At 40.2% G+C, this 288358-nt stretch overlaps 4 protein-coding genes and 2 long non-coding RNA genes across 6 annotated transcripts in view; 1 reads left to right on the top strand and 5 right to left on the bottom strand.

Moving 5' to 3' along the window:
* The window catches only part of efhc2 (EF-hand domain (C-terminal) containing 2), a gene marked incomplete at its 3' end in the record, with an annotated part of 34460 nt that extends 5020 nt beyond the window's left edge, over positions 1 to 29440 (bottom strand). The window contains 12 exon segments of the mRNA XM_042345437.1: positions 1274 to 1471; positions 1731 to 1864; positions 2989 to 3185; positions 3918 to 4063; positions 5172 to 5334; positions 13031 to 13169; positions 13804 to 13911; positions 19621 to 19872; positions 21041 to 21264; positions 26749 to 26899; positions 27934 to 28122; positions 29396 to 29440. Coding sequence (XP_042201371.1) covers positions 1274 to 1471; positions 1731 to 1864; positions 2989 to 3185; positions 3918 to 4063; positions 5172 to 5334; positions 13031 to 13169; positions 13804 to 13911; positions 19621 to 19872; positions 21041 to 21264; positions 26749 to 26899; positions 27934 to 28122; positions 29396 to 29437 — 1943 coding nt within the window.
* Positions 29441 to 34306: 4866 nt separating this feature from the next.
* fundc1 (FUN14 domain containing 1) lies at positions 34307 to 40177 on the bottom strand. Its single transcript, XM_007901673.2, has 5 exons — positions 40112 to 40177; positions 38070 to 38226; positions 37728 to 37803; positions 36788 to 36916; positions 34307 to 35916 (listed from the first exon to the last, which is right to left on the bottom strand). Exons 1-5 carry the CDS (start codon positions 40125 to 40127, stop codon positions 35839 to 35841), a joined length of 456 nt encoding a protein of 151 aa, XP_007899864.1. The 5' UTR covers positions 40128 to 40177; the 3' UTR covers positions 34307 to 35838.
* A 9238-nt stretch (positions 40178 to 49415) lies between these two features.
* On the top strand, positions 49416 to 192580 carry kdm6a (lysine (K)-specific demethylase 6A). Its single transcript, XM_007901685.2, is given in 31 exon segments — positions 49416 to 49744; positions 49860 to 49923; positions 70798 to 70906; positions 78389 to 78438; positions 90641 to 90699; positions 112656 to 112776; positions 137894 to 137948; positions 144036 to 144070; positions 151222 to 151315; positions 156953 to 157079; positions 159893 to 159991; positions 160149 to 160368; positions 162357 to 162396; positions 162399 to 162490; positions 163039 to 163194; positions 163820 to 163918; positions 165397 to 165504; positions 167040 to 167450; positions 167964 to 168748; positions 171275 to 171404; positions 171772 to 171877; positions 175273 to 175478; positions 178215 to 178282; positions 178370 to 178444; positions 182398 to 182546; positions 184402 to 184516; positions 187609 to 187796; positions 188126 to 188267; positions 190224 to 190350; positions 191232 to 191402; positions 191832 to 192580. Coding segments are annotated over 31 exon segments (4359 nt in total). The 5' UTR covers positions 49416 to 49616; the 3' UTR covers positions 191862 to 192580.
* Positions 192581 to 203888: 11308 nt separating this feature from the next.
* Positions 203889 to 212677, bottom strand: dipk2b (divergent protein kinase domain 2B). Its single transcript, XM_007901711.2, has 5 exons — positions 212341 to 212677; positions 210419 to 210683; positions 209489 to 209662; positions 207666 to 207954; positions 203889 to 204999 (listed from the first exon to the last, which is right to left on the bottom strand). The coding sequence occupies exons 1-5, from the start codon at positions 212529 to 212531 to the stop codon at positions 204653 to 204655; spliced, it is 1266 nt and encodes a 421-aa protein (XP_007899902.1). The 5' UTR covers positions 212532 to 212677; the 3' UTR covers positions 203889 to 204652.
* A 34389-nt stretch (positions 212678 to 247066) lies between these two features.
* Positions 247067 to 260386, bottom strand: LOC103183951. Its single transcript, XR_488468.2, has 3 exons — positions 260182 to 260386; positions 249440 to 249515; positions 247067 to 247115 (listed from the first exon to the last, which is right to left on the bottom strand). It is a non-coding gene; the product is annotated as an uncharacterized LOC103183951 (long non-coding RNA).
* A 1036-nt stretch (positions 260387 to 261422) lies between these two features.
* Positions 261423 to 279692, bottom strand: LOC121851524. The gene is made up of 3 exons (XR_006085907.1): positions 279628 to 279692; positions 266219 to 266409; positions 261423 to 261446 (listed from the first exon to the last, which is right to left on the bottom strand). It is a non-coding gene; the product is annotated as an uncharacterized LOC121851524 (long non-coding RNA).
* Between the last annotated feature and the right edge of the window lie 8666 nt (positions 279693 to 288358).

Genomic DNA, 288358 nt, shown 5'->3' with positions numbered 1-288358 from the left:
AATGTCAATCCCACTCCCCAGTCCTTTCCCCATAACCCTGCAAACCCATCCTCCTCAAATACCCGTCCACCACGTTTTTAAAAGTAGTTATCGAATCGACCTCGACCACCCTTTCAGGCAATGCGTTCCAGATTCGAACAACTCGCTGCGTGAAAAAAGTTCTTCTCACCTCCCCTTTGCTTCTTTTACATACTATTTTGAATCTGTGACCTTGAGTCACCGATATAGACTGCCTTTCGGACATTAAGTCCTGGATGAGGGCAAATTTCCTACAGTTGAGTATGAACAAGACTGAGGGCCTCCTGATTGGCTCGCGCCAGCGCCTCTGCACCTCAGGCTCTGGCAGCATAAACCTCCATGGTTGCACACTTCAACTCACCAAGCCAGTCAGGAACCTAGGTATCTTGTTCGACTCTCAACTGTCTTTTCTCCCCCACATTCAAGCCATGACCCGCTCTGCCTTCCCTCACCTCCGTAACATCGCCCGACTCCGCCACTACCTCACCCCTCAGGTCACTGAAACTCTTGTTCATACCTTCATCACCTCCAGGCTCGACTATGCAAATGCCCTGCTTGTCAGCCTTCCCAACTCCTCCCTCCACAGGCTGCAGATAATCCAGAACTCTGCAGCCCGTGTCCTCTCCCGCACCAAACTCCGTGACCCCATCTCCCCCACTCTCGCCCAACTCCATGGGCTCCCTATCCTTCAGAGGATCCAGTTCAAGATCCTGGTCCTCACCTACAAAGACCTCCATGGCCTTGCCTCACCCTATCTCTGCGACCTCCTAACACCCTACCAATCCACCCTCTCCCTCCGCTCAGCTGGCTCCGGCCTGCTCCACATCCCCGAACCCACCCGCCCCACCATTGGCGGGAGAGCCTTCAGCCACTCTGCCCCCAACCTCTGGAATTCCATCCCACAATCACTCCGCCTCATCCCCTCCTTATCTTCCTTCAAGTCCCGCCTCAAGACCCTCTTCTTCGACCATGACCGGTCACCTCCCTTCTCCTCCCCTCCCTTCTCCCTCCCTGACCCCAGCTAGGGTCTGAAATGCTGTACACTGTCCAGCGCCTTGGATCGTCCTCCCAACGTGAAAGGCGCTATACAAATGTAATCTTGTTGTTGTTGTTGAGACGTCTCAAAGCACTTCACAGAATATACCGTAAAGTGAATTGACTGTGTGATTTGTGGGCGAAACGCTGCAGCCAATTGCGCACATCAGTGTCCTATAAACAATTGTGGATTGAGTGACCAAATTATTGTACACTTTACCTTTGCTGATCCTCAAATGTGAATGCTTGAGTCAGTTTAGTGAAGTCTTCAAAGGGGTGCTTTCTCAGCTGTTCTTGGACCAGAGCTAGTACAACACACAAGTCTGAACCTGGCTGTTCACGGATGCTATAGTAGCGGCATATTGTCATAATCTCATGAGGAGTGAAGTGTTCCTGTGCAATCTCAAGCAAGATATCCCTGTTTAGAAGCAAAGTACAAATGATACACTAATATTACATTAAAAAGTTCAATGGCTCAAAAGGTAATTAGATCTTGCGGTGCACCACTCAGCCAATATAGTCCAAGAAGGCCCCAATAATAATCCCTGGTCTGTGCTGAGTTACGCAGGGTAAAATGTGGAGGAGTGCTATAATTAAGAATAAAATAAATAGGACAATTAGAATACAAAAAGGTGAAAAACGTAAGAAAAATATTTAGATTAATCTGCAGAGCTCACCTGAACTGATCGTATCTAATTATGCCACAGCTTCCGAAATCTTGAGCTGCAAACATCCTCTTAATTTCGAGAGATTTATCATTGTTTATTGTTTTGAGTTTGCTCAGGATTGAACAGATATTACCTTTGAGGAACTAATGCAATGGAAAAAGCAAAAATAAAGCTGCTGTCATGTAAAAGAAATCAATAAAGAACAAAACAGAACATGTTCATTGTTTAATTAAATTATGTCTATGTCTTAGAAATTAAGTATAAAACTAAAAGATAGTGAATATCAAAGTTACTGGTTTGAAATAAATCAATCCAAAATTGAAATTAAAAGTAAATAACATCCTAATTGTTTCATAACTGGATAGAGTTTGATAAATGAAGAGCAATCTTAATTAAAACTTCAAACTACTTCTTCAAAGGTTTTACCAACTTTTTCAAAGCATATATTTTATTCATATAAAGTCTGGCCAATTTAACCATTATTTGGTTAACTTCCATCTATCTGTAAATGATTGAAATTTAACGAGTTTTTGCTTTCATAGTCTAGTTCATAATAAAATTACTGATCTCATTGATATTAAATGCTAATAAAACTTCTTCAAAAAGCAAAACATTTTGTGTCTAATTTGTGGGTTGGTTAACAATCCATACAAACATTTGCAGGTGGGTTTAACCACAATGGGCACACAAATACAAATACCCTTCATTAGATAATTAGCAAACCAATGGAATCATAAATACCCACTATCCTTTTCATTAGTTATTAATTACATGATTAAAGAAACAAATAAACATTTGCAGTTAACCCAACCCACAGGTTGTGTACATTGATTGTTGTAATAATCCTAGAATTTGATATAGCACCTATAATGTCAAAGCACGTCACAGGTTTTACTGCAAAATGTAGTGACTATGTATTTGTAGGCAAATACTGCACATAGCAGCGACTCACAAACAGCCTTGTTGTGACTGATGTTGGTCAGGACACCAGGAGAAACTCCTTTCAAATCGTGCCAATGGGATCGTTAACATTCATTTGAACAGCAAGACAGGTCCTCAGTTTAGGGTCTTCGGAGTATCAGCCTAGATTATGAACTCAAAGTCCTCCACAAATTAGACCCAAAATGTTTGCATACCTCACTTTTATTTTGAATTATCTATCCAAATAGTTACATCTTATGAACAAACCTTTTTAAAACTTATTTCAAGGTAAATTGAACAATAGTATTAAGGAAGGATAAGTGGCCAAAAGTGTTTCATAACGTACTTCATCTGCATGTTTTTCCATGTAACATAAAGTATATTCATCAGCATCTACCAACAAAAAGCTGTGACCATTGAGGCACAGCTTAGCTCCGATGAACAGGTCATGCACAGTAAAGTATTGCGATGGCTCACTCTTAAAGAGCTCCTGGTTAGGTTTTTTTATTTTTCCTCTTTCCAAAAACTTTCCACCAACAACACCTGGAAGGAATAGGAAATTACTTCAGAATGTGAAGGTTTTAAAGAATACAACACACTTCTGATGAAAATTGATACAGATAAACTCGCATAATGTGTTTCATAATACAAAAATATAAAATATAACATTTGTATAGCGCCTTTCATGTCAGGTGGATGTCCCAAGGCGCTGAAATAAGTCTTGTACTTTCCTAAACCATACGTGCACCCAAATTTCATCCATTTTTCTATTAAAAAAACATTTTGATTGCTTTGCACTAGTCGAATTTTACAAGTCAGATAAACAGCTAAGTTGGAAGGATTTCTTGTTTCCAAATAACATAAATCTGAATGGAAACCATCTCCTAACTCAACACAACCACATCTAACGGCTGCATTGATAAAAATACTGTATGTATAGTCCTACGTTTGAAACACTATAGTGTAGTAAAGTGCTCAAATTACCAGCACTATTACTGTCCACCTTGGTGAGATTGTTGAAGAATAGTAAATTCAAACAACAATTAACAATTATTGAGCGCATTTCACATCTTAAAGCACTTCACACAATTGAATGGGAGTCCGAGCTTGGGCGTGGGAAAGAGATGAAAGGAGAAATATATGAAACATAGAGGAAAAGCTTAGAAATACATACAATTCTGTATATTCTGGCTTTAATCATTCGCACACGCACATACAAATAGTATCCAGCATTCTTTCTATAAGTTTAAACACACAAGTACAATATTATTTTACCTGAGTTTGATATAGGAGGTTCAAAAATACTCATAGTGTCATCATTCAAGAAATATGAAATGACAAATTTCCGTTCACTGTTGATTGGGTTGCTGTCCAATACCATTCGGGCAGAAAACCGGAGCACATTACCATCCAGACCTTGTCTAAAAGAATTTGAAACCAACGTTCAGTAAGACATCCACACTTATATATACGTCTTTGTACATAACCCACAGGATACCTCAGCGCTTTGGGACGTCCTCCCGACGTGAAAGGCGCTCTATAAATGTAATTTTGTTGTTGTACCCGGTTTTTTAGTGTTGAATACAATTCAAACACTTGTTTCTAACCACTCAGCTTTTCTAAGGTAAGAAATTGTGCTTATCTTGATTTCTCCTGAAATTCACAACCTGCAAATACATGTTCCATAAGCAGGATACAGTATGACTCTGAGCAATGTGAAACTAATGCAAGTTTAAAAGCATGGCTTGGCATAAATTTAAAGTACTATGACCCAATTTTGTTTAAGCTTACTAGTTTGTGTATGTGTTCTGAGTCTATTATTCATTATGTTTGCTAGAGCAGGAGAAAGAGAACCAACCTGCTATGTTGGGGGACAAAGGAAGTTACATGATGGAATAACATGCAATCATACACCACATGTAAGCCATGTGCAATACATGTGTAATTGCATGTGTATTAAGAGTCATGTGTAATTAATGTGCAAAGAAGTTTATAGAGAGAATTACAAGTGATTTTAATTATGTAATTGATCAATTTATAAATCCTAAATTGTGGTTAATTTCATAACAACAACTTGCATTTAATTTGTGCCCCTCACCCAGGGTAGAGTCCCAGAGCGCTTAATTCAGAGCGCTCGAAATTCCGAGCACTCGCAATACAGCACACACACAACTTTATTGCTTCTTCTATCAACTGCTGAATCAAAGTGGCAAATATAGATTTCTTTTAGCATAATGTCCAATTCAATAAGAACATACATTTAAATACTTGCACTGAGTCATGGTGATACAAGCTAACGATTTAAATGATGGACGAAGAATTTGCCATTCGGCATCCAAAAGAACACAATCATTTTGTGAAGTCCCACAATCATTGTGTGGTACTGCAGAAAAACAACAGATGCACCAGCAGAAATAAAACTCATTATTCCATATATTATAAAAGCTTTCAGATGTGCGACAAAGGATTCCAAGCGGGAACTGAGACCCCAAGTGAATATCTGTATCTTTCATAAGATTTCTTTCCTACCTGTCATTCTCCATGAATTTTAACATGTTTCGTTGTACATGAGGAACCATTTTAAGGGTTGAATTGAGGGAGTCTTCCTCTGATCCAAAACCAGTGTATGGAGCAATTTCCTTCTCAATTTTAGGTCCTTCTTTTGACTTGATTTTGATTGGGGTGAATTCCGCTGAAATTTAAATAACTCAAATTAAAAATACTTGGTATTATATTGCATTTTGTAGAAAGAAAACATTGGAATTACAAGGCTACATATTTGTTGCAATGTTTTGATCTACAGTATCGACTAAATAAAATATGGAATTTACAGTCACATTTCTCTTTCACAAATCAAGTTTATCAGGTTTTTAAATTAGCGTCAGGAGGTGATAGATAGCGCTATCGTTCTATATACAGGAGTACACCGAATATTTGCATTTATATTCAAAATATATTTCAATTTGTCTTGCAGATAATGAATGTTCAGACAGTGCAGGTACGACATGCTTTTGAGTCAGACAAAGAATACAAACTATGTTCACTGACTTGGTCCTTGCATCAAACCTCAATTATTTTGCTGCCTAATCCTGTGCTGACAGCTTGTTTCATATCAATGGTGATAGAAATCTTTCAGCTTACCAATACAAAACACAAATGAGTTTCATCGCACTTGTCGAGTTAGGACTATCTTGCATATTATGTTTTGCTCACAAATCTCATTGATGAGTCTGACACACAAGTCAATCATCAACAATGACTTGGACTACTCACGCCCATCAGACTTTACCAGTCATTTCTACTAGAAGCCAGTTCATCCTCAGTGAGACCGAGCATAACCCACTCCCCTCCAAGGAAGATAGCTTGTCAATGTGATATGTGGTACTCACTTATTGAGTTGACCCACCAGAAATCAAGCCTTCTATTGTTCAAGCAAATAATCAGTCCAGGACATTTTAATATTGTGCATTTTATACAATAAATAATCCATTATTTCATTTTCTAGCATGCTAAAAGCCTGAAGTTAAGTGATTTTACCCATGAATGCCAGGTTTGAACTAACTATATGGAGCTGATCTCACAATGCACTTGGTCTTGCAATGGGAACTCCCAGTGACATATTAGCCAAGGTTTAGTTTAGGGATTAGTACCAAACTGACATTTTGTATAAAATATTTCTATAGCCTAACATGCTTTATTTCAGCAGAATGGTAAATAGTTACTTAATTAATACTCTCCCCCTACCCTTCCACGAGGTTAATGTTAATCAGTCTCAAACTGTTCTTTCCGTTGTGATTGAACTGATAACATAGTGCTTGAGATATTTAATGTTTCATGTGTCCAATATTTATATAGTATTAAAACATATAGTGCACATATTTATTCAAAGCATGAAATGATTTAAGAAATATTCTAAAATGGAGCAGTCTCTTTATGGAGTGCTTGGAGATGGAAATCTAGGCTTCTCTGCATGGTGAAGTCTTATCAGCTGGGCATTGGCAAGAGGTGTCAAGAGGAAGTGAAAAGACTTTCTTCAGGGGTGGAAGGAAAATTGCACAATTTCCAGTACAGGATAAGTCCCTGCACATTCCAGGGATTCCCTACCTGTCAAGTCATTCAGGGAAAAGTGCATGAGACAGAGAAAGGGGGGAGGGAAAACCACAATTTGGGCAAAAGATTCACCATAAAATTTCAGCTTGATCCAGATTCCACTAGTTGTAATAATAATCCTTGCATTTGATATAGCGCTTTATCGTGTGTTCGAAATGTCTCAAAGCACTTCACAGAAAATACTGTAAAGCAAATTGACTGTGTGCTTTGTGGGTGAGATCCGGCAGTCAATTGTGCACAGCAGTGGCCACAAACAGTCGTGGATTTGAGTGACCAAATTATTTATTATTTTGGTAAAGGGATTATTAAACTTCAGATCACAGCATCAGAGAGGTTTGAATGAAGGTTTTTCAGCTCATTTAATCTCACCATGCGCTTTGCTCAGAAACACTTATTTAAAAATGATGTTACATGAATGATTTTACACCTTTCTACACCTGTAGGAAGTTCTTTAATTTATAGACCAAGGGGTACAGATCATGAAAACGTGTATTCAAAGTGTGATTCTTGCCACAGATAATAAATAAAATTTCAAAAGCAAGCATTCCTTAATTCTGTACACCTATTCACTTCTACTAAAAAACAATAGCCAATATTGTGAAAGTGTGATGGGAATTTTTTTTCTACCTGTTATATGACTAGAATGGATGCCTTTTGGAAGCTTAAAAGGATAAACGGTATTCAAAGAGTTAAATTATTTTCACGCTTTCTTCTTCCTTACATTTGATACCCTCCTAAGATCAACAGCGCCATCAAGTGGACGCATTCATTTGGCAAGCAGACTGAGACCAATACCTCAGTTGATATATTTAAAGTAAATTTGCTTCTCCAGGAAGAGCAAGGAAGGGCAGACTGTCTTACTTGAAAACGTACAGCCTTGAATGCACACCACAATCATTTTTCTTTGGTGTAAATTTCAATTCCTTTAAATATATCCACTTCATTATTCAACTGAGATACCGATGGCTCAATCTGCTTCCCAACTTAATTAAATCAACTATTTGTGATACTTCATTTTACTTTTTATTCATATATTTTTTGCGTATATTTCTGAAGATAATAATAATACTTTTGTTTTATAAAGAGCCTTATCAGAGCCAAAAGATCTCAAAGCACTTCACCTGATTTACCTTAAAGTGACTGTGTTATATGTAGGCGAACTCAGAAGCAAATTTATTTTCACAGCAATGATTTTCAAACAGCTAGAAAGTAAATGACCAATTTCATTTGGGAGACTGTTGGCAAGGATATTTAGAGAAATTCCCTCTTATTCTTCACCTACTGGTCCAATACCTACCCCCTCCATCCCCCACCTCTGCTCATCACCTCCTTGTACTCAAACATTTGGAGGCTCATTTGATGCTAAACAGATTTGAGGAAGTAAATCACAAGAGCGAGACAAGAGGACATAGGTTCAAGGTAGTAAAGAATAATTTTAGGATAACCACCAGCAAGTATTTCTTTATACAGGTGGTAATTAATAGCTGGAACTGGAATCAGAGAGTTCCAGATCCAGTCAGATTGGGGCCATTATGTTGGACACATTTAAGAAACAGCTTCATGTTGTAATGGGAATATGTTAGGATGCTTATTCTGAAAGTGAGCTTTCTTCATCCAGATTTCTCTCGTATTTTGTCGATATCAATCCAGATCAATAGTAAGCTTTATAAAATGTAAGATTCATATAAATCTATTTGCAACAGCTAAAATATTCTTTAAGAGAACACAGTGAAAGTTTTGCCTCCAAACATCCAGGCAACTCGTAAAAATCAAGGGGAATCCAATTCTACCTTTATCATACAATGAGAAACATTTTAGAGAAATCGCTCTACATTTATTGGCATTCCTCTCACCTCTACGCATCCCCCTCTCCCCATTTCTGTGTTTTAAGCTTTAGAACTGTTAATTTGAAATACATTGCAACAGATCTTTGGAGTAGTTGCTCTGTATTATGATGTGAATATGAGCTGGGGGTAGGGTGGCAAAGGGGAGGATCTATTACTGATGTCACAACACAGTGACTTCTTCAAAAGAAATGTTGGTTCGTAGGCTGCCTTCTTAACTCACAAATCACCGAAGGAAGGGATGCCTGAGGGAGACGCTAGTCTTTATAATATTTAATTCCGGAACAGTTTGTATAAGTCGTCTCATTTAAGACACCAATAAAGTGTCTGCTTTATTATATTTAATATTATGGGACAATTCATGTAAATGTTTAAGACTACAGTAAGTGTATCCTTTGCAACATTTTCCATTGTAGGACAATTTATATGAACACATTTCCTATTTATGACATCTGTAAGTACACCCTTTGGACATTAATGATTATGGGGAAATGTTATGAATATATTACCCTTCAAAGAGAATTATGCAACATCTGTCTCACAACTACCACAAAATTACATTTATATAGAGCCTTTCACGTCAGGAGGACGTCCCAAGGCGCTGGACAATGAGTGTTTCTGACCCGAGGTGGGGGTCGGGATAGGGGAGGGTGCAGAGCAGCGGAGGAAGGAGGGTGATCGAAGACAAGGTAGAAGAGGAGGGACATGAGAAGGGTTTTGAAGGAGGCAAGGGAAGGGGCGAGGTGGAGGGACTGCGGGATGGGATTACAGAGGATGGGGGCAGAGTGGCTGAAGGCCCGTACACCAATGGTGGGGCGGGCAAGACAGGAAACATGAAGCATGAAGCAGGACGGAGCCCGCTGAGCTGAGGGAGCAGGCAGGTTGGTAGGGGGTTAGAAGGTCACAGAGGTAGGGGGGAGCAAGGCCATGGAGGGCTTTGAAGGTGAAGACCAGGATCTTGAACTATATCCTCTGTGTGACTGGAAGCCAGTGAAGCCGGGGATTGGGGTGATAGGGTCACTGAACATGGTGCGGGAGAGGACATGGGCTGCAGAGTTCTGGATGATCTGAAGCCTGTGGAGAGAGAAGTTGAGGAGGCCGACAAGCATGGAGTTTACATAGTCGAGCTTGGACGTTATGAATGCGTGTATGAGGGTCTAACAAAGAAAACGTAAAGAAAACAGACATAATTAGAGGATTTGGTCATGATTATGGAAATTCTAAAGTATAACTGATGCTTATCCTATCTAATTAACTATCTATTATACTATCTAATTAATTATCTGTGAAGTTCCGTAGCATAGTGATTAGTATGCTCACCTCCCAAGCGAGTGGACCCAGGTTCAATTCCCGGGTGGGAGAAACTTTAGGCAACTTTTCTTACTCCAAATGCCTCTGTTTATCTAGCAGTAAGTAGGAACCCGGTTGTTACTTGCTTTCTGGGGGTAATGGCTTGTGTGTCAGCCTGGCGCAGTGCTAGGCTGACACTCATGCACTCTTGCCTCCGAGTCAGTGTGGGCTCAAGCCCCACATCGGGCCTTGGAATCACACCTTCTAAGCTGATCCTCCAATGGAATGCTGAGGGCATGTTAAATTGACAGAGGTGCATCCTTCGGATGAGAGGCGAAACTGGGGTCCCATCTGCCTTTTCAGATGGACGTTAAAAGATCGCACGCAAATATTTGAAAAGAGAAGGGAGTTTCTCCCGGTGTCCTTGCCAACAATCCCCAACTAAAAAAAATTGGGCACTCACTCCATGGCGGTTTGTGAAACATTGCTGTGTGCAATTGACTGATGTGTTTTACACACAAAATACACAGTCACTTTATAAGTAAATTCTGTGAAGAGCTTTGAGACGTCTCTATGACGTGATAAGGCACTATATCAAATATTATTGGTAAAGATAATAAATTATAAGGAATGGCATGTTCAACAGAACCAATAACAACAACAACAATTTAGATTTGTATAGTGCCTTTCACGTCGGGAGGACATCCCAAGGTGCTGGGACATCCTAAAATACAGAAATATAAAAAGAAAAGTACAGCAGGCTTTTTCAGTAAGATACTTAAAATGTGCTTAGCCCTGACTATTCTACTAATGGCTGGGTAGGATCCAAATTCAGAAAAAGAGACTTTGAGCTGATTAAAACATTACTCTACCTCCCCATGTTTTAATTAGAAAGGAAGTTGTCTCTGGGTCCTGGTCAACAATCCCCCAGATAAATTGGTCATTCATTTTATTGCTGTTTGTGGGATATTGCTGTGCACATATTGGCTGTTATGTTTGTATACAAATATACAGTTACTACAGTCTACAGTATATCTTGTGAAGTGCCTTGAGACTCTTCAATGACGTGATAAGGTGCTGTGTTAAATGCAAGAATTACTATTATTATCAGTCTACCGAGTACACTATCATTAGAGTACAGTGAAATACAGTAATTTAGGAAAGGATTGGATCAATAATACAACATTTGGCTTGTCAAATTCCTCCCATTATGGCATGAAAACCAATTTCTGTAATGCCAAGTCTTGTAATGAATTTTACAGCTCTTCAATATACCGAAGAAGGGTTAAAATTTACTGCTTCACCATTCAATCCAATTTCGGATAACTGGGTTTTGCTGCTCCTCAATATATGTACAATGCAGTTAATCTGAAGCTGTGCTTTGGCACTGACCAGAAGTTTTGTCCCTATTGTCACGAGTATGAAGGTCAAACAACCTTCGATCTTTACATAAGAACATAAAAAACGCTAGATGAAAAAAGACCCAGGTCCATCTAGTTCGCCTTCCGGCGGTCGCATGCGCGTATGTCCCAAATTACCAATGTACTATATACCATAATGTTATTTCCTAAAAGAAAACTATCTAATCTGTGTTTGAAAGAATCAACAATTCCTGCTTCAACCGTTTCCCTAGGGAGCCTGTTCTACAGGTTCACTATTCGCTCACTAAAATAGTGTTTAGTAGATTTGTTCTGAATTTAACCCCCTTCAATCGCAGGCCGTGTTCTCTGGTTTTACTATTCTGGACAAGTTGAAACAGACTGTCATGATCTATATTGTTTTGCCCCTTTAGAATCTTAAAGACAGCAATCATGTTGCCTCTCAATCTTCTATTTTCCAACGTGTACATGCTCAATTTACTTAGTCGCTCCTCATAGTCAGTCCTTCCATTTTCTCAATCATTTTGGTTGCCCTCCTCTGTATCTTCTCAATTTCTCCACTAACCTTTTTGTAGTGTGTCGACCAGAGCTGTACACAGTAGTATGGTCTCACCAATGATTTATACAGTGGCAGGATTACTCCACTACTTTGGCTTGCTATTGATCTTTTGATATATCCCAACAAGTGGTTTGCTCTACTCTCTGTCAAAGCATCGTTGGGAGAGCTTCAATTTATTGTCAATCAGGAAACCCCCCAGGTCCTTTTCATTTTCCATACATATTATTTTCCTTTTGTTCAACTAATAGTCCCTTCCAGGATTTTTTGTCCCTATGTGAAGTACTTTACATTTATCCACATTTCTTTACTATAATACTTCTATGAAAGGCCTTATATTATTAATATTGTAAATTATGGTATCACTTCCAACCAATTGGAAATGATCTTCAGGTTCACCCTATATTATAAAATGTATGGAATATGTCATCAGTGCAGCCATTAAATACACACACACAAACACACACATCCTATTTCCGTGAAGCTCAACAACCTTCTGCATTTGGCAAGATCCCAATTTATTGCATAACCTTTTTCAAATATATCTGTTTTATAGTTTGAAAAAGTGATGTTGAGGTTAATCGTTTGTGTCATTTTTTTCAAGGAAACTGCCTTATCCTTGGTGTAAAATAGGTACATGGGAGCCTGCAGAACTTACCGAAAACTGGCATCAAAATTAAGGCTGTACTGTATTTATGAATGTGCAAATTCTGAGTGCTTTGAAATGCTATACAGAGTAAATCTAGACACTGGTGGAATTTCTTCCCCTTATTTCTACAATAAGTAGGAATCACATCATCTCTATGAACTCAGAAGCATCTTAACTTTATTAATTACATTCCTTGAGGTTTCTATTTATTTTCCCCCTATTTCGAAATACACATTTTATTTCCATCCCTTACATTTACCCTCTCTGAGCACCATTCCTAGGTAAGATGTTCCCTTTGTTACTAGCAACATTCCTAAGTGAGACATTCCCGGTTTTGAAACTCATTCTGAGGAGAGATGTCATCTTTATTTCTAATTACCATTCCCATGTGAAGCAATCACTTTGGTAGAGCACTATTCCTGGGGGGAGAGAGGGAAATGAAGACCACTCCAAGGCTGTCTCAGTGCCAGTTCATATCCAGCAGCTGGGAGGTAGAGATGGGGGAGAGATGTCCGAGCCATTTTGCTTCAGAGGATTGGCATTCCCAGGCATGTACTCACCAATACCATATTTGTTCCGGTAGTATTCTTTTGTGAATTCATCACAATCACAGATCACCACTTTCCGTCCCCAGACATTTATCACTGCTCCAATCATTAGGTCAGAGTCCTTATACATTTCCTGGTACACAGCTCCAGTCTAGTGAAAGTCAAATGACTGTGTAAGGTTGGAAGCCATTTTTACACATAAATTACAGTAAAATTCACATTAGTTGTATCATTTGGGACCATAACATTTAATATAACTTGCGAAAGTCTGAGTTCTAGTCAAACTGTATAAATCACAGAAATCAATAATCTACGTTGTGCATGCGTAATTCAATGCACAAGGTAAGTGCACATGCGTTACTTCGTCGCAACTATATGTCCCACAATTCAATGCATCTTGACCTGTTGCTGCATGCTCACTTACCGGCAATCATTGAAATCTCAATGAATCGCAGAAAATGAAGTTCTTCTGCAAATGCACTGACAAATCAAGACTACATTTCCCAAGATTCAATGTAGCCGGCCAGTAAGTGCGCATGCGTCCACGGGTCAAGACGCAATTTCCCCCTATTCATTTGGTAAGTGGGGAATAATGGAGTATAACGAACAGCGTTACGAGTTAAAGGGTGATTAATATGAGTTGGCAAAGAAATCTAAGTGGTTTTGATAAGAAACTGAATGGGACTTGGGTAAATGTATGACTTAGGTGATTATACAATTTATAAAGATAAAATTTATGTAAGTTTTACTGTAGAAGTTTTTAAATATTGATTCTGATTACCTACCTTGAGACCATCCAAGATATAGCGGCCTGCATGTCCCATTTGTCCAAACACATTCAAAATTGTGTGGTCTGTAATCTCACCAGGGTGAGGTAATCGTTCCGGAACATGCTTTCACAAACAAAAACAGCAAGAAAGTTTAGTGTATTTCTTGCTGTGCAAATCTATAGGTGATTCTACAATGTAATACATTTATATATGCACTAACCTAAAGGTGCAAAGGAAAATACAACAACTTAACTCATGGAGTCCTGTAGCTCAGTGGTTAGAGCACTCACTTTACAAGCGAGAGACCTGAATTCAATTCCAGGCAGGGCGAAACCTTGGGCAAGTTTCCTTACTCCAAACGCCTAATAATAATCCCTCCAAAACCCAAACTAATAATAAATTGGTCATTTTCAATCTAGGACTGTTTGTGGGACATTGCTGTGCACAATTGGCTGCCGTGTTTGCCCACAAATATACAGTCAATTCACTTTACAGTGTGTTCTGTGAAGCGCTTTGGGACGTCTTCCCGACGTGAAAAGCGCTATATCAAATGCAAGGATTATTATTATATTATTATTATTAAATAACAAATGGCAAACAGTACCCTTCACATGGGGTAATGAAAAACAACAACAAAATTATATTTATGGAGCACCCTTCACATCAGGAGGACGTACCAAGGCCTGGACAGTCAGGGCTTAGGACCCGAGCATGGGGGAGGGGTGGGGTAGGGACGAGGGAAGGCAGAGAGATGGGAGGGCGACCGAAGGCACGATCAAAGAGGAGGGTCTTGAGACGGCCTTGAAGGAGGCAAGGAAGAAAGTGAGGCAAAAGGACTGTTGGATGGAGTTCCAGAGTGTGGGGGCAGAGAGGCTGAACAACTCTTATGGGCACCAAACAATTTATGTTCGCACAAAAAGTTAAAATGTCTAGCTGGAAAACTATACGGTCAAGATTATGGTATTCTAATTTCTTAAGAATACTTTTAAAATATGCTATAAGACATTCCTCTGCCTTCTGAGTATGGTAATATCCACAAGTGGACTGATCTCATTAATTCTATAGCAGAGGCCAATTCAATAGAATTAGAACAAAATCACCAAAATTATTAAAGAAAGGAAATTAGCTAACTTCAATGGCTCTATAAAATAGGGAGAAAAAAAAATCGAATCAGAAATAGATGAGACATAATCAACATTAAGATACAAGAACCAAAGTGGAGTGCAGTATTGAAACCATCTGCATTATTGATTTATTTCTACAGAAATTCATTCTTCCACTCATTATTATATCAATAAAGGAGATTATGGAGGAAAGCTGCACATAAATACTCCCTGAACCCCAAAGGCAATTAAGTAAAATCTCCAGAATATTTGCCATGTCACCATATCCACCATTGCACAGTAGAATGAGAGTCATTTATTTATTAAAAGTAGATTTTTATTATAAAAATAAAACCCTGTATTATTTCATCATATAATATGTTAGTATCATATAGTAAAGCTATTTTCAGATTTCCCCAATGGGCTGTTGGATAGAGCTGCATCTTACAGACTGGGAACTCTGGATCAACTCTCAGTTGATGCTGAGTTTGCTGGTCTCAGCCAGAGTTGTATCTGAGGCTGAATTGGCCCAGGCGTTCCCCAGAGTAGGGAGCTCAAAATCAGACAGGTTTACTGGGACATATGTGCATGGGTCCCCCAGGAAGGTGGAAGGCGAACTAGATGGGACTAGGTCTTTTTTCATCTAGCATTTCTTCTCTTTTTATGTTCTTATGTACTGGTCCTGGTTTCTCTAATAATAATAATCATTGCATTTGGTGCAGCGCCTGATCACATTGGCAGCCATGGAGTGAGTAATCAATTTCATATGGGTGATTGTTGGCCAGGACACTGCGAGAAACTCCCTTCTCTTTTCAAATAGTGCCATGAGATCTTTAACATCCACCTGAACAGGCAGACGGGACCTCAGTTTAACATCTCATCCAAAGGACGACACCTCTGACAATACAACACACCCCTATAATAATAATATAATCCTTGCATTTGATATAACACCTTATCATGTCTTCGAGACATCTCAAAGCGCTTCATAGAATATATTCAAAAATGAAATGGCTGTATATTTTGTGGGTAAAACGTGGTAGACAATTGCGCACAGCAGTGTCCCAGAAACAGTCGTGGATTGAGTCACCAAATTATTATTTTTTAAAAAAATGTTTTTGAAGGGATTATTACCCCCAAGAAAGTGATCTGCTAATCGACTAACAACTGGGTTCCTACTTACTGCTAGTTAAACAGAGGCGTTCGGAATAAGGAAACTTGCCTAAGGTTTTGCCCTGCCCGGGAATCAAACCCAGGTCCCCTTGCTTGTGAGGTGTGCTCTAACCACTACACTACAGGACTCTCCTACTATGCATTGGTAATGCACATGTGTGGCAGCTGGGTAGGGAGAGGTTAGGCTTATCTGTATTCCTTTCTGCAGTCAATTGGCCTGCAAACATTCGCAGACAACTTTCACACAGGAAAAACGGTCGCTTCAGCCGGGCACTGGAGTGTGACCATTTTTTTGTGGGACTGGTGGTATAAGGAGGCTGTGGACAAGGGGCAGAAGGAGATGTGAATGGGGAGAAAAACAGAACAGTAATTACACAAAATTTTTAAAAATTGCACTTAATAGCTGAGTACGCAAACACTAGAACTGAAAGCCGCAGTGCAGAGGTCACCCCTTTTTGCATCTCATTGGGCCAACATCATTCATCAATCATCGAAACAGTTCAGTGTTCAACTCAATACAGCAATGACTTGCCTTTTGATATTCATATATTCTCTGTTATGATATCTTTCCAATAAATGGATAGGTCGTTATATTGCGGTCAGTGCAACAGATCGATATCTGATCACAGTACAAATGACTTTTTCAGATTCCAGACAAAATTACAGCCCATCATATTGGCCATCAAACTACTCCTAGCCTTGATAAGAACTAAATAAGAAATGCAATAAAAACTATTATTCACAATAAAATACAATTTCCACCAACAATTAAAGCTGTATCAGTAAGTCTAAGCAATGAAACAAAATGCTATCACATCAACCTTGAAAGATATTACTGCATATTAAATCAACATTGCCTTCTCCATAAAAATTACAAACCCTACACTATCCGCTATCTTTATTACTCGTATAACAACAACTTGCATTTATGTAGCGCTCCTCACGCAGGGTAGGGTCCCACAGTGTTTGACAGTGCACAATGCTGAGCCGGTGGGAGGTGACCATAGGCACAATCAAAGAGGAAGGTCTTCAGGCACGATCTGAAGATGGGGAAGAAAGGGGCAAGGTGGAGAGACAGAGGAAGAGAGTTCCAGAGATTCAGGGAGTAGTGGCTGAATGCGTGGCCACCGATGGTGGAACGGAAGCCATGAGGGATATGCAGGAGGCAGCGGATAGTGGGTTGGGGGGTAAGCAGGTTTGAGAGGTAGGGAGGTGCCAGGGCATGAAGGTATTTGAAAACAAGTGTGAGGATCTTGAAATCGATCCGTTGGAGATAAAGAGCCATTGGAGCCTGGCTAGAACTGGTGTGATGTGGGTATGAAGTTTAGTGCAGGTGAGTTTTGGATCAGCTGGATCTTGTGCATGGTGTAGCTGAGGAGACTGGAGAAGAGGACATTTGAAAAGTCAAGTTGGTAGGTGACATACGCATGGACGAGTGTTTCGGCTGGTCTGGGGTAAGGTATTTCTTTCTTTGACAAAATTAGGTGAAATGGAAAATTCCAAACACAGGAGAGCTTACCTATAAAGATTGCACAGCAGTTTAAAGTGAACTGGATGGTGAGCTTTGGTATAGAAAATTATTTTAAAATTATTTAAAGCAAGAAATAAAAAAAAATTAAAATAATAAAAAGATGTGAAGCATAAAAAAACTGGATGCCTTCCACATACTTAATTAAACAAGATGCAGCAGTAGAGAGCTACAATACTGATTGCTAGTACGGCACTGAGGGAAAACAATAATCCTAACATTTGATATAGCACCTTTCTGTCAAAATGTCTCAAAACACTTCACAGTATTTTTTCTGTAAAGTGTATTTGTAGACAAATGTGAGAGCTAATTCACAGTTAGTAATAGCCACAAACAGCCACAAAACCAATTTTATCTAGGGAATTGTTGGCCACAGCATCGGAAAAGCTTTCTTCTCAAACAGTGACATAGAGACTTTAAAGTCCACGCTGAACATGTAGATAAGATCTCGATTTAAGTTTGATCTGAAGAGTGGCTCTTTCGATAATGTATCACTTCAGATAATGCACCTTCTCCTCCCACCACTGCATTGCAGTCTCATTACAAGGATTGATCAGCTATCACAACAAAAACAAATGCATGGCAGTTATAACTCCTAAAATTGCATCACCAATCATCCAATGTGGGTGGGGGGTGGGGGGGGGGGAAGGACTGGAACATGGGTTAGTCACTGTATTTTGACAAGCAGGACATGAGTTTGAAACTCTAACGAGTGAGATGAAAATCCTCTTTCTTTTGGGCTAAGAATCCTACGTAGATTGAGTTGTGTGTCAGCCTGGAGCAATGGTCGCACTCTCACCTCTGAGTCAGAAGGTTGTGGGTTCAAGCTATGGAATCACATGGTCTAAGCTGACACTCCAGTGCAGTGCTGGGGGTTGTTGCTTTATCAGAGGTGAGATGTTAAACCTGTTAACTCCCATCTGCCTGTTCAGATGGATGTTAAAGATCCCATGGCACTATTCAAAAAGAGCAGTGAGTTTCTCCTGGTATCCTGGCCAACAATCGGCAAAATAAAATTGGTCATTCACACTATGGTTCGCTGTGGTACATTGCTGTGTTCAACTGGCTGTCGCGTTTCACCAACAAAATATACAGTGCAAACCACTTTACAGTAGATTCTGTGACGAGCTGAGAGCCATCCCAACAATGTGATAAGGTATTATATCAAATGCAAGGATTATTATTAATATTATTATATGGATCCTTTGATTGCTAAGAAGCTTAAATGGGGTGCAGCAGAGTCATACAAGTAACAAGTACCAACTTTGATTTATAACCAGTGCTGAATTTACTGACCAGGGTGTTAAACGGGGCCCTATAGTTTTCATCAGCCAGAACAAATGTTCCTGATCAAAGTCCTGTGATACAATACAAATTTATATTAATATAGCACCTTTCATGTTGGGAGGACATTCCAAAGTGCTTGACACTGCTGGGCACTCCATTGCTATGTGTGGGATATTAATGTGCGTAAATGTTTGCCACTTTTCACCCACAACGTACATAGTCAATCCACTATATAGTATATCCTGTGAAAGGTTTTGAAACACCTTAACAATGTGATAAGGCGCTATATCAAAATGCAAGGATTATTATTATCTGGCAGCTCTAAAAGTAGTTCACAATGACCATGGGCTCACAGCCAAAATTATATCAAGCTCTATCCTGCTATCTTGCCGGATAGCAATGCCTGAATAAAGCCTGACCGGCTGTGTTAATTTATTTGATATTCACTATCTCATAGCTCAGTGTACCAGCGGATGAGGGGTGGAGGATTGGGGAGTTGTTCAAGAAAGCCTTTTCCATAAATCTCACCTCAAAGCAACCATGTCAAACATAAATTGTAGTATCGGATCCTTCAAACAGTGTATTTACACTGATTTAAAGCAGCGACACTCTCCACATAATACCAATAGACCTTTCAACAATAAAATAGATAAGTTTGAAAAATACAATTTTGATATGCTGTAGTCCATTAAAAGACTCAGGCAATGTCACCTTCAATTTAGTGATAAATGTGTATTGTACCTTTGGTAGTCGACTTCGGTGGAGAAATATGCTAACAGCATCCCTGCCAGAATTCGGGAGTATGACCTCCCTAATCTCAATGGTATCATCCGCAAGGTAGTAGTGCAAGACCAATTCCCTCAAGTCTCCAAACATGGTCTCTGAGTCATCCCAATAACCGTAAAAGCGTAGCACGTGCGTATCGTGATCCAGGAACTGTCTGAGTGTGTCCAACTTCTCATATGGCCGGAGAGGTTGCATGTTTTTTCTTAACTATGAAAAACATAGAGAGTGCACAAAAAATAAGGAATACATCTCGGTTAATGCACAGAATTACCATGCATTCAGTCTATTATTTTTAGACTGGTTTTATTTTGTTTATAAAATGTAAACCAGACACATGCTATAATGTAAACCAGGCACATTTTATAATGTGGAAACATCAGTAATTAGGGTGATTAAAGATTTCACTGAATTTTAATTTTCAGGAAAGCAAATCTCAAGGTATGATCCCACAACTTGCCCTGGCCCTATCTTGCCCTAGATAATTTTAGACTTGGTAAAAAGCATAATCTAATTAATGCACCACTTGTAACTAAACTTAAATCTTTGTTCTCCAAAATCTCTTCTCTCTTCAGAATACAAAGCTTCTTATTGAACAGAACCTTAAATGTACAAGGCAGCGTTCCACCCAACCTATTATCCAAAACAAAGGGGGGGGGGGGGGGGGGTTCATCTGGGACCCAGACACCCTTTTTTTCTCTGGTCTGCCTGTTTTGTTGCAATTCCCCAACCCCCCACCCTCCTTTGTTTTGCATTATTAACATCTCTTTCCCCTTTTTTGTTGCAATCCCTCCCTTTGTTTTGCATTATTGATACCTCTTTAACCCATCATCCCCTGTCCGCTACCCCATTTTCTCCTTTGTCTTCCTTGCCCTGCCTCCCCCATCTCTGTTAGCCCTTAAAAGCCTCTCCCTCCCAACATGCCCCAGTTCTGACAAAGGATTGTGTACCTGAAACGTTGACTCACTTTCCTTTCTCCATAGATGCTGCCTGACCTGCTGAGTGTTCCCAGTGACTTCTGTTTTTATTGCATAACTACAAATGTGCATTGCAAAAAATAGGATTGTAATGTATTCAACAAACAAAATAACAATCTTCATTATTTTTCACTGTCATTGGATCTGAGGGTCCTGGTTTAGCTTTGGCTTCAGTTGTGCTATCTATTCAGCTGAAAAGTTTTGTTTGTTTGTTTGTTTAATGTAAATCAAATGAGCCTCAATTCAATAGAATGATGCCAAAGTAGAAACACTCCTCAAACTCATTCCTATTCAGCACTAAATTGGTAATCTTGCTCAGGTTTTGCTTCAAAAAACGTTAAACATTTAAAAAAATGAAATAACAATATCTGCTGGTAAACACAACAGCACATTGTACTTACTTCTTCACGCTTTTCATTGTAAGGATCTTCAGGAACACAAGCAGGTGGATTCACTCGGGCACCCATTTTCCGCAGAAAATTTTTGGTGAATGCATCACAATCTGTGATCATAAATGTCCTTGAGTAGAAAACAATTTCTTGATTGATATTGAAATGATCCACTGTATAGTACATGTCTTCATTTGGGAATGGAAGTGGTATACGGTGACGCCGGATTAAGGTTCCTGTAACAAGAAGTGAAGCCTTAGATTACTGACTGTAATTTGTCCTGTTTCACAATTTTTTCCTATGTCTCCATCATGTCCACTTAGTGGATATCATGAAGTCAGTAAGATGGACTTTGTCTGAAAAAGTGACAGAAATATAGATAACACTGAAAAGATAGAGGGATAAACTGTAAGTAAATATAAAGAGTGAAAGAAAAGAGACTGAGTAACAATATTTTTAAAGAGAAATTCTTGTGGTGATGGGAGTATGTGCAAAGACTCAGTTGCTGGAAGCCAATGTTAATTTGTTTATGTGGTTGATTTCAAACTGTTACAGATGCTCAACCTGCTACAATGAAAATCTTTGTGATACAATTTTTATAAGAAAAGTATGCAAAGGCCATTCCTCCACATACTATGTGCAATCAATCCATTCAACTCATCCTATTCATTTCCTGATCAAATGTTCTTCCAAGCTGCCACTCTCTCCCAGAAGTAAATAGCTCATCAACCATTTGTGATTTTGAGATTTAATAATTTGGTCAGCAACAGACCTGCCATGCACTTAATCAACTTTATTCACAAAGATAATCACCATTCCATCATTTTATTAAACAAAAGAATCCCCTTTCAAATTTGAAAATTGGTCAAATCAAAAACTGGACATGTCTACAGCTACAGACATCTCTACTGTTTCCTGATGGTTGTTGATGATTGAGAAGTCCATGTGTTCAAGGTTTTACTGTTCTTGGAATGGAGAGTATTGGAGTGTGCCATCTAGTGGTATAGATGAGAACCAAAGGAATAGTTTTGAGTGTGGACCTGTAAGGCATCATCAGCCATCTTATTCTTGCTCTCCAGTGAAAGATAGGCTACTCCAGTGTTCTTAGTATGAGCAAAAATAGCTTAACGTTTTAATGGAGGGTTATCAGTCAAAAGCAAATGCTGGGACTTCAAGACAGAAACTGGAAAATATGTCAGATTGTAAACTGAGAAATTAATGGTTCATTCAGGACAGTCTGAGATCTGGTGCTGGAATCAGAATGCTCTTGATATGGTTGTCCAGGGGAGAATCTGATGGATTTTTTGCTTTGATTAGATTTAGAAAGTAGTAGTATCCAACAGAGCTTTCCCAAAGAGTTAGTGTGAGTGGTGTGGATACAGTAAGGAAACAAATATGTCAGTATTCTTATGATGAAACACTTATAACTCATGTCATAATTCTAAATAATTCTCAATTCATTCTTAATGCTGAATGGCAAACAATTCTCCAGATTAATTGGTCATTCACCTCATAGCTGTTTGCCGGATCTTGCTGGCATAAATCGTAGCCCCATTTGCCAATTAAAACAGTCATATTTGCACTTGGCTAAAAGGAACTGTGAAGTCCTTTGAGATGTTTCAATGTAAATAAGGCATAAAAATCTATGTTCTTTCTTCTCATCAATCTATAATTTTTTTTAAAAACTTTATTTTTCTAAATGGTTTAATTATTTTTTCAAAAGTTTAAAAATATATGTGTATGTTCAGAGATATTTACTATAGCAATTTGTGCTGAAGGATGCCTCAAGGGTATTTGAGCGCTTATTATTGTTCACGGATGCACATATTAATCAAAAAAGAAAGAAGATTGCAAATTAACATTTATTTGGAAGTTTTATTTCTTTATTAATGTGGCGATAGTACAACAATCTTAAAGTTTTAAGCACATAAAGTGCAGAAAGTCAATTAAAGACCAAATTATATCAAAGTACTTCAATCAGTTTCAGATCCCTTATTGTAGAAACAAAACCTACTTGAGGATACACTTTGAATATTAGTGGATAAGTGATCAGAAGTATAATTTTCAAAAACAAGTTTGTAAGATTATATTGATAATATATTATTTATGATTTTAATATATCAAGACATCTCAAAGCATTTCACAGGAATTTTATTTGAGACTAATAACCATCAAAATGCATCAAATGTATTACCTACTAATGAAATTTGTACTTTTGGTGTTATAATTGAAAACTGGGCACCAGAATTAAGACCCAGTATTAAATGAAGCAATATCAACAAGCCTAATCACATAATGATTTTGTCATTTGATTATAAATCAAAATAACTTATTTTAGCTCTGTGTGGATTACAGTTGAGGCATATTGAGCAATTTTGGACACTTTATCTTTAGAACACTAACATTTTGAAGAGGTTTCAGAGAGGAGAGAGAATAATTGAAGGTCTGTATTAGATTACGAGAGAGACTGGAACTGGTTCTTTTTTAGAAAAATGTTTGAAAAAGAACAGGATTCCAGATTTTAAAATGCTAAGAAAAATAATGTAAATGTAACCAGGCTTTGTACGTCAAACCTTGAATGGAGAACTGAAGACAAATACTGAAATAGTATGTCTCTAGTGAGACCACATTTCATTTAAAAAAAACTTTATTTTAGTGGAGAATATATAAAAACAAGTTACATTTATATAGTGCCCTTCCCGCACAGTAGCATCCTGGATAGCTTGACTGTAGCGAAGTCTGATATCGAGCCAAGGGGAGAGGGAGGGGGGAAGGTGACTATAAGCACAATCAAAAAGGAAGGTCTTTCGGCGGGAATTGAAAGTGGGGAGGGAGGGCGCAAGGCGGAGGGATTGAGGGAGAGCATTCCAGAGCTTCAGGATAATAATAATAATCCTTGCATTTGATATAGCTCTTTTCACGTCGGGAGGACGTCCCAAAGCGCTTCACAGAACACACTGTAAAGTGAATTGACTGTATATTTGTGGGCGAACGCAGCAGCCAATTGCGCACAGCAATGTCCCACAAACAGTCGTGGATTGAAAAAGGATGTAGTATCCAATGGTGTAGTGGAGGGGATGAGGGACAAACAGGAGGCTGGAGCCAGCAGAGTGGAGGCAGCGGGTGGTGAAGTGGGGGATAAGCAGATCTGATAGGTAAGGACGTGCAAGGACATGAAGGAAGTTGAAAATGAGTGAGAGGATCTTAAAATCGATCCGTTCTGTAATTGGGAGTCAGTGGAGCCTGGCAAGAACTGGTGTGATAGGGGTAGCTCTTGCAAACATAGTTAATGTTATGCCAGTTAAAACTCTCTGAGAAGCTGCCCCACATGAAGGGTGCTATATAAATGTAAGTTGTTATTGTTGACTCCTTCAAAACCAGTTGGAAGTAGTGGGATTGCAAATTATAGGGATACGTAGTCAGAGATGATCAAATGTTCATCGAACCTCCGACTACTGTGTTACTAGGTCCCTTAAAATCCAATCTGCATGGGAAATAGAAGATTAAGAATACATAAATAGATTTGTCAATTATTTTTGGGAGTCATGAAGAAATTTTCTCTCAGGAGATGAAATAAGTGGGGTTCATCCCACAGAATGTTTGGGTAAGGATGAATGTTATACGCCTTTTTTATTCTATATTTTCCTAGCTCCACCTCCTTGCCCCCCCCTCCTCACAGATGTCATAAACCTGTCTTCATCCACTGGCACCTTTTCCACCCCTTTAAAAACGGCTGTTATCACTCTTATCCTTAAAAAACATCCTGGACCACCCCTGCTCTCAAACTAGCACCCCATCTCCAACCTCCCTTTCCTTTCCAAGGTCCTGGAACGAGCCATTGCTTCCCAGCCTTCACTCCTTCCTCTCCCGCCACTCCCTTCACAAATCTCTCCAATCAGGTTGCCATGCTGCCCACAGCAGAGAAACAGCTCTGGTCAAAATGACAGATGACAATTTGTCCATCTGCAACTAGGGCTCCCTTTGCCTCCTCATCCTCCTAGACTTCTCTGCTGCCTTTGATACCGTTGACCACTCCATCCTCCTCCAACGCCTTTCCTCTCACCTCAACCTTCATGGTGCTGTCCTTTAATATTTCAGATCTTATCTCTCACACTCTCTCCACTTCATCTCCACAAATGGCTTCTCCTCTAGCCTCTACACCATCTCATGCGGAGTTCCTCAGGACTCTGTCCTTGGACCCCTCCTTTTCAATATTTATGTGCTCCCTCTTGATGACATCATCCACAAACATGGGATCAATTTTCACATGTTATGCGGGTGACATCCAACTCTATCTCTCTGCCTTCACCCTCGACTCCAGGACCACTGCTGTCCTGACAGAATGTCTTTCAGACATCAAATCCTGGATGAGAGCTAACTTTCTTCAGTTGAACATTAACAAGACTGAAGCCCTCCTGATTGGCTCCCATCACCGCCTCCACACCTCAAGCACGGTCAGCATCACCATCCAAGGATGCACATTCCACCTTACTAAGCCAGTCCAGAACCTTGGCATCTTGCTTGACCCTCAACTATCCTTTCTACCCCATACTCGTGCCATGACCCGCTCTGCCTTCCCCCAACTCCACAACATCCCCCGGCTCCACCACTGTCTCACACCGCAGGCCGCCAAGACCCGCATACATGCATTCACAACATCCAGGCTTGACTACACAAACTCCCTGCTTATCAGCCTCGCCATCTCCATCCTTCATAGGCTGCAGATCATCCTGAACTCTACAGCCCATGTTCTCACCTGCACCAGGCTCCGTGACTCAATCACTGACATCCTCGCTCAATTCCACTGGCTTCCCATCATACAGAGGATACAGTTCAAGATCCTGGTCCTCACCTCCAAAGACCTCCGTGGTCTTGCTCCCTCCTACCTCTGCGACCTCCTAACCCCCTACTAACCTGCCTGCTCCCTCCGCTCAGTGGGCTCCGACCTGCTTCCCCCAGCTCGCCAGCCCTACCATTGGCGGGCAGGTGTTCTGCCACTCTGCCCCACCCTCTGGAACTCCACCCTGCAGTTTCTCTGCCTCGCCCCCTACATTGCTTCCTTCAAGACCCATCTCAAGACCCTCCTCTTCGACCGTGCCTTCAGTCACCCTCCTTCCCCACCTGCCCTCCACCCTCCCTGATCCCAGCTCAGGTCCAAAACACTGATGATCTAGCGCCTTGGAACATCCTCCCACCGTGAAAGGTGCTATATAAATGTAACTTTGTTGTTGTTATATGTTCTTATCCCAGCACAAATTGTCAGTCCTGCAGTATTTTAAAATATTTTTCTCAACAGTAATCATTAGTAATTTGGTCTGAGCTATCCGTTACTGAATTTTATTTTTTTCCTTTGTTCAAAGCACTCTAGGCCACTTGGCTTTCATGATAGTTTTCTTTCTACTAAGAATTATAGGGAAATGATGTAACTGAGGCTCCATATTTACTGTGTTACTGTTTACCTCTCCCACCGAAGCTATTAATTGCATTGCTTTCAATGTGAATACTTCTGGGACAGGCTGCTGTTATAGAGGAGCTGTGAATCTTCGTCTGATTTCTGATTCTTAGTAGGAAAAAATAAATATATGGCAAAAAAAGGCCATAATGCTCTGACGAGAGTAGAATAAGAAACTGAACGAGTAATAAATGAAAGTGAATATTATGAAAAAAATATTTAAGTTTTGTGATGCAGTTATGCAGTTCTTTAAAAGAAATTACAATACCTTGAGGGATGCCACTGTTTTTCACTTCTGGTTCAATAACCTGGATTGTATCATCCTCCAGATAGAAGTAGATTTTGACTTTTCTTATTCGATAGCGTTCTTCTCTCTTCTCTTGAACTGCCTCTTGAAAATAGGCTTGAAAGTTAAGAACCTATTGGAGAATTAAAATAATTGATTGATGTCTTCTAAATCTGAAGCCTTAGGTTTCTAGTAATTGTGTTTAAATGCAATCATGTTTTAATGAATGTGATGTAGTCAAAACCAAGTATTTGGATTGAATTCCAATGTAGGTAAAGAATGCTCTACAATACTTCAGGAACTTTAACCTCATAATGCTGTTCACTCATCATAATACTTCAGGAACTCCAACCTCGTATTACTGTTTACTCACGACATTTCCAGATCCCTCGCCAAATCTTCAATGCTAACTTAAGTTAAATAGTACCAAAATATATCTTGTTTTGTGATGTGGACTTCTTCCCATTAGAAACTGACTGAGATTTACTTAATATAGTGCCATTGCAGTTAATAGAAAGGAGACTTCTATGTCATTATTGGGAATGATGGTTTCCTCCTGACAATAATTCCACTGGTATTGGTAACCTCTCGTTATAAGTACCTTGATTAAGTGGTCAAATGAGCATCAGTGGTTATTAAACTGTGTGATGCCATCAAACTGATCCTGATACTGTCCTTAATGACCATATTTTTGAACTTAGTCAAGGTCACCTGGTTGATACTTCTCTTTCCCTACCCTGGGAAACTGTAATGCACTCATTGCCATGCCAGTTTTGATGTGTTAATGCACACCAGCCACTGAATTTCCATCCTTTCTGGTATGTATGGCTCAGTAATGCACCACATAGTGCAATTACTCACTGAACCATGGGAAGGTAAAATAAACTTTTAAAATATCCCGAAATTCAACACCTCACAATTTTGGGAGATTGGAGATGGGGCAGTAGTTTGAGAGCACGGATGGGTCCAGGGAGGGTTTTTTTTAAGGATAAGAGTGATGACAGCCGTTTTTAAAGGGGTGAGAAAGGTGCCAGTGGATGGGGAGAGGTTTATGATGTCTGTGAGTAGGAGGGCAAGGAGGTGGAGCTGGGAAAGTATAGAAAAAAGGCATATAACATTCAGATTTTGTTTACGGTACTATAATCTAAAAAAGCAGTGGAAACATACCTGTTTATCAAAGGCTACCCATGCTGGGGCATCAGTTCCTTGTCCCTTTGGAAAGACACTGTGTCTGATTTTCAGCTTTTGACCCACCAATGGCTCCCCACCAATGCCAGGCTTTTCATCTCCCACTATTGTAGGGACTCCATTTGGGAAGTCAAAGTGATGAGATTTATGAAATTTCTCCTTTCCTAACTAAAAGAAGTAAATAAAGAAACAAGTACTAGTGCTGAGAGAATATCAATATTCACTGGCATTTTAAACTGGTTTTAATACATATTACCAAAGCAAGAGTGCAAAATGTTAACTCTATTGATTACAAATAATAATCTCATGGAGAATCTCATGCTCTAATTTCGTTGGCACCTATTAATTTGCATTTCTCAATATTAATGCTTTCATCCATCTATCGAGTTGCTAAGTCTTTGAAGATTACCTTCAATTTTGTTCTTTTCTCAGACTACTCACATAATAGTATTATCTGCATATTTCCATGCTTTATTTGCCACAACTTTCTCAAAATCATTTCTTCATATTATAAAAATACATAATGGTGCTAGCACAAATTGCTGCTGTTTTTCACTTTTGACAGCCACTCAATTAGAAGTATGTCCATTAATACCTATCTCTTTCTGACGATTTATCACTTGATTTTCAATCTCCTTTATAATCAACTGCTTTTGCCACAAGTCTTCTCTGAAGGACTTTCTAAAATCTAAGAAATCAATAGCTTTATGAAATTTTAAGAAGTATAATGTAAGGATCTCCTTTACAGGGCATCCAGTGTTTTAATATATTCAAAGAGTTTCAACAAACTCCGCTGTCTTCGAATTGGTGTTATTATTCCTCTTCCTACATATATGTTGTCAGGGTTTGGGGGAGGGGTGAGGGGAGGAGGGGGGGTTTGTTGTAATGAGCTTCAATAACTTTTCCACGATGGCTGTTAAAATGATGCTCTCCTATCTGGATGTTTCCGTGAGCTGTAAGAACTGGTGGGTCTCTGTCCCCTCCTCTGGTCATGTTGCAGAGCACTGACAATACAGTATCACAAAACACCAGTTTTTTTAAAAAAAAGTTACATTGCGTGAGTGCGGGTGTGTGTGGAGTCCTGTAGCTCAGTGGTTAGAGCACTCGCTTTGCAAGCGAGAGACCTGAGTTCAATTCCAGGCACAGGGCGAAACCTCGGGCAAGTTTCCTTACTCCACACAGAGCCTAATAATAATCCCTCCAAAACCAAAAACAATAATAAATTGGTCATTTTCAATCTACGACTGTTTGTGGGACATTGCTGTGCGCAATTGGCTGCCGCGTTCACCCACAAATATACAGTCAATTCACTTTACAATGTGTTCTGTGAAGCGCTTTGGGACGTCCTCCCGACGTGAAACGCGCTATATCAAATGCAAGGATTATTATTATGATATCTGCACAAAGTGCCCAGAAGAGCGATTTTAAGGGGCGAACTCACGTTCCTGTTGAAGGTGTTCCCGGGTAAGAGCGGTAAGGTCATGGCGCCGCCGCCGCCGCTGCTCACAGCGGTGTGAGGAACACAGCGTTGTTGTGCTCCCCCGTTGCCCCGGTTACGGTCACAAGAGCAGCATCGCGAGATCTTAGTGTGACTGTCCCGGGGCCGCGGCTGCCACGTCACCGCACGCGGGAGAGGCGGATCCAGCGGGACAAGCGGACGCCATGTTGAGAAGGGCATCGGTTCTTTACCGCTCTCCCCCACCCCAACAGCTCTGTCTGTTACGCCTACTCTCACTGTTCCCCACCTCGATTGCTTTATCGTTATATTCTACCTGGTCTTTAAATAGCAATATGTTATAGGTTTGCTGTGAAACTCCAGCAACACCACAACACATTCCTCAGAGCCCCACCCTTTCTACCCCAACAATAACTTACATAGTACCCCTCACGCAGGGTCCTTGACAGCGACTGAGCGTGACGCTGAGCCGGGGGGAGGTGACCCTGGGCACGGTCAGATAGGAAGGTCTTCAGGCGCAACCTGCAGATGGGGAAGCAAGGGGCAAGGGGAGGGATAGAGGAAGAGTGTTCCAGAGTTTAGGGGTGTAGTGGCTGAAAGCGCAACCATCACGGGTGGAACGGAGGGCAGGAGGGAAAGTCAAGTCGCGGGTGCCAGGGCATGAAGGGGTTTGAAAACTAGTGTGAGGATCCTGAAATCGAGCCTCGGCTGTCACCAAATTTAGCCCAATACTCTCCAGAATTAGGTAAGGAGGGTGCATCCCTCTGGGGAGAGATTGTGTCCCATTATAAACGCACAGATTTCCATGGGTATGTGGTATACATATGTCAAACTCTGGTTTAGATATTCTTAAAACACGGCATTAGTTTCCATATGCATCAGACACCTGGCTGACCCAAACAAAATTTGTAATGTTCCAAAAAGTTTAGCATGTACTATTGTTGAGGCCAATCTGAAAAGTGCTGATCTCTTCCTGAACAATGTATTCCAATTATTTTTGATAACCACAATCTGTAGAATTCTAGTCTGGAGAAATTGTTAACAACTAGTCCAAGCACTTAGTTTATGGTCCAAGATCACAGAGTATGCGCTGAATGTGGTGCATACTTGGGAGAAGAAAATATTTCTTGTGGAGTCCTGTAGCTCAGTGGTTAGAGCACTCGCTTTGCAAGTGAGAGACCTGAGTTCAATTCCAGGCAAAGCGAAACCTTGGGCAAGTTTCCTTACTCCACACTCCTAATAATAATCCCTCAAAAAAAACAATAATAAATTGGTCATTTTCAATCCATGACTGTTTGTGGGACATTGCTGTGCGCAATTGGCTGCCGCGTTCGCCCACAAATATACAGTCAATTCACTTTACAGTGTGTTCTGTGAAGCGCTTTGGGATGTCCTCCCGACGTGAAAAGCGCTATATCAAATGCAAGGATTATTATTATTATTATTATTTATTCTTTTCAAATCTGAATTGATGACTTCTAAAATAGTGTTTTGAGACCCTGAGTAGTCTGTATATTAGTGTAGCATTAATAGTTAATAAACACTGCTCTCTGCTAAATCAGTAAGTATGAGTTTTTATATGACCACAGCAACACTGCACTTTAAACCATATTCCTGACTTTAAATATTGCATAGGAAAACAGATATATTTCAGCATATAAAAATGTCAAACTGGTTGTAAATAGCTAGTGAGTTTTATTTGTTATGTGGAACGTATTTTTATTAATGTTTTTAGATGGGTTGAGAATTTTCTCAATCTCTTCCACTTCAAAATGTTATTCCCAATTTGACGTCAAAGATGTTGAACAGGAAAACAATGAAAAGGAGACTCGTAAGACTCGCCCACCCCCCACCAATTATCCCCAGATCTGAGCCAAGCCATATATGTTTTGCCTTCACTGTTAATGTTTTATATATTGCATTATCACTGGTAATTTGTTTTGAGGTGTAGCTTCACACAATGATAGAAAATAATTTCAGTTCATATATTAAATTCTATGGTCATATTTGCAAAAAAAAAGCCTTTACCTGAAAAGTAATTTTGTATTTTTGGTTGTAATAACCATAATGCAATTGAGTAGAGCTGCCCCATGTTTTTTCCTCATCTTTTACACTTGGTTCAGCCAGCACAATAAAAGTAGATGACTAATTAGGTACACAAGAATTATTAGTAATCAATTATGTGACCCTTATGAAACCACCTGAACTCCATGAATTGGTTCTAAAAGAATATCAGAATTAGATGACAATATTTAATTCCCCCTTGTATTGTGTACATGTGTCTATACATTAAATTAATCCTTGCATTTGATACATTTTCAAGAGCTCTCAAAGCGCAGGATATAAATTGGATTGACTGTGTATTTTGTGGGTGAAACGCAGCAGCCAGTTTCTGCACTGCAATGTCCCACAAATTGCCAAGCAGCGAGAGACCAATTTTATTTGTGGGGTTTATTGGCTGGAGTACCAGGAGAATCTCCCTTCTTTTTTCAAATAGTATCATGGGATCTTTAAAATACATTGAACAGGTAGACAGGAGCATGATTTAATCTCTCATTTGAAGGACGGCACCTTGAATTCTGACAATGCTGTAATCCTGTAGCTCAGTGGTTAGAGCACTCCGACCACAATGGTTAGAGCAAGTGGGTGACCTGGGTTCGACTCTGTTTACCTAGCAGTAAGTAGGAACCCGGTTGATAGTCGATAAGCGAAACACTTTTCCGGGGGTAATAATTCCTTAAGACAAAATAATAATAAATTGGATCACTCAATCTACGACTGTTTGTGAGACACTGCTGTGCACAATTGGCTGCCGCATTTTGCCCACAAAATATACAGTCAGTTCACTTTACAGTATATTCTGTGAAGCCATTTGAGATGTCTCGAAGACATAAGGTGCTATATCAAATGCAAGGATTATTATGTTGTATCATATATATGTAAGACAAGGTTTTGTCTTACAAACATCTTATGTATGATGAGTTTTAACCAGTAATCATGGCACCAGGTAATGCAGATATCCCAACTATTAAAACAGTCTATTTTGAAACCTAATTGGTTGTGCCATTCATTGTACAATACATAATTTCTGCACATGAAGTACAGTACTGTGTAGTACTGTATATGGAAAGAATGGGTTACTATACCTTTAATATGCATGGGTTAAACATGGTACAGAAACCTTGCCTTAATGTTAACAGCCAGTTCGGTGCTTGGGTACAGTAAAACCTGCAGAAGTATCTTCACTAATCTTTATAAATCAGATAATCATCTAAGTCATACATGCACCGAGTACCATTCAGTTTCCTGCCCAAAACCACTGAATTTCTTTGCGCTAGTTGTAATTTATGAAGCAAATCATCTCCTAAATTGTAATGCCTCAACGCATTCTTAACCGGCTGCATTGAATCACAGGAAATGAAGTGCTGACCTGTTGCATCAAGCGCATTTACCGCCTGTATTGAAGTAACCATGTGCAGTGTAGATTGTTTAGTATATCAGATTTTATACGACTTATGCAAGTTTGCCTAGAACTCATACTTTGCACAAGTCATATTAAATATTATGGTCTCAACTAATACAATTTACATGCAAGTCATAAAATCTAATTTATACATAACTTCACATCAATTATATAATACAACTTATGCAAGTTTCACATAATTCATACTTTGCATACGTCATATTAAATGCATGATCCCAACTGATACCAAGGTTTACTGTACTCGATTGTCACCTATTCTGCAGACCACACAGGAAAATTTTTAAGCAAGGTATACAGAAATTTCTACAATGAAATATTGTCAACAAGAGTGGAATTTAAAAAATCTTGTGATTATGGAAGCAGTAATTATTGCAACTAACATTTAACTAATTCTCCTAATTAGCCAAAATAGATCTCGTCATGATCTCGCTTCTCTTTAGTTTCAGCAGGGTGATTGAAAGTAAAATCGAAGAGGAGGGTCTTGAGATGGGTCTTGAAGGAGGCAAGGGAGGGGGTGAGGCGGATAGACTTCGGGATAGAGTTCCAGAGGGTGGGGGTAGAGTGGCAGAAGACCAGCCTGCCAATGGTGGGGCGGGCGAGGCGGGGGACGTGAAGCAGGACAAAGCCTGCTGAGCGGAGAGCGGGCAGGATGGTAAGAGGTCGCAAGGTGGGGGGGGGGGGGGGGGAGAAGCAAGACCATGGAGGGCTTTGAAGGTGAGAAACAGAAGCTTGAACTGTATCCTGTGTGATGGGAAGCCAGTGGAATCAGGCAAGGATGGGGGTGACAGGCTAAAGTAAACAATTCTCGTTTTCCCAAGTAAGTTTATTTTTCGGCTTCCCTTTTTCAGGTCTCTAATGTTAAGCACTATGGGTCTTTCTTTACCCTTTGCAGAAAAGACTCCATTAACAGATATTAGAAAATAGGGACCACCTTGCTTTGTCAGGAATTCTCTGTACTCCGGTGCTAAGTAACTAGAGGTTAAAGAATACGATGAAACCTATGGAGAACTGATTAACTGTACTTCTTCTTGAATCTTCAGGTCAAATGTTACATTGTAGGTCTGCCTGAAAAGGTCTCTCATGCAAAAAGTTCATTGGATGATATTGAAAAAACAAGTAAAACACATTTAAATCATGCAGCTCCTAAGGAGAAAGGAAAACCTGCACTGTCATAACTGCTCGACTCCCAGCGACTTGTCATAGCAACAACCCTTTTGTGGTGGTGATGAAGATTTGGGACCACCAGATCAGGTCTTACCAAGGCTTGCTCCCTTTTACTAAGTCCAAAACCAGGCCGGGGGGAGGGGTCGGGGAAGAGATAGGTTTTGGGGGTGTTATCTTATCTTGAGCACTGTTGTCTATGGTTGATAAACTGAAAGAAAAGCCAACGCCCACATCACAACAAACAGAACAAAAATGGAGAAAGCACTTTATATTGTATTTTTTACAAATTGTCATTTACAGTTTAGACATTTGTAGATAACATGGCAATGTATGGACATGATATATATAGTCTTGATGAGATAGAGAAGACTGCATGGTTAGCATTTGGCTCCTAAATTAAATAATGTCTTGGAAAATGTTGTTATACATCAGCATCTCAAGGTAATTAAGGTTCTGACTTTTCCTCCTCTCTAAAGGGGTCAAAATCAGGAACTTACCCTCGTCAATAATCATGGATGCAAATCAGCATTCTTGACACTGCAGCATGACACATCAGAGTACCAATACATTGCATAGTACAACAGATTATTTTAGTTTTTCCTCAACCATCTTAGTTCTTAACTAATATTGGCACCTAGTTGGTATGGTGGCACATGTTTGCCAATGCACTATACCAGAGTGCATGATGCAGGGTGGCTTTTGCAGCTCACTAAACAATTCTGAACTTGGCTATGTGGTTATGATGTTCCAAACTGACAAAAAGATTTCTCTATTGATTGGAATGGGAAATACTGCACACTTTCTACTGACTGGTTATTAAGGGCAAAGCAAAACAATCAGTTGAATATTTACCTTTATTTTAAAACTAACTAGATTTATTAAATTTTAAAATTAAAATTATTAATTTTAACTAACTAATTTCTCAAGAGATTCATTGTTCATGCTCTTTTAGAATATCACCCATAATGAACTTACAAAGCCAATAATTTATCAGATAGTTAAAGCCAAAAATAAAAGCAAAGCTTAGTATTCAAGATTTCTATACGTAAGAGCACTGTAGAAAGCTGCCACTGGAATTAGAATGGAGTTGTTTATCAGAAAGAAAGTTATACCAAAACCAGACTAAAATGAGACCATCCCAAGCTTCTTAATATTTTCTGACTGGCAAAATCAGATGGGATATTAGAAGTACAGTGGATGATTTAAATCATATTTTAATTGTTTTTATACAATTTAAGATGTTTTTTGAACTTTTCAGACAATTGGCTGCATCAAGGTAGAGAAGTTATTGGACTTGATTACAGTAGTTTGTCCTTTCAGGTTTTAAGATCCATTTTCTAATGAATCTTAGTAGTATGCTTGATGAGTTGTCCAATGTAAGACAACATTTACATGGTTTGCTCTGCATTTGCTAAGTTACATCACATAAATTAATACTATACATATAACTGGCATCACTATACAATATATATAATATATAAAAAAGGAGAAAATGTAAAGCCTTTCTTGATAATGTAAACCTAGAACATGTCAAAATCGATCCAGAGCTTAATGAACCAAACCTAAACTTGCAAATACAGGATACATTTTTGTGTCCTTTCAAAACGTAATCCATCGCGCACTAGAGGTAAACTCTCTGAATGTGTGACTCTAGTGGGCTATTTGACGTACTAGTTGTGCTCGTACAGCGTTTCCCACTTTCAGAATGAAACTGCAAGCTTGATCTTCATTATTGCAGTTATGTAGGTTCCAGTCTTCAGAAAATGGGAGGCAAGAATCTTTAGGAAGCCAGTCCCAATAAGAATCCTCCAACGAAACCGCTAGCCAGCACAATATTCCTCTTTATAAATTCCGATGACTGTGGAAAAATATACATTAAATATTTAAGTGATAATGATGTGACTCAAGCATGGATTTTACTTATATTAGAATATTGGCATATATAACAGGACTCATACCATGGGGAAACCTGCTGCATGAGATCACATGTTAAATTAGAAGATTAATTAATAGTTGAATTGCTAATAATGTTTGCAATAAGTATGCAATAGTTTTGTTTCATTAGTTTCTTAATATGTTAGTGTTCTTCAGACTAGTTTTAGGGTGGTAGAGACTAGGGTTAAAGGTGCAAGTTTAAAATCTATTGAATTAAAAAGTAAACCCTCAAGGGAATTTTGTTTTTGTTCGTTCACTGCAAATTCCCAAAGATCTTAAACTGTACTTCAGTTCTAAAGAAGTGTATTTGTCATCAGTTAGCACAAGTAAAATATTTACACAGGTATCCAAGGAGCCATTTCTTAAAATATGTAAAATAATGCAGTCAATAAAAATATGGTTTCATACTATTTTAACACTATAAATTATTTTCTCTGCCACCTAAAATTGGTCAGAAGGATAAAATATTCAATAACACACATTTACACAGTGCCCTTCATTATGGTGCGTTTAACAGAAGAGTGGCTCGACGCACTGAAATATTTCTTAAACAAAATACAGTGGTAAGATATTTCTTTCTTGTCCAATACAAGTCAGAATAAATTCAAGTTTATCAATGCAGGTTACTCCATTGTATTGGGGCTTAAATGTGGAGCTGCACAGAATCGAATGGGGGCTCTTCCGTGCAATAAATTGCAGAAATTGGTAGAATGGCAAACGTGGGCAAGACATCTATAAAGAAAACATTGATGCATTTTAAACAAATTCATAATTTCTAGGTACACTTTTCTCACCTCTTCAATTAAATTGTTGATTTCAGGTGCAGCTTTATTTGCTTTCTTTTTCAACTGCCGTTTGGCTCTGTTTACATCTTTTTCAACTCTTTTCCAGTCCACTTTTACATAGCCACTATGATTAGCAACCTGAGAAACAGTTACATATTAGCAAATTGGGGACTTTCCCTCATGTCCAATACATTTCTGAATTACTGCTGTAAGCCAACATGTTGTGTACTTGCATTGCAAAATACTTTACATGAGCAGAAAGATGACAACTTTTTCATAAAAATAGCTTTGTTAAATCTAAACTCAGGTTCAGTGAATAAACTAAAGAATTATGTAACATACTACTTAAATATCCCTATTTAAAGATACGCAAAAACGACGCATAAGCGATCAGAGGAAGGTGCAATCCATAGTCAATGAAATGATTAATAAATGGCTGACAACTACAAATCAGATGTACCAATCATTTTAGTTGCAATATCTGATACTGCATTGATGCCAATCTACTATTTAAATAAAGGCGACAATCACCCCATATTCCACCTCATTAAATCTTCAAACAGTGAACCAACAATACTTGCATTTGATATAGTGCCTTATTGCGTCTTTGAGACTTCTCAAAGCGCTTCACAGAATATACTGTGAAGTGAATTGACTGTATATTTTGTGGCAGAATCACAGCAGCCAATTGTTCACAGCAGTGTCCAACAAAATCGTGGATTGAAGTGACCAATTTTTTTTAAGGAATTATTACCCCGGAAAATCAATCTTGTCAATTGACTACAAACCAGGTTCCCACTTACTGCGAGGTAAATAGGTTTTGTTAAAGAATATTTAACAAAAAATTCCAACTGGGAAGGAGATGGGAACAGCATCTAGCTTGATAGAAGCCTTTCTTTTTGAACAATTGTAAATTACATTTCAAATCAACATGCATTCATTAATTTACCTGTAGCAAAAAAAAGCCACCACCAATGGCTGTCGCTGCTAGCTTTCCAATCTTCTGAAATACAAAACCTGCACACCTGCAAATTAGGAAATACAAGTTCTCAATATTCCTTTTAAATCAAATCAAATACACTTAAGTGTATTTAACTAAGTTATCTACCTTTATTGTCTCCATCTGTCAATTACATCTCCACTGATTTGTGATAATTGCTAGGAGTGGCGCAATAGCACCTTTGGTTTGAAATATGCATGACCAAAGCTGATCTCCTTTGATTTGTATGGGTCTGGAATCTAATAGTATTTCTGGATAGCTTTTATAATGTGTGTTGGAATGTACACTTACCAGCCAGTTACACCACCCATCATTATCTGAGTAGCTATGGAATATTTCTCTGCAATTGGTCCAGAATTGTGCCCAAAAACACGACCCCACCACTGATGTCGTCTTGCATACTCTGTCAGATCAAGTACCTCATAGGACTCTTCATCACTGTTTTGGCCTACGGAAAATGAACAGTTAAAAAAAATGGTTTATTCTTTCAGTACATATTGAGTAAGATATTTTAAGATATTACATTATGAGAAACAGCAAAATACATTCACAGTATTTTAATAATGGAAACTAAATGTCACACTTGCTGTTAGGAAATCTGCTGTGTCGTGCAGTGTGTCAGTACATTTGCACAGGTGCATACCTAAGACTAGGTTTACTTAAAGTACAACAAAAAANTCACAAAATGATTATTGTCAAAAGGCTTTTGAAAATTTCGCAAGTGAGATAGGAAGGAATTTATTCTCCACCATCCAACAAATACAGGTTAGAATGGTTCAGTCAAGGACAGTGTAAAATAGAGATAGAGTACAATAAAAAGTACAAATTGGGTGGTTATAAATTGCTTATTAGTTGCAAATAACCAAATATCATATAGTCATCAATGAGATGCAACAATTCTCTCTAGCAATGAAAGACTGATTCAGGATATGGCCTATTTTAACATGAGAAAATGTCATTCCAGGTTGTAATTCACATGAATTAAACATTATTTCCAAAGATACATCATCACAAATCAAGCAATTTCAACTAGCTTATTTTTTTACAGCTATAGCTAAAATATTCATTAAAATGTATTTCTTACTACAGAACATAATGCATAAGTATTAAGAATAGATTAATTGCACAATTTTTTAGATACTGGCATCAAGTATTCAAAAGTTATTCTAATCTTTAGGAATACTGAATGTTTATCCCGTGGGCGGTTAAACTCTAACCAAAACTGCTTCTCCACAAAACCCAATCAAAAAAAAATTAAACATTAATGCCCTGGGCATAAGCACCAATTGTAACCTTACCAACTTGTAAGTAAATGACACTGAGCTTTCTTTAAAATCACAAACAAAGCCAGTTGCAATTTCAGATCTCTACAAAATCATGTATGCATGCACAGGCTCTGAATTCAAAATGTCTTACATTGTGGTGCTACTTCAGAATATTTCACAAAAGGGAGAAAATACAAAAGGTACTTCATTTTAATTTAGTTTTCACTTAACCCAAAATAACATGAAACTGGATTACACCAAGTGTGCAAACAGAATACTGAACTGGCAATTGCAAATTCCCCAATTGATTAGAAGTGACAATTATTTTTGATTTTACATCTGTCGTTCTTAAAAGCAATATAGCTTCATGAATAATCTGTTGCTCATCACCAATGGAAACTACATTGTTGCCTCAATGTTTAGAGTTTGAAAAATATTGACTTCACTCATTAATGATTAAGGAAAAGGAGCAAAATATGGTTTCCTTGAACAAAACAGTGCTCAACAACTTCTACAGACCAGCCTCTCCAGCCAGGTTGATCTTAATCCACTGGTGATTTTGTTATCAGGTCAGTCTCATTTATGCGGATTATGTTCTCAGTTTGCCCCTGTTGTGTCCTCTGGTAATGTTATATCAGGTTTCTAAAGACGTGAAAAAAGCATTAGGAAGTGCCTTATGATGGGAATTGTCTGTGTGAGGTCTAACACTATCACCACTATCCCACTGACATTGTCCAAGCGCTCGGCCGGTACGCTTTTTCATGAGTAACATCAGCGAAAGTGCACTAAATTAAGCGCGTTCAAGTGATTAAAACTAAATATATGTAGCAGATGGTTGTAGTGGTGGTGATGGTGGTGTTGCTGGTGAGGAGAGACACGAAGTTCATCTTCACCCGTCAAAACAAATGGGAATGGCGGGGCGCCCGGGAAGACAACCTCCACCTTTCTCCACAACTCTCCATTGTCTGTCGGAAAAGGCTCTCCGCCGCCACCGCCCGAAGAGAAACACAACACCGATAGATAAACAGCTAAACCCAGGGCTCCCTCGGCCGCTCCTCTCCGCCTTACCTCCGCGCTCCGCCATAGCGCACCTTCTGTCCGCTGTTGACAGGGAAACGCCCCTCCCCCCCCCCGCGCGTGACCCGGAAGCGGCGCCGCTGAGCTCAGTGGGACGGAACCGCCGACCTCCCTGAGGCAATGCGCCCAATTGGGCGGCTTTTTGTTATCGCTGTGCGTGAAAATACGTCTTTGGGCGGGTGTAAAATTTCAATTCAACAATTTAAAAAATTTCTAGGCAAAATGTGCCCACCGCCTCCCCCATTTGAAGACCTTTTCCTCCGGTTTCAAAAGCAGTAACCCAAATTGGCCACTCTGCTGCCCGCAGCAGGTAACACAAATTTGGGCGACTTTGGGCTCGTGTTTGGTTGACTTTGGGCTACAAACGTATTTTAATTTCTGTCAGTGCTGCGGGAACCGGGCGGGCAGGGCCTCTGCTCTGCTCTCGCTCACTCCAACGACTGACAGAAACAAGCAAATAATAGGATACACAGGTACGCACTTTCAATAATAAGCTGTATGTAAATTTTAACAGTTTCTCGCAAATATACCTTGACGAAGGAAGGAGGTTGGAACTGATAATAGCCCCTCTCCCCTCCCTTACATCTTTGCAACGTGTCAAAAACATTACAAGTCAGCAATAAAGAAGACAAACAGGATTCTCAACAATTTTGACAAATCAATTGAGTTCGAATCCCCAGAATTTGCTTCCCTCAACCTAGGAATCAGGTTCCACCCAAAGCTGTGCTTCCTTCCCCACATCCAGTCCCTGACCAGGATCGCCTTACTCTATCTCCGCCACATTGCCCGCCTCTGACTGTACCTTACCCCAGACTAAGCTGAAACACTCGTCCATGCATTCGTCACCTCCCGACTCAATGTTTCAAATACTCTCTTCGTTGGTCTCCCCAACTCCATCATGCACGAGATCTAGCCGAACCAAACCTCCACCACCCACATTCTCACCCACACTAAACCCTGCACCCTCATCACACCAGTTCTAGCCAGGCTCCACTGGCTCCCTATTGTCAAACTGATTGATTTCAAGATCTTCACAATCGTTTTCGAATCACTTTATGCCCTGGTATCTCCCTACCTCTCCAATTTGCTCACTCCCAACTCACTCCCCACTGCCTCTGCTCGACTGGCTTCGGCCTCCTGCATGCCCTTGTGCCCTCCATTTCACCATCGGTGGCCACGCTTTCAGCCACTATGCCCTGAAACTCTTGGAACACTCTTCCTTTTTCCCTCCACCTTGCCCTTGCCTTCCCCATCTTCAGATCGTGCCTGAAGAACTTCCTCTTCAACCCTTGCCTACGGTCACCTCAGCTCATTGTTGTGCTCCGCCACTTTCAGGCGCTCTGGCGCACCACTCTGTGTGAGAGGCGCTATATAAATGCAAGTTATTGTTGTAATATTTTAACATCCTTAAAAACAAATTTTGGTCAACAACTATACCTGGTGTCAGTCTTACTCAGTTGGTAATACTCTTGTGTCTGGGTCAAAAGGTTGTTCGTTCAAGTCAATAAGTATTTGGTTCAGGTCACGGATGGTCAACTTTCAACCCGCAGGTAACATTATGCATGCGTAAAATAGTCACATGGCTGCAATCCGTGGTCTAGGCTGACACACCAATATTGGTGGAGTGTTGCATTGCCAGAAGTGCCGTCCTTCAGATGAGATATTAAATAAAGGTCAGGTGGACATTAAAGAACCCACAACACTATTCAAAAAAATAGTTTCTCTGGTTATCACAGATTTTTAAATGTACTATTCCTAATATTCTTCTTTGCCTCACATGTTAACATTTATCCAGGAAGACAACATAATGGAGATCAGAGATCATTCTCAGTTCTTCAATTGAGCCAATTGGCTACATTTTTCTTGCCAGATGGTAAGCTGCATGTTATGATGTGCTCAGTCTGGAAGGCTGAGTGCATCATAACTAACTAATGAAATTCATTATAAATGAAGACGCCCCATTTGAAGGACATACAGCCTGTCAGACAATGCAATATTTGTTTGTTTTCTCCCCATTTTACATACATAAGAAATGATAATTAAAATATCAAGTGCCAAAAGCAAAATAAAGAGACTAGTCTTACGCTGGTACAGCCTGCTTTCTTCAAATATCGAACAGAAACACCAAGAAAAACTACACATGCATCATCTTATTCTCTCCTCTTCAGAAGGCAATGACTCATATGAAGATACAGTTCTATGGATGCTAAACATTTCAAAACCTTGATCAAGAGACTTCTCATATTTGACCCTAGACAGTAAGGGCTACTAAACATCATACAAGTGGTCATTCTTCAAGCATGCGGCTTGACAGTGAGTATTAGTAACATGTTTATCTGTGGAGTCAGAAAAGCCTGACCTGAGGCCACACATGAACCCTTTCCAGCAGGGGTTATTGGATAGCAAGCAGGAATGTGAACTCTGTATAATTCTCTCTAGCCAGGGATACTGAGGTCACTTGTGGTGATCCCACTAATGCTTTAGCTGAGAACAGTTAACTCAGCGTAGAAGAATTGAATCTGGTACCTTCCTTGTCCGTAGGATGGGGAGGGAAAGGTAATGAAATGTACTAATCTAAATTGTACAGTTGCCAGAAAATCATCAGGGATGATCCTAATTTTCTTTCTCAAAAGAATATTGCACGTAAATGACAAAGAACTGTGCATTACTTAAGTACTTTTCTCTCCCATTTGTTTTTCTGCTCTGCTCTTCAATGGCTCTCACTCAGCAGCATGCAGACCCCCACAGCAGCATTAATGTTTCTCATCAATACCCAGCAGGCATGATTTGCGAGAAAGAAGAATGTAAAGCCATGCATTCATCTTTCTTCCAGTAGTTTGAGTGAATTGATGTTTTGAAGGATTAATCTGGAAAAGGTAATTATTATTTTTTCTAAACAGTACCTTTCAAATGTTATTTAATATTTAGAAATTGCCTACTTATTAATCATACTATATGTGTAGTATTATAAACCAAATCATTCATTAATAAAATAATTTACTGATATGAGATTTTTACAGCCTCACATATTGTATTTGCATCACGCTATACTTTATAAAGGCAGTGCATATTAAATTGGACATGAAGACTACACAGTACTCTATTTTGCAGGAAATGTTGCGAGTGATGATGTGAATTAAAAAACTAAAATATTCTTGTATCTTTCAAGATAATCAAATATATTTCAATTATAATTAACGTACATTTATAGTAAATAAACAGCATTGTATTTCAGATTTTTTTTCTAATAATAAATGTTGATCATAATTTTTTGTGGTGTTCATCTGCAATTATTTCTGGACACACTTGCAGTATTTGTGTTACCAGTTAATCGTTCATGTGACTGTCATTTTCCTCAAAGGCATGTAACATACTGAAAACCCTTTATGGCACACAAGCAGATCCAAAATGAAATCTACATAAAATTAAAACTGCATACGTTAGTTAATGACAGACACCAGGAGTAATTTCAAGGCAATATTCTAATATCCAATTTCAAATGACCGTAAATTATGGAAAGATTGCTCTAATTTTTTATATCAATATAATCTTTTCATTGCTTACTATAATTACTCACAGATTGCCAGTATTCTACACACACACATTTAGATTTTATACATTTTAATATGCCACAAAAATAAAGGTTACTATAAAATTACTATAATTACTCCATAATATTTACTATTTGGATTGCAGTGGTAGAACTCGTATTTCTAAATGTTTTATCATGTTGAAATACTGTATCTCAACAATTTTCTTTCCTGTAAATTTGTTCTTTAAGATACTTTACAAATAATTACTATTAAATGTAGTTATTTTTTGGTCAGCCAGATATCTGACACGACATCTGAAACATGGTTTCCCCTCAAAATACAGTCAATCCACTTTACAGTAAATTTTGTGAAGTGCTTAGAGACATCCCAACAACCTGATAAGGTGCTATATCAAATACATTTATTATAAACCCATTCTAAAAGGTATCCAAAACATGCATTCTATCTATACTTGGAAATTCCGGAGATGTTTATTGGAATAGAAAGTGCACTCTCTCCATGGAGAGACACATCCTGCTTACCTAATTCTGGAAAGTATTAGGCGCACGATGGTAAGAGCCAAGGCTTCGGAATCCCAGCGTGTGCTTTGGGATACTGCTGGAGTCTAACTAGCTAAAACTGCATAGCTTGCCATTGAGAAAACTGTGTGGCAAGCTTTCCCACTGCTAGTGCAGCTTGGACTACCTACCAGTTAGGGCTTTGGCTTTCAGGGTTAAAAGGAGCATAAGTGGGAATCATCCCTGCCCCCAGTGACTGGTCTTGCCAATGAGCCAGCCTAGTTGTGCTGTCCCCAGCAGTGCTCTGGAGTACTGCGGACCCGCCTGGCTCATGAAAAGATCTGCTAAATCCGGCAGAGGTTGGGCTCAATTCTGACATTCTGTTGCCAAACATGTTATCTTGTTCAGCTCCAAGGAGACTCCCCCTTACCCTCCCCACCTCCTGGAGTACAGGAATGTAGTGACTGTTGGCGATAGCAGGAAGCAATTGTGCCAGTAACATTCCAGTCCGGGAAGTAAATAATCAATTAATGGGGAGAATTTTTGGCCAGGACACTAGGTGAAACTCCCTTCTCTTTTTAGTTTCATGAGATAATTACAGATCAATTTTAATGAACAAAAAAGGTAACTCAGCCTGCATTCCCCCGTGTCAAACTATCAAGGCCCATCATGTGTCATAGTTTTAGCTGTAAGACCTTGGTCTTAAAATATAAGATTGCGCAACATTTTGGAAATTCTTAAATTCAACCCTTTTTGGAAACGGATTTTCCATTAGCTATAGGTATAGCTGAAAATCAAATTAGTACTTTAGGAACATTCCAAAATCTGCACAATAAATTTTAAGACAATTGCCTTAAGTTAAAACTATAAGAAATCTTGAGGCTCAAGTCCCTAAGGTGTACAGGGAGTCTTAAGGGAGCCACATCACAGAATATAATGTAAAGTGAATTACAGGAGAAATGCAGTAGCCAATTGAGTACAGCAGTTTAATAATAAGGTTTAATATGGTCCACATCCTCACTATACTTTGCTGAAAGTTCAGAATGTTTTATTTGGTCTTGATATCCAATTGTTTTTGTTCTTTACCATAACTATATTAAGGATTCAGCAATCCTCATACTGGTTATGTTATTTTCAACTGCATGTGAAGTTTCTTTAATATTTTGAAAGAGTGAAAGAGACATCTTTAAAAGTGGGAAGATAAGTTGACAAACCTTTAAAAAACTGATAGTCAAACCTGTTTTCAGCAATCACTGAGGATTGGAAGAAATTGGCCTTTATGTAAGGATAACCTCCGAGTAAGGTTTTGGCATGGCTGGAAAATTAAAGAAGCCCATGGGTGTGTAAATTCCCGCTAGACTCATAGGATATTTACCAATGTCGCCTCACTGGTGAGAAGGAAAGCTGTGGGTATCGCTTGGGCTGCTCACTGCATTGGTAAATACACTAGGAGTCTAGTGTGAGTCTATATTGTGAGGCCCACAAAAATTGGTATTGCATTACAAGTACACTTAAATTCTGTCTACACCCATTGGATTAAAAGAGTGGCCACTGGTTTTGTTAAGACAGATGCTTGCTGTATAGAGGTGGTTTATTGTGGAAAGTCAGTCAGGATTGTTCCAGGGTGGTTCTTAACAGCAAATGGTTGCTGAATAGAGGTGGTTGGCTTAATAGGTTTGACTGTAGTATGCTGTTTTATAATGAGACATAAAAACAACAACAAGATTCCATTTATAGAGCGCCTTTCACTTCGGGAGGATGTCCCAAGGCGCTGTACAGTTGGGTCAGGACCCGAGCAGGGGGGAAATGGTCAGGGTGAGGGAAGGGAGCGAGCAAGGAGGGGAGCTGAAGGCAAGGTTGACGAGAAAGGTCTTGAGACCAGCCTTGAAGGAGGAAAGGGAGGAAGCAAGACAAAGGCACTGGGGGATGGAGTTCCAGAGCCTCGGGGCTGAAGACCCGGCCACCGATGATAGGGCAGTTGGGTGGGGGATGTGGAGCAGACCAGAGCCAGAGGAACGGAGGATATGGGCAGGTAAGTAGGGGGATAGTAGGTCGGAGACCTACTATAGTTATAATTATAATATAATAATTATTATAATACCTACTATAGTTATAATAATCTATGCATTTAATAAAGCACATCATCAAAATAGCTCAAAGCACTTCCAACAACATTACATTTGTAAAGCGCCTTTTAATGTCGGTAGGATGTCCCAAAACACTGAACAGTCAGGGCTCAGGACCCGAGCGTGGGGGGCAGGGTTGGCATGAGGGAGGTCAGAGGGAGTAGGAGGGTGGCCAAAGGCACGGTCAAATAGTAGGGGCTTGAGTCATACCTTGAAGGAGGCAAGAGAGGGAGCAAGACAAAGGTATTATGGGATGGAGTTCCAAAGAGGGGGCAGAGAGGCTGAAAGCCCGGCCCCTGATGGTAGGGCAGGTCGGGCCGGAGCCTGCTGAGTGGATAGGTTGACAGAGTTTCACCAGGTCAGAGATGTAGGAGGGGGCAAGGTCGTGGAGGGACTTGAAAGTGAGGACGAGGATTTTGAATTCTATCGTCTGAAGGATGGGGAGCCAGTGGAGCTGGGCAAGGGTGGGGGTGATGGGTCACAGAGCCTGGTGGGGGAAGAGGACACAAGCTGCAGAGTTCTGGATAATCTGCAGCTTGTGGAGGGAAGAGATGGGGAGGCTGACAAGGAGAGAGTTTCCGTAGTCGAGCCTTGAGGTGACGAATGCTTGTATGAAGATTTTGGTGGCCCGATGGGTGAGGCAGTAGTGGAGTCGGGCAATATTGCAGAAGATATTACTGTGATGTGTAATGACTATTTGTCGACAAATGAAGAGACAGATGAGGGCGACACTGGAGCTTTTTTTTACTAGAACAAAGATTGAAAAAGACACCTGAGAGTTCAAAATTATGAAGCATTTTGATAAGAATGAGAAACATTTTCCATCGGACAGTGAAGTCAATAACAACATCTTGCATTTATATAATGCCCTTCACGCGGGTAGCTTCCCGGAGTGCTTAACAGTGGTGGAGTCTGACCCCATGTCAGGGGGAGAGGGAGGTGACAATAAGCACGATCAAAAAGGGTCTTTAGGTGGGATTCAAAAGTGGGGAGGGAGCAGACAAGGTGAAGGGATTGAGAGAGAGTTTCAGGCTGCAGTGGCTGAAGGCATGGCCACCAAAGGTGGAGCTGAGGGGCAATCAGGAAGCCAGAGCCAGCTGAGCAGAGGGTGGTGGAATACGAGTAAGCAAGTCGGATAGGTAGGGAGGTGCCAAGACATGAAGGGATAAGAAAACAAATAAAGGATCTTGAAAACAATCCATGTAACAATTGGGAGCCATTGGGGCCTAGCAAGGACTGGTGTAATGGGGCTATGGAGTTTTGTACAGATGAGTATCTGGGCGGCGGAGTTTCAAAACTAGAGAGCATTAAAGTTTATTTCCAAAAATACTTAAGACGCAAAAAATACTTATACATAAGAGGAGTATTAGGGCATGGTTGGGCCAAAATTGCTTTCTGCTTGGCTCTGATTCCATAAAACTACTATGTAAAAAGTTATCATGCTTTGAATCAACTAGATAGATACCTAAAGTGTTTACTAGGGCTCTGGTTCACAACACATGAGCTGGAAGGCAAACTTATTTGTTAACAAAAGGAAAAATACCGTAGATGCTGGAAACCTTCCAACATTCCCCAGTTCTGACAAAAGGTCATCGACTTGAAACATCAACTCACTTTCCTCTCTCCATAGCTGCTGCCTGACCTGCTGAGTGTTCCCAACATTATTTGGGACACAGCTTGCTGTAATATCTGCATGCATCAAAATGCAGATATTCATTATCAGCTGCACTATGCTTGAACATATCCGAATAAGATTCCACGCAGATGTTAGTTACCCAGCGTTGTCACCAGTTAAGTCAACGCAGTCAATCCAAGATGGACATCATTCCTGAGGACCCAGTAATACAACACGGTGTAAGCTCAGTTCTATTCATGATTAAACACAGCTCATTACTACGTAGCAAAGACACCTTTTGTTGGCTGATCATGGGTGGGGCATTGCAAATTAATGGTTGTGAAAAATATCCATCTACTCCCAGCCTTGAAAGGTGGTGACTTAGACGGCCCTGGGGACCATTCCTGCAGTTGTTATTTTCGAAAAGCCCACAGCGCTTTCACAGACCAGTTACACCACCACTATCGCGTATGATAGGAACCAATTTCAACGAGTAGAACGGAAGGGCAGAGCGAGAGAAAGAATAAGCGAAGTTAAAGTGAAAAAGGTCGGTAATCGCATTGGCAACTGGTACGAGCTCTGGGAGGCAGAAATGGGCTGGCGAGGGAGCACACGAGGAGGGGGAGGGAGGGAGGGAGGGAGGCTGAGGAGCAGTCAACCATCCCACGCTGAGGTGCGTTTATATTATAAATTTCACATCGTCTCCAGCCGTCGATGAACGTCTGGGACCCGAAAGACGGGGGTTCGGCGGGTGAGCAAAAAGAGGGGGAAAGCCAGAAAACTCAAAAGGCGTTACCGAAGCGAAAGCCTCGGCTGTGATTGAGGCGCCTGCTGTCAGCTCGGCTTTTGTTGGCACCGAAGCCATTTCTGTCGCGTTCCTCCCCCACCCGCCGGGTGGTGGCTTTCTAATCCCCCCTTCTAGAACATTTTCGACTCGAGGAGAAACCTCGCCCTCCTCGCGCCTCCGGCAAATATTTTCAAAACGCGTTTGTTTTCAGTAAACTTAAAATGAAGCCTTCCCCCCCCCCCACCTCACCCCACACAACATAATAAAACCGTCTGCCTCACTTTTCACACTGCCTCCGATCCACGAGGAAAACAATCTTACATTATAACGCAGAGAAAGACTAAAAAGGCGTACGCACCCAACGATCCTTTTATACCCCCACAAGCCCAGTCCCAGGTGCCCCGCGCCGCGGCCGTTGACGTGAGTGACGGGCGAGCCAGCCAATCGGTCGTTTGAAAACCAGGAGGGGCGGCGAGGGGAGCCGGCCGGTCACGTGGGGCGGGAGGGCGGGGAGTCGGCGAGTGGGCGGGAACCCAAGGCACGAGCTGACGTAAATCAACACAAAGTCACGTGGGGCTGGCAGCGCGCGGCCATTGGCGGGGGAGCGGCTGTGGTGGCTGTGCGCTGACGGCGTGGATTCGGTGTGACACAATTACAACTTTCTGCTTTGAAGTTTTTTTTCTCGGGTTTTTTTCCCCCCTTCACTCACTCTCTCTCTCTCTCTGTCTAATATCATTTCAATGCTCTTTTAAAAAAAATCAACAAAGGACTCCAGCAGCGCTTGGTGCGAAGGAGGAGAACCTTAAAAGGATGTAAAAAAAAAGAAAAGCAACAACAACAAAAAGTCCAAGGGAATAATAAAAGGAATAATAAAAATAAATTGCAAACAATTTTTTTCATCTCTGGTCTGTAACCCCATGAAATCCTGTGGAGTATCATTCGGTGATGAGGAAAAGAAAATGGCGGCGGGAAAACCGAGTGAAATTGAGGATGACTTTCCAACTCTGACGCCTCAGGAGAGGGACTCTGTTGCAACTCTCGATAGGTTAGAAAAAATGTGCAAGTTTTGTGCTGTTTATTCGGTTAAGTTTTGGTATTTTTGCATAAATTAAAAACGATTTTAACGTGTGTCATCTCCCCTCTCTGTCGCTATCGCACAGCCGACTGTTTGGATTTCTGAAGCTTCATGAAGATGGCGCCAGAACGAAGGCCTTGTTAATAAAGGTAAGAGCTGAGACGAAGCGACATCGGCGGGGTTTGTTTTTTTTATGTTTGAAATTAAATTAGTTGCTGTTCTTCAGTTTTTTCCGAATGTGCCGGTGATGAGGGTGTGCATTATTCTTCTCCCTGACGACGAAAAAACGCAAGGTTTGAGGAAGCCTCCCTCCCTCCCTCCCTGTGCACACAACTCCGTTCATTCAGCGTTTTTATTTATGATAATAATTTGCAAACCAATTGGGTGCAGACTGTCGGTCGTTTTCAGATGTTAACAGTACGCTGTGACCGAAGGGTTGTCGTTTTGTTGGTACGTTACATTAAAATTGTTTTCCCTCATTCCCTCCTCCCTCCCTCCCCCCTTCCCCCGGACTCTCAGTGCCATGGGTTTTGTGTGTTGTGTGTGTTCAAGTTTGGCTCCGCGTTAAAAATGGCTGCTTGTCTCGACCCAAGATGGCGGGACAGGGAGGGGAGAGAGAGAGAAAACGGAGTGTGGGAGACTGTGGGTGGGAACAGGGGGAAGCAGAAACTCCGGGGGCTTTCAACTGTATCGCATTTGAAATAAGCACCATTTCCAAACGCGATTTGTTGTCAAATCGTTGGAAATCTACCCGCCGCCGAGCTTGTTTGTCGGCTTTTTTCCCCTTAAAAAAACAAGACACAATGTGGCTCTTGCTCAACCTGTAGCACCAAGCAGCAAATGTACAAATATTGTAATGGCTGCTCAATCAAAGAGTGCATGTGACATTGCATTTATATTTTAAATCTAGTGGAGATGCAGACATGGTTATTGAAATGACACATGACCGCATGTGTTTCGCGAAAACTTTTGTATAGAAATGTACATTTGTACAAAGGCAGCCCTTATCTGCGTGACAGGATTTCAGTTTTTAATTTTTAATTTTTAGTCAGTTGTTATCGTGAGTCGTAGAAATAGATCGTGTTAATATTTTCGGTGTGTTAGATCATTAAACCTTTTGATTCGCTAACATTTCAAGTGCGTTTTCAGTAAATTTTGCTGTTTGTGTTTTTAAGGGGGTGGTGAATTGACTCTAGGGGCAAAAACCTAGCGTACAAAAGTGTGGTAATGCTCGATCGGGCAAGTTCCCACCAAGCTAATGGGTTCCATGAGTTTAAATATAAAGAGGCATTTGTCACTTATTTTTAATAACATTTTATTGACTGGACGTAAGTTGTATTCCTCTTATTTACCAACAGCCTATTCTAACAGTGATACCAGATAATTTAAATACATTACCGATTGCTTTAGAAAAAAGTTGATTGATTGCGTGGCCGTGAAAGATTGGGGGGTATGGGGAATAAAGATTTAAGTATTAATCTGTGCTAGTTTTTTAAAAAATAATCGTGAACATTTGTTTTGTGTGCCTAAAATGCTCCTGATTGCATTCTGTGCAGCTCTTTAATGTGCATCATAGTATCGGATTCATACCTTCCCTTCTGTTCACTCAAGTGACGGTGGGTCTTCCAGCGAAATGCATGTATAAATACCATACCCCAGACCCCATCTTTTTGTTCCCCCCGTTTAGTAATTGTAAGCAAACATGATTGTAGAAAATACGTTGGAAAAAATAATTAATCCTTAGACCTGAGGAAAATATTCAGAAAAAAAACTGATTTTGTGATGAGTTAATCTAGTTCCCTTAAACATTGTACAGAATGTCGAAGCTGCAATGGGTACAGCTAGTTGTTAATAAGATGTCCAATATTTTAACTTTCACAATTTTTTTATAGTTGTGAATCCCCATTGCCTATTGTAGAGAGATATGGTTTATTTTGTTAACCTCTATTTATTAATGTTGAGTATAAAATAATTTTTGTAGGCTAACCGGCAGCCATATATTTGTAATGTGATTGGGGAATTTATAGTGCACCTAGGACTCTATAAGCACAAAGTAAAATTGTGTTTGTACACATTTTTGGTTTTTAGAAGTTTGTAAAAATAATTAAAAATCTCATTATGGTAGTTTCACAATTATGAAAAATCTTACAGATTGCATTTGTGATCCTGATAGCATTCTGCTCCAAAATACTTTATTTTTGGAATGTTGGCAAATGTTTATTTCATTTGCTTCAGCATATTTTCAGCATATTGTTGAATAGGTTTCTGTACTTTAGAAAAATCCTGTATATGACTGTTTAGTTTTTAAAACTAAATATTTTGCATTGTATAATATATATAGGCAGCTTGTGGTGGAGTACTGTTATAGCCGTCAATGGGCATTTATTTTTTTGCAATGTGTTTAGTTGATGTTGGGAAAATCCTTTAAAACTTGCACTTGGAGATGGCAAAGCAATGGAGAGGAATCTGTTGTAAATTATGTTAGCATTGTACATTGTTCGGTGTATCAAAATTCCCTAGGAATAGATATTGTGTTCTATTGACTAGCTTACGACCCTATTGATCCTGAATTACATGAGTGCAATGTGATTTTGGAGACAATATGTTGTTGTATAGTATTTTATGTTTCTTATTCCTTAACTATGGTTCTGTGAAGTTTCAGGAATTAAAATTAATTAAGCGCTCTGAGATGCCGCCTGGCATGAAGGGCGCTATATAAATGCAAGTTGTTATTGATTAGATTCAAAATTGCAAGTTGGATGCATTTATTGTATGCCAATGAGTAAACTTAATAATAATCTTACCTTTGGTGTAGGCCTTTCACATTGGGAGGATGTCCCAAAGTGCTTCTCAGAATATCCTGTGAAGTGTGGGGAATATGCGGCAGCCAATTTGCAAACAGCAATTTCCCACAAACTGCCATGAAGCAAATGACCAACTTCTATTGGGGCTGAAGGAGGTTGTTGGTCAGGGCATTGGGAGAAACTCCCTTATGTTTTCGAATAGTGCAGTGGCATCTTTAATGTCTACTTGAATAGGCAGACAGGGCCTCGGTTTAACGTCTCATCTAAAGGAAGGCACCTCCAACAGTGCCACAAACTCCCAGCATTACGTTGGAGTATAGCTTAGACTATATTTGTTCCAAGTCTCCACAAGGGGCTTGAAGCCACAACCTTCTGTCTTAGAGGTGAAAGAGTTACCAACTGAACCAGGCTGACACTAAAAGTAGAATGGAGGTGCATCTCACAGAAGGAAAATTATGTAATATTTTGAGTATAGCACTTTAGTTGGGTTCCATATTGCACTGCTTACACTTTTGTTGAACATTGAAACCAGCTTTATTGATGCAATTTCTAAATGCCATATTTAATCTATAAAGCGACAAGTTGGTAGCTTTGAACAAGGCCTACTGTTTGTCAGTGTCTTGTTTTCGCTCAAAATTGTTAAACTTCTGTATTTTATTGATGATATTTTGTGAACAGCCCTATTTGAAAGTTGTGCAAAAAGTGATGTGCTGTTTACTACAACAACAACTTGGATTTATATAGCGCCCTCCATGCTGGACGGCGTCTCAGTAACGGATCCTGGGACCGAGCCAGGGGGAGGGGGAGGAAGGTGATCAAAGGCACGGTCGAAAAGAAAGGTCTTCAGCAGAGATATGTTTACACCATATTCCGTAAGTGGGTGATTGAAGCTCACAGTAAAATACAAATTACTTTGATTTTAAAGAAAAGGCTACTGTAATTCTTGGTTAGTATCAGTTAATCTGAAATATTAGATAACCAGATAGCTTTAGATAGCCAGTATATGGGATTTAGGAGGAACCTTTTTATGCAGAGGGCTGACATCAGTGTGGATGTCACTGCCACAAGCTATGTTTGAAGGAAAAAAGCACCAAAAGAGGAAATAATGCATACTTGAAGTAGAAGGGAATAGAGGAGCACAGAAGAGCAAGTAGGAGGGGTGGAGGCTCTTGTGGAGTATAAACACAAGCATGGGCTAGTTGGACTGAATGCATCTTTGCGTTCTGAAAAGTTCCATGTGATTTCCATGGTTCTATTGTGACTCTTAAAATATTTGTGTGTATATTTATCTGAAGTAAAAGGGGGTGCAGATTTTTAAAATTATATTCAAGTCAACCTAAGGAACTTCCATATGACATTGGCGTGTTAGTTTTGGGTAAGAATTTGTTTGATTATGTATGAACTTTAAAAATTAAATAATTTTTTCATAACTGAGACTTGTTACAAAGCATTCTCAATTTTTAGTAATTTTTTGAAAGTGTTTGTTTTAGATTCAGACTATACAAAAGAAGCTAATCACAATATGAATTTATTCTACAAGAAATGTTAATATTATCTCAAAATAATTATTCAGCTTTTAGTTGATGTATTTGGATAGTGAAATGGAGCAATGAAATAACAATAAATTATTATGAATCAATAGCTGAACTGATTTGGTGACCATAATTATTGCTTTAAACCAGAGATTTTTTTTGGTACTTGGGTATTTGTGAGTTCCCGTAGTGTAGTGGTTAGAGCACTCGTCTTGCAAGCAAGAGGACCTGGGCTTGTTCCCAGGCAGGGCGAAACCTTAGGCAAGATTCTTTACCCTACACGCCTCCGTTTACTTAGCAGTAATTAGGAACCCGGTTGTTAGTTGATTCACGGATCACTTTCCAGGGATAATAAACCCTTCAAATATAATAATAAATGAATAATTATGATAATTTGGTCACTCAATCCACTACTGCTGGGTTTCGCCCACAAGGTACAATGTTTACTTTACAGTATATCTGGTGAAGCGCTTTGAGACGGTTCAATGATGTGATAAGATGCTCTATCAAATGCTAAAGGATTATTATTATGCACTCTTAACTTATTGTATGTTTTTGTGATTTTCCTGGATGGGATAGCTATGAGAGGAACTATAATTCTTTCTATTGCATTCCAATTGCTCCAGCATTGGTAGACTCTTATAGTTAGTGAGACTGACTGAGTAACTTGCTTACAATATTGTTCAGTGGCAAAGTAAGAAAATCTTATTTTTCTAATTAGCTAACATTCAAATTGGATTGTTTAACACGGTCGTGTTCTGTATTTCTGCATTGACTATAAAATTATAATGGAATTTTTCACAATATAATCCTGATGCTAAAACATTTTTTTTTGTACTGCATGGATACAACAAACATTCACCTGCAAGTTCAGGTGGATGTTAAAGCCCCTTTGGCACTATTTGAAAAGAGAAGGGAGTACTATGTGATTCTGAGTCACAACGTGAGACTTGAACCCACGACCTTCTGATTCAGAGGTGAGAGTACTACCACTTCGCCAGGCTGACGCATACAATTGACAGTAAATCCTGCGAAACTCTTTGAGTTGTTTTGACATTAGAAGGCGTTATATCAAATGCAGGGATTATGATCATGTTAACAAAATATTCTATACCTGAATCATCATTTGATTTATTTTCTGGCACAACTTATAGGTGATAAGTTATGTACTGAGATGAATGAGCAATTTTGGTATTGTATACTGCACCAAAAATCACTTTTTGCTCCCTCAGTAAGTACCTGTATGGAGTGCATGCATCAATCCGTAACTGTTGGTTGTGTTGTCTAACAGAAGATGAGAATTATCCTCCAAAATGCATTATTTTAACCCTGTTTGTACAATACAGTAGATTATCAATGGAGAATAATTAAATTTTTATAAAATAAATTGAAGATGTATATTTTGAGAATGAGATAATGCATTAATGTTTAATTTAAAAGAATTGTGTTGAAATATGAAAGATGTAGCTGTCTGTCTTTAACTGAAATGTTCTCAGTAAAGTTTGGTACAACCGATCTAACATTGCAAAACATAATATAATTTATGCTCAGTTGAAGCAAAACAAAATAATGGATTGTTTTAATGTTAAATAATGTTAAATGTTAATTTACATTTTACAAACCTCCTGTGAAGAACATTTCGACATGCTGATATGAAGGAACCTACATCAGATGCAAAGATTTTTATTGTTACCATATTGGATTTTTTAACAATTTTGATTCAATCTACTAAATTGAAACCTCACAATGTTTTTAAAAAGTATTCAGGAGCTCTACTACTACCCTGCTAGGGCTGCTGTTTTCATGTGGATTGAGCTGTAGTCGAATCTTGTTTCTTATTTATAGGCAGAGTTTCTGATTGTCCAAATAAGCTCGTTGTGCCCCTTATTACTTTATAAAGAATGTATAGAACTGATACAGGCCGCTTGGCCCAACCAGTCTGTGCCAGTGTTTATATACCACATGAGTCTCCACCCATTCCTTATTCTCTCCCATATCCTTCTATTCCCCAAAGTACTGACTAGGAACTGAACCCATGCTGCAGCAGTGAGAGCGCCAAATCCTAATCACTGGACCACCTAATCCTAATCACCCAACTGCAAGGGAACACATTGATTCTATAACTCTTAAATAATTGTACTTAAAGTTGGTACATTAAATTTGCATTTCAGATTTTTTTCTCGGAGTTCAACCCTTCCCATCTTGCAGGTGGCAAAATACAGTCAAACCTGTCCTCAACAACCTCTCATGGACTAGGCCACAGTGGCCTTTATATTCAGGGTGGACTTGAATAAGGGTTTGTTAATGTGTGAACCCACACTGAAAGGCGATTGTTATCACCATTCAGTGTTATTCCAGGATGGTTTAACATTGGTGGTTGCTGAATGGGGGTGGTTGCTTGAATAAGTTTGACTGTTATGTATACTAGCAGTGGAAATAGCTGAAAAATATTGCTGCATGCTTATAGTTGCAGTTTTATGTTTTACTCTGCTGCCATATTGAAAACATTTATAAGTTTACCCCATATCTTAATGTTAGAATGTGTCGCTGTGAATTTATATTGGGACAATCCTTTGCTTGGTTGTGAAAGATTTGTTTCGTTCCTTTAACCTCAACTGACCTGCTTAAATTCTGGATTATTGCTTTATTGTTGTAATGGTGTTTTCAGATTCAGTGCATGATATGAAAACATGCACATTAGTTGGTATGTGCAGGTAATGGTCTTTGTGAAATAGCCAATAGTTGATACATGGCTTTTGCCCAGTAAATAGATTTTAGCATGTAGTTCCCTTGCATAGGAATGTGCAAGCACCTACACAATGAAGAATCAACTTTTCTCATTCAGTGAAGTTTGGAGTATTACTTAAATTACAGGAGTTTATTTGGTCAGTTTATATACTTTTCCTCTCATTACCCTTTTCAATTTTTTGTATTAAACTTGCTGCTTATATTTCAGGATTATATTTCAAACTCTGTATTGTATGATTAGTATTCTGTGTTGTATAAATTAGTTTTGGTAGAAATGGAATACAATAACATCTTATCACTGTTTCCTACGCATTATATCTTGGATTCAAACGTAAGTTTGTTGCCTTAGTGTTTCCTACATTGGATACGCTCATTCTAGTACTGATTCTACTTTTGATGGATTCTGTGGCTAGGTACCTCTACAGCGTAAAACCAGTGTAACTTGACCATTTTGAAGAGGGGAGATCAAATAATTTAGGATATGGCTTATTAGGTGAGTGCACCATCTGTTATTCTGCAGATCTGAATAAAACAGAAACGCTACTCTTTAAATTTTAAATTGCACTGATTTGATTGATTAGCCAGGCTGTGAAAAGTGTGATATGTTTGGCTTTTATGTCCTAGACTTGGGTAAGGGTGAGGAGAAATTGCTATTGGCCCCAATTATTCTCCAGTGGTGGCAATTTAGTATGTATGGATACAGAATGACGACAGAATTGGGCTTGGTTGTTGTGCAACTCCCCCACCCCCCCCTTTTTAGCTTAATAGCCTGCCAACATTTGCTGTTGACGTTCGTGCATTAGCATTGGAGTATCTTAGGGTTACCTGTAACCATGGAACCATGTTCTGTGAAATTTGGAGATTAAAAAGTTTTCTTCAGTAAATTTAGAAGAATGTTTACGTCACTTAATAAAAGTAATAAGTAATAATCGTTGCTTGATATAGAGCCTTATCGAGTCGTGACATGAGATCTTTATTGTCCACCTGACCAAGTAGCTGAGAACTTGTTTTAATATCCATCTGAAGAATTATGCCTCTGCTTTTATTACTATTATTATACAGCCATGAAGTGAATGACCAATATTATCTGGGAGTTATTGATCAGGAAATTGTGAGAAACTCCTCTCTCTGACTGTATTTTTTCGCCCACATAATATAGTCAATTCACTTTACAGTATATTCTGTGAAGCCTTTTGAAGATGTGATAAGGGGCTATATCAAATGCAAGGATTATTATTATATAGTCTCATTGGATCTTGAAATCCACCTGAACGGGAGGACTCGATTTAACATCTTATCCAAAGGATGGCACCTCTGACAATGCAGCCCTTCCTTGTACTGGAGTGGTAGCCGAGACCATGAGCTCAAAGTCCCAACATAGGGCTTGAACCTTCTTAACATTGCCCGGCTCTGCCACTGTCTCTCACCCCAGGCTGCTGAGACCCTCATCCATGCATTCATCACATCCAGGCTCGACTACGCAAACTCTGCTTGTCGGCCTCCCCATCTCCTCCCTGCACAGGTTGCAGATCATCCAGAACTATGTAGCCCGTGTACTCTCTTGCACCAGGCCCCGCGACCCTGTCACCCCCATCCTCTCCCAGTTCCGTATCAGTCAGATGATACAGTTCAAGATCCTGGTCCTCACCTTCAAAGCCCGCGGCCTCGCTCCTTCCTATCTCTGTGACCTCCTAATCCCCTACCAACCTGTCGGTTCCCTCCACTCAGTGGGCTCCAGTCTGCTTCACATCAACTGCTTTGCCCGCCCCACCATTGGCAGGCGGGACTTTAGCCTCTGTGCCTCCACCCTCTGGAACTCCATCCCACAGTCCCTCCGCCTCGTCCCCTCCCTTACCTCCTTCGACATTCCTCTTCGACCCATGCCTTCGGTCACTCTCCTACCTCGACCCTCCCCGCCCTCCACCTCTCCTGATCCCAACCACCAGCTTGGGTAGGTATCCCTGACTGTCCAGTTCTTTGGGAAGTCCTGACGTGAAAGGCACTATACGAATGTAACTTCTTGTTGTTGCTGAACTCAACCTTCTGTCTCAGGCCAGAGTACTACCAGCTGAAACGGACTGACGCCGTTGTTGTCTATCTTTTTAAGAATTGGATACATGTTTATTTGCATGGGTATATCTGCAGTTTGTGTATTACTGCACAATTTTTCTATCTAATATCACTGATATTGTTCCGTCTCTGCCCAGTCACCTGTTGCGTACCCCAAGACTCCATACTTGGCCCCCTTCCTTTCCTTATGCAGGGTAACCAAAAAGTCGTGTATGTGAATGACACCCAAATCTACTTCTCTGGCTGCGACTCTAGATCAAACTTACCGAACCTGTGCGCAACCTAGGTGTCAGGTTCGATACCCAGCTATCCTTCCTACCTCACATTCGGTCCCTGACCAGGACTGCTTTCCTCCACCTCTGTCACATTGCCCGCCTCCAACCATACCTCACACCCAACGTAGCCGATATCGACATCCATGCTTTCGTTATATTCTGCCTCGATTATTCCCTGCCCTTCTCGCCAGTCTCCCTAGCTCCACTATCCACAAAATCCAATTAATTTAAAAACTCCGTCACCAGCATACTCAACAGCACTAAACGTCCTACCCTCATCACACCAGCCTTACCAGGCTCCACTGGCTCCGTATCGCAGAATGGATTGACATCAAAGTCCAACTTGTTTACAAATCCCTTCAAGCCTTCCACCTCCCTACTCTGATCTGTTTACTCCCCCCTACATGCCGCTTTTCTCAGCTGTATCCGGCCTCTTGTTTGTCCCTTGTCCTGTTTGCTCCACCATTGGTACCCATGCTTTCAGCCACTACGCTCCAAAACCTTTTCCCTCAATCCCTCCATCACATTTTCAGATCACACCTGAAGACCGTGCTCTTCGACCGTGCCTGCAGTCACCTTTTTCCTCTTCCCAGGTTCCACAGCTGAGCACTCTGGGACGCTATCCTGCATGAAGGGTGCTATATACATGCAAGTTGTTGTTAGATCCTGCCATTGGTTAATACCTTTTATCAATACCATTTATTATGGACACTTGAGTCCTATGACCTGGTATCCGTTGCAACATGTACATTTCCGTGTACATTCGGGGTGTATTTTCAAAATATAGTCTGGCCAATCACAGTGGTCTGAATATCTAGCTACATTTGTAGTATTTATGTTGAGGTTTGTTTTCCAGGACAAATTGTGATCAAAATACTGATAATTGCTGTAAACCGCAAGTCTTTTGCTAATAACATGGAAGTGTTGCAGCTTGAACAAAGTAGAATTCTGACATTTTTTATTTGGTTGAATGCCATGAGCAGTAAATCCTACACATCCCATTTTGATATGTCAGATGAACAAAAGCATAGAAATACATTTACAATGCTAATTGCCCATTTAAAAATTGAGTATTTATTATGTAAACATGCCAGGCAACAGGACCTGTGGAAATTTCTACTACAACAGTAAACTCTGATTATAGCAGCAGGCTTTATCTCTATTCATCCAGTCACTGCCAAGATCTTTGTTGGCCGTGGTTCTTTCACATTTTGTTGTCATCGTTTGAATAGTCGCTAGTTAAGTCTCCATGTTTCCCTGGCATTCTGTTGCCCAGTAAACAAAAAAACTTAAGCTGAATGATCCTTCAGAAAAGGAAGATAGAGCGTCAAGAAGACCAAAGAAGAAAACAAAACAAAAAAAATTAGGTCAAAACTTTTTTTTAAAAAACGCAGGTTATCCATTTGCAATATATCCTGTGAAGCACTTTGAGATGTCTCGCCAGCACAATAAGGCGCTATATCAAATACAAGGATTAATTATTCCAGCAGTGTTGAATGTACTGGCAGTTATAATGTGGTGATTTGGGTCCATAAAACCAGACTTTGCATTCAACGAGGTGTGATGCAAAACAACGAATGCAGGAAACCAGCCAATCAGAATTAGAAGTGTTTTGTCCCCAGCACATCTGTGCTATATGGGATATGTTCTAACCAGATTGCATTAGATAGTATTTTTTTAAAAAGGGGGGGGAATTGAACATTTATGTTGAGTAAATTTAGTTAAAGCATTAAATATAAATGCCCAATTACACTTCATTAATATCTCTCCAAAAGGCACCTCAACTTTTGAGTGATATTATTTGGAGAAAGATGTGTATAATACAAAGCACACTATGCATACTTTTAAAATAAAACTTAAACAGTTCAGAGGTAGTTATTAATGGAACTTTACAATGGAGGTGTCGGACAAACCTCCTGGTCCAGATTATTTTATATTGTGACCTATGCTGGTTTATTTGAATAAAATCTGGTTAATCTGGACAAAACATTGCACTGGTCGCTGCTGCATCTGCTTTCTATATCTCAATTTGACTCTTCCATTTCTATCCCAGAAGCACTCGTGGCTCCATTCAGCCACAAGTGGCTCCGGGATGGAAATGGGAGAGTCAAATTACGATTGACTGACATCGAACTGCAACCATTCACAAGCGACTCTGGGCTATCAATCAGTGAGGAGATGGTGGGGGGCAGAGGAGCAGGGAAGAAAACAGGGAGGGAATGGGAGGATTCAAATTGTGATTGATTGACAGCTGGAGCCACTTGTGAAAGGGTGGAGTGCTCATCCATTCCCAAGCGACTTCAGGCTGTCAATCACCTTGGAGCCACTGGTAATTGATTGCCTTTCTGTCCAATGGAAACGTCAATGGGTGGAAAGAGGCGCCGTTTCCGCAGCTCTGCTGGGCGGGAAGAGGTAAGGGAATTTCAGTTAACCTTGGATGTCGCTTAAGCTGGACGAAACAGCCGGCTGTGATTTTTAGTCAGTTTTTGAATAAGCTCAAAGTCTGTTAAATAATGTTTCAAAATAAACAGTAAAAAACATTGCTTGACTGGAGTTATCAAGACATTGGTCGATATGAGAGAATTTGGCTTCATTGTGGGACAAGTAGATAATGCAACTACAGTAATAATAATAATCCTTGCATTTGATATTATAGCACCTTATCAAGTCTTCGAGATGTCTTTAAGTGCTTCACAGAATATGCTGCAAAGTGAATTGACTGTATATTTTGTGGGCGATATTGAATTCCATAATGCTAAGGATGGATTTCCCTGAGGAGGACTTCCTTGATGTTCTATCTATAATAATAATAATCCTTGCATTTGATATAGCGCTTTTCACTATACCATAGCTGTGAACTAATGTTAACTGACAATTGTATCTTAACAAATTAATAACTTACTGGCTGAATTGAGAATTTTCTCATGCAAGGCGAATAGTAAAACGGGTCAATCGGTATAGTAAATCTGCTATGTTCTTCAAATTAACTGCTGCGTTGCCTCCAAAACCGTTATTTCATTTTTAATTAATCTAATTCTATTAATATTTTGAGATGTTTTTTATGAGAAAGTGCTAAGTTGCAATGCATTTATTAAAACATGTAGAGCTTCATGGAATTGGAATTGTATAATAACTTGTATTATATAAAAGTGTGCAATGGAAATATTTTAAAGAATTAAATGAACTGTTGCAAAATTTTCATAATAATGCTATATGTAATTCACTATATAAATTCTCATAACTGCTAATAACTTGACAGAAGACTAATGTTCCAACAAAATGTTACTTTATTAATGTTAAATTAATACAAGTGCTAAAAAAAATTGTATAATCATGCTGTTCACCCTATTTTTTAAAAAAAGTGCAGCCACTTTCTCTGCTAGTATTCAGATGAGAAAATGTAACCTGTGTTGTACCTACCCTGGTGTAGCTTAATGCAGTCACTGAGTTTTAAAAGTGTTGCATTGCGCAACTTTGACTTTTTCTTCAAATTACTGAGCCAGAGGGTTAATAAATAAAATTGAACGAAACAGAAGTTCATAATTGGTACTACAATGATCTGTAGTGGTTTCTAGTGGAAATGTCGTAATCACATCATTATTTCACTGTGTACATACTGTCTATGAGGGAAGTATAATTTAGTGGAGCTGCCTGTATTGTACACTTTGACAGCTGAATCAAATATTTAAAAATGTGCAGCTGCATAACTTTTACACAAAGATTTATACAGAACTGTAAAAATGTTTAATATTGCCTGGTGATTGGAATTGAGTGTAGTCTAGAATAGGTTTGCGCAGTCTCAACGTAAATTCTAGTGGCACAGTTTCAGTCTACAGATTCGCAAATAATTTGGTACCAATTTATGGTCTTGTTTTTAGAGCCTCATGGATAGATGATGTGAGAAATGTTATTGCTGTAACGATGATGTTGGAGTTGAGACATTTTTCTCACAAAGTATAATCTTTATCATGTATGTACTGCATGCTTTAACTGAACTTGAAATGCTCAACAACTACTTGGATTTATACAGTGACGTTCATCACTGGGTAGCAAAAATACTTAATTTCCCTGCCCTGACATTTATCTTGCTATCTTTCTCTTTTTCCCTTTGCCTTTCCCCTCCATGAGTGTTAAATTGTGGCAATTGGAATGCAGAAAAAAGTCACCAATTGGATATCGGAAAGGTAACTGTTGTTTTGGGGGACAAAAAGGATGGTCGAAGAGGAAGATCTTCAAGCGTGATATGCAGATGGAGAAGGAGGGGGCAAGGCAGAGAGATTGAGGGAGAGTGTTCCAGAGTTTCGGGTCGTAGTGGCTGAAAGTGGTAGCCGATGGTGGAGTTCTGGATTTTGTGGATAATGGAACTGGGGAGATCGGTGGTCTGGAGGGTGTTGGAATAGTCGAGGCGGGAGGTAACTTAACATTTGGACAGGGTTTTCAGCTGCGTTTGTGGTAAGGTATGGTCAGATGCAGGTAATGTGACGAAGGTGGAGGAAAGTGGTCCTAGTCATATTGGATGTGGGGTAGGAAGAACAGTTGGGGTCAAACCTGACGTTCAGGTTACTCACTGGTTCGGTGAGTCTGATGGTTAGGCTGGGGAGATTGAGGAGGGCAGAGCAACTGGAGAGAAGACGTTGACAGGAGTGCTTGCGCACTTGCCGGCAAGCATTGGAATCGCATTGAATCACAGAAAATGAAGTTTGGATCAAGACTACATTTCCCGCGATTCAATGCAGCCGGCCAGTAAGTATGCATGAGTTGACGGATCAGGATGTCATTTCCCGCGATTCAAGGCAGCTGGTAAGTGCAGGAGAGGTGAGCGGTGTTAGGAGGTGATTAATACAAGTATTGCAAAGACATCTGTGTTTTTGAAAGGAAACTGAATGGGACTCAGGTGAATGAATGACTTAGTTAATTATATGATTTATAGAGATGAGACTTGTGTGAATTTTACTGTATTCGTCTCATTTTCATTTAATCAGAGAGTGCCTACAATAAAGTTCCTTGTTTCACTTTTGTTCTTGAAGTTAGAAGAATTAACCCAATTGTTATTTTATCCATTTTATTCAAATAATGGGGGGCCCTGTTATAATGACGTTCAATATAGCACTGATTTACAACTGTGTAATATAAACTCTGATCCTGCGGGCTACCATGGACCTGCGCTAGTTAGAAGTGAAGGACATCTGCTAGAAGTACTAAGTAGCCATCTTCCGGTGCTAAAAATGGTCGATGCCCGAGTTATCATATCTGACAATATTGCATATACATTCTGTACTTTCAAGTTTGGGAGCACATTTCAAAGCACTATACAGCTGAAACCCTTGTCCAAGCCTTCGTTATTTCCCGGCTGGACTATTCCAATGCACTCCTCGCTGGTCTGCCCAGCTCCACTAGACAAAATTCAATTAATTCAAAACTATGCCACCCGGATACTCACCTGCACAAAACTCCATACCCCCATCACAACAGTCTTTGAACAGGCTCCACTGGCTCCCAATTACCGAATGGATTGATTTCAAGATCCTCTTACTCATTTTCAAATCCCTTCATGCCCTGGCAACTCCCTACCTATCCAATCTGTTTACTCTACACCATTGCCCACTACCTCCCCTCCGCTGGCTCCGGCCTCCTGTTTGACCCTCGTCCCCTCTGCCCACCATTGGTAATCATGCCTTCAGCCACTATACCCCAAAACTCCCTCAATCTCTCTGCCTTGCCTCCTTCCTCCCCATCTTCAAATCCTGCCTGAAGACCTTTTTGATCATGATTATGGTCACCTGCCTCTCCCCCGGCTTGGCATCAGGCTCCGCCACTGTCTAGCGCTCCGGGACGCTACCCCTCGTGAAGAGAGCTATATAAATGCAAGTTCTTATTGTATACTACAAAGTGGAGTGTCTGTGTATTTTGTAGGCAAAATATGGCAGCCAGTTTGCACGCAGCCATGTCTCACAAAAAGCCACAAAGTAAATAATCAGTTTTATTTGGGAGATTGTTAGCCAGGATCATGCTTTCAGTCATCTTTTTCCTCCTCGTCCCTTTGACTACCATTCCCGGTTTGAGTGCCCAGCCAGCAGTGTCAAGTGCTTCAGTGTGTTTCCTCCATGAACGTTGTGAGATGACTCCACAAATTACAATATGTACCAATTTCAGATCATTTCTTCCTCCCTATGAGATATGAGTTGCGACATAGATCTTCATTTTCCTCAGTTTTGCCTAAATAGTTATACTTGTCCCCTGGAAGTATATTACATTTAGCAGAATAGCTCTGGGTATTTGGAAAAGAATGCAGGTCTCACCATAGAAACATGTGTAACCTTTTTTAAGGTTTCTTCATAATTGAGCAGTGTTTTGTTTTGTGCCTATGGTTCGCAGGGCTTTTTTATAGCAATAATAATAATACTGCTTGCATTTCATATAGTGCTTTATCACCTAATTGACCTGTCCAAAGCACTTCAGAGGATTCACTGAATTGTAGTTAGTGTACATTTTGTAGTGCAGCAGTGTCCCACAATTGACTATGAAGTGAATGACCAATTTTATTTGGGGGTTTGTTGGCTAGGACACCAGAGGAAATTCCTTTCCTTCTCTTTTTGAGTAGTGTCATCGGTTCTCTAACGTCCACCATGACGGATAGGCAAGAACTCAGTTTAACGGCAGTTTGGACAATACACCGCACCTCCAGCACGACACTGGAGTGCCGACAAGGAGGTTAAACCACAACCTTTTGACTCAGAGGCTAGTGCTACCAACAGAACTAGGCTGTATCAGAAAGAAGGGATTTCCCCCCGTCTGATTGTTGTGGGTTGAATATTTATATTTTAAAGGTATTGAAGAGACGCTCGTAAAATAATGTTATGGTACTGATGGCAACAAGAGGAATGCCATTATAGCACCCTTCATTGTGGTGCTGCCTCGCTTATGTTGTGGTCTATAACAACAAGAATAAGGCTCTCCTGATTGGCTCCCAACAGCGGCTCCACATCTCAGCACTGACAGCATCACCATCCAAGGACGCACACTCCACTTTACTAAGCCAGTCCAGAACCTTGGCGTCTTGTTTGACTCTCAACTGTCCTTTCTACACCACATCCGTGCCATGACCCACGCTGTCTTCCCCCACCTCCGCGACATCGCCCAGCTCCGCCACTGTCTCACACCGCATGTCGCCGAGATCCTCATACACGCATTCATAACATCCAGGCTCGACTTCGCAAGCCCCCTGCTTGTCGGCCTCCCCAACTCCTCCGTACATAGGCTACAGATCATCCAGAACTCTGCAGCCCATATCCTCTCCCACAGCAGGCTCCACAACCTATAAGCCCCATCCTCGCTCGACTCCACTGGCTTCTCATCAGACAGAGGATACAGTTCAAGATCCTGGTCCTCACCTTCAAAGCCCTTCATGGCCTTGCTCCCCCTTACCTCTGCGACCTTCTAACCCCTACCAACCTGCCCGCTCCCTCCGCTCAGTTGACTCTGACCTACTTCACGTTCCCTGCCTCACCCACCCCACCATTGGCGGGTGGGCCTTCTGCAACTCTGCCCCCACTCTCTGGAACTCCATCCCGCAGTCCCTCGGCCTCATCCCATCCCGTGCGTCTTTCGAGACCTGTCTCAAGACCCTCCTCTTCGACTGTAACCACCTGCCCTTCACCCTTCCCGATACCGACCCCCAGCTCAGGTCCGAAACACTGATTGTCCAGCGCCTTGGGACGTCCTCCCAACGTGAAAGGTGCTATACAAATGTAATTTTGTGGTTGTTGTGTTGCACTGTGGACCTGCAAAACTGGCTATCATGCTACCAGGGGCTAACTAAAGGTACAAGATATTGCACCCGGCCACCATGCTATAACAAGATTTCTTTGTAATTGCATGTTCAAATCCATATGCTGTTTCAAAGTCTAGCTTGTAACAAAAAAACTTTTTTCATAGATTAGCATATTTTAATTCGATGCTGGAATGGCGAACACAAACCGTTTTGGGGTTGTTGGTTAGTCTGGAAGCTGAACATTCACATAGTCAGAATTAAACTTTGATCCCAGGAAGAATTCAAAGTCAGTTTCTAGGAATGGAGCTGAGGAAAAATGGGCAGCTGGAATGGAGTGGCAGTGAGCCCAGACAGTGGGCTCGGATGTTGTATTGAATTAAAATGTTAGTTGCAATGAAATGAGTTTTGAAGAGGCTCCATCAGTTGCAATGGTGTACGAGACATGGGACTGTGATCTTGGATTTCTGTTCTCAAGAACAGAAGTGGCTGGAGAGTGTATTACTTTGGGGTTTTGGGGCCCAATATTGACATTGTCATTCTGAGGGGGAGGTACACTGAATCTCTTCAAATTCAGGGATTGGTAAAATATTTGAAAAGGAAGTCAATAATCTTTGCCTCATCATGCCATCAAAACCTTCTGAAACACTTGACAGGATTTTACTGTAAAGTGTATGGACTGTGTATTTCTACAATACAATACAATTACATTTGTAAAGCGCCTTTGAAGTCAGGAGAACCCTGAACGTCATTTGCAGGCAGCGCCTTACAGGCAAAAACAGCAGCCAACTTGTGCACAACAATGTCCTACATTGACCAGGAGTAAAACTTAAGAGGGGCTTTCAATGTGCAATGTTAGACACCAGAACCGTGATTTGAATGAAAGAGCACAGTCAAATCATGGTTCAGCCTCATCCTACCCAAGCGCTCTCACTGCATCTGAAAAATGATTTAATTCGATCTCTGCTCCATTTAGCATAGATTGTGGAGTTACACCCACAGATGGGCTTTAACAATCCGTAGTCTGCGGGGAAAGCGCATAGAGTGGCAAGTATGCAGAATGTTCAACGGGCCAGAGCTGTTGTGGCCCCTGGGTTGCCAGTTGGACCACCTTGGCCTAGACTGTGAGCTCAACCTCTTAACAGCAAGTAACTCAGTGGTTAGAGCACTTGCCTCGCAAGTGAGAAGACCTGGGTTGAATCCTGGCAGGGCAAAACATTGAGCAATTTTCCTCACTCCACATGCCTCTGCTTACCTAGCAGAAAGTAGGAACCCAGTTGTTAGTTGATTAGTGTGTTGTTTTTCCGGGGATAATAATTCCTTCAAAAAAAAAATTGGTCACTCAATCTTTTTGTTTGTGGGACACTGTTGTGTGCAATTAACTGCTGCATTTCGCCCACAAATACACAGTCAATTCACTTTACAGTGTATTCTGTGAAGCGCATTGAGACGTCTTGAAGACGTGATAAAGAGCTACATCAAATGTAAGGATTATTATTAATCCACAACCTTCTGACTTTGAAGGGAGAGTGCTGGCAGCTGTGCCAGGAAAGAGGATACTGAGAATTAAAAAAAACTACTTACAATCAAACAGTGGAAAAGCTCTATGCCAGGAAAACAAAAGTGGTGTCTCTTTATTGTAAAATTACAAAGTAAATCTGCAAGTCTTTTTTAAAAAATATTTGTTGGACTTGCCATCGGCAAGTGCAGATAAATTTGTGGTATACATAGTCCACAAAGAGTCCCATTGTTTGTATTTCCTGACATGAGGGCATGACCTTGGACATTGCTGTTTCTGATTAAGACACTTGCTCAGTGGTTAGTTAAATGTCATAATTCTGCAACTCTTAATGGATCAGTTGTAGATCATGCTTTGTATAGTATTTCACAGCTCTATCATGAGCAGCTCTTACATTGGTTTCAGTTAATTGGTTGTGACCTGAAATTATCCCCATACAAAAATGAAGTATTGTAACCTGGATCTGTTTGCATCCAATGCTGGTGATTTCTGTCTCATCAGTCTGGCAGTTTGAGCTCTAATGTGCAGGTATTACATTTTCTTGAACTGTTATGAGCCACCAACAAAAACACTTCATTGTGCTGTGGCCACATTGTAGTTCATCTCGACACTGCATATGAGGTAGCTACATGAAGTACTATCCATGCTTCTAGACAGCTTTGTTTGAATCTGCCAACATAAGATGACAAACAATTTGGTGCTACTGAGGATCGATTGATCCAGATCCAGATCAATTCATTACAGCAACAACAACCAAATTACATTTGTATAGCGCCTTTCATGTCGGGAGGACATCCCAAGGCGCTGGACAATCAGTATTTTGCACCCGAGCTGGGGGTCGGGATCAGGGAAGGTGGAAGGCAGAGGGGGAAGGAAGGTGATCGAAGGCACGGTCAAAGAGGAAGGGTCTTGAGATGGGTCTTGGAGGAGGAAGGTGGGGGCGGTGAGGTTGAGGGACTGCAGGATGGAGTTCCAGAGGGTGGGGGCAGAGTGGCTGAAGGTTTGCCCACCAATGGTGGGGACGTGAAGCAGGCCGGAGACCACTGTGCGGAGGAAGCAGGCAAGTTGGTTGGGGCTAAGGAGATCTCAGAGATAGGGGGGTACCGAGGCCATGGAGGGCTTTGAAGGTGAGGACCAGGATCTTGAACTCTATCCTCTGTGTGATGGGAAGCCAGTGGAGTCGGGTGAGAATGGAGGTGATAGGGTCACAGTGTCTGGTGTGGAAGAGATTAGATTTAAAAGTCAAAACTTCAATGAAATGGCAAAACAACCAATTGCAGAATAATATACACAGCACAGATCAGTGTTTAAAAAAAAAGAAAGCTTTTCTGCAAAAACTTGTTAAAATTTCTGGAACAAGATCACTCATAATATCTTGTCAAGAGTCACAATCGTTCTCTCCTTGTTCCAATGCTCGTTGGCTATGGATGGCCCATCTTACCCGTGAACAGCAAACCTTTTTAAGGGTCACTGCCAACTGAGTGTTGGCTACATTTTAAGTCTGAGAGATACCTTCTGTGAAAATCATTGTATAGTTTTGCTATTTATCAGTCATAATGGAGTGGATAATTTAAATCAGCAGATGATCACAAATTCACTCGGAGCAGCAACTAGGTAGTGAATTATGGGAGGCAGGATCAGGCTGAGAGCAATTTGTTTTCCTTTGAGGTTCCTGGTTAAGGTGAATATTGAGATTTAATATTTTGCATTTTTTTCATGTTTTTATGCCAAGTTGTTGTTCTGAATTCTGGCATCAGATCACAATTACCTTTCATACCTTGCAACTGAATGCAATAAGGATTTGCGATAAGATGGGTTATCTGTTCAAAGACCATGTTGTGATTTTGAATTCACAATCTAGAGTGACACTCCATTCTTGGGGTAGTGCAGCTTTGTTGGACGTACTGTACTTTGGATGAATTGTTAAAACGGAGTTCCCATCCCGTCTGCCTGTTCAAGTGGACGTAAAGATCTCATTGGCATTGTTCAAAAAGAGAAGGGAGTTCCTCCTGTATCCTGGTTAACAATCTCCTAGATAAAAATTGGTCATTCACTTCATGGCAGTTCATGAGACATTGCTACATAAAAATTAGCTGCCATGTTCACCTACAAAGCACTTTGAAATGTTTTGATGGTGGTAAAGATGCTATATCAAATGGATACAGTGCATTGCATTATTGCATTGTTTATAAGTATTGTAATAAATATTAAATCAAGTATTGTAAATAGATGGAAGAGCCTTGATGTAACTGAAGGATTTAAGTTTATTTAGTGTATATTCTCATTATTTATTTTGTTTCCATTTAGGCTATTCACTGCTTTGAATCTGTAATCAAGAAATGCGAGGGAAAAGTTGACCCTGAATTGTTTTGTCAGCTTGGTCACTTCAATCTCTTGTTGGAGGATTATCCGAAAGGTAAGATAATTGCTGTATTCACATTTGAACTGCATTAAGGTTTTGCATACTTGGGAGTAGTACTGTAATATTTTATTTCTAATGACCAATGTTAATAGAAGTCTAAACAAGACATTTAGTGAAATACCAAATAGAGAGGCTAGAGGAATGAGTTCCGTTCACATGGAGAATTGTGCTGTCGTATTACCACAGAGATGCTAGCTGGAATTTAACCAGATTGAAATGGATTATGGTTGTCAGAATTAAATGAGTTTGAATACTGAGATTTCAGTGGGCCCATCTTACAATTCTATTTAGCAAGCAAGTCTTATTTAAGACTATAATGTATATAGTATGTAGGAATTGGAAATATTGTATTGTACTGTGATACTTTATTAGCAGTACACATTGTTCAAGGGGAAAAATCACCTTTAAAGGTTAATTAACTGAAAATATCTAGGTTTTGTGACCTCATAATTGAGCAACAGGATTATCTCAAAACTAAATAGGGTCCAATTATTTATGGGATTCTTATAAGACTGATTTGTTTCAAATTATGGCTATTTTCAGTACATTCCATGTGACCTTTTTATATCTAAAATGTCTTGTTCACTCCCTCTTGGAAACTCTTGTTCAATACACTGCATACAAGGTTAGATGAGATTATTCTTAGAATTAGTTTTGCCAGATGTGAAACTTTGGATTCAGTTTCAAATATTATTCAATACACCACACACCAGGTTAGCTGGGATATTCTTAGACTATGCTTTGCCAGATATGGAACATTGGGTGCAAATATTCAAATATTATTACGATCCGTAAATTTACCTTTGTTGCCAAGAGGTCATGTCATTTAACTTTCCTGTCGCCCATTTTGCTCAGTATTAATACATGAAATTTGGCTAATGAAAAGGAAGTAAAATTAAAGGCTATGTTAACATAAAGTAAAAATGTATAAACATTATGAAAATTTTAGTTATTAGGTGCATTTAAAAATGTTTTAGAAATGTGGTAATTAGTTTTATTGGGATCTGGAATGTTAGCATCAAACCGATGCACTTAAACGCTTGGGGTTTATGTAGCTGCTTAAATTGCTAATGTAAAGAGGCCAATACCTAATATCCTAAAGCATCTGAATTTTGAAATATTTATTTAAAAAATCTGACTTACTTTATGGTATTGCAATATTTTATGGTATCCAATTAATAATACTCATTGACCTGATTTTTTTTAAAAAAAAAGCTTCCTCCCAGTTTTTTTTAATTTACTCTTCCTTTCTAAAAGCGGTGATTCATGTTTGGGTAATGGTCTCACTGATTTTTTCGGGTAGCCCACTGGTGCTTTGTCCAATCCTTCATGCCTGATCCTAGACAGTGAGTGATGGTGATCTGTCAGGGTTTTTTTGAATGGCATTTGGGAGTGAGAAACTACCAATTATTTATTCTTCACCCCATGCTCCAAATTGTGTCAATTGTAATATGCCCACTAAAAGGCTATAGTAGAAATCTAACCTGAGACCTTTTAAGGTTTGTACCTCTCAGTAGTACCGGGTGATGCATTTACCTATCAAAGCATCATTCTACGAATGTTGAATTGTTTCTGCTTTTTAAAAAAAGATCATGGTAAAGTAGGTTTTGGCAAGGACTTAAAAGGTTTCAATTGGGATTAAATGTGTTTTTACATTACTTTATCATCTCTGAACAAATTGTCACTTTTTCCCCCATACTTTTAACTGCAGTGGTCTCAGGCACTACATTATGCTTTGACATTGTTAAATTCGTTAATTTTGTTATTGCATGCATGTGTGTTTGCAATGGTTGCCCCTCTTCGCTAGAGATTTTTTAATGCTTATTGGGAGCAGCATACTTGTATCTCAGGTAAATTGAAGAACCACATGTAAATTACTGGTCCCAAATCCTTTAATGTTAATGTAAAAGTTCTATGTGATTGAAAACGATTGAAAATGTTTCTTTTGTTTCTTGTACCACTCTAGTTTAATCAATTGCATATTTAAAACCTATGTAATTTCAATCTTCAGTTGTGTAAATCATGTGGATAAACTGATGACAAATGTAATCATCTCTATTGTAGCAGCTCTGCAGGGAAATCCTACTATGACATTATTTAATATAACACTGCGTCACTTGCATCTACTGTTAACTGGAATGGACCGAAAGAGTTGTATACCTAGTTTCCTCCTGACGTCTCACACTAAAGAATGGCTAACTTCTGGACCATTGGATCATTGTCATTTCCTGTGTGTACATGCAATTAAGGACAGCTTAATAGAATAGCTAATGCTTAAATACAGCTAAGATCACTTCCTGGAACCCATTTGCCAAGGAAGTCAACGGGACTTCCAGTTCATTGTGCGCAGATAGTGACATTAGCTGTGCATTGGGGAAATGCACAGAAAGTTTCATCAGTGTGACCCAATCAATGATCTGGAGGTTGACTTTTTTTTGTCCTGCTTATAACCCAGCCAACTGCACCATAACAGTGTCTGTATTTTGCTCTACTAACAGTTTCTATGTGAAACATTTTTTTTGGTCATATAGTTTTGTAGTGATTTTTTGCAACCAACAGTGAAATACATGTTAGTGGTAGAGGGACAGAAAGCTTTAGAAAAATATAATTGACTATATCATTGTATTGTGGAATCCAGAATAACTGGAGCTCTGTGATGGCAAGTAGACATTTTCCCATTAGGAAACTCTCTTTTTCCTGATGTAGTTAATTCAAGGTTATTTCGAATCTAGGTCGCGCTGATATATTTCTTCAGTGTTTTATGAAGGAACTCTTAAATTCCTGTAATTTTCTGCTGGTAGACCTCACTTCAAACCCACTAAATGGCTTGTTTGAACTATATGTGTGTCAGCCTGACACAGTGCCTCCGAGTCAGAAAGTTGTGCGTTCAAGCCCCACATCGGGGCTTGGAGTCATATAGTTTAAACCAACACCCCCGTGCAGTGCAGGGGGTGTATTGCATTGCCGAAGCATTATCTCAACGACCTGATAAAGCTCTATATCTAATGCAAGGATTATTATTATATGGTTCCTTTGATTGCTAAGTAGGTTACATTTTGGTACAGCAGAGTTGTACAACTAGCGGATTCCAATTTTGATTCATAACCAGAGTCTACTGATCCAACCAGGGTGTTAAACGGAGCTCTACAGTTTTCATCAGCCATCACTTTTTCCTGATCACTGTCCTGTGATACAATACAAATTTACATTTATGTAGAGTCATTCATGTTGGGAGGACATCCCAAAGTGCTTAACTGAACTGTTGGGCACTTGATGAAAAGTGCATTCATGTAGAGGTCAAGTGAAGATGGGATAACACTCAGCTGTGATTCCCATGCGAATGTGACTATTCCCATGTGAATACTTTGTTGATGCTCACAGTATAGGTTTACATTTAGTATGAATATTTTAAGTAAAATGTAGGAAAAATGCTAATGTCAGTAGATGCATCTCAATGCAATTTACTTGCCTTAAAGGAAAAATGAAGCAAATTGGATAGGAAGAGAATAATTCTGTGGGGTGTACATCTAGGGAACCTAGGAAGGCGTAGGATAAGAAGCAATTATCCGTCACTCCTCCACCACTCTGCAAAATCTACTATATTGTGGATTTTATCCCCACCCATTATCTTCTCAAAAATATTCTTATTACAGGCTACCTAATCCAGTCTCCCTTTGTGAACAAAATCAATCAAATGAAGATTCCTTCATCCCCACATCCATTCATTTTATACCTGGCCTCTCCAAAAACACCCCTCTCCCACCCCGACTCCCAACCCCTAACTCCCAACTAACAGCTGAAGCTCAGCAACACAGAAATCATGGTTCCTGTTGTCTTACTCTGCATGTCGAAGAATCATTCAATACAAAAGCACATTTTTTTAAGGGGATAAGCAATGTAGATTCCCTGCTTGTTTTGGGAGTCTATTCCACATGGAGATGGATGGGATTTTTTAATACTAATCTAGCCTCTTGAATTATTTTAATTTTAAACCTATGGTTTCTGGTTCTGATCTGTCTGCCTCTTCTGTGCTTATAAATTTTAAATTCTGGATAAATAATAATCCTTGCTTTTGATGTAGAACTTTTAACATTGAGAGGATGTCTTGAAAGCGCTTCACAGGATTTGTTTGCACTTTGTAGGTAAACAAGGCAGCCAATCTGGATAAACTAATGTTCCACAAACAACCATTAGTTGAATAATCAATTCTATCTGGGGAATTGTTGGCCAGTACATTGGGAGAAACTTCTTTCTGTGTTTTGATTTGTGGGACCCTTAGAGTCCATCTGAACAGGCATACGTGACCTCGGTTTAACATCTCATACAAAGAAGATAACTTGGATCACGTCCCTCCTTTTTTTTTTCATGTTCAGCGCCTTGGGACATCCTCCCGACGTGAAAGGTGCTATACAAATGCAATTTTATTGTTGTTGTTGCAAGTCTGTCATTACTTTAATTTTTGGAAGTTTGATTTTTAACTGAATCTTCTACATTACTTCAATGTCCTTCTGAAGTTTAGATACTGCAAGCATCACACAGTATTCCAAATATGGTCTCACCAGTGATCTGTTATGATAAATGATTTACAGTAAACATATTTCCTCAGCTTCGTTGAGAACAATTTCACATCGTCTGAACAGCTTCAAGTAAATTATAAATTTATAAATTATTAATATTCCTTTCCTTTTTGCAACACCTCTTTATTTTGTACACTTTAACTGTTCTTCCAATAAGCCATATTACATATTAACATTTATGTTTCTGATGACCCATGTTTTCAATTGATTCAGATTGTATTTATTATCAACATAGTCTTATACCAGATCCGTCACTGACATGCAAATGAGGCCTTTTCATTTTATGACCTTGTGTGTGGTTTGCAACATTGCTACACTGCCCCTGCAACCCCCTTTCCCATGGAACTATCTTTGTTCTGTCTCAACTACAAAATCATTATGTACAATGCAAATAACTTATCAGCTCTGACTGATCCTTTAGGTGCTCTACTTGGTACTCCTTTCATGCTGATGCAGCTCCATGAACAACAACCTGTTCTTTCCTCAGATTCAAGCAATAATATTAATACTAATAATAATAATCTTTGCATTTGATATAGCGTGTTTCATGTTGGGAAAAAGTCCCTATGTGCTTAACAGGATTTACTCTAAAGTGTGTGAATTTTTGTAGGCAAATACAACAGACAATTTGTGAATAGCAGTGTCCCAAAATCAGCCATGAAGTTGATGACAAAACATATCTGAAGGATCGGTGGCCTGAGGACCAGGAGAAATTGCCTTCTCTTTTCGAGTAGTGCCAGGGGTTCCTTATCATTCACCTGGACAGGCAGATCGGACCTTGGTTTAATGTCTAATTCAAAGGATGTGCATCTTTAACAATGCAGCACTCCGCAGCACTGCATCAGTGTCTGCCTACACTGTGGATTCAAATCACAGGCTTAAACCCACAACACTCTGACTCGGTGGCAAGAGGGCTGTCAACTGAGACAGTATGACACATTTTGTCTTTTTAATTCAGAAAAAAACCATACATTTTATTATGGTTCATCTCACTAATGTTCACACCATTTATAATTCTATATTTCTCCAGCTACTTAATTATTCCCTCCTTTAGTATGCCTGTAATTCTTTTCTTAACGCAAATGACTGATGCAGTCCCTGGGTATCCTTTGCCCTCTTTTAGAAATTCATATTGTGTTCACCTTTCTCAAATGCTTGGGCACTAATCATGTTTTCAATGAATCCCTTAAGATAGCTGCCAGAACATGACTAATGTCAACCAGTTCCCTAAGTATCATTATGTGTACTCTCGTATTTTCACCTGCCAGTCACCTCTTTATTCTCCATGCCTTCTTAAAATCAGTAAACATCTTGTTAATAATAACAATAATAATAATAATCCTTGCATTTGATATAACTAGCGCCTTACCAGATCGTTGAGATGTCTTTGTAAAGTTGATTTTTTTTNGTCCTGGACTAGGCACATGCAATACAATTACAATTTACATTTTTATAGCCCCTTTCATATCAGGAAGACATCTCGAAGCATATGCATCAGTCTTTTATCAGCTTTTTGTGCCAGCTCCTGCACCTGCATGGTCTCCATCTGTTTATTGTTTTTGTTCAATTTGTGTTTAAAAGCTGTTTGAAGGACTGATATCAAAATCCGCACCTTATTGGAAAGAAAGGGCTTCCAGTAATAATAATCGTTGCATTTGATATAGCGCCTTCGGGACTTCTCAAATTGCTTCACAGAACATACTATAAAGTGAATTAACTGTATATTTTGTGGGTGAAACATGGCAGCCAATTGCGCACAGCAGTGTCCCACAAATAGTCGTGGACTGAGTGATTATTATTATTTTTTTTTCACCTCACCTCAGTAAGGTGGTTCTGACATGACCTGCTCATGATGAGACCAGTGCAGAAATTTAGAGAAAGATTTAGTACTCAGAAATTGGTGAGGAAATGATTGTTAGAGGTAGTAAAGAGGTAGTAAATATCAAGGTGGCCTCTTGTACTAGATTCTCACAGGCATACATTTAAATGTATGAAACCCATATCTTAAATACTGTATATCAAATCCAGATTTCATATATTCCAGATTTTACATTTTAACAAAGAAATCATTCTTACAGTGAGGCCTAATTATCTCCATGGGGAGGTGGCCTGAAGTACTTAATTGAGTCCAACTTTGTGGGTAACTGAATGGAAGTCTGTAGGTACATTAATTAAACCCAAGTCCTCCACGGTAGATCCATTTCAAAATGTTAATTAAGAATCCTTGCATTGTTATCTGGATTAATTTTTCCTCCAGGCCATATTGTCGGAATTTGCTGTTAACTTACTTAAAAACAAACTAAAGAGAAAGTTTTTGTACTTCTTAATGCTCCTTAAACATGTTGGTTGTGAGATTCCTTTAAAGGGAGAATTTCTTTCCCCAGCCCCGCCCACCCTGCAAGAGATGTGTTTCTTTCATTATCTATTTTCAGTAATTTATTTAACATTGGCTTATGATGAATCCAAATAATCTTTCAGTAAAATTAGGAGCTATGGTAGTTCTTGCGCGTAATCCTTTAATGAGCTCATGCTTGATCAGTTAGCAAAAACTTCCTCAGTCTGTTGCAATAAATTATTTGAGTTCATTTGTTGCTATAATAAATGAGTGCTCTGGGTAATTGGAAGAGATATTAATGCTTAGGACAAATGCTTGATATGAAATGTGCTTTCTTGGCATATGTTACATAATGTAGGATTTTAAATGAGATTTACAGTTAATTCACAATAGAAAATAACCAATGGTAAAACTTACCATTGGGATTCATGTGCAGAAGTATCCCTTGATTCAGGTTGCAAGTCATAGAATAAAGTGTTTAATTTTTTTTACCAATGCAGAATCCTTCTTTTGATAATACTGTTGAATATGGATAATTAGTTGTTTTTTTTTCTCTCCTTTCAGCATTATCTGCATACCAGAGGTACTACAGTTTACAGTCTGACTACTGGAAGGTTTGTATCATCTGAATAACTTGTTATAATTTAATCAAATAGCCTCTTACAGAACAGTTATTTATATATTTGCTGTTCATCTTGTTACAATCTTGAATAGAGTGGAGCAAACAATATTCAAAAATTCAATAAGTTGCTAATGTTTTCTCTCAAAATTATGATGCTATAAAGTGTATTCTCAGTGAACCTGTGATGGTGCCTGAACAAGTTGCAGGATTATTTGCTGCATAAATACAGTGTAAAAATTGTATTGTATGCTGAAGATAAATGAAGAACGGTGAACCTAAAAGGTTACCACTAATATTGACTGATTTGAATTATGGAAATGAGAACAATTATTCAGGATGACTAATGCAGTTTCAGGTTACCTGACAGATTTTATCTTGTCTGTTTCGTCTTTAATTAATCTGAATAAATTGGTAGATAAGATAAAAGGCACAAAAAGTTGAGGAAACAAATGGAGGCCATAAGAGAGGGGAGAATAGTCTATTGGACAAAGAACATTGTTTTGTATTTTACCTAAGTGTGTTTCTCTACACATGAGTCTTGGATTGAAGGCTTGGATGAACAAACGTTTTAAAGAGTTCAAAGTTGAGAAAAGTTTTACTGTTAACAGTTTTAGTTAGTAAATTGAAATTGCAAAAGAAACATGTGCACTATATTAAATGAATTAAGTTTCTATCTTACAACAGCAATGACGTCTGGAATAAGACAGAAACCCAGTTCATTATTTATATTTTCTTTTTCTCAGCATTCATTCACCACTGGAGCAATTTGGAGCTAAAGCATTGGGAAATCTATAAAAAGAGTTGATCCGTTCTGTACAATGGTTTTGATGTTTGGCAATGAAACAATTGATTCTTCCTTGTAGCTCCTCTATATATAAAGCAGAATTTTTTTCTCTCACTGGGTGAAACATATAAGACTGTGGTGTATCTACTTAGAATTGAGTTGTTTTGCCCACAATAACTTCCTGTATGTAAGAAAAAATGTAGCATTCCATTAACATTAATTTTCTCTAATCCCTGTTGATTAAAAGAGTGAGAATACTACTTTGATCTTATTTTCTTATTTTGCCATTTATCTCTTGGCTCCTATTGAAAACAAATTGGCTTATTTATGATGAATCTTGTCTGTGGTTATTTTGTCCTTTTCTAGTTTGCTACTTTAAAGGGGAAGCTTCAGTGCTTGGCTAACTATTGCAATTCCTTTCTGAGGGAATGAAAAGTCTAATTAATTTTGAAAACAAATTTACAGGGCTGGTTATTGAGTGTTGTGTGATGGTCCTAGCTAATAATTTTAAGTGCCTGTGTTGGCGTGGTCTCCCTCTAGATTGCAGTTGATGTGATCAATTTTATTGCAGACCTTTTATTTTTCCTTTCTATCTTGAGTACTTTTTTTCTGTTTCAGTCCCAAATGCTTGGTTTGATTTTTTTAAACAAATATTTAACAGAATGTGGTGAAAAGTGTACCATGTGTTTTGGGTAAGCAAACTGTAAACTGTTCAGCATCTAAAAGGGGATGTGGCATGAAGCTCTGGAATAACCATGTAAATTTGAATTGTTAATAAACTGTTTTATGCTTCATGAATAAATAAATGTATTAGGAATCATGTAGAGTTAAATAATCATTCCTAATACAAAATTCTGTTTTTAGAAGACACAAATTGAGGGACTTTTGTGAGCTGCTTATTCAAATGTACCCGGTGACCCTGTTATATTTGGTGTTTTGGATCCATAAAATTGGACACCAAAAAAGTGTCTGGTAACATCATGCACTCAGGAATCTGACTGGTCTGTCGTGACTGATCTCACTTGTGGTCCTAGCCCTAGATATGCTCGCGGAAGCGGTTGTGACGGAATGACGGGTTGATTTCATGCGAACATGTGCAGTAAATCATCAGGTTCATGCCTGAAGTCACTTGTAGTGACTGCAGGTCCACAGAGCACGAATGTTCTAAGCAAATGTTGTCTTGCTCTGCAAGGAGCCTTAACCTTTACTTTATGAAAATCTGAAGTCGGTGGAAACCCTCAAGGGGTCAGACAGCATCTATGGAGAAAGCATCTATGGAGAAAGGAAAGTGAATCCACGACCCTTTGTTAGAACAGTTCTTAGGAAGGGTCGTGGACCCGAAATGTTGACTCACTTTCCTTTCTCCATAGATGTTGCCTGACCTGCTGAGTGTTCCCAGCGACTTCTGTTTTTGTTTCAGATTTCCAGCATCTGCAGTATTTTGCGTCTTCTTTATGAAAATCTGTTGCTTTCTAAACTGGATTTTTTAAAAAAAAACTTGTAGAACCTAAAAAATTCACTCTAGTTCGCAAGTGTGTGTGTGTGTGTGTGTGTGTTTGCAAAGATGAACAAGATAGGATTTCTTTTTGTATTTCTTGCATTTTTTGTATTTCTGGAATCTAAGTGCTCCAGGACTCTAACTCGAGCGAAGGGTGCTACATAAATGCAAGTTGTTGTTATATTTGTACCAGTGACAAAACAGTTGAGATTTATTGTGTAGGAAAAATAAATGATTCTGCTGCAGTTGCTATTGCTGTCATGAAACACCACTAGTTTAACTCATTGGAGGCCTCTAGTAGCAGAAACCAGGTACTGCGGCAGTAAATACTAAACAGCAATACACAGGGGAAGTATGGAGGTAGTTCCTTCCAGAGATGGCACAAGTTCTGTGGGCACATCCTGCCCAGTGCATTCTTGAAGGCTGAAGTTCTACACAGATTTTCCCTGTTTCTGAAAGGTATCGGGCAAAACTCCACAATACTCATCCGTGTTCACTATTGAATTTTGGTCACCATTCCTCCACAAAATCCTTTCCTTACCCTGCAGCTGAAAGCCATTTGTGCCACATGTTTTGCATGGCTACCGATTCCATTAACTGAGGCAGCGTTATAACAAAATTGGCCAAATTCTACTTGGTCAGGTTACCACTCCTCTCATTCCCTGTGTTCACAACTTTACACAAAAATTACTTCTGACATCACTTCCTTTTGTCAGTGGCACTTCATGAAAATGTTGCACATGTGCAGCACGCAGAAAGTAATGTCATTGACAACGTGACACCCTGCTAATTGTTCATTTTTTTCATCACCGGAAACCACCTGGTCAGTGCTAGAAGCCAGGAGTACTGCACTTCCAGTATAGTCTGGATCTACTGTAGCCGTTCTGTATTTTTTGTCTATCCATTTGACCTATTTCTATGTATTTTCATTTTCTGTGTATGTTCATTTTTCACAAATGAGATTGATTCCACGTGTCCGAGAAACACTGCTGCTGATTTTAAAAATCAAGTTTAACGTGAGATTGTTCTACCTTCCATTACCTTTCATATATATACATCTAAACATGTAGTGTTTAAAACAAGTCAGGTGGAGTATCCACATTTTAATATACATATAATATTCATTGGCTTGTGTTTGTGCGAGAATATGTCGGTTGTTAAGTTCACTTGATTTCTGTTAACGTGAACAAAGCTAATTTGGAACAAATCTGGTTCACTGGAAAACTATTAACATCACATTAAAAAGCACAAACAGACTTAACTGAAAAAAAACTCATGCATTAATTACATGGCTGAATTTATTTTACACAGGTCTCCACACTGTATAGAAGGCTTATAATAATAATTAGAATAATAATCCTTGCAAAGCATTGCTTAAAGGAAACCATATTTAAAGAGAAAATTGTGGAAGTAAAGTTCTGATTGTATTTGGTATAAGATCCCAATGATTTTATATTTGTTTCTTATTCTGACAACAACTGATGTCAGTGTTTTATGTGTGAAGTTTAGACGTTCTTAAATTATAACAACTTGCATTTATATAGTGTCCTCACATGTGGTAGCTCCTGGAGAGGCAGAGCTTAACACTGAGTTGGGGGGAAAGGAGGAGGTGACTGTAAGCACGGTTCATTGACGAAGGTCTTCAGGTATGATCTGAGAAAGGGGAAGGAGTGGGTAAGGCAGAGATTTCAACGTTTTGGGGCATAGTGGCTGAATGCTGAATTTCAGCTGAGTGTGTTTTATTCCAAGATTCAATACCTTTTTTACACTGGACTGCCTTTGAGTAGTGTGTGCAATGGAGTAAGATATTTCCAATAATAAAAATGCCGCTTCCAATGCATTATTGAATTCTGGGCACAATGTTTTATGGAAAATATACAAGAGAACTATCTTAGTGGAAAGATTAAGGAGCAGTAATCACTAAATCTCTTCACATTTCTAGGTGTACACAGTCCTTTGCTCCATTGTGCAATTGGCTGCCACGTTTCTCCACAAAACATACAGTCAATTCACTTTACAGTATATTCTGTGAAGCCCTTTAAAGACTGTCTTAAAGACATGATAAGGCACTATATCAAATGCAAGGATTATTATTAATAATTATCTACCAACACTGGATGGAAACAATGTTGGACATATATTCCTGAATCAACAACAACAACTTGGATGTTTATAGCGCCCTACGCGCCGGACGGAGTCTCAGAGTGCTTTACAGTTTCGGATCCCGGGACCGAGCCAGGGGGAGGTGGGAGAAGGTGACCAAAGTCATGGTCGAAAAGAAAGGGAGGGAGTGAGACAAAGGGAGTGAGGAAGGCAGTTCCAGAGCCTCGGGGCAGTGGCTGAAGGCACAGCCACTGAGGGTGGAGAAGAGGACTCGGGGGCCAAGGAGGAGGCCAGACCCGGAGGAACAAAGGCAACGGGTGCTGTTTTGAAGAGAGAAGAGATCAGAAAGGTAGGGGGGTGCAGAGGAATGCAGGGACTTGAATACGAGGGTGAGGATCTTGAAATCGATCCTCTCTGGGATAGGCAGTCAGTGCAGTCTGGCAAGGACTGGGGTGATGGGGGAGCGGTGTTTCATGCGGGTGAGAATGTGGGCGGTAAAGTTCTGAATGAGTTGGATTTTATGGATGGTGGTGGATGGGAGACCGGCGAGGAGGGCGTTGGAGTAGTCCAGCCGTGAGGTGACAAAGGCATGGTAAATACAAGAAAGGACAGATGCACTATGAAATTATCTTTAAATCTCCACTCAGCGGTGTATTAGTTGCTGATGAAAATTATATCCAGATCAATAAACTCACTAATCTTGTCCTTAAACAGAACAGTTAGGATCTCCCAGCGGTATGCAACTATGACAACATCCGTACTCAGTGTGTGGACATTTCCATTTTTAACTTGTCAAGGAATTTTGTTTTATGAAGGCTGGCAAAAGTCAGATTTCATCTGCTAGACTCCATTGCTGTACAGATTGGGTGAAATGGCCTTAGTGTTAACAGTGAACATGGCTTTCTTTAATAGGTTCCACTCGTATTTGTTTTCAAATTGCATCATTTTAGTAATTGTTTATTCTTGATTGTCCACATTTGTAATTGAGTTTTTATTATTTACTAACTGTACCCGTTGCAGCTACGCTTGCAACCAAATAATCCAATATAGAATATAGATAGATTTTGGGAAGGACTCCTTTTGGGGAGGATTCGGCGCTTTAAAAATTAAATTTTGTTGTTGTTGCCACGGCTTAACTTTGTTCTTTATTTTGTTCCCTTTGCTTGGTTATGTGCGTCCTCTGTGATGCACAATGCCACAGTGCCACTTTGACTTGGCGAAAGTGGCAACCACTGTAACTGCAGCCAAAAACGCAAAACTGAAAATAGCTCATGAACGATAGGAGATACCTGAAAACAATTATGTCCATGTCACCCCCAGGTGCAAGACCTTTCCGATGAGGTATAAATCACATCTCTACGTCAATCGGTTATTGAGATCCTTCTTGAAGCGCAGGCAGACATTTTTGTTATATTAGTATAGATTATTAAAAAAAATGAGACCTTTGCTTCTTAATTTTAATTTTTTTCATTATGTATTCATTGGAAGAGGATTGGCTACTCGAACATGACCAGATTTAAGCTTGTTAAGTTTCTCTCAATACTAGTCTGAGGTTCTCAGGCCTTCAAAGTTTTACTACATTAAGTGGTTAAAAATTGCATTTAACTAAATTAGTGATTCATAATGTTAAGATGACTCAATGTCCTTATCCATCTGAGGCTGGAAAGCGACATTTCCATTTTATTCTACTTGCTAAGTAGAAATCTGTTTGACAATTTTGGTGGTAAGAACTTAAAAACATGTAAATATTTGAAATGGTTAATAACTTTTACAGCAAAACCATTATATGCAATTCAAACAGATGTGTACAGTAGTTGAAACTAAAATCAGAAACATAGTTTCCATTTTTGTACATCAAATATGTTATTAATGGCCATTGTGAATGGCCATTTTTAAAAAAATGGTTTATCGCCATCAATCTTCTTATCTATCTATACAAATAAAGGTGATATATCTGTCTAGGTGTCCACCAAGAACACAATAACTGATTGACGTGTATATATATGACTCATATCTCATCAGAAAGGTCTGTGGGAGAGTGTCATGGGCATATTTTTTTCAGGGATCTCCTATCGTTGATGAGCTTTGTTTTTAAAAAATGCTTTAAGTAAGCCCCCCAAAAAGTATGCATAGTATTCTGCACCAAAATAGCTATGCCTGTTATTCTGCAACAAAGTAGTGATAAAGGTCACACACCCTTCTAGAGAGATACAGCTATACAGGTTCGACCCCCAAATATCCTTCCTCCCCCACATCCGGTCCCTCACCAGCACCGCCTTCGCCCACCTCCGACGCATCGTCCGACTCGCCAATACGGCTAAAAAGTTTAGTAGTACATTGAAGGGTTACTTAAGGGATAAAGATGCCTATGAAGTGAAGATCAAGCTTTTCAAGGATAAATAAAAATGCCAGACAAAAGAGAGTCCTGATTCGTGTTCAATGTTCAAAAATCAAGTAATGTTGCTTATGTGAGACAATTCACATATCCTGTGAATGCAGTGACATGCAGAAACCTTTTGCTTATCAGCCTGTATCTAAGTAAAAGTAACAGAAGCAGAAATTACATATGAATATTAGGTGAATTTTACCCAACTTTTATTGCCGTTCACAACTGCTATTTAGGCTCAAGGCTTCCCCAGCTGTCTGTACATGTGCAGTACTTTTGCCGTTGATTGCAATTTTAGCAGCTGACATTGTCAAAAGAGGCATTTATCAGGAGAACTGGTTCAATCACTGGTGCCTCCCAAGTAAGCAGGAATTATTTCATAGTGAGTTGACCTGCAACATGGATGATGTGATGCTGGGATTTGGGATCTTTAGGTAAGGAAACAGCAGGGTCCATAGCTCAATTGTGTTATGAGCAGCCCTGTGCCATAACTAAACATGTTATAATAGAGTTGTACTCTAGCTCTTTGTTTTTGGACATGTCTTCGTTCAGATTTCTTTCTTGTGTTTACGGCAAATTTTAAAGCTGCAATTAGCTGATAGTAGGCTTGACTTGTTCTAGTAGTTTGGCCTGTGTTATTATCATATTTTTCCAAATATAAGACCTCAAGGAGACCTCCTTTTGTATAGAATTTTTGCCAAACCTCCCCACTTTCGAGATATAATGACAGGCATGTGTGAAAGTGTACTGCTATAGGTCAACTGCAACATTTGTTTAAGAAAGCTGTGTATTTTCTAGCTATAGGAAAACGTGGAATCAGATCATCGTTTTGCCCATAAAAAATACAGTCAATTCACTTTGCAGTATATTCTGTGAAGCGCTTTGAGACATCTAAAAGACGTGATAAGGCGCTATATCAAATGCAAGGATTATTGTTATTGTTGAAGGGTTATTTCTTTAGAAGTTGACAAAGCTTAAGAAACATGCCCCAGCAATCAGCACTGTGGACTAGAACTACGATTTTATGACTTTTGTCTGTCTACCTGTGCATACCCTCAGTCCAACCTCCCCAAATCCGCGTCTACTTCCTGTTGATTAATGGTTATCAGCAGCATTTTTCACACTAATGGTGGTCTCTGTAGAAATTTTATCTCTTTTGGTTATTATATAGTTTCAAATTTTCCATCTTTGCTTTCATTAAAGAAATATGTCATTGTTTTATCTATCTTTAAATCCGAGCTGAAGATCTATTTCTTCAACCATACCTATGGTCACCTCTTAACCCTCCTGATCGGCATCCAACCTTGCCACTGTGTAATGTTCCGAGATGCTGTTCTACATGAAGGGTGCTGTATTAATGCAAGTTGTCTATCCATGCTCACTCCTGTTCTGATAAAAGATAGTACTCAAAACGTTTTTCTCCTTTCAGTTAATGGTTTTTCTGTGGGGATTTCTAACATTTCTGTTTTTATTTGAGATTTCTCTTATTTTACATTATTTATCTTCTGTTTGTATCCATTTTTTAAACACATTCATTCGAAAGCATTTTACAAGCTTCTTACACATTTTCAACGTTTAATAAGACTAGGAGTACAGAGGCATTAAGCTAAGCTTTTAATATTTTCAACCATTACTGCTACCCAGTATGTTCAAATAGAGCATCTCTTGCCCGTGATATCAACAGAACTGTGGTAATACCAGAGATTTCATCTGAAAATAAAGCTGATATCTTCTTAAAAACTTTAATTTTCCAGTCAATTAAAACCTTTATGATGGAAAATCATTGAGAAATTTACTCAGTAGGCTTGATTTTATTATAGTGATTAAATGTTATTGTAAACTGTGTACTAGCAATGCTGGTGTAACTGACAATTTTAGTGAATTAAGCCCCAGATGTAATGATTTCTACAGTGTCTGCTGATTTGTTTCAATACTGTCTTGTCACTTGCCCTTGTACTTATGTAGATTAGCAGATTTCTTTAATTTTATGTCTGCATAGAGGTTAGGTTTCCTGTAAATAGAGAGGCATTGCATTGTTGTATGGAGTTTATTTGATGATCCATTTTAATATAAATTCACAAGAAATGAGAAAATTGGTTCTGTAGCATTAAAAAAAAGAGCAGCATGATGAGTAGAGAATATAATATATATAACAAAACCATTTCTAAGTTTTGATTATTTGCTGTGTCAAATAGGGTAAATAGAAAGCAGTCCGTTTTACTTCAGCTTATCGGTAATGTGAATCTTAGGATCAGATAAAAGGACAACAAGATGGAGCTGAACAACATCTGAAGCATCTCTTGAGTTCGTACTCCAGGAAAAAATATGGTATTTTGTGATTTTATGGTCTGAAGAAAATGCAGTTCTAATCCAGCTATTGTTTCTATAGTTGTATAGGATGAAATTGTGATGCTATTTCTGTTTGCTTCAAAGATCCACTGACCTTGATTCTAGTGGAATAATGAGGAAATACTTAGAGCCAAACAACAGCAAATTGCATTTATTGCCTTTCACGTGAGGAGGATACTCCAAGGCGCTGGACAGTTGAGGGTTTGCACTTGAGCTGGGTATTGGAATCAAGAGGGCTGGAGAGCAATGGAGGTGGGCTGAGAGGATGATCGAAGGCACGGTCAAAGAGGAGGGTCTGGAGACAGGCCTTGGAAGGAGGCAAGGGAGAGGGCGAAGTGAAGGGACTCTGGGATGGAGTTCCAGAGGTTGGGGGCAGAAAGGCTAAAGGCCTGACCGCCAATGGTAGGGCAAGCAGGCTGGGGGACATGGAGCAGGTCAGTGCCCATTGAACGGAGGGAGCAGGTAGGTTGGTAAGGTCTTAGCTGGTTGCAGAGGTAGAGATGGGCAAGACTGTGGAGGGCTTTAAAAGTGCATGGATTTTAAACTCAATCTTCTGGCAGATGGGGAACCAGTGAAGCCGGTTGATGATGGGTGTGATCAGTTCACAGAGCTTGGTGTAGCAGAGGACACAAGCTGCAGAGCTCTGAATAATCTGCATCTTGTTGAGGGAAGAGTTGGGAAGTTCGGCGAGCAAGGAGTTAGCATAATTAAGTCTGGACATGATAAAAGCATGGATGAGGATCTCGGTGGCCTGAGTTGGGTGTCATCTGCATACATGTGGAAGTTAGCCGCTTGGCTGTAGATGATATCACCCAGCGGAAGCATGTAAATACTAAAGAGGAGAGGACATGATGAAATACATTCAAACTGCTTCAAGCAACCACTCCCCGTTAACAATCACCCTGGAACAGCCCCTTCAATGGACATTCACATACACCAATGAACCCTTACTCAGAGGCCACTTTGGCCCAGTCCCCAAAGAGGTTGTTGAAGACAGGTTTGACTGTATGTTTCTATGTAGAACCTTGGTAAAATTGAGCCCATCTCAGTGGTGGTGTTTTTTTTAAATGTGAACATCGATTGTATAAAATGTATCTTAAAAATAGTTTTCTGTACCTAATAGCAAATGTTTGTCCTGTATTTATTTCTTTAATATAGAGTGAAACTACACATAATAATTGGACTAATATTGTATTCCTTAATTACTATAAATAACTTCATTTATTAGCAGTCTTTCAACAAATGGGATTTTTGTAGTTGTATTCACACCATTTCAGATTTTGTTAGATTTGTTTTCTTATGTATTCACTGTTTGAATACTGAACTCTCTGAAAATGTGTTGCACAAGTAATGTAGAACAGAAACAAAACCATAAAGTAATTATTCCTGTCTCTGTGGATAGAGTATTGACTAGTTCTGAATAATTGTCTGGCATTAGGCCAATTCCCAATCAGTTGATTATATTAACAAAGATTGGGTCTTGGTGCTGTCAAAGTTTGTAGCTATTTATTTGCAGTAATTCATTTTTGTTTTGAAGTGGGAGATGAAAAATCTATCTTGGCAGCCTTTTTCCAAAGCAGTTAAATCACCTCCGGGGCATGGGTTTGAAACCAGTGTAGATTGATGGGACAAAAGCACCTGTGTTGCTGAATATCCCTGTGTGTGTATAAAAAATTGGCCAGCCTAGGCCCAGTTCCTTGTGGGACTGAGATCACAACATAAAGTGTCATTATTTGGCAATCTCACTAAAACCATTTTTTACATCATGAGTCTGTCTCTGTAGGCGACTGGCATTGTAGTATGTTTTTTTCCCCCCGGATCTGGATCTGCCACTGCAACTCTTGAGTCTGGTCTATTATGTTTTTGCATCTGAATAGATAATGAAAAGTTTGGGGAGTTGTAATGAGTTGATTTGACAGTGTTCTGTGGGGGCCCAATTGGACTTCAAGCCATTGTGTAAATATTGTGTTGATTGCGCATGAACCTCCATTAGACTTATTTGTGCCATCTCTGCTAAAGTAATAAATGTAGCAAAAAGTTTGGGGGATTGTTCCATGATTTTAGGAACATATTACCATTATTTAAGCAGCGCAAGCATTGACATTTGCAGAAGAGGGTAACAATTTATCGCAGGCAGTTTCTAGAGGTTGTTTAAAAGCACCAGCTTGTGTTTTGTGCTGGCTTTCAAGACTTCAGAACCTCAAGCTAGGAGGAGTATTAGAAAGGTTAGGAAGTACAGGTGTGGAAAACCTGCATCCTGATGGAATTCGCCACATTTGTATGAATTTGTTTCATTGTTTAGCAATAAAAAGCACATTATAAACTAGATATTTTTGTCTTTTTAGGAATACGTTTTTCTTCTCAAACTCCAAAGCTGACTGGGTTACGTGTTTACTTATCCCCTAAAACCTGGGAAATCTCATGTTTTCGCTCTCTGGCGTACCAGACTGGTTGTGTCCTGTTGAATTTGTGTTGTAGCAGTCACTTCTTCCGTGCAACAGTATAGTAAAATGCTAGTTTTATTTATAGGCAAATTTTTTTGCAAATAATTAAGCAATATCAAAATTATATTGTACATGTTATATTGTACACAGTATGAGCAACTTGCTAAAATGTTCCAAAACTGTCGTAAGAGTATCTTTGCAGTTCCCTTTCTTCTGGTCTCCTTTTTCTTTCCTTTAGAGTCTTAGTAATGATATTCCTGTGAATATCAGAGTTAATTTTGAATTTCAAGAATTGCTTTCCATTTAAGTTTAGAAGCTGAAAAGTTTTTTTTGATATGGTGACCAATCTCATGGATATTAAAATAGATATTCACTGCATCTCATCTCACATTGCTCTTTGTAACTCACAAATGATCATAGAAATCATTGATTTGTATCAAGAAAAAAATCATGTTTGTTGCACTGGTTTTCCAGAATGCTGCCAGTATAATTCTATATGAAAATGTATATTTTTAAAATTAGCACACGTTTCCTAAAAGTACGACAAGTCCAAAATGAATAATGATAGGAAAAAGATGGGCTTGGGGTTATTTTACAGTATTCTAACTTCTTTGTAACTTTCATTTCCAGAATGCTGCCTTTTTATATGGCCTTGGTATTGTCTACTTCCATTATAATGCATTTCAATGGTGAGTACAATATTTATTCCAGTACTTCACATTGCACTGTATGCTTTGGTTTAATATGCTAAAAAGTAAATGCCTCTTTTGAATTAAACCTGTTTATTTGTGGCGACTTATTTGGTTTTAAGGGCCATTAAAGTTATTTTTTGTGTAGAAAAAAAAAGGTGCACCTGAATTTAGTCTCAAGAACACAATCACAACACTGCAAATCATATGCTCCAGATCTGAAAGGTGTTACATCAAATGCAAGCATTTAATTTTTGCAACCCAAATTTGGTGGGAGTATGTTTCAGCATCCATTATAATACATGCATATCTCAAAATCCACATTGCTGCAATACTAATTCAGAAATCCCTGTACATCACATTTTATAAAATAACTCCTGATTTTCACCAAATTTTTTCCCAGGATTTTTTAAATTAAATTCTCTTTCTTTCTCTCTCTCTCTTCACCCCACCCCAATCCTTGATGTGATTAAAAGCTGAGAATTTGGTGCACTTTTACTTGAATGTGATTTCATTTTGTTTTTATTTTCTTAAATTGTTTGGTGTTTTATTCCTTATCCTGGCATATTACTCAAAGTTGCATCACACCTTGTTACTTTGCTAATGGTGCTAAGCAGTGTTGTTGGGTTATTTGTTGAATAGCCTCCTCAGTCATGATTGTTTGGTAACTTGCACTGGATTCAGTTGAATTAAATTGAAGAAGTCTTGCTTGCATTTGCATTACACCAGTATTTATTGTAATTGCATTATAATTTCTCAGGCTCTTTATAGACTTTTAATTGTTAAAAGGAAACGTATCCTTCTATGAGCACAAACTTTCACAACTTTCTCCCTTTGCAAATTACTCTCCACAATACACACTTTGGGATTGGGTACTCGAGATGAAACTTGTCCCAAAAGAGTTCTCAATGTGCAAATGAAGATTTGTGGAACTACTTTGTGAGACAAAAATTGTGGAATTTGGGGAAATAATGCAATTGAGTGAAGCAGCCAATTTCAAGTAAAAGTAGCTAAACATGAGGTATGAATGGTTTTAATACCTTGTTGTCTGTGAGGGAATCTCAGGAATATTTATCAAATACATGGTTTAATGTTTCCATTGGTACTATAGTTGATTGCTATCTTAAAGTTTATAGATTGCTTCTTTCAATAGAATAAAATCGAATTTGATTTATTTTGCTTGTAAACCCGCAGCATTCTGAGACATTATCCCACTTGCAGGATGGCTATATATGGCATATAAATGTTGTTGCTGACCCTACAACAACAATATCTTTGTGCCCTAGGTGAATAAGTGGTGGTGGGGCAAGAGGAATAAAAGAATAATTTTGATTTTGAAAATAAACCAATTTGATATTTCATATGAGGAATCATATGTTGATGTCGATTCTATGTGACCCTTTCTAGGTTGCATAAGTGAGACATAAATGGTTTGAGGTCTTGAAAAGAGAATATGTTTAGAAGATATTCCTAATGAAATAAAAACAGAAGTCGCTGGGAACACGCAATGCAGCAGGTTAGGCAGCAGCTATGGAGAGAGGAAAATGAGTTACGTTTCAGGTCTATGACCTTTCTTCAGAACTGATGAAATGTTTTTGGCACTGATGTTATTTTTAGATGATGAAGCTTCTTGTCTGAAAGATTAAGCAAGTGTTAAACAAATGATTGAATTTTGCTTTTGTAACTGAATAGTATGATAATGCTTACAGTGCCTCAGAATACAGTGTCAGAAAACAATTAATATTATGATTTGGTGAACAAAATTTATTCACCCGGGGCCTGGGTGGAGCATCAATTCTGTTACCTAAATGTTTGGCTCAATTGTTTCGTTAAAATAAATCCAAAAAAATTGTTGGAAACCTTAGGAATACTAACTGAAAATTATTGGCACTCTTACTCTGATGATAATATGATTCTTCTTCTGAATAGTGATGTGCATCAATCAGTGTGACATAACAGTGTGACATAAAATATAAAATAAGAAAATAGATTTGGCCCATCAAGCTTATTCCTGCCACCAATACCAGATACTATACTTTTTAAATTAATCTCATGACTATGTATCAGTTTTTAGAAAATTAATTTGAAATTTTTTTATCTACTCAGCGATTGAGGAAAATGAATGTCAATTTGGCATTCAGTTGCATTATATGGCTAATGTAGTGATTGTAACAGAAGTTGAGTTATAATGTTCCAAAAAGTATTGGACCATCTCAGTTTGCACATATAACTGTAATCCTTTTTATAACCAAGTCATCCAGTTTCTTTTAAGAGAACCTAACTACCCGACTTTCATGATGGTCTATTCCATAGAAACAGCCAGACCACAGATGCTCTGCACTTTGGGACTTGGCCATTTGCTTAAATTTTTCAATTTTTAAAAAAAGTACAAAGCTATTGAGGCTAATTGAAGCGGCCCGAGGTATAGCCTGATCTTAGCAAGACTATGACATGAACCTGGGACCTTTCTATCATACAGTAAACATGTACAGATAAATTTGAATAAATCATCTCATTATAAATCATATAATCGTCCTTAAGTGATACAAGCATCCAAATCACATTCAGTTTCCTACCAAAAAACACTTCTCTGCACTAGTCATATTTTACAAGTTGGATAAACGGCTAAGTTGTAACGGTTTCTTGGTCGCAAATAATCCTAAATCCGAATGGAAATCAATTCCTAAATCATTTTGGCGCTATCGGCTGCATTAATGAAGTATCGCTGCGTTTGAAACACTAAAGCGCGTGAAACAATGTTATGACCTGTCATGGCGTTGTACATTGTAAAGGCCCAAAGTACTGGGCCATGAAGTACTGTTCTTATTCTTTGCTTAAGAATGCCAAGTGGACATGTATGAAATAAGATAGAAATTTTTTTTTTTTTTTTACTAATGTGGTTTTATCACAAAAGATGTAAAGTTTACATAACTTCGCGTAAGTCATTAAGTCGACTGATAGGACTTATGCGAGTTTGCCCGTATCTCGTACTTCCCGCAATTTGTATTAAATGTTGTGGTCCCGACTGATTCAACTTATGCGAGTTTACCTTTATTAAGTGCAGCAAACTTTCTTCAGATCAGCAAAAGGTAGCTGGCATTACGTCAGTACCATTATCCTCTTCTCATTGTTTTCACATAGCCTTGGAAATACAGAGGAAATAGGAGCACTGAACGGGAGGTCAGCTGCCTTTTGGTGAGTTAATAAGTATTTTCACCTACATTTGGAAAAAAAACTATTTTGCAAAAAAAATCCCAGATACCATTTTTGGGCCTTAATCTTTAAATATTGTCTAGGGACCTATTTGCACAAGGTGATAAATGCAGGAACAATTGATTACCACATAACTCACATCAATCCAAACAGTATAAGAAAATTAAAATTGCAAATATGTTAACAATTACTAATTATTTGTCAATTGCTCTGGGGTGCTTCTGGTGCACGTGGTAACATACTTCCTCATTTTTAAATGTAGAACATGGCAGAGATTGAACAGATAATATCGAGCCTTGAGGTGACAAATGCGTGTCTGAAGGTTTCAGCAGTCTGAGGGGTGAGGCAGTGGCAGAGTCGGGGAATGTTGTGGAGGTGGGGGAAGGCAGAGCGGGTCATAGCATGGCTATGGGGGGAAAAGGACAGTTGAGGGTCGAACAAGACCCCTAGGTTCCTAACCGGCTTGGTGAGGTGGAGGTGGAGTGTGCAACCGTGGATGTTGATGCTGCCATTGCCTGCAGAGCTGAGGCGCTGGTGTGAGACAACCAGGAAGGCCTCAGACTTGCTGACATTCAGCTGTAGAACTTGATGTCAGACAGATAGTTTGTCAGGACGTCAGTTGTCCTGTAATCAAGGATGGAGGCAGTGAGATAGAGTTGGGTGTCATCCGGGTACATGTGGAAGGTGACCCCATGTCTGCGAATGATGTCACTAAAGGGGAGCATGTAGAGGTTGAAGAGGAGGGACCGAGGACAGAGCCCAGCGGAACGCCACACGAGGCTGTGCGGGAGCTGGAAGAGAAACCGTTGGCGGAGACAAATTGGAGGCAATGTGAGAGATCAGGCCTGAACCATTCAAGGAAGGTTGAGGTGAGAGCAGAGGCGGTAGAAGAGGATAGAGTGGGATGGAAATGGTGCCAGTGGACAGGGAGAGGTTTATGATGTCTGGGTAGAGGGAAAAGGAGGTGGAGCTGGGAGGTAAGGAGAGGGGTAGGGATGAGGTCGAGGGAGCAGGTGCTTGGTTTCATGCTGGTTATAGTGGTGGTGAGAAAGGAGTAAGGAGAAAAAGTTCGAAGGTTTGGATGGAAGATTGGGTAGGGGAAGATGGGGAGGGGGTAGTAAATAATGTTTTACAATGTCAGTAGGTGAAGAATTGAGTAAAATATTTTCTGCAGTCTTAGAAATGGCATGTGGTGGGGTCAGAGGTGAGTAAGGGAGATGAAAAGGAGCCTTGAATGAAACATACACTTCCAGTGATGACCCACTGTTTGAAATGGTGTTCAAAATGCTTTTATTGAGGCAACAGATGAAGTTTAGGAGTCTGTGACTGACTCTTGACTAATTACATAATAAATCATTGCATTTCGATTGCTGATGTTTATCTTGTTTTGTGTCCTCCAGTGGGAAGATTTTTGTAAAGTTTTTTTTAAAAAATCATAACCGTCAAAAGCCGGAAAAAATTGATTTCTACCAACTCTAATTATGTTCCATAGAAGAATGCTGCTTCAGTAGTGAACGATAACTAATATATTTTATAACTAATTTCTTGAAAGCTAAGAGATGAGTGTTTAAATATAACGGACAAACAAAATTTGTTCTTGGATGTGTATTTTAGTCACTGCTGTTGGGAAGGACTTAATGAAAGAAGGTTAAGAGCACTGTACAGGTATTTCAAAGGTAGTTTAGATGATACAAATCTAAGGAGATTTGCGTGAACATGGATTATTGTGTCTAGACAGTTACTAAACTGTGTCTGACACCAAAGCCATATGGCAAGCGAAACTGATTACAAAGTCCAGTGATAAATCGCATCTTCGTTCACAGGCATTATTTTACAGATGCCTCTCAACTTGCTGATTATGTGTAGGGGTAATTGATATCTGGTTTTAAAAATATTTAATTTCTATATAGCTGGAAATCAAATAAACAAATTATGAACTGCAGAAATATATATATATTTAATTTGTTAAAGTTAAATACCTGAAATATATTTCCAAAAACGTAATAATAATCCTTGCATTTGATACATTTAATCATGTCAAAACATCTCAAAGAACTTCACAGAATTTTCTATAATAATGTTGCAATACAATTTAACTGAAAATTCTGATTACAATACAATTCAATTGAAAAAATTGTATTTAAATGTTTATGATATATTGATATAACTCGGAATGAAAATAATTGAGGAATGGCAGAGATGTGTGGAATTTTTGGTTTTGTCTGAAGCTGTAGAGTTTCTATTCTGTAAACACAATTTCAAGTTTTATGTTATTAATTTGCTTACTGCCCTTCTTGAACATTTGCCTATGGTAAGTTGTGAGTTTTAAACTTTACAAATTAAAATTATATTGATTGAGCAATGAAAATGTATTGGTTTGTAACTTAGCTTTTAGCCCTTAATGGTGGTAACTCAATGAGAAGCATTATGAAGTTAAACTGATCCCTCACAAAAAATGCAATTCTGTGCACATCTTATATAAACCAAAATAATAATAATCCTTGCATTTGATATAGCGCCTTATCACATCTTCGAGATGTCTCAAAGCGTTTCACAGAATAACAACAACGGCACTTGTATAGCGCCGTACATGCAGGTTAGCGTTTCAGAGCGCTTACCAGTAGCGGAGCCTGACTCCGAGCTGGGGGGAGGGAGGTGACCTTATGCGCGGTCGAAGAGGAAAGTTTTCAGGCGGGACTTGAAAAAGGGGAGAGAGGGGGCAAGGCGGAGGGATTGAGTGAGAGTGTTCCAGAGTTTTGGGGTGTAGTGGCTGAAAGCATGACCTCCGATGGTGGGGCGGAGGGTGCGAGGGATGAGCAGGAGGCCGGTGCAAATCGAGCGGAGGTGCCAGGTGGTGGATTGGGGAGTGAGGAGGTCGGAGAGGTAAGGAGGTGCCAGGGAGCGAATGGATTTGAACACGATTGTGAGGATCTTGAAGTCCATCCGTTCAGTGATGGGGAGCCAGTGGAGCCTGGCCAAAACTGGTGAGATGTGGGTACGGAGTTTGGTCTGGGTCAGTGTTCAGGTGGCAGAGTTTGAAGAAGCTGGAACTTTTGAATGGTGGAGCTGGGGAGACCGGCGAGAAGTGAGTTGGAGTAATCCAAGCGGGAGGTGACAAACGCATGCACGAGGGTTTTGGTTACATTTGGGGTAAGGTATGATCGGAGGCGGGCAATGTGGCGGAGGTGGAAGAAGGCGGAGGTGACACAAAACTAGGAGGAAGTGTCAATACAGAGGATGACATTAAAAAATGCAGTGCGACATAGATAGGTTAGGTGATTGGGCAGGTAGGTGGCAGATGAAGTTTAATGTACGGAAGTGCAAAGTCATCCACCAAGGTAGCAAAAACAGCAGAGCGGGTTATTTTTTAGAAGGGGAGAGATTGGAATGTGTTAGCGTCCAGAGGGACTTGGGTGTCCTTGTACACCAATCACAGAAAGTTAGTCTGCAGGGGCAGCAGCAATTAGGAAGGCGAACGGTATGTTAGCATTCATTATGAAAGGATTAGAGTGTAAGAGTAGGGAAGTCTGGCTGCAACTGTATAGGGCCCTGGTGAGACCACACCTGGAATAGGGTGTGCAGTTTTAGTCTCCTTATTTAAGGAAGGATGTACTTGCCTTGGAGGGGGTGCAGCATAGATTTACTAGGTTAGTACCAGGGATGAAGGGTATGAGTTACGAGGATAGGCTGACCAATCTAGAATATAGAAGAATTAGAGGGGATCTTATAGAAACCTATAAGATCATCAAAGGGCATGATAGAATAGATAGTGGGAGATTGTTTCCCCTGGTTGGAGATACTAGAACCAGGGGTCACAACCTTAAAATCAGAGGCCAGCCCTTTCGCACTGAGTTGAGGAAGAACTTCTTCACTCAAACGGTGGTGAATGTATGGAACTCACTACCCCAAAGAGCTGTTGACGCTCAGTCCTTGAACATATTCAAGACTGAGATAGATATATTTCTTATTGCAAAAGGGATCAAGGGATAAGGGGATAAGGCAGGGTTATGGTATCAGCTGGAGTTAGATTAGAAGATCAGCCATGATTGAATGGCGGAGCAGGCTCGAAGAGCCGAATGGCCTACTCCTCCTATATGTTATGTTAAGGTGGTTCTGTCTGGGACTGGATGTGGGGGAGGAAGGACAGCTGGGGGTCAAACCGGGCGCCTAGATTGTATACTGGTTCGGAGAGTCTGAGGGTGAGCCCAGGGAGGTTGAGAAGTTTCGATCCGCAGGAGTGAAGGCGTTGACGGGAGCCAACGAGTATGGCTTCCGTTTTGTCCATTTTCAGCTGCTGAAATATACTGTAAAATGAATCGATTGGGTATTTTATGGTCGAAACACGGCAATGACCAAATTATTACTATTATTAACTGTCCCCTATTTATGAAAGTCATCATGGTACACCAGCCACCTCCACTCCCTTAAAGCACAGGTGCATGCCGCTGAATGCACCTGGCTTAAATCGAACTTAACTATCCATTGACAGATTTGGCTTATCAAATCTTACTGGTCCGCCCTCGCTTCCGCCAAATCGTTGTTCTACTCCAAGACAATCTTGGAGGCCAAGGACAACCCCTGACTCTTCTTCTCCATCTCTAATCGGCTTGTCCGCCCACCCTCTCACGCCTCACCCCTCCTCACCTCCAATGCCAATTGCGAGGCGATGCTGGACTTCCTCGAATCCAAAGTCATGGGGATCCTCTCAGATGCCTCTGCCCTTCCATTTACTACCTCCTCCCCATCTCCCCGTCACACCTCGGCCCCAACCCATCCCTCCCTCCACACTTTCGAACCTGTCTCCCACTCCTCTCTCACCACCACTATCACCCGCATGAAATCGACCACTTGCTCTCTCAACCCCATCTCTACCCCTCTCCTTGCCTCTTAGCTCCACTTCCTTACCCCTCTACTCACAGACATCATAAAACTCTCCCTGTCCACTCGTACCGTTCTCACCCCTTTAAAAACGGCTATCATCAATCCTATCCTTAAAAAACCCCACCCTGGACGCATTCCTACTCTCAAACTCTACCGCCCCATCTCCAACCTCCCTTTCCTCTCCAAGGTCCTGGAACGAGTCATTGCTTCCCAGGTTTGCTCCTTCCTCTTCCGCCATACCCTTCACGAACCCCTCCAATTGGGTTTTTGTGCCGCCAACAGCACAGAAACAGCTTTGGTCAAAGTGACAAATGACATTCGGAAGCGAGGGCGGACCAGTAAGATTTGATAAGCCAAATCTGTCGATGGATGGTTAAGTTTGATTTAAGCCAGGTGCATTCAGCGGCATGTCCATCTGCCATCAGGGCTCCCTCTGCCTCCTCGTCATCTTTGAACTCTCTGCTGCCTTTGACACCATTGACGACTCTCCTCATTCACCACCTTTCCTCTCACCTCAACCATCAGGGTTCTGTCCTTGAATGGTTCAGATTGTACCTCTCACACCGCCTCCACTTCATCTCCACAAACGGTTTCTCCTCTAGCCCTCGTAACGTCTCGGGCGGTGTTCCTCAGGGCTCTGTCCTTGGTCTCCTCCTCGTCAATATTTATATGCTTCCTCTTGGTGACATCGTCCGCTGACATGGGGTCAACTTCTACATGTATGCGGATGACACCCAACTGTACCTCTCTGCCTCCACCTTGACTCCAGGACACTGTTGTCCTGACAGAATGTCTGTCAGACATCGTCCTGGATGAGAGCTAACTTTCTTCAGTTGAACTTCAACAAGACCGAGGCTCTCCTGATTGGCTCCAGTCAGCACCTACACACCTCAGGAGCTGACAGCATCACCATGCATTGATGCACACTCCATCTCACTAGGCCAGTGCGGAACCTTGGCGTCTTGTTTGACCCTCAACTAACTTTTCTACCCCACATCTGTGCCATGACCCGCTCTGCCTTCCCCCACCTCCGCAACATCGCCAGGCTCCGCCACTGTTTCACACCGCAGGCCGCCGAAACCCTCATAACAGTTTTCATGACATTGAGGCTTGACTATGCAAATTCCTTGCTTGTCGACCTCCCCAACTCCAGTACTCTGCAGCCCGTGTCCTCTCCTGCACCAGGCTCCATGACCCTATCACCCCCATCCTTGCCCGACTCCACTGGCTTCTCATCACACAGATACAGTTCAAGAGCCTGAACCTTATATTCAAAGCCCTGCATGACCTTGCTCCCCCCCTACCTCTGCGACCTCCTAACCCCGTACCTTTGTGTCCAGTCCCTCCACTCAGCGGGCTCTGGTCTGCTTCAAGTTCCCCACCTCGCCTGCCCCACCATTGGCGGGCGGGCCTTCTGCCATTCTCACCTCACCCTCTGGAACTCCATCCCGCAGTCCCTCCGTTTAGCCCCTCCCTTTATCTCCTTCAAACCCATTTCAAGACCCTCCTCTTTGACCGTGCTTTTGATTACCCTCCTTTCCCCCCCCTGCCCTCCACCCTCCCCAGTCCCAACCCCCAGCTCGGGTCCGAAACACTGACTGTCCAGCGCCTTGGGATAAGTGGAGTCCTGAAGCTCAGTGGTTAGAGCACTCGCTTTGCAAGCGAGAGACCCGAGTTCAATTCCAGGCAGGGCGAAACCTTGGGCAAGTTTCCTTACTCCACACGCCTAATAATAATCCCTCCAAAACTCAAAACAATAATAAATTGGTAATTTTCAATCTATGACTGTTTGTGGGACATTGCTGTGCGCAATTGGCTGCCGCGTTCGCCCACAAATATACAGTCAATTCACTTTACAGTGTATTCTGTGAAGCGCTTTGGGACGTCCTCCCGACGTGAAAAGTGCTATATCAAATGCAAGGATTATTATTATTATCCTTCCGACGTGAAAGGTGCCAAACAAATGTAATTTTGTTGTTGTGTTACTTTGAAGGGATAAACACGGAATAGAAAATTTAAATTTTCTTTCCATATGTTATCCCACAGTTCAGTTGCTCAGTTAATTTACTTAAACTAGTCATTCTTTTCTCATTTGCAAAGGTCCTTTGATGTTATAAGATGGAGTTGGGTATCTTTCAGCATGACACAAAATTAAGCCACTTTTGATTCACTAAATTGTAATTGGATCAAATTGTAGTGTGGACCTCCCAATGGTTTTGAAGATGTTTGGATTGATGCTATATAGAGGGTGCAGTGGTTTTATTTTTGTGTAGTTTTTTTTATTGCTGTGTTTGAAATAATCAAACTATCAATAAGTGAGCAGATATTTTTAAGTTTTTATGAGAGACTCAACATCAAAATCACAGCATTAATATAGCATGTTTCTGAATGTTTTGTAATGTCTTAATTTTGTGCTGTTTGGATCTTTTATGTGAACCACATGGCAAATGAGCAGATAAAAGAAAAATACGTGGAAAATGTACAGAAAACTATTAGAAAACCTTTGTAAAACATGAATATGTTTTAGAAAAATCCCAATATCAAATTGTTCTATTGATTCCTAATTATGATTGGAATACAATTGAAAAGTTGAACTGTTATTGTAGCAGTAAGTGCTGTTCAGTGTTCCAAGATGCTATCCTGTTTGAAGGGCACTATGTAAATGAGAGTTGTTGTACTATAGATCTCCTCTGGTCAGGAACAAAAGCATACAAATTTAGGGTAATCGCATAACAAATTAAAGGAGGTTCAAAAAAAATCTTTTGATGAATAGATGACGTTTGCAATATGGAGTTCTCCATCATAAACCGTCAATAAAAATGGAATTAGATGTATGAAGCGCATGTTTCTGTTCTGTAGATTTCCAAACAAATCACTCACATGTATACTTTGATGTGTTTTGTACTCCCTTGTACCTGCACTGTACAATTGAATCTATGGTACGGTTCCAAATCATGTTTTCAATGTTTAAGTCTGAACTTTATGTCCATTATTTCACAAATTATTTCATGCACAGTTATCTTGTACACTAACCTATATATGTTTCTGTACAGTGTCGAGTTTTCCTGTAAGTTTTTGATGAGTAGAAAAATGGGAAAATTATTAAACTTCACAGCACCTAATGCAGCATCAAAGCAAAGAAAGGAGAGGAAAAAAGACAGCTGGTTTTGATGTGACAGAATAAATGTCCTTAACCTTCTGGTGATCAAACATGCCAACAGTTATCATTTTGACAAGTAATAATAATAATCCTTGCATTTGATATAGCGCTTTTCACGTCTTCTAGAAGTCTCAAAGTGCTTCACAGAATAGACTGTAAAGTGAATTGACCGTATATATTTTGTGGGCGAAACGCGGCAGCCAATTGCGCACAGCAGTGTCCCACAAACAGTCATGGATTGAAAATGACCAATTTATTATTGTTTTTTTTTGGAGGGATTATTATTAGGTGTGTAGAATAAGGAAACTTGCCCAAGGTTTCGCTCTGCCTGGAATTGAACCCAAGTGACTCGCTTGCAAGGCGAGTGCTCTAACCACTGAGCTACAGGACTCCACAAAGTAATCTCAAATTGTCAGTCAGTTAATTGTATTGACATTTTGATCAGGAGATGAGCTTATCTTAGTATTTTAGTGAAGATTGAATTGCCGCTGTAGCATTGAATATACAAATGATAAAAGATACAGACTACTTTTTCCCTGTTACTTTTCAGTTTCATAAATTAAAAATGAGAAAACCCAATGGAGTTGCTGTGTGAATGGAGGTTTATAAAAAAAATTCCAGCTTTTGAAGGTATGGCCTCAGCCATCAGAAAATATTACGTAATGTTTGGCGAACGGAAAGTATTTTTGGTACACATTTTCTCTTATTAATATCGGAAAAAGGTGCTTCAGTAATAGAATTTGTGAAAAGAGTAGCAAATATCTGGAATAGATGAACCACTGCAGTGTAACCGGCTTGAGTCCTGGATGAGTTCTAGATAAAGAATATTAGACCATAAATAAATCCATCAGTCCATCATTTTACATTTTCAGATTTTTCATTTCACACAACTGGATATAACTGGCAAGATTAATTGGAATTCATATTTTTGTTTCCAGGAGACCATCTATCTATACTAATAAAGACACTGTATCTGCCAAGAACACAATAGTCAATTGACGTAGAGACATGATTTATAGCTCATCGGAAAGATCTTGTATGGGGGAGTGCATGGAGATATTTGTTTCGGGGATCTCCTATAGTTGATGAGCTATATTAAGAAATAAATAAAAAAAATGCTTTAATTAAGCCCCCCAAAAGGTATGCATGGTATTCAGCGACAGGTCACACACCCTTCGAGAAAGATACATTTATATTAATAAAGACAAAATGTCTGTGGGTCTGTCTAACCATTTGACGTAGAGACATCAACAGGAGTCCTCCCAACCAGGAATCCTCCCTAATGGATATGTGTGCAAATATGTGAACATGGGATGCTAACGAGTTCAATAGCACATTTTCTTAAGGGATAAAAATGCCTAAGAAACGAAGATCAATCCTTTCAAGGACAAATAAAAATGCCAGACGAAAAAGAGAAGGACGATTAAATGAAACTAGTTGCAAGCACAGCTGCAACGGGTAAAGCTAGCATACTATAAAGGCACAAAAAATACAGTCAATCCACTTTACATCCTGTGAAGTGCTTTGGGATGTCTCAACAATGTGATAAGGTACAATATCAAATGCAAATGCTAGGATTATTACCATTACTTCTTTCTTTGTATTACAACTGAAAATTAAACATTCATCTTGTTTTTTATTCTTGAGTCGACTCACATTGCACATTTTTTTAAAAAATAAAAAAACAGTTGTCTGCCTACCTTTGGAATTAATTTGTAGTCATGACAACTGCTGCAGCACAGTGTAATTCAAGGATGTTTTCTTGGTGATTGTGAAAGTGGGGGTGGGGTATAAAAAGCGGGCCGTTTTCTGGCCTATATAAGTGCAAATGTTAACAAGCTGATTTTCAGAGCAGTATTGACAGCAGGCAAAGTCAAATCTACAGTTCATGTGACCCTTTTGTGAAGAAGGGTCTTTTGAGGTGAATTTTTTTTTTTTGAAGTTGTAGAATACTGTTCACTGGATATAAAGAATGACTGGTAATTTCTTTCACCATCTCCATTGTTTATTCAAGGCATCGCTCTTGTTTTGCTTTATAAACGTGATTAATTTAAGCACAGCCCATTTCCCTGCTGTGAGGGTCTCAGCCACATGGTGTCACTAAATTACATTGGCTTTTACCGAACTAGTAATGTTCACTTGCTTTTGATTTTGCTGAAATAGCATGATACTCTCATTCATTAATTATTCCTTATCTCAGACACCTGAATTCATTTCTAAAACAAGTTAAGTACTCTTATTTTGCCAATGTATGCAATAAATACAGTACTATTAATGTATCCAAACTCAACCTGCAGCAGCAGGAATACAAGAAAACTGGTTGTGCAACAACAATGTTCAAATGTTATGCAGTAGAAGATTAAAGATAGTGAAATAAATTGAGAGTAATTTACTTGCATTCTTTGTCTTCAATTGGCTTATGTATCAACAGTTCTCTCATAGTACATATATATATAAAGAGATGAGAAGTCAGATATTTGAATCAATTATTCAATAATCAGAGCTGGATAGTTTTTTACTGAACAGCTGGATATTCATATATATAAATGTGACATTTCTTTAGTAACACATATTGGAAGAGGGAGCATAAAACAAGTAATCACAAAACAAAGATGGTAAAGGATTGGGTATTTTAAGTTTTAATATGAAATGTTTCAGAATTTGAAATTTTCCTACAAATTGTAAAAACAAATCGTGATTTGAGTGAATTGTAAGAAATCGTTCTGAATTACTAGATTACTTGGGAGGCCATTTTTTGTGCAATTTTAGTATCAGTGATTAGCAGTTAGTATTTTTGAAGTGAATAAATGATTATTTATTTCAGAAATACTAACATATCATGAGAGAAAACTTGTTTTGATTGCAAGTTGGAAAACAAGATTGAGAGGCAATAATCAGGGCAATTCACTATAAATTGTAAGAAATCATTCTGAATTAATAGATCGCATGGGAGGCCATTTTTTGTGCAATTTTGTATGAATGTTAGCATCTTTGAAGTGAATAAATGATTGTGTATTCATTCACTTCAAAAATCTGTATTATGAGAGGAAATTTGCTTGTTTTAATTGCAATTTGGGAAAGAAGATTGAGAGGTGATGCAATCCATGTCTTTTAAAATCTGAGATGTTTAGATGCCAGGGACTGGGATTGTAGATCCAGAAAATACTAATTTAAAATTACTCAGCCTCCAACTGTGCAAAATCTAACTTATCGCTCCAAGGGAATAGGGCTCAGCGATGAGTTATTAGGAATGGAGAGTTATGTATATGTACATAAATAAATCTGGCCAGGATATTAACAGCTTGGTGACTTAAGCGATATTAACAAATTAAGCCATGGTCAAGTTATCAGGAGTTTACTATATGTGGATCAGATCTTCACCTTCCTTAGCGAGACCATAATCTGTATTGATTATAAATATCTTTTGGGGAATAGAAATGGAAGTTTACAGTAGGGGATAGTTTATAGAGAGATAAACTGGATCCAATGGTTGTGGTATATGTCGATATTGAGTATATCTGTTCTATCAACTTCACCTAGTCACTAATTGTGCACAGATTGGTTTCTTATGCAAGATTAAGTATCAGCATTACTCATAAGCATTTATTCATAGATATATGAATTAAGAATAGTTTTTTAAGACTTATTAAGTTGATTCATACATTTTTCCTCAAATAGAAATATGTGAATTCGAGCAGTTTGTTCCCCCCACTCCCCCCAATAAATACATTATGCTTTCAGTTGAAGAAAGGATTTTTTTTGAATTTGGCGCATAAACTGCTCATGTATTGGTCACTCCATCATTTAATTATTCTTATTATGTAAGGCTTGATAAGATGATGTAGCTGGAATACCATGTGAGGTTGAGAAGGCTTTCCATTTAACTTTTTAGGTCTCTAATCTGAACTTGATAAATGGGTCTCTTCCCACAGGCCCTTTTACCTGCTAGCGAAGTTTAGACAACAACAACAACAAGATTCCATTTATAGAGCGCCTTTCACGTCAGGAGGACGTCCCAAGGCGCTGCACAGTTGGGTCATGACCCGAGCAGGGGGGAAATGGTCAGGGTGAGGGGAGGGAAGGGAGGGAGAGAGGAGGGGGGAAATGGTCAGGGTGAGGGGAGGGAAGGGAGGGAGCGAGGAGGAGGAAGAGAGTCGAGAGGGGAGCTGAAGGCACGGTCAAAGAGAAAGGTTTTGAGACCGGCCTTGAAGGAGGAAAGGGAGGAAGCAAGGCGAAGGCACTGGGGGATGTAGTTCCAGAGCCTCGGGGCTGAGAGGCTGAAGGCCCGACCACCGATAGTAGGGCGGTTGGGGCGGGGGACGTGGAGCAGACCGGAGCCAGAGGAACGGAGGTTACGGGCAGGTAGGTAGGGGGATAGTAGGTTGGAGAGGTAGGAGGGAGCAAGGCCGTGAATGGCCTTGTAGGTGAGGATGAGGATCTTGAAATCAATCCTCTGGGGGATGGGGAGCCAGTGGAGGCGAGCGAGGGTAGGAGTGATGTGGTCCCGAAGCCTGGTGCGGGACAGTACACGAGCTGCAGAGTTCTGAATGACCTGCAGCTTGTGGAGGGAGGTGCCGGGAAGGCCGGCGAGGAGAGAGTTCCCATAGTCCAGCCTTGAGGTGACAAAGGCGTGAACCAGGGTTTCAGCAGCGTGAGGGGTGAGGTAGTGCCGTAATCTGGCGATATTCCGGAGGTGATGGAAGGCGGTGCCAGTTGTGGTGCGGATGTGAGGGAGAAAGGACAGCTCAGGGTCGAACAAAACGCCGAGGTTCCTGACTGGCTTTGAGAGGTGGAGAGTGCAGCCTTGGATGCTGATGGTGTCAGCGCCTGAGGTGCGGAGGCGCTGACGTGAGCCAATCAGGAGGGCCTCGGTTTTTCGCACGTTGAGCTGAAGAAAGTTGTCTCTCGTCCAGGACTCGATGTCGGACAGGCAGGCTGTCAGGACATCGGTGGTCGTGGAGTTGAGAGTAGAGGAGGAAAGGTAGAGTTGGGTGTCATCCGCATACATGTGGAAGTTAACCCCATGTTTGCGGATGATGTCACCAAGGGGGAGCATATAGAGGGTGAAGAGGAGGGGACCGAGGACAGAGCCCTGAGGGACACCACATGAGACAGTACGGGGGGTGGAGGAGAAGCCATTCGTTGAGACGAAGTGAAGACGGTGGGAAAGGTAAGAGCTAAACCATTCAAGGACAGTGCCTTGAAGGTTGAGGTGGGAGGACAAGCGGTGGAGTAGGATAGCGTGGTCGACCGTATCGAATGCTGCCGATAGGTCGAGGAGGACGAGGAGACAGAGGGAGCCCTGGTCACAGATGGTCAGGATATCATTGGTGACCTTGACCAGGGCAGTTTCTGTGCTATGAGCAGCACGGAAACCTGACTGAAGGGGTTCAAAAAGAGAATGGGTGGAGAGGAAAGAGCGCAGTTGGGAGGCGACAACTCTTTCCAAGACCTTGGAGAGAAAGGGGAGGTTGGAGATGGGCCGGTAGCTTGATAGCTGCGACGCATCAAGGGAGGGTTTTTTCAGGGTGGGCGTGATGATGGCAGTTTTTAATGGAATGGGGACAGAGCCAGAGGAGAGGGACAGGTTTATGATGTCAGTGATGTGTGGGGCAAGAAAGTGGAGCTGGGAGATAAGGAGTGGAGTGGGGATGGGGTCAAGGGAGCAGGTGGTTGGTTTTAGGGATAGGATGAGTTCAGTGACAGAGGGTGGGGAAACGGGTACGAAGGTGTGTAGGGGAGGATGGGTAGGAGTCGGAGTGTGGGAGGGAAGAGGTGGGTGGTGGGTGGAAGTTGGAGGGGAAGTGACCGCGGAGCGGATTCCCTTGATCTTGGATTCAAGGAAATCCAGCATCTCCTCGCAGTGAAGGTTGGAGGAGATGACCTGCGCGGGGTGGCGGGGGGGACGGAGGAGTCGGGATGTGGTGGAAAACAGTAGCCTGGGGTTGTTCTTCGCCTCCAGGATTATCCTGGAGTAGAAGGACGACTTGGCCGAGGCTAGAGTGGAGCGGTAAATTTTGAGGAGGTCCAGCCAGATTTGTCGGTGGACCGTTAAGCCGGATTTGACAAAGGTGCGCTCAGCAGCCCGCACCTGGCATTTCAGTGAGCGGAGGTGGGTGGTGTACCAGGGGGAGGAGCGGGAGTAGGAGACAGTGCGGGAAGTGATGGGGGCAAGAGTATTGAGTGTGGAGGAGAGGATATTGTGGAGGAGGGAGAGAGGAGAAGAGGGGTCGGTGAGGGTTGAAGGCCAGAGGGAGAGGAGTTCAGAGGACTCCAAGGCATCGGTTAGGGATTGTGGGGGTAACTTCTTCCAAGGACGGTAGAAGATGGTGGTGGGTCTGGTGGAGGTGGGGAGGGGGGTGGAGGTGGTGAAGGAGATGAAGTGGTGGTCGGAGATGGCCTTGTCGGTAATAGTGACATCCGAGACACTGAGGCCCCGGGTGATCACCAAATCGAGTGGGTGGCCGTGACTGTGAGTGGGGGAGTTTATGTGTAGGGAAAGGTTGAGTGAGGAGAGCAGGGAAGAGAAGTCTGTGGAGATGGAGCAGGAGGGGGTGAAGTGTAGGTTAAAGTCGCCCAGGATGATGAGGCGATCAGAGGAGAGGCAAAGACAAATGGTATAGTAGAGGCTTATCAGGAGGACACCTCAATAATCACTATGCAAGCAACGTTTTCCCAACCCCAACGCATTGGAAATTGATGATGAACAAATTCCTGAACTCACAAATGAAATACCTAAATTATAAGGGTAAAATAGCCAGTATTTTGTTAGAGCGTGGGTTTGTTTTAAAGTGGGTGGACCTACGGTTACTGGAAGTGTGTTAGACTAACAACTTCCACCTTGGACTGACCGACCTCCTGCACTAAAAAAAAATGCAGCCTTCTGGTTGATCAGGTTGGTGCTGATAGCACTTCCTATGTATTGAGCCATGCGGACTATGCACAAGAACCACTGCTGACATCACTGTGCAGGACTTCAGTGGCATTTCCAGCACATGATGCGCAGCAAGTGATGCGCTGAACTGTGCTGCTAACTAGGAAGCTTGCAGGGAGTTCTTGTGTGTGCCATCCACTCAATGAGGGCTCAACCTTGTCAAATATCAAATGACCAACAAGTGACCATCGTCGGGGGCAGGAGAGAAGCACTCCTTTGAGCTGGACTGGCCGTTAACTTAATTTTTGGACAATGACCTATTTTTCAACTTGCTTGTCTTAACTGGGAATGCTGATTGTATTGTTCCAGTCTTCTGACATCTGTTATTTGTATCAGGGTGGCTTCCATATGCTGAGATGAGTGCAATAAAGTTTATGCAATTTTTAGGCAATGGATTTAGAGTTGTGCAAGTGAAATGTGATCGGGGGAATGAAAATCAAGATGCCTTTTTTAAAAAATAATGCCAGATTGGGTAATGTTTAATGTCTACATTTAAAAAATATACAAAATATTTTAACACAAAATATGAAACTGCACTTAATAGGCTGGGTTTGTTTTTGCTACTTTCTGAAAAGTCGCATGAATTTTTGTTTCATCGTTATAGGAAGAGCATAAAATGTCTCACTTTATTGTCCTCGGGTGCAGATGTTTTCTTTTTATATAGAGCAGGCGTCCAACCGGTCGATCAGCCCTAGGTAGCATCTCGCACATGCTCAATAAAAACAAGGAGTGATATTTACTGCAGTTTAAAGAAATAAGTTTATATTTGTTATTACCAGATGCATGAAACACTTCATCCATCTGGCTTTGTTTTCAATTGGGCTATTTAGGAAATTCTGTTGCTCATTCCACTTGTATGTTTGATCAAGCTCGACAGTGCCACCTAGTTGGAGATCCCTGATGTAATAATAATAATTATCCTTGCATTTGATGTAGCGTCTCATCACGTCTTCAAAGCACTTTACAGGATATACTGTAAAGTGTAGTGACTGTGTATCTTGTGGGCGAAACTTGGGAGCCATGTAGAGTATCTTCCATACATTTTGGGGCTGTAAATTGAAATTTGAAGATTGTTTTAACAGAAAAACTTCTGACTTGGAGAATGTATAGAAGTTCAGCACAGAAAACATTTTTTTTAAAAAAATTATTAGAAAAATTGAAGGACTGGATTAATTTCTGTTGCACATCTATTTTTGGCGGGTCAGCTGGGTGTCTGACGCATGCGAAAACCTATTACCATGCGTAAGAGAATCCAAACCAAGCTGAGATTTCCATGCATCCCACCTACACATGGAAATCCCAGGGATATATTGTTGGAATGGAATGCATACTTTCCCTGGAGGGACGTATCCTGCTTACCTTATTCTGGAAAGTACTAGGTGCAGGTTGGCAAAGCTTGGGGACCCCAGAGTGTGTGATGGAGTACCCCTGGGGTCTAACCAGCTAAAACCATATAGCTTGCCATTGATATTGCTGTCTGGCAAGCTTTACCACTGCTTGTCCAGCTAGGACCACCCTACCTGTTAAGGCTTTGGCTTGCAGGGTTAACAACAACAAGATTCCATTTATAGAGCTCCTTTCACGTCGGAAGGACGTCCCAAAGCGCTGGACAGTTGGGTCAGGACCCGAGCAGGGGGGAAGTGGTCAGGGTGAGGGCAGGGAAGGGAGGGAGCGAGGAGTGGGGGAAATGGTCAGGGTGAGCGGAGTGAAGGGAGGGAGCAAGGAAGGGGGAAATTGTCAGGGTGAGGGGAGCGAAGGGAGGGAGCGAGGAGGGGGTGGAGAGTCGAGAGGGGAGCTGAAGGCACGGTCAAAGAGAAAGGTCTTGAGACCGGCCTTGAAGGAGGAAAGGGAGGAGGCGGCGAAGGCACTGGGGGATAGAGTTCCAGAGCCTAGGGGCTGAGAGGCTGAAGGCCCGACCACCGATGGTAGGGCGATTGGGGCGGGGGACGTGGAGCAGACTGGAGCCAGAGGAACGGAGGGTACGGGCAGGTAAGTAGGGGGATAGTAGGTCGGAGAGGTAGGAGGGAGCAAGGCCGTGAATGGCCTTGTAGGTGAGGATGAGGATCTTGAATTCGATCCTCTGGGGGATGGGGAGCCAGTGGAGGCGAGCGAGGGTGGGAGTGATGTGGTCGCGAAGCCTGGTGCGGGACAGTACACGAGCTGCAGAGTTCTGAATGACCTGCAGCTTGTGGAGGGAGGTGCCGGGAAGGCCGGCGAGGAGAGAGTTCCCATAGTCCAGCCTTGAGGTGATAAAGGCGTGGACCAGGGTTTCAGCAGCGTGAGGGGTGAGGTAATGCCGTAGTCTGGCGATGTTTCGGAGGTGATGGAAGGCGATGCCAGTTGTGGTGCGGATATGAGGAAGAAAGGACAGCTCAGGGTCGAACAAAACGCCGAGGTTCCTGACTGGCTTTGAGAGGTGGAGAGTGCAGCCTTGGATGCTGATGGTGTCAGCGCCTGAGGTGCGGAGTCGCTGACGCGAGCCAATCAGGAGGGCCTCAGTTTTACGCACGTTGAGCTGAAGAAAGTTGTCTCTCGTCCAGGAGCTGAGTGGGATGACTGCTTGTCCCCAGTGGCTGGTTTGCCCTTCCAGGTCCTGCCGATGAGCCAAGCTGTGCTGTGCTGTGCTGTCGTCAGCAGTGCCCTGGAATGCTGCGGACCCCCCTGACTTAGGAACTGGACTACAGAGATTACCGCAGAGAGTTGGCTCGATTCTGACATTCCGTTGCCAGGCATATCACCTTGGAACCAGTTCAGCTCCAAGGATACCCTGCTTAACTAACCTTTAGATGTTAGACTGCACATTCATGTATGCATATTTTTTATAAAGAAATGACTTAATTTGCTGATAGCTGTGCTGGATTTCCAGTGGCTGAATAACACTAGTATCAAAAGCACTGTCAGGGACTATCGAATGGCTGGATAGTTTTTATTTTATGTTTATATAATTTTCTAAATACTGGATGTATTGTCAAAAAAAATCAAATGAGTTGATCCTGAAAGTGGGAACAATAAAATAATTTTCCTATATGTCTTGCCTTTCTTTGTTTTCGATATTTTCTTACTTTTTTTTCCTTTCTAACTTTTTTTATTCAGCTGAATTAGGTACAAGTCTTTTTACTGCATGGTACTACTAGTCATATGAAGCTTTTGTTTACAGTTTTACTGTAAAGCAGATGTGGGTGGGGCTGCTGGAGATGAGCCAGCTGGCTGTAATTCTGAAATCTATGATGTATGTACCAGCCTGTGTAGCAGAGTGTTTGGACTTGAGGAAGAAAAAGCTACATCATTTGGCAATGCTGAAAGCTGGATAGCAGGTGTAGCATTGTTGCATATTAATACATAATCTTGGAATAAACTTTCTCCTTGGTATCCAAAGATTAAAGATTAATGGAATTGAAATGGCAAATGAAAAAAGGCATTATGAAATTTGTTAAATTACAGCATGTGTACTTTTAAAGGCAGGTCTTTTGTGTGATAATGGTAAGAAACTGAAATCTGGCTTCAGAGTTCAGAAATAATTTTTTTTGTCTTTCAATCAAATGTGAAAGCCCACTTTTCTGCAAAAATCTAATCTGTTCAATTGTTTACTAGGCTGAATTGGTTTAAACAAAACTAAACAAAAATATTCTTTGTTGAGTGCTTTGTTATTTATTGGGGTGTTGGGAGAAAATAAAACGTGTTCATAAAACAGAAACTAATCCTATATGAATTTGTTACAAACTTTTCTTTGCTGAAGAAGATACTGAATTACTTTTGTTCTATTTTCAGGGCAATTAAAGCATTTCAAGAGGTGCTTTACATTGATCCTAGCTTCTCGAGGGCCAATGAGATTCACTTACGTCTTGGGTTGATGTTTAAAGTGAATACGGACTACGAGTCAAGTCTTAAGGTAGGTAAAGGAAATGTATACTTGATATAGCAGGGAGCGATGATTATCAGTATCTTCCTACAACAACCACAGCAACTTGCACTTATATAGCGCCCTCCGTGCAGGGTAGTGTCTCAGAGCATTTAACCGTGGTGAAGCCTGAGTCTGAGCTAGGTGGAAGGTGACCGTAAGCACGGTCGAAAAGGAAGGTTTTCAGGTGGGACTTGAAAAAGGGGAGTGAGGGGGCAAGGCAGAGGGATTGAAGAAGAGTGTTCCAGAGTTTCGGGGTGTAGTGGTCGAAATTGCGACCTCCAACGGTGGAGCGGAGGGTGTGAAGAGGGAGGCCGGTGCAAGTCGAGAGGAGGCACCAAGTGATAGATTGGGGAGTGAGGAGGCCGGTGAGTTAGGGAGGTGCCAGGGATTTGAACACAAGTGTGAGGAACTTGAGGTCGATCGATTCAGTGATGGGGAGCCAGTGGAGCCTGTCCAGAACTGGTGAAATGTGGGTATGGAGTTTGGTCTGGGCGGAAGAGTTCTGAATCAGCTGGATTTTTGATTGGTGGAGCTGGGGAGACCGGCGAGGAGTGCCTTTGAATAATCCAGGCAGGGGGTGACAAACACATGCACGAGGGTTTCGGCTGCATTTAGGGTAACGTATGATTGGAGCCTGGCAATGTGGCAGAGGTGGAGGAAGGCGGTCCTGGTCAGGCACCGGATGTGAGGGAGGAGGGACAGCTGGGGGTCGAATCGGGCACCTAGATTGCGTATTGGTTCTGTGAGTCTGAGGGAGACCCCAGGGTGGTTAAGGAGTTTAGATCCACAGGAGTGAAGATGTTCCTACTTAAATTGCCGTATTATTTTAAGTTGGCATTTTGCAAAGCTACCTCAGGGCCACTTTATGTGAATTTAACCAAAATTTGATGTGATTCAGTCACCTCATAATGTTCTTGTATCATACATATTTTGAATGAAAGTGTCGTTTCTTTTTGCAGTCGCAATAAGCAATCAGAAAAATAATTTAGAAATTTATGTAGTTTTCAGTGTTCTGCCTTTTAAAAAGGCATTATGTGATTTGAAAACTTTATAGACTAATTTTGTCAACCAGTGCTGCATGCAGCAATGAATTTTTAACCATTTTGAAAATAAAATCCCCCAAAGCTGTCCCAAGTATATTCAAGAGTTTCAGCCTATCGACAACAGCAAACCGTGTTTCACCAAGAAATTAAGTTTTCATACAAACCGATCTTTAATTTGTGTTCTGATGGACTCGTATTTCTGTCAGACATCAAGTCCTGGATGAGAGCTAACTTTCTTCAGTTGAACATCAACAAGACCGAGGCTCTCCTGATGGGTTCCTGTCAGCGGCGCCTGTCAGCCAGGCGCTGACAGTATCACCATCCATGGTTGCACACTCCACCTTGCAAAGCCAGTTCAGAACCTTGGGGTCTTGTTTGATCCTCAACTAACCTTTCTACCTCACATTTGACCATGACCCGCTCTGCCTTCCCCCACCTCTGCAAGGTTGCCCGGCTCTGCACCGCAGGCTGCCGAAACCCTCGTACACGCCTTCATTACATCGAGGCTCAACTATGCAAACTCACTGCTTGTCAGCCTCCCCAACTCCTCCCTCCGCAGGCTGCAGATCATCCAGAACTCTGCCCCACTAGGCTCCGCAACCCTATCACCCCCATCCTTGCCCAACTCCACTGGCTTCCCATCACACAGAGGATACAGTTCAAGATCCTGGTCCTCACCTTCAAAGCCCTCCACAGTCTTGCTCCCTCCTACCTCTCTGACCTCCTAAACCCCTACCACCCTGTTTGCTCTCTCCACTCAGCCTGCTTCATGTCCCCCGCCTTGCTCACCCCACTATCGGCGGGCGGGCTTTCTGCCACGCTGCACCCACCCTCTGGAACTCCATCCCCCAGTCCCTCCGTCTCGCCCCCTCCCTCGCCACCTTGAAGACCCATCTCAAGACCCTCCTCTTCGACCGTGCTTTCGATCTCCCTGCTTCCAACCCCTGCCCTCCACCCTCCCCCACCCCTACCCCCAGCTCAGGTCTGTAACTCTGTCTGTCCAGTGCCTTGGAATGTCCTCTGCGACATGAAAGGCGCTTTACAAATGTAATTTTGTTGTTATCTATATGCTCCCTCTAGGCGATGTCATCCGCAGACATCGGGTAAACTTCCGCATGTATGCGGATAACCCCCGCCAAATCTAGTTTGCCTCCTCCAGTACCAACTCCAGGTCCGACAATGTTCTATCAGCTTGTCTGGCAGACATCAGGGCTTGGATGAGTGCAAACTTCCTGTAGCTGAATGTGGAACAAGACGGAAGCCATACTCCTTGGCTCCTGTCAATGTCTTCATTTCTATGGATCTAAACTCCTCAACCTCTCTGGGCTCTCCCTCAGATTCACCGAACCAGTGTGCAATCTAGGCATCCGGTTCGATCCCCAGCTGTCCTTCCTCCCCCAAATCCGGTCCCTGACCAGGACCACCTTCTTCCACCTCCGCCACGTTGCCCGCCTCCAACTGTACTTTACCCCAAATGCAGCTGAATCCCTCGTGCATGTGTTTGTCACCTCCCGCCTGGATTACTCAAATGCACTCCTCGCCGGTCTCTCCAGCTCCACCGTTCAAAAGATCCAGCTCATTCAGAACTCTTACCCAGACGAAACTCCGTACCCACATCTCACCAGTTTTGGCCAGGCTCCACTGGCTCCCCATCACCGAATGGATAGACTTCAAGGTCCTCACACTTGTGTTCAAATCCCTTCACTCCCTGCACCTCCCTACCTCTCCGATTTCCTCATTCCCCAATCCACCACCCGGGGCCTCCGCTTGACTGGCACTGGCCTCCTGCTTTGGAGGTCGCATTTTCAGCCACTACGCCCCAAAACTCTGGAACGCTCTCCTTCAGCCCCTTCGCCTTGCCCACTTTCTCCCCCTTTTCAGGTTCTGGTTTGCTCCGCCACTGTTAAGCGCTCTGAGACGCTACCCTGCGTGGAGGGCACCATATAAGTGCATGTTGTTGTTGTATGCTCTAACTACTAAGCTACAGGAAAACTAGCAGGTTTTTCCTTGACATGTCTATTGAAAGGAAAAGCTAATTCGTCAAAATGCTTCTGCCCTCTGTGATCTATTTAATTACTTCTGGAAATCTTCCATGAATGCAGCTTACAATCCAAAGTGAAAGATTTTTATCTGATTGTCATTTAGAAAAGGAGGTGGCTCTGTTGACTTCATTGATAGTTACTATTACCTTCCGTGTCTAGATCCCACATCCAGAAGCATGGACAGGAAGTTAAACAAGCGCATGTTGACTGTTCTGTAGTCTTCAAATGTCAATCTTCCTTGAGAGGCCAGCAATCCATTTGGTAATGCTGGGAAGGTTTTCAGTTAGAAAAATAAAGTCTCAATGTTCAATGCAATTTCCATTTTGTTACTGATGTTTGCATTTCACTTACAATGTGAATGGAGCTGAATAGCCTGTTCTCAAGTAGCCTGCAATACCGCTTTCGCAATCATATCACGTATTGTTGAAGTGGAGGTGCTGAATATCAGACTCTTTTGTTTCTGCTCGGTTCCACTACTATTATTTCAACAGCAGCAATCAAGCAAATAAAGATTTAGCTTGTGGATGCAAAATACAATAATGCTATTGCATCACAGAATATCACCATGCTCCATTATTCCAGGAGTCAACCATTTTCACTCTGATAGTAAATCGCCTCACTGACTCGTCAATGGGATATCCAACTTTGAGAAGGTGTGAGGATAATTCATTGCTGGGAAATTTCTCTGGTGTTGTTATGGATTGGCTGCAGAGGCAGACCATATATAAGCTAAATTTTGTAGCGCTTTGAGACGTCTAGAAGACATGATAAGGCGCTATATCAAATGCAAGGATTATTATTATTTCTAAATGCAGCATAAGCAAGCCAAGCTCAGCTTGTGCACCTCAGTTCACCAACTCCCATATCAGCCATTGATCTGAATTTTGAATAGCTTGGAGTGTAGAGTGTAGAGCACCCTAACCCATCTGCTTTTAAAAACTTGGCCAACCCTTCCCTCAGTTGGATAATATCCCTGTGCAATTTGTTTCTTCTTCAAACAAACTAATTCACGTGAGTGCTGAGTGTATACATTAGCAGAAATGGAGATTTGTTTGCCCTGAATCTTTCTCGTAAAAGCTTACTATGTTGGAGTATGGTTATTTCCGTGGAGTGGTTCCAGTGTTCTAGCATTTCATTCTTTTTATGAACCTAGGTGTTTGTAAACAGTTCAATCATTTGGGGATTTATCACAGTGAAGCAAGATCTTTTACGTTTTCTCTGTCCTTTCTGATTCAGGGACACTGATCCTTGCTACATTGTGAATAAAATCGCTTAACAGCCAAGACCAAAGATTGAATTGATTCAAGTCCGTGGTTGAATCTAAAACGCAGGTGACATACAACCAGCCTGGCCATCCAGCGCCACCCCATAGTCCTCGTTTAGCCCATGTACATACTGTATTAAGCTCAAGACCTATGCTGCCTCTGAGTCCAAGGTTCCCCCAACTTGGTGTCATGTGCAAATTGAATTCCATTACACAGCATCAATGAATCCAGGTCATTAATGATCACAAGGAAGAAGTACGAATACAGACCTCTGAGGCTTAAAATCTTCCTCTCCCCCGCCCATTTGCCTAGCTCCCCAAACAGCTACTCTGTTTCCTTCCCCTCCATCAATTTTGGATTCATGTCCATGTCTTATCCTTGATGCCCAGTGACATCAGTAAATGCCCAGTGACGTCCTGACGTTGGGGTTGAACTAAGAACTATCCAACTTAAAACTGAGAAGGCTACCAACTGAGCAGGGCTGATATCTTCTGGGCATTTTTCTATGACCCCAATATCCTTCCTAAATTGGAGTGACCAAAACTGGACACAATACTCTGTTATAAAATCCAGGATCCCACACGATTTCTTCACAGCCCAGAGCTATATGATGCATTTCTCCCTTTCAGCACCACATTCTCTCTTGAACCCTCTTTTACTCTTCCAACTTTGCTCAATTGTCCATTTACCTTTTGCTTTGCACAACAATCGGTGGTCAAGCCTTCATTGACCTTGTCCTCGAGAATCTTTTCCAAATCTACTTCACGTTGTTACTCTTACTCCATTTCAAAAAACATCCTAAAAACACATAATTTGAGTGAACTTTTGGTTACACTCCTGAAATCTTTCCCCTGTAAACAGCACCACAGTTGTCAAGTGTTTAGAGAAGTTATTTTACATTAAAGGTGTGATATAAAGAAGTTGTTACCTCTGTACCATAATACTGGATCATTTCTGTATATCTTTTTAAATAAAAATGCAAAGGGTCTGCGTTTACTGTAAGTGGAAAGAGAAGATGGTGTGCCACATTTTCTACCACATATCAATAGCTACATATAGGTTAAAAAGGGTATATTTCTTTGGGAAACTTAATGGGTATAAGAAAGTTAGATTCAAATTTGATGCATTCTTCAGTGCCGACGTCAGAGTATCAGTATTCATTATTTTTCCCCGTTAAGCTAAATACTTTATAAGGGGAAAGGAAAAACTAATTTTTAAAAAATTATATTTGAATTTATTTTAATATATGCTAAGGTTGAACGATTTTAAATTATGTTGAGGAAATGCATACTTTTTAATCATTCAATGTTTTAGAATGTTGCCACAGATAGAATTTAAGGAATTTAGGTAAGCGCTGTTGTATTGCAGATATCATCGAAGGTGATAATATCGGGATTACTGCCTGTACCATACGACAATTGGTACAGGAACAAACAAATTAAGGACTTGAACGCATGGCTAAAGGAGTGGTGCAGAACTCAGGGGTTTCTTTTTATGGGCCATTGGCACAAGTATTGGAGGAAAAGAGAGCTCTTTCAGAGAAAAGGGCTGAATTTAAATCGTGCTAGAACAAATGTCCTAGCTAAACGAATTAACAGGGAAATAAATAGGAATTTAAACTAGTAAAGGGTGGGGGGAATATATAGGTAAGAGAAACCATAAGTTAGCATTAGAAAAAGTAAAGATGACAGTGCAGAATAGGATACCAGATAATAGAAATATGTTAACTAGTGGTAAGAAGCTTGGCAAAGTAGATAAGGAATCAGAGAGTAGAGGAAATGGTAGGAAATTAAAAATGTTATTTCTGAATGCGCGAAGCATTCGGAATAAAACTGACGAATTAAAAGCACAGATAGACACATATGGGTATGATCTAGTAGCCATCACTGAAACATGGTTACAAGGAGATCTAGGGTGGGAGTTAAATATTCCAGTGTTCTCAGTTTACAGGAAAGATAGGCACAGTGGGAAAAGAGGTGGGGGTTGTAGCCCTGTTAATTAGGGATGAAATAAAAGCAGTGGAGAGGAAGGATCTGAAATCCGATGACCAGGAGGTTGAGACAATATGGGTGGAAATAAAAAATAATAAAGGGCAGAAAATATTAATGGGAGTGGTTTATAGACCCCCAAACAGTGATCACAATATAGCACAGGGTATTAATCAAGAAATCAGTGGAGCATGTAGGAAAGGTAAAGCGATAATAGTGGGTGATTTCAATCTCCACATAGATTGGGAAACCAAATTGGCAAAAGTAGGTCAGCAGAAGAGTTCATTGAGTGTATGAGAGATAACTTTCTAGAGCAGCATGCCGAGGAACCAACTAGGGGACAGGCCATCCTAGACCTTGTTTTGTGTAACGAAACAGGCTAGTTGGCAGTGTAGGTATTAAGAATCCTCTAGGGCAGAGTGATCACAATATGATTGAATTCTGCATTAAGTTAGAGAGGGATATAGTTAAATCCGAGGCAAGTATTCTAAACTTAAATAGGGCTAATTTTGTAGGTATGAGGAAAGATTTAGGTAAAATAAGGTGGAGAATAAGATTAAGAGGTAAAAATGTAGACCAATAGTGGCAAATATTTAAGGATGTAGTGCAAAATTCTCAAAATTGTGGAATAAGAGTACCACAGGGAAAGCAATTCATCCGTGGCTAACTAGAGCAGTTAGAGAAAGCAACAAATTAAAAGAAAACACTTATAAAACTGCCAAGAAAAGCAGCAAATCTGAAGATTGGGAGAGTTTTAGAAACCAGCAAAAAAAAACTAAAAAACTCATTAAGAGTGAGAAAAAGGAGTATGAGCGTAAGCTAGCTAGGAACATTAAGTCTGATTGTAAAAGTTTTTACAAATATATTAAGAGGAATAGGCGAGTGAAGGTAAATGTAGGTCCACTTCAGTCAGAGACGGGAGAAGTTGTAATGGGGCATAAGGACATGGCAGAGTCCCTAAATGGGTACTTTGCATCTGTCTTCACCGTAGAAGACACAACAAGTCTGTCAACAATAGAGATGCACCAAAGGGATAAGGACAGGGAGCAACTTAGAGAAATTTTCATTAGTAGAGAATTGGTGCTAGTGAAACTGTTAGCACTAAAAAGTGACAAATCCCCTGGTCCGGATGGCCTGCATCCCAGGATTTTAAAAGAGGTAGCTTATGATATAGGGCCTTATGTCTGATCTTCCAAAATTTCTTGGATTCCGGAACAGTCCCCATGGATTGGAAGATCGCAAATGTCACACCACTATTTAAAAAAGATGGAAAGGAAAAGATGGGGAACTATAGGCCAGTTAGTCTCACATCAGTGATAGGAAAAATTTTAGAATCGTTGATTAAGGATGTGGTAATGCAGTATTTAGGGGAGCACAATATAATTAGCCCAAGTCAACATGGCTTTACAAAAGGGAAGTCACGTTTGACAAATCTCATAGAGTTTTTTGAGGATATTTCGAGTAAACTAGATATGGGTGAATCAGTAGATGTGGTCTATTTGGACTTCCAGAAAGCATTCGATAAGGTGCCGCATAAAAGGTTAGTCCAAAAGATAAGGGCCCATGGAATTGGTGGGAGCATATTAACGTGGATTGGGGGGGGGAATGGTTAACGGGTAGGAAACAAAGAGTAGGGATAAACAGGTCCTTTTCAGATTGGCGGGATGTGACTAGTGGAAGATCAGTCCTTGGGCCTCAGTTATTTACCATCTACATCAACAATCTAGATGAGGACATCGAAGTTAATATATCTAAATTTACGGATGACACAAAACTAGAAGGAAGTGCCAACACAGAGGATGACATTAAAAAAATGCAGTGCGACATAGATAGGTTAGGTGATTGGGCAGGTAGGTGGCAGATGAAGTATGATGTAAGAAGTGTGAAGTCATCCACCAAGGTAGCAAAAACAGCAGAGCGGGTTATTTTTTAGAAGGGGAGAGATTGGAATGTGTTAGCGTCCAGAGGGACTTGGGTGCCCTTGTACACCAATCACAGAAAGTTAGTCTGCAGGTGCAGCAGCAATTAGGAAGGCGAAAGGTATGTTAGCATTCATTATGAAAGGATTAGAGTATAAGAGTAGGGAAGTCTGGCTGCAACTGTATAGGACCCTGGTGAGACCACACCTGGAATACTGTGTCCAGTTTTGGTCTCCTCATTTAAGGAAGGATGTACTTGCCTTGGAGGGGGTGCAGCATAGATTTACTAGGTTAGTGCCAGGGATGAAGGGAATGAGTTACGAGGATAGGCTGACCAATTTAGGCCTATATTCTCTAGAATATAGAAGAATTAGAGGAGATCTTATAGAAACCTATAAGATCATCAAAGGGCATGATAGAATAGATAGTGGGAGATTGTTTCCCCTGGTTGGAGAAACTAAAACCAGGGGTCACAACCTTAAAATCAGAGGCCAGCCCTTTCGCACTGAGTTGAGGAAGAACTTCTTCACTCAAACGGTGGTGAATGTATGGAACTCACTACCCCAAAGAGCTGTTGACGCTCAGTCCTTGAACATATTCAAGACTGAGATAGATATATTTCTTATTGCAAAAGGGATGAAGAGATAAGGGGATAAGGCAGGGTTATGGTATTAGCTGGAGTTAGTTTAGAAAATCAGCTATGATTGAATGATGGGGCAGGCTCGAAGGGCCGAATGGCCTACTCCTGCTCCTACATGTTATGTTACCATATCTCTTCATTCAGTTAAAGATTCTACAAGGATAGTTGCTGGTAATGGCCAAACTGAATTTGTAAAGCTTCATTTATACTGGTGGGAGTGGTTAGGAATGGGAAGCCAAATTTATATATTTGTTCTTTGCAAATTCTTATTTACCAAGGGTTGAGGAAAGTTCTGCTCTGCGAGCAGGTGCCAAAATATAAAAAAAGTCCTTTAAAGTTCGCAGTTGTGTCATGGAACTTTTGAAGGGCCAATTTGAGCTGTCTGCATGTCTAATGAAGTGGCAGTAATCATTTTTTGGCAAAACTACCTCTTTGGCAGGTAATCTCCAGCACAATGTGCTACCAGGTCATGAACTGTGGAAATATTTACGCAGTATTTTTAGTGTGTGTTTAACACTTGACATTTTTGTGCTGAAATACATGAAAACAAAGTACAAGTAGGGAATAAGGTGGTCTCTACGTCTGCAGTAGAATGGTGGAATTTGCATTGCAGCAATAAAATGTGGATAAGATTATCTACCATTGTCTATTTGTCTTTATAGATGAACCTCATTGGGGTTTGTTGGCTATTTATACTTAAACTTTGAGTTTACCTTAGGGAGGTTAACGGTAGAAGATCCTCCTGAAATCTCTTATGTGGCAGCACTGGCTGATCCCCCTTATATTTCGGTTATTTGCAAATCGTGGAATCAGGGTGAACATGGCATAGACTGGTGTATGATGCAATAGAAGAACAGTGGAGTCCTGTTAAAACATCATAGTTGGAAGGTAAATAAAATCTCAAACATTGTTATAACTGAGCGCAATTGCCGGTCAGTAATTCCACATTCACTGTGCATGCCGACACGGGATTACATTACGTACATTTGATCATCAAGGGAATACAAAACAAGCAAAGCTGATCATTTATAATAATAATAATAATAATCCTTGCATTTGATATAGCGCTTTTCACGTCGGGAGGACGTCCCGAAGCGCTTCACAGAACACACTGTAAAGTGAATTGACTGTATATTTGTGGGTGAACGCGGCAGCCAATTGCGCACAGCAATGTCCCACAAACAGTCGTAGATTGAAAATGACCAATTTATTATTGTTTTTTGTTTTGGAGGGATTATTATTCGGCTCTGTGTGGAGTAAGGAAACTTGCCCAAGGTTTCGTCCTGCCTGGAATTTAACTCAGGTCTCTCGCTTGCAAAGCGAGTGCTCTAACCACTGAGCTACAGGACTCCATTTGCCACATATGCTAAGGACATATCAGCTGAGATGTTCACATTCCCCCAAACGTTGATCTTACTGCTCTGCATGGATCAGCACCTGAACTGTGGAGTTCTGTAGCTCAGTGGTTGGAGGACTTGGCTTGCAAGTGAGAGACCTGGATTTGATTCCCGACAGGGCAAAACCTTGGGCAAGTTTCCTTACTCCAGATGCCTGATAATAATCCCACAAGAAAAAAACAATAATTTGGTCACTTAATCTACGACTGTTTGTAGGACGCTGCTGTGCGCACTTGGTTGTCGCGTTTCGCCCATACAATATAGTCAATTCACTTTACAGTATATTCTGTGAAGCGTTTTGAGACGTCTGGAAGACATGAAAAGCACAATATCAAATGCAAGGATTATTATTATAAGACAAAATGGATGACTTCTGGGTCAGCAGGTTGCTATTAATTTGCACAGCATACAGGAAGCGATATCAGTGGCCACCTGATGACCTACATAAAAGTTAGCCATTTAGCTTTCAGTGCACCAGCCACTGTTTCCTGCATTTTTGTTTTTTTTGACTATCCTCCTGTGGGGGTAGAGGTAAGCTGGCTCCAAGTTGACATATTTGGCAACAGAATGTCGGAATCGAGTCAGCTCTCTGTGATGGTCTCGGTTGTCTGGTTCCTGAGCCAGCCGGGTCTGAGGTGCTCCAGGGCAGCGGCAGGAGCCAGTGGTTGGGAGGACCTTCCCTTTCTTTCTCAATGAGCCGTGCTGCTCACGATCTGGCAGTCATTCCTGCACGAGAATGCGTGGCAGATTGAGAAAGAGAGAGGGGAGAATAGTGATTGAGGGAGATGGGGGAGAGAGGGAAACAGAGAGAGGGGGAGAGAAAGAGTGATTGATAGAGAGGGGGGAGTGAGAGTGATTGAGAGAAAGAAAAGAATGATGGTGTGAGGGAGAGAGAAACCGAGAGTGAGAGAGAGCACAAATAATAATAATAATAATACTTGCATTTGATATAGTGCTTTTCACGTCGGGAGGACATCCCAAAGCGCTTCACAGAATAGACTGTAAAGTGAATTGACTGTATATTTGTGGGCGAACGCGGCAGCCAATTGCGCACAACAATGTCCCACAAACAGTCGTAGATTGAAATTGACCAATTTATTATTGTTTTTGGTTTTGGAGGGATTATTATTAGGCGTGTGGAGTAAGGAAACTTGCCCAAGATTTCGCCCTGTCTGGAATTGAACTCAGGTCTCTCGCTTGCAAAGCGAGTGCTCTAACCACTGAGCTACAGGACTCCACAAAGAGGGGAAGTAAGGGTAGCGTTTCGTAGTTCTCAAACAGGGCACCCCGGCTCTCAGCAGCCAAAAGGTTCGACCACCTTGTCCCATGTGAAACAATCTTTGTGAGAGTTTTTATTCTAATAAAACAGTTCTGTTCTGAAACCGGTTTGGTTGTGCCAGTATATATTTTCTGCACATGAGGTGTTTTCTGTACTGTGCAGTACTGTATATGGAAAGAATAGGCTACCATAGCGTTAATATACATGGTACAGAAATCTTGCCTTAATACCACCAGCCAGTTCAGTACTTGTGTATTTGTTATGTGTTAGTCTTATAAAATCCAACTTATACATAACTTTACATAAGTCATATGTGATACGACTTATGCAAGTTGACATAACTCATTGCATAAATCATATTAAATGACTTATTAAATAACTTATGGCCCCAACTGATACAACTTGTGTGAGGTTTACTGTATAACCTGGGAGTTCAGTTTCTTTGTTCTTCAATGCACTGCAATACATTTCCCAAGATATGCACAGTTTAATGCAGTAACAGAAATAAGCAATAGGAAACAGAAAATAAGCACATTTATATATACATATTCCTATACGTAAACTTATACTTTAATTAAACTTAAATGAGTTTTAACAAATAACTGACAGTTTTGGGCGCTGGGGTCACTCTCACCCTGACAGCTGCTCACTCTGCAGGTGCAGTTTGTGCTGGTGTAGGTCCTCCTGGTCACAGCATCCCCTGGTGGTCATGGAGGACTCACATCCAAATAGTCACCCTGGATTAAGAGGTACTGAGCTCTTTTCACTTGGAGTTATGATACATAAGGAATTTACTGTATTTGTTACTCAGTCACCTAATTACCTAAATTCAAGTTAATTTGGGATAGCTTAAATGTATGAGGGGAAAGAACATCAATTTAATGAAAACTGCATTCTCATTGCACATGTATAATTGAATTCTTCTGTTCACCAGCCTACAATTCAAGAAAATGAAAGGATCCAGTTTAAAACTGAAAATATCTCACATAGAAGGTTGCTTTGTAAATTCTGGTTGTAGCCTTGCACATGCTGTAGACTTTGCTTTCTCTACGGATTGTATAAATTGAGTGGCTTGTGTTACTTAGGCCTGTTCCTTGAAAGACAAACGAATGCTGATTTGCGAGGACCCGAGAGAGCTTGGTAATGAGATGATCCTGCTGCACGTGCTGCACGTCCTCCCTCTGCCCACTAACAAGCCTAGCAAATGGAGCTTGGCTTACTTCCAGCAGTGTGATTACGGATGGCTTTCTGTGTCCCAGTTATTTGAACAAAGAGACATCTTGGAGAACAGAAACAAAATACCACTCTAAAACCAAATATTCTGTAATAGCTTTCTCTTATGGTGTCCTATTCAGCTTCCCCCCTCCCCTTTTGGTAAGTTTAAATTAGCAGTCTGTGTCATTTTCTTAAAGCAAGCATATGGCTCTGTGTATCTTTGATAAATAATTTGTTCTGTGTATTTGTTAGACAGATGCATGGGGTGTTCAATGTGCCAAACCTGAAATAGCATGCAGTGAGATAATCTTTGACAAATAATGCTTGGGACTTTTTGTGGGTTTGTTCCATGGTGAAATGGCATATTTGTAAGTACATTGATGATTTATTGATCTGTTTATTTATTTCCATCATGCAAAGCATTTATGCTCATGAGCAGTTTAGCATGTTGTAGCTACTAAATTATACAATTGCAGTATAAAGTCTTTGAATAACATTTGTCTACAATACTTAGCAGAGGGCCTTATATATTTTTATAAGTGGGTTTGTGGGCTTTGTAAGACGTGGTGGGGTTTTATAACACATTAGTGTGAGAATGCTGCAACCAGGATTGTGCTTGCTCCACAGCCTTGCTCAAGGAAAGATGCTGAATTGAAATGGTGGATTTTATATTCTCTAAGTGTGTAATTGGAGTACATGAGAGACCCGCATTCAATCAGTTTTGCTGTTTGGGAAAGTGATATTTTACTTTTTGAACATTCAGAGCTGCTCTATAGGCAAACCATCTTCTGTGGGATTTTATTCTCCATGGAATATGATCTCCCTCCTTTGAAGCACTTTATGTAATCTTAGAAATGCGTATGCCCTTTTGCTTAGAACATGTTTGAGAAATTGAAGGGGAACTTCAATCTTGCAGGTCGCAAGTGCTGTACAGGTGTAAAGGAAAATGCACATTGTCAAATGGTTCTTGACACTGACATTGAAATATGCAGTATAGGTTGATTAGTTGTGTTTATTGGATTTTATGGATGAAGTTAAGTTGAATTTGCAGAGTTCTGATGACAAGACCAGCTTTGTATAGCTATACTGATGAACATCTCTTTTACAATAAGCACGAATGAATTTGAAACAGCATTTGCTACTTTTTTTAATAACTTAAAAGCTGCATGAAAGGACTTCATTTTTTTCACTTCAGGAACCAAGTGAATTAAAATGAAAATAAAACAGCACTGGAAGATATATCCCTACACTGGAAGATATATCCCCTGGTAGGGATATATCTTCAGCCAAACTGGCATATGTGCTTCTTTAATTCAAAAGTCAAGGAGCAGTAAAGCTCCTGTGGGGTGTTTTGGAGCACTCTCGTCAGCAGCATTTTATGGGAATATAAATAATTACAGATAACTCTTCTTTACCTTCCCCAGTGCAGCAGAGTTTCAAATTACATCAATGTCATCAGAAAAACATTGAAGAGGACCACGTGCTTTGTCACAGGATGAAAGAGATTATTGGGAAGCACTGTATTATCAAATATGCCACCCTTCAGAAAAGTTGTTAAACCTGTGTCCCATCTCCCTGATGAGGTGGACATTAAAGATCTCAAGGTATTATTTGAAAATAAACTTTTTCCCCAACGTCCTTGCCAACAATCCCTTAAATGACCATTCACTTCTGGCTTTTTGTGGGAAATTGTTGTTTGCAAATAACTGCTGAATTTGTCAACAAATAGTTACTACATTTTACAGCAAAATACTGTGAAGTACTTTGATATAACTCCTTATCACATCAAAAAGTTTCAAACCAGGATTATTATTACCTAATTTATTTAGTTTGAAGGAGGTAAATAACCATAGGTAAAATTTCCAAAAGAAAGTTCTGAAATGTGACCGTTCGATCAAACTTTGATACCAGGGTAACGTTACAATTAAAAGTATTCAATTCTGACCATTTGTGTTACAAATAGCTATGTTTCCATGGGTTCCAATAGTAGTTTCTGCCTTTATAATAATAATAATAATCCTCGCATTTGATATAGCGCTTTTCATGTCTTCTAGATGTCTCAAAACGCTTCACAGAATATGTTGTAAAGTGAATTGACTGTATATTTGTGGGCGAAACTTGGCAGCCAATTGCGCACAGCAATGTCCCACAAACAGTCGTGGATTGAAAATGACCAATTTATTATTGTTTTTTTTTTGGAGGGATTATTATTAGGCGTGTGGAGTAAGGAAACTTGCCCAAGGTTTCACCCTGCTTAGAATTGAACCCAGGTGTCTCGCTTGCAAAGCGAGTGCTCTAACCACTGAGCTACAGGACTCCACAAATATTATTCTTGAGCCAGTTTCTCAGTGTTGGTCTGAGTGAAACTTACGTTTTTTTAAAAATTCCTCTAAGGGAAGTGTACAATTGCTCTTTGATATATAACATGGTAGCGAACTGATGCATTTCACACACTCACACACAGTTTATTTTAACCATAATTTTATATACATGTACAACTTGTTGCCTGTATAGTTGATCTTACACAGGTTACATTGCTTAACATTGAAAAATACTGCTTGAAATAAATATTGCATGAAACAATTTGAAATATATTCATAGAAGTTTGATTCCTGAGAAATTTTGACTTTCCACAGTGTAAGATTACTTGTGGGTTGTTAGCTTTCTAAAGAATGTTTTGCCCTTGGATTCAATAATTCCAATTTTCATTCAGAGTTAACTTGTGGGTCTTGTGCACAAATTAGGTGATATACAATCAAGTCATTTTTTGACAGGAATGTTAACATAAGCAAAGTACAGCAAAACTCTCATAAGACTTCTTTATAAATCGTACATGCACCAAACCCACATAGATTTCTTTACACTACTCGTATTACTCACCTCCTACTTTGTAATGCCGATCCCCTCCCCTCCATTACTCCTGTGCTTACTGGAGACCTAGAATTGCAGGAAATGATGTCCTTACCTGTCTACACTTGCACAACTACCAGCTGGTACTTCACTCCCTTACCACAAATTGAAAGCTTGAACCTGTTTAGCTGGCTGCCTGTCACTTTTGATTGCTTGCTTCAGTTGGGAAAATTTAATCCATTCTTACACTACTGCTGAGAATTCCATGTGTGCCTCCAGTGGAAACAATGAAACTTTGTTTTTTTCCTTGTACATGGGTATATTGACTGCAGGAGGGTGTGCTTTAACAGGTTGAAAATCTCAAGCATAGCAGTTACATTTTGGGTATCTATCAGCGGTTTTAGTTGGCTGTACTACAGCATGAAAATTTATGGTCACGAAATGTATGCTACACCTCATGGGACATGGCCTGGGCCAATAGAAAAGTGTGGCCATAGTTTTTCAGCAGAGTCCGCTACAAACTCCCTCCTCGTGCGTGGCACAGGGAGTGTTGGGATTGCGTGAGCAGGAAATTGGCTTCGCCTGATAATAAGTGAACTACTGCCGTCTAGCCTATAGTTGGGACACCAGTTGATGGGAGTCCACTGCTATTGATTTGTAGTGACTGTAGTTTTTTTTTAAACTTGCTTTAACTACCATGTATTCTAACAATACTAACTTGCATTTACAACAACAACAAAATGACATTTGTATAGCCCCTTTCATGTCGGAGGACGTCCAAAGGCTCTGGACAATCAGTATTTTGGACCTGAGCTCAGGATCGGGGAGGATAGATGGAAAGGGGGCAAGGAGGGTGATCAAAGGCACGGTCGAAGAGGAGGATCTTGAGGTGGGTCTTGAAGGAGGCAAGGGAGGGGGCAAAAGGGAGGGGATGAGAAGGAGAGACTGCAGGATTGAGCAGAGGGAGCGGGCAGCTTGGTAGGGGGCTAGGAGGTTGCAGAGGTAGAGGCGAGCAAGGCATGGAGGGCTTTGAAGTTGAGGACCTAGATCTTGAACTGTATCCTCTGTGTGATGGGAATCCAGTGGAGTGAGGTGAGGATTGGGGTGATAGGGTCATGGAGCCTGATGTGGGATAGGACACAGGCTGCAGAGTTCTGGATGATCTGCAGCCGATGGATGGAGGAGATGAGGAGGCCGACGAACATGAAGTTTGCATAGTCAACCCTGGGTGTTATATATACATATGGAAACAAACTCCCTTCTGGTGGCTCAAATGTTGTTGTTGAAGTGTCTCATTATGGTTATTCAGCCTCAAAGTTTGTTACTAGCATTTTATCAGAACTATTGTTGCATTTCATTCAATTTAAATGATATTGCAGTGAAGTGCTACCTGGAGCCTATTTGAATAAATCTGCTGAATTAAAGTTAAATTTGATATTATTGATTAACTTCAACAAACATTTATGGCATCTCAAAATCTTTGGAGAGTTGATGCAATTAATAACAGATAATGCCATTTCTTCTCTCCCCATTCTTCCCCAAAGCACCAGCCTTTCTTTACCTTATACACACAGCCCTTCTCTCTTTCCCTCCCCACGAACAGTGCCAGTTCCCCCCCTTGCATAGTCCCTGCCATAACACACGACCCAACACGTTTTTTCTCTTATTTTCTTGCCTTATTCACCCATACAGGTAGTAGTGCAACCATTATTTCCCTCTGTTATTCCCTGTACTCTTATGAGATCTCAGATCAGATTACATATCTGTATAGACATCTATCCATATATCAACATATTCAGTCCATACAGAAACCCATTTTGTGTAAATGAAGGAAATGGAACCAGCACAGATCCTGCAGCTTCATGACCTGCTTTTTGAAGTGATCTGAATGTCGCAAGGTGACTTTTCAGGTTGGATTTGTGAAGTCTTTACCTGTTAAGCTTATCATTGAAAACAAAAGCTGCAGCAGGTATAACAATCCTTTAATCAGCTGTTTAGTGTCACTATGACAACAGACTTTAAACCAATAGCCTTTGGGATTACTTGGCTGTTTAAAGTAAGCCACTTGTGCTACAGTCTCTTACCTCTGGGAAAGGCAAGCAATCAAGGCAAAGGAGCCACTAATGATGGTGCATTATGAGTCCAATACCTGTTCACAGTAGCAATTGGACACCTAATCAACAAAGAAAATTTGAATAATTCAAAAAGTTGATTCTAAACATCAAAAAGCAAACAAACTGTTTTGTTTCAGGAAGCTTCAGAAGATTTTGATGCTTGTTCTACTTTTCCACTGTTATGAGTTATTCACATTGCATGTTGGTGCTCTTACAGTTTTTAAAAGGTGCAGGTTTTATTTTTTAAAGAAATTTGCTCATCCATCTGAAGCAGACCACTATAGACAACACCTGTGCAGAATCAGCCATTGAAGCATATGTATCAGCCATCATGTTCAAATCCCTTCACTATCTGGCACCTCCCAACCTCTCAGACTTCCTCGCTCCCCAATCCACTACCCAGCGCTTCCACTCGACTGGCACCGGCCTCCTGCTCGCCCCCCACACCTGCTCGCCCCCCACACCTGCTCGTCCCCCACACCTGCTCGTCCCCCACACCTGCTCGTCCCTCTGCCCCACCATCGGAGGTCGCTCTTTCAGCCACTACACTCCGAAATTCTGGAACAATCTCCCTCAATCCCTCCGCCTTGCCCCCTCTCTCCCCTTTTTCAAGTCCCATTTGAAAAGCTTCCCATTTGACCGCGTTTATGGCTACGGCCACATGCCCCCACCCCGTGCTCGGAAGTCAGGCTCTGTCACTGTTAAGCGCTCTGAGACGCTACCCTGCGTGGAGGGAACTATATAAGTGCAAGTTGTTGTAAAGCAGCAAAAGGTAGACAGGATGGTGGCAACCATGCTTCTTTGCTACTGCATCTGATTTACTGTTGATAGTAAATGGGGTAGGTTCACCATAAAGGGAGAAGTTTGATAACTTCAGCCATTTGCCAGTGTTGTGATGATTCTTGTACTTAAATTGATTTAAATTTGGCAATCCTGAATCGACATTTGTTAGTCCAAATAGATCAAGTGACACAGCCAGCTGGATCTTGTAATTGCCTTCATTGTTGATCTTCATATTTTAATGGGTGGTTATACTGAGTAATTGGCTGTTAGCAGAAATGAAAGGAGCTAGAGGAAAATAAATAACTGCCACAAACTGTTTATAGTTCCGTTTTAATTCTAAAAATATTTGTTTACTTATGGGTATACCCAGAACAATGTACTTCCTCCAGACAGACTTTTATGACCCTGAATGTCTGGTATTCTCAATTGCCAGACTCTTCACTTTCTATTAATGAGGTAAAGTTTTTTTTTCTCTTTACTGCACAGTGTTTAACTGCATTAATGAGCTGCAACACCAAGTCAACCTGCTTTAATGAGCCAAGTATAAATTGTGACAGTTAGCAATAACTGTTTACCTCCAAACCCACGGGGACACGGCTTCTCTTCATTTGAATTTTTTTCCTAAAAAGACGAGGCCAAGATGCTTTTGAATTTCAAATCTCATACTTTTGTGTATCCAGTAATGTTGATTTTTAGGATTGTTTTGATGTAAAAAGATATTAAATTTATCTATTTATTTCAGATCCGTTTCGCTTTCTTGTGCCCCAGTGATATTGCAGGTGCAGGTGTGATTCAGATAGATTGGGTTCTTAAGTAACTTGTGATGACCACAGTTTAGACAAAGTAAATGAGGCAGATAAAATTGCACCAGTACTCTTAGCCACGGTGTCCGCTCGCGGTTTCTGCATCGGTGGAGAGCTACATTCACTGCTCTTGGATTCTATATAGCTGTCACTGCCCACAAATGGATGACATCATTATGTTTACTATGCTGTATTGTTACACATTCACTCCTTTACTTCTGGATTCTGGCTGTAGCTAATAAAAAGTTGCACAGACTGAATTTCTATCTCTAATTAGCTTCTTGCAGGAACAAGTCTGGTTTCAGAAGCAAATGAACCCTATGCGCATACTGTGCAACATAATCCACCAAGGTGGATGATCTCACAGCCACACACATGGTAGAAGAGAAATTGGTTAAGAATCCACAACTCAGTTCCCTGCTTGGGTATTGCTCTTGTGCCAAAGGCTGCTGGTGCATGGAGCGTGCTACTCTTACACTGCAGGGTAGAATCCAAAGCACCAAGGTCAATATTGAAATAACTTGCATGAGTGATCTTGCCGTTTCAATTCTGATGGAAGAAATGACTGTTGGCAGCTGTTTTATAAAATTCAAAACGAGGCTTTCTTTTTAAATGGTAAAACTTAAACATGGAACTACTTCATCAACTGGCTTTGCTCCACTTCTGTTAAATTGGATCAATTTCAAATTACTGGTGTAAATGGAAGTTGTACTATGAATTATCCATGGTTTTATATCATTTCCATATCAAATTAATACATATGTTATATAAATTATCCATATTTCTGATTTAGCCCTATATTCCCACTTAGTTTTATCAGTTGACTTCATAAAGTGGGTAGATAGCTTGTGAATTCATGGTATTGTACTGTTTTTGAATTAAAACCAGCCACAACTCTCCACTCTGTAAGTAATCCCACTCCAATTGTAGTCTCGAAAATGAGCATGATTGGAATCTTGGGCAGGGTGTCAGTGAAGTTTCTACTGTTCACCTTTGAGTTCCCAAGGCTAGGACAGAGCAAATAACAACTTGTACTTACATAGCACCTTTCACGAAAGAAAACATCTCAATGAGACTTCAGTGAAACTGGGAGCTCTGTGGGGGTTGTGAAGCAAGTCTGAGTTAGCAGAATGGAGGCAGTTGATTGGGTAGTAAGACTGCAGGAGATCCTCGACGTGGGATTAATTAAGGAAGTTTTCAAATATCTTACAGCAAGGTCTGAGTCAATCAGTTTGGGAATAGGGAGCCATTGGAGCCTGGCAAAGATGGGGCAATAGACTCACAGAGCCTGGTACAGGAAAGATTGACCAGAGTTCTTGCTCCTAATTGTTATTCAGTAGCCTCTTATAATAATAATAATAATAATAATCCTTGCATTTGATACAGCGCCTTATCACATCTTCGAGACGTCTCAAAGCACTTCACAGGATACACTATAAAGTGAATTGACTGTGTATTTTTGAGGGCAAAACGCAGCAGCCAATTGCGCACACCAGCGTCACTACAAACAGTTATGGATTAAATGACCACTTTTTTTTATGCTGCTTTTAAATTGTGTCTGGCAGCAGAAAGATCCACAGAAAATGTAGGGCCTAATGACTGAGGTGCCATTTTTATGCCACCACCATATTTATTGAGCACTTGCCAATTGCATGTTGCAACAGGATATTGTCATCTCAGAGAACATGTAATTCTATTAGTAAACATACGCTGTAATGACCATACACAGGCCTTAGAGGCATTTATTATAATAATAATAATAATAATCCTTGCATTTGATACAGTGCCTTATCACATCTTTGAGATGTCACAAAGCGCTTCATAGAATATACTGTAAAGTAAATTGACTGTATATTTTGTAGGGCGAGGCTCAGCAGCCATTTGCGCACAGCAGTGTCCACAAACAGCCCTGAGCTGAGGTGGAACAAAGAGGCCGAATTTTGAGGAATCAACTATGAAAAATTACTAGAGAAGCTAGCCTTGAAAAGCTAGCTACAGCCTTGAAAGTGATATTCTGAAGATAAATGACCTTATAAAGGTAAATAAAATGCTAAACAGGATAAAGAAATTTAAACCTGGAGAAATTCTTTCTAATATGCTGAGGCAGCAATACAAGAGGGCACAAGTTCAGGATTTTGAAGGACAACTTTAAAACAGATACCCTGTCTTTACACGCAGGGCAATTAACAGCTGGAACTGGATTGCAAGAAAGATAGTTTTGGTAGAACAAAATTTGTTTTGGGAACCGGTTGATTCTTTAATGGGAAGATAAGATCGAATTTCTGGGACGAGATCAAATGTATGAATTTGACCTTGTAATCATAACGCATCCACTATAATCCGGAAGTAAGGCATTGCGCAAAGGAAACGGAAATAACCTTGATACAATAAAAAATATTTAAACCTAGCAAATGATATAGCAATTGATAATGTCCATCGGGAGGACATCTCAAAGTGCTTACTGGATTTACTGTAACGTATAGTGACTGTGTATTTTTGTAGGTGAATGTGGCAGTCCAGTGTATATAACAATGTTCCCACAATAGCCAATTTTATCTGGTGTACTGTTGTCCCGGACGGACACTGGGAGAAATTCCCTTTACTCGAGTAGTGCCATAGCATCTTCAACTTCCAGGTAGCATTTTCAAATCTTCCAGGGTACGTATCATGTAAACCTTGCTATCCTTCTGCTACCTTGTGCTCCCTCCTTTCCATCCCTGTCTCTAACACTTAAGCTATGACCACCATCCTCTCTCTCCCCACCCCCCCTGCGTTGTCTCCCGTAGCCCGTGGGCTAATGCTGCCCCAGTCTCTGCATGTGCTTTTTCACTGCCGACCCAAACTGCTCCCTCTGAAAATGTTCCTACTCCTACACCCCACACTGCACTACTCCTTTATTCCCACCGCCCTCCTCATCTTCTCTCTCTCCTGGACTCCACCATTACCTCCTTCCACTCAGCCTGGACATCCTCCGCCAGGCCCATGTCGCTCCTGGCATCGGTTGTCCCAGAGCAGCCACCTCAACTGTCCCATCGCTTACTCTCTCCGCACCAACCACCTCTGAAAGGCAAACGCCCCTTCCCCCTTCCTCATTCATAGCCTCCCCAACTCTCCCTGCTCCTCAAACTCGACAATCATTTCTCCCCCATGACCCCAAATCCTCTCTATACCACTCTCTCCTCCACCCACCCCACCAGCAAACCGATCCACATTTCCCCCAAAATGTCTGCTCCCTGTTAAATAAAGCCTTTACTATCCATGACCTCATCCTGGATGAGCTCATCAATATTCTTGGGCTTACAGAAACCTGGCTCTCCCCGGTGACCCCGTTCCCCTCGTTGAGCCTCCCCTCCTGGCTACACTTTTCACCATGGGGTCACAATGGGGTGGCCCTCTTTTCCCAAGTTTCTCTTGGTCTACCACCCTACTCTTCTGGCTGTTTCTCCTCCTTTGAACACCTCATCCTCTACCATCCCTCCTCCCTCTCCCTCAAAATTCTCCTAGCTTACCTCTCCCTCAACTTCATCATCGTACATGGTTGACATTTCCGACCTGTCAATCACGTGCAAGGCCATCTCGGGCCACTTTCTCATCTCCCTCTTCTCCCGCATCCCCCTCCCCTTTTCCAGGCCCTTCGCCATTTTATTCCGCCCCTGGAAAAAGCTTCCCCGAGTCCCTCACAAATGCCTCGGACCTCCTCTCCCTCTGGCCCTCCACCCGGAGCAACCCTGATGCAGCTAGCAAGCTGTTGAATGACCATCTCTCCACAACCTTCAATTCCCTGTCTCCCCTGAAATCTAGGGTTGTTCCCAAATCCACACGCTCCCCTTGGTACAACAGTCATTTCCACTCAAAACCCAAATTTGGATGCTTGAGCGCAGCTGTCAGAAATCCAGCCTCACAATTCACCTCCATCTATGGCTCAAGCACCTCTGCACGTACTGCCTCTCCCTTTTACCGGTCAAAACTGACATTGACTCCAAAGACATCCTGAAGGCCAAAAACAACCCGAAGACACTGTTTTCCACCGTCCATCACCTCCTCCGTGCACTCCCTTTAGCTCCCTCTATCCTCACATCAAATAGCAAGTGCGAAGTGGTCCTAGACTTCTTCGCCTCAAAGATTGAAAACATCCGCTTGGCTGCATCATTCTCCCCTCCCCACCCAGATCATCCACACTGCATTCTCCCTCCACCATGGCTCCTGCCACTCCCCACTGTTTAGAGATCTTTGCCCCCATTTCTCCCTCCTCCCTCTCAACCACAATCACCCACAAGAAGTTCACCACCTGCTGCCTCGACCCCCTTCCCACCCAGCTGCTGGTCACTCAACTCCCCCTTCTCTCCCCCCTGCTGGCCGACACGGTCAACCAGTCTCTCTCCCCAGGCTCTGCTCCAGTCCCCCTGAAAACCGCTGTTATCACAGCCCTCCTCAATAAACCAACCCTCGATCCCTCTAATGTCGCACATTACCATCCCATCTCCAACCTACCCTTCCTTGCTAAAATACTGGAATGCATTGTTGCAGGTAACTTCAGTCACATTATTATTTGGGGGATTATTGATCAGGAGACCGGGAGAAACCCCCTTCTCTTTTCGAATAGTGCCATGGGATCTTTAATATCCAACTGAACAGTTGGTTTAATGTATTTGATAGAAAACTTTAGGTAAACTCTTAGTTCAAGAAGTGAATGGTTAATGATTAGTAGAATGTGATTCTTTACCTTGTTATGATTTGTTAAACAGGTAAAGGCTCATTCTGATATCGTGCCAATATACTGAAGGTTCTTCAGTCATTTTATTTTCAGGCAGTAATGTAGGCAGTAATGCAGTTTGCTTTCTGCCATAATCTTCACTGCTCAAAATGACAAGTGCTTTGATACTTTTCTGCTCTAAACTAACCTTGTAAGTCATAGTTACCCATTATTGCATGACTCTGATATAATTCACTTGTGTACTGAAGGTAAATGGATGAGAAAGAATTTTAGATTGACTACATTTGATATGGTACTCGTTCTTTGAATATAGTTCATCCTCCACTTAAAGCACTTACAACTCATCTCTTGGGTTCTCTGACTTGTGTCATCTTTGGTTTCTTGCATTGTGACTATTGTCAGATTAATTGAGTTTTGTGTTGCTGAGAATTTGTTTGTAAAGGAGAAAACAATTTTTTAATAGGATAGTGTCCTGTGGAAAAACTTTTAAGTTTTGGAGTGTTACTCCCACATCCCCATGTATAGTGATTGAATCTAGGAGTGTAGTTAATTAGGTACTTAAACATTTTTAGCTGCTGCTTTCTTTTTGTGTGCGAGTTTGAATTCTCTGAGACAATACTTCACATGAAGGGCACTAGATAAACGCTGTTCAGAGCAAATCATGTCTGTTTAGACTATGCTAGTTTTGGTACTCAGCCTCAAGAGGAGAAAAATTGATTCAGTGCTGATGATGCTTTGGATGTGATTTGCAGATATTATAACATGTTAAAATTGCATTGCTTTCATTATTTTTTATTGAAGTAGGAGACAAATTAAGAAATCCAAGTTCATCCTCTTTCTCTTGAGTCTTCTTGAAAAGTGATCATTGAACCACTTTATACCCAGTACTTACATATTTTCCTCTTAGTTTACTTTCCATCCCATCGTGAAAAAAAGTAGAATATTTCTGATTTATAAACATTTTTTGTATTCTAGATTTGATGATTTCATGAAATTTGATTTGTAAAGTACACTAAGCTATTGTAGTATTAATGCATTATTTTTTTCCTACAGCATTTTCAGTTGGCATTGATCGACTCCAACCCTTGCACTCTGTCCAAAGCAGAAAGTAAGTAAACTTTATTTTCGTGACTATCTTTTAAACATTCTTGGGAATTTTTGCAAGAAATTTTTTTGTTAAATATTAACCTAGCTATAGGATTGTAAAATTGCTTCATTATTCATGTTTGCATAACAAACCAAATGTAACCCCAAATCTTTGAATGCTATTTTGTATTCAAGCTACTTCCCTAGTCTGCATTTAATGCAAAGCAGCAACAACAAAATTATATTTGTAGAGCGCCTTTCACGTCAAGAGGAAGTCCCAAACTGCTGGACAGACAGTGTTTGGGACCCGAGCTGGGGGTCGGAATTGGGGAGAGTGGAAAGCAGTGGGGGATGGAGGGTGATCGAAAGCATAGTTGAAGGGGTCTTGAGATGGGTCTTGAAGGAGGCAAGGGATGGATGAGGCGGAGGGACTGCGGGATGGAGTTCCAAAGGGTGGGGGCAGAGTGGCTGAAGGCTCAACTGCCAATAGTGGGGCAGGCAAGGTGGGTGATGTGAAGCAGGCTGGAATCTGCTGAGCGGAGGGAGCGGGCAGGTTGGTAGGGGGTGTTAGGAGGTTGCATAGGCAGGGGGACAGAGGCCACGGACGGCTTTGAAGGTGAGGACCAGGATCTTGAACTGTATCCCCTGTGTTATGGGAAGCCAGTGGAGTTGGGCAAGGATGGAGGTGATAGGGTCACGGAGCCTGGTGCGGGAGAGGACATGGGCTGCAGAATTCTGGATGATCTGCAGCCTATGGAGGGAGGAGTTGGGGAGGTCGACAAGCAAGGAGTTTGTATAGTCAAGCCTGGATGTTATGAACTCGTGTATGAGAGTTTCGGCAACCTGCGGTGTGAGGCAATGGTGGAGCTGGAGACAATGCAGTACATTTGTCAGACTATTTGGTGTTCTTTTGAATGGTATACAGTAGAACCTCACTAATCTGGTCACTCAAGGGACTGGGCAAAAGTGACTTACTTAGTGAAGTGACCTGATTACCGCTACAAGTCGGGTGATTCAGGTCACTTTGTAATGTTAAGGATATTAGTAATGGGGAATGGTGATGAACATTGAACAACCATACTTTGCAATCTCATTAAAATAAAGGCATTATCACATTTAAATAAAAGCTGTTTGTATTCAGCCTACCTTTTGAGAATGAATCAAACTTGTGTTCTGCCAATGCCATAGATCACAGCTAATTGTCTATCACTTATGTCCGGACTCTTTTTAATTAAGTCCTCTCTCTCACGTAAGGTCAACTCCTTCCGTGGTGGCATATTTACAACACTTGTCAACAATCACTAAATCAAAACAAACAATGTACACACAAACTATGTGCTCTGAATACAGCACTCACCAAGAATTGACCGAAGGAGCTCAGATTAGGTCGATGGCCCCAGGCAAAGTTGATGTCAGACTCGCGCCGCTTCCGCGATCCCAACACTCCACACGCGCAACCAGAGCCCGCTCCACCCACAGTAGTAGGGTAGAGGGAACGCCGCAAGATGCCCGAGGCCTAGAGCACTGTGTACAGCTTAGTAGCAGAGGTGGGTGTTTGCACCGTGTTTGAAGCGGAGGTTGGGCCTGTAGCGGCTTCAATCAATGAGCTTTGTCCTGAATAGTGAGGTGCCCAGTTTACTGAAGCAGACAGACAGCCTATTTTTTAACATTGACAATGAAATAGACTGTAAAAATGTGCCTGCAATTGTGAGGTGGCTGGATTACTTAGGTGACCCCAAACAGGGTTTCCACTGTATATTTAAAGTATAATCTTTTGGTATTAGATTGTGGTTAGATGTAACCTGTTAAGCAGTTTCTTTATGAAATAAGTTGAAGCATTATACTCCAATGTGGTATGTTTTCAACCTTACCGCAACTTAAAATGTTTTTTTTCTTATTTATAATGCTATTGTTATTTGTACATCAATGCAAATGTTTTTATTGTAGTTTTGCAAATGTATTGCCTTGGGCTTCTGTATTTTAAATCCCATTGTGTGCGGTTTACCAATATATCTTGGAACAGTGTGTCTTATCATAACTACTAACATTTGATTTCATGGTTGAAAACCTGGATGATAGACAGTTTGATGTCCTAACTGCATCACTAATCACTCAACTTCTTAGTGCATTTTTTCAAATAAGCTTTTTGGAATTGTGAACATTTTGGAGCAAGTAGCTTGATTTCTTTAATGTTTACAATTGAATCTGTCAGAGAATTGGCTTAAGCCCTCTGTATAGTGCTTGGAAGGATTCAAAAGTGGAGAGGATTGTTCATACAGATTTTGTTAGTAAAAGGTCTTAATAATGTCTGTAATCCAAAACACAGTGGGTATAAACAAAATGCAAAATACTGCAGATGCTGGAAATCTGAAACAAAAACAGAAGTCGCTGGGAACACTCAGCAGGTCAGGCAGCATCTATGGAGAAAGGAAAGTGAGTCAACATTTCGGGTCCACGACCCTGCGTGTTCTGACGAAGTGCCGTGGACCCGAAGTGTTGACTCACTTTCTTTTGTCCGTAGAAAAACGGACTGCTGCCTGACCTGCTGAGTATTCCGAGCGACTTCGGTTTTTGTTATATTATAGGGAAGTCCATCCTTCCAGAGCTGTATGTTTTTGTAATGCAAACACTGCAGTTTTAACAACAACAAAATTACATTTGTATAGCCTTTCACGTCAGGAGGACGTCCCAAGACACCGGAAATATCACATAATTCTAAAGACCATATTTTAGATTTCTCAGTAAACTGTCTAATTAATGTCTCAGGTTACAGAGCACGTACCCCATTTATATTAATTATACTTTGTCTGGAGTGCATATAATGTGGTTGGTCCAGTGTTTGGACAAATCCAATCTAATTGAAGAAATGGCAGCAACATAGATATGTTGTGTTTTTTAAACTTTGCCTCTGTAATAATCAAAATTAATGTAACAATAATGTAATAATTGATGTAATAATCGTAGTCCTGTAGCTCAGTGGTTAGAGCACTCGCCTTGCAAGCGAGACACCTGGGTTCAATTCCAAGTAGGGCGAAACCTTGGGCAAGTTTCCTTACTCCACACGCCTAATAATAATCTCTCTGAAACAAAAAACAATAATAAATTGGTCATTTTCAATCCACGACTATTTGTGAGACATTGCTGTGCGCAACTGGCTGCCGCGTTTCACCCATAAATATACTGTCAATTCACTTCACAGCATATTCTGTGTGGAAAGGGAAAAAAACACCTGTTGATTTTGTTTTATATTACTGTAAAAGCTACTTGGAAAGGGAGGAGAGAGGTTTTTGGTATAATGGGGGCTCCTCTTGACAGAAAGTTTTTCAGGACAGCATTTGGCTTGACATTAAGGGGCAAACGTAATTTAGATTTTTAACTCCTCCATATACAGGATGACCTCATTTTAACTTGTTGATTAAGCCCATAAAATCAGACTCTGTGTTATGAGAAAATGTATTCAATAAATGATCATTACCTGCTCCATGTGCGTGGCCCATCCCACCATCAGCAGTCAGGCCTTTAGCTTTCCTGGCCCTATCCTTTGGCACTCCATTCCCCAGTCCCTTTGTTTTGCTCCCTCTCTTGCCTCCTTGAAAGCACCCCTCAAGATCCTCCTCTTCGACCACCATTCGGCCACACTCCCTACCCCTCATATCTCTGCCCTCCACCCCGCCTGATCCCAACCCCCTGCTCGAGTCCAAATCCCTGACTGTTCAGTACCCTGGGAAGTCCTTCCGACATGAAAGGCACTATATACAAATGTAATTTGTTGTTGTTGGGCAGTTAGTGTCAAATGCTGGAAGTATACTTTAGTACAGTGTGGGACAACAGCACATTCTCTAAATGGGGTGCGTTATGACTGAGTCGCCGTGTAGTTGTGCAAGGGGACTCCCATACTGGTGGATGATTACACCTAAGGGAACATATAAAAGGGGAAAATACATCATATATGGCCTGACTAACTCTATGAAAAATTGTTATAAAAATGGTGTGCCAGAGCATGAAGTAGCTATGGCATTTATTTTGAATGTGAATAGATGTGAGTATGTTCACTTAATAAAATATTTGATCCTATGCTCAGGCTCACTGATGTTGAGAAAAATAATGCAATGTGCCTCTGAAAGTACAATAGTCAGCATATTAGAATATACTCAGCCTTTCCATTTTTCCATTTTTCCATTTTTCATTTAATTTTATAATTCTGACTTGCCAGAACATCCTGCCAGGAAATTCAAATTTCTTCTTGCATGAGAATTAAAAAATAAATCTTTAGCCATTCCTGAAAAGTTTGAAATCCCTGTTATATCTTTTAGGATACTCTGTGAGCAGCAAAATGCCTGAAATGGATACCATTAATCAGAGTATTTAGTTCGTATGCTACCCCTTCTTACTGCTCCAGGCCTTATTTTTATTGTGTTGTTCAGAGTCGCTGTGCTCAGATCTAACAGTGCCTTCACTTAGCTTCTGTTGCCTAGAAATACGAGGTGTTAAGTCAGTTCTGAGGCAGAGGAGGGATAATTGTGATTGAACTCACGACATAGAAGTTGTAGCTTCAAGTGCAAAACATGCAATTCTAATATGCATCTTTGTACTTATTATGGGGTCTATTTCTTATTTGTTTAGAAATTGGCACAGTTGGTTTTCTACCAATCATAGCTGTGAATTCCTTGGGTTTGAAAGAAGAAAATTAGTCATGTTAGAATGTTAGTTATGTTAGGTGTTAGACTGTTGTTATTGTGCCCGGGAAATAGATTTTTGCTTTTTATTTTAAACTTTTTTGTTTCCTCTTTTCTTCCCTCCATTCTCCCCATTACCCAGCCTGTGAATATCATCGGTATCTCAATTTAAAACAGTTCTCTGAACTAATCAGACACTGGATTCCTTTTAAAAATGGTCTCAATTAAACCTTACTGCCTGCAAGTTTATTCAACCGGGTACAATCTCTCTGTGGGGCTGCCAATGGGTTTATTCATTTGCAGACCCCACTTCACATGATTTCCTTGTCAACCATTAACTCGATCCCATCTGTGAGGAAGCCCTGTCAATCTTCATTCTTTCACTGTTTCATTGGTTTAAAAAAAAACCTTGGAAAGCCAGTTTTCGTCCAATGAAAAAGTAATTTTACTCCCTCTTCCAAAATGGATGGTAGGAGCAGCAAGAAGAAGGTGGGTAAGAATTTAAAGTCCAGGAAAAAAGGATTAAATAGATGAAAACAGTTAACGTAAAGCATAAAAGGCAAGAAAAGGGAACAGGAGAAAATTAAAGGATCAGTGAAATTAGTTTTGTGATGTTTCTATTTTTATTGTGACTTGTTTTACTATTAGGTAGTTAAGTTTAATAAAATAAAATAGCTAATTTTATTACCGTAATAGGTTTGCCATCACCATGCACACATAGACCAGGTAGCAATAAAGCAATAGATCTGCCTCCAGTCTAAAGGTTAAAGTTTGTACAATTAAAGTTGTACAATTCATGTGTAATCTTAAACTTTTAAACTTCTTTGGTTATTTTCTAGCAGATTTTAAGTCGTCTTTCATGCTAACCTGTAAATAATTTCAGATTTTCACCATGCCCGATCAAAGATTTCGCAGACACAATTTCATTTTTCTAAATGCTCTTACTTGAAGCTTCAAAGGTTTGCAGTTCATTGCATTTTTTCCACTCTTACGAGATCATGTATCAGAGCTCTTCAAGCTCTTCATTTGTACATAATTTTGCACAAATCGCTTTCATATTAGTGCCAAGTGTTTGAAAATGGGACCTTTTAGTTCAATAGTAATTATCGTTTCAATATCAGCATATGATTTCTTATATGAAAATCAATGCTTATTGAATGATGTTCACAACCTCCTCCAGGAAAGCCTTTCATGAAAACCTATTATGTTAGTTCCTGCATTTCTAATTAATCTTACTTTGATAATTGTCATGTTACAAAATCTGGTTCATCTTGTCACTTGAACGTTTGATATTCTATATTGCTGTAATATGATATCATTCCTAAATGTTTTTTCCTATATACTATAATTGACAGAAATATATAATAATTTATAATTATAATCATAATTATAATAATAATTCTCTGGTATTGAAACTTTTTTTTCTATTTCAGTTCAGTTCCATGTTGCTCACTTGTATGAAATCCAGGTAAGTGTGCCCTGAATCTGAATTTGTTCTCTTACTGGCTTTCAATTGCACTTGTACTGAAATTGTATGTCCAGACAACCGTCAATGTAATCTGATCAACTGTATGTGATCTAAAAACATTTTTGTTTTTACCTCACACCTAACGCAGCTGAAACCCTTGTCCATGCCTTCTTCACTTCCCGGCTGGACTATTCCAATGGCCTTCTCGCTGGTCTCCCCAGATCTGCCATAGACAAAATCCAATTAATTCAAAACTCTGCCTCCCAGATACTCACCTGCATGAAACTCCATAATCCCACCATATGAGTCTTTGCGAGGCTCCACTGGCTCCCAATCACTGAACGGATCGATTTCAAGATCCTTTCAATTTTCAAATCACTTCACCTCGTGCCTCCCTAGCTATCCGACCTGCTTATCCTCCACTCGGCTACCTCCGGCGTCCCGTTTGTCCCTCGTCCCCTGCCGTTCCACCATCGGTGACCGTGCCTTCAACCTCTATATCTCGAATCTCTGGAACTCTCTCCCTCAATCGCTTCACCTTGCCCCCTCCCTTACCACCTTCAAATCCTGCCTAAAGACCTTCCTCTTTGATTGTGCTTACGGTCATTTCCCCCCCTCCCTCTCCCCAGCTTGTTGTCATACTCCGCCATTGTGAAGCGCCCCGGGACGCTACCCCGCGTGAAGGGCACTTTGCAAATGCAAGTTGGTGTTGTATTGAATTTAATTTAGCTGGCATGGTTGTAAATGGGAGAGGGGATAAAGAAATCATCAAAGGGAAAGTATTTTGAATTACCAAGCAGAGGCAAGGTGCTTTATCACAGGGAGAGGTACAAGAATCCAAAAACACTCCTACACAACTCTCAATAGTGTGGAGATTTCCAGCTCGTGGCCAATGGTACCTGGTGTGCGAAGGTCAATAGAAAGGAAAGAAAATGTAATTCTTAGTTTCAATGTGATAAAGTGCTGTATCTGATGTGCATATTATTCATTGTTGTGGATCAACTGACACCATTTCTTTTTTGCTACTTTCTCATTGACTGACTCCCTGAGATTTGGAGTTCTGACCCTATGTTGGCTAGCAGTAAATGTTTTAAGCATGGCAAGATAGCAAGGGTTATGCAATCCCGTCATGCTTGTGGATGTGAACTTGTGTATGAAGATGGTATCCAACTCTACCCTCGACTCTAGGACCACTCCTATTCTGGCCGTTTACCTGTCAGACATCAAGTTTTGGATGATTTCTAGCTTAATTCAGTTGATTGTTGATAGGATAGGGCCTCATTGCATGGCTCCTGTCCTGCTTGGCGCCCATCAGCTTCTTACCTCAAGCAATGACAGTATTAACCTGAGTGGTTGTGCATTCTCCCTCGTGAAGCCAGTGTAGCATCTCTTGTGTCTTGTTTTCACTCCCAACTGTTGTTCAAACCCTACATCTGTGCTCTTCCCTGCTCAATTTTTCCTCTCCTCCAAAACGCGTGTCTTGGTGTTTGGTGTCTCCAATAGGACAATTGCATACCCTCAAACTAGTTCAAATCCATCTACTACTGGCAGTGAATGTAGTTTATTTTTGTTTCTAAGTTTGCAGAGGTTATTGTGACAGTTAATCTTGTATTTGTCAGTTAAATCTCTTAGCTGTGGTACCTTAAGGTTCTTGCATGAATGTAATTGCATGGAGATTTGGTGTGATGAAGGTAATGGTCATCATTCAGTCTGGTTTCCTGTTAGCAATGTCCTGCTCAAAGTGTCTTTGCATTTTCACTACCATCAAGAGATTATCATGATGGCATTCTATCTATCTCCACAGAGGTTTACTTTCAAAGATACCAAGGCAGCAGAACAACAGGGCACAGGTTCAGCTTTTGTGGGAAAATTTTATTATAAAAACTAGGACATATTTCGTTAAACTGAGGGTAATCAAGCAATGTGGCTGGTTGTTAGGAAGGATAATAGAGATCAAGACACTGAAAACATTTTTAGAAATTCCAAATTTAGAAAGGTTCTTTTGGTGCCCAAAACACACTAGAATTGCACAATGAAGGAGCTAGGACCTGCAGCTCTTCCTCTCTTTCATCTGTCTGGCTATCCTCTGCATTACTGGTGTCTTAAGAGTTGGTCCATTGAAGGCCTATTTCATGGCTGCCTCTTAAAGGAATATTTCTGCCTTCTTTTGTCATAACATAACTCATGATTATGCGAACAGTACCTTCAAGGTAAGTAATTTTAATGTTATACCTTTTAAGCTAAAGATTTTGCTGTCTTTCTCTTTCCCCCTCCCAACAGAAATTTGAATTCACTTTAGTAGCCTTTTAATCAGAAGTATATTTTGAGTAATTTCCTAAAAATTGCATGTTTAAGTATTTGATGTAAACATTATATTGTTCAAATACTGGTGGTATTGACTAAATAAATGCATTGTAATTTTTGGCCTGTTATATATTGGGTATGTGAATTTAATAACCGATAGTCTTGTCCACTGAGTGACATGTGAAGATGAAAGCTGTGAATGCAAAATGCTTTGTCTGCTTGTATGGATGGATCTGTCAATAACGGTCCTGGATTTTTATTGGTGTTGGTTTCTGGGCGGTATTTTGGACGTCCTCCCGACGTGAAAGGTGCTATACAAATGTCATTTGTTGTTGGTACTGTCTCAAAGTTTCCATGGAATTGATCTCTTTTATCTGCAGCTCCACTAACAGTAACAACCCAGCAGCATAAAATGTCCTATAAACTGTATGGACTATAAATCAAAGCCTTTGAAGAGAATCTTTTGACATTAAATCATCTTGTGTTGAAGTGATATTCAACTGTGCATATTTGACTTTGGCGTTAAGAGCTTGTTGTTTGAAATAGAGCTGACATTATAGCAACAACTGTAATCTTTTGCATGAAAAATATTAAGTGGCTAGCTGGGCAATTACCATTAGTGGCTAGGGTTCACTAAGCTTGTTGATTTACAATGCAAGTCACCAACTATGGTTTTAATCGGGAAGTGGTATTTTATTTATGTTTATCATGAAATGGGATTTTTGAATAGTTTTATATTGCAATATAAATGCAAGGATTATTATAATTATAGGTTTGAGTATTTAGTCTTGGAATAGCTAATGCAATAGCTGGTGGAATATCTGATTATCAAAAAATAGGTTGGAATTACACAGGTTTGTGTCTGGGATGTAATAAAAACACAGATCTCTGAAAAACTAGGACTTTTTGAAAGACATTTCTTGTTGAGGAAGATGGAGCATCAACGTAAAAAGTACGATAGTAATGTAGCTGTATAAATACAGAATTTTTTGCCTTACTTTAAAATCAATATTTGGTTGCATTATATTTTGTTACCAGAATAATTTTAAGAATCATTTTAAGTGTTAATTGTAACTGAGTTTTTATCAGTAAACAATGTTTACTGACACCCATGGGGAAAAGCAGAAGCCATCATTGTGGCAACACACAGACCAACTTTATGCCATTTGCATATCTTTCCCATTAGGCTGTCTAGTTCTGAGTGGATAATGGTGCCGCAATAGGCAATAAAGTCTGGAAGTGAATGCTGACTAGCAGTCTTCCTTTGATAATCTAATCACTCTGAAAGACCGATAAGTTTGCAATGGAAACAAAATAATGATTGATCACCGGAAACTCAATTACCCATTTGCCACAAGATTTCATTTTCCTTGGAATGATGAGATTTACTTATTAATGTATTATTCCTAAGAATACTGTTTTAGTTAGGTTTCTTATTAACTTAGAACATTAAATGCTGTGTCATCTTGCCTTTTTTTATGACAGCATTCGGCATTTAAAATACTTGATATTTCAAGCAGCCACTCAACCAAAACACCTGATTGCTAATTTACTTAATTCTCCTGGGGCCAAATATTCCACTAATTCTAAACTTAGTTGATTTTGTGAACATTTCAAGATGCATCAGCCTGGATAAGCGGCTCTGAATCAGAAGGTTGTGGGTTCAAGTCCCACATTGGGAATTGTAGTCTGATGCAGTGCTGGGGTGCATTGCATTGTTGGAAGTGCCATCTTTCATAAGAGGTTAAATCAAGGTTCTGGCTGCCTATTCAGTTGGATACAGTCAAAGATCCCATGGCGCTATTCAAAAAGAGAAGGGGGTTTCTCCTGGTGTCCTGGCCAACAAATCAGCCATCTTTGTTGAAATAAAATAAGTCACTTACTCCATGGTTGTTTGTGGGACATTGCTCCCACACCAGGTTCTGCTGGCTCTCCATTACTCAGAGAGGATACAGGATTCAAGATCCTGGTCCTCACCTTCAAAGCCCTCCACGGCCTTGCTCCTCCCTACATCTGTGATCTTCTAACTTCACGTCCCCCGCCTTGCCCGCCCCACCATTGGGGCCTTCAGCCCCACCCTTTGGAACTCCATCCCACTGTCCATCCACTTTGCCTCCTTCAAGCCCTGTCTCAAGACCCTCCTCTTCGACCGTGCCTTTGGTCACCTTCCTACCCTTAGCCTCCCCACCCTCCACCTCACCTGATCCCAACCACCAGCTCAGGTGCTGATCCCTGACCCTCCAGCACTTTGGGACGTCCTCTTGACGTGAAAGGCACTACACAAATGTAGTTGTTGTTGCTGTTCACAAACTGGCTGTCGCGTTTTGCCCATAAAATACACAGTCAATCCACTTTATAGTATTTCCTGTGAAGAGCTTTGAGACATCTCAGTGTGATGAGGTGCTATATCAAATGCATTTCAGAATGCAAATTTTGGCAATTTTTACAATGTTAGTCTGAATATTTAAATTCTATTTTCACAGATACTTTTAAGAGCTGCAGAAAATTGCCTTTCAAATTAAGGTTAGATTTAAGAGTTTACCAAAATGTGCATTCCTCAGAAATATTAAGAAAATAATGTAAATATAGAACTTGGCAAAATTTGCCAGTATAAAAATGGAGTAAGAATTGAACAAGAAAAAAAATGGAAAAAGTTGTGTGAAAATACCTACAATAGTCCTAAAGTGCACCTGTGGATTCCTTTAAATAGATTAGGCAAAAAACATAATCTATACAAAAGTCAAATGGGAAATTTAAAGAAAGAAAAATGTGATTTTTTAATTTTAATAAATCCACATAGATATACAGTAAAACCTGTCTTCAACAACCTCTCGGGACAGGAGCAAAGTGGCTTTTATATGAGGGTGGCTTCTGAGTAAAGGTATGTTGGTGTCTGAATGCCCACTGAAAGGGCTGTTCCAGGGTGACTGTATTAGGGATATATTAGGAAAAACTGAGAGGATGAAAGTTCTGTGTCAATGAATAAGAACATAAGAAATGCTAGACGAAAAAGACCACGGTCCATTTAGCTCGCCTTCCACCTTCCTGGCGGTCGCATGCACATGTGTCCTAAACTACCTATATTCCATAATGTTATTTCCTAAAAGAAAACTATCTAATCTGTCTTTGAAAGAATCAACATGTTGAGAAAGTTACACACAGAAGTTTGATTGGTCCAACAATTTGTATCTTTGCATTGAAATGGGTTTACAAAACTGACAGGGATGCAACAGAAGTGAGGAACGTAAACCTCTGTGCTTCAAAGATTGGATATTTACAAGTATGTACATTTTCACGTATTTCAAAGTTGATATAACTTTACATTCATAACTGCCTTTGGAAATATTTAGCAAAACAAAGTTATGTGCTGTGTTTGCAGTGCGATACCAGTTACTTCTGCAGTAATAGCAGACTGATCAGAAACGCAGAAACAATTGTATATATGGTAATTCTCATGATCTCTGTTCTGAAATATGCTGCTTTGTCTGTTCATAGATTCTATAAAGTATTGGCTATCAAACTTTGGGAAATCCAATGACTTGTGGAGATTTTCACTTGGTGGTGCTTGGGTCAGGTGGACTTGCAATCCAAAGATTGACGAGAGCATTGAAGGATAGGGTTCTAGAGTTGTTTATTTAGTTTTTGCACCAATGTGCTCAGAAGATTTGATTGGAGAGACAGACTAATCTATGCCAAGCTGAAATGCAAAATATTGTTCAAAATTAACACCTGGTGTTTATAAGATTCCCACTGACATAGATGGATTCAAAGATGCAAATGAAGCAAACAGCTACCCCTTTTGTACACTCTGCCACTCTGCCCCCATCCTCTGGAACTCCATCCCACAATCTCTCACCCCCTCCCTTGCCTCCTTCAAGACGCATCTCAAGACCCTCTTCTTCGACCGTGCCTTCGGTCACCCTCCTTCCTCCCCTGCCCTTCACCCTCTCCGATCACCTAATATTCACAAATTCACCTGAAGAAAGTTCTCTATCAATTTTCTTTGACTTTGTTGAAATGTTATACCTTCTCAGAGTCTACTTCAATTATTTTCTGTAGACGTTCAATAGTGTTGTGGTTTTTTTTTCAATATTGCTTTGGGATCACCTTGGAAAAGATGCCCCATTTTATGAAAGGAGGGCTGAAAAAGAAGAGAATGGTTGTTGCTTCCAGTCATGTCTATAAAAAATAAAACGCACAGCTTGAGGCAAATTTTGTTGTAGGAATGTTAGTGTTTGCTGTGCAGTTTTAATGGGTCCCTGTTATGGTTGGATATACACCATCCGATTCCTTTTCATCTTCAGGGAAATGCCTTATTTTTGTCTGGTGCCATCTCTAGACTACTGTGAGCTGCTACACAATTTCCATTATATAACGTATCAATAAACAAATAGTGTGTTCCCAAGCTGTAGTGGTGGGTTGGTATCAATTACGGATATTTGCTACTTGTTTATATCTTTTTTGAAAATGTTGTGTGAATTGAATAACCAGGAATAATTTAACTTAGTTGGACAAGACTTGTGGCATCTGTTATTGTAACCACTGGCTCATGCTCTATCGTGTTTGTTGCAGAGCACAATGATGGGTCATAAATATGTTGTGAAATCCTGCTTTGCCCACAAGAGTTCCCTCCTTTATTCCATGTTTTGTGTGGGACCCTACCTCTCATGTCTGTGCAATTGATGTTGTCATTTCCTTGGTCTCTTTGTGACAACATGTTTTGAAAGCACCTTCCACTCCTGGTTCATCTGTGTGATTGCAATTTCCAGAAACAAAGCTGTAAAAGTTTTATTTGCCAAGAGCTTTAGAGTTGTTTCAGTTTTTTTTCTCTCCCCCTGTCACTACAGAGAAAGTATCGTGCTGCTAAGGAAGCCTACGAGCAGCTTTTGCAGACGGAGAATATTTCCACACAAGTGAAAGCAAATGTACTGCAGCAGTTAGGTAAGTGTTGCTACTTTTTTTAAAAAACTCTTCAATTTTTAATTTTCTAAATTTCTGATGCATGTTATATAACTGTTCACACTCTTAGTAACTTAAGCTTTGATTATTTGTTAATGATATAAAATAAATGTTGTAATATGACTTGCAAATATAAACGTGTCTTTTAAGAATCTTTCAGTTTGCAACCAGCATTTTCAGACTTCAAGAATTTAACAGAAATGTGTCTGTTAAATTTGGGGCTGCATTGTACACAATCCAACGAATTCCATTGAAACCGTACTATGCTAATAGAAATTAAGATTGTATTAAAACCAACATTTAAGATGTTGACAAGTGTTAGCTATAAATTATTATCTGACAAATCTATCGTTATGTTGCACAAAATAATACTTATTTGTCATTAACTGAAAAAGTCTATGCCCTTTTGTAACCCTTTTGCTAGGCCTCTATGTGACCATATCTGTACTGTTCCGCAGCCTTTGCATTACTGTGAGGTGATCTATAAAATGATACAGCTCAACTACACCTATCAGTTATATAGCTTAAGAGAAACTGAATGAGTGTTTACTTTTGGGTAGTTGTACTTTTCTTAATTTTTGAATTGAGTATTTATTTTCTTTTAAGCTTTCTTGTCATTATTTATTTGGATCTAGATTTAAAAATTGGTGGTGATATTTACAATTGAACAAATTACTTTGGAATCTAATTTATATAATTTGAATCCTTCATGTTAATAAGAAATGTGTGTGTGTGTGTGTATATATATATATAATATATGGGAGATTGTTGGGTTTTCTGCAATAATAATCCTTCATGTAACAACTTTTGATTGATTATGACCATAACTATACAATACTTAATTCAATTTTGGTGTGGTAATTCAATGAATATTGAGTAAAAAAATACTTATTTCTATGTTAAATGTTAATCAAATTTGTGAAAAGTAAATGTTAATGTATTATGTATGCTTTTAACACCAACATTAACATTAAGTTTCTTTAACTTCAATACTGGCCAAATGATCATCAAGTTTTTTTTTATTATTTGGCTTAAATTTTAGTTTCCAGACCGAAAGCAAAAAATCAGTGACTTGTTTAAAAGTGTCACTAGCACATACCAAGTTTCTTTGGGCAACTTGTAGATTGACTACAATTTCTATTAGCTGGAAGCTAATTGCACCAGTGTGGTGTCCTGTCATAAATCCATTCACTTTACTTTTGGAGTTGTTTGACTGACCATCCTGGCCTGGTTGCTATGGTAATTTCATTGTTGGCTTCTCGCCACAAGTGCTAAAAATGTTGATTTCCTATTTAAGTTGCTTCTTCCAAAGAAACTTAGGAAGCATTTTGTCTGGTTGCTCTTACCCACCTGAGGTTTTAATTGCTTTGTGCGGAAAGTAGTTGTTTGTGGCTTTAGCTTGGGAAATGATTTTAAACTGCAATATATAAATGTATGAAATGATTATGCTTTTACAGTGAAATTTCACTGAGGCCAGTAAACAGACAGGGATTTTGAACATATTAAAAGGTTGACTTCACTAGTGAGTTTGCATTACTGTACAGTACTATATAATATGTTCAAATAAAAAAGACAACATTAGTGAGTTGACCACATTGGTGGAATTACCTCAAGGTGGGTTTCCACTGTAATTCTATAAATGTTTTTTCACTTTAAAATCGGCAGAGATTACTTTTTCCTGCAAAATTGAATGTACCCCCTTTGAGGAGGAAGACTTTCATTCAACCTCAGACAACTTCTAGACTGGTTATATGTTGAAATTGCTCCCTTCGCTTTCAATAGCTGTGAGAAGGTTTAAATGGCCCTTTTACAATGACATTACTTTTCTTTTGCGATGCCATGGTCTTCTGCAAACATGGACCTGTGTTTGTACACACCCTGGGTCAGCAGAGATCACTTGCAGCAAATAATAATTCTTGCATTTGATAAAGCGCCTTATCACGTTTTCAAGACTTCTCAAAGCGCTTCACAGAATATACTGTAAAGTGAATTGACTGTATATTTTGTGGGCGAAACGCGACAGTCAATTGCGCACAGCAGTGTCCCACAAACAGTGGATTGAGTGAACAGTTTAAATTATTTTCTTAAGGAAAAGCGATCTGCCAATCGACTAACAACCGGGTTCCTATTTACTGCTAGGTAAACAGAGGTGCATGTTCCATGGAAACTATTGAGCTATAGGACTTCACAAATTACATTGTCATGGATACTGATGTCTTTGCATAAGTATCACAATGACATTAAGACATTTGAGTTTGTGCAAATTGCAATTTCAATTTATTTTAGGATCTCAAATGACATAAGCTTTTGCTTATGGCATTTTGGGGATTTGGTCATCACTATTTGCCTCCAGAAGGCAAAAAAAATTCTAATGGAGGTTAGTGCATGAGCAAACAACTTGACAAATTTGCAATACTTAAAATAAAGTCAAATTAAAGCTGGTGCATGGCAACATTGGTGGGTCTACTTCATCTGACTCCATAAATCCACATTATTGAATCGGATCTCCTGTAAATAGAGATAATGGGAGATGCAGTTCAAATATTTCAGTCTTGACAAAGCTAGAACTCGAAAAATACGGCATTTTCCAATACTAATTGGCTCCAGTTAGAAACTAATTATGTAAAAGTGGCATAAGGTCAAAACAGTAGAAGTATATTTGCAAGGAAAGAGTCCATTGTAATGATTATGTGCAAATGTTTCAATGTTCACAGACTTCAAAAAATAGTATTGGGGATACTTGCGTAAAGCCTGAAGCAAGTGAAACATTTTCTTTACCAGCTTTGTACCAGGGTTAGCAGGTCGCCAAGTGCTATGCTCCTAGTTTTCTTTTAGCATTTATGTGCTGTTTTCATATAATATAATGGTGATGGTTGTAGATGGAGCTCTTAATGGATCATTGTGTAACAGCTTTCTGAAATACACTTCAGAAAGAGCCAACTAATTTAAATAAAATTATAGAGAAAAGGAAGTCTGGACCACATTGTAAAATGTATCACAGTTATTCCTTCCCCTCTCCCCCTCCCAAATAAATTTACTGCTATTAAAGGGGGAGTGAAGTCTAGAGGGAGTATATTTTGTTCTAAGTACTCCCACTAGAAGTAAAGTAAAACAACATTATCCTGATATGTAAAATCATTGCTTCTATATCATGCTCACATAAGGCTATTACTATCTGTTTCATCGGTTTGCAGATGTGGTAAATGCAATGAAACCCCTTTAAGATGCTTCTCTCCATAGCAGATTTAATTGAAGCAGTCTAGCTCAGAAGAAAGTCCAGATATTATTATTGAAACAAGTTTCAAACTTTAAGTAATTATTTTATAACTTATTTTCCTCAATTTCTGGTGTGACTACTTTGAACTTCTCATTTAATCAAGGCTGTTACTCATTAATGCACTCTCCCTACCTTCAAAAAATTCCTAAAATCATAGATTTCTGATCATGCTTTTTCGTAGCTGACTTGAGATTGCCTCGGGAATAATTCAGGCCCTTGCTGCCTTCCTTTCATAGGTTTTGTCCTATTCTTCCCCCTCCATTGTTTAGAGTTAGTGGTCATGAGAGGAATCGCTGAATGTTCACCCCCACAATGGTTTCATTCTCTTAATTTAATTCTTATAAAAAAAATGTACCAGGAACCTGATGTATTGGGTACCAGTAAACCTGGGAGAAGATTAATATGCTGGTATTGCGGGCCTTTGGCATGTTGCCAATTGGCAATGTAGTCTTCAGAAAATGCTAGTGAACACTTGTGCTGTCATGGCTGCTCAGTTACAGCAGTCACTGAAAGGAAAAGAACAATTATAAAACTTTAAATCAACCTGTCAGTTCAGAGTTAGATAACTCAACTTCAAAATAAATGCTTTGTGATTTCCAGAATTAATTCTTTACTAGATTTGTATTATAATAGGTCGTTTTCTCATTTGATGATATATTCCACGGCATGGTTATGTGTTTAAGCAGATTTTGTGAAATTTGGTTAAATACATAACCATAGGTTAAATATATAAACTTCTTTGTGCAAACTGTAGGTGCTTCCCTGAACGCTTGTTTTAAACTCAATCATTTTGTTTATCTTAGTACTCTGTGTTAATAAGTCCTGGATGAGGGCAAAATTTCCTACAGTTGAATGTGAACAAGACTGAGGCCCTCCTGATTGACTCACGTCAGTGCCTCTGCACCTCAGGTTCTGGCAACATCAACCTCCATGGTTGTACACTTCAACTCACCAAACCAGTCAGGAACCTAGGTGTCTTGTTCGACCCTCAACTGTGTTTTCTTCCCCACATCCAAGTCATGACCCGCTCTCCGTTCCCTCACCTCCGTAACATCGCCCGACTCCGCCACTACCTCACCCCTCAGGCCCAGAAACTCTTGTTCATGCCTTCATCACCTCCAGGCTCGACTATGCAAACCCTCTGCTTGTCAGCCTTCCCAACTCCTCCCTCCACAGGCTGCAGATAATCCAGAACTCTGCAGCCCGTGTCCTCTCCCGCACCAAACTCTGTGACCCCATCTCCCCCATTGTCGCCCGACTCCATTGGTTCCCTCTCCTTCAGAGGATCCAGTTCAAGATCCTGGTCCTCACCTACAAAGCACTCCATGGCCTTTCCCCACCCTAACTCTGCGACCTCCTAACCCCCTACCAACCCATCCGTTCCCTCCACTCAGCCGGCACCGGCCTGATCCAGTCCCCCGCCCCACCATTGGCGGAAGAGCCTTCAGCCACTCTGCCCCCAACCTCTGAAATTCCATCCCCCAATCAGTCCGCCTCACCCCTTCCTTAGCCTCCTTCAAGTCCCGCCTCAAGACCCTCCTCTTCGACCATGCCATCGGCCACCCCCCTTCCCCTCCCCTCCCTTCTCCCCCTTGACCCCAGCTTGGGTCTGAAAGGCACTATACAAATGTAATCTTGTTGTTGTTAATAAACACTGGTTTCTTTGTAGATTATTGCACTGATGGTTATAACTATATTAAACATTGGTAGTTAAAATGTATTTAGATATTTCCTCAGTATTTGAAAAAAATCCATTTCACTATGTTGAAAATGACTGTTTATAAATTACACCTCCATAGTATTTTAACTTTCACATATTTCATGATCAACAACAGCTTAAAGCCACAGATATATTTAGCCTCGTTCTCTTGTGATTTTGCAACTTTTCTGCATTTAAGGCACTCGGTATCATTCCTCTAAATTGGGTGATTTTTGGAATACTAAAATTTTCATTCTTTTGTTGAATGCATTTGGCACCTTGAGATTTCTGTATTATTAACCTTCCACAGAGCAGCAATGTACAGGCCTTACTAGTACTAATCTTGATCATTTGATTTGATTTTCAAAAATTCTGCAGAAGACGCGGTGGACTGATTTTTAAAACAATTTCCTCTTTGCAACAGAAACATTGCATTCAAAAATTCGGTCAATTATCTGAATGGGTTTATATGTTCATACCTTAAACGAGTTACTGAGAAACATTTTTTACTTTTTAAAAACAATTACATCTTGCATTTAAAAACTATGCTTTGTGCTGAGCTAAGCAGAAAACATGCTGAATTTTTTATAACTGTGGTAAGATGTTGTAATTTAATTAGTATACCTAATTACATTTAATGCAGGCTGGATGCATCACACAGTGGAGCAACTAGGAGACAAAACAACTAAAGAAAACTACGCTATTCAGTGTCTCCAGAAGTCTCTCGAGGCAGATCCCAATTCTGGCCAATCCTGGTACTTTCTTGGCAGGTAAGTAAAGAAGTTAGTTGAAACCCACTGCTGATTTTCTAATGCATTATTTCACACTAAATTTTTATACTAACACTCTTACAGCATCTAATATTTCTATTGAAGCCTCTCATTGTTGCACTTTTCTGCATTATCACATCACATGCAGCTGAGATGATAGGCAATTAGTCTCTATTGGCAGGCTGCAGAGAAAACAATCTCCTAAACTGGGTACAGTCCAAATCTGTTAATGCAGGGTGACCAAAGAGTAGTGATACGATTACAATGTCTAATAAATCTTAAAGATTATGACTTTTTTTTAGATAATAGGGTAGTTATCACGACTTTTTGGTCACCCTGTAAAATTGAACTGGATGAAATTGACCGATCTATTTCAGAGTCTGGGTCCAAGGCCTTTCAGAGAAATGGCAAAAATGCCAGTTGTTGTCTTGAAGGTCATTATTAGAATACCTCCCATCACAAGAATTTATTGCATTTATCCTAATATAGTGAAACTCACATAAGTCTTACCTTTATAAATCGTATAATCGCTTCACAACAACAGCAAAACATTACATTTGTATAGCACCTAAATCGTACATCCACCCAAGTCCCATTTAGTTCCCATTAAACCATTTTGATTTCTTTGACCGATGGTATTGAATCATCTCCTAACTTGTAATACCACTCCCCTATCCTCCATCATTCCTGCACTGACTGGCTACATTGAATCGGGGGAAATATTTTCTGCGATTCCAACACTTGCCGGTAAGTGTGCATGCGGCGCCATGTCAAGACATTGAATCCTGGGAATTGTCTTGCTCATCACCGCATGCACACTTACCGGCTGCAGTGCCGAAGTACCCCGTGCATACTTACCGGCTGCATTGAATTATGTATGCGTAATGTAGATTATTGATTAAATCAGATTTTATAAAAATTTACCTGCAGCTTCGCTTAAGTCATACTAAATGTTATCGAAGGATTGATACAACTAATTTTGAGTTTTACTGTAGTACAACACCTGCTGTTAATTGCACTTCATTCATCATCAGTTACAAGTCAGCATGGAGTATTAGTACTAAAGCTCTATGCTTCATTTCTGCCTGTGAAACAATGTTTGGCATATTCCCTCTATATTGGAGGTATGAAACATCCCAAACAATGCCTGCTGTTTTTGTGTTCCCAAGAAAGTTTCTCACCCCTCGCATGTAATGGGTTCTGTATTTTGATGCCTTTCATTTTTGCTCGAATCAATGACTAGACTCCTATATAATGAATGTTTTTACAAAGTTTGTTGTAAGTTTGAGAATCTGTGTATCATATCTATTTTTGGAGGGAAGGATAAAACTAGAATTATTAAATGTAGAAAATGGGCAGAATGTTTGTAGTAAGAGGTGTATTTTAGTATAAAGGCTCAATCAGAGAACTGTAATATAATTTACAGATTGGATATAAGATAGGCAGGCATAAATGGTCACTTGAAATTCTAAGATTTGGGTGTAATAGCTAATGATTCAATTTTGAAGTGTGTACTATTTTGCAATACATTGAAAAAAACAATTGAGCAACGTTTTTAAACCACTGGTCTAGTTTCTGAATTTGCCCTTCAAAACTCTGAATCTGTGCCCTATTAGCACATTTGTATCAGCTCAGGTGGTGCTACTGGTGTGAATTTTCCTTGAAGGTATGCACGCGGGAGAATCTGTATCACCCAGATGGCAGTACGATGCCACCATATGGAAAATAAATATGAGAAAATGTGTTGTACACCTTTGGATGTAGTGTTTCTAATTCTTTAAATAATAATAATACTTGCTTTTGATATAGCGCCTTATGACTTCTTCGAGACGTCTCAAAGCGCTTCACAGAATATACTGTAAAATAAATTAATTGACTGTATATTTTGTGGAAGAATCGCAGCAACTAATTGCCCACAACAGTGTCCCACAAACAGTAGTGGATTGAGTGAACAAATTATTATTTTTTTATTTTTTTGAAGGGATTGTTACCCCCGGAAAAGTGATCCGCCAATCGATTAACAACTGCTAGGTAAACAGAGGCATGTAGAGTAAGGAAACTTGCCCAACGTTTTGCCCTGCACGGGAATCAAACCCAGATCCTCTAGCTTGCGAGGCGAGTGCTCTAACCACTAAGCTACAGGACTCCAAAATGTAAATGTAGTACAACCTTCACATATAAAGTTTCTTGTTTCTTAATCCTATGACCTGGCACAGTTTAGAACTTCCTCATTTTTGGTGTGGCTTTACTTCCTTGTTGTATCACTTCTGAATCCACTGATCAAAAATGCATTACATTTTCAAAAGCTCTATAAAATAATCAGCAGTGGGATACAACAAAATGATAAATAATAGCATCATACCATCATAATCTTGGAGTGTAGTTTCATTGGCACCCCTCAAATAGAGTTGTCTGGCCTATTCATTTATGGAAGTTCAAATGGTATTCATAGAGTGAGACAGGTGATATCTACAGTAAGTATTTTTGTTATTTTACCTATTTTGATCTATTGTGTACATTAGAAATGATTATATAGTTTTCATATCTGCCACGTACCTTTTAAGAAAATCATTTGCCATTTTCTTTATGTTTCACACTCCCAATTGTGTTTTACTATGAATAACGTGTAAGCATTAGTTTTGATGCAACCTGCTTTAAGAGAGTGTAGAGCAAGAAATGTCTGCTTGCATAAAACTACCATTCCATGTGTTTTGTTTATTTTCTGTAATACCTGGAGCTTTACATTGATTAGCTAGTTGAATGTATCCATTTTCTAGACAGATTATGAATTAAAATTGGTATCTTCCTTACAGGTGCTATTCAAGTATTGGCAAAGTTCAGGATGCCTTTTTATCATACAGGCATTCCATTGATAAATCAGAAGCGAGTGCTGATACATGGTGTTCAATAGGGTAAGAAATGCCAGTTGCTTAAAAGTAGGCAATACAGAAACAAAGTAGTTCTTACAATATTAGTTTGCCGTTTCATTATGTGTATATTTGATCCAATTTCCCATTCTTTGTATTGTTTCAATGTATGATCTTTCTATATTTACTTTATCTGACTCAGGGTGTTGTATCAGCAACAGAACCAGCCAATGGATGCGTTACAAGCCTATATCTGTGCTGTACAGTTAGACCACGGACACGCTGCAGCCTGGATGGACCTGGGAACTCTTTATGAATCCTGCAATCAACCTCAAGATGCAATTAAATGTTACATAAATGCAACTAGGAGCAAAAATTGTAGTAATACCTCTGCACTCACAGCAAGGATAAAGTACTTACAGGTAAACCGGTTTGGGTGTGGTATTTAACTACGTATAAGCCATCAAGACAACTGCGAGTGCTTCTATTGACTTATTTTTAAATGTAGTTTGAACTGGCAGTCAGGTAGTTTGCTGGAAACTATGCCAGCAGATAAAAATACAAGTTGAATGGGCAATTTGGGTGGGTTCATTGTGATGGGGTTCTTCTGCTTTTATTATGCTTTTGAGATGAAAATTATTTAGCAGTAAAAGAATTTAGAATCCAAATTAGCTTTATGCAGTACCGCATAGCAGGTAGTATCAACACGGGTATTTATATTTTTAAGATTGCATCAGATTCATAGATAGCAATTTGAAGAAAGCAGACATTTGCTTTCAATTGCTTGATATCTGGTAGGAGAATTTTATTTGGTTCTTTTTGACCAAACTGCTGAAAAGTGGTCTATTAAATTCTCTGTCGAAAATTACCTGCTATATGGTATCTTAGTGCAAAGCTATTCTGCTTTTTCTTTAAGTCCTACCTGTCTACAACAATAATTGTACATTCACCCTTTCAGTACAAATGACATTGAATTCTCTTGTAAAAGCTACAGTATCCTACTTTGTTTGACTTCATAGTCTGAGGAAGGTCTTCTAGCTAATTTTATACCAGTATCTCTGTACAAACATGGAAAACAAACATTATCTTTCTTAGATGTACATAGAACTTTTTTCCTTCTGGCCTCTTCCATCTGTGCTTTTATATATCATTATCAATTTTTAACCTAACTAGTTCAATGCAAAAAGACTTACTTTAAAAGTTCACCATTTGTGCTGCAACAGCACGGAGTAACAACTGAATGTTCGACCAAATTATCAGGTTGAGGCAAAATATAGTTTGTTAAACAAAATATCATAAGTATGAAATTCATTTTAGATTAAATTACTTTTTCTCCTCTCCTGAAAATATGACATCAAGTGCTCTGGGTATCTGCCTAGCAGCCATTAGGCATGTTAAAGACTATTTGACCATATGGCACATACCAGCTGAGCTCAGCTGAATAAACAATGCAGACCAGGATCAAACATGGTACTGCCATGGTCTGTTGCAGAGAGTGAATTTTATAGAACAAAAACACACACGTGCAACATGTCCCTGGACAAGAACTTTTTTTGTGGAGAACAAAGAAAGTATTTTTCTCATATAAACTGTTTGTGATGAGAGAAGTTTGTTTCATCCACTTCATGATTTTTTTTGCCGTGCTCTGTTTTTCTTAGCCCTCCCAACCTCCAACACTGCCCAAATGTGCCCTTGCTTTCCTGCCTGGATAATAGTATAGTGCTGGTCATGATTTTCTCTGTATTGGTAGTTGATGTTGTTATGAATGATCTGAGAGGTAGAAGTGGAAAATGATAGTAACAGAGCTCTTTTTATAAATCTTGTTTTTGTTGATGGTCGTCTTACCAAAATGGAACCTTGTTGCAGAATGCACATTGAACTAAGAAATATAATACAAATCTTAAGCATTTAAATTGGTTGCTGCTTACAAATACTGAAATCCACTTTTTTGAAAATTCTTCTAGAAGTCAACAAAAAGGAAACTGCATCTTTTATAGATACTTGAATTGAACGTTTAAGTAAATTGAATATAATTATTTTTAGAAAGAGAGTCCTTTGCAAGAAAATTCATGAACATCAGGGGTTTCAATCACTGTAAAGTCCTGGAATATTGCGGGGTGGAAGTACATATTAAATTCAGATCATATATCTATCAAATTTGACTAAACTGAAAAGCAATCTTGATTTTGTTTTCTATCCCTACACATAGAGCAAATAAATATACCTGGACAGCTTGCTAACAATTTCACATAATTATGTTCTCACAAGTTAAATTGCCTCTAAAAGGAAAAACTGCATTTTAGTGTGATCATAAAGCCACAAGTGTTACATGATTGTTGAGCAATGAGGTGGTTTGTGTGACTGATCAGTTAGCTTTCATTTACATAATCACATCACATACTTTTTACAGGCCCAGTTGTGCAACCTTCCACAAGGTAGCCTACAAAGTAAACCAAAATGCTTCCCAGTATTGAGGAGGCATGGAGCCTACCAATCCCAGCAGAACTTACCTCCAGGCAGGGTGCCATGAATTCAGCTCAGCAGGTGAAAATTATTTGTACCTCAATTGTACTTAAGCATTTTAGCTTTATAGTTTTAAAGGTACGTTTAGTGGCTAATACATGAACACACAAAAGCAGTAACTGCATAAAACCTCATCAGTGGTAGGATTTGAAGAAATATGTTCAATGGATTACAACTGATTGGGGCTAAGAATATCTACCAAACTGTTTTAAAGCCATTGAAGTCAAAATTGGTGATTTCTTAGGCTATTGGAAAGTGAATGTTGAATCATCCAACTATGTACAATACTTTGCACTATTTATACATAAAGCTGTTTTTCTAGATGATCATAATTACTGTTGCCCAGAACTGGTTGGAATTTCTTATTTGGTACTCAATTCTGACAAAATGGGTATCAGAAATGAGTCCAAACAGCACTTGTGTTCAGCTGGTGAGAAATACATCTTCTGTAATTAGTATTGAACAAGAAAAAAACAATGGGGAAAGCAGAAGCAGAAAAGGAGAGAAGCTTTAGAGCACACAAGTGTTACGCCAAGATTTTATTTGCAATGCTCTTCTTTTGTATATAGGCCTGTAAACCTCACCATCACAGTAATGAACCTTTAGTAGGTCTCAGTCAGCAACAGACGGCACAACAGTCCTTACCACTACATATGGTTCCTTCTAACCAACTAGATGACCTATCCAATCCTGCTAAAAGGAAAAGGATGTCCAGTCCTACTAAGGTAGTAATTCAGTTGGCTTGGCTGTATTGTATCATAACCTTTTGAGGACTGCAGAATTATTTGAGCATTTAAAGCAAAATTGATTTGATGGCATTATTCTTGAAACGCTTTTGGGATTTGCAAAATGTTGAATAGTTGTGTGCATTGTGCTAATTAATTGTACAGCTTTCAAATTTAAAAATGTGCAATTTTTGATTAGTTTCATAACTAATATGAAAGAAATTATTCCATTATATAATTCTAAACATTGGGGGGATGTAAGCTCTTTGTAATGATCTTATTTCCTCACTCTTTATCTTTATTAATCCTTGCCAAAACATTCAGCTGGCAAATATTCTTGAATAAGATGCTGAAAGTATTGCCTTTTAAGAGTCATCCCTGAAGATGGAAAATAGTACAGTAATCTTTGGGGGTTAAATTTGTAAACCATCAGATATTTTGTCTGTTGACCCAAACAAAACAATAAGCTTGGTATATTTATATCTATGTGGATCATTTGTGTATTCAAAGATAGTGTATAAATATCAATAAGCATATATATTAATATAGAGATCCTATTAAGTGCTTACTGTTTTGGTGGCCATGATGACCAGATATTATTTTTTCCTTCCTTTTACACTTTTAGCTAAATGCTCCAGATGTCTGGTCTGGTGGTCACACAGCACCACACCATCCAGTACAACAGCAGGTTCCTTCATGGTACCTGACCCCTCAGAAATTACAGGTTTGTGGTTTCATTATACTTTTGGATTCCCAAATACACAGCCACTCTTGGATAGATACAGGCCAGGCATGTGTCATTGCAATGTATTAAATGCAAACAGACACTGGAAATTCTTTTAAAAATTGTAATACCATGCGTGGAGTGGAAGTAATACTGGATTTCCTCCTTTTCTCATTTCTAACGTTACTCTTCTCTAAGAATAATTATTCTTACTGTTGAGAATGCTTTATTTTATGTACGGTATTTCCTAAACATACCTTTGTGGGAAAATTGGGTTTAGACAATTCTTCCCTTTATGTTTTAATCTCTTGTGACCAAAAGTACTTGAAATTGTTTCATTTTTAAGGGAAAGCCTGTTACAAGGCACCACAAGCTAAAATTGTGTGTGTTTAGTTCCCCATGATAGAATCAAGCTGTTTCTTAAATGAGTCCTGTGTGCTGGCTTTAATCACCTATTCTGGTAATCTGTCAACTGTTGATTACCCTCCGTATGCATAAATAATTCTTGTTGTCATAAACATAAACACAGCTTTGAACTTGTGCCCTCTTGACTTGCTTTCTTGATTATTTGAAATGGTTGTTTAGAATTTACATTTGCTATCCCGCTAAGCATCATATGTGCCTCTATACAGTCCCCTCTAAGACATTGCTTTGAGAGTTAAACAGCTTATCCCAGCTGGCCAGAAATGTATGCATTAATCAAGGTCTGGCCTGGCCAGAACATTGTACAGCCTAAGATCTGAAATCAGCCTATTTGGCAGTGTAGCCAGTATCCTGCTCATTTTTACTTATTGCTGCTTCACATCAATCCAAACTTAACTTGCTGGGAGTCCAGCATAAGTTTTTATCCTCCAATTGAATTGTTGTTTAGAGACGCTTAACTAATAGCTGTGTTGCAACTGGAAAATGCTTATAATGCTGTGAAACACTCTCTTGGAGATGCATTGATTTGGAAGAGCTCCCACAAATTTAGATGGCACTGAGAAACTAAGCAATGTATTGAGCACCTTTTTAGGAAAGTCATGGCATTTTACCTAATGTTAGAAGGGTGGCCAGAGCTGTGATCATGTAGGAGGTAACCACTCAGTGAAAACGTGAGGATTGCTTTCTAAAGGTGAGTACAATTTTGTATTCCAGGATTGTCTGACTTTTTTTCATTACATTTTTGAGGTATGCATCGGTTTTAGGTAGTTTAATGAGTCAGTATTACAGAAAACAAATCTGATTTTTGCTACTGTTCAGTAATCAAAGGTAGTCTTAGACTATTTAAATATTGCTGGTTTTCTAAATTATAGGTTGTAGTAATTTGTTTGGTAGAAATTGTATACTGCTTGGCTTCTCAAAAAAAAATCAAATCAATCAAATACTGATGTTGTACTACCAGTTCAGCAAGACTAGCTACATTGGATTGAATAGTGATGCTAGTCTTGGCTTTCACAAAGCCCTCCAATAAAAAAACGCTTGTTTTTTGTTTGCAGCTCTTGGAGCAGTTGCGTGCAAACCGGAAGAACCTGAATCAGCTTCAGCTGCAGATGCTGGAACAGCTTGAGGAACAGTTTGTCTCAATGCGACAGCACCAGCAGCAGGTGAGGGAGAATAATAAATGCCATGAAGCAGGGACGTAAAGGTTTGAATTTCATTCTCAATCTGTGTTGTGTTGAAGGGTCCACATGAAATTGTAGCAACTGCCCCCAAAAATCTTGAGGGTAGGGAGGAAAGAGTTTGCAATTCAGGTGGCTTTTGAACTTCCACATTACTTATGTGTTTGTGGGGCAGGAAGGTTGTATTTGCTATGGTCCAGAAGGCCAATTGCTATAAAGACTGGAACATGTAGAATAGGCTGTGAAAATGAATAGTACCTTACTCAATATATTGCCCTAAAATATATTTTATATAATATATATATTTACAGGACAACCTGTTATAAAACTCCTCATTGGAGTGCAAGTTCTCCTGCTACTGGAAGGATGGTATGTTTTGGGCCACTTTCCTGTGCATGTGCGCAGACATGCAGGTAGCTGGCTACTCATGAGCATTTCCAGTGCTAGAAGTTAGAGTGGCTGACCACCTGGACACTACGAGCATGTGTAGGAAGCAGTCGCATGCAAAGTCAGCAGCTACGTGAGAACACAAGGGAAAACAAAAAATGTTCATAAACCTGCTTTAATGTGGTATAAAATTTTATGGACTCAAACATCCCATTATAATAGGGTTGACATATATAACTAGGTGTTGAACTATTCCAAAGCAATATTATAATTAAAGCAATTTGCATATCTGTTAATAAGATACAATTATATTAATTTCTTCATTAGAAGATTCATATTACAACACTGGCATACCTAGGCAATTTCAAACTCCCTGGGTTGTCCATTTCGTAATTCCCTATTCTCTCTTCTAATTTTAACAAATAAGCTGTTTTAACTTTTGACTTATTTCCTTTCTGGGTTCTATTGTACATTTTAAAGATGGGTCTGACATTGGAAAAATTGCACTCTGACTGATAACATGTCCGAAAAGAACATTTATTCCAGGTAGTCAAATGCCCATAAACAAAAATCAAGGTTTAGTAAAGATTTGGTGCAATAATCAATACCTTTTCATGGTTTACTTATTATTTTCAAAGCACCCGATCTATCTGTCTTCAAGCTAACTTTGTATTTTGCCAGCCAAACTATTACCTTTGATTCAAGTTAAAAAAAAATGTTTTTTCCCACTCTGTGCAAGATGCCACACTTATTGCATCAGTCTGAATGCTAATTTATTACGTTACCACCTAGTACTGAGAGCATGTAAATTACAGCTGTGCACAGGCTGTATTTACAACGCCTGTCTTCGGTTGCAATTTGAAGCTCATCCTACACTTTCTAAAGGATCAGTTAAGCTTTTGGCACAGACCTGAAACAACTTTGAATATTTATATACTTTAAAGAAGAGAGTTTCAGTGTTCTTGAAAAAAATCTTAAATCTATTAAGTCATTCTGAAAATAACTATAATTAATGAGGAATTATATTGTGATACAGAGCCAGCCTGTATATTATATTATTATGGGCTCTGTTGAAAAATTTAAGTTACAATTTAATAATTTTTTTCTGGGTGGGGGTGTTCTGTTTTATTCAGTTGAGACAGGCGACAATTGCACAGGTACGGCCTACAGGAATTCCTAATGGGCCAACACTCGGATCAACACTGCCTACAAACTCTGCCTCTGGTCAGCAGGCTCATGTTGCTCTAACCAGAGTGCCTGATCGCATTGTTCAGTCTGGAATCCGTCCTGTTGCTCCTGGACAGCTGATGGCAAATGGACCTTTTCCTGCTGAAGCATCCAGAGGCCCAGTAACATGCAGCACTACGGGAATGCTGGGTAATACAGACACTATTTCTATAGGCAATAATCATGTAACAGGAAGTGGAAGCAATGGAAATGTGCCTTACCTGCAGCAAAACGCACTAACTCTACCTCATAACCGCACAAACCTGACCAGCAGCGCAGAGGAGCCGTGGAAAAAACAACTTGTTAACTCCACTCAGGTAAGTAATTGCTTCAACAGACGTAATCCTTATTACATGATTGTTTTGTTAATATTTATAAGTAACATTGATGCCCAAGCAGGAAAATATGATCTGATTTGTGTACAACCAGAAAAGATTTGAGTGGTATATAACAATTTAGGAATGATCTAATGTTGCAAATGTTGTCTTGCTGGTAAGCAGTAGTTATTTAGAATTAAATGTTCTACAGTCCCATGTTATGAATAAAATGCAGATTGGAGTGGATGATGCTGATTATCACTTTAAATATTGTTCAAAATGGATGTGTGTGTTAATTTACAGAGGTAAGCTTTATTTCTTGTACACAGTAATTTAATGTCACAATGTAACCAACCTGTCTGTGAGGCTAAATATTTAATTAATTGAGCAGATAAGTTTAGTGGTGTAGTTTACATACTCCCTAAACTACACAGTTACTAGGCTGCTAACATCTGCAGTGAAAGTTGAATTTTATTTAGTGAATATAAGCATTTGCTGCTACTTCTCTTTCAGGGGCTGAACAAAGGTCAGAGTTCACATTCGGCAGGTCCTAATGGTGAACGACCTCTCTCTTCCACTGGGCCTTCCCAGCATTTCCAGTCAGCTGGCACTGGTATTCAGAATCAGGTTGGACATCCCGCCATGCCTAGCAATTCACTAACAACACAGGGGGCCGCTCTCAATCACCTCTCCTCTTACACTGCTACCTCAGGTGGACAACAAGGCATTACCTTAACCAAAGAGAGCAAGCCTTCAGGAAAAGCATCATCAGTGCCTGAAACAAACAGGCATTCTGGAGGGACACCTAACAGCACTGCCAGCGTAGAGGGACTTCCTAATCATGTCCATCAAACGATAGCAAATGCTGTTTCAAGTTCTAGTCACGGAGAGTCCAAGTCACCAGGTGTACTTAGTTCAGACAATCCTCAGCTCTCTGCCTTGTTGATGGGGAAACCCAGTAATAATGGGGGTTCTGTGTCTTGTGATAAAGTCAACAATATCCATCCATCTGTTCACACGAAGACTGAGAATTCAGTTGCCTCTTCACCATCGTCAGTTGTTTCTACTGCAACCCCATCTCCTAAATCCACTGAACAAACTACTGCTAACAGTGTTACCAGCCTTAACAGCCCTCAAAGTGGACTGGGACATACAGTAAACGGAAAAGGTGTTGAGGACTCTCAAAGTCCCTGTAAAACAGATTATCCATTAACTATCCACAAATCAAGTCCTCAGCTTACACCTTCAGCGTCTATCTCTATATACCCCAGTTCAGGAGAAGTGCTCAAGGCGTGCAGGTAAGTCAAAATCAAAGAGGAGACGGTTGTTGCTGTATTTTTTTAATATATAAATATATATTGTTTTCATAATGTGTTTCAGTGGATTTGTTTTATAATAACATAACTAATTTAGAGACTGCACAGTCAGTTATGTTTTGACTGGTTTTATTGTGAATGGTGGTATATTGATGCAATTTTACTACAGGATTGAATGTCATTGGAGGCACAAATGAATTTGTGGTATGCTTGGATTAGTGGATTATCGTCATTTTCTTTTCTCTTTCAATTATCTTTCCAGGAGAATTTTTTTAAATTAAACTGTTCATAAAAATTTAGTCAGAATTGTTTTCAGGTTTTATGTTTATTAATGATGAACTTTAAATGCATTTCAATAAGAGTTTCCAGGGAAGGGCACATAATCAGTATTAAAAAAGTTAATCCATGTTGATGCTCTATTAAATACTTCACATGTTAGAAGCCTTGTTTTTATGGGCCACTGCTAATAGCTGTGGCTTTGGGAGTAGATAGAGCTGTAATGTAAATGATATGATTCTGTTGCCTCCGTGGATGGTTATTTTTATTGTTCAACATGGGTCTTTGTCTTGCCTTCAAGAATGATTGTTACCTTCAACTGCATTAACTGCCACATTTTTCTTTCTGGATTGGTTGAGTTTACAGTTTAGTTTAACCCTACAGGCCAGAAATGCAGGTTTTGCAGTCCATTATAGGGTTCCCTCAGTAATCAGGAAATGCCCACAAGCAAAAAAATTAAAACATCTGAACAACTAGTTACTTTACTTAGTAATAGAGGATAGGTGTTGCTGGACTACTTTTGCATCATCTGGTTGCTATTTGAGATTTGTTTCAAACTGGTGATACTTCTGGTTGTCTTTGTGAAAATGTGTTTGGTAAGGTTTTTCTTTGGAAAGAAAGAAAAGTTGACAGATGTTTTGGACATGATTGTGTCACATTTAAGTCCTGTGGTCAAATGTAGTGGCCTAACTATTGCTCATGTTGAGATCAGCTCACTTAGTGTGAACCAATTACCCCTTGAGGACACAGACAATGCTCTGTTTTGGTTTCACGTGAAAAACATGATATGATCATGTCAATTGCATTGTCTAGCTTTTAAAGTATTTTTACGTATCAAGCACAAATTCTTCGAAAGTTGTCTCCATTTCTAAAATATAGTGAAAGATAGGAGAAAATGTTAAGTTGATGTGTTTCAACTTAATTTTGAAAAGAATGTACAGCACGAAACAGGCCATTTGGCCCAACCATTCGGTGCCAGTGTTTATACTCCCATGTGAGTCTGCAGTGTTCTAAATTTAAGGTTAGAAAAGATCAAATAAACTGAAAAGGGTAAACGTTTGTTTTAAAAAGATATCAAGAATGAAAAGGAAAATGAGTTAGGCAGAAATAGTTTAAAATCATTTATGTTTAATTATGAGTGTATATTAAGTATTTATTTTGATAATTTAGCAATACTGTTACCCTAATAAAGCTACTCCTTGAATTTGAGGTTTTGTTTACTGTGATAAAGTTTGAAGTTAGAATATTATTGCACCTGCGATTACTTACCAAATTGAGTAGATTATGCATTGTTTTTTAAAGCTCTTGTACAGTAAACAGAATATCAGCATACAATGAAAGCAAAAGAGATTATCTGGTTGTTGCACTTGTTTATGTGACCAAATTATAAAATTATCTGTTGTGAAATAATTTGCTATTGGGTTTCCTAAATGAGTTCATTTTCAAAATGGATACCAGTTATTTTTTTCATATGTACTATAGCAAATGATCAGATTGAATTGCTTCTAAAAGTGACATCAACCAGTCTTTCCTGCAAAATTCCTCCAGTACTGAAGCCTGAAGTGAAGGATTCTAACCTGGACCATTTTGGAGTTAACAAAATTATTGTAATTTTCTCCCCATCATTGAGTAATCAAAAATTGAGAATTCACATTTGTTGGTAGTTTTTGTTTCATTTTTGCAGTCATTGGTGGATGATAAGACGAATGGGAAGTGTTAGAAGGAAACTGGACTTATTGAACTCCACACTTACTGTTTTGCAGGGTTCCTCCTCTCTACACTGCTTGTTGTATTATAACTCCCATAGATTGGCCCAGCAAATATTTGCTGCGCTCACAATTCCTGCATGGAGTTGAAAGTAAACGCCGCTCCTGATATGTTCAGTCGATTGAAAATAGAGGGAAGGGTTCTGTAGGAAGCAAGATAAAACTTAGGCAGACAATTTGGCAACAGTTGTATGCAATCATAATTCGACAGAATAATGCTACTGTGTAAATCTCCAATATCTAACCTAAGCACAGATAATGGTTTAAACGGTTTAAAGCGCTGCTACCCCAGCAAATTTATGTCCAGGAGATATGAATGGGAGGAAATTGCCAATAATAAAATCATTGAGGTTATATTTGTTTAATTTTAGTCATCATTGATTGAGCTAAGTTATTATGGATTCAATCTGGGCATTGGACTTGACTACAAAACTCTAATATAACAAAGAGAATGCCTTTCTTTCAGAAATCTGGGCAGAAATGGTTTATCTAATAGTAGCATTTTACTCGTCAAGTGTCCACCTCCTCGACCAGCACCACCACCTTACCCACCGCTGCCAAAGGACAAGCTAAACCCTCCTACACCTAGTATTTATGTAAGTAGCTTATGCTCATGTGTGTCTACATGAGATGAGTTCTATATTTTTGTACTAGTTTTTAAGGTCATTGAATAAATTGAAACTGCATAAGGTTCATGTAAAAGTAAAATGTATATCTGTTTACTTACTGTTCTAGGCAATTAAATGAATATGAAGCTACTATATTTGGTTTATATTAAATAAAATAGGGTTGAGAGGCTAGTTGAAGCGTATTATTTTATAGTTATTGAAAAATGTTTTATGCAAGTTCAAACAATGTGTTTATGAACCAAAAATAATAATGTTACATAAAAATGTGGTGCAAGAGATGCATCTTCTGAGATTTAGTTATTTCTAAAACTTAGTAATGTTTTCCTTTGTACAGTTGGAGAACAAACGTGATGCTTTCTTTCCTCCGCTTCATCAGTTCTGTACGAATCCCAACAACCCTGTTACTGTAATCCGTGGCCTTGCTGGCGCTCTCAAATTAGGTAGGTACTGTTGTCATTCGCAGAGTAAAGAATATGAAAGTACAGTATGTCGTATAGAATAAAACCTCATTATACAACTCCATTCATCATTTCATTAGAAATCCTTCAGATGCCAGTAGGAATTAGTCTAGATTACCATCGGGGAGAGAGAGCCCATTAGAATTAATCTACTCTATTTCAGCATTAACCTCAATGTAAAAATAATGTAAAATCATAACAAGATTTTACAGGATATTTATGATATGGTGTGCATATAAAGCGCTTCACTCTTCACTGAAGTAAGAATTACAAGTTTTAATGAACACTTATTTACAGGATATTTAAGATCAGGTACATTTGACAACAATTTTTCATGTTCTCTGTGCTCCAATTTGCCATCTCGTTTAATTTTTAGTGAGAACGTAATTGTTTCCAGAAAATTTTAAATGACTTTTTAGGAACCAAGCGGGAGTGAGGTATACATTAGTTCTAACAGGTCGGTTACTTGTTGATGTCCCATCAGTATTTGTAATTTGTTTTTTATTCCTAGTAGCTTTCAGGATCAATTTCATTTTCTAGGACTAGAGAAAACTAAAACTCCAATGACCCTTGAAATAAGCAAGTTCAAATGTTTCATAAAGCTAGAATTCTAAGCTTTTCTTCTGCCTGTTCTTTGGAAAATTGGAATGACTTAAACCTTAGTACTTTTTAATGGACTTTAGGTTAAAGTGGACTTTTTTTTCAGGACTATAGTAATTGTTTTATCAGATGCCAAGCATTGGGAAAAAAAGTCTGTTGTGTTGAAATATACCTAGAAGAAATGTTCTGTCAAAGACGGTGATCAATGAATAGTCAAGTTTGGATTTGGGTTGAATGGTGAGTGTTCTTACTCTCACTGTATAAGAAACAAGGTTGAAGTTAGTCAGTGCTAGACCTTTCCAAAGTCATGACTAGGACATGTTCTCACCAATTCTGTAGCAGCCCATCAACAGTGAATACAGTGGAGGTTCTGTACCTCACCACCTACAGTGTTTTATTTGCTTTAGTGATGCTGTATTGTAACATCTAGTGAAGCGATTTGACCTATGCAGAGGAAAATTGTTTATACTCCATGTTGCAACTTCAGTCTTGCTGGATCCCCACTGACAACACCTGGAGGAGGTGGTTTCAAAACTAGTGTGGTTTGCATCTACAAGGTGTATATGCAGTTTTTTACCTTCGCAGATTCATATCTATGTAAAATACAGTAGTAGTATAAATGTAGCTTCACACTATTCCAATATACGACCAGCTTTGCCCTAATGCTATATAACCTTGAGAGATGAGAATCACATTCCTTAATGGTGTATTGGAAACTAGCAGGTACCTTTGATCCTGGCAGTATACACACAGCAGTAATTCACCTCTAACTGTACTTTGTTCAACAATATTGGTTCTCCCTTGAGCCAGATTACCTCATTATGACTATCTAAGCACTTCAAAGTCATCATACTGCATGGATTTCATGCTTTTCAGATTATTTTTGGACTCCAGTGCATACAATGAAATTATATGAGGTCATGGTTGTGCAGCTTGTTACATGGATTAAGCGCATGAATCACAGTATCAAGTCATTTCTGTAACATCATTAAAGTACATTTCTAGCTTAAAGTTCACCAAGAAAATGCATTAAAAGTTTTTTTGGGGGTTGGGGTGACATATTTTATAATATTAAAACAATCTTCCATCTATACATGTCTGGAGTGTTCCATTAAATGAAAAAAAATTAGTGCCCAAGTACATCCTCAATACTTTGATTAATTAGGCCACAGTTAATTTCAACATAGACTAAAACAGCTCCTCTAAACTCGGTTGTCTGCATTATTCTTTGATTCTCAATTAATATTTTCAAATAGTATGATTAACGACTAGAATCAAGAATTTCAATGTCAATTAGATGTATGCCTAAACCCAAATATGAGAGGGTGAGTCATAATGTTAGAAATGTCTGTTGTAAACTTTTATCTAATATGGTATCGATCAAAACTAACCAATTGGTATCCTCTTGTATGGGTGTCCGCATTTGCACTCTGCAATTGTGAGACGTGAAGAACAGAGGTCTGTGACACTTGTTGAGAAGCTGCACATTTTTGTAAATCTTTTATCAAATTGCTATAGGAATGAGATTTCCATTTGTTGTTCTGTTGTTTCCTTATTGATGGCCTTCACTTTGCAGGAAATGATCACTGAAACGTTTAATGTTCATATGAACAAGGTCTTCATGTTCAAAACCCCAGATCAATTTGAATAAAATTTCATATGGGTCCAGGGTGAAATTATCCAAGCTCTCCAGAGGTTCATTCTGGAATAACTCACTCAATAATCATTGGTGACAAACCTGCTAACTTCAAAGATTGAACTCTGCTACTTTAAATATTTCCATCTCTACTTTGTACATCTTTCCTAGGGTATGCTAAGATAAGTGTCCCTAGTGTAATTTCAGTTTGAGTAAAGTTTGGGGAAGCCCATCTTTCCACTTTCTTGGTGTTTTTGAATATAGGAGGGAGAAGAAGAGAAAAAATTCTACATAAGCATCACCACACTACTAAAAAAAAACTCAATGTGTGAACTCCTTGTCGTGTGCAAATAATATATCCATTGATTTATTTCATGTACACCTTTATTCTTCTGTTGCTCATAAATTGAGGAATTACATTTTTAAAGACCAGCTTTTTGCTACAAGGTAAATTTGAATGGTCCAGTTGTGTCTTTCCAGCAGTAGAGTGGCAGAAGTGTGGGGTAGGGATACAGGAAGAGGGAATGGAGAAGACTGATAAACAACAACAGCATGCATTTATATACCACCCTTAAGTCAGGGCAACATCTTGGAAACCTTAAGTTGTAAGTAAGTAATAGATTATAGTTAATTATAGATTTAATAAATTACTTGGGGGTAGAAGAAAAGAGAAAAATATTTTCTTTCTCTTAATCACTCTTTCTCCTTTGTTTGATTATTTATCTTTGTGCAGTCTTCCCATTCAGTTAATTTTTTAATTGTTTTTCTCATTGACTTGTACTATTTTTGAGGCATCCCAGGTAGTGGCATTTAAGTATACTAGGCATTATTGAAAATTCTTTCACTGCTTCTAATTTGAATTCAATACCTCTCCAATTTCTGATACAGAAAATTAAGACTGCCAATCCAATCTGAATTTACATAAAATGGTAATATAAGTGTAACATGCTAAGAGAAAACTATCATCCTGATTCTAATGAGTCAATCTACTCATTGCTTGCCTTTGGCTTGGTTGCTTGTGTTTAAAAGATTCAAAAAAGTAAAAGTCTTTTTCACAAAGAACAAATTCATTTTATTCAAGTGATACAACTTTAAAATTCTATTTAGGATTATTGTTTTCAATTTAATGTTTTTGTTTCAGACCTAGGCCTTTTTTCCACCAAGACTTTGGTAGAAGCAAATAATGAGCATTTAGTAGAGGTACGGACACAACTGATGCAGCCAACAGATGAAAACTGGGACTCCACTGGATCTAAGAAAATCTGGCGCTGTGAAAGCAGTAGATCACATACCACAATTGCCAAATATGCACAATACCAGGCATCATCATTCCAGGAGTCATTGCGGGTTAGTAATTTACACGTTTTCACTGAATGTACCTCACAGCAAGGTGAAGGTAATGGAATTATGCATCATCTCATCTTACTACAAAATTAGTTTCTCTGTAATTTTGCTTTATAAAATGAAGAGATTGCTCAACAAATTAACAAAGGTGATTTTAACAATTAACAATTTCAAATGTGAAATTGGTAACATGCTATTTACTTAAATTTTGTATTATAGACAAAGTGGTCTATATATTTTGGTTGAAGTATTTTGGACTTGCCATATAATTCTAAATATTTTTAGATGTGTGGCATCTAAATTGTTTCTCAATCTTTAACCATCTGTGGTTAAACCTGATCCAAAGAGGCATTCTATTCTGGATGTCGTAGATAAATTGATTACGCTAAAGCATCCATGCCTTTTCATATTTACATTTGTGTCTTCTTGTGCAGGACACAACAATAACAAATTATATTTGTATAGCGCTTTTCATATTGGAGGAAGTCCCAAGGTCCTGGACAGTCAGGGATTTGAATCCGAGCAGGAGTTTGGGATTAGGAGAGGTGGAGGGCAGGAAGGGTAGGGATAGGAGGGTGACCGCAGGCACGGTCGATGAAGGTCTTGAGACATGCTGCGAAGGGGGCAAGGGAGGGAGTAAGGTGAAGGGACTGGGATTGAGTTCTAGAGGGTGGGGACAGAAAACACCTAATGGAAGCTATGATGCTTACCATTTCTTAGTTTATTTATTGGGGCTATTCCTGGAAAAAAGCCAAATTTAGTTTCAAACTATATATTGATGCATGTGAATTACATAGCATATGAAATATAAGCATCATTCTAGATATTTTGGTGGTCAGAACCAGTCTTTGGAACAAGGAGTACCGTTGAGATGTAAAATTTTAAGTTATTATTCTGGGGGGAAAATTGCTAGGCAAAAGAGCTTTAGATGAGATCAAGATAATAGAATTTACAATTACTGACCAACCAGTTTTGTAATTTCAGGGACGAGTATTTGATTTACTTCCAGAACTATGCTTGAAGCTAATAATCCCTAAAGGGGCAGTGAGTGCTGAAATTGTTGACAGTGAAACACTGAAATTTCTGGTGCATGCTGAGGTGTCTAGATTTGTTCATATAATGAGAGTATTGTTTTGATATGTGACAGATTGTCATGTGACCTAATTGGATAGGCTACATAAAATATAGACACAAGTTCCTGTGAAATGTAGCATAGAGATATCAGAAAAAAATGATTATGTTCTCAAATCTTATTCTGGACAAGGTGCACTGCAAGATCCCTAACAAATTAGAAATTAATGACCATAACGCAAAATACTGCGGATGCTGGAAATCTGAAACAAAAACAGAAGTCGTTGGCAACACTCAGCAGGTCAGGCAGCATCTATGGAGAAAGGAAAGTGAGTCAACGTTTCGGGTCCACGACCCTTCGTCAGAACTGAGGCATGTTGGGAGACAGAGGCTTTTAAGGGCTAACAAAGAGGGGGAGACAGGGCAAGGAAGACAAAGGAGAAAATGGGGTAGAGGACAGGGGATGATGGGCTAAAGAGGTGTTAATGATGCAAAACCAAGGGGGGGATTGCAACAGAACAGAGAAATAGAGGTGTTAATAATGCAAAACAAAGTGGGGGGGGGTTGGAATTGCAACAAAACAGACAGACCAGAGAGTGAAAAAGTGTGTCTGGGACCCAGATGATGTGGTAATGGTCCCAGAAGAGGGGGAGGGAGGGGGAAGGTGAGCTGTTATGGTCTGAAATTTTTGAAATTGATATTGAGGGCAGAGGGCTGTAAGGTCCCTAGCAGAAAAATTAGGTGCTGTTCCTCAAGCTTGCGTTGTGGCTCATTGGAACAGCGTAGGAGACCATGGATGGAGAGGTCAGAGTGCGAGTGGGAAAGAGAGTTGGTGGCGAGAAACCAGAAGCTCAGGGTTGTGCTTTCGAACAGAAAGGAGGTGTTTGGTAAATTGGTCACCCAATCTGCATTTCGTCTCCCCAATGTAGAGGAGACCACATCGTGAGCAGTAAACTACATTGGTGGTAGTACACGTACATTGCTGTCTCATTTGAAGACTGTGTTTGGGGCCCTGGACAGTGATATAGGAGGAGGTGAAAGGGCAGGTATTGCATCTCCTGTGCTGGCATGGGAAGGTGCCGGGGGGAGAGCAATTGTTGGTGGTGATGGAGGAATGAATCAGGGAGTCAGATCACGGAATTCTGAGGGGAGGGCAAGATATTTTTAGTGGTTGGATCACGCTGGAGCTGTGGGAAATGGCGAAGAATTATTTGTTGGGCCTTTAAGGTATAAATTAATGACCTTAATTTGTTACATTTGGGCCCACTCATGTAAGGCATCTGGCAATTTGCACATTAACTAAATACTATAGCAACATATTCTACAACCCCCACAGGTAAATCTGTATTTTCTTTGTTGTTGTATGTAGTTTTTTTAAGGGGTTACAAAATGAATTGATTGGTTATTTATTCTGTTAAGTATCTAATAGCTGACATTAGTATTTAGTGTGCTAAATTAGTATGCTGCTTTATAAAGTGATGAATTCTGGCACAGTTAGGTAAAGTTTGCACTGAAACAGATGGCTCAGCTCAATGTACCTTGGTAGTTACATTTCCATGAAAATGCATTTGTGTGAATATCTATTCATTTATTCTTGTTCTCTAGATATTCAATCTTTCAATGCTGACGTATTCAGAAATAATTTGAAATGCATTTCTTTATTTGCAGGAAGAAAATGAAAAAAAGAGTACTCACCACAAGGACCAATCAGATAGTGAATCCACATCATCTGATAAGTAAGTTAAGTCACTTAACAATCATTTAACAGTGGAATTATAAGTGCATTTTTGAAAATTTTTATAATGGTCAATTTTTTTTTATAGTGGTAGCAGGAGAAGAAAAGGTCCATTTAAAACCATCAAATTTGGGACCAATATTGATTTGTCAGATGAAAAGAGGTAAGTTTTTCCTTTTTTTTAAAGTGGGGAGTAGTAAAAAAAAGTCCTTGCCTGCTCATCCCGTTGGGCCTGTAATTGTATCAAATATTTTGAACGTGTGGTGAAAATGTTTCATGAAATTTTTAAAATAAAAATTGCAGTAATTTGTAAATTAGTATTATTTAAAAGAATACTGTAGACATGGTGGAAGTAGTACATCTATTGTCATGTGACAAGAGTAAATTCAGTTGAAGATCGCATCTGTAAATCTGGAAATAAAACTTGAAGTCAGAGTGAAAATTGTTTAGTAACAAAGCATATAAAACTAATAACAATGAAAATTATCCTTGCATTTGATATAGTGCCTTATCACGTCGTTGCAACGTCTGAAAGCACTTCACAGGATATACTGTAAAGTGGATTTGACTGTATTTTGTGGGTGAAATGTGGCAGCCAGTTTTGCACGCAGTAAATTGTCCCACAAACAGCCTCTGACTCAGAGGCGCAAGTGCTACCACTGAGCCAGACTGACACTTTTTTGGGGTCAACCAAATGTCTTAACATGTGGAAACCCATCAGCATGTTTAAGAGTATCCAAACCAAAACTGAAAATTCTATGCATCCAGCCTCACGTGGAAATCCCAGAGATAGATTATTGGAATGAATGCACACTCTCTCCCTGGAGGGTCGCATCCTGCTTACCTACCTACCTGTGGAGTCCTGTAGCTCAGTGGTTAGAGCACTCGCTTTGCAAGCGAGAGACCTGAGTTCAATTCCAGGCAGGGCGAAACCTTGGGCAAGTTTCCTTACTCCACACGTCTAATAATAATCCCTCCAAAAAACGAAAAACAATAATAAATTGGTCATTTTCAATCTACGACTGTTTGTGGGACATTGCTGTGCGCAATTGGCTGCCGCGTTCGCTCACAAATATACAGTCGATTCACTTTACAGTGTGTTCTGTGAAGCGCTTTGGGACGTCCTCCCGACGTGAAAAGCACTATATCAAATGCAAGGATTATTATTATTATTATTACCTATTAGGCACAGGCTGGCAAGAACCAAGGGCTTGAGGACCCCAGAGTGTACGTTGGAGTGCTGCTGGAGATTAACCAGCTAAAACCGTATAGCTTGCAATTAATATCAATGTCTGGCAAACTTTCCAACTGTTTGTTAAGCTAGGACCAACCTACCCATTAGAGCTTTGGCTTGCAGGGTTAACAGGATGAATTCCTGCTCCCAGTGACTGGTCTGCCCTTCCAAATCCTACTGATGAGCCAGGCTGGCTGTGCTGTCATCAGTAATGCCCTGGAGTACTGTGGACCAGCCTGTCACCAGACTACCGAGACCGCGACAGAGAGCTGGCTCGATTCCGACATTCTGTTGCCAAACATGTCACCTTGGAGCTTGTTCAGCTCCAAGGAGACCCCGCTTATCTACTCCCTCCCCCATCCCCTCCACCAGGAGAATAGTCACTAGTTGGTTGTTCGACATCCAACTAGCACAGAGAGGCTGACACATTAAAAACCTGAAATGAAAATGTTTGAAGGATAAACAAAGTACTTAAAAAATGTTTTCATGATTGAGTAAATAGAAATGCATATTCATGAGCTTAACTGTGAAATGACACTAATCCAGCACATTTCTTAACCATCTGTCCCTGGAACTACTACTACCCCACAGTTGTGCCATGAATTTGTCTGTCTTCCCCCACGTCCGCAACATCGCCCGGCTCCACCACTGCCTCACCCTTCAGGCTGGCGAAAGCCCTCACCCACGCATTTATCATATCTAAACTTGACTACGCCAACTCCCTGGTTGTTGGCCTTCCTAACTTTTCCTTCCACAAGCTGCAGATCATCCAAAACTCTGCAGCTCATGTTCTCTCCCGCATCATGCTCCGTTACCCTATCACCCTCGCCTGGCTCCCCATTCCCTAGAGGATAGAGTACAAATCCTTGTCCTCGCCTTTGTGACCCTCCATGACCCATATTAACCTGTCCGCTCCCTCCGCTCAGCAGGCTCTGGCCTGCTCCACATCCCCCGCCCAGCCACCCCACCATCGTCGGTCGGCCTTCAGCCTATCTGCCCCCACCCTTTGGAACTCCACAGTCCCTTTACCTTTCTCCCTCCGTTGCCTTCTTCAAGGCATGTCTCAAAGCCCTCCTTTTTGACTTTGCCTTTGGCCATCCTCCTACCCCTACCCTCCAGCCCCCTGAACCCAGCCAAATCTCTTGACTATCCAGCGCCTTGAGGATGTTATCCCGATGTGAAAGGCGCTATACAAATGTAATTTGTTGTTGTTCTATTCCATCTGATAAAATGCTGTTTCTAGTACTTTTGTTTTGCATTCAATTTTGAAAAGAATGCAGCTTAAATGGAAGCTTTCATCAAAACCAAATCGTTGTATTGTGAAAGATCACAGAAAAGACCATGTGGCAGCTAACTGATTAAGTCTTGTTTTCTTTTGTATTTTAGTCTTATTCTGTGACCATATAAATGATCAATCATTCTACTTATTCAAATAGCTGAAAAGAATAATTTATTGCTTCACTATCTCTGGCAGTAAAGAAAATGAACACTTGATATTATTGAATTAAATAATCCTGTAATATGTGCCATCAGTCATTGGATGAGTTAATAACCACGTCCTATGACGTTTTCTCAAAGATACTATTATTTTTATTAATAGAAATTCTTACACTTGATATAGCACCTTTCATGTGGGGGTGTGTGTGGGGGGAGGTAGGGAGGGAGCTCAAAATGCTTCGCAAGATTCCCTGGAAAGTATAATGACTACGTATTTTTGTGGGTGAACACGGCAGCCAATCAGTGTACATCAGTGTTCAACAAACATTCATGAAGTGAATGAGCGCATTTTATTTGGAGGATTGTAGGCCAGGATACCAGGAGAAACTCACTTCTATTTCTAAATAGTGCCATGGGATCTTTAACATCCACTTGAGCAATCATTTAGCTGCCACATGGTCTTTTCTGTGATCTTTCACAAGACAATGATTTGGTTTTGATGAAAGCTTCCATTTAACCTCATCCAAAGAACAACAACTCCTAAAAATACAGCACTGCTTGAGTATCAGTCTGGACTTTAAGCTCAAAGTCCCAATGTGGCGTTTATCCCAATGTGCATCATCAACTTTCTGATGCACCGACGAGAGTACTCCTGACTGAGCCAGACTGACTTGTTTAGCTTGTTCTGGTTAAATCCTGGTTGAAAATTTCAGCTTCATCAATGTCATGAAAAGATGGTAGCCATTATCCCAAACCTCATCTTTTCCTGGACTTCTTCAGCTGAAGATTGACACTTTGCTATTCCTCACTAGCAGATTCAGACGGTACCAGGCTTCTTGGTTCTGGATAGATATTCCACTGCTTATCTAAAAACTATTAATTCTGCTGCAAACACCTGAGAGATTGTATTTTCCCTTCCGTTAGATGTTGCCCTTTAAGCATATATTTTGTATGTGACATTCCACTAGATGTAATAGGTTGTGTGTGACTAATGAATAGAATGCAATTATAGTACACTTGGGTTAAATGCACTCAGTGGTGTGACACTGAATTCTATTGACCAAAAAGGTTCCACATGTGATTCCTCTCCTTTTCTAGCACTACACTCGAACTTTGACTGTTCCTAATTACTATTTGTGCTAAAATTGAAAAATATATGAGAGATGATGGTGCAAGCCTACTCAACCGTGATGTTCCTAGGCAAATAGGACTTAGCTGTATTTGTTTGCCTTGAAATACAGTCACTACACTTTAAAGTAAAATCCTGGGAAGTGCTTTGACGCGTTTTGACAACTTGTGATAGCAGAGCATTTTTGTGCGGTAATTGCATTATTAGTAATGATTCAACAAGCTGCAACTGAACAGATGCCGTAAAACCATTAGTACGTAGAACATTAGCAAGTGATCTAGGACTTCTCACAGATGTTTGTTGTTTGTCACTATAGGTGGAAGTCACAGCTCCATGAACTGACAAAGTTGCCTGCATTTGTGCGTGTGGTATCAGCAGGAAATCTTTTAAGTCATGTGGGACATACCATTCTGGGAATGAACACAGTCCAGCTCTACATGAAAGTTCCAGGAAGTAGGACTCCAGGTATGTAGGCCAGCAGCATTGTGCATAAGTTGTACAGTTAGTAAAATTGCATGGATGTGATAGAAATAATTTAGTATGTTCACTGCACCCCGTAACTGAGGAGAGTTAGTTTCCTCAGAGCTTTATTTTTTATTCTGGAATCCAGGTGGTAGGCACTAGGCTCTGTGACCCTATCACCCCCATCCTTGCCCAACTCCACTGGTTTCCCATCACACAGGGGATACAGTTCAAGATCCTGGTCCTCACCTTCAAAGTCCTCCACGGTCTCGCTCCCCCCTATCTCTCCAACCTCCTAACCCCCAACCACCCTGTTCACTCCCTCCACTCAGCAGGCTCCGGCCTGCTTCACGCCCCCTGCCTTGCTCGCCCCACTATCGGCAGGCGGGCCTTCCATCACTCTGCGCCCACCCTTTGGAATTTCATCCTGCAGTCCTCCGTCTTGCCCCCTCCCTCAGCACCTTCAAGACCCACCTCAAGACCTTCCTCTTTGACAGTGCTTTCGATCTCCCTGCTTCCCCCCCTGCCCTCCACCCTCCCCCACCCCGACCCTGAGGTCGGGTCCATAACTCTGTCCAGCGTCTTGGGACATCCTCCCGACATGAAAAGCACTATACAAATGGTAATTTTGTTGTTGTTGTTGTTGGTAATAATTACTTTTGCGTGCACTGCTCTTAACGTAATCTTCAGAGATAATTAACTGAATAATATAGATTTAGGTTTGCTGTTGCCTGTAAAAGACGGTGAAATAAAATTAGTTCTCGCTTGGTACAATAACTTGTCTAATCTCATCACTTGGTTTAATCATGGGACATCTGCCATAATAAATATATTGATCTTAATAATGTGTTTCAGACTCCTAACTTTATTCAACAATAGAATTTTGTCAGTCGTATACAGCTTTCACTATGAAACAACAATAACAGCAGCAAAATCTCTGAACTTATGATTTTAAAGTACTTGTGCAGTGTGTTTAGATATAGAGGTAGAAACCTACACCAGAACTGTGACAAGTTATTAAAATGTGAAGTGAGCTAACTGAGGCTTACAGGAGGACTGAGTAGAGAATTATTTCTGGTAACAGCAGCAGAATATATTATGTAAATTAGAAACTGGTGAATATCAAAAATGTCTTCAGTATGCTTGCACGAAGTGAGGCGATAGAACAACATATCGTGCCCCAGTCATGAATTTGAGGAATAGCTTCAATTTGTTAAAGAAATAATATTAAAATATGGCTTTTTAAAGTTATTCCCTATAACATTTTATTTCCTATGAATTCAAATTAATGTTAGAATATTTCGAGATAAGACCATTGAGCAATACATCAGCAGCCATTTGAGTTGTTGGCCAGGAATATCACCACTTTTGCTTTGCTGGAATTGGTTAGTAAATCATATAGGTTCCAATTCATTCCAGTGGAATAATACGCAGCCAGGACAAGCAGGATTCTGACTAATGATGAAAAATTCTAAAGATGAAAAGGAGCTCAGCAGCTTTGATAAGAAGAGAAAACTATTTTCTTATTTTATGCCAGAATGCAGTGGGTGTAAATCCTCAAGAAAGCTAGTTTAAACTTTAAGGGGAAAAGTCTAAGATAGGGAGGGGGGGGCAAAGAGAGATAGAAGGCAGTCGGTCAAATGGCTTTTTCTCTTATCCAAGACTTTCTAATGAAAAGCAACATGTGATAATCACTTTTTGAATAAGTAAAAATGGAAACAGAAGTCAATGTCCAGTCTTCTTGGTAAATTAAGTTACAGCTATAAAAAAAGTCATAAAGATTATAAGTGTTTAAGTTTTATCCAAGATTATTCGGCATTGATGATATTTACATTTGATTGTCTCTGCTCAATTCCAGGTCATCAAGAAAACAACAATTTCTGCTCTGTTAACATCAATATAGGTCCTGGGGATTGTGAGTGGTTTGCTGTTCCTGAGGTATACTGGGGAGTTATGAATGACTTCTGTGAAAAGTAAGAGCATTTTATCAGTGAGCATTTTTAAAAATCCAAACAAACGTAGAAAAATATTTGTCAGTTAGAGATTGTATAGGCGGTTAAAAGTCAATTATTTATACGGATTTGTTCTTTCCAAAAAACAATTTATAACATTCCCAGCGAAAGGTTTAGAACCTGCGGGTCATGGCTACTAGAATTCTTTTAATTAATGGGTATCCAGTGGTTACAGTTTGTTTGGAGCAGAAAACTTAACTGATGTCCAAAAGTTGAATATATACAAGGTAAAGAGCATTATAAGGAATGGTAGCTGGATATTAATGTTAAGGACCTGTAATGTATTCTTGAAGAGTAGTGTCCATTTACGAAGATAGAAAAAGCGACAAAGCTGTCAAACATTAGAATGCTCCTTAAGGGCATTTTGATTATAAGCCAAATTAATTTATTAAAATTGTGTTTATCATAGTTGATATATTGCATATACATTTGAACATTCTGACCTTAAATGAACATTAATGCATTAGCAAGGATTCAGTGAAGAGAAATGGTTTTGGATTTATGGTTCTTGGCACTGGAAAAAAATTAAATTGGTGGGGGAGGGGAGAGAAGGTCATGATTCATGTCCTTAAATGGTGAGTGGCATAGAATCTAGATAATGGGATGTCAGAGTATTTTAAATTGACTGGGAATAAAGACCTAGAAGCAGATTTAAAATCAAACAAGAATGATGTGAAAGGTGTTCAGTTTGCTGTGTTGTTTTTTTCCCAAAAATATTTGGTTGGAAGCAGGATTGAAGATTAGATGTAAAGTAAATATTTATTGAGATGATGAATGCTTCATAGGTCACTGATTTCTCAACTGGGATCAAGAAGCATGTATTATTGCCTTGGAGCTTCGTTTGATTGGAGATCATACAGTATTTAAGAATTTTCACCTCAGGCAATTAATAGGCATGATGGTGCCTGTGATTAGGAAGATTGGGAAAGATGTGGGTTTGATGAGGAGAGCAGCCTTTTTATTATTCCATGCTTTATTTCAACCATGGCCCCTAGTTATAACAGTGCAGTAATTTAATGTCACAGCAGGCACTTTGTTGCACTGATTTAGTCATAATACAAGTATAGACAGTACCTGCTTCTTTGTGCTGCTTTTCAGAAAGCTTTTGCTGATATTATTACAGAAAAGTTGCTTGGTACAATATGAAAACCAATATAGTTGTCGTCCCCCCCCCCCCCCCCCCCCGCACAAAATCCAAATTTGACATGATTTATGTTGTTATTAGTATTTCGAACCTTTTTCATCTTTTTGTAAATGCAAGATATTCTCAAAAAATGGAAATTGCTCAGCTGCAGATTGTTTTTTGTGAATATTGCTATCATGCATTCAAATAGAAGCTTGTCCCTACAAATTTCTATTCTGCTAATATTTCTGTGAACTCACCATTTTAGAGAGAATCAAGTTACAGGAGTTTTGAGATAATTCACGAAAGGTATAAGAGACATTTTACAGTGCTTCAGTTGATTTCATTATTTACAACATGACTTCTTTCTTTACCATCCACATAACACAAAGCTGCCAAATTTCACACCCTATGACAACCATTTGAGATGAGCACTGTCACTAAAAAGCTAATCCTGGTGGCTGGCAACCTCAGTAATTTTTACTCTTGTTTTTGTGTCTTCCCTTCTTTCCATGCTGCCACTCCCCCCCCCCCCCCCCCATGCATTATCTGCTGCTTGCTGTTTCTCATTCTGTTAATCTTGTGATCTAGCAACAGAATGTCAAATGCGATCCTGACACATATAGTTTGTCAATTCAGAAAATTAATTAAAATATGAATTAAAGTATGATTAATTTCCCCAGATTGCACCTGTGTAGTATATTATGCAAGGACTAAAAAAGAGGGGGGAAATGGGATTAGTAAATTCAATATTTGTGTAACATGAAAATTCTTAACTATTTCATGTTCATATTTCACCTCAGAAATTGAAAAAGAAGGGAGTATCTCCAAGGCATCCTGGCCAACATTCCTCTTGGTCATTCAGCTTTTGACTCTATGGGATATTACTGTGTGAAAATCAGCAGCTGCTTTTGTCTACAAATACACAGTTACTATGTTTCACTGCAATTATTTATAAAGTGCTTTGAGACATTCTGATGATAATAATAGTAATCCTTGCATTTGACATAGCTCCTTATCACGTCTTTGAGATGTCACAAAGCACTTTACAGAATATACTGCAAAGTGAATTGATTGTATATTTTTGTGGGCGAAACACTGCAGGCAATTGCGCACAGCAGTGTCCCACAAACAGTCGTGGATTGAGTGACCAAATAATTATTATTACATATTTTTAAGTGATAATTATCCCTGGAAAAGCAATCCGCCAATCAACCAGCAACCAGGTTCCTACTTACTGCTAGGTAACCAGAGGTGGGTGGAGTAAGGAAACTTGCCCAATGTTTCGCCCTGCCTGGGAATCAAACCCAGGTCCTACGTGAGGCGAGTGCTCCAACCACTAACATACAGGACTCCATTTGACATCAAATGAAAAGATTATAAAATTATGACAGAAGAAATTAAATCCCAGTGAAGGCTTTTAAAAATTTTGGCCAACTTTGAGTGATGAACCATTAAATCTCCCAATAATTATACCCTTGCATTTGATATGGAGCCTTTCACATTTCAGAATGTCTCAAAGCAATTACAGGATTTCTCCTGTAAAATGTAGTAATTATATTTGTAGGTGAACTCAGCAGTCAGTTTACGTGAGCAGCAATGTCTCACAACCATGAAATAAGTATCTTAGAATTACTTGGTATGTTGGTCCTCTTAAAGGTATTGTTAGTCTTATTTACAGAACTTGTAATGCGATTCTCATGCTTTTTTCATTATTACTGATGAACTATTTCTAAATTTATAATTTTGAAGAACAAGTTTTAAGACGATTCTTTTAAAGCACGTAATAGCATTTGGCCAGAATGTCCAAATTTAAATTTTAAATCTGCTTGTGTCTAGAAATTGAGATATAATGTTAAAATAAAATTATTCCTGAATTCCAATGAAAATGTAGTTTTAATATTTTAATGGAAATTTGTGTCTTTACCAGGAACAACATAAATTTCTTAATGGGCTCATGGTGGCCAAACTTGGAGGATCTTTATGAAGCTAATGTACCCGTGTATCGGTTTATTCAGCGCCCTGGAGACCTGGTGTGGATAAATGCTGGCACAGTGCACTGGGTTCAGGCTATTGGCTGGTGCAACAACATTGCTTGGAATGTTGGTCCTCTTACAGGTACGGTTAGTGTAACTCCACAACATGCCTGTTCATGCCTTTTGCATTTTTGCCAATTAATTATTTGTAAAGTTGTAATTTTAACCAATTGGGAATCAATTTACTCACGAGAAAGAACATTTTATCCTTAAAAAAACTAACTAACTAGGCTTGGTGTTTATTTGTACATTTTGGCTGCCGAATTGTGTACGCTTTTATGACTATTTACAGACATACAAGTTGTAGTCTAATTTAGCTTTTACAAATACATTTCTGGGCAGATATATTTAGTGTATATTTTTTGAGTTGAAATAGATTTGTGGATTAAAATTGTATTATGTATTCTACAGCAAGCCAATATAAACTGGCAGTGGAGCGATATGAATGGAATAAACTACAAAGTGTAAAGTCCATCGTTCCCATGATTCATCTGTCCTGGAACATGGCACGCAACATCAAGGTGTCTGATCCCAAGCTTTTTGAAATGATCAAGTGAGTACTAAAAAAATTAAATAGCTTTAATTACTATGTTTTAGAGAGTGCATTTTTGTGTTTTAGAAAATGCATGATACTGGAAGAATTTTTCCCTGTGAGACGTCTCAATGACATGATAAGGTCTATATCAAATGCAAAGGATATTATTTAACGGCCACCTGAACAGGCAGACGAGACTTCTGTTTAATGTCTCATCTGAAGGTTGGCACCTCCGACAATGCAATACACCCCCAACACTGCATTTGAGTGTCAGCTTAGACTATATGATTCCAATCCCGACATGGGTCTTGAACCCACAACGCCTAATAATAATCCCTCCAAAACCAAAAACAATAATAAATTGGTAATTTTCAATCCACGACTGTTTGTGGGACATTGCTGTGCGCAATTGGCTGCCGCGTTCGCCCACAAATATACAGTCAATTCACTTTACAGTATATTCTGTGAAGCGCTTTGGGACGTCCTCCCGACGTGAAAAGCGCTATATCAAATGCAAGGATTATTATTATTATTATTATTACCACTGCGCCAGGCTGACACACACAAAAAGTCATTACAGTGAAACTCTGAAATGCTTGGAGATGTTCTGAAGTGATAGGCTCTTTATCAAATGTTTTATCCAATATCCTTATTTATAATTCGAAGAGTCCATTTGCCTTCTAGATAGTATTTTGTTTTTTAATTTTAGCAATTTATATGTATTTCCAATTCCTTTTTCTCCCCTAGTCCATTTGAATGTTTTACCCTTCTAGCTATAATTCATTCCAAAGTCTTTTTCCCAAAATACAATACTTCAGATTTATCAGCCTTAACCTACATCTGCTCAATTATTTCTAATCTGTCAGTGTTCTCCTGAAGTGTTATACAATCATTCTCACGATTTGTCTATTCTCCCCTGTGAGTAAATTTGGGCATATGAGATGCTTGAACTAGATTTGTGTTTGGATTATTTTCTTGCTTTTGCACTTGATCATGAGAATTATGGATACTTTTGTTTCTGTAGGTTTTCAATGAATGTGTTGAGGATTAATTTGAAGTGATCACTAATTCAGACTCTGTCAAATAGCAGTATTGCTGTAAATAAGATGCACCTTTATATAAAAATAAATCCTTTATGGGTAGAAAAATTTCAGAAAAGAAAAATATTAAAAAGCCTCTAAAATAGATATAAAGCACCATTGCTTTGTTCAGATTAAATGAAATATAACAGTAGTGATGATGTTTGTATTTTTAAATGTGTAGGTTTTGAATGAGTGTCCATTGCAGGATTCCTTTGGTTTTCTGAAAGATAAATAAACAATTGATTGGTGGGCACATAAATTGTGAATCCAAAGGCTTATTGTGTGACTTTTTTATATCACACATTGACTTTGGAATCCAGCAAAATTGATATTGGGTAACCTTGTGTCTCAGAGCTATTTTAAGAAATTATTAAACCTATGTATGTATAGCTGTCAGTCTTTTCATTTGTGTTTAAAGCATTATTAAGGTGTTAATTCCTAGCCAGTTGCTTTATTATGGTTGTTTAAAAAAATGTTTTTTAACTTAATCATTAAGCATAATGCTATTGCCATAATTTGAATACGCTAAATTCCTGGGTGACATGTGGCAGACTCTTTCAATTTTGTTATGCCAGGTAATTAGTTACCCAATTCTTAATCCTAGTCTTGACATCCATTTATATTCGGCTTCTCTCTCCAAACCCAGAGGAGTTATTTCCATGACCAAGTTATTGGACTTGATACTGAGCAGAGTTAAAGGATTGATCAGTTAGGTGTAGTGACATTACTGGCTGCAGAGTGGTTGAGGTCATAAAGCTATTTGTGTGATCATCTTCCTGTGCTCAGTTGCACAGGATTAGAGCCAGTAATAGAGAGAAAATAAGCAAATTTGATGCTTTTNAAAGGTTTTGCTAATATTAAAATTCTTTAAGCTATTACATTCTTTGTTTAGGTACTGCCTATTGAGAACACTCAAGCAATGCCAGATGTTAAGGGAAGCTCTCATCAGTGCAAGCAAAGAGATTGTATGGCATGGCCGTACAAAGGATGAGCCTGCACACTACTGCAGCATTTGTGAGGTCAGTAAAACAGTTGTATTCAATATATTGTCACTAGGTACATGCCTGTGGCTATATTTTGTTTTTGATTGCTTAGGTTTAAACTGGTTCATTGTTCAAAACCTGAATCCCCTTTCCTTTAAATTAAATAAGTGATTGGATACAAAACCTTGATTCATGTTGGAGCACATTTGTTTTCATGATCCATCAAAGCACCAGTATGAATTGTTCCACTTCCCACAGCAGCTATCGATTGTAGGTGGTCTCTTTCAAAGGTGACTGAACTTAAATAACAGACCATTTTATAATGTGTTCTTATAGCACCACAGTTCTGGAGGTGGGGATATGTATCTTCCTGCATTTTCGAGAATGCTTCAAGGCATCTAAATTGTTCATTTTTGCCCACCTGACAATTTTTACTTTTTAATAATAGTTTTACATTTGTATAGCGCTAATCATGTTGGGGGATTTCTCAAAGCTCTTCAGAGAACCGTCTGGGAACCTGAGCTAGGGGTGGGGAGATTTAAGGAAGGAGTGTGGAGAAAGGTTTTACAGCAGGCTTTAAAAGTGGGAAGAGAAAAGAGCCAGAGAAGAAACTTTTATTCTATTAGTTAGGACTTAATTCAAATTCAGTTTCCAGAAGTGAATATATAGTCTGCACCACCATGTCTTTGAGTACTATACATTTTAAAGAACTACAAGAAGTGCCATTACTGCATATGTTTTTTACAATCATTATTCGGGACACTTACTATCAGTTTTTGGTCATGTGAATATATTAAAAGTAGGTTTTCAGGCAAGAAAAGGTGACCTGAATAATGTTTTTCCACTGGAACCTAATTTTATAATAGGACAAAGATATTATTGGTGTATTACAATTTTTTTGTATTTTTTTGCAACAGCTGGAGGTTTTTGATCTGCTTTTTGTCACTAATGAGAGTAATTCTCGGAAGACCTACGTAGTGCATTGCCAGGACTGTGCTCGTAAGGGCAGCGGAAACCTGGACAATTTTGTTGTGCTGGAACAATACAAAATGGAGGATCTGATGCAAATCTATGACCAGTTCACATTAGTAAGTTATTCAAATACCAAAAATGATTTGATATTTTGGGGGAGAAATAAAATTATTGTAATGTTAAACCTGATGCCACGGTTGTGGAGTATTAAAAGTGTTGGTGAATTTGAACTGTATAAAAGTCTCCTTTTGCCTAAAGATTACTTATTTTAACATGCTGAAAGGCATATATATGAAAGTCAGAGAGCGGAAGATAAAAACAACAACAAACAAAAAAAATGTGTTTATATAGCACCTTTCATGTCGGGAGGAAAGCTGAAACAAAGCTAACCATCACTATTTTCAGATGTTTTGTTCAGTACGCTTTGAAGTCCACTAATATTAGATCTGAGAACGGATAATGCCTCTATTAGAATTGATTAGTTTAATTAGAATTAATCTTCAATAACATATTCTAATTACGATAATCCATTCTCTCTATTGCAGGCTCCTCCACTGCCTTCATCTTCATCTTGACACGTATTGTTTTACGGACAACTAGCAAACATCTTTGGTATTCAGGATGTGACATCAACTTCCACTGTGTTACACCACTAATTTTTGGCTAACCCATGTGGCTGCTGACTGAAAGCTGTGTGTCTATGCAACCTTCCAAGTGCGGAGTGTCAACAAAACTGGACAGGAGTGGAGCTGCTCCTTTTCCAGGATATATGAATTCAAGTAAAGCTGTTTTAGCTGTACCTATAAATAACTTTTCGTATTTTGTATATATCAGAGAAAAAAACTGGCAACATCACACAAAGACTACTGACTTGAAGACATTCTTTTTTGTATTACTCTGTCTTGGGCTGATGAATTGGTTTCATCATCTTTTTTCATTCAAATTTTTCCCTTCAAAGTAAGTACTAGCTTAGCTGGTCATTTTTGTATGGTAGTTAGGAATTTTAAGTCTCTCTTGAGGACAACATCTATTAAGAAAATTTTGTAATGTGAAAAGTTAGGTGAGAGAGAATTTTTTTTTACTGCTTTTATGTTCATCTGTCTTGTTATTTTGAAACCATGATGTTTAAATTTGTTCTGGTTTCCTAGTTAAACTAAACAGCCAAGTCACAAAGAATGATAAATGGGTTGCACATAGACTAAGGAATAAACTTCAGATTTGTGATTTTTTTGTTTTGTTTCTAATCTTGATGTAAATTTACACTATTTATAAATGCATATTTATTCCTTGAAAATATTTGTGGATGGAATGCTGTTATTTTTCCCAGAATACCTGCCATTAAAATTTTAAGGAGTTCTGTCATTTCAAACACTACTCCTAATACGTTTTCTATGTATGAAATAAAAACTGTTGAGCATTGTAATTTTTGAAACATTTAACAATTTATATTCAGGGAAGGTATTTTCAAAAGCACATGTTAGTTATTATGTATCTTGAGTTTAAATATTGTATAACTAAACTCAGGGCAAGCTTTCCTTTGTTCTCATAAATGTTGATGCATTAGCACCTGAAAAACATGGTGTACTTCTCCCAATGTTTCCCATTTCTGTCAGTTGAAACGTAATACTTCATTAATGCACCTGTGCCTGTTCCTCTCCCAGTTCACCATTAATTTGTCCCACAATTACATTTTAACTGATTCCAAATTAATCCTCGAAGAATGATTAGAAATATAGTAATATAAAGTTGGCTGATCTTTAGAGATGTACTCCTGTAGCCTGAGGTTTTATTGTACACTGATGACTCTTAAAAAATAAACATTCACTGACTATAGCGCCATAATTACATCGTAATTATCGCTATATCAAATACAAGGATTTTTATTATTAATTGAGTAATACAAAATTTAGGTGAATCTTAAAACATCAACAGGAAGTCAAAGTATATTGTGGTTAATGAGACTCCCAGGTGTCAAGGAACTTTAGTTGAAGTGCAATGAACAATGATAGCTTAACCTTTACTGTGTTAAGTAATAAAGCTCCAAAAGTAGTACCATATTATTAGTGCTTTATACCACAGATAACTGAAGAAGTAAAAACTATAGAGTCCAGTTTGAATCAAATTAATCAATAAGAAATCTGCTGAAGAAAGCAGTGTTTTATTAATTCATTAATTCATATTTCATATTACAATTTAAGAAATTCAGCAAATTCAAAATAACTTCAATAACCTGACTGTTGAAAGGGTAAAGACAGATTGAAATCCCCCATATTATCTGTAGTTTGCCCAGCAAGTTCTGTAGTTCCTAACAATTTTCGTCAGTCTGGTCCAGAATTTTCCAGCTACAGTCTTCCATGTCTGCAAGGAAGATTACGAGAAAGATTTGGAAGGCAAAAGAAATAGGAAAAAANTCCAGAAGATTTGAGAGAGTAAGAACTGTATGAGGTATTTGGTTTCTCATAAAATGATTGAACAGAACAGTTTGAAAGAGAGTGAGAAAAGGATATGGCAAGAGCCAAATTAGATTAAAGGTTGAACTAACTAAAGTTTAAACTAGTACAAAATGTGAAATAGATTGAGCAAGGTCTGCATTTTGATATTGAATTCCTGGAGGATTTATGTTTTGAAGGTTAAATGGATTTATTTACAAAAACTAGATCTAGGCATTCAAGGATCAAGAATCCAATCGAAGATACGACAGTATTGATTGTAAGTGGATTGGCAAAATGTTTCTGTAAATGTGTGGTGTATTTGTGTGCTCATCGAGGTGGAGAAATGTCCTTATTGAATATTAGAATGTTTTGCACTCTGGACAACTGCTTCTTTTTCCCCGCTTACAGCAATGTGTATCAATCTCATAAGAGCCAATACTGCATTAGTGTAACAGTTGCTTCACTTTCTCAATGTGACTTCTTATCCTCCTCGTAGCAGCTGTCTGTATGGCCTCCCTGAGTGAAGTTGCCATTGTGCCATATTGTGGACAGTGGCGGTGTACGTACAAGGAACTGTGGGTTGAGACTGATCAAACTAATTTTATATAAAAATTCAGCGAGTGGAGAGGAAACTGCCATTAGTCTTGGCTGATTTCAAACTGATCTCTGAGGTGAAAAGAATGGTTCTTTGCCTGCTATATCAGAATGTCTTCTGTCCTGGTATAATGGTTTCTTCACTACGGCTGTGTCTTAACACATGACAATGCAAAGCTTGCTTTTTCACTCGGGCAAATGCCTTTTAACTGGTAAGAATAGTTAAACTGCTCATTTTTAGACTAGTAATTTGTATTTAATTTTGATAAGAAATCTCACAGAGCACTTGCACATTCAGAGCTAATTAATCTATTCCTGGTCACAAATAAGCCACCACTTTTATCCAGTATTCAGGCATTTATTACATCTAGGCTTGATTTTGCCAACTCCCTGTTGGGGCCTTCCCAACTTTTCCCACCACAAGCTTCAAATCATCCAGAACTCTGCAGCTCATGTCCCCTCCCTCGCCAGGCTCCTCGACCCTATCATCCCCTCCCCACCCACCTCCCTGGAGGATAGTCAGTAGTTGGTTGTCCGACAAGCACAGATAGAGGCTGAGGCATTAAAAACGTGAAATTAAAATGTCGGAAGGATAAATAAAATATTTAAAATATGTTTTCATGATTAAGTAGAGAAATGCAATTTCATGAGCTTAATTGTGAATTGACACTAATTCAGCACGTTTTTTAACCATCTGTCCCAGAAACTACTACTACCCCATGTCCGTGTCAGGAACTGCTCTGCTTTCCTCTATGTCCACAACATCGCCTGGTTCCGCCACTGCCTCATCCCTCAAGCCGCCAAAACCCTCACCCACACATTTATCACATCTAGGCTCGACTACACCAACTCCCTGCTTGTTGGTCTTACTAACTCTTCACTCCACAAGCTGCACATCATCCAGAACTCTGCAGCCCGTGTCCTCTCCTGCACTAGGCTCAGCGACCCTATCACACCCACCGGCTCCACTGGCTCCCCATCACTCAAAGGATACAGTTCAAGATTCTGGTCCTTCAAAGCACTCCACACCTCGCTCCTCCCTACCTTTGTGACTTGCTAGTGCCAACCCTGTCCACTCCTTCCGCTTATCAAGTTCTGCCCTGCTTCATGTCCTCTGCTCGACTTATCAGTGGCTGGGCTTTCAGCTTCTCTCCTCCCATGCTTTGAAACTCCATGCCACAGTCCCTTTGCCTTGCTTCCTCCTTTGCCTCCTTCAAGGCATATCTCAAGACTTTCTTCGATCGTGCCTTCAGCCACCCTCCCTGCCCTCCACTCCTCCTGATCCCATCCCCTGCTCAGGGCCAAATCCCTGATTCCAGCACCTTGGGATGTCCTAAAGTGGGCATTGAGACTTTTATTGAATCTGCCTGTTGGTGAAGCCTGAAACTGAAAACCATTGATCTTTCCCTGAGGAAAAAACATTTGCAAAACTATCTTAGAGCTGCTAGTAAAACTGAGTCCAAATCAGAATACTGGCAATTGGATGGATATTATTTTGACTTGCATCTTAACTATAAACTGGTTGTCATAGTAGTGAAGCCACAAATGATAGACTGGTTGTAGCTTTGGTGTATTGATCTAAATGTGAAATGATAGTCAAAATCACTCATCTAAAATTGATGCCATGTGATAACCTGCAGTTAACCTGCACTCTCCAAATTATTTTTTCCATTGGCAGGTTAAAATCAGACTCGTGTTCAATATTGGACTAAACAAAAGTCGACCCAGAAAGCTGTCTCAAGAAAGGAAGACTGGCTTCAAGCACTGAGTGCAAGTAAGCCTTTGCTACAATTGAACAAAACAATAGTTAACTCCAATGCCTTATGACTTGAAATCATAATGGATGACAATCATTTAAACTCTCCACTGAGCCTGGCGGACAGAAGACAGAAAATCCTGGAAAAGTTCAAAAAGGCAAAAAAAAAAAATCAAATGTGCAGACCACCAAGCTGGATACTGCTGAAATTGCCCCATATATAATTGGAAGCTCTTATTAAATATGAGGCAAATTTTGGCCATCCTATAGATGAAGGTTCAATCTGCCTATTCAGGTGGCCATTAAAGACACCATGACACTATTTAAAAAGAGGGCGTTTCTTGGTATCCTGGCCAATAAATCTCCCAAATAAAAATTGGTCAATCATTCTACGGCTTTTTGTGGAACATTGGTCTGCGCAAACTGCATTATCCACAATATGCATTATCCTCATTCATGAAATTTATGATACAATGGCATGAGATCACCTGAGTAGCACTGATCTCAGATTAATTTTGCCATCACTGCCTGACTGCACTCCAGCCTCCTCACGGAATCTAAGGCAAAATCTCTTGAGTTCTAATATTGAATTGTAGACATAACATCAACAGGTATAACACGATGCACCAGACCGTGCCCAAACTGAGGCTTATTGACACTACAGTTCCAATTGAATAAACCGCTTACCCTGTTCACCAAGGCATCATTGCACTCCATTGGATACAGAGGTTGGTACCAAAAACCCATCTACACATATAAGCAGCACGAGTTCAACCACAACTCCCCAACATGTACTCCATTTCTCTGCCCTACCATAAATATCAAAACTATGTATTATTTTTTCCATTGGCAGGTTAAAATCAGACTCGTGTTCAATATTGGACTAAACAAAAGTCGACCCAGAAAGCTGTCTCAAGAAAGGAAGACTGGCTTCAAGCACTGAGTGCAAGTAAGCCTTTGCTACAATTGAACAAAACAATAGTTAACTCCAATGCCTTATGACTTGAAATCATAATGGATGACAATCATTTAAACTCCACTGAGCCTTGAGTATGACTGTTTCTTCTTGTCAAAAGTTGAGTGAGTACTCGCCCAGTGGATTGAAGCAGTGAAGCAAAATGACTTATCAGATGTTAGATTAATTTAATCACCTTTAGTATACTAGTACCAACTGGATAATGTTACTGTTAACTACTAATAAAAGCACTTAAACAGGACCCTGGTAGTCTCAACTAGGTAACATTTTCAAGAAAAATTAGACAAATGGCTTTTTGCGATAAAATTCATAAGATAGTGTCCCATAACAGCCTTTATTGCTGCCCCAGCACCAGTTCACCTCTACTAGTTTAAGACACAAATAGCTCAAACATAGCCAGGTCCTTAGCCATTCTCAGCAGACCAATGGTAGTCAGCTAACAAATTCTTTACAGAGTACCTTTGTGATCCTTCAGATGAAGGATTGATCAAACCAATATTAAAATAACATAGTCTTAAACTACAATAGAAACTCATTCAAAGAGCAAAGCTAATAAGAGATCTCCCAGCAGACCTTATAGAAAGAATTTCAGGTTTTACCTCCCTCCTCAGCTTTGTGGCCAATGTCACAAGCGGCCCAGCAAGACTTGGAAAACAACACCCCAGTTATGCCAGAGTAGAAAATACTGACCAAGTACATTAAGTCAAGTACAACCAGCGTACAATAGCATCAGCAGGAATGGTACTTATGGGATGGTCTCGTTATTAAGTGCCTCGTTGGAGTATAATTTCAATTTCAGACAGATACTCCATGGACCCAAAGCTATAAGATGTGTGGTGCAATTCTGGTGCAGACTGGCTGGCTTTGTGGACTTAAAGAATAGTTAGGTTATGGTCTGTCCTTGTAAAGCTGTTTGAGATATTAACCCACGTGAAGGTTACAAAATAATTGCAATTGTTGTTAGTTTGCTTATATCTGTGAGCTTTGCACAGAAAACCTAAATTCACTTGCTGTGTGCTGTATTACAGTTCAGAAACGGGCCATTCCGCCCATCCTGTCTGCTGGTGATTATACATGAGTGCCTCTCCCAGATCCTATCCCTAGTCTCATATCCTTGCTTTTCCCTCTACTTTATCTCAATCATGTGTCCAGCCTTTTTTTGAATGTGTACATGATTGCTCCCCCAATAACTCACTGTGGCAGAGAACTCCACACTGCTAACCACTCTCTTTGTGGAAAGGTTTTTCATCATCTCCATTCTGGCATCACTTTACAAAGGAAATAATCTTGTAGTGCTTCTTGTGCATCAAGCATATGTGCAGAAAGTGTCAAATATACCAGGCTGGATTCTCACACCAATGGGCTTCAAAGACACTTGCTGCAACCCGCAGAACCCCTATTACATATAGAAAACTCATTGATAGTGTTGGATCTCATATAAGCAACAACATCCAATATCGTTTCTTTCAAGATAGACTTGACTGCATGGTTCCATCGAAAATTTACAACTACAAATGTCCTTACAATGAAAAGGGTTATATGGTCAGATATGTTATAAAATAACTACTTCACACCTTTAAGAAGTAGCAAGAGTAGAAATTTGCAACGATTGTGTGAATCCTAGAGTCAATCAAAGCCCCACCACCACTACCGTGAGGACTGCCACCCCAATTTCAGAGAATTATTAAATCAGACTTCAATTCTCAATCTGTCATAAATACTACACTGACAGCGTAATGTCCTCACCAGTCACAGAGGAGGATCAGCTGGAGCAGAGATGAGAAGGATATTATTCATGACACCCAAGAAATCTGTAGGTTACTGTCCTATTGTGGAGGTAAGAGAATTAATCACATTTCTCAAAAAGTCAAGGTGGCAACAATGCCTCAAGTAAATCAAGCAGTATGTCAGGAGGCTGATTGGGCACAATTGATGTCAAAGATGTTATTTCCAGATGGCCATCCGTCCAGCCCACAGAAAATTTCAAGGGTCAATAGAAAGTGATCTCCTTCGGCCTTGCCCAAGGGTGAATACGACATGCTATTTGTCAGTGGCACAGCTCATAATTTATCAATTACACGTCTACTCATACGAAAGATGATTGGCTCATCTTATGTCCAGTTGAGACCAGAACAACAGACCCTCAGAATTCTGAGGTGTCAGCCTTCTGGAGTAAGTATAGCCTGCATTTTACCACATTTACACTTGTCTTTGCTCCTAAGCAAGTTTCCTTCTCCTTGACATATGTTATATGAAAGATATAGCAGGCAGGTTCACACTACACCAGGATACTGCTGGTGATGGAGCATGCAGCCTGGCTTGTTAGCAGAAACATGCAAGAGAAGACCAGTCACTTGGCATTGAGACATAAGCCACCCATGCCTAACTGAACAAACAGTAGGAAACTTACCACTGCTCTATAGGCTGTGTGCTTTGGGCTGATTAAACTCCAGTGATACCTCAATGCATACTCTGGAGCCCTCAAGCCTTGGCTTTTACTATCCTGCAGCTAAATTGTATTCCTTATTACCACTTCTAAAGTGAGTCTTGACTTTTTGAAGATTTCTCCAAGTCCTAGCTCCGCGCCATCGAACATATTTAAAATGAGCTGTTACGGATTATCTTTGCAAATGGCATTTGTTTATATTTTATTTGAAATCTAAACTGGTGACGATATCTGACTATCAATAAATTTACTGACTTTTGGGTGCTACCTGCCTCATCAGATTCTCTGCTAGTTGGTAGATTTACCAATGGTTGCGGACTAACCCTCTTGTGGGTAATGATACTTGGGCAATGACGACAAAATAGCAGCAGGCGCCAGTTATATAATCCCACCTGCAGGAAAATGTGCTCCTTAAACAGCTTTGGCTTTAAGACTTGTATTTTACTCCCATCTGCTGGAACTTGGCAATAATTGCAGTTCAATTTGTACATGCAATATGTTGCAGAAATCTTGCTGAATGGCTTCATATTCATTTTCAGAACATATTCCAAAACAACCAATATGTATGCATTTAAAATGTGCCTTTTTCATTAGGAAGTATTGCCATGCCTTAGCTTTGAGATGTGCTGAGTTCTCTAGCAGCTATAGTAAGTGCAAAGCAATAATCTGTTTACAAAATGATTCACAGCTTCCAAAAGCAGTAATATGGTTCAGAGAGACGTCCTTCCAAAGCTGCCGATCTACATTGCAATAAATGGATGTTCTTTTGTACTTCAGTGATTTTTCTCGTCTATTTATTAACATTTCGTCGTTATTACAGTTGAATTTCTAGTTACACAATGTTACACTGAATGTTACAAGAATCATGGCCCCTGTGAAGTTGAGGGTTTATACCCATTGATGAAAAGAACAGTGTGTTGTGCCCATTTAGTAATGAATGCCAACTTTACTATCATTCTGCAGCTGGAGCACAGTTGAGGGGTGGGGCCTGCAAGAATGTCTCCATTCAGTTTAAAATGAAGATGCAGTGAAGATTTATTTTGCTTACAAATCATTTGCTCCCCTCTCCTTATTTAAATTGTGGTTGAAAATATTATGCCTAGTTCTACAGTGCCAGAAAAACAAAACAGGGTCCAGTTATATAAATCCTCTGCAGAGAGATGTGCTGCAGAGACATCAACAGCTGCACCCTCTGCTGGAATTCTGCAACAACTGCAGGGCACACGTGCAGTCTGATGCAGCAATAATCTTTGCAGTGTTTAAAGTTGCTATACTATTAATTGGGTCACACCCACTGCCAAAATAAAATACTTGATCAGTCAAAGAAAGTAGACCTCTTATAAATGTAAAGGTACCAGAGCCACACTTGAAAACAGTAGGGATTTGCTTTGGTCAGCCGGCTCAACTGGGATTTGCGGAAACGCATCACCATGTGTAAGAGTATCCAAACCAAACTGAGAGTTCCATGCATGCCACCTTCATGTGGAAGTTTCTGGGTCTGGAATGGAATGCACACTCTTTCCCTCAAGGGACACTTTGTGCTTGAGAGTGTTAGGCATAGGTTGGCAAGAGCCAAGGTTTGGGGACTCCAGAGTATGTGTTGGGGTATTGCTGGAGTCTAACCAGCTAAAACTGCCCAGCTTGCTACCAATAGCACTGTCCTGCTGCTTGTCCAGCTAGGATTAACTTACGTATTAGAGCTTTGGTTTGCAGGGTTATCAAGAGCTGAGTGGGATGACTCCCTGCCCCCAGTAACTGGTCTGCCCTTCCAAGTCCTACCAGTGAGCCAGACTGGCTGTGCTGTCACCAGGAGTTCCCTGGAGTACTGGGGACCCACCTGGCTCAGGATCTGGACGACCCAGACCACCGGAAAGGGTTGACTCGATTCTGACATTCCGTTAGCAAACATGTCACCTGGAATGAGTTCAGCTCCAAGAAGACCCCGCTTACCTTCTCCCCTCCCCACCCACCCCGGCCCCAATGGAGGGCAATAAACTTATTGACATGCAAAGATTCAAATATGATATGTAAAAGCTTGCACATTTCAGGAGTGCCCATTATGCATATTGACTAAGTATTTTTGCTAACTTTCCTTTGTCTGGGAGGTAAGCGGGGCCTCCTCGGAGCTGAACTGGCTCCAAGGTGACTTGCCTGGCAACGGAATGTCGGAATCGACCCAGCTCTCTGTGGTGGTCTCGGTAATCTAGTTCCTGAGACTGGCAGTTCCACAGTATTTCAGGGCACTGCTGATGACATACAGGCAGCCTGGCTCATCAGCAGACCAAGAAGAGCAGACCAATCACTGGGGGCAGGGAGTCATCCCACTCAGCTCCTGTTAACTCTGCAAGCCAAAGCCCTAGAGGGTAGGGTAGTCCTAGCTGGACAAGCAGCAGAAAAGCTTGCCAGGCACCAATATCAATGGCGAGCATTGCGGTTTTAGCTGGTTAGACTCCAGCAGTGCCCCCCAACGCACACTCTGGGGTCTCTTGCCATCCTGCACCTAATACTTTCAGGAATTAGGTAAGCAGGATGCGTTCCCCCAGGGCGAGAGAGCACATTCCATTCCAACAATCTATCTCTGGGATTTCCATGTGTAGGTGCGATGCATGGAAATCTCAGCTTGGTTTGGATACTCTTAAACCTGATGATGGGTTTTTGGGTGTGTCAGACACCTGGCTGACCAAAAAAAAATCTTTAATCTTGCCTCCTCTCCAGTTAGCAATGAAACAGTGTGATACGGTGCAGCAGTGGTGAGAGGTTGGAGAAGTATTGTGGATCCACCAGAATCGAACAGTCACCTCAGTTCAGCGATTCATTTGAAGGATGGCACTTCAACAATACAATGCTATCCTGGCACTACACTGGAATGTCATCCAAGACTGTGAGCTCAAAGCTCCGCTGTGCGGTTTGAACCCACAACCTTTTGACTCAGAGGCGAGAGTGTTTAAAAGCACACTGTTGAATTTTTGACGTGAGATGGGCTTTGATGTACTGTAGGGTTTATTTTCTGATGCGTGCCTGTGTTTTTCATGAGGACAGTGGCCCTTTAATTTCTGTCAGTGGTTCTTTTGACCCCACGGGAGGAGCTTTGATGCAGAACAATACAATAATTTCCGCTCAGGAGAACATGTTGTCAGCACAGGCTGTTGTCAGAGCTCTTTTGTGCGTCTGCCTGTAAGCTAATGGAAAGTTCAGCCTGGTTAGCCGCAGTCATTGTGCGATGGTTCACTTGTCTTTCCAAGCTGAGGCACAATTGACCAGCTCCAGCCAGTGCCAGGTTGAGCTGAGCTGTTAGTGCAGCTGAGCAAAGCCAACATTAGCTTCTCCTCCTGCTGAGTTGAGACACTGTGCTGTCATGAGGAATTCTGCTCAGAAGCCTGGCAAAGCACTCAAAACTCTCAACTCATGACTGCAGCCCCAGCTCACTGCTATACAGCCCAGAGCACTGGGACTCCAATCTGTGATCACCAGCATTGTGTCGGACAGCAGTTAATGGACTGTTCACTTAACTGTCCCAGCTAATGATTTTATTTTTCTCCCCTCCCTTTATTGAAGACAATGACTTGCTAGAGAACAATTCCCATCTGCGCTGCGCAACATCCAGTACCTCACCCAAACAGCAGTTACTGTCACATCTGAGGCAGCTATTCGTCATTTGAGCACATCGCAGCCAAACCCAACCCTAACCCTTTCTAGCAGGAGTCACCCATTAGTCACCCATTAGTGATCACAAGCGGGAAACCCAGCTGATATCTCCCTTTCTCCCCACACCACCCCCATGTCAATTGCAGTGTTCTATCTACTGCCCTGGCTGAGAATAGTAAATTCAGCATAGACCATCCCGCTGAATCAAGCCTGCAACCCGCTGGTGTGTAATGGCTCATTGTGGGGCTAGGTTGCAGCATTGTATCTCTTGCCTATGTGTAAACATTCGGGGTGTTACTTCAATCTGTATTTCACAGATTCCTGTCCCAAATTGAACATTGGATCTAATAACCAAAAAGATGGACTTGCTTTTCATTCCCACTGTGGGTGAAGTATCCTCTTGACCATGAGATAATTCTATGTATGTTTTCAGTATCTTCCAGAGTCTGTTTCACTTTCTCCCTAGGTGTTCCATCGTTATATCATCTTCTATTTATGTATGAAAGCAGAATCATTGTTTCTATTTATCTATTACAGATGTATATTTTAATTTAGAAAAAACCTATTGAGCAGCCAAGGCCCATAGTACAGGACATAACCAAGGTAGAAAAGAATAGGAGACAGGGTGACAAAGTTATTACATAATACCAAGCTTTGTCTTTAAATCTTGTGAAGACTACCTGATCATCCTCTTTGACTCTTTGGTCATCCTCCCATCTCCACCCCCTTGTCCCCCACCCCTCTTGACACCAACACCCAGCTTGGGTGTAAACTCTTCACTGTCCAGTGCCTTGGGACATCACTCCGACAGAAAAGGTGCTGCAGAAAGCAATTTGTTGTTGTTGTTGTTGAATTGTAGGAAGAAGGAATGACTGAGGGAGGTTAGGAGTTAAAACATAAGAATTTTCTAGGTAAAAGAAGACCAAAGTCCATCTAGTTCAGCTTCCACCATCCTGGCAGTCACTTGACATGTCGGGCCCCAAACTGTAATTAGTTAAGTCTTGAGTTCTTGAAAAAGAATAAGTTGGTGCAGTAGATTATAAAATTATCATTTAACACAGTGTGGAGGTTGGGCCATCTTTTTATAACTATTTCTCTGAAAAGTAATGTTTCCATTGGGTCTCATACACACAAAGATGGATTGACAGGAATTTAAAAAATCAAGTTGTGCATAATACATAAAAACATTATGTTTGTGCCATGCCTCTCTGGTAAACTGTTCACTATGAATAATCTCAGGCGAATGCGGTAAGAGCCAAGGCAGGTTATACAAATGTCAGTCAATCCCTTCAATCAAATGTCATTTAATCTCCTACCCCTACCCTCCACCCCTCCTGATCCCAAGCCCCAGCTTGGCTCCAAATCTTTGACTGTCCAGCGACTTGGGACGTCCTCCCAACATGAAAGGCGCTATACAAATATAATTTGTTATTGTTCAATTCAAACAAGCGTAGTCCTTTGTAGATTCAGGAGCTCCTCCTGCAGGCAATAAAGCACAGTTGAGAGTGAACTGGACATCAGTAGCCTTCCACGTATTTACATTCGGGGTATCTATAGGCAAAGCGGGGATCACAAGTTCGCAAGGATTTTAACAATTCCATAAGTTGATTGGATGCTTCGATGGTAACCTTGGCAGGGAATGTCTTGTCACTGCAGAGGCTCAGAGATCGGTCTACTCTTTTCTGGAGAGATGGAGAGTCGCTGAATTTACCTGCTAATAAGGGAGGCAGGATGTCCCTGCACACCATGACAAGGCTCTGTGCCTCACTGACCGTCCCACAAGGAGTAAGGTCTGTTTCGCAGTCTGAAGTCAGACAGGAGAAAATGTCTTTTTCTTGGGGTACTTCATGAATGTATTCCTTCTCTGCAGAAACATAGTGTAACACATGAATAGGTCATTCATAAACAATTCGTAAAGATGTAAAACCAACCTGACAGATCATCATTTTATTATAAATAAATGTATCTGATTTATGTTTGGCCGACAACACCAAATAATCAAACCCATAGGTTCCATTTGCCTCAGGTTGAGGTCATCCAAGCTGTGGATATCTGTAAGTGCAGCTCAATGTGTTGTTGATCCCTGGAGACGGGCTGATGAGTGACTTGACAGTTCCTCTCCTCCCATGTGAAGTATTTGCATTAGTCAGCGTATGCTCTTAATGAGTGTGAAATTGCAGTGTGTCAGGCACCACCAGTCAGTGCCCATGTTCAAATCACCATTCAGGAATGTAGCAAACAGTAACACACATTCTACCCACAACATATACAATCAATTCACTTTACAGTATTCTGTGAAGAGCTTTGAGGCGTCTTAATGACGTGATGAGGTGCTATATCAAATGCAAAGATTATTATATTGTTATAATTAGTTCTGTCTACTCATTAGCAGGGATACCAACCTCACTCTCTTAGAGGCACTATGAAAACAAGTCGCTGCACTTGACAATAGTTGCCTGTAAAACATTGAGATATCTGAAACATAAGAAGCTCTAAAATTCTGCAGTTGCTCCATGTTCTATTCTAGGGTGTGGAGAAGGCAGGTGAAACTGTGGTTTTGGCAGGACTAACTTTTACCCTATAGTGAGTCCCTTGCTTTGAACAGAAAGATTCACAGAGATATTATCCTCCTGCTAAACAGCCTGGCCAAATCCTGTCAAAACATGTGCTAATTTCAGTAGGAGGCTTGACTGACTGGCAGCTCCATCTGGTCAAGAGACAAAGCAGCCTTTGAGTACCTCACACAGTAACACCCAACAGGTGAGCAAGAATCGCACTTCGCTGTGTCCTGCTCTGATTGGCAATTCTGGATCAGACACATCGAAAATCACATTTATGTATCTTCTAATAATAATAGTCATTACATTTGGCATAGGGCCTTTCACGTCAGGAGGTCGTCCCAAAGCACTTCACAGGATACAATGTGAAGTGAGTGGCTGTGTATTTGTGGGCAAAACCTGACAAACCTGTGTATTTTATTCAATCGCATATCAACAAATATCTGTCAGCCCTGAGTTATTTTTTAAGAACACCCTAGTCTGTGTGAAGCCTGTATGTGATCAGAGAAGTGGAGTAAATCACAACGATCTTTTGAAAAAGGATGCCAATTAGCCAAAATAAAACTAACATAATAATAATCCTTGCATTTGATATAACACCTTATCATGTCATCGATATGTCTCAAAGCACTTCACAGGATATACTGTAAAGAGGATTGGCTGTGTATTTTGTGGACGATACACGGTAGCCAGGTTGCACACAGCAATGTCCCACAAACAGCAACGGAGTGAGTAACCAATTTTATTTGGGGGACTGTTGGCCAGGACACCAGGAGAAACTTTCTTCCCTTCTCGAATAGTACCATGGGATCTTTACCATCTACCTGAACAGGCAGATGGGACTTTGGTGTAAGATCTCAACCAAAGGATGCACCTCTGACAATACAACACCTCCCCGGCAGCACATTGGAGTGTTATCTTAAATAATGTAAATTCAAGTCCTGACGTGGGGCTTGAACCCACAACCTTCTGACTCAGAGACGAGAGTGCTACTATTAAACTGACTAATTCAATGTATTTGGTACTGGATGTAGGATCAAGGACTGGGCTCATGTCACCGTTTTCATTCATTCACACTTTGGCAAATTATTTTTATTCGAAAGTAGACTAAAGTGACATAAATCACACCAGAAAGCACTGGTTTCACCTGCATCTGGCACTAAGAAGTCAATAAGTCATGGCTCCCCTGTCTCCACTGCTTCCGCAAACAAAATATGCCAAACCTTCATTTTGAATACAATGGCCCATTAATAACTGGCAAAAATAATCTTTGGATTTCAGATTAAGTGGCCAAAACTGCAATACATCTCAAAGTCCTGAAGAGTAATTGCTGTCAAGAGTAGCGAGTGTATATTACACTGTAGGCAAACCCAGCAATTGACTTGTATACAAAAGGTCACACAGCAGCCAAGAAGTAAATGACCACTTTATCTGGAGGATTGTTAACCGGGACAATGAGAGAAACTGCCTTTTCAAATAGTTTTGTGGGACCTTTAAAGTCCACTGGAACAGGTAAATTTATCTGTAACCACATTTGTGTGCCAACATCTAAATTCTCTTTAACTTCCTTCTAACTGTAACTAAACTGACACTATCTAAATAAAATATTTTGGTGTTACAACATGCCTTATGTAATATTTCTCTGATGCGTATACCCACGTTCGAGTAGAAGTAAGGCACTTTGCAGAGGGAATGAAAGAAATATCCAAGCAATTATCACACTCCTAATGGAAGCTAGAGGAGTAGGTTGCAAGTGTACATTCAGTGTGGGACTACAACCCGCTATTGTGGGGGAGTCAAGGTGAAGATAACAAACTAAAAATACGTACAAAAATAAACCTTATGGATTATAGAAAATCACTCCTACAAAAGTGATCACAGGAGCACACAAAAATTTGCACTTTTTACAATAATTATGGGCAATACTATAAACTTTAAAAGTAGCCCATTGCATTGAACAAACACTGCCTACCTTCCTGCTTGTCGATGATGCCTATTTTGCTGGTGTCTGTAATGTAGAGGCGCCCATCTTCGAATGTGCCGAACATGTTACTGTGAACACTGGTGTAGTAAAGGAAATAGTTGAGATCATTATATCCCAGGGAATGGGTGATACGCAGGAGCTGGTAGGCGATGTCAGCAGTAACATCAGGAGGTGCATTATAAAATTCTCGTATGGATGTTGTCCATGCTGTCACAAACACACGACCACAGGATCCAAAATATCGTGGGAAGGGCCATCCTTCTGTCCCTGGAAAAAGCTGGGAATAACACATTTTGTTAGAATTTGTGAGCTGTAATCTGTGACAGTAACATTTCCTTGTAGCTTTTAGCAATCTTTTAAATTGTTAGTTGGTTCTTGTCTTCTTTCACAAATGGCATACAGCACAGTGGTTAGATTTAATTAGGTTTGTGAAATATTTCAAATAAACTCTAATAATCAGAATTAATAATGATGATGCATAATAATCCTTGCATTTAATATAACACCTATTATGTCAAACACCTTAAAGAGCTTTATAAGTAATTGCTGGCAAGTGTAGTGACTGCTTATTCGTAGACAAACATTGTGAGCCAGAATTCCGTTGCTGTTTTTTGTCCCAGTCATCCTCATGCTAAGATTTTCAAACCTGGCATCTTTCCCCTTCCTTAATATCTTGAGATGGTGAGTGTACAAGGTACACATATACATCTGGCTGACTGATACCCAGAAACCAACAATATAATTTACATCAGTGATCTTCATTTTTAATTAAATAATTCTTCTCAATTCAAAGATGTCTTCTAAAAAACTATTTTCCGGCAATTAAGAGACATATTCTGAACCAGTGGGTTTGCAATTCTTGTGCTATCCAAGTCAACAGCCAGGTATTGATTTACAAAATCCTGAATCCACTTTCCAATATCTCCAATCACCCATCGTGCTCAGTATAATACTATTTATTTATACTTCATTTATATCTTGATCTTAGGATAAAAGTAGATTATAGCAGAAAATTTCATTGGCCATTTTTGTAAATGAGCAAATCAGAAAACTGTAATATCCAGGGGTTGGAATTCTTCTGTTCTCTCATGTGAGTGATGGGATTAAACAGGGTGAAATATCACACGTTTGTGCTGATATGTTTTGTATAACTTGCAAAATTGTTACATTAAATATATCAAGTGTAAAAACTGATCCTGTTATGGTCTTGTTAAATAGTTATTAAAGAGATAATTGTCCATATTTCTACTACAGAGAAAGTCAAATCATAGAATCATAGATTTTTTCAGGAGGCTATTCAGCCCATTGTGCCTTTGCTGGTTATCTGAAAGAGCAACTTGTTTAGTCCCTCTCCCCCATAACATTTCATAACAACATAAGAAAATAAGAAATGCTCGACCAAAAAAGACCAAGAGCCATCTAGTTCGCCTTCCACCTTCCTAGTGGTCGCATGTCTCAAACTACCTATGCACTATATCCCAAGAATCAACATTTCCTGCTTCAACCGTCTCCCCATGGAGCCTGTTCCACAGGTTTACTATTTGCTCACTGAAATAGTTTTTGCATAGATTCGTTCTGAATTTACCTCCCTTCAATTGCAGCCCGTGTCCTCTGGTTTTACTATTCTGGACAAGTTGAATCATTTTCATGACTGGTGGCAAAATGACCACTGCCACACTCAACACTGAGAAATTACAGACAGTCACGCAGCTCTGTGAATTCAGGAAGTTTGTTAAACCGACTTTGTGCCCGTGTTTTCACAGATAGAGGAATTTCAGGTGTTGATTGTCAATGGCTGTTGTTGGCTGTACCTGCAGCATGATGGGGTGTGTGCTGACAGACAGCGTGTAGAGCAGTCGTAGTCTATTGCGGTCAGTGAAGCCCCGCATCAGTACACTGCCAGAGTCCCGGACTTCAGCGTAACGCCGCACAATCCGGTCCAACAGCCGCTGAGAGGGACATCGCAGCAGGGGGCTGGAGAGACCCTACGGTTAGAAAGAGAAACCGTACAAAATCTGTGCATTTTCAGTACAAAAGAGAAACCTGTATGAACTCATCTATTAACACTGAATTCTATGAGGTTTAATTTGCAATATCCCTTCACGCACCGGCACCCCCCATCTCTCCAACCGGCTCTCTCCCTACTCTAGTAACTGCTGCCTCCGCTCGACTAGCTCCGGCCTCCTCCTTGTCTCCCAGACCCTCTGCCCCACCATCACAGCCGTGCTTTCAGCCACTGCGTCCCAAAGTTGTGAAACTCTCCCTCAATCCCCTTGTCTTGCCCCTTCTCTCCCCATTGTCACATTGCGCTTGAAGACCTTCCTCTGTGACCATACCTACAGTCACCTTCCCCCTTCCCATGACCCAGCATCGGGCTCTGCCATTGTTAAGCAATGTCCGGTGTGAAGGATATATAAATACAAGTTGTTGTTGTTGTTGTATTTCTTAGCATATTTCTTGATAAAAACGTGAAATTATTGCATTTCTAAAATATTCGCTTTCTCCTTATATTTGTGGTGTCAATGCAAAATTCTTCAAGAATAGACTATTTGGTCCTTGGTAACCCAAGTCCTACGTTATTATATGGGCCTTTTAATGACCAGGCATGTCAGTGATTCTTCCGCTGTACAAAAAGAGTGGCTGTGCATGTCCTGAAGCATCTCCAGCCATTTCATTTGGGGTCTGATACTTTGGACAATCTTGGAAGCAATCTTTTTGGTAAAGGAGCTGGATTAACCTACTTGAACCAACTCAGGGGTGAGGCGATCGGATTTCAGCCATTTCTGGAAACGATCCGTGTTTCTCAAGACCCTTTCAATGCTGCAGGTGACATCCATCGATGCTGAGATGCATATTTTCTGGTCAGAATTTTCATCCCAGGATCTGCTTTGTATCCGAGAGATGACAACAGGCCTCCAGCTATCAATATCATAAGTGTAATTTGCAGAGTAAGTCTTCTTGTAGCTGGGAGGTAGCTTCAAATCTGAGGACAACCATTTCTCGAATCTGTAATAATAGCAGTTTGGATCACAGATCTAGGAGCAAAAGACCAAAGGACCAAAAGTACTTCTACCAAAGTGAAAGTTAATAGAGAAGAGTATAATATTAGGACATAACTACGTTCAGTATTCAAACTTTATTTATACTAAGAAATTAGTATTTTTGAAAAAAAGAATTATTGCTATTCAAGCACGTGTAGAAACTGAGGCGAATTTAAAGATATTTCTAATAATAATAATCTTGCATTTGATATAGCACCTTATTATATCATTAAGGCATCTGACAGTGCTTCACTGGATATACTGTAAAGTAGATTGACTGTGTATTTTTGTGGGCAAAACGCGACAGCCTGTTTGCACACAGCAATGTCCCACAAACAGTCACATAGTGAGCAACCAATGTTATTTAGGGCCACAACCTGATGTCTCCAAAACCACTACAACTTTGTCTCCAGGGAAATTTGCACTAGCATCAACGAGAAAAGTGGTGCCATTACATTCCAAGTGAACATTTCATTAAAATAGATCAAAGCAGAGAACATTGTGTTTAAATATAAGGTACAGGACTTTGGGCTCTTAAATTCAGAAGATTGAATCTGCCGTGTTTGCTCAGTATAAGGTGACCCCCAATCTAAGCACGAGCAATATCACTGTATCTTTCAGAACTTTTCAATTGGGCAAAGGAGATTGAAACGCCAAAGTGCAACAAGCCTCAACTGATATGAAAGAGTCAAGCTGCAGAGAATATTAGCGTTTGAATGTTTTTCAGCTTTCACCCCATTCTTCAAACTGATACAATCATTGAAATTACAACAAAGACAGAAGCCATTGGACCCATTGAGTTTATGCTGGTGCTAAACCAATGCTGCATATTTTAAACTGTTTTTGTCATACATACACCACACATACACACACACCATACACACACACAACATACACACATACATACATACACACATACATACATACATACACACATACACACACACATACACACATACACACATACATACATACACACACACACACACACACATCCATACATACATACATACAGAACTTTTCTATCTGTTCAGGTGGACCTTAAAGATCCCATGGCACTTTTTGGAAAGAGAAGGAAGTTTCTGCTGGTGTCTTGAACCACAAACTCCCAGATAAAATCTATCATGGCTGTTTGTGGGATATCACTGTGAGAAAATTGCTGTTACGTATGCCCACAATTACACAATCACTACACTACACAGTAAACTCCTGTGAGGAGCCTTGAGATGTTTTGATGACGTGCTAAGGCATTATATTATGTTTTCCTTACAGATATGTTATTAACCAATTTACAGTGAAGTTCAAAACCACTCGAATGGTGTACCCACCACTTAGCACTTGGAAAACACAATCGAATACAATCTTTATTTTCTGCAGGGAGCCCCTGTTCGTCACTCCAACTCATGTGCCTTTGGCTCTGAGGAGATCTTGGAGACAAAGTCCAGCGAGTCAGATTGACGTAATGCACGGGAGGTTCTGTCATGAGGTGCTTTTTGCAACCGTTGTGTTGCAATTTCGTGATCTAGCACTTTTTGAACCCCAGCGTTTCTGAGTGCGATCATCTCTCCTACCTTCTGTGGAGTTTATCACAGGGAACACACTCAGTATTTTTCCAGTCTTACCTAATCTCCTCCCTGAAGAACTTCCTGCAGAGAGATGTTCCTACGCAGGCATTGCACTTGTCCAAACCCAGAAAGTTTCTAGCAAAGTTGTAGACCAGTCTTCCCTTCGTCACGTTGGCTTTAGCTGCCGTGTTCAAACTCAGTGCCAAGGGCACGAAAGACAGAAGGAGCAGGGTGGCACAGCTCCACATGTCTGCCGAGCCATCCAGGTCGATCCACTCGCTATTGAGAGCTTTCTGTGAAGTTGAACGTAACTTTATGAGCTACCCGGAAAGCATTTTTGATGTTCATACGAAAACAGGGCCAAGGTCGCAGTCAGTGAATAGCCCTTCCCTGCGTTGTCTTGAGTAGATTGTTCTTAGAGGAAATATGGAGGATGCTGATAATGTTGTTGCCATGGAAATGCTTCCTCTTGTTATCCAGTCTAGCAATACTAAACAGTGCGGCATCTGTTTCCCTCCTATCTGCACCCCGCAGGATAAGTTCATCGCACTCTTCTGTTGTGATGTAGATAAAGCTCAAATGCCCTGGTTTTCTCAGCAGCAGCTCCTAGGAAAGCATTTCACTAGAGCAATAACTTCTCACCTTGTGGTATTTTGTAAAACTGTGCTAACAATTAACTTCCTGGCCTGAAGGGAGAGGTTATTGCCAGCTGACATTCTGACTGCCTGTATGTCATCATCATTATAAATACTTTTAAACTAAATAAGTTTCCTTACCATGGCAAACGAGTGATGACTGCACTGAATGTGGCCTCACCTCCACTGCTAATGGCACCCGACTGCTAATGGCACCAAAGATCAGCACTAAAGAGATGTCCTCAGTAGAAAACGAGCAGACACAGTTGAGTAGGCAAGATATAGGAATGGATGGATGTTTCTGAGTTTTGCTTCATTATCTTTGAAATCGGGGAAAATTGTGCAGAACCTTTCTTTAAGATGCTGATTTTCATTTACAAATGATTTCATGCGCTGGCACCTCCCTACCTTGCTGACCTGTTCATACCGCGCTCATCTAACTGCTCCCTTCACTCATTCGCTCAGATGGCTCTGGCCTCTTGTATGTCCCTCGTCCCATCCACTCCACCATCAGTATCTGTGCTTTCAGCCACTATGCCCCCAAACTATGGAACTCTCTGCCTCAATCCCTCCACCTTGTTTCCTACTGGTCCATCTTCAGGTCACACATGAAGACCTTCTTCTACAACTGTACCTCAGTATTCTCTCCAGTCTCACCGAAACTCCTCTCTGAAGAACACCTGCAGAGAGATGTTCGTACATAGGCTTTGCACTTGTCCAAACCCTCTCCCTGGCTCAGTATCAAGCTTCACCACAGTTAAGTACTCTGAGAAGGGCAAGTTATTGTGGTTGAATGGCCTTGGCCTCATTTAATGTGTTCTCATGTCCTTCTGTGTGGCTGCAGGTTTTGGGATTTATCTTACTCCAGTTATTAAAAATGTTCAATCCAATGTTAATAATAGAATTTCTCATTTTACAGAGTTAATAAAACAATTGCTGCTTTTAATGATCAGAGTATTAAAAATCTCGGTGCTTGCTTTGTGCGTGAAGAACCACTGATTTAATGGTTAATGTTAACATGTTGTCTTCAATCAATCTTTGTTAGTTTGATAAGAATCTATCCTTCAGATGAGACATTAGATAGTCTGTCTGTTCAAGTGGAATTAAAGAATCAATTACACAAGGAGTTTTTCCCATTGGACCAGCCAACAATCATCCTAGACATTAATTTACAAATACAGCTACTATACTTTACACTCTGTAAATTGCTTTGAGATGTTTGGAGCTGTTAAGGTGCTATATCAAATGCAAGGAGTATTATTATAAAAATGGTTACTAAATTAATGGCTGTTTATGGGACATACATATTTTCAAAATAACTATTGCTTTTGCCTAGAATTACACAGATACTATACATAATAGTAATTACTGTGAAGCAAATTGAAATGTTTCAATAGACACTGCATCAAATTCAGTGGTCATTATAATTTAAACTGCGTGATGTTCAGGTGTTCCCACTGAACGTCAGCTATGGTGTTTCTGCTGTGAAAATGTTTCTGATTGCATCCCTGGACTGTTTTATTGTCGTTGATTGTAGCTGTGGAGGCAGTAGAATTGGCCTCATTGCTCTTGAGTTAAGGAGGGGCTGAGGGGTTGGTGTAAAATCAACCCACGTTCTTTCTCGTGATCAGGACCAGTAAGCTTTGTAATCTATGCTACTAGTGTTTTATTTTTTGTAATTCACCATTGCCCAATATACTCTGGTGCTATTAGTTTTATTAACTTTTAGATTCATAGAATGTTACGGCACAGAAGGAGGCCATTCGGCCCATCGAGTCTGTGCCGGCTCTTTGACAGAGCAAGTCACTTTCACTAACCCCAATCACCAGCTTTCTCCCCATAACCCTGCAAACCCGTCTTCCCCAGATACCTATCCAGTTCTCTCTTAAAAGCTGTTATCGAATCGGACTTCACTACCCTTTCAGGCAGATCATTCCAAATTCGAACAACTCGCTGAGTGAAAACATTTCTTCTAACCTCCCCTCTGCTTCTTTTGGTGGATATCTTAAGACTGTGACCATGGGTCACAGACACACCTACCAGCGGAAACAGCTTTTCCTTATCTAGCCTGTCGAAACCTTTCATGATCTTGAAGACCTCTATCAGGTCCCCGCGTAACCTTCTCTGCTCTAATGGGAAAAGTCCTAACTTCTCCAGCCTGTCCTCATAGCTAAGGTTCCCCATTCCTGGTTTCATTCTCGTGAATCTCCTCTGCACCCTTTCCAGTGCCTTAATGTCCTTCCTGAAGTAAGGTGCCCAGAACTGGATGCAGTACTCCAGCTGAGGCCTAACCAGTGTTTTGTATAGATTAACCATAACCTCCCTACTCTTATACTCTATGCCCCTACTAATAAAGCTCAGTACACCAAATGCCTTTTCTTACTGCCTTATCTACCTGCCCCGCTACCTTTAATGATTTGCTTACTCGAACACCCAGATCTCTCTGTACGTTCACCCCCCTTGAGATTGAGCTACCAAGTCTATATTGCCTCCTATCATTTTTCCTACCTAAGTGTATCACCTCACACTTATCCACATTGAAATCCATCTGCCAATGTCAGCCCATTCCACCATTCTGTGTATGTCTGCTTGCAGTTGGTTACAGTCCTCCTCACTATTTACTACCCTACCTAACTTTGTATCATCTGCAAACTTGGAAATAGTGCTCTCTATGCCCAAGTCCAGGTCATTAATATATATTAGAAAGAGCAGTGGTCCCAATACTGATCCCTGGGGGACACCGCTGCACACCTCCTTCCATTTCGAGAAATACCCATTAACCACCACTTCAAAAATATTTTTGCTGCCTTTTACTGTGATTGAAAGGTTTTTNATAGGGTGCTGTGTTACACAAGGACTAAATATGAGGAGCTAATCTCACTTATCCTTGCTAGTCAGGGCATCCTGTTTGAACCAGCGAGGTTAGTAGCACAAAGTCAAAGAAGAGAGCACTGGGAGAGGCAAGGAGCTGCAGAACTGATAACCAGAGAGGGATGGAAAGAGCAGAAGAAGAGCTGCAGGAGAGAGATGAACCGAGAAGGATATGAAAATCCTTGTTAACCCAATGTTAAACAGGAGGTGGTGTGAGACATGAGGCCCTAACCACCACCAGCTTTGGCTGTTTAGTCTGTTAATACAACAACTTTCATTTGTAAAGCACCTGTCACACAGAGTTGCTTAATGGAGTGCTTAGCACTCAGGGACGCTACCCCGCTTGAAGGGCGCTATACAAATGCAAGTTGTTGTTGCTTATCAAGCACCGTAGCTCGGTGGTTACTTCAATCCATGACTGTTTGTGGGACACTGTTGAGCGCAATTGGCTGTCGTGTTTCACTCACAAAATATACAGTCAATTCACTTTACAGTATATTCTGTGAAGCACTTTGAGACATCTAGAAGATGTGCTAAGGCTCTATATCAAATGCAACGATTATTATTATGAATGGCAGAGCTTGAATAAATGGAATCTTGTTGTTGTTGAAAATATTAATTGCCTTCCAAAGAATGATTGATTCTGTCTGTCAGTCCATCCATCTATTCGTCTGTTTCTCTGTCCATTGGTCTGTTCATCCATCAGTTCAAAGTAGTCTGATGTCTTTGCTTTGTAAGCAAAAAAGTTTTAAATATTTGTTCTGTTAGATTTTGTTCTCATTCGAAAGCTCTACAACAACAAATTACATTTGTATAGCGGCTTTCACATTAAGAGGATGTTCCAAGGCGGATCAATTTAGACCTTATGTCGCATGAAGAGAATTGCACACTTTTTTGTGGAGTTGATCTCATTGTGCTGTTCATTGGTAATGCAACAACAAGTCACATTAGTTATTAGTTCTGGTGTCAATACTTGGTTTAATTAGGAAAAATGTATGAATTTGTCTCTTTTCTCCTCTACCTGGTATTCTCTCTACCCTCACTCTATTCTGTCCTGTGTTTCCTCTCGTTTCTCCTTTCGATTCTACCCTGCACTTCTTTCCTCTGAAAGCTGATCCAACCCTCAAACAGCCCCAACTTGCTGAGGAATATAGTAATTGCTTTTCACCTGCTGCATCCATCATGCTGTATTGTTTCCATTTCCAACCGCCTCCATTTCATCTCAGCAAATGGTTTCTCCTGCGGGGTACCCCAGGGCTCCATCCTTGGCCCTCTTCTTTTCTTTATCTATATGCTCCCTCTGGGTGATGTCATCCGCAGACACGGGGTAAACTTCCACATGTATGCGGATAACACACAAATCTACTTTGCCTTCTCCAGTACCACCTGCAGGTCCGCCGATATTCTATCAGCTTGTCTGGCAGATATCAAGGCCTGGATGAGTGTAAACTGCCTGCAGCTGAATGTGGACAAGACGGAAGCCATACTCCTTGGCTCCCGTCAACATCTTCACTCCTGTGGATCTAAACTCCTCAACCTCCCTGGGCTCTCCCTCAGACTCACTGAACCAGTATACAATCTAAGCAACCGATTCAACTTGCAGCTGTTCTTCCTCCCCCACACCCGGTCCCTGAGGACCGCCTTCTTCCACCTCCGCCACATTGCCTGCCTCCAATTGTACCTTACCCCAAATGCAGCCCAAACCCTCGTGAATGCATTTGTCACCTCCCGCTTGGATTACGCCAATGCATTCCTCGCCGGTCTCCCCAGCTCCACCATTCACAAGATTCAGCTCATTCAAAACTGTGCCGCTCACATACTGGCCCAGGCAAAACTCTGTACCCACATCTCACCAGTTCTGGCCAGTCTCCACTGGCTCCTCATCACTGAATGGGATACTATGACTTCAAGATCCTCACACTCGTGTTCAAATCCATTCACTCCCTGGCATCTCCCTACCTCTCCAACCTCCTCACTCCCCAATCCACCACCCGGCACCTCCTCTCGACTGGCACTGACCTCCTGCTCATCCCTCGTGCCCTCCACCCCACCATCGGAGGTTGTGCTTTCAGCCACTACACCCCAAAACTCTGAAACATTCTCCCTCAATCTCTCCGCCTTGCCCCATCTCTCCCCTCTTTCAAGTCCCGCCTGAAAACTTTCCTATTTGATCTGTGTATGGCTACCACCTGCCCCCCCGGCTCGGAGTCAGGCTCCACAACTGTTAAGCGTTCTATGATGCTACCCTGCGTGGAGGGCGCTATATGAGTGCAAGTTGCTGTTTATGTACTGTACCTGGTGAACTTTTTTTTTATTTCTATTTTACTAATTCCTCCTTTCTTAGTTTTTGGATCTCTCCAATTATAGTTTGAACTGCAACTTAATGAAGCAGTTGAGATCATTCATTAGACTACAGAAAATAGATGCTAGTTGGGATTTGGATCAATTGGCATAATTTGCCTGAAGATGTTTAGCTGCTGTTTGGAAATTCTGAACTGTTGAGTCTTGTGGGGAAGTTCTCATATTAGCCACAATGTGGCGCAAGAGAGCTTTGCAGGAACAGGGTTTGGTCAAAGATCATGGTCTGTGTGAAAACTTCAGACTTATTTACAGTTTATTTCCAGCTGTCTGAATGAGTCACAATGAGTCCTATGTTTAAGAGTATTACAAAAAATATATTTTACATTGCAGTTTAAATATTTTAAATAAACACTGAATTGTTCACTAACCACATTTTCTCAGTAAACAACATGGAAATTCGGCTGCTAAGTAAAAGCAGAGTGGGTTCTGTGGTTTCCATCGGTGGGTGAACTTGTGTATAATTCAGTGCCCAGGCCCGAGGTATTACAGCACAATCCCATTTCCTATGGTACCTGGATCCATCGTCTGTCAGATTTAAACATCACATTGTATTAAAAGGATACAGTCACTTAACAGCATTATTACAAAAATAAATATTTACACTAATAAAATCGCTGGAGTATCAGGTCCCCTCTGTTTGAAAGACAAAGTTTGCTTTTCTTTATATAGCCCCTTATCCCATCCAATTATCTCACAGAGTTTCACGAATAATTATTATCAAATGTAGCAACCAGCTTGTGGGCCAACACTGGCTTCCTGCCAGCAAGGGTCCCACAAATAGCCATGAGGTATGGTTGATCATTTAATTGGGAGAAATCAGCTTCTGTATTCAAAGTGTCATAGATCTTCAATGTAGATCTTCAATGTACACCTCAAAAGGCAGAAAACTCCACAGAGCTTAAACGTTTTCAAGTCTTACTTTAAAGGTCATTCTTCGCCACCTGATATTTACCTCCCAGTTGGTTCCTCTTGTCCCTGGATCTGTCTTCCTCGGTGTGATTCTTTCCTCTTGGATCTACTGCATAGCTTGCCCTTCCTTGCCAGACGTTGCTCTCAAATAGCAAGTTATGTGGCGTTACCTGGTTAAACTCCAGCAGTATCCCAATTTACACTCTGGAGTCCCCAATCCTTGGCTCTTGCCAACCTGTGACTAATACTGTTCGGAATTAAGCAAAGCAGGGTGCAAATTTTCAGCGAAGAGTGTGCATCCCATTCCAGATACAGGGAAATTTCCATTTGTGGGTGACATACATATGTGGAACCGGATATGCTTAAGTATGGTGATGAGTTGCCAAGTGTCAGACTCTGGCTGACCGAAGAAAACGGATCTACAGTATCTTTTGGTGCATTTTTCTCCAACCATTGCTCTATCTCCCTCCCACAAAACTGTGCTTCCCTCTGGGTCAATCTATCTGTCTTTCTTAGCTTATTTCTTTCCCAACATCCTGGTTTATCCTCTCACTCTATTTAGCCTTGTGTGTCGCTCCTTATCTCCTTGATTATTTTACAGACTTTGCAGATTTTCCAATGTGACTCACAGATCACCAAGTATTGAATTGATATCCAATTTTGCACTAAACTGTCACCCATCCTACTTCCACATAAAAGAGATCGTACAATTCATGCCATTTGAAAGATGGGAGAATGTTCATGTTTAAAAAGAAATGTGAGGTCCAATTCTCAACAACATGTACCACTATAATATTGCTAATACATTCTAAAAATTAACGAGTGACCGAAACAAAGACACTTGTTCTCCTGAGTTATTTGACCCAGCGTCACTTGTACTGTTTCCTGTAATTCAGTATTTCCTAGTGTATTTCCTCTTTAGCAAGCTGTAGCACTGGCTCCTCCTGTGATACTTTCCAGACGATGATCTGAAATGATTCCCATGAGTAACAAAATGTTCTCTGCAGAACAATGACCACATCAGAAAACTCACAGTGTCCCCGATGGTTTTGAGAGATTACCTACTATATATATTTTTAACCCTGCTATTTATTTATTCTAAACTTATGTTCAGAATATTTCATATAATAATAATAATAAATGCAGTACTTCGGAGTGGAGGATTGCATTGTCGGAAGTATCGTCCTTTGGATGAGACGTTAAACCGAGGTCTCGCCTGCCCGTTCGGGTGGATACTAAACATCCCAAGGCACCGTTCGAAAAGAGAAGAGAGTTTCTCCCAGTGTCCTGGCTAACAATTATTATTATTAGTCCTTGGATTTTTTATAGCGCCTTTCAAGTCAGGAAGATGTCTCAAATCACTTCATAGGATTCACTGTAAAGTGTAGTAAAGTATAGGCAATAATAATTCTTAATAATAAAGAGCAGCAGTTGTGTATCTGACAATTAACGTCAGCGGCTCCTTGGCTTAGAGATGGCAATGTTAGCCAGGGTTCACCCCTGAGGCCCAACATATCTCTGGATCTTAGCCTTAAAACATTCATTCATAACATCCAGGCTTGACTATGCAAACTCCCTGTTTGTCGGCCTCCCTAACTCCTCCCGCCATAGGCTGCAGATCATCCAGAACTCTGCAGCCCATGTCCTCTCCCGCACCAGGCTCCATGACCCTATCTCCCCCTTCTTCGTCCGACTCCACTGGCTTCCCATCACACAGAGAAAGTTCAAGATCCTGGTCCTCACCTTCAAAGCCCTCCATGGTCTTGCTGCCCCCTACCAACCTGCCCGCTCCCTCTGCTCAGGAGATCCGGCCTTCTTCACATCCCCCGTCTCGTTCGCCCTTAAAGTTTAAGCTGAAAATTCTTGAATTCAACCTTAATTTAGAATCCTCAGTTCTTTTCGTAAGTGTCAAGACAGTGGTTTTAAGACTAAAACCATGAGCCATGTTGGATCTCTGATTACTGTCACGGGACATCTGCTGGAAAATGTACGTGTGTTAACAGGATTGGTCTTAGCTATGACACCGCTCCATGGTCAAATAGCCTTGTGATGCTCACTGACTTGGCTCACACAGAGCACACAAATCTATCCTAGCAAGAGTCAGTGCTTCAAGGGGAGAAGGAAAATGTTTTGTTCTTTGGATTCAAATTCCATGATCTTTTTCAGATGCAATTTATCATTCCATAGATTTAGGCCAAGCACACAGAAAACATGCAATGTTTTCAGATTTGTATAATGCTCTAAACATTCAGGAAAATAAAATAACAATTGAATCACGAGGAAAACCAATGACAACTTCGGCTTTTTCAGCCAACGTGGAAACATTATTAATGAGAGTAATTGTAGCACGTTTCCTCATTTCTGTGTTTTTCCAGTTGGAACAATTTAAGGTTCAGCATCCAATGAGCTTACAAAGTGCCAATGAGTTCACTGTATTATGGGAGAAGGGATGTCATGATATAGATTTGCATCACACACTTGATGTCACTTAATTTTCCTTATTTATAACTCAATTTCAGCGAGGGATCAAGTGGAGGAGTGAAACGGGGCACGTGAGCAGAATCTTGGGAATAGGATGGTAACTTGCTGCCTTATCTATGGATTAAGATGTGAACATGAAGAGGGAATCTGAAATAGAAGTGAAAAAGAGAACTTAAGAAAGACACCTCATTCATATTGTATACTGAAATATACTGATTTAATCATTTAAAAAATCCAATAGGCAGATCCATCTCAAGAGTCAGTCAGTGAAATGTCTAATGATTGCATTATAACCCAATCAACTTGTTTATAATTTATAAACATAGATAAATAGACGACACAAGTGCTTTACAAATCAATCAATCTATTGTTCCACCCACAAAATATATAGTCAATTCACTTTACAGTGTATTCTCTGAAGCACTTTGAGATTATTATTATTGTTATTATTATTCCTTCCTTCCTTCTTGAAAATTTTTGAGTCCACAAACTTAACTTAATGGAGTGTTATTTATATATGCATGCATGTATACTGAGTTCCTCTTTATGCTGCAGGACACTTTCTCCTTCTGCAAAGCCAGTCATTTCAACACAGAGATACTGAAATCTACATTCTACCTGAAATGTGACTGGGTCAAGCCTTCATTCCACAATTGTTCCAAGATATGCCTGAAAAGGCATATGAAAAGCCTGTTAACAGCTCATGTCCTTGAGCTCCCTGCAGCCCCATCCAGGAAATCCTCAGATGCAGTCTTCTGTCCAAGGGCGAAACCTGCATCACTGAACACATTTAATTAATGCCCTCTTTGGTATGTAGTATGCAGCATGCAAACATTATCATAATATTATAATAGTAATCTTTACATTTAGTATAGTGCCTTTCATGTCGGGAGGATGTCCCAAAGCACTTTACAGGATTTATTGTGAAGTGACTGTATATTTGTAGGCGAATGCGGCAGCCATTTTATGGACAGCAATGCCAACAAACAGTCATGAAATGAATGACCTATCTTTACTTGGGGGATTGTTGACCAGGACACCGGGAGAAACTCCTCTTTTTGAATTGAGCTATGAGATCTTTAACATCCACCTGAACAGACAGGACCTCAGTTTAACGTCTCATCCGAAGGATGGCACCTTCGACAATGCAATACACTCCCAGCACTGCATTGAAGTGTCAGCTTGAACTATATGAGTTCACATTCTGACATGGGGCTTTCACCCAAAAACTTATAACTCAGAGCTGAGGGTACTACCACTGAACCAGACTGACACATGGTTCTAGTTGCTTTGCAGCCCATGTCATCTCCCGCACTAGGCTCCGCGACCCTATCGCCCCCATCCTTGCCCAACTCCACTGGATTCTCAACACACAGAGGATACAGTTCAAGATCCTGGTTCTCACCTTCAAAGCCCTCCACGGTCTTGCTCCCCCCTACCTCTCTGACCTCCTAACCTCCTACCACCCTGTTTGCTCCCTCCGCTCAGCAGGCTCCGACCTGCTTCACGTCCCCCGCCTTGCTCACCCCACTATCGGTGAGTGGGCCGGCCTTCCACCATTCTGCCCCCACCCTCTGGAACTCCATCCCGTAGTCCCTCCATTTCGCCCCCTCCTTCACCACCTTCAAGACCCTCCTCTTCGACCGTGCTTTCAATCTCCCTGCTTCCTGCCCTTCCCTCTCCCCACCACGACCCCCTACTTGGGTCCGTAACTCTGTCTGTCCGTATTTCGCCCACAAATATATAGTCAATTCACTTTACAGTATATTCTGTGAAGCGCTTTGAGACGTCTAGAAGACGTGAAAAGCGCTATATCAAATGCAAGGATTATTATTATTATATTCGTTCCCAAATAACGTCATTTTGGTAATTAAACGTACATACAGCACTTGCCATGTTAGGCCTAAGTGTGCTTGATTCACCTCAGCACACAGTTTTTGCGCCAAATGTTGTCAGATGATCAGCAGCCCACCCAAGTCCCGAGATATTCACTGCTTCAGCTACTGAGAGTGAACCAGCAATAAGTGCCTCAGACTGAAATTCCAGGTTTTTCATAAACATTCTGAATCTCAACACAGTATTGTTTCGTACAAGTAAAGCTTGTGAGGTCTGATTGGTTGGAATAAGAAATCATTCCCTTCATGGCTGTTTGTGGCTCATTGCTGTGCGCACATTGGCTGCTGTGTTTGCCTATAAAATGCAAAGTCACTGCACTTTACAGTGGATGCTTCAAAGTGCTTTAAGACGTGAAAGGCACTATATCAAATGCAAGTATTAATATTATGATAATTCAGATTTGTTGAAGACTCCCAACAACTTAAGCAAATTCTTCTCCCCTGCTGTTAATGGGAAAAAAATGGAAAATAAGTTCTTCACTGGCTTGTGCATATATTATTCTTGTATCAGAATTACCTTTTCTATTCTGTTCCAGTGTAATTATTAACAAAACCATTGCTGACAGCTCAATTGGCAAGATATTTCTTAACATCATTTCTTAGTTTTCCTTTGAGGTCCTGTATAAATAGCAATTAAAACATCACATTTGGCAATACATGATAGAAAGCTGAGACACAAATGAACAAAATCTGATGGTAAGTGGATTAGCACCAACCATCCTCAGACTAGATCACTCAGGAGCATGTTAATACACCTCATTAACTTCCTCATTCAAAGCTGTATGAATAAAGAAGGCAGTCTGCATGGCAGGGTATTGCATGCACAATGTCATTTATATAATCCCACTCCTTAGAGGAGATGTGCTAACCTGAAGACTGCATTGTGTGGCTGGCACACACCTTCATCCCACACAAACCACATGCTACAACATTGTTTGTGAGACAATCTGATTTCTGCGCGTGATCTTTAAAGCCACAAGGAAAAGAACGTGAAGATCCTGCACTTTTATTTCAAAGTGTATTACTGTATTACAATGATTGTTTTGTAAGGAAATATGAGTCACTTGTACCACTTAGGTCCACAAACAGATAGGTGGTGAATGACTAAGTAATTTGGAAGATCGTTGGCCAGGAGAATAGTGAATAGTGTAAGGGAATCTATAACATTCACGTAGACAGGAGCTTGGTTTTACATCTCATCCAAAAGACAGCACCATTGACAATGCAAGTTTCCCGCCAGTACTGCACTGGAATGCCAGCTCGGACTATGAGCTCCAGTCCTGACATGGGGCTTGAAGCTATCTAGAAAGATCCAAAACATTACACAGTAGGTAACCTGTTATTACTGTTAAACATACACTTGGACCACAGCTTTGGTACAGCTGTGGATCCGGAGCTTATGATTTTAATTTGAATTACAAAGGCATGTCCTGTGGCAAACACACGTGTGATGTGTCAGAAGTGTGGTTAATGAGGATTTTTGTCAGATGAAAGTGCAATTCGTTTTTCTAAAATGTTTTGCTGTCAGTTGTTTAAGGCTAGCATTCCTCATGAATGAATAGAAGGGATGAATCATATAGAAAGTAAGGAAAAGGTCATCATTGCAGGAAGACACTGAGGTCTTGCACTTTATTTTCTCTTGCAGATTAGGGACATTTATCATAGGAAAGTAAAGATAAATTAAAGTTGGGATGTAGTACACAGAAACTGCACAAGTTCAACAAACAGCATTGCATTAACCGGAGAATCGCTGCCTCACATAAGACCATAGATACTCATTATTCTTTGAATTCCCTGCATCTGTTTTAATTAAAACATTGACAGTATATTGGTGTTGTGTTTTATGGGACCCTCTGGATTTACAGCGGAAATAAATGATGCAACAGTAATAACTAGTAATGGGGCTAGACTGGTAATCGAGGATTCAACAGGAAAGGGCCACATGGAAATCAACTGAGTCCAATGCAGACAACTTCAGTAATTCCATCTCCGACTTTTATATTAACCATCTGTTTTGCACCTAAATATTATCAGTCACTTACATGTACCTAGCATCAGTAGTGTTTTTATTGCGATGCTATCCTATCTGTTAGCTAATGCAAGAACTGAGTCCATGTACAATATTTTAATTTAAATAACCTATTGTACAGTCTGTAGCAAAAAATCATGCAATTGATGTGTTTCTTCATTGTTGCAGCTGTTTTATTCCAAGGTGCAAAAGTAATGTAGCTGTCATCATTTCATATGATTGATATTATTTACTGTAAACTCTGATGTCCAATGATAAACATGTTTAGACTGACAACAACTTGTGTTTATATAGGGCCTTTCACATAAAAGACATCTCATAGCACTTGACAAATGTGGTGAAAACCAGAGAAATAAGATATTTAAAGGTGTTCATAAATGGCATGGTCAAAGAGAAACATCTCTTAGGTGGATTTTGAAGGCAGGGAGTCAAGGCAAAGTGATTTGTAAAAGACTGCCAGAGGACAAGGGCATGATGGCTGGAAGTACGGGGTAAGTAGTAAACCAGTCAGAATAGAGGAGGGTATCGGTTGTAATGTAATTACTACAGAACAAGAGTTCAGAGAAGTTCAGGAATTGATGTCAAGGAGACATATTATTGAGAAGATAATATAGAGAACCATAGAAATTTATGGTACAGAAACAGGACGTTTTGATCATCGTGTCTGTGCCGGCTAAAGAGAATAATATGGGAAAGGGGATTAGGACGGATGGAAACTCAGAATAATCCTTGCATTTAATACAGTGCCTTTTACAATGGGAGGACATCTCAAAGCACTTCAGAGGATTTACTGTAATATGTAGTAACTGTAATTTTGTAAGTAAAATTTGTGATGCTTCTTAATAGAGTTCTTAACAAGAGATGTATCATAGACATGTTTACCCGAAGTCAAAGGTGCAATATCACATGCAAGGATTATTATTATTACTAGTAATAAATTTCACCTTGCATCATAGAGAGGGAAATAATGCAAACCAGGGACATCAAACTAAAACTGAGGGAAAAGAGGGAAGTTGAATAGATAGGAACATGCCTTGAGGGACTGATGACTAGGATTGGGTGGGGGGGAAAAGGAAACACACTGAAATAATTGCTCCAATGTCATGCCGACCTGAAAATTACTGCTGGAATTGCCATATGTGCTCTGATACAGAATAACACTGAATAGCATGTCTCTTTGTGACCCCAAATTGTTCATTAATGATTGCTGCACCCAACATCTCTTTTATATTAGTCAGTTACCAGGCATCCCTAATATTCACTGTTCAGTACAACAAACTACAATTCCTTGTCCTTTCCTATAAACCTTGTAAACCAGTTACAGTCTTCTGCACTGGTTTAATGAATAAGCAAACTAACGGAAGAATCACTTCCTGAAGAAATAAAGAGTTCTGGTGATCTCAACCTGACTCACTAAAGCTTTTGTAGGATTTATTTTTTCCACACTTTTTGTTTTCCAATTTCTTAACCCCCTGCAAAAATAGTTTTGGATTGCATTCTATTTAACTTCCAGATAAACCGATCATTCACTTCATGGCTGTTTGTAACACATTCGTAGCATCAGAGATGCTGGCCTTCTCGATCAGATATTAAACTGAGGTTCCATCTGACTGTTCAGATGGATGTTAAAGAACCCAGAGTGTTACTTGAAAAGAGAAGGGAGTTCCTCCCATTGTCCTGGTCAACAGTCCTCCAAATAAAATTGATCTTTCACTTGATAGCTTTTTGTGTTTTTGTCTAAATTGCCTGCCACATTTGCCTAAAGTCACCACACTTTCCAGTAAAATCAAAGTGTGAAGCACTTTGAGATGTGTTGACAACATGATAATGTGCTATATCAAATGCAAGGACCGTATTATTACTTATCAGTCTGAGCTGCATGAAGTCCTCGTAGCTCAGTGGTTAGAGCACTTGCCTTGCAAGTGAGAGATCTGGGTTCAATTCCGAGCAGGGCAAAACGTTGAGCAAGTTTCCTTACTCTACATGCCTCTGGTTACCTAGCAGTAAGTAGGAACTCGGTTGTTAGTCGATTGGCGGATCACTTTATTGGGACTAATAATTCATTCAAAAAAATAATATTAATAAATTGGTCACTCAATCCACGACTGTTTATGAGACACTGCTGTTCGCAATTGGCTGCCACGTTTTGTCCACAAAATATATAGTTTGGTTGTGGAGATGCCTTGTGCTGGCACTTTCCTTTACCACTGCAAATAGTGAGAGTTTAAGTTTTCATATGCCTAGCACAAGATATTCTTTTACTGCCCTTTTCATTGTTTGTTGATGGAAGTGTATTGGGAGATGTGCTAGAAATCACGTGTTCACCTGTTGCTTGTTCTTGTCTTCTTTCCTACTCTTTTCAAGCTTGGTAGTGCCCTGTTGTGTGGGTTTTATAATAATAATAATCCTTGCATTTGATAGAGCGCTTTTCACGTCTTCTAGACGTCTCAAAGTGCTTCACAGAATATGCTGTAAAGTGAATTGACTGTATATTTGTGGGCGAAATGCGGCAGCCAATTGTGCACAGCAGTGTCCCACAAACAGTCATGGATTGAGTGACCAAATTATTATCATATTTTTTTTAAGGGATTATTATCAGGCTTGTGGAGTAAGGAAACTTGCCCAAGGTTTCACCCTGCTGGGAATCGAACTCAGATTTCTCACTTGTGAGGCGAGTGCTCCAACCACTGAGCTACAGGACTCCAATGAGGGGCTTTGAGCCCCTCCCTCAGTTTGTCAATAATAACAAATAATAGTGATATGGAAGACAAGGTGAGGATGTGGGATTGTTTGAAAATTAAGGGCTGCTGTGTACTAACAAAATCATTGAGAAGGCCCTACAGCTGAACAGCCTACTCTTATGTTCCAGTGCAAGAAGGGTGGTCCTAGCTGGAAAAGGTAGCGGGAAAGCTTGTCAGACAGTGAAATCAATGGCAAGCTATGTGGATTTAGCTGGTTAAAATCCAGCAGTAACCCAACACACACTCTGGAGCCCCAAAGCCTTTTGGCTCTTGCCAACCTGCGCCTGATACTTTCTGGAATTAGGTAAGCAGGGTGCATCCCTCTAGGGAGAGAGAGCACATTCCAACAATCTGTCTCTGGAATTTCCATGTGTAGGTGGGATACATGGAAATCTCAGCTTGGTTTGGATACTCTTAAGCACGGAGATGGGTATCTGCATGTGTCAGGCTGACAAAAAAAATGCACCTGAATCCCAGTGCCTACAAATGCTCCAAGTTTAGGTATTTGGCAAATTGACCTAAGCTTTAAACACAGCTCTGAAGGAATTTGTTTTGCTTTGTTGTAACAAGTGTTTCAGCACACACACCAGGCCAGAAAAGGCTTTGAATGAATCCTAATGTATGTTAGTCATCAATAAAGGCACACCTTAGAGTTTACTGTTTATATATAAATGGTTGTTCCAGCATTAACAATAAAGAACTTCATTATCTGCTAGATCGGTATGTGTGATTCATCAATACACACCCTGCAAACTGATCATATTTCAAAATGATTTAGACAATCATATATAACCTCAATTATTCTTCTAACAGTGGGTGTTTCTGCTATGCATTAATAGCAAGCACAATCTAGCTTTGACAATCCTCCCCTTAAAGCAACAGTTACTGTGGTCAGTGTGTACACTAATACAAAGAAAACACTGATGTATAATGCAGACAAGCACTATTGGTGTGTGTTGTGAAAACTGTCATCATTTATCTTCTTTGGGTGTCAACCCAACACTGGGGCTTTGAACTAATATAGTCTCGTAGGCTGAGACTGGGAAGCACTGATTATTGGAGGTTCTGTCCTTGGATGAGATGTTAAACCAAGGTCCTGGCTGCCTATTTACGTGGATGTTAAAGAAAATGGGAGTTTTCCCCCGATGTCCTGATTAACAATTCCCTAGATAAAAGGGACATTATATATTTTAGGCAGAAGCATCAGCTAATTGTGTGTAACTTGGCTGATGCTTTTGCGTACAAATATATAATCACTACACTTTTCAGGAAAATAGTTAAAGGCACTACATAAATGTTAATTTGTATTGTACCCACTTCCTGATTATTTGTGGGACACAGCTGTGTGCAAAATTGGCTCCTGGGTTCAGCTACGAGTTACGCTTTGTACTGAATCCTGTGAAGCACTTGGAGGCGAAAGGTGTTATATAACAGGCAGAGTTTATTACCTATTTTTGTTCTTTTCCCAATTGCTTTCATAAATTGTGTGATGAGGTAGTCAAGATTACAAGGACTGTCTGCTAATTCTAATAATTCCATGAAACAATAACAATATTAATAAAATCATGTAGAAAAGTTAAGCCTCAAGCATTTCAACTGATATAACTGACCTAAACGAAATGCACAAATGCTTGCAGAAAAAATTCACTTTTACTATTTTTGCAAACACAGTGCAAATGTTATGAGTGGGTTGCGTTGAGGCTAGATGGGTAATAACGGGGCTAAAAATGCGATATTTTTAAAATCTGAGGTCTAAAATCCCACTTAGTCTGAGCTTGTAAAGCAATTTGTCTTAAAATTTTAAGATTGCACAGAATTGTGCAAAATGATGCCACTGCAATGCTAAAGCATTGATTCATCCAGTTCCTTTAACACTGTGTCCACACCTTAGATTGAATATAAACTTGGTATTTATAGAGGTGTGACACATGATGACTTGCTAGTTGATTCATTCCACTGAAGCCTCAAGAACGTGGGTGAAGTCCAGAGGTCTTCCCAGTAATGTTCAAGGGTGGACCACAGCCTGGTGGTATTTCTCGAAGGTTCCTCCTAGAATTTATTGTACCTGCTTGAAAATACAGACCTTCTCTTGTGCAAAGGCCAGGCTTTCCTTTATTGCTCTCAATGCTCTGGACTGTTGGCTACAATTGTTTTTAAGGAAAGAATGCACTAATCTATCATATTGTCTATTCCACTCACTAAAATGATATAGCAGCCATTCATTTTAATCCTTTTTTGCATACTTTTTTACTTTTTTAAGATAAGTGAGAGACCTGAGTTCAATTCCAGGCAGGGCGAAATCTTGAGCAAGTTTCCTTACTCCACTCGCCTAATAATAATAAAAAAAAACAATAATCAAATTGGTCATTTTCAATCTACGACTGTTTGTGGGACATTGCTGTGCACAATTGGCTGCCGCGTTTGCCCACAAATATACAGTCAATTCACTTTACAGTGTTTTCTGTGAAGCGCTTTGGGACGTCCTCCCGACTTGAAAAGCGCTATATCAAATGCAAGGATTTTTATTATTATTACTCCTCATCATATATTTTATAGAATTCTTATGTCATAGTGTCTTTGTAAAATCCACTGAATCACAAAAATTTATAGAACAGAAGATCATTTGGCCCATTGGGTCTGTGCTGGCTCATTTAAGGAGCAATCCTTTCAGTTTCATTTAGATGCCTTTTTTTCCATAATTCTGCAGTTTACTACTTTTAAAACATTGTAGCGAAGGTGTAGTAAATAGATTGCAATGTTTAGTGATCAGTGCAAAGTAGCCATTCATTGTTTATTTCTTAACAAAATATCCTTCCTAATTGTTACATTGAACCTTCATGACACTTCTGCTTCCTGGCACTTTCAATGTATCCATGGATATTTCACACTAGTTTAATGACATCGTGAGTGGAATGTAACTATATTGTTGCAAAATCATTTATTTCAATTGCAAAATGTAACTTAAGTTTTGTTTTATTGGTACAAACAAAACTTAGAATCTCTGACATCTGGTTGATGTAAATAACTTTCTGGTGTTTACATTGGATCGGATGTTGCAACTGAATAAGAATCTTATAACAAATATGCCTTGGAGGAATTATCAGGAAATTTAAGGAAATCGTGTTTCTGAATGTATGATACAAAGTTACAACATAGAAATCAGTCCATCAATCAGTGTTATATAAATAATCCTTGTATTTCATATAGTGCCTATAACATTGAAATGGTTCAAAAAAGCTGTCAATTATTATTATTGCTGTCAAGCATAGTGAGACTTTTTTTCATATAGATAAATGCAATAATTTGCACACAGTGAAGTCATTTTGATGTGATTCACCAATTTATCAGGAGAATTTTTGGCCAGGACATCAGGAGAAATTGATTTTTTCAGATACTGCCATGGGAATCTTTTAACAATTCCCTTAACAGGCAGACAAGACCTCAGTTTAATTTCTCATCCAAATGCCTGTGCGACTTGGGTGGTAACTGCCTGTTCAAACGGACGTTAAGGATTCCATGACAGTGTATGACAAGAGATGAATGTTTTTTCTCAGCAGGGCCCTGTCCGATAATCTTCTGGATAAGTTGATCATAAAATTGATGGCGGTTTGTGGGATCATGTTGGCATAAAAGGCTACCACGCATGCTTATAAATATAGTCACTGCATGAGACAATGCTTTGAGATGTTCTGCCATTTTTGGTGCTATATCAAATGCAGAGAATTTCACATTCCAACACCCCTCAGTTTGTACATTGTACATTGCTTTGTAACTGCTCATTCTCCCACTCCAGAGTTTTGTTGTTTTTGGTACAGTGCACAGCAGCATTGATTTGGGCAGACTTGATCTCCTTTCTCTCAGCGCTTGTCAGTTTGAACAATCTTCAGGAGTTGAGTTATACAGTATTGTGTCATTCAGGCAAACTTCCCACCGAAGATTCAAGTGCAAAGATTACTCCAATCAACAGACGGTGAACAGGACTTCACGTCTCTTCTTTCAATCAAGGGATAAAGTCAAAACGTCTTGGAACACAATTTATGTCTGACCAAGATAACAGCTAACATGCCATTGTACAAATGTACACATACGTTGTATGTATTAAATCAGCCACCAGATAGTTCTATTTACAGTCTTTTTTGCAAGGTGCTGCCAGGTGTAAAATAGACAGCAGCAATTTCAAAGACAGTGGTAAATGTGATAGCTGGAATTTTCACTTATTGATTCATCAGAGGGGAATTTTCACCTGTGGAGTCCAGTGTGAGGCATAGAATGGAAATGTTTACTGTACTGTAATCAGTTGGCCCTCTCCCAAGAAGTGCTAATAATAAGCAGACAGAGGCCTCTTACACCCTCTCCAGGAGAAAAATATTTTTTCAGCGATGGGAGAAACACTACAGCTTGTTGAGATCGGACAACACACGTGCCAAGATTGGTAAGGTACCACTGGAATACAAACCTTCAAATAGAAGGCAGTAGATAAGTGCATACACAAGCTACTGAATAGACTTGAGTAAACAATCCCATTGTCACTTAAATACATCTTCAAACCACCTTCACCTTCTATCAAAGTATATGTTTCCTGAGTGTCAATGTGAAGTCCTGCTGTTGTGTCCTCCAGCATGGCAACAGTTAACCAATGGCTTGTTTATCCTGGAACAACCAATACTTGACTGTTTTGCCTTGTGGGTCTCAGTGTGAACCCGCATAGAAATGCTACAGTGATATAACAGCTCTTTGGGTTTGTACTGATGTGCTACTGTGAATTGGTACCTCGTGTTCTGTGCAGTGCAGAACTTTGTTAGCCTGTGCTAACAGGTGATGCCAACATACTGTACTGCACAGAACATAATTCAAAAGCAGTATTGTAAACAACAGAATTCCCTGTGGATACCTGCCAGAAACATTCTGGGTACCTTATTATACTATAGGCAGTGGTGGACTGGTTCCCTGAAAGGGCTTGGGATTGTCAAGTAAACTGGGGGCTTGTGTTGTGGGGGGCTGAGCCGTGGGGGCCAGATTCAGAACCTCCATGAATTGGCGCCCCATGACTCTACTCATTTAAAAACTTTATTGAGATTCAAATAGAACTTCTGAACTAGTCTGCACAGAGTGGTATTGGGAGTCAATCATGGGGATACTCGGGTAATTTCCCAATTGTCCAAAAAGCCAGTCCACCCCTGACTGTATGTGTACACACACACACGTACAATATATACATATATATAGATGTCCAAGTCTATGTGTGCTAATCGGTAAATATATTTATACAAACATACATGCAAACAATACCACATATTTACGTACACACACACATACAAACACATATATACATACATAACCACACACACAACACATGGTCGTACTTTCAGACGGACGGTGAGAAGAAAAATATATTGTGATATGTGATTCTCAATACATTGTGCCGAAGTGAGAGGGGAGTTCACATCCACAATCAGTCTTTAGTTATTGTTTGGTTTGATTGTAATTTTCAGCAATGTGATGGTTATCACATCACACAGCGCACTTTTCACCGTCACATACTCAAGAGACAAGTTGGGTGGGGGTACATCTATCTTTATGACTGATTTTGTGCTTTTGTTTCCATTCCTTAAACGATGATCCTTCTGATTCAAATTCTGATTACACTGGCCATTACTGTGAAAAAAATGGCAAGACTGTCTGCATTACTTGCACAGTTTGGTTATAGCCTAGTTCAAAAGAAGTTACCACCAATAAATCTTACTAAATATGTAACAAGGCACTTAGCTGACTTCCTCGAGAGTTCTGATTCACAAGCGAAGAATGCAATGGACTCTGAATCATATTTCCTTTTGTGCTTCCTCCTCAAGCTGATTCAATTTACTTAATTTTCTTCAGTTTGAAGCTATCAGGATAAGTCTTAATTATATGTTAAATATTTTCCACAGCAGGTTTCAAATATTGACATCGGAGGCAGCGAGCAGTGGTGAGTCAAAGGATAGCAAATGGAAAATTGGAAGCAGCCGTCGGAGTAGCAATATCCCCTTTCAAACCACAGGCTTGTACGTCTCCAGCAGCCCTCAGACTTTCTGACACTCTGTCCAGCCAGCAGCCGCTCAGCGTTGGGCTGTTTTGAAATGAGACTCTCAGTAAATGTTGCTGTATCATTAAATCATCGGGATCGGGGCTGGCTAATCGCTCCCCTCCCTCTCCTCTGCTTCCCCCTCTCTCCCCCCAACCCTCCGTAGTAGTTGTACAGCCTCCTCGCTGCCACTCACTGTCTAGGTTCGCACATGAAGAACCGGGGTGAGAACAGTGCAACTCTGCCCCAGGAAGAGTCAGTGCCTTTGGGAGAGAAGGAGTGGGTCGGATGGGACCGAGGGAAACAACATAGGAACAGAAACAGGCCTGTTAAGCCTGCTCCACACTAAGCTTATGACAGCACTGTTATTCCGTTTTACATAGAATTACAGAGAACATTATAGGATGGAGACAGACCATTTGGGCCAACTAGTGTTGTTGTTTACCTTCTATCTGAGCCTCCACTCCTCCTAGTCCCCTCTCACATACATACTGCCTTCTGTCTCAAATATGCCTCAAGCTTCCTCTTAAATACATTGATACATTTCCCCACATTTTCTCCATCTCTCTTAATATACTTTCTTACCAAGTACAGGGCAACCCCGCTCCATAGCAGGTTCGTCTGGTTCCAATCAGTCAGCAGCCAGGTTATAAGTGAAGAATGAACCATGTTGCCAAAACATATCAAAGCGCTTCACAAGATTTAGTGAAATGTAGTGACTGTGTATCTTGAAGGCGAATGCAACATCTAATTTGAGCTCAGCAATGTCCCAAGCCATGAAATGAATGAGTAATTTTATCTGGGAGACTGTTGGCCAGGGCACAGGCAACAAGCAAAGTACTTGAATCAGTTCTTAAAGTCTCAACCTAAACACACCTCCAACACACAACACTCCCCCAGTATTGAGCAGGAGTATCACTCTTGATAGCGAACTCATGTCCCCATGTAGATCCTGAACACAAAATCTTCTGACTCAGTAGCTGAGAATGCTACCAACTGAGCTACTTTTATGATCTTCATTATTGTTTTTCAGCAAAATTCTGTCCAGTACAAATGTCATATTCTAATCTCTTTAAGGATCCTAAACTGCTTTGTGTGGTAAATATAGAGCAGCCCCTTTCTAAGTAAATTACTTGTTCATATTCATTTGATAAGCTTCTGAAAATAGGTCACTAATAAACTACACCACAGTCTCAGTGGTTGCGGCTTATAGTTGACTCATTCATCGATACGATAAATGAGTGAGAGTGAGCATAAGTTCAGTAGAGGCAGATGTGGCACAACAAGAGAACATAACTAATGTATTTATAACCATCATTTGAATACTGAGATAATCTTACTGCTTTCAGATCTCTCTATCTCCTAAAAAATCTGCTTTATATACTGATAAGATGGCTTGATTTGTATTTGCTGCTAATAGGTGTTGGTGTGGGTGACAGTGGCGAAAGCACTCCTTACTGCGGAAATGTGGTGATTATCAGTTCTCACTATTATGTTTATCAAGGTGTGCAGTTATCACATCAAATCAGTTGTGAAATGTTGCATTCTTCATCCCAATACATTAGCACGTTTAGTTGGGTAAAATGTGATAGTACTTATTTTCTAATTAATCGGATTCTGTGAAGCAGTTCAAGGTATTTCTTTTATGTGAAAGGTGCTAAATAAATTATTTTTATGTTTTTATTTGTAGAGGTGGATTGCCAGGACACTGCACAGATTTCCAGACCTTCACTTTGATGCTCTTATATTTTTCTAACTCTGCTTTCAGTCTAATGAAAAGTCTCTGTAGTTTTGGAGAAACAATTGTTTGTCAAATAGGTGTATATTTATGTCCTGTTCAAACCCCACAGTATAATAATAATAACAATAATAATAGTAATAATAATACCTAGTCTTCAGAGCAGTATTCCTTTTAACAATTGGTTAGACTTCACTTAGTGTTGTTGCATGTTAGTAAAAGCATTTCTATCACATAACATCACCATTTGGTTTAACAAAATGATTACTGAGGTCAATGTGATTATTTATTTGTCATCTGGTTATGTTAAAGGAGGCTACAACCTTATGTGCAGCTGCGTTTATTTCTTGGTTGCAGAATTTTGCTACCATCATGAAAATTCTCACTATAATAATAACTTTGTTTTTGATATAATACCTTTCACTTCAGGAGGATGTCTCAAAGCACTTCATAGAATTCACTGTAATTGTTAAACCAAATGGTGATGTAGTGACTGTATTTTTGTGCACGAATGCAGTAGCCAAATAACAGACAGAGGTGACCCACAAACAGATGTAAAGTGAATTACCAATTTTATTTGGGGGATTGTTGGTCTGGACTCCCAGAGAAACTATGTTTGACTAGTGCCGTGGGATCTTTAATATCTACCTGAATAGGCAGGTGGACCTCAGTTTAATGTGTCATCCAAAGTTTGGCACTCTCAACAACGTGGCACACTCCTAGCAATGTATTGGAATATCAGCCTAGACTGAGAGTTCAAAGTTCTGATATGGGGCTTGAAATCCTCAACCTTCTGACCTAGTGAAAGTGCTACCAACTAAGCCAGACTGACTTCCTAAAGTCCCACAAATCATAATTGAATTTAAAGATTAGGAGCAAGCAACAAACCCAGGACGTCATGTTTTGATTTTTCATTGAATTGATGTAAAATATCAGTTTTTCATTCACAAGAAGTGTCCAAATTGAACAACTTAAATAAATAAATAAATAAGAGTTTCACTGCTTTTCCTTTGGCTTGCTGAGCTGAATCAGGAAACATCTCTACTATAAGTGAACCAACAGAGTTAAAATGTATTTGATTTTCTGTAATGTATACAGTTCTAATGAATCACAAAGTCATAAAGTTAAACTAGGCCTGTGAGACATTCTTAAAAAAAGATATTTTCAGAGTTTTGAGTGAGGAGATGATTTTGACTGAGAGATGCCTAATTGGAAAGTGGTTTCAGTCTACATATCTGAATAAATGTTACACATGGGTTTAGGTTATAATAATAACAATCCTTGCGTTTAGTATAACACTTTTTACATCCAAAGGATGTCTCAAAGCACTTCACAGGGTTCACTGTGAAGTATAGTGACTGTGTATTTTGTAGGCAAACCCGGCAGCCAAATTTGTACACAGCAAAGTTCCACATTGGCCACGAAGTGGGTGATTGATTTTATTTGAGGGTTATTGGCCAGCACACCAGGAGAAACTCTCTTCTCTTTTCGAATAGGATCAACAACAATTTGCATTTATAAATTCATTTCATTTCTTATGAACAATACAATACAGTTGAGTTATTTTGATCAAGAAGAGTCAAATGATAGATGAGGTTTGTTTTAGTTAAATGGAAAAATGTCCTTCCAAACATAATTAATTTTAACCAGTTTATGCTACTCTGGATTAAGCCAGTAAGTACTACCCGCTGCAAAGTTAGGTTGCCTTTTCTCTGCATTGACTGGAAGGCTGTTTGCATGTGCTCGCATGTTGAGGTCAAGTTCAAACTACACAAGGGAGTGGCACAGAATTACTTCTGCACACAGTAGAAGCTGCCTAAGCTAATTCTAGTTGGCCTCATCTGTCCAAAAGTTCCTATTAAATAAACAGTGTAGAACATAGAGGAAATTAGTTGGTGCTCAAGGAAATGCACTGCCTTGTTTTGGCAGTTATACTTTTTAAATATTGTTCATTTCTAATTTTCGTTTTTTTTCAATACAAAAAGTTGGACCAAAATACGTTAATTGTCAATTAGAAACTATTGAAGAGGATTACAAGTCTGATCGGCAATAAAGCCCAAAATTTATTTATTTTTATGTTTCAAATCAATAGGGCAGGTTCTTTCTAAACAAGCCCTTTAATCAATTCAGTTTCATAACCACTTCCACACAGAGGTTCAGGTCTGTAACTGTATGATTAAGAGCGTCAAATCAATCCTATGTGTAGCAGTGGTATTATTCGGAGTTAGCGAGCAATCATTTCAGGCCTAATGGCAAGAGAGGTGGTGTCTGTCTAATGCTGACTGATGAACATAAAGAGATTGGATGAGAACTAATTTAACAAAGCTCTTGACATTATTAGTGGCTGAAGTGTTCCAGTGGAATTCTGAGGAATTGGAAGAATTACTCCTCTAGGTGAGTGAAATTACCACTTATTTGTACTTCTAACTTTCCATGTGATTTTATTCTCCTTTTCCCTACTCTCATGAAGGCATTTGTTCATATCAGTACATGGTTTCATGGGCACCAGGTACCATTAGGTACATTGTTCAAGTATGTCTGAGCCTAGATTCAGCATGTCAAGTGATTATTTAGCGATGGTTGTGGAACGCTACTTGAGGGTATATGACCTACAGTGTCCTGTAGAGTGTACAGGTGTCCTGTGTCGCAGTGGTTAGAGCACTTGCCAGCGAGAAACCTGGGTTCAATTCCTGGCAGGGCGAAATGTTGGGCAAGTTTCCTTAATCCACATGCCTCTGCTTCCCTAGAGGTAAGTAGCAACTTGGTTGTTAGTTGATTGGCAGGTCACTTTTCCAGGGTAATAATTCCTTCAAAAAAATAAAGAAATATGAAATTGGTCACTTCAATGCACGACTGTTTGTGGGACACTGATGTGCACATTTGGCTGCTCCGTTTCACCCACAAAATATATAGTCAATTCACTTTACTCTATATTCTTTGAAGCACTTTGAGATGTCTCAAAGACGTGATAAGTGCTATATCAAATGCAAGGATTATTATTATCACAGTGGTATTCTAACCCCAGTCACTTAAAAAGGTGCAGTGCAAACTATTCATTTTTTTTCAATTGCCCAGGAAAAGGACTTTAAGTTGTTAATGTTGAGGATGTCTGTGGAGCTCAGAGGAACGCAAAATGGTATAAAACAAATGGCTTCAGCAGAGGAACGGGGAGACAGCTGGAGGAGAAACATTGGATTGTTTCTAAAGAAAGCTAAAGAATATTGGATTGCAGAAGTTCATATTGAAGCACGTATAGTGTCTGCTTTGGCAAGAACTTCCTCTCGTGGTAAATGTGTCAGAGTTTCAGAGGGGACTATTCCTGGCTACTCCAGGAACATAGCCTGTCAAAAAAATGTTTCTAATGTGGTGCTGCCCCACTCGTGTGAAAACTGCAGAATGAGAATATTTCAACGGTTGCCCCTTCCTGCTAAGGTTCCTCATTGTGTTGTTCATCTGTGTCTCAGTGGTTTCTACTATGAAATGACTTATATTTAAATGTTACTGTGGTCTGGCAGTGAATTGCAATTCGGTTGTGTGCAAATTTCACCAATAATAAAAGTACAAGAATGATTTCAAAGACTTACATAAGAACATAAAAAATGCTAGACAAAAGTTCAACACCACCATCCAGAAGACAGACACATTCACTGCTTACCCACCTTTTGTTCATGGGATCCAACATGGCCATTCAAAGAGTGAAAATATATTTCAGAAGAGTGAATCTGAATCTGAATCGTTTTCCATTCCTCAAACCTGAATTTGCTCGTGGCTGAAGGGTTAAATCTTGCTGATGGAGTCACTATGCAGTTGTGGGGTTGAATGCTATTCTCATGGGAAATGTGTACATTTCCACATATTTATTGTCAAAAGTTCCTTTCAACTCTACTCTCAATGATTTCCCCCATCCTTTCCCATGAGTTTGATTTCCGCTGGTATTCTTCAAATGAAGCCGTATACACTTTGTTTAATTGCCAGATGAACAAGAGAAAGTGCACCTCACACAGGCCACAAAGGCCTCAGGATGTCCCAGGACATTGAACAGTCAGGGATTAGTACCCGAGAGGAGGAATGGGGGATGTTGGGATTAGGGACGGTGTAGGGCAGAGTGGGTAGGAGGATGGCTGAAGGTACGGTCAAAGAGGAGGGTCTTGAGGAGTGCCTTGAAAGAGGCAAGGAAGGGAGCGAGGCGAAGGGAATGTGGGATGGAGTTCCAGAGGGTGGGGGCAGAGAGGCTGAAGGCTCGACCACCGAAGGTGGGAGAGTTGGGCGGGGAACATGGAGCATCCAGAGCCTGCTGAGTGGAGGGAGCAGACATGTTGATAAGGGGTTAGTAGGTCAGAGAGGTAGGAGGGGGCAAGGCCATGGAGGGCTTTGAAGGTGAGGACGAGGATTTTGAACTCAATTACCTTATGTGAATCTAAGAAAGGTGGAAGAGAAGCACCTTGTGAAAAAGAAGAAAAAATATATGGACCTTTAGACATAGAGTTACGGATTATTTACAGTACATTTACAAATAAACTTATTTTTCACCCCCACCTTGCCGAATGATTGTAAAGGAAGCCATAAATTACATTTTTTAAAATAACAAATATAACCACATGGACTTTAAATAGAAGTAAAACGGTATGAGTCAGACTGACATCATCAGGGTGGCTCCTCTTTCTCCGGGAAGTTGTGGCAATGCTGTTCAATGTGCTGCATTGAATATCGCTGCAGGACCAGGAATGTGTCCATTTGTAATCTTTCCCAAAGGTGCAGCAAACCTCCAAACTAATTCATCGCAACTCTTGAGATTTCCTGACTTATGTTTTTCCCTTTCTCCCCCCCACCACCCAATGTATTTTCCTTTACCCAGGCTTCAAATTCTCCAGAACTCTCCCACGTTCAGCTGGGACAATGGGAATCCGGGCAAAGTCAACACCTTCCCTTAGCTTGCGGTGAAACATTGCACTGGAGGACTCCACTGACTGGACTAAGTTTATTGATTATTTTGGAGGTCAGCCGGGTGTCTGACACATGAGGAAGCCCATTGCCATGCTTAAGAGTATTCAAACCAAGTTGCAATTTCCATGCATCCCACCTACACATGGAAATCCCAGAGATAGATTATTGGAGTGGAATGTGCTCTGAAGGGACACATTCTGCTTACTTAATTCTGGAAAGTATTAGGTGCAGGTTGGCAAGAGCCAAAAGGCTTGGAAGGACCCAGAGTGTGTGTTGGGGTACTGTTGGAATGTAACCAGCTAAAACCACATAACCTGCCATTAATAACACTGTCTGGCAAGCTTTCCTGCTGCTTGTCCAGCTAGGACCACCCTACCCATTAGGGCTTTGGCTTGCAGGGTTAACAGAAGCTGAGTGGGATGGCTCCCTGCCCCCGGTGACTGATCTGCCCTTCTAGGTCCTGCCAATGAGCAAGATTGGTTGCTGTCATCACCAGTGACCTGGAATACTGTGGACCCGCCAGGCTCAGGAACCGCTACAGAGGGCTGGCTTGAATCTGATATTCCATTGCGAAACATGTCACCTTGGAGCCAGCTCAGCTCCAAGGAGATCCTGCGTACCTCTCCCCAAAGAGGATAGTCATTAGGTGCTCATTTGACATTGGTGGGTTTGAGCCATCGCTAGGTGGTTAGTAACTACTCACATCCAGCTTCCCGTGGCCAACACAGCTCAGCATGAAACGTATGATAGTAATGGCACAATGGCACCATCTTCCTGTTTAGAAAACTGAGTCAGCATTAAATACCATCGGTAGAGATTCAGTTTTCATAAGGAATTAGAATTACATTAAGGACTCATTCACTGGGATTTGTAAGCCAATTGGAAATACAATACAAATTTAAATTTATATAGCACCTTTCATGTCAGAAGGATGTGCTAAGATGTTTGACAGACCTGGCTTGGCACCTAAATTGGGGGTGAGAGCCGGGGGAGAGAGTCAGGATGGAGCGGAAGGATGACTGAAGGTACAGTTGAGAAGGTCTTGAGACATTGCAAAAGGTGAAGGAGGGAGTGAATTGCAAGACTCCAGGATGGAGTTCTAGAGAGCGTGGGAAATCAGATGAGAGCCCGATTGCTATGGTGGGCAGGTAAGGCTAGCGCCTGCTGAGGGAGGGAATATTGAATCCTACACATAGTGGTGTGACTCATGCAAGAAGTCCTCGATGACACCATTTCCAGCTAGGTTCCTCCTTTGGCTATAATTGTAACTTCAAGAAATTCGGAGCACGGCTTGGAGTGGGGGTTTTAGTGAGTTGGCTCGAGACTCATTTGAACATACAGGATTCATTGTTTGGAAATTCTTTTACAAATCACCATTGTTCTAAAAAGAAATATGAGTAACTTTAATATTGTATTAAAGAAATTGTATTAAGCAGTTACTACTGATGATGCCAGCACGGGATTCAGACATTGCAAGGGAGGTAATGAACATTGATAGGCACAGTTATAATTACTTACTCATAGAGCAGGAGTCCTATAGCTTAATGATTAGAACATTCGTCTCGCAAGCAGGAGACCTGGGTTTGATTCCTGGGAAGGGCAAAACATTGGTCAAGTTTCCTTACTCCACATCTCTGTTTAGCTAGCAGTAAGTAGGAACCCGGTTGTTAGAGATTGGCGGATTGCTTTTCCGAGAGTAACAATCCCTTCAAAACTAATAATAATTTGGTTACTCAAACCACGACTGTTTGTGGGACACTGCTGTGTGCAATTGGCTGCCGCGTTTCTCCCACAAAATATAGTCAATTCACTTTACAGTATATTCTGTGGAACGCTTTGAACGTCTCGAAGTCATGATAAGGTGCTGTATCAAATGCAAGGATTATTATTATTTGCAGTTAATAATTTGCACCTACTCAGGTCCATCCAGATTTTACACCCAGTCTTACTTACCCTGTAGTGGTACTGCAGGAAGTCAATGTGATTCAAGAACCCAGGTAATATAGACAATCACTTTAAATAGGGGTGGAAACAAATGAAATGTCCGATTTTGGCATCCTGCATGCCTTAGGCATTTGTTTTAACATCGCACAACCAGCTGTTTAATAGTGATAAAATGTACAATGGATAGCCTAGGAGGTATACACCTGCTTGTTTATATTGTGCATGTGTAAGTTATATCACGCCTGCACAAGTTGCAGTTATTGCTCACTCCCGGTGGCAGGGATGATAATTTGAAGCAGAAGGATGGTGAGGGATTAGAATTCGAGGTATACAACAGGATAGGTTTTAATAACAATGATTTATTTTAAATAAATAATTTTAATGTTGTGATCCCAGCATATAATCAACCCGGAAGGCCCGTTAGACATGTTCATTTACGAAAAAATACCATTCAGTGACCAGGAAGTAGTTATTCTTGATAGAAGAGTCCTGTAGAGTAGTGGTTAGCGCTTACTTATTGCAAGTGAGGGGACCTGGGTTTGATACCCGAGCAGGGCGAAACGTTAGGTAAGTTTCCTTACTCCAAATGCCTCTGTTTAACCTAGCGGTAAGTAGGCACCCAGTTGTTGAAAGATTGGCGGATTGTTTGTGGGACATTGCTGTGCGCAATTGGCTGCCGCGTTCGCCCACAAATATACAGTCAATTCACTTTACAGTGTGTTCTGTGAAGCGCTTTGGGATGTCCTCCCGACGTGAAAAGCGCTATATCAAATCAAGGATTATTATTATTATTGCTTTCCGGGGGTACTGAAGGTGAGGAATCGCTTGAAGGTGCTTTCCTTGCCTGCAAAGCTCTCCATGTCCTTGCCTCTTCCCAGTTCTGTGACCTACTAACCCCATATTAACCTGCTCCCTCTGCTCAGCAGGCTCTGACCCACTCCACCATTGGTGGTCAGGCCTTCAGCCTCTCTGCCCCCAGCCTCTGGAACTCCATCAAACGTTCCCTTCACCTCACTCCCTCCCTTGCCTCCTTCAAGGCATGTCTCAAGACCCTCCTCTTGAACCGCGCCTTTGGCCACACTCCCACCCTACAAACCCCTCTGCTCGGGTCCAAATCCCTAATGGTCCACCACCTTGGGATGTCCTCCCGATGTGAAAGGCGCTATACAAATGTAATTTTGTATTTTTGTGCAAGGGTTTTTGTTGGTGCAGTTAGCAAGTGGTATGATTTTCTCGCATATTCCTTGACACCACGTTACACTGCTTGCTACCAAAGCGCATGGTTGCTGTTTGGGCAGCAATTTCTTTAATATAACACATATACACGCTCCAGGTGGTCACATTGTGTGAGGAGGCCACCTTCGGACACAACGGGTACCCAGTATTATGATTGTAGATTACACTTGAGGTTCTGAACTTCAATCAGAATTCAATCTCAGAACATGTTCAAAAACACTGGATGGTTAGAAATACAAATAAGCAAATGCGGCAAAGTTTTTTTTGATGTTCTTTATTAGCTTCTTTGCAAACTGGATTGCAACATTTACAAGCAACAGTTTCCACAGTAACCTCAAATTTCCAATTCCCATCACTGCCCACCATTACCACACGACAGGTTCCCAACACAGAATTAATTCTCTTTTGAGTTGCAATGTTGCACCCAAAGCCTTACACACATAGCAGCTTAGCCAAGCATCAGAAACTCATTCCAGCTAGAGAGGGGAGTGAGCAGCCCTTGAACTCAATCCCAGAACTACGGAGATGGGGGGTGGCGGGGCGTAATTTACAACAACTTGCATTTGTATAGTGTACTTCACACAGTGTAACATCATGGGAGTGCCTAACAGAATTTACATTTGTTTTAAGATTCTGGCCAAACTGTGGCAATCCCGCTCTGGAAGCGGACACCATTGTAGCTGGGATCTGGCGAGTCGAGAGTGATGCTCTTCTGATTTCGGAGAGGAGCCTCCATTTGCATGACTTGAGATTCCCTTTTAATGGAATCAACTAAATAGTAAAAATTAGGCAAATTAGCTTGGAACGGATGCGCTACATCTACTCTGCTGTGATGTCGAAACACATTCTTGACTTACCTTAAGAAGTCATCATTTGTTTCAGCCAGTCCTGTTGCCGTGTCCAGACAATTAGTGATTCTCTGCTGTTCCAGGTAGTCTGAAACCCAGCAGACAATGTAGCTGTTGGTACTAACACAGAATTCTACATTGTATGCCAGGTTCAGGCCAAGCCTGGGAAAAATTGTCTGTCATCTTCAGGGGGTTTTCAATAAAATTAGAGAAGGATTTTCCCACATCATCTCCCTCCCTTCGGTGCATAGCCTCTCATCTGTAATCATTAACATCCATCAGATAAACTTCTGCTGGTTTTCAAATACCCATATTCCTGTACCGGGATTTTAGATTTTTAAGAGTCGCAACACTTTACAGAAGCTCTGTGTAACGCTTTGAGAATTAACATGGGTATTATTCCAAATCTAAAGATTATCAGAAACTAATTCATTAAAAAAGTGCTAACTATCGTGAAAGTTAAGACTAATGACATTGGTTTTCCAGCATTGGTGGGAAACTGTCATTTCTCAATACTTTACTTTCTTCATCTGCCCGAAATGAGTACTAAGTACTTGCAGAGTGGATTTACTTTGGATCATGCTGAAAGTTCATTGCTGAAACCATGGTTGCCTTTGAACATTCACGGAAAAACAGATGAGATAGACACTGTCGTGCAAGAAAGTTTATTTTGTGAAGGAGCCTAGATCATGGTGTGCTGCCGTTAGTGGGCGTTTGATACATACGCAAGGGTATGGGTGATACAAGCTCTAGCACTTCACTTTGGGATTAAAAGTCTAAACTGGATTGGTGCAGAATTTGATTTCTGCCACTAGGTGCTGTCAGTGATCCTTGCAAGTGTTCCAGTGGCCTACAGCAAAATGCCAGTGATCTAGACTCCTACTGCAGAAATGTTTTGGTCAGCAACTTACAGTGCAACTGGAACCAAGGAACATTTACAGTTGATGTAAGTGTGTGAAAGTACCTAGCAACACTGGCTCCTAAACAGCAAGTAATTATATGCTCAACGAAATCAAAAGGCAGAGAAAAGCTGATCAGAAATTAGATGGAAAACAAAGAGGAAATTATATTGGGGGAGGGGGCGAGGGAAGGGAAAAAGGAACTTCAGTGTGATCAACGATATATTTTCTCCAGGAAGTAATAGTAACCGTTATAATTGCACCATTTTGAGACATACAAGTGTAGTAACCAGTAAAACAGGACATGGTTTATAATCAAACTTCTAAGGCCACTAGCTGACTGGTGGCAGGTAGGCCAATGCCAGCTAAGCCCAGTCCATGCCAGGAAAGTAATTAGCACTTAGCAACGAAATCAAAAGGGACAGGCCATACCTCATAGTCTCTGCTGCTCTCAACAACAAAATGAATAGGTTTATGGAGAAAGCAAGTTTACTTGATTAGTGTTACACGTAAATACTGTGCATCATTGGAGGTAAAAAAGGAACATAATACTGGCTACAGAAACTAAAGGGCATTTAATTTCTCAGTCCTAGCTCTGGAAACTGAGCACAGCAGCCATCACTGTGTAATAGGTACAAGTCTTTCGTTCTAGAATAACAGTGTGCCTGTTCCAGTGTTGTCATCAAAATGAAAGTGGTTATGCTCAATTCTACTGTGGTGAAGACTAGCCTTCTCTTTGACCGTGCCTTCAGCTCCCCTCTCGACTCTCTTCCTCCTCCTCGCTCCCTCCCTTCCCTCCCCTCACCCTGACCATTTCCCCCCTCCTCTCTCCCTCCCTTCCCTCCCCTCACCCTGACCATTTCCCCCTGCTCGGTCATGACCCAACTGTGCAGCGCCTTGGGACGTCCTCCTGACGTGAAAGGCGCTCTATAAATGGAATCTTGCTGTTGTTGTTGTATTGTGCGTGCCAACTTTCAAGCCGAAAACACATGACATATATGACAATCATTAGGCTGCACTATATATATATATATTTATATACATATATACACACACACACACACACATAGTATATAGATTCACACTTGGACATGGAATGATGAAAATCAAGAGGAAGCGTGATGGCATCAGAGACCCAGTAGCCAGATGTAGCTGCTGAATGGAGACAGGATCTACACTGACTACTGAGCAATTGATGGACATCAAGGAGTAAGGCTTTTCATCAGGTCGTCAGTCAGCCCTGTCAAAAAAAAATACAGGTTACTAGAATAGTCAAAAGCCAGGGAAAAAAAATGATATCCATATTTCAAAAGCTAAAAGGCGACAGCTTTGAAAGAAACCATGATCGAAGTGTGCCTCTAAACATCATCATGCTGCACATTCAAAGTGCCCCACGTCAAAGAACATCAGCGTACTGCTTCCAATACTCACAAGCAACAAGCCTCTTTTCCCAGAAACAGATCTTGACCTTATTTGTGAAGTTTGAAGTTATTCCCATACGCAACTTCTCCGATTATCTCACCACCAGCGGTGAACAAATTATAACATCAAAAGGAGGGACTTTGAATTCAAATCAAATTGTTTGCTAACTATATAGAAATTATCAGATGTTGTTAAAACATAAATAAGCATCCTTGGCTCAAATACGTTACCTCCTCCCAGATCAGATACTCATTTGAGCCATAGCATTCGGGAACTAATAAATGATTGAAATTAATGTACTAATTATGATTTATTAAACTACACCCTTCAGTTAAGTGCCTCATCAATTGCAAGCATCAGTTAAGATGCTGAACGCAAGCTATAAAAATTGACAAATTGCTAAGCACCATTCCTCTAGATCAAATCATTATCCACAGGCTGATACTGATGTACACCCGAGACCTTGTGACTGCATTGATTCAAGTAACCATCAGCTGATGCAAATGTATTTGACTCAGATTAGTAAAAGTGCAGCTGAAGAAAGCTTTAGGAAAACATGCTGAATAAAGAAAGGCTTCTGCCAAGATTGTTTTAAATACCAGCATAAGCAGGCTGGAGCCCTGTTCAATTGCAGTTGAAATATACAAATAGTGTCATGGGATCTTTTTAACGTTCATTTGAACAGGAAGACAGGACCAGGTTTAGCTTCTCACCAAAAGGACAAACTCTGACTATGCAGTGCTCTCCTAGTACTGCACTGGAGTGTCAGCCTAGACTATGCAAACACGATTTACTCATCCTGCTAGAAAATCCATTAAAAAAATCATAAGTCAATTATCTTTCATACCCCTAACCCAGACCGTCCTGCCTCCTTCCATCCTGCAGCCACGTCAGACAGAGCAAGACTAGCTAGGGAAGCTGCTACATCTGTCATGACACCACAGGCAATCTGGGGATTGGATTGTCGGTGTGGGTGGAAATGATCTGCCAGAGTCTGCTCAGCCACCCACATCCCAAATGTTCAACCAGAAACTGAGCAGGCGTGCTCTAGTCGCTTACAATTTATTTTAAAAATCTTCATTCATATGGCAGAATATTGATGATACAATCACAGCATTGGAAGATTCAAACTCATGCACAGTGAGCAAAAGCTTACAATTTCTCTTAAAATGGCTTGCAGGTCACCATTCACAGAGCTGAAGAAGGTGAACACAGAATAGTCAGCTTCCGAATGAGTGCAAAATTTTATTTGCCAAATGGAACTTTTCAGTCTCTTTAGAAAAGACCCTGATACACATTCCTGACCTGTGTATTCCAGGATCTCCAGGGAAGTAGCTTTGAGAAGAAGAGCCTGCAAAATTAAGTTTAATAAAGACTTTCACCACAGCGATTCTGAAGAGGGATTAGTAAGACCAACTGTAAGAGCCATGCAACAATACTATGAGCAAATTATGCTTTGCCCCCATCTATGTTGTATGGCACAACCCATTGAGCTTGTCATCTGTTGGAGAATGAAAAACTTAGCCACTTCTCAGTAATAGTCTCACTGTCGCAACAGTGGTCAAGATCCTAATCTGAGCTAAACTGGGTTGGGCCACACGTAGCCTGTGGGTGTCACAGGGGAAGTGGGGTGGAGGACACGTAAGGAAAGAATGACTCTGCAGTAGTTTGCCTCTCCTGGCCAGCTATAGGGAACCATGGCAACGCCTGAGCAAACCAAATAATAATAATAATTTTTGCACTTGATATGTGCACAAACCCTCTCTTACACACACAGAAGCAAAGGCATTGGGGCCAGGTGAATCCAAATATTGGGGACAAAATGAATTAGAAACGTGCCACTTCTTAAAATGGAACAACTAAATGCAATGAGTTTGCACAGTTTTGTGAGTGTTAGATTTCAGTTATTCACTGTCCCGATTACTACACAATGCTCTTTTCGAAATACACCGCCAAAAAAGATAATTTATATTGTTTCTCCAGCTATAGCCAGCATTATAGGCCATGCGGACTGAATTAGTGCTGTGTAGATCAACGAAGGTTTCACTGATAGTTGCAGAAGTGATTAAAGTGCTTCGATCGCAAGCTTTTTTTTGACTCTTCACAGTGTTAGGGGGCGAGAAGGGGAAGCATGAAACTTACTTGAAAGCTCAGGAACTGCAACATTTGTGGGCATCAGGCTGCTGGTGGTCTACAGTTAGTTTATCTTATGCGGCATCTGTAATAAGTGAAACCAGAATATAATCACTAACAAATTAGATAAAAATCCTCTCCAGTTTATCAGATCTGCATTACCAGGAATTAATAAACTTTGCTTAGAAATAAAGGTAGAGCTAGGCAAATGGAAAAAAATTGTCTGGTACACTTTTTAAAATCAAATAGTTAGGATTTTGGTTAGTTCATTGGAAATAGAATTATACTCAATGATGAGTAACTTATTTCTCTTTCGATTCTATTTTATTTTGGTCAGTCGGGTGTCTCACATGCAGAAAACCCATCAATAAGCTTAAAAGTATCAATGGAGCAAATGGCAAGCTATACTACAGAGAGAGAGAGAGATAGAAAGAGAGTGCAATCAACCAATAGCTGGAATAAGTTAAAGGGTAGAATAGTTGAAATCAGCACTGGAGTCATTTAAGAAACAGCTGGATAGTGTAACGGACGGCTGGTATTCTGGAAGGGCCTTGGTCATCCAAACCCACCGTGATCAACTATCTCCTCAACCTGTGTGCCGAGCCCAGATTTTTCAAAATGCGTTTGGTTATGATACAACTGCAAGCGAGTGAGTTGCTGAGGTCCAGTAAGTGGAAGTACAACTCTATTTGTAATTTATTCGCCTGCAAAATACGCAGCCACCACACTTCACAGTAAATCCTGTGAAGCACTTTGGTTGATTCTCCTGTCGTGAAAGACATTATGTCAAATGTACGGATTATCATTATTTTTATTTAGATTTTTTAATCTACATTTCATTTTTTTTAAATAGCAGACATACATTGACGCAGATAAGGCAGATCCAACCAACCTAAAGTTATTCCCTTAATCCTCAAAGGATAAACGTTTGCCAGGATTTACCTTGAATGTATTAACTGGCTAGGATACTTCTAATCACTTCATGTAGAAAGAAGACCTCAACGTTTGATTTCTGGTAAATTCAGAACCTCCACAAAAAGCAAAAATCACTAATTACTGGTGACAGGAGGAAAAGACAGATTCTCAACAGTCGGCACTACAGACAACAGCAATATCGGGAACAGTGCAGAAGAGCACACAGTTGCCAGGGCAACATCCACTAAGGAAAAGATAGAAGCAGAAACAATTTGTCCACAAATCCTTTTTTTAACCCCCCCCACTGTATTTAAAATACCTTATATCAAAGTATGGTCCAGCTGTAAGCTAGACTGTGCATCGAGTCTGATCTCACAATGCGTTTTGAGCTCTGTTCCCTCTCAATGACAAAGCATGGGTGAATGGGCATGACATGAAGTCAAGCGCAATGAACCTGACATATATTTCACCATGTCCACAGCCTTCTCTTCTCATAAAAGATCCAGATTACTATGCAAGTCATTGCCTACAGTTAAGAGCAAATATTTGGATGCCTTCACACCCATTACCTTTGGTATGCAAAGCTGGATCTCTGAATGACTAATCAGGTCTTAAAATGCATCATTTTCATGAAAGTGGTTGAACATGTTACTGTATTCAGAAAAGGCCGCCAGCCTATAAGATTGAGTTCCTTTCACATACCATGTACAATCTGTTCTATCATCGAGATGTCTCGAAGACATGAAAAGCGCTATATCAAATGCAAGGATTAATATTTTATTATTTATCATGCACTCATTCCACTCATCTTTCAAGGAAGACAGTGTGAATGGACATAGCATGGAGGTGGGGAGAGAGAAGCGCCGTGCACCATTTTCAGCTTTTTGTTATTTGCAAATAAAGCCAAAGATTTTCAGCGAGATGATGCCCTTTTTGGCCAAGAGCAGATCAGGAATGTAAGCAGCGTGGATGCTCAGCGCGTGCACAATATACTGCGTCCAGAGAATGCTTGCTATGTTCAAATTGCGATTCCAAGATATACATGTAACGCCAAGTCCAAAACCATGGACTCAACTTTAGCGCTGCAGGTCAAGTCTGGTGCTTTCGACACCATGCGAGTGTGGGACCTGCTGAGAGAAACTTTCTGAACTCTTGGAAGAAGTCCTCAGATAGTCTAATGGATACTTGATATAGGTATATCAGGCAAAAGTTGGGACACCCCAGGAAATGGTCCTGACTGATTTATATAAATAGATCAAGAGGGCTGAACACTAGAGGGGAGTATTGAAGCAAAGAGGATCAGATCTGCGAATGCTGATATATCTCTTTGCTCCACAGAAGTTTCTTTAAATACAGTGATTTCTGCACCATATGTTGTAACATAGTGACTTGAATTAGCAGGTGATCAAAGACAAAGTAAAATAATAATAATCCTTGTATTTGATATAGCACTTTATCACATCGTTGAGGCATCTCAAAGCGCTTCACAGAATATACTGTAAAGTGAATTGACTGTATAATTTGTGGGAGAAACACGGAAGCCAATTGCACACAACAGTGTCCGACAAAGAGTCGTGGATAATTGACCAAATTATTATTATTATTTTTTGGAGGGAGTATTACTCCCAGAAAGCGATTTGCCAATCGACTGACCAGGTTCCTACTTACTGCTTGGTAAACAGAGACGTGTGTGTGGAGTAAGGAAACTTGCCTAAGGTTTTGCCACTCCCGGGAATCGAATCTGGGTCCTCTCGCTTGCGAGGCGAGTGCTCTAACCACTCTGCTAAGCGCTCTGAGACACCGTCTGGCTAAGGGTGCTATAAAAATGCAAGTTGTTGTTGTACACTACAGGACTCCACACTGTCAGAGATATTCCCACCCCAAAAAAGCCAGAATCAGAATACAGTCAAGTTCTCACAATGTTGAGTAACCTATTGTTATAATCCACATATTATCGTGGCAGTGGGTACCAGCGATGCTGGGTATATTTTGTACACATTTGAGTTTACGTATTGTTATAGCCGGAAAATGTTATAATTAGTCTAATGTTATGAAAATTTGCAGTGCCGATCAACAAAAGATCAAATAATGTTATACCCAGTGGTGTAGTGCCGGGTATAACGTGGTCTAGCACCTGAAGTCACAGGCAGATGGCCCAAATGGGAGCGCTAGATAGGTTGATGGACAGGTGGTTGGCCTAATGGGAGGACCATCTATCTTCCATCAACCCGATGGGTGGGTTAATGGAAGGCAGATGGTCCAATGTTACAGAACAGTATTTTAGTGCCCATACTGGCTGTTATTTTTGTCCTTCAGTTTCAAAGATAAAACATTCAAAAATACTCCTGTAACTGATTACAGTGAAATTAAAGTAAAATAATGGATTTTTTTATTTCTTGCCCTTGAAATTGTAAATGCCTTCAGAACAGTTTGGAAGGGTGTATAAGGGATGTTCACCTATTGACCTACTTTGTATACTGTTATAATTTTGTCCGGTCAGACACAGTATAACATATACGCAGACTCTATTTATAACCCACCTCTAGCAACCTCCTGCAGATGACCAATGCACTTCACAGTGGTCATGTTGCCTCAAGATGTATATGAATTTAGGTTCCCCAGCTCTGTGGCATGGTGCAAAAAGAAGACACAAGCAAGAGCCCTTTAAGCATTGCATAGAAGGATTGTCTTTGTGATGGGCCAGAAAAGAATTGGCACAGGCACGAGGAGTGGTGTGAATGTACAGAATTTATCATCCAAGATGCCTGAATGTGGACAACACAAATTATGCATTTCTGTAAATTGCATCAGTGTTTGGCAAACAAAACAATGTTTACTAAAGGCTTTTCTTGTAGGGAGTTTTTTTTAATAAAATGTATAAAAGCAGGTTTACAATGTGCGGAAGCACAATCATTTCCGCTCACCCCATTCCTCTTAATAGTTGTAATGCTATCGTGAAATGCTTAAATAATCACTGCCTGGATCGGTTACTGTTTCAGTAGTGTTTGGAATTTACTTCTTTGTAAGTATGGGACACAAGTTTTACATAAATAGATAGCCAACAGCTCTCTAAAAAAAAGTGAAATGTCAAGCATGGTGATGCTAAGGGTCCCCCCTACCACACATCTGCTGCTACAAATCGGACTGTACCAGTATGCAGCTTCGCCTTTTAAAGTATCACCAATAAATGTTGGGAACAAGTAAAAGAAGAGTTCCCGTTAAATACTGTTGCATCCCTATTGCTGCTGGAGTCCAGCAGTGCAAAGTTCACTTTTACAGTTGATGTGGCTTTCCTCTGAAATGCCTCAAAGATGACTAGGCTTACCACATCCTAAAACATTTCTTGAGCTCTCCTAACCAAATTGTTGTTAGCAGGATCACACCAACAGGAACTGAATCATTCATAATACTCAAATGCTGAATACTCACTTCACTTGTGTTATAGATACAGCACAGATGCCGAGATGCCCCAAAATCCCCAATTACTTCTGTTGATTCATTCCTCCACGTCTACATATAGCCAGAGAACCCAGGGAGCAGTGTCCAGACTTGCATTAAGGATCATGGACCTGCCCATGAGGGGGGAATGAGGTGTAGGGGTGGAAAGAGAAAGCGCGAGTGAGCAACCTGTTATGACAACTGGCATTTAATTGCCAGTGCTCTGAAATGCTGGCATGGGTGCCTATGTTAAATAGGTGGGTAAAGCTCCTCTACAGAGCTAGAGTGATGGATAGGATCCAGTTTGTTTTACGTCAAGCATATACAGTTGCCCCTATGTACCCAAGCTAGATTCAATCACGGCTCCAGCTCGACCGACTTAGGTATAGTATAAGCTGACTTAATTCCTAAAAACTGAAATATGACCAAGATGCTGCAGTACAAGTAACAGAGGAAGTCTTATGAACAGGAAATGGCAAGTTGGGTCCAACCAGCCCATCCCTTTCGTGATTCCCAACCCCACCTACTTATCATATCCCTGAATCCCTTCACTCTCTCCAGAAATACATCTAGTTGCATTTTTGAATCCAGTGAGACCATTCACTTCAATGGCTTTCCTTGTAACTTATTCCAAAAGCCTGTAAAAATATTGCGTCCAACTTCTCTAACTTCCTGTGTCTGTGTTGATACACTAAACAATTTTCTTACAGCAGTGTTGTCACTCTAGTTCATAATCTGGCAGGGAGAGTGGGGGAAAGAAATGGATGTAATTAAGTTAGTTTGTAAAGTAATAGATTTTTTTTTAAAAAAAGCTTTTTGTGACAATAGCACATCATTTCAACTGAATTTTAAAATAAATTGCAGACACATTTAACAAAAGAAACCAGGTGGAAAGATCAATGGGTGTGCGTGCAGATTATTTTCAATAGAAATTCAAGGGCACCAGAGCGAGGCAGTCATTTGACAAAGGACATTTTTAAAGTATAAAAAATATATTTCAAAATGTGGACAGAATTTTATTTCAGTTTTTGATATTTCGGCATCAGGCTAAATTTGCACCAGTTATAGCCAATTCAGAGAGTAGGAAATGATTCCACTTTTATCCGCAATATTTTTTAAAGAGTTCTTCCGCCTCTTGTTTTCAATTAGCCAATTTTTTCTAAGAAAAAGTCGCACTGGTCAGAAAAGCAGTATTTTGTGAGAAATGTGGTTCACAATTTCCCTTTGTTGTCCTAACCATCTAACTGTAGCATCTCTCCCTCACCCACTAAACAAAAGTCAGAATGGCTTTTATATAGTACTGTCTTTCCTTAGAATTAATAGAAATTTGTTATCAACAAAATATTAGCATTTAAAACATAGATGCACAAAAATGCTCATCACCATGGCGACGAGTAATGCTAGTAGATCCATGAATTATAGGCGACTCTCCCTCAGTTTGGTTCAAATTGAGAAAATGTACTTTAAATGACAGAGAATTGATGTCATAACCAATTAGAAAAACAAAACTTTAAAATGAAGGGACACATTATGACAGATGCAGAAAAGCACCACTGTGGAGCTGAGCAATAACCCTGCACAATGAAGCTGAAAGATGTCTTTCAAGATGGGCCCTCAAAGGAAAGTGAGGATGGACAATCCAGACTATAATTATTGAACAGGAAGAAGCAGGGTGTAATATAATGTGCTGAGGATGAACTTCTGAGTGGAATAATATGATTCACATTAAGATACTTTATTAATAGGGTTTTCACGCATTTAAAGGGGTGATGTTCTTGCTCGCAACTCTGACAATGCCCGTTTCATTTCATGGCAGTCACTACGCATAGTGGCAAGAAGTTCCTGCTTTGGCATACACAGAACTCTCAGTATGGTTTAGATAATCCTAAACATGGTAATGTCTCTACATGTGTCAGATACCCGGCTGACCAAATGAAAAAAATAAGACAGCAACTCTAAATAGTTACAGCTCCTAAAGGCAAAAGGGTTAGTGATTCTGGTCTTGGGTTCATGATAGACTTTGGCACTTAATTTCAAGAAATGTAAAGTTCATTGACATTAGGCACTACAATTGGAAAATTATCAAAATCATTGCAAAAATTTCTTATTAAACATCGAGGAACCCAAGAAAAAGCATTTGGAACACAAACAACCTTGATAGCAGGAGAGAGGACCCAATAAATGGTAGTGATAGACAGTGGGTTTTAAAAGCCCTCATAAGGAAGGGAAGGACTGACTGAGCCAAAGCACTCCACAGCCTTGAGACATTGGAAAAGGAGGAGTTAATTTGAGTAGATTCAGGACTATGATGTTCATAATAATCCTTACATTTGATAGAATGTCTTTCACCCAAGAGGACCATGTGGGTCTAACGTGCTCAGTTTGCTAATTGTAGCAAATGTTTCGTTCTCATGCATTATCTCCCATTTCGGAGGGCCCCGTTATTGGGACCGATAAGAAGGAAAAGTTGAGATGTTAACAGCAGCCTTGATAAAAAGAGATAATGGGGGCTGGGTGTAATAGGTATCAATTTCTAATGGGATTCGTTAATAAAGAAAGCAGAATAGGGACTCCTGCCTGCAGCCAGATGTACGTCTTGTTTATTCGTGGGGACTTCACTCCGAAAGTGGGTTGTGTTGGTGCGATGTTTCTGTGACTTGGCGTGTTTTAGCTCCAGTCGCCTCATTAGGGAGTTCCGCGTATTAAACCCTAATTAAGTTCTATAATGACACGTGGTAATTATAATTCTAGTTCTGCTCACTGTATTTCCATGAAAATGCAGAGATATCGAAATTCAACAATTCAGGAGCTAAAACGGAACGTTTTACAACAGTTCTAGCACCGCAGAGTGGAAGGAATCTAGTACTACAGTAATGTAATGACTCAGACTTTAACCAGTTTGAATGAAAAACGGAAAAGAAAGTGAAAGTTTAAATGGCAAGGGGAAAAGGATTGAAATGGAAATTAAATCTCAAAGTGGGTAAAGTGATCTGGTTGCACAATAAATGTAGAACCATGGAATGAGATCATGGCCTTATGTCTGTGATTCATCATGTGGAATACTCCCCGACAAGCCTCAGAAAGACCGGGAACTCATCAAATGAGTTTCAACAACTTTCCAACAAAAAGTAAAAAAATCAGGATGCGGCGAAATCTCATGGACCTCCTAGTGGTCACCAAAAGTGGTGGAAGTAACCTGCCACCTACTCAGTCAGGATACGAAGGCAAAAAAGTAGTACTAAGGCAAATTGGAAAGAGGGCTTAAAAAACAAAGGAGGGCACTGGCTTTGTGAAAAGTGTTTGGCAGATTGTAATTGTTCCTTTTTGTGTTTCCGGACAGAAAAGAGCCAGAGATCTGCATTCCATTTTGCCACCACATACCTTGCAAGTGACATGGCTTTCTAGTTGCGTTAACTCAGTGGTTCAAGTATCTATAACCCGTTTCTAATAAATCATAAAGCCCAAATTTTCCTGAACCAGGAATCCATACAATTTAGTATTTGTTTTTTTACTCATGAATTTTGCGTTCATCAGTAGACAGGTCAATGTTTGGTGAATGTGACTCTGAAGCATTAAGGATTTCCTGGTCAGTTACCAAAACGTCTTGTACTCTGCCTCTGCAACGTGTCTCATCTCCAAGCTCAGAAGATCACCCTAACCAGCTACGTGATGTAGCGTCACAGATACTGGGTCAGCCTCATAAATCAGCAAAGGACTGAAGTCATGCATCAGTGTGAGTTGGATTCAAACTTGGACAGGCACCATGCTAAGTAATTTTTTAGTACTACCTTGGTCTTCAACCAATGCTTCTTGATCTGTGCTTTATCATTTATCCTATTAGCTGCAGAGAGAAATGAGAAGCATTACTCAAGATCACAACCCTTGCCAGGTTCTAACAACCAAACCAATAAGCTGTTAAAAATGATGTGTAAAGTAGTTGGGGGTTCACTGGATTTATAGTACTTCCCATTTACAAATGTTTTTAGCTCCTTCAGATATGTTTGTGCCAACACAACGATGGTACTATCTGATTGAATACCCAGGCAGGAGGCTTGTTTCACCATTGACTATTAAGAGATGTTAGATAGCAAGCAGCCCAAGTAAGACCATCCAATTTTGCTGGCACTTGTGGGGCTGAGTTTCATCATCGCTACCCATTACCTCCCTCTTTTCTCTCCAAAGCTTGCTGAGAACAGAACTGGCCCAGTCCAGATTTTTTGGTATGATTCAGCTTCCTATGAGTAGGTACACAAGGCATTAATCTGCTGGCCCCATTAGGCCACTTCTTTCATAACCTTTCAACAACAGAAGGAAATCACTGTCCGAATAAGCCACGAACCATCAAGCCCTAGGTCTCTGATATAATGTTAAGGATGGAGACCTCAGTCAATCACTGACAAGATTAGTTTTTTTAATTAAAGCCACAAATGGGAAAAGTGGGCGTTACTGCCAGAGGTAGAACAGCAACTACCTCAAACTACAGCTGCTTATTTGAGAACGGTTATCTATACTGTGTAATACTATACAAGATATTATGTTTTACATTCCCACATTAAACATTGCCGAGGGATTCAGTCCAATTCTTTTCCTACCTTTTTTTGTATGATTATGAAATTAAGAAAAAATCAGTGTAAATTTTAGTTCAGAACCATATCAGTAGTGACCACTCAGGTATATGTAGCTTGAAAGATAGTTTGTGCTCCTCTAGTTACCATGACAGCTCAGTCCAGCAGAATCATTCCATCCTTCTCAAAGTGTTATCTCCCCCTCTTCTTAAAGGACTTTGTTCAGTATTTCAGGTTGTGTGGGAAGAACTCACACCTTATCCATTAAGCACAATTCACAAAAACGCTCTGTGAAGATCCACATTGTAGTTGCATAAAAGTGCAACAAAGCTGAATGTCATTGAGAGACAAGAAATTGAACCAGTGCAATTCGTAACTAACGCCTGGCACACAAGAATGCCGCTGAGATGCCAATTTAAGCCCTGAATGAACAATACTTCTTCTGGTTCTTATTAAGTTCTAAGATTCTCTGGTAAAACCATTTCTAAACTGAGCTCAATGAAGAGTAGACAAGGCTGCTGCACAGCTAATAATCCATCAAAACACAACCAGAACTTCTTTAGCTAGAGATACTCTCTCAGAGATGTCAGTGTCACTCTGAGGAAGCACTATCCGAAACATCACCCAATTAGGCAAAGGTAAATGCTTCAGTTTGCAACATTAAAACCCCTCAAGAACAGGAATAAATAAAACATTAGTTTTATGTATTTCTGGGATAAATTAACACTTGGTCATGAACTAACAATGTATCCCTCACATATAGCTCAGTTAACATGGGACTCAAAACTTTGGGGTTCAAATCTCACTGGTTTCATTCACCTTCTTTACCCCTTTCTTTTAAAATAAGTTGTATGCAACACACACCTACATGGTTTAGGTTGAAGGTAAATAGGAATAAACTCTGTATTGTACTGGCTACATGACAATGCATGTGGCAACTGCCTCGCTGGTCTGAAGTAAACCAAAGCACTATTGAATGGTTCATCAATGGGATCTGTGAGTGCAGAGATATTCTCGATCCTGCGAGCCACCCCCCCAGATGGGTATGACGGTTCTCGCTGGACAAGTACCATTATTACTCTCCTTTACTTTGTGCATTCAATGAATTTACTTAAGTCACTGAAGTGATGTCTTACTGCTATGCAGCCCAGAGCTGCCCATTCTTCTTACAGGTCTCGTTTAAACTGGCCAAAGTCATCAAGACAACTCTACATAAACTGCAGTCAAGTGACAATCTCCCAAGGTGTTATGCCATTGGTTTTACAACAGTGACACCAACTGCATTGCAGTGCCCCTTCACAGAGAATCTGGCATGCCCACACATCTTATGGTGCTCAGCCACGTGCAACGTACAGGGAAGCCCAGCAAGCTGTGCAGATCTGCTGATTACTTCCTTGTGTAAATGTGCAGGTGTCAGCACGTGGGTGAATGGGGATCGTCATTGTTTAAGTTCAGAGTCTGACTTTCCTGTCCTTTAATCCCATTGAATATGAATCATTCTGTGATGGTAACAAAATAATGTTTACTCAATTTTCTACAAATTAAAACAAATTCTATCTAGCATCTCCTTTCCCTCGCTCTCTATTCCTCACTCCCTCCCCACCACATACCAAATGAGATGAGGTTCCTTTTCCCCCCTTTTAAAATGAATATAATCTTTCTTTTAAAATAGCATGAGTCTCCATGTCTAGATTCCTAACTGTATGCAGACATTTAAATTACCTTCTCTGATCACACATCCTTTCTCTGGCTTGCCAGGGAAAGAAACAAATGGCAGTTGTGTTCTGGTCTCTTGCTACTAAGGTTTCTACCAGCAAAAAGAGAGTAAGTTACCTTCACTTCAGTCTTGAACTGTCCTTAAGTAATGTGGGATGCACCTCGCCCCGGCATTAGCTGCCCAGCACTGGAGAGGAAACGGAACATCCCAAATCCGACCGCCTTCCCACTGTGCCAAAGGGATAGTCAAGCACTTTACACATTACTGAACCGCACCTTTAATAAATAGATGCAGTTATTAATGCCAAAGCTTCATCCCACCCCCCCACCCCCCACGCACACACCACCTCCAGTTCTGGTAAGTCAATGGGGAGTTCCACCCTTAATTATCAGGCTGATCTTAAAATAATTTACTTTATGGCTATTTCTTTATGACACTTCCTCCTCAATGCTTTATTCCACAGGTAGAGATTAGGCTGCCTGCAATTCTGCTTTCGCTTTGACCTCTGCTCCTGTACTTCTCTCAGCAATCCCATCATTTGCCATCAGACACACACACACAAAATCAAATCGCAACAGAATCTAGTAAAATGAACCAGCTCATTCAGCCTTTCAACGAGAGGTACCAAATTCAGGCTTTAGGAACACATATAAAGTAGGTTCATTTTTTTTTGGAAAAAAAGGGAAACAAAAGTGCTCAGCAATTCTGTGCAAGTTGCTTCAATTCTGCTTTGATACAGTCATTGTTTCATAAAGATCATGTTCTTTATGAATGACGATGTGATGGGAGCACAGCTCCAAACTGAGAAGCCCTCCCTACATCAGGCAGACAGAGAGAGAGGGAGAGAGGAGAGGAGAGGGAGAGAGAGGAGAGGGAGAGGGAGAGAGAGGGAGGGACAAGCAGGTTAACTGCACTACACACTGACTGACTTTTGCCACTGCAGTAGCAAAAAAAAACCTCTTGGGTTCAGTTGTAAACACATTCCCTTTGCAAGTGAAATGCTTCACGCCGGGCGGCCGGGCCACTCGCCCCCAGTTGGCACCAGCAAAACCGTTCACTTAAGTTATCAAACGCGAGGATTGTTATTATCAATTAGTATTACTATTATTATTATTATTATTATTATTATTAAGTAACAAAATAAAAGTTTATGGGTGACATGCATCACTGACCCGGTGTGTTGCCTGTCACTCACTGCCTCTCTCAGTCACTCACCAGTGAGAGGTACCTCTCTCGCTCTCTCTCGCTCTCTCTCAGCAGAACTCCCCCCCCTCTCCCCACACTTGTGGCTGCTGACATTCCTCTTCGTTTCTTCGTGACCTTCTTTTTTTTCTCCCCTTCTCTCGTCTTTTTTTTCTCTCTCTCTTCTTTCTTCTTCTTTCTTTTTTTTTAAAAAAAATAAAAAAAAATTTTTTTTTGGTTTTTTTAAAAAAATAAAAAATAAAAAGTTTGAAACCAGTCTCTCTCTCCACGGCCGACTTGCCCAAGAAAAAAAATCCTTTTTTTTTTGCTGGTGGTGGTGGTATTGGTTTTTATATATCTATATGAATCTATATATATATATATATATATATATGTATAGATTTTTTTAAAAAAATGATATTTCAATCCTGTTTCGAGAGAAAAAAAAATGTAGAATAGATCATTTTTTTTCACCAAAAAAAAACCCCCCGAACACGTATTTACTGCGGCAGCACAACACCGTGAAGCGATGCGACTGAAGAGTTAAGAGCCGTGAGAGGCTGAGCCGCTGCTGCTCTGTGTGTGTCTGTGTGTGTCTGTGGCTCAGTGCTACACTGTAACCGCACACACACTCTCTTACACTCGGGCTCACAATAGCCGACGCGGCTCCTTCTTATAAGACACGAGCCGCCGCCAGCGACCAATCGCGCAGCCCTTCTCCCTCAGTGTCCAACACCACATGACACAAAGCCCTGTGTCAGGGGTTGGGGTGAGCAAAAGGGCACTCATTCAAAAAAACACAGTCCAAGGCACTCGCTCACTCTCTCTCTCACTCGCATCACTCACTCTCACTCGCTCGGTGCAGAGGGGAGAAAACGCCCAGGCACTGCCCTGCAGCACAGTCTGCACCGTGCAGAAACCTCCCTGCCCTCACACACTCACTCACACACACTCACTCACACACAGGAATGGCCTTCATCCAAATAAGGGAACAGTCTGGCAACTCTCTGATCGATTCCCCCCCCACACTGGGAGGACATCCTGAAGTGGGCCTACGACTCCCAACGCATCCATTATCCCATTTTCCTCTTTCTATGTTATTTCCACCTCACACACACGAGACGACCTGTCAGAATTACTAAAGCTTATTGTGCTACTGCAGTGGAGTGGTTTTGCTGAATTCTGTACACACAAGCACACAGTGGGATTGTAATCATTTATCCAATGAGCCACTCTGTGGGTGAATGAAAGGGCTTACTCATAATGTGGGAGAAGCTGCAGCCCACTCTGTCCTGTCGAGGCCATCCATAAAATGTGCACATCCATTTTAGATAGACTTTGCAAACTCGACTTAAAAAGTTATCTTTCAATCTGAAAAGCTGTAAACTCCCAACTCCGGTTAAACTTTCCAGTTGAACCGCTTTGTCAGGTTGTAAGAAACGTGCTGCGACACATGGCACTTGTGTAGGAAACCATCCAATTACTTATATTAAAATGAAAAGAAATCTTCCTCCCAGGTTTACTCTTCCCACCCCACACACACACTAAAGGTGAAAGTGAAATGACTCAATGGATTTGAATTTTTATTTGAAAACTCTAATATAATCTCAATTCATTCTGCCCCCTGCTCTCTGCAACTCCATCCCAATGTTCCCTCTGCTCACCCCATTTTTAAAGCCCACTTCAAAACTTACATCTTCTATCACACTTTCGGTCATCTTTCTCACCTTTCTCACCCTCCTAAGCCCCCATCCCTCAGTTTGAAGTTCAGCCAGCTGCGTGAAGCACTTTGAGATGTCCTTTCGATGGGAAATGTGCCACCTAAATATAAATTGGTACAACCTGTGCAATCAAACACCATACCACACCAAAGCTGAGGCATGATCAATAAAATAACTATAATTTGAAATCCAATTGAGGCAAGAGCAACTGAGATCCTGTACTATTTCAGCTAAATTATAATTCCACATGGGTCAAAAATAGATACAATTCTCTTTCATCTGCAATAGGCATTTGTGATGAGCAGTCAAACCATCGTGTGAGAAAATATTTTATGGGAATTAAGCACAAAAGTACATTAACAATAATAGACACTGCCTTAAATTGATTGTCGAGAAGCCTGAGTGCAGATGGGTTTATAAACTCTGTTGGTGAATGTTACATATATATATATTATGTATAATATAATGCGACAAATCTAATGCTTTCTCTTCAGACAAAACTAGCAAAGAAATGTACATTTATGGAGTCAGTACATACCAAACCAAATGCAGATCCAGATATGGATACTAGTTAATCTCTGCATCCAACACACAGCATAGCACTGTTACTGCAGTCAGACACAGAGAGTTAAAAGGTTTTACAACGATGACTGAAGCGTAAACAAGAGAGGGCTGTTCTGGGGGAGGGAGGGAGGGAGTGGGCTGTGGCTGAATCATGTATGATGTGTCACTGTTACTGTGAGGTTCCTCAGGCAGATGGGAGTGGATTTCACGCAATACACTTTGTTTTGCTGTAGATCAAATTGAGTAAAGATGTCAATCTAGCACAAATCAGTCTAAGTTACTCCATACAGGGATGTGCAGTATGTTACAGTACTACAGAGTTTTGGGTAGCTCGACTGGCAGTAAGGAACGAATAATGAGCTGCACAGTTGCAATTTAAAGGTATGCTGTTTTCATGAAAAAAGTGTTTGGCAAACTCCCTCTTCTAGATAAGAGGGTGAAAGAGAAAAGAGCCCTGAGTCAGCACAGCTATCTCACATGCAGCTGATCTGATGATGCATCAGTGACATTGTGATCATTTCACATGTTTGTTGACAAACAAACAGAAGGTCTGCCAAAATAGCTTGTTTTTTAAAAAAAATGAAAAAAAGCATTTCCTTTCATCAATATAAAATTATCAATAGACTGAGATCATTAGGTTTTTCAGGCTTGCATGAAACAGGCAAACATAAAAACAAATAAATGCAAAGTGCTCATAATTTTGTAAATTTGGGATAAAACTCCCCCTTCTGTGGTTATGGGTTCATATCAAGATTTAAAAAACACAGGCAGGCACTCTTCTTTATATTAGCTACAATTCTGCTCTTTGCATGAATGGTTCCAGAACACAGAGGCTAAAAATAAGAGACTGGTCTCTGTAGGGTTGAGTTTATTGCTGGAGTCAGTAGGCAGGCTCCAGTCACCTAACTTTTTCAGCTTGTTGCCAAAGTTGAAAATTCAAGAAGTAACCTTGACCTTAAACTGGGGGTATGCTGCATTATTGGAAGTCCTTCAAATGAGACATTAAACTGAAATCATGTTTGCTTGTTCAGGTGGACATTAAAAAGAAATGTACTATTCAAAAAGAGTAATATTAGTACCACAGCACTATTCAATAAGAGAAGGGAGTTTCTCCTGGCGTCCTGGCCAATAATCCCCGAAATAAAATTGGTGATTCACTCCATAACTGTTTGCAAGACATTGCTGTGCACAAATTGGCTGTAGCGTTCACCCAATAAAACACAGTCACTCCGTATTTACAATATATCCTGTGAAGCTCTTTGGGATGTCCTCCTACATGAAAGGTGCTGTACCAAATGTAAGGATTTCTTTTAAACTACCACGTCCCATCAATGTCAACAGGCAAGATTGGATGTTTGGGATATATACACTCCCGAGCTGCGAAGTTTTCACACATTACATATGGATGTTCTGTCTGAGAAGACCTACTGAAAGATTGTGAAGGTGCTAAAGCAACTTCCAGAATATAGTGAGAAGAGCAAGCTCTGAGTGTTACATGACTTGTGATCTTTCATAACTCTATTGCTTATAGTACTCTGGTTCATAGACACCACCACTGCTCCACACTCAGCGGATGATAGAGGATCATATGACCACTAATGGGTCACATGAGACAAAAAAACAGAGTGCAAACAACAGTTTCAGATCTTAAACATGATTTAAGTTCTGCGATTTTCTACCCTCTAATTCATGCTGGAGGAAATATTACAAATAAATAAAGATATAGCGTATATGTAATATACAGTGACTGTGTATTTATAGGCAAACACGGCTGTCAGTTTGCGCACCCCTGCCTCAGCTGGCAATGCCACAGACTAGTGTAAAAATGTAGCCATACAGGCCATGGGACTGAGCTCTGCAAATCCAAAGGTACTAGGTTTGATCCCTCCCTAGTCTGTGCTGTTTGCTGATCTCAGCTGGAGCAGCAGCAAAGTATACTGAAATTTGTCTTAGGATCTCAGGGGGTAGAGCTAGTGTGAGGAGAAAAAACTGTCAGTCAATCACTCAGTCAGTCAGTCTGGGTTCCCACTATTGACTGCTATCCTCTCACTTGTGGGAAGAGAAGGTGCGGGGGCCATTTGGTGAGGATAGGATCTGACTAGGCTAATATGCTCCAGTGGTTGAAAGCTCTGCTAAAGTCTGCTCAACTTTCTCAAATTCCACATGAAGAACAATCTCTTGGACTCCAGAACGAAGACAGCATTCAATACCCAAACCCCTAAACCCCTTTGCTCCCGTCCGCTGTGACGTGAGCGGATTTGGGCGTCTTTTTCCCTCAAAATAATTTTTGATTCAATTCTAATCCTATATATCTAATAAGGAAGGATGGAGAATTTAAAATAAAATGTATTGATGCCACTTAAGAATATTTTATCATTCTCTTAAGAGCATCCACAAATTAAGCTGCTATGTATGTGTGTGGGACTGAAACAGGAGGCGTTTCCTCTTTGCCATTCATAATGCATCTGCGGGTACACATCTGCAGATTTTGTGTCAGCCAAACCTCAAATATGCTCCTACTTCAAGCAGTGGATGCCTTTAGGCTCGTTGGACTGCAGTGGTCTCCAGAAAACCAGACCCAGCTTCTTTAATATAATGCAGAAATAAATGCTGACCGCACAGGGTCATGTGCCACCGACTAAGACATCGCTGTGGCAGCACCTCTGCCTCCCGTTCAGTTTGTTACCTGAGACCCAAGAAGAACAGGCTTGCTTGTTGCTCTTATTTTTCTGTGTCTTATTGAATCAGCAGCAATAGCTGCAAGAAAGACCACCCTTCCCTCTTCCCTTCCCATAGTCACGATCGGGAAGCCACGTAGTCTCGACAATTTTGGTGTGTTGGCATCAGAACTGCATTCCGTTCAGCATGGGCTTCTGTCTATTTTGTCAACACAAAAGAGGAAAATATATAGTTCAAGTCCCACATCAGGATTAAGCTCAGTCTGTAAGATGGCACTCCAGTGCAGTATTGTGGGAAGCACTGCATTGTTGGAGATGCCAACCTTTGAATGAAATGTTAAACCAAACTCCCATTTGTCTGATCTTCAGTTGGATGTCAAAAGATCCCATGATACTATTTTTAAAAAATGAATTTTTCCCTATGTCCTAGGCAATGTTCTTCCATTATTGATCGTTCACCTCAAGGCCATTTGCTAGTATTGCCTACATACAATAAACATCATTGTTTTATTCTATGTCTCATAGTAAAACAGATAGAATCTTAAAAATAAACTTTCTTTTGAATGACTCTAATGGTATCTGCTATCTATTTACCCCAGATTTCAAAGTGTAGAACCTTTGCCAATCTGTCCTTACACCCATACCATCATAATCTAAATAATCCTTGCACTTGATATACTACATTTTCATGGCTGCCCAAATCTCAAAGGCAGTTGTGACTATAATTGGAGGAGAACACGGGAGCTAATTTAGCCCCAGCAATGCCCCATAAACATGAAAAGAGTTACCATTTTTTTTAAATCTGGAGATCGTTGGCCTGGAAATCAGGAGAAACTCCCTTTAACATCTATCTGTTCAGGCATCAGGACCTCCAGGTTAATGTCTCAGCTGAAGGACGGCACCTCAGGCAAAGCAACTTCTCCAGCACCACACTGGAGCCTAGAATATGAGCTCAAAGTGCCAATATGGGGCTGGAACCCAAAATCTTCAGACACACATGATTGTGCTAGCAATTGAGCCAGGCTGACACCTAAGGATTATTATTATAATACATCTTGGTACACATAACTTTGTTTTGTGTTTTGATTAACCTCATTGTTCACGTGGGCCATGCTTTCCGTCACGCTTCAGACAGAAACATAATTTGACACTAAAAATATCCTTGAACTGCTAAGATTGCCACATTCTAGTGAAGCACGGCTGTTTTAATGACTCCTAACAGTGACAACAATTATGACATAGAACATTTACATTGTAAAAATAGTCCATTTTGTAACTGATAATCTTTATACTTAGCTTACAACCCTCTACTATTACCTCCGGTATCTCAGCTTGGTTGCCATGAAGTAGGAAAGAACCACATTCTATCGGACCTTTTAAAAGGAGACTGAAATAAAACAAGTTTGGTTTGTCACACATGACGTTTGACTGTAGGAATACAGACAGACAGTATCTGCAACCTACGTCAGTGGACAGGCGGTAATGGAAAAGCTGACTGACAGCACAGTCAGACATTACACAAGACTGTTGGATGTTTCGAGCTTTTCTACATTACTGACATTCTCTTGTGTTTTAGATGGCAAAGTACAACATCGCTTACTTTGGATGAGTGGGGGCTTTCTAAAAGACACCCTAATGTCAGATGACTAGTTTATTCAAACCATTTTCAAACTGAATTTTTTTTGCAAGGGAGATACTTTAATTTTTATAGTAAGATGATAGCATACGCTTGAAAGTGAAGCAAGAAAGATTTTTCCGAAAGAGTACTGAAAGGTAAACACTGCGCACTGTGTTCGGACTGAACGTACATTGCTTCCTTACAGAGGCTTTTAGTTTTTTTAAAAAAAGACTTTGGAATGAGGATGTTAATCTATACATTTTTTTGCACTATATTATTTTGTTATGGTGGATCATATATTGGAAATCATGTGTCCAGTGATATGCACGACTCCAGTACACTACTGGGGGGAGTGCTGTGTTGTCGGTGCAGTCTTTTGCAGGAGATGTTAAACTAAAATATCCCACCTGCCTGTTTAGGTGATGATTCCGTGATACTACATCATTTGGGGAGAGAAGCAAATCTTTTTCCCCAGGGTATTAGAAAGATCAACAACTTGCATTTATACAAAATCTGCCCCTTATGGACGTAGCATCTTGAAGCTATAGAAATGTAACCATGGAAAATTTAGAGCATGGAAGAAAGCCTTTCGACCCATCGTATCTGTGCTACAAATGCTTTCAGTTCCATTTACCTACCCTTTCCCCCATAGTCCACTCCCTTTTATGCATGTACTCTATCTAGTTCCCTAGATTGTCACCTCCCGCCCGGATTATTCAAACACACTCCTCACCAGTCTCCCCAGCTCCACTATTCAAAAAATCTAACTCATTCAGAACTCTGCCTCCCGAATACTTTCCCGGACCAAACTCCGTACCCCCATATCATCAATTCTGGTCAGGTTCCACTGGCTCCCCATCACCGAACGGATCGACTTCAAGATCCTCACACTTGTGTTCAAATCCATTCACTCCCTGGCACCTCCCTACCTCTCCGACCTTCTCACTTCCCAATCTACCACCCGGCGCCTCCGCTCGACTGGCATCAGCCTCCTGCTTTCCCTCACACCCTCCGCTCCACCATTGGAGGTCGTGATTTCAGCCACTACGCCCCAAAACTGTGAAACACTCTCCTTCAATCCCTCTGCCTTGCCCCCTCTCTCCCCTCTTTCAAGTCCCACCTGAAAATCTTCCTTTTCGACTGTGCTTACAGTCACCTCCCTCCCCCACCATTACCACCCCCCACCTGCTTGGAGTCAGACTCTGCCACTTTTAAGCACTCTGAGACGCTGCCCTGCGTGGAGGGCACTATATAAGTGCAAGTTGTTGTTGTAGATTGGCCAATAACCTTCCGGATTTCCGATGTCTGGTTGTAGGATCACTGGCTGGCATATTAGAAAAAGTCATGACATTTGATTGTAATTGAAGTGCTTGAAGGTGTTTCGACATGATGAGGTGCTATAAAAGTCCTTTTCTTTCTTTCAAAATAAAACAGTTTCTCCATTTACCTTAAATCGTGCATGATAGACCACAGTTCCCGTTATACCCTATTTCATATCCTCTGCCTGGAATGTTTTTTGTGAATACATTTTTTGCCAAAAGATCAACTTAAGTGAAACATGTTAAACAGGAAACAATCCCCACGGAATGCCACACTGCAAGATAATATTCACTTCTCACTGATGGACAAAGCAGGGTACTCACACCTGAGTCTGTCGGTACCAGCACTGGTCAGTACTGGTCTATAGACACAGACTTTCCTGCCCTTGTTCAGGTTTTTTTTAATACACCCCTCCTCTTCCTCCAATTTTCTCCCCTCCTTTCCTGTAGACAATGACTCATTCTGAGTACTGTTCCACAGGTGCCACCCACTCTGTTGTACCTCGCCCACAAGGGCGTCTGCATGTGTGAACCCTTGACAGGGAGTGGCAGCAAGCTATTCAGCAGTGGGGCCGGGACCAACCCTGACCTCATGTGACATATGCCCCCCTCACACCCAGACATTCCCTTATTCAAGCATGCATCCACATTCCAGCAGGCTGGCTAATGTTTCTGTCCTTAGATCAGGGAATTTGCATTTTTATAGCAAATTATCTTGAAATATCTCTGAAGGATTTAAAAAGTAAATATTGTGCAGGTGTAGTGAATCCTATCGGCAAATGTAGCAGCAATATCCCACAAACAGCTGTAACCTTGAGAACTGTTGGCCAGGATAGCAGACACAATTTCTTTTTCCTTCAAAATAATGGCATGGATTCTTTAACATCCACCTGAACAATCATCAATTTAACATCTCATCTGAAGTGCAGGAACTAATTCAGACCAAGCACAAAAATGTTCAGTCAATTCACTTTACAGTATATTCTGTGAAGTGTTTTGAGACGTCTTGAAGGCATGATAAGGCACCATATTAAATGCAAGGATTATCATTATTATTATAACCAATGCAGACAATTTACCAACTGAATCATCAATAACTGACGATCCAATGTTAAAAGAACGTTAACTTTTGATTCTTTCGATACGTTTTTAACCTTCTTCCATTGTGGCCCCTTGTAGGTCAAATGGTGACTAGACAGCCTCCTCCAGCTGGTAGACCAGAGAAGTCTGGTTTGTGGTGTATTGCAGCATTGCTGTCAACGGGAGTGTGATGTTTTCTTGCGGGAAGTAAGATTCAGATTTGATGAGCTGAGCCGAGACTGAATGTCTCATGTCTACCTCAGAACCCAGGCAAAAAAAACAAACTACATAAGTAATCAGGGAGAAGTTCATAAAATTTAAACAACACCATGAGGTTCCCCAATGGCTCAGCTGGAAAATTCACAGCCTGATGTGCAAAGACAAAGGATTGATCCTTGGCCTTGCTGAGTTTGCTGATCTAAGCCAGAGACAGTTGCTGAGTTGAGCGTAGAGTGCTTCCCTTGAGAAAGAGGAACATTTCAGACATGGTTCCTGTTCCTCATCCTCATCATAGTCACTACACCTGATAGTAGTTACTTGTGAAGAGCTTAGAGATGCACCAACTTTATAGGCACTATATAATAATAATCCTTGCATTTGATATGGCGCTTTTCATGTCGGGAGGACGTCCCAAAGCGCTTCACAGAACACACTGTAAAGTGAATTGACTGTATATTTGTGGGCGAACGCGGCAGCCAATTGCGCACAGCAATGTCCCACAAACAGTCGTAGATTAAAAATTACCAATTTATTATTGTTTTTGGTTTTGAAGGGATTATTATTAGGCGTGTGGAGTAAGGAAACTTGCCCAAAGCGAGTGCTCTAACCACTGAGCTACAGGACTCCACAAATTTAAATCAAATGTAAGCAATATCTAGGTAATATATTGCTGTAAAACACATGTGATTGATGATCATAATAATAATCCTTGCATTTGATATAGCACTGGATAACATCACTGAGATGACTCAGTGCGCTTCATAGGGTTTACTGTGAAGTGTAGTGACTGTATTTTGTAGGTGAACCTGATATTTTGGATATTAGATTAAGGGAAGAATAGCGACTCACTGTGATGCTCACCCTCCTCCACACTCAAATTGTCAGTACTCACACACACCGTCTTAAACATGAAGAACAGGATGAGACACCAGAGGGTGGCCAGAATCTTCTCATTCTCCAGGATGGCTTCAGAAAAGGAGAGAAAATTTTTGGGGAAAAATAAACAAATGAAACTCAGAGAGATGAACAGATGACTGGTGGGAGGTGAGACTTCAACCCCCGACTCTGCCTCACTGAGAGAGTCGTGAGCAATTACAAAAACGTATGAACACAAAGTATACGTTAAAAAATTCTGGGATTTTACATTCCATTTGAGAATCTGGTGCCTCTACCTTTTTTTAAGGTGATGCATCACTCTCTGAGTAGGAGCCCATGTCGTTCCAAACTTAATGAGCATCAAGTTAGATGACTCAATAGTACTCTATGAGTCTTAGCTCTCAGGGTTTTGCTGGCTGCAAAGCAGGTCGTGGGCTGTGCCTTCAAAGGTGTCAGAGGAAAAGCAGCTGACATACTCCAATCTCCACCCACACCAGCCCACACAATGCAGCACAGCCAGCCTACTGCAGGACACAACGCCTGCATTAGGCTATGGAAACTCAGGATACAAGACCACAGTGGCCCCTGTAACGCCCCTGGCTAGCCGACCACGCAACTATTCACTGACCCCCCCCTGCCCCCCACACACACACACACCCACACTTGGTCACACTTCCCTCCTTACATCCTGTGAGTGGGCTGGCAGAGCAGCTCAGTGCTTCCCACAGCACAGCGAGAATGCAGCAACCACCCTTATCCTGGAAATGACAAGCCTGATCCTTTAAACATTCCATTCTCCTCCAGCACCGACAGAACACACTTCCTGCTAACACACTCCCTACTATGACGGGCTTTCCACTCCCAGCCACCACTTTCAAGCTGCTAAATGATTCAGAATAGGTCAATGTGGTCACATCAATTGTTAACACTTGATATCCCAAATTCTAATTTTTTTGGGGGAAAAAAGGGAAACAAAGTCATTAATTCACCAAAGGAGAGTTGATGCAGTTTGAATGTCTTTTAGAGAACCCGAGGCTGATCCAAGTAAATATTTTGTTTAATTCACAAACTTGGTCCAGTAATGGGAACAATGCTGAACATTGAGTGTTCCCTGGTAGGGAGGGGATAATATACACTATCTTGCCTTCAAATACTGGAGCTTCGAAATTCCCTAGATGCAAAATCATTGACTTCACATTTAAAAAAAACAAGAGGAGAAAATTTGAAAACTTAATGCACTTCTGGAGAGATGAGGGAGAGAGAGGGGTGTTCATTGATTTTTCCTAATTGGATCTTTACTTGTATCAGGATATTAGCAGTAACCAGGGTGCATGTTTTATCCCTTCACAAACTAACTGAACCCTCACACATTAACTAAAGCATCGCATAAATTCTGTTGCTCAGGTAACGCACGACACTTGTGGTTCATCTACTTCCAGACTTGATCCCTTGCAGAGATATTGTTCTCAAAACAGGTTACTCGTCAGCGTTTCTATAACCTAGATTTCTATGCAAGAGTCAAAACTTTCTAACATGGTAATAGGAAATGAACGGCAAGGGATCTTGTCATCGTGGCTCCTCTGTTAATATAAGATTTTCTGTCTGCTGTTCCCACCCACCAAGTCCTCTTTCACGTACCGACAGATCAATGCAGTTCCCTCCCATCAGCAAAGCCAACCATATTTAGGATGTGTCGGCTGGAAACAATTTGCATTTTTTCCACTGAATCCTCAACCACCCAAAATCAGACCATCTTAACTAATTTGTAACGGACCGCTTTTGGGGACGGTATGAATAAACTCATCCTAATTTATTAGTGGATTGAGCGAGAGTGAAACTGAAAGACAGATCGAATGATTTCTCAATACATGATAAGGCGCTATATCAAACACAAGGATTATTATTATTATTTCTTGCCCTACACTCCCCAGCAAGCTTTTATTGGAGAAAGATTGAGTTAACCCATCCCATAGACTACTGAGGATAGACCGAATGACAAATCTCTCACATGCAAAAGAAAAATGAAATATGTTTGCAGAAAGTGCAGTAATTCTTATTCTCAGTACAGGTGTGTGTAGTGGCTCTTTCAGCCTGATACAGCTCTAATCTCCCTGCCTCACACAGAGAGATATTGGTATAGATTCACTGAGTGAACATTGAAACTGACTATCACTGAGAAAGGGAAGTGAATACAGAAGGAAATAAGAGGAGGACAGAAAAGGAGAAATAAAGGAGAATGAGCTAGGATGGGGGGGAAGAGGAGATTTAACAAATCAAGGATGCAGGTGAAAGAAAACAGTTGAAGTGTCAGAGAAAAAAAATAAAAGAATGAAAATAAACACAAAGTGAAGTTCAATCTTTCAATGGCTCAATGGGTTGAGCCAATGTCTGGTGTGGAACTGAGGGATATGGATGCATATGGCCCAGAAATGTCACAAGGTTTGATCTCTGGCCTGTACTGTGTTAATTGGGGAAGTGGCAGGGACTTGAAAATTGGCCTCAACAATCCTGTATTAGGTGGGGGGGAGGAAATGGGAGAGGGAAAAATCAGCCAGAGTTCTTGCTCATGATCTGTCTGTCTCTATAACGCTTCTAGTTTCTCTCCCCCTCCCCTCCTACCCCGTGCACTTTGCTGGTACATGTAAAATGCACGTATGTGCCCTCATATAGTACATGAGCTGCCACTGCTCAAAAGCGAAGTTCTCACATAAAACACGAGTGGACAACATACAGGAGAGAGGCTAGCTTGTGGAAAAGGTCTCCTATACATGATAGCTGTAGCTCAGTGGTTAGAGAACTCGCCTCACACGCGAGAGACCTGGGTTCGATCCTGGCAGGGCAAAATGTTGCTTTTCCAGGGGTAATAATTCCTTAAAAAAAGTTGGTCACTTCAATACACCACTATTTGTGGGACACTGCTGTGCGCAATTGGCTGCCGCGTTTCACCCACAAAATATACAGTCAATTCACTTTACAGTATATGCTGTGAAGTGCTTTTTGAGACGTCTCAAAGACGTAATAAGGTGCTATATCAAATGTAAGGATTTTCCAGGGGTAATATTATTACAGAAAAAATAAAATGGAAGGTGGGAGATGAGGGTGGAGAGGAGAAAGACAATCCTCCGGATCCAAAATTTATTTATTGAAATCTGACATTTATGAAGCCATGTTTTGTAGAGGCACATAACAGTGCAGCATGTGAAGAGCAGGAAGTCTGAAATCTCGCTGCTTGGAAAGTAAAGTTTGACAAATAATTGATTAATAGTCTGAAAGGGAGAATGAGTTATAATAACTAGGTTACTTTGCTTTCATTTTCCTTATTTTTTAAAATGATCCTCCAGAATCCATTTTGGACGTTCTGGGAGCTGTGACTCCATCAGTTACACTGACACCTGACAACAGAGAAGTGAACAACATGTTCTCCAGAGACGCAGACAATGAGGTTAGGTTAACCGGTGAATGGTGGCGTGAAAGCTACTCCTGTTCAGCATTTACCTCTGAGTTGTACGTCCGGGTACAAAACTCGTTCCAGTTTTACTTAGGTCATGTACAAAAAGTGAAGTGAAACTGGGTTAAAAATATATTCAATTTCTTCATTCAAGGCTTGTATCCGAAATCTTATTGAGGTTTCCGATCTAACTTCCCTAATAAAGTGATCTTAGTGGAGCCCTCATCATTAATACCAATGGAACGGCCGCTTTCAATGAGTTACATTAATTCTGAATGGGATAGGGCTTGGTTGAGGTTCCATTCGAAATGAACTACTGTTAGTTACATTTTTGTTTCTGTTTTGATTCTTCTGAACTGTGTGGTTAGGACTCCTGGTACAATTACACACCCAAGATGCAAGCACCTAATCTTAATTCAGCCTAGTTCCCCTTCAGTTCTGATATTGCTCAATTGTTGCTCGGTCTTGCTCATGCCTCCAAGTACAGAACCTCAAAGTTTTGTTCAATCTTTTACTCTCTTTTAAATCTTTCATCTGGGCTCTGCATCTCCTCAATACTGCTCGTTCTGACACCACCCCGTCTCCAGTGCAACCAAAACCCTCATCCGTTGTCATCTTCAGGCTCAACGTTTCCAATGCCCTACTCGCTGGTCTCCCAACTGTATCTTCCACAAGATCCAGTTCAGTCAGAACTCCACAGCCTGAACTCAGTTTCACAAGTCCATCACCCCATCTTCGCCTGGCTCTCTATCCCCCAGCAAATCGAATAATATCCGCCTCACCTTCAAATGCCAACACAGTCTTGCTCAATTCTGTGACCTTGTGCAACTTTACTCCCACGCACAACCCCTCTGCTGCATGAACTCTGACTAACTTTATGCCCTCAACTACCATTGCACAGTAAGCTTTCAGTCACTTTGCCTCTTCTCTTTGGAACTCTTCCAAGTTCTGTCCAGCTCGCTCCCTTCCTCCCCAATTTGAAAACCCGCCTAGAAACCTTCAATCTCGCTTTCAGCAATCATTCCCACTCCACCTTTGTAAAACACTTTGAGATGTTCTCCTACAGGAAGAATTGGTAGCACATCATGATAACCATCACAAGGAACACGTTACAAAATGCCACTAGATATAATATATTTATTGGGTTTGACGTGCAATATTAAAATATATTAATAGTTCTTAGTGAATGGGCTTCAATAAGTAGAGAAATACCATTCAGTCACAGATCTGAAAGTGTTCAATCTCCCAAAGAAGTGAATTTCACAAACTTGCTTGGCCACTTAAACATTACACAAGGTGAAGGAATTGGGATGAATGGAATTCCACAACCCAGAAACACAAAATAAAGAGTAACCAGAAAGGCTGGGGAAAGGTAATGTGGTGCAGATCTCAGGCAGCATCCTGCTAGGCTGTGAACTCAAGTTGATATCTTTTTTAGGATTCTGTCAGTCAATTTGACACAGCAACAAGGCCAGTACACCCCACAGTGCAAAACTTAAATGCCTAGAGTGAAACACATACAAAAAGTTACTGCAGCAGTTTCCATTGGCCAGTTACTTCCCAGAATTTTGGAGTGTGATTTTGGAGTTTATTGGCTCAAAGACAAAATAGTGAAGCACTGAATGTATCTATCAACTTTCTGACAAGTAATTTTGCCTAATTTTATGCAAAATTATCTCCTGTCTCGTGTAATGTGGGAGAGTGAGAGGAGGAGTGAGAGGCATGATAATCTGTTCAGGATTAGTCACCAACTGTGACCAGAATTTCAGAAAGACTTTGTTTGTTGGGTGCTGGACAGCCCTGAGAGTGTAGTGGAGAGAGCTGCAGCTTACGGACTAGGGGTTCCCTGCTTCGAATTCCGATCTGCGCTGCATTTGCTGATCTCATGGGGAAACTAAATTCGTCCCCTGCTTTCCCAGGGTCAGGGAGGAAACAAACAGACAGGGCTTCCTGCTTGCATTCCCTCCACAGCACCCTATATGCTTGTGTGGCAGCCGAGCGGGGAGAGGTCAGCTAAACTGTGATGCCCTCTGCAATGCTTGCCGACATTCATAGGCACACGAACAATGGCCACTTGAGCAGGGGTTCCAGAGGGCAGCCAGCGCTGGTGTAAGAGCGTCTCAGCAAGAGGAGACCAGACCAGGAGCAGAGAAGTTTGGAGAAAATTAGAAAAATAATTGGACACAATTTTTTTGGAGAAACATATTTGTTAGGTTTTAATAGAGAAGGCAGAGGTGTTGTGACTCTGTGATTCTGTGAACTCTCTGGTGTGGATATTGAGCCACACACGTCTGAAAGATTATAGATTTCTTCTCTGGTTTGTGCAGACCTGAGCTAAGGTGCTGCTGAGTCCTCAGTTTCCAAAGGCAGAATCAAGCCAGGGACAAAATAATTTTCAAAGCAAACAAGGAAACCCCACACAGTAACAACGCAGCAATAATAAAATTGAATGCTTTAACTGAACTGAGAGTATTAAGTATTTAGCAACAAGTAGGGGAAAACGTTCTGGCACAGACGGCCACTGTACTGCACAAACCAGGAACCTTCCATAGATACCTTTGAAATGCATTGCCTTTGGCTGGCTGGAAGGTTTTCCTGCAGACCAATGAATTAGTCAGCTATTCAGTGGCATTTATTTTGAAGCACCATAAAAAGTGTCAGCAACAATGAGAAAGTGTTCAGTGGGTAATCCTTCAATTAGAGCAACCATTTCACCTTGGACCAAGTCAGCTGTGATCTGAAGAGTTCTCCAGTGTATCAGGATTCCCATATCCCTTTCCTTTGAAATGTTGTACTTTTATATTCCTCCAGGGAGCGCTTGTATGAAGCAGCATTAGTGGCTGAAGTTACAGCACAGTCTGCCTATTGGATTGACTTGTCCTAGATGCAGCAGTACAGGATGAACCAGGGAATACCAAGAAGATAGCGCTCAGTAAACTAGTGCAATAGATATGAGTATTCCAGTACAGCATGGGGAACACTGTTGCATCCAGACAATGGGCCCATGTGAAAGCAAAATAATTTGCTAGCTGACTAATCTGTCCCTCAGTCAAGATTCAACTTCGCTTCATCACAGAAATCCTATATATATATATATACATATAATATATGTGTATTATGTATATATAAACTCATAGACTGCTCGGGAATGTTTACTTGCACAGAAAATGCTGTCAACCTCCTGTTGTCATATACTTTTCTAGATAGAGAAAATCAGCCATTTTCATTTGCATGTTTGGCTCATCCATTATTTTTATGCCTGATATTTCGCACAATTTTAGTCTTAAGACCTTTATCTTAGAATTCAAGATTGTGCCGAAAATTTGATAAATTCTTGAATTCTCTCTTAATTTATAAAGAACTACAGAGAAACAGTTTTCAAATTAAGGTTAAATTCAAGCATTTTCCAAAATTCTCCATGAACTTAAATTTTAAGATATTTGTCTCAACCCTTAGATTTGTGGACATACACATATTAACCAAATACATGCGGCAAGGCAACGAGAGATGGCTAGAATAATTTTTTTAAAAATTAGACTTTTTTAAAAATTGTTGCAATAAACACCATCCTACACATAAAATGAAATTCTACTGTCAGATTTGCTCATGTGCAGGAAGCTTCACTGATATCACTTCCTTGGCGTCAAGTGCAGCAAATGATGTCAACAGCAACCTTTTTATTTAGCAGAATAAACCTGGCCTGGTCTGAACTGAAAGCTAACTGAACTTCTGGTAACAATGGATCTACGGAACATCCACATTAAAAGTGAACCCCCACTCAAACTAGGCATTTAGTATAATTGGGTTGCCCTGCAATAAATAACAATAATCGTTTCCTATATTATCTAATTATCTCAAAGGTCTTCAAGGTAATTGCTGTCAATTTGCGTACAGGAATATTCCATAAACAGCCATGAAGTGAATGAACAATTTATCTGGAGCATCACTGGCTCAGACACCGGAAGAAACTATCTATCTTTTTTCAAATAGTTTCAATTAATGTCCGCCGATATAGACAGACTCAGTTTTTCATCACATCCAAAGGACGACTCCTCCCTCAGGACTACCCTGGAGTGTCAGCTCGAAGTGCGAGTGTGGAGCTTCAACCCACAATCTTCTGACTCAGAGACGAGGGTGCTACCAAGTGAACCGAGCTGACAATTACTGAATTAATGATAATTCACATGAAATTCAAGATGCGTCTTGCATAACTGAAGAAAAAAATGCATAATACCATTTCAAAGTAAAACCAATAGAGATGAGAGGATTTCAGAAGTACCATTGCACTGGAAATAATTACAGGGTATTAGACACCAACGTCTTTAGGGTTGATAACATGCGGTTGACAAATACTGTACTCTTATTATGCAGCAGAAAGAGATGACTTTACAAATTGCTGTCAAACGACTCCGAGGCTCCCCCCCCACCCCAGCCCCCCCAAACAGTCCCTATGGTTTTATATTATTTTCAAGACACTGATGCCAATGCAGGTTATGGGTAGGCACATTGATCAGTTAAACAACCTGGTCTGACACCTCAATACACAAGTTAATTTCCATAAATTACATTCAAACCTAATTCTCACAATCAATTTGGCCACAAGTTTCAAGGTTATACCCTGCACAAGTACACCCAACCAGACGACTACACTGATAATTTGTTTTGAGGCAGAAAATCTATAAAAGGCAAGAGCATTTCATCCTGCCACTTGCAAACATATTAAAGCTCAACGGATTTAATTACTATGATACAAAGCACATTCAGAAGGAGATGCACAGACATCAAGCGGTACAGAACGCAAACCGCAAGAGCATTGAAACTTAAAAGAAATGAATCACTGCAGATCTCTGCTCCTACCTGCAGCATTCAGGGTCTTCACAGTAAGTGCTGTATGTGACTAGTCAACATCGTATGATCACCTGACTACTGCCTGAAAAATCAGCTGACCAGCAGCCCTGGCTTGCTTCAGCTAAACAGCTTGTTTCCATAGAGCTCTATCATGTGAGCTGTGACAGCACCAGCTGTCATTTCCAGCAAAGAAAATAGGCCCCCACACTCACATCTCCTTTCTTCTCACTCTCTAATGGACATAGCATTGCTCACCGAGGGAAGTCACAGCTTAAAACACAAGAGCCTTTTTGCGCCTTGGGACGTCCTCCCAACGTGAAAGGCGCTATGCAAATGTAATCTTGTCGTTTTCTCCCGATCCCCCTTCCTGTCCCCCACGTCAACTTACACATCTTCAGAAAGAAAACTTCAAAGCCCCCATTCACGATGATTTACCTCAGCAGGCGTGCAGAAGCAGAGGAATGAAGGAGAGGCAGAGAGGGGAAGGAAAGCTCAGTGTTACTCTGCATGGCCCTGAGACTATTTCCAGTCACAGTGCACAAACTGCATTAGTGAGAGCCCAAAGACCACACACTTTGCATTCCCCAGACTCTGCACGCAACAACAGTTCACTCTCATTCACAGGAAGAAGGCAAATTACAACCGCTTTGATTTTTTTTTAAAAAAGCATAAGAAACACAAAACTGGGCCTGATGTAGCCTCAGTTAAAATAACTCGCAAATAAAGGAAAACTTTTCATTGCAGAACATATGCAATGTTTTAAACTGGAAAAACACAATCATACTTCAGTTCCTTAATATCCCCCCCACCCCACTACACTTAAACAAAATGCCTTATTCCAAGACTGAGCTATTTAAATCAGAATTTCGATTTCCCCAGTGGCTTGTACTATAGGAAATAATGGCCCAGATCAAGTGAAAGTATTAATTGTATGATTCAAATTCTCGATAACCGCATATTCTTTCACTTCTAACCTTTGTCAATCTTGTGGTTCTTTTTTTTACATCCAGCCCTCAAACATCTTGTTAAAAGCAGCCGGTGGATGCACACTTCCACTAAATAAATCCAAGAGGAAGCTGGTTAGAAGGAAACAAAAAAAATCAAAATGTTATCACTTGTAATCCTCCTGATTGTGAGACCAGCGTTCGTTCATCTGATCACCACTTCCATGTCCTTATCTGCTGCCTTAAGTCTTTCAGTTCTCTCTCTCTCTCACACACACACCCACAGTCTCTCTTCACGGTTCTATAGGAAATGCCACTTTATCATTCTCTTCCGTTAAAAGGGAACAAGTGTTGTTGCCCATTCACATCAGTATCAAACTGCTCCCTCCACCTCTGGTCTTGAATTCCCCTCAGGGGCTGTCCCTTATGCAGGCTGTTGTGTGGACTGAACTGCTGTGAAGACACAAGAGAGCATGTTAGACTGCACTGGAATTTCTGATAGGAAAGTCCTGACTGAATGTGAGAGCCTGGTATTATTAGGCACCACAACAATTGCTTCTCGGTTTCAATTTGCAAACTCTGAAAGTTTGCATTGTGTCTTTAATTTTCTCACTATTAGAACTGCACATTTACTGATAAAATAAGCCACTTTAATAAAAATGTGTAAATGGGAATCCCCAATTCAAATTAATAGAAATCTGCGCTTTTTCCTGAATGCATATTTCCTGCAGAACAAATACCACTGCTCCATTTTCCCACCCCCTTTGTAATGCATCCAGATCACAACTTTTGACAGAACGCAGATTGTTTATGGTTCCTTTGCAAAGTGTAGATGATAAGGTTGAGAGAAGTAGGCATGAGTGAGAGAGTGAGTGAGGTGACATAGCTAAGACAGGCAAAGGTGAATTTAAAGTCACCCAAAATTAAGTGAAGCTCAAGGGAAAAGCTTAAGGGAATCATAGAATCATAGATTTATACAGCATAGAAGGATAATTCATATGTTAAAACAGTGAGAACTAGTAACAAACAAGACACACTGTTTTTATTGAGTTCAGATCCCCAGAAGTCATACTCAAGCTAGCAACAATAACAACATTACATTTATATAGGATTTTTCATGTTAGAAAGATGTCGCAAGGCGCTGGACAGTTAAGAGTTTGCATCCAAGCTGGGGATTGGAATCGTAAGGTTTGGAGGGTAGGGGTGTTGGAGGGTTGGGGGTGGGCGGGGGGGGGGGGGGGTTAGAGGGTTGGGGGGGGTTGGAGGATCAGGGGGGATTGGAGGTTTGGGAGGGTGGCTCAACAACAACAACAACAAAATTACATTTAAAGGAAAAGCTTAAGGGAATCATAGAATCATTGAATTATACAGCACAGAAGGATAATTCATATGTTAAAATAGTGAGAACTAGTACTAAACAAGACAAACTGTATTGAGTTCAGGTCGGGAGAACGTCCCTAAGTGCTGAACGGTCAGGTGTCGGTGCCCGAGCATAGGGGAGGGGTGGTGTAGGGGTGAGGGAAGGCAGAGAGGTGGGAGGGCGACCAAAGGCACGATCAAAGAGAAGGGCCTTTAGACTGGCCTTGAAAGAGGCAAGGGAGGAAGCGAGGCGAAGGGACCGTTAGATGGAGTTCCAGTTCCAGACCATGGGGGCAGAGAGGCTGAAAGCCCAGCTACCGATAGTAGGGCAGGTCGGGCGGGAGACATGGAGCAGACTGGAGCCCAGTCAAAGAGGAAAGTCTTGAGGCACACGTTGAAGGAAGTAAGGGAGGAGGAGAGGTGGAAGGATTCCGGGATGGAATTCCAGAAGGCATGGGCAGAAAAGGTGAAGGCCCAACCACCGATGGTGGGGCGGGCAGGTCAGGGACATGAAGCAGGCCAGTGAGTGCTGAGCGGAGAGAGCGAACAGGTTATTATGGTGTTAATAGGTCACAGAGGGCGGGAGGAGCAAGACCATGGAGGGTCTTTAAAAGTGAGAACAAGGATTTTAAACTCGATCCTCAGATGGATGAGGAGCCAGTGGAGCCATGTGAGGATAGGGGTGATCGGTTCGGTTCATGGAGCTTGGTACAGGAGCTACAGAGCTCTGAATAATCTCAAGCATGTGAAGGGAAGAGTCAGAATAAGAAATAATTAGATGAACTAGGGCTCGTTAGTCTCAAAAGGAAACATCTCAGAGGATACCTTATAGATGTGTATAATATTGTAAATGGGAATTACAAAATTAAGTCTAGTACAATACTTTCAGATGAACTAAGACAGTAGAACAAGAGACTCGGGTTTAGGCATTTCAAATGGGTGTTCAGGTGTATGGTAAAGATCCCTTGGCATTATTCAAAAAGGGAACAACAACAACAGAATTACATTTGTATAGCACCTTTCACGTCGGGAGGACATCCCAAGGCACTGGACAGATAGAGTTTTGGACCCGAGCTGGGGGTCGGGGAAGGTGGAGGGCAGGGGGGGAAGCAGGGAGATCGAAAGCACGGACAAAGAGGAGGGTCTTGAGATGGGTCTTGAAGGTGGCAAGGGAGGGAGCAAGGTGGAGGGACTGCGGAATGGAGCTCTAGAGGGTTAAGATTAGGGTTAAGAGTGGCAGAAGGCCCGCCCGCCGATAGTGGGGCGAGCGAGGCGGGGGAACGTGAACCAGACCAGAGCCCGCTGCTTGATGCCCGTTTTTTAAATTGACACATGTTAAAAGCCAAAGACCTTACCTTGGCCAAGAAGGTGCATTAAAAGTGGAAGAACACCATTAGAAAACTGGCACTCAACAACAACTAGAACTTGTGCCCACGTAGCGCCCTTCATGCAGGGGAGCATCCTGGAGTGTTTAACACTCAACATTTAACACTTACATGCATTGAAATAATGAGAGCAAATTGTTAGTCAGCATTTGTTATGAAAGAAAAATAATTAATCGGAAATTTAGGTACAAAAACACAATGTGATTCCTTGACAAAATTTTGAAAAAGTTAGACTTTATCAAGAAAATATGATTTTTACCTACACAAAGGGGAAAAGCAATGGTATTTAAAGTCATGCCATTTTTAACTCAGTTATGAATCACAGTATCTTACGGTAGATGATGGTTGTAATTTCTTATCATGGTTTTATATGAATCACCACAGTTGAGAAATAAAATGGTCTACAGGAAATGAATACCGCTGGGAGTTCACCTTTGCTGGCCACAACCTTTCTCTAATCTATAACGTTCACATTATCAAACAGCTTCTGAAAACCACTCAATGATGGGAAAATGGAGGGAAATTTGACTTTTGTACTTCTCTGTGGGAGGTATGCTCAGTCATTTACATAAAATTTCCCAGATGCAAAAAATTAGGTGCAACATTTTGCTTTTCAAATAAAAAATTTTCCCCAGGGATTTACAATTCAGTAACTGATGGGAAATCAAGAATGGAAATGGTGTCGTCACCTGCACATAAGTCCCTCCCCAGAAAATGTGTTATCTTACATGGGCTACAGAATTAAGACTGTATTTAAGAATTTACCAAATTCAAAACACTCTGAAATGATGAGGAGAAAAAAGAGTAAATCTATAATAAAATAATAATATAATAATCCTTGCATTTGATACAGCACTTTTCACGTCTTCTAGACATCTCAAAGCACTTCACAGAATATATTGTAAAAATTGACTGTATGTTTGTGGGTGAAACGCGGCAGCTAATTGCGCACATCAGTATCCCACAAACAGCCTTGGATTGAAGTGACCAATTTATTACTGTTTTTTTTCTTGAGGGATTATTATCATGCATGTGGAGTAAGGAAACTTGCCCAAGGTTTCGCCCTCCCGGGAATCAAACCCAGTTCTCTTGCTTGCGAGGCAAGTGCTCTAACCACTGAGCTACAGGTTTCTATAGACCTCGATGATATTCCTTCCGCTATATAGCGAAATTGGCTGCTGAATTTACTTACTAATACAAACCCTACAATTCACAAAAATTCCTGTTATGTGGTTTGAAAAGTTACAATGACGTGATAGGACTTTATGTATTTATCTATATATTTATTAGTTATTTATCTAAAAACAATAATAAATTGGTCACTTCAATCCACGACTGTTTGTGAGACACTGCTGTGCGCAATTGGCTTCCATGTAGATGACTGTAGTTTAAAAGGATAGATGCTTAGGAGTTAAGGGTATTAAGACATAAGGAAAATGGGATTTAAAAAAGCTGTCATGATATAATAAAATGTAAAACAGGCTGAATGGCCTCCTCCTATGTGCATCAATTGGTATGTTCACTCAAGAGTCCTCCTGGGCAGGCTAAAGGTAGTTTTTGGCAGAAATTAAAGCCAACAAGAACATAAGAATTGGTAGACGAAAGAAAACTATGGTCCATCCATTTCAACATCTACCATCCTAGCAGTCACATGCACATGTCATGTCCCAAACTGTATACTGTATCCTAAGATATTATTTCCTAAAAAGAAATCTATTCCTTCAATTGCAGGCCATGTCCTCTGAATCTACTGTTCTGGACAAGATGAAACAATTTATCATGGTCTACATTATCTAGTGCTTTTAGCAGCTTAAAAAATGCAATCTTATTGCTTCTCAACTATCTCTTATCTATCATGAACATGTCCAATTTACTTAATCGTTCCTCATAGTCCATTCCCTCCATCCCCTCAATCATTCTGGTTGCCCTATTCTGTATTCTCTCAATCTCTGCAATATCCTTTTTGTACTGTGGTGACCAGACTTGAACATAGTATAGTTGCCTCAATGATTTATAAAGTGTAAGATTACCTCACTATTTCGGTTCAATGTTGCCCTTTTTAATATAACCTAGTCTTCCTCACTGCCACTGAGCATTGTTGCGATAGCTTCAATTTATTGTCAATCAGGATCCCCAGGTCCTTTTCATTTTCTGTACAGATTATTTTCTTTCCATTTAAGTAATAGTTCCTTCTTGGATTTTGTGCCTCATGTGAAGCACTTTGCATTTCTCTACATTAAATTTCATCTGCCATCAGTCTGCCCATTTCCCAAGTATGTTCAAATTCTCCTCCTGTTCAGCTTTACAGTATATGACCTTTATTAGTTTTGTAGCATCTGTAAATTTAGCCAAGCTCCAGATCATTTATGACGCCAAGCTCCAGATCATTTATGAATATATTAAAAAGAGGTCCAAAAACAGACCACTCTGGAACTCCACTGGTAACATTCTCCAGCCTGATGACATTCCCTGTACCACCACCTTCTGGGTTCCAGTGGTCAGCCAATTACATATCCATTGCAAGATACTTCCTCTGATTCCCACTTTCTATATTTTCAGTACCAGCCTTTCATGAGGAACTGTATCAAAGGCTTTACTGGAATCCAGATATACAATATCCACTGCCTTACCCTTATCAAGCTCATTTGTCCCACATTCAAAGAAAAATAGTAAATTAGTTTGGCAGGATCTTCCTTTCATAAATTCATAGTGGCTATCTTTTATAATTTTATTACCGTCCAGGTGATCCATAATCTTATTTTTAATAAGAGTCTCCATAACTTTACCCACAATGGACGTCAAACTCACTGGTCTGTAGTTTCCTGGGTCACTTTTGCTCCTTTTTTTTTAAAAAAAGGAGTAACATCTGCCTTTCTCCAGTCCCCAGGCACCTTTCATTGATTTCTGAAAAATTTGTGGCCCGAGTTCCTACAATTTCCTATTACAATTTTTTTCTTATTTTCTTAACTAAAGATCTTTTTAACTTCACATCTGTTGCCATGTTCAGTTCAAAAATTTTCTTTGCCATTCTGATGCCTTTTTTTGTACAATCCTGGCATGCCTTCTAGTAATTAATCCATCTTATTTTTGTGCCATTTTCCTTCATGGCCTTAAATGCCTTTGTTTTCCGCTTTATGAGTTGCTCAGTAGCCCTGTCCAACTAGGCAGGAGTGCCTTTAAGCTTGGTACCTTTGCTTAGCATGAGTTCTTTGCGTTCAGAATCACCTCCTTGCAGAAACTCCATAGTTCCTCCACTCCCTTAGCCATGTTCAAGCCTGTCAGCCCCATTCCAACAAGACTTCTCAAGCTCATAAAGTTGGTTCTCTTAAAATTTGGCAATTTTGTTTAGGTTTTTATAACCTTACCAAGGTGTGTAATGTCAAATGTGATAACATTATGATCACTGTTACTTAATGCTTCATCCACCTTTGTGTTGGGAGATTTGATCGTCAAATAATCAAATTTGGGATGTTATCTCCCCTTGTTAGCTCCTTTACAAACTGAGTCATAAAACAATCTTTCTTTAACTCTAGAAATCCCTTCCCTATTTTACCAGTAGACATTTCATTATCCCAATATATTTATGGTAAGTTAAAATGTCCACCTACTATAGTTGGTCCCTTACTGTTCCGCCTCTTATCTCATCCCACAGTTCCAGATCGAGGCTATCACCCTAGCCTGGGGGTCTACAGTATACCGCCAATAATAGTTTACCTCTGTTACCATCTATTAATTCTACCCAAAGTGATTCTGTAACTGCCCTTTCCTTTTTTATATCCTCTCTCATTTGTGGCTAAATACTGGAGTTTACATATACTGCCACACCACCTCCTTTTCTCCCGATATGGTCTCTCCCAAACAATTAATATCTTGCCAGATATGAATTCCATTGATTGGAATCATTCCACCATATCTCTGTGATGATAATGTATGTCTAATCTGTTGTCCCTTTGCTGGACCTTCCTGGTCGCATATCTTACATGTCAGACTTCTTGCATTAATGCAAGTACAGCTCCTTTGTTTTTTGCCTTTCACATTTACTTTATTAGTATTTTTTTATCTCCCACCATTAGAATTAGACCTATTATATTTGGGTTTATGTTTTCACTGGTACACCTTAAGTTCTCCCCTAATCAGTTCAGGTGCTCTTTTACACTTACTACAAACACCCATGTAACTTAAACACTCCGTTACAATATTATCTATCCTACCCACACCATTCTTGATTAGGTGGACCCCCATCTGGTCTATATAGGTGCTTCTAATTCCAAAAGATGCCCCACTGTTTGAGGAACCAAAAGCCTGATTCCCTACACAAATGTTTTAGCCACATGTTGGTCTGATTTATTATTCTCTATGTCTCCTCACTAGCACGTGGTATGGGTAGTTTTTCAGAAAATACTACACAAGGTAGTATTTTAGACTTTAATTTGAGGTAGTATCCCTTAAGCTTATTTCCTAATGCTTTAAATTTAGCATGAATGACCTCTGGTCTACTTTTATCTATATTATTTCTTCCCACATGGAAGGCACCAATTGGTTCCTCACTTGCTCCCTCCAGCACTTTGTCAACCTGGGACATCAGATCCTCAACCAGTGCACCCGGGAGGTAACATACCATTCGATCTTCTGGGTCTGATTTGCACAGAATTCTATCTGTGAACCGAATAGTCGGATCCTGTAACAACACAACTTGTCTGCTATTCTTTCTCTTTTTCCCTCCTCCTCTGATAGGCTGCTGGACTGCCTGTCTCAGCCATCCCTTGGGTTTCCATATCATTTTTCACAACTTCAGGACCCTTTTCTAACAGAGCCACCCTCCTTCTCTAGGTAACGGGGTCTCCTATCCGACTCTGCCCCCCAGTGTGGTTCCCTGTAATACCTTGTTTATAGAAATATTTCCCTCCTTAATACTTTGATGCATGGCCAGTCGCTCACTAAGGCTGAGCACTGGCAAGCTGCAAGATCGATTATAATCTATGAGTAACCACACACAAACTTAGCTTCAGAAAGGAGTTAGGATGAAAGATGCCGAATGAGTCATTTTGAAAC

This window comes from Callorhinchus milii, unplaced genomic scaffold, assembly GCF_018977255.1.
Source record: "Callorhinchus milii isolate IMCB2004 unplaced genomic scaffold, IMCB_Cmil_1.0 Scaffold46, whole genome shotgun sequence".
Lineage (NCBI taxonomy): Eukaryota > Metazoa > Chordata > Chondrichthyes > Chimaeriformes > Callorhinchidae > Callorhinchus > Callorhinchus milii.
Note: the sequence above shows the minus strand (reverse complement) of the source record. Positions and strands in the feature narration are given on the sequence as shown.

Bases quoted from the DNA above. Each gene is read 5' to 3' on its own strand.
- dipk2b (XM_007901711.2), bottom strand. From the start codon at position 212,531: ATGTGGAGCTGTGCCACCCTGCTCCTTCTGTCTTTCGTGCCCTTGGCA. The intron at 209,663-210,418 runs GTAGGTTAATCC...TTCTAACCGTAG, and splicing joins TCACCCCTGAGTTGGTTCAA to GGTCTCTCCAGCCCCCTGCT. The intron at 207,955-209,488 runs GTACAGCCAACA...TGTTATTCCCAG, and splicing joins CACACCCCATCATGCTGCAG to CTTTTTCCAGGGACAGAAGG.
- fundc1 (XM_007901673.2), bottom strand. The intron at 37,804-38,069 runs GTAAGTGTACAT...CCTAATTTGCAG, and splicing joins ATGGGTGGTGTAACTGGCTG to GTGTGCAGGTTTTGTATTTC. The intron at 36,917-37,727 runs GTAAATTAATGA...ACTGTTTCTCAG, and splicing joins GTGGCTTTTTTTTGCTACAG to GTTGCTAATCATAGTGGCTA.